The following is a 230,803-nucleotide window of genomic DNA, read 5'->3' as shown; positions in this document are numbered from 1 at the left end:
ATGCTTTTTAATAAGACGCAGCTGGTTTTCAGGGCGACGTTCCCGTCTAACCTTTTTGTCTTTATCCTCTCATCTCTGAGCCGCGGCTCCGAGTGCTGGAGTACGAGCTGCTGAAATTTTTATGTAGCAGATGAATACACCTATTATCTGCCTCCCCCAACGGACTCATGCACGCTCACACGTGCACGCGCGCGCACACACAAACTCCCTGAAGCACCGTTGTGAGGACTGAAAACCCCGAGCAATTAAAAGCAGGAAGCTGCGCGCGGGGCGCATGTTTTCGTGCTCGTGGGTGCATCAGGATGGCGTCTGTGTGCGTCGCACGGTGACGGCGTGCGTGGCCGCTCTGCCGTTGGACTCTCTTATCAGTATGCCGCGTGCACGTCCTCTCCAAACATGGTCAAAGCTTTTGGGAGCTGAGTGGCTTCACTGATAAGAGACAAAGCCTCGCCTGTCCTTAAGGGAGGCGTAGAACGGAAAGGAGGGAATCCCTCCTGCTGGACAAACCGACTTCACCAAAGTCTTCAAATAAATGGAGACCGGGCCGGGATTCGCTTGAAGGGAAGGAATAAAAGAATGCATACATCTGCCACTTCTGATTTGATAGGTGAAGACGATCTGCAGAGCATATTTGAATCCTTCGCCATGGCAACAGGCGCTATGATTAGGGCCAAACAGGAAAAACTGCTCGCAGCACTTAGGATTGAGATGATACAAATTAAGGGAACTCTGGACGGTTGCCAAGGAGACGAACAGGCGGCGAGGTTAAAGTCCAACCTAAACACACCTTAAGCTATTTTAGTGACAGGGAAGCAGAGCGGGCTGGGGGAGGGGTTTCCGACAACCGACTTCCACAAATAATCATCGGACCTGCGAGGTGTGTGGTCAGAGTTCAACCCGCCCGCATGTGTCTGCGCCCAGCAGCGCTCGCCGCATCCACCGCACACAGCCACCGTCCGCCTCTTTATTGTCTTTCAGGATATCAAAGACATCAACAGTTACAACAAAACAGTGTATGGCTTTTTCCCACAACAACCGTGCACCGATGCTGAAAGCTGCCACAAATACACAACACAGTCAGAAAGTCCCACATTATCCAGGTGAGTTCACCTGAAGACAAAAGGTTCAGGGAGGTCGGTTCTGGACCGGTCCGTTTCATGGCTGGATGGGAGCTGTGATCAGGAACGCTCTTCAGGACAGAAAGAAAATTCTTTATGGGATCTTTAAGGTCATCTTTCAGCTCCAAAGAGAAGAAAGAACCTAAGGATCGACTCATTTCACTCATTTTTACCGTTGAGCTTCAAAGTATAAAGAAGTTCATCATCAAAAACATCCGTTTCACAAGAATTTCACACCAAAACACGAGATCCTCACTGAGCTCCCAATTGGATAATGACACCTCAAATAAAGAACCCCGCCCCCATTTTACTGTGGTTATTATCTAAATCATTGACTGTGTCTGAAACCTGGACTGAGTGTGCCGTCATCCATAGAAAATGGTTTATTCCAGCTCCAACGAAATTCAGTCGCCCTTTTTCCACGACACAGACGCCGCCATGTTGGAGCCAGACGTTGTCGGTTAGCAGTGATTGGTCTGAGTCAGTCTGAGTCAACATTTGCATGGTAACCCCTCTCACTAATCAGGGATGAGCTTGTTGGAAGGCCACACCCCTAACACTTTAAAGTGGGCTACACGAAATCTGTCAAACGTTTTGAACGTTGGACGTGGGGGCCGCCAGGCTACACCTACTTTTACTGAGACATCTGATTGGTCAGTTAATAACTTGAATAACTTCAACTACAGAAAAAAGTATCATAGAAAAATGCGGATTGTCAAGAAGATGTTAAAAAAAGTATCAGATCCAGAACGGTTCTTCTGACCAACAGAACGACGGAGGAACAGCTGTTTATTTCTCCAAAGAAGTCGGTGGGATTTTGGCTTCTTGGAGCCACTTCCTGTTTGGAACGCCAGGGGGGAGGGGCCACTCAGTCCAGTTCTCAGATACAGTCAATGACTTAAATATACCAAAGTTAGGCGGAACAAGTTCTCTGAATATTTTTGTTTAAAAAGTGAAAAATGCGTTTGAGTCGTATGTCGTTTACTTTAAGTTTTAAGTTTACACCCTAAACTTGAATTTGAACAAAACTTGAGATGGTGTCCAAACATATCTGCTTAAAAATGGAAGAATTTCTGGAAATTTCAAATACAGTAAAGTATTGATGCTGGAATGAAAGATCTCTGGATATTTTCTACACAAAGGACACATATGGTTCCGCTCACAGCCTGCTGTTTCACGCTGCCGGTCACGTGAACGAATTTGTGGTTAATATGAACAGAAATGCCTCAGAATGTGACAACCACTGAATGCCAACGTGAACACACTAATAAGTCCAATTATACCACATTTCTAAAGTGTGAATGTCAGATTATCACTAGTTTCAGGTTTGAAAGTGACATAAAAAAACCGGATTTCCGAATAAAAGACTGACACCTGGATGATGTGGGACCTTAACACTTCTTTAAAACTTGGCACAAAACTTCCTGATGAGGTTCTGAAAGCATCAAACCAAAGGATCACAGTTTAGTAGAAAAGGGGGAGAAAAACACTCAGAAGGCTTTGAAAGTACAAAAGCACAGTTGAAAAGGTTTTTGATCAGGCGTTCATTCCAACTAATGAACAAAAATAAAAATCCTCCTTTGTGTTTTAGAGAAACAAACACATGTTCAGACTTTTCTGTTGGGCACAAAAGCTGGAAAACCTGAATGAAGCAACAGGTCCTGCTGAACGAAATGAGGATTTTAAAACCAAATCAATGACCTTCAAGGGTTTTCTTTCAGTTTTACTCTTAATTTACTTTCATGTTGATTAACAAAAGCCTGAACGCCTTTAATAGCACTGTTAAGAACGTCTCAGGTAATCCATAATGTTCAGATGAAGAAACGGATTTCTACTTTATGGAAATAAAAAGTAGATTTTAAAATGTGGCTTTTTTATCCCGATGGACACAGCAGCTCAAAAATAAAAGCTCTGAAGAAGATTCACATTGGGTTCATTTAAAGACTTTAGTCACACCCACCTCCTCAGGGGGTGGGGGTGGGGGGGAACGGGAACTGTATGGGTCATCCGGATCCGCGGTGTAGAGGGTTGTAGAAAGGAGTGGCTGCAGGTGTGTCTTGCAGTTGACTTGAGGCTCGCACAGCCACCTTCAGTTGTCCACTTCCGAAACAAAGTATAGGTAACCGGACAGTACTGGACTGGACCGTAATAGACTGGACTGTACTGGACTGGACTATACAGTACTGAACTGTACTGAACCGGACAGTACTGTACTGTACCATACTGGAGTGGACTGTACTGGACTAGCCAGTCCTGGACCGAACCCCACTGGACTGGACCGTACTGAACTGGACCCTAATGAACTGGACAGTACTGGACGGGACCCTATTGGACCGAACCCTACTGTACTGGACTGGACAGTACTGGACCGGACCCTACTGAACTGGACCCTAATGAACTGGACAGTACTGGACCGGACCTTATTGGACTAGACTGTACTATACTGGACTGTACTGGACCGGACCCTACTGGACTGGACATTACTGGACCGGACCCTATTGGACCGAACCCTACTGTACTGGACTGGACAGTACTGGACCGGACCCTACTGAACTGGACCCTAATGAACTGGACAGTACTGGACCGGACCTTATTGGACTAGACTGTACTATACTGGACTGTACTGGACCGGACCCTACTGGACTGGACATTACTGGACCGGACCCTATTGGACCGAACCCTACTGTACTGGACTGGACAGTACTGGACCGGACCCTACTGAACTGGACCCTAATGAACTGGACAGTACTGGACCGGACCTTATTGGACTAGACTGTACTATACTGGACTGTACTGGACCGGACCCTACTGGACTGAGCCCTACTGGACTGGAAGGTACTGGACCGGACCGTTCAGTGGGAAGAAGGCTTTTGTTAACCTGAGGAAACGGAAACCTGCAGACGTTCTTGGGCGTCCTCCATCACAGATCCGATCAACAAACTGAACTGAAGCAGAACCAACATGTTTCCAAGTGTCCGGCAGCTGTTCAAGTTGAGCTTTAAGGCGTTTTTTTTTTTTTAAAGGGTTCACGATGCTCGATTTTTAAGACCACGAGAAAAACCGGCAAACACATGATTTTACAGACAAACATCGACGTGGGCGGATCAGAGGAGGAAACAAACACCTCGCCAAAGGCGTTTAACGGCGCCGCCTCTGCTCCCAGAGCCAATTAAAAGGTGTGACAAACCTCAACCACTTTCTCCAGTCAAATTGGTCAGCAGGGAGGACATGAGCCTGAAACCACATCCTAAATGAATCATTCTCCAAGAAAGACACCAATCAGACAATTAAACCCATCTCCCATTTAAACCCCCCACAGCATTACTCCCTCCCCCCAACACACACACATGCACACACCGGTTTCATTACACGGACAGACAGAATCCCATCGGGCACAGTGCACGTGTGAACTGTCTCACCACACGCTTCAGGCAGGGGGTGTTGGGGGTTTGGGAGGTGCAAAAAGCAGCTTACCTGCAGAAACACTCTTTTTGTTTTTTAAATGGAAGTTACGAAAAACAACCCAAATTTCTCATAAAAAGAGACATCATTTCCAATCGAGTTCCCGCTGACATGCACTTCCACACACAAAGAGAGCAGAGTCAACATCCAAACAAGCCGTTATTGGATGATCGTCTCTGAAACCTGCAAAGGCTTTTCCTGCCGTTTACAGCCGCCGGCTGCTCCTCTCTGAATCTAAAAGCCGGTGGAAGGGAAATCTTGCTCTCAGGCAGAAATTGCACGTTATTATCAAATTGCACCTCCAACACCGAAATTGCACTCATTACTGCCGCCTGCACAACGCCGGCGCTTCCATCCTCCAGCATCCCCCCATCCTCCACCCCCTCCCACGATGAGCCACTCGCTCGGGATCAGCCGCCGCCGCCTGTTGGCACTGCGTGGTTGGCACTGAGGAGGACGGCCCTGCCGCTCTGTGAGCTCAGACGGCACGGCGTGAAGGGAAACTGCAGACAGAGGTCAGAGTCTGGAGGGAGGAGGAGTCATGAGGGAGGAGGCAGGAGATCCAGAGGAGCTGATGTGGTGATCCACAGTCTGACCAGGTCCTAACGAGCTTTTCGCCTAATTAAACTCGTCATTTGAAAGCTTTTTACCTTAAAGGATTAAGATTAGAATCATTCAGTAAACTGTGATGAGCAACTATCTGTGTTTATTTAATAAAAACTTTGATTATAATACAGAGATAGATGCTGAAGTACTGCAAGGTGTTTATTTTCACAATCATAATTCATCTAAAAATAACATATTTGTCTAATTACAGTCTGAATTATTCATTATTATGAGCCAAGCTGTTTTTCGTATGAAGAATAGATCTGAATTTAACCAAAAATCTCATTTCATTCTTTTGTCAGAGTAATATTCAAACTTTAGCCAAACCTTTTGGAATGTTTTAGTATCAAATGATTTCATTCAAACTCTTTTCTATAATTCCACTCTGACTTTTGTCTTAAAAAAAAACTTTTTCTCGTCTCTAAAGGGATGAAACTCCAGACTGGAATGTAAATCCTGAGGGTTCTGCAGTCGGGATGGGGTTCAGCTTTTCTAAAGTGGGACCTTTGGACCATAAAAACCACCACATCAGTCCTCTCAGGACCGGTTCCGGCGCTCCCTTCAGCTCCAGAGTTTGGTCGGGTTCTCCAGAATCAGTTTAGCACCGGCGGTTTAGAGTGAGCGGCCCGGCTGACCCCGATGCGGTGGCTCTGTTCAGTTTCTGTCCTGGGGAGGGAAACCCACGTCCTATGTGGGGGGTCACATGGCCAGGGCTCGGGCCGTGGCGGCGGCCGCTTGCGCCCTCTGGACGGCTCCGTGACTGCTCCCCCTCCTCGCCAGCTGGCTGCTCTCAAACAGACCTTCGTGGCTGCCCCCCCCTCTGCCACGGGCGGCGTCGGCGAACGTCAGGAGACCTGCACACAGACACAGGGCCCCCGTCAGAACCGAAGGCTTTAGGGAAACAGATTTGCTGCCCGATGGGGGGGGGGGCTGAATCCATAGATATCTTTAGGGAAAAGTTGCCTGGCAACCGCCGGGACTCCAGCAGGTTCTGGGTAGACGGCCACATAAAGCCCCTAAAAGGACATTTTTGGCGTCTGAGCGCCGCCGAAGGTTCACATCCGGGTTTTTCTGCCGAAGGCTTCAGACCCACAGATGAAGCTGCAGCAACTTTAACAGGAAATTCAGAGATTTGACTTAAAACCTGCAGAACAAACCAAAATAAAAAACAAAACAGCATCACCAGTTTCATGGTTCTGTCTATAGATACCTAAATGTACATTCGTCCTGGAATGTGTGGATTTGTTTGTCACTTTAGGAAGATTTATTAAGATTAACCACAAAATCAAATCAAATAAACAACCAAAGTAATGTATTAAACTCCACGTTTTAGGGCTTCCTGTTTGTTAAGGACTTTCAAATATCCTAAAAGGTCTAAACGTCTCAAAATTTAGAATCTAATGTCGCCTTTTTTGTTTAAACCAAAGCTGCAGACAGGAAGTAAATAGGAAGTGTCCAAAAAAGATCGTTTCTGTTTACAGTCCCTCTCTGACGATCTTCTGGTCTATTGTCAAAGTGTTCCCACTGGTTTCTGGTTGTAATGACGCCACTTTTAGCCGATTGAAAAAAAAAAAAGCTGACATTTTCTAGGACATAGTCTCTGCAGGGCGGCAGGCGTTCATTAGAAATTCACCTCTGAGTTATGGATGGGACTGCTGGTGTGGAGTAAGCCCACCCTCATCTCCCATCATCCCTTCGTTTAAACTCTCTCCCGCTAGCTTACAGCCCCTCAAACCCCAACGCTGAAATTAGCGACGCAACAAAAACGGCAGAAAGATCGTCCGGTTCTGATCCAGATTCCAGCTCAGACCAGGAAAACAAAGACTGTCATGGATCTGTTTGTCTGCATCAGAATGGGGCGGAGCAGGGAGCTTGTGGCCCCGCCCACCGTATTTTCTATGTCACAAATACGATCTTTTTGTCTGCTCCTGATTCACAACAGTTTGAATAAAGACACACTCAGAAATGCAGCGTTCACCTTAAATGATGTGTTTATGTCCTCCATCATCCAGAACTCCATTTTCTTACTTTCATTTCCCTCATACATCTTTGCGTTCTTGTTTGCGAGCCGCCTCCTGTGAAACGTTCTCCTATGAATGAAGCCCTTCATTTTCATCAGGCTGAGCTCCGGCGTCTGCTTCCTACATGGCAGAGAATCTGTACGTTCCGTCTCTATTTTTAAAGGCACAAATATCAGCCAGTTGTCACAGTGACACGTTGATCCGCCCTCACCACCCAGCAGCCTCAAATAAAAACGTGTTGATTACCTCCAGAGACTCGGAGCCCAGACGCACAGGAGCTTCGGGCCAATTAGCACTTTTCACTGTTCAATATAGTTTAAACAATACCTGTATAGAAGCAGAACAAAGAAGAGGAGGCGCCGTCACACCGAGTTCCTCCCCGTGTGTGTATGAAATTAGGATTAAAAATCACACCTGAAGGTGAAAATCTATTAAAGCTCATTGAGTGAGACCAGGCTGCCAAATTGATCTTTTTGTTAGGATTCCATTAATGAACGCGGGAAACTGTCAGCGCCCTCCAGTCCAGGGGCTACTATAAAAAGATCAGCAGGTGGAGGACAAAATACCTTAGACGGGGTTATGCTTCGGCGAAAGTCCCACCTGTCCTTACAGGTGGGACCAGCTGTCTGCAGGTAGTCAGACCTGTACGGACACAGTAATGTGACGAACGCCAGAGGCTCTCAGCTCGGATCCGTTTACTCAGCTGCTGGACAACTTCACAAACAAAGAAATGAACCAGAAATAAGACGATGGTTCTAAAGCAGCAAACCGAAGGGCTTAGGCCGTGGATAAAGACGGGGTTCTGAGTTCTTTGTACAGCAAATAGAACAGAAAATGTCACAGAGAAACAGACAGAGAGCAGAAATCTGGTTCTCCGTTAGGTTCTGGACATGAATTTAAATCTGCTTTTGTCTGTTTTACTGGATTCCTTCTTCTGCACTTTTTTCATGATATTTTTTTTCTGTGGAATAAGTTATAAAGCCCCAGATCCAAAGTTCAAAAGGTTTGATTGACAGATTGTTTTAGGTGGTAGGGGGTGTGGCCTTCCATCAAGCTCACTCACTTGACAAGAGTGGTTGCCATGGAAACGTTGACTCAGACCAACTCGGACTGACAACGTCTGGCTCCAATATGGCGGCGCCCATATTGTGAAAAATGTCGGTTGAATTGACTTCATTTGGTTTGAGCCGGAATAAAGCATTTTCTGTGGATCACACTGTCCGGCTCTCAGAGACGGTCAATGTGTGAAGTCCCTGCAGCTGCTAGCGTTAGCTTTTAGCCTGGAGAAGCCGTTGGCTTTAGGCTAGAGACCAAACACCAATGAGAGCGGTTGTTTACATGTTGCTCTTCAGTTGTTTTCTTTGTTCTGTAGAAGAGATGTTGGACTCGTCTCTACTACCTGCTAGCCTCCAGGCTAACATGCAGCTAAAGACGTAGATCAGAGATGTTTTGTTTAGCATCTTAGGTAGCGACAACAGTTTAGCAAGATAAGAGTGTTGAACATCAGAACAGACGGTTGATGTGGTGCGAAGCCTCACCGTATCCGTCCACACAGCCGCGCTTAAACTCGCCTTCGAACTTCATCCCATCGAAGCGAGTGAAGACGCCGACGCCCTGGAACTTCCCCTGCACAAAGTCGCCTTCATACCTGAAGCAAACATCCGTTAACGGGAGAAAGTTCAATTAGCCTCCAACAAAAAGCCATCCAGAGGTGGGTGGCAGGAGAACGAGGGAATTTTAGTTCCACGGCGAAGACTGGAGCCTTTGAGCTAAAGCAACTGCTACTTGAGTGTCAGCAAGGTCATCGTCTCCACACAGACGGAGGTCTGAGAAACAGGACAGCGGTTTCAGGAGGCAACATCTGCTGAAATCATTTGGTCCCACAAACAGCCGAAGACCTGCCGCTGCTAAAAGGGCACGGTTCTGCCTGAACAACATGTTTTAGTTTTCTGAAGTCCTTGTGGCATAAATTAAACGCTCGGTTCAACAAAACGGTGACATTGAACAGGGTTGCACACCGGTTCTTTATTTGCCAGGCTGGAGGGCTTCACCTTCACCAAACAAAAGGGAGCAAATGAAAACTCTGAAGAGACGGAGATTGAATGGGGAAAACTTTTTGTTAGACGTCTTTATGTAACAAAGTTGGCTTATTCAATGGTTGTCTGGGAAGTGGAATACGAAAAAGCAGCGTCTGCATCACAATGGTCCAACCACAAAAAGGAATACTTCAAAAATAATCAGCGCGTTCCTGCAATAAAAGCCTCTGCTGAGGGTCGCAACAGATTTTTTTTTTTTACCTAAGACGACCTCGAGGTCTGCCTTTGTGCTGTTCATATTTTCCTTTTCTATTTATGTACCCATGATAGTTTTATGTAGTTCTGCTAGGGAGAAGATGCCAGGAAAGAACTTCATTGGTTTGGCTTCTTTCTACGCCGCTTTGCCTGCAGTAAATCTGTAAAAAAGATGAGCTAGCTAGCTTTAGAAAATGCTCACTTATTTGGACAAAGAATATCCTCTTGACTATGCTAATGTGTCTTCAGTAGAGGACATTTGTTAACCTGAATATTTCCCAACTACTGCAAACGGCTGAAAAATCCTTCTGGTAATACAGAGGACCTGGGGCGTTTGACGCCAAACGTGAAGGGGCGGAGCTCTGGGAACTGTAGTTTTTGGTGGATTTAAAAACATTTCTTTTTCTGGTAGTCAGGAAAACACAAGAAAGTTCTATAAGACAGTGGTCCCCACTCTTTAGGCCATAAAACGGTACCAGGACCAGTCTGCGGGCCACTTGGTACCAGGCTACACAGAAAAAAAACACACATTATTTCCATTTTACTTCATGATTCTAAAGGAAATGTTCTTTTGTTAAAGTACAGGATTCTGTCCTCCACATCCGTCTCTGACTCACTCTTAGAGCAGGTCAAGCCCTTCGCCTCCGTCTTACATACATCTGCCACCTTCCTAAAGACCCACTCCAACCAAAATGGGGTTTTTAACACGTTTATGAGGTTTTTTTCTGATTATGGAGGACATATGTAGACTAAAACAAGCTCAACACGACATTACTGAGTATTTCTTTATCCTGATTGCAGTAAATCAGGAGCAGACGAGAAAATGTTGTTGAAAAACATTCGTATCTGTGACGTAGAAAACGCGCTCAGCCGGCTCCCTGCTCTGAGCTCTCACTACTGAGTTGGGGAAAGGGGGCGGGGTTGCCCCATGCCAACAGCTCAGAAGTAAATTTCTGCGGAAACTATGTCCTAAAATATGACACAGGCTTTTGGCTTTTTGCTAAAAATGGCATCATCATCATTAAAAGAGCTCTGAGAACGGCTTGACAACGGATCAGAAGATGATCGGAGCGGGACTTTAGGGAGCAGGATGTCAGCGTCTGCTACGACCGCTAAACTGAAACCTCCCCGAGCTCCCAAAGTTACCAGAAAAACAAACGTTTTTGGAAAGTTTATTTTACGCAACAATCAGTGAAGAACCAGAAAAAGAACCTTCAACTTCACAAAAAAGGAAAAAAGCCAGCTGTTCTGTCTCCTTGGTGCTTCTTTGCTGCAAACCTGCCACTCTGTTCACCTGCCAGGTATTTCAGTCAGGGGAGGGCTCCACCAAGGGGGCAGGCATGCAGAGAGAGCAGAGCAAGAGGCTGAGGAGCAGCTGGGGTTTGAGTTGGAGCTGTGCTGGTTGGTTGGTTTTGTCATGATTCGGACGTGAGTTCAAAAATGACCCAGATGCTGGAACCCGGAAAGAGGCTTGGACACAAGGGTAAGTTTCAGTGGTTTAATCAGAACCAGATCTTGACAGGACTTTCTTCCAGGAAGAGAGCGAGGGCTGACTGGAGGAAACTTGAGCTGGAATCTCCTTGAGGGGAAACAGCGGCAGGTGCGAGGCTTGAACCAAGACGAGGCGAGGCGGCTGGCTGGAGGTTTCTGGATGCGGCGTGACGGCTGCGTTGGAGGACTGCGACCAGGTGAGGATCCAGAAGGTTAACGTCCTGAGGCAGAGCGAGAAATACCATGAGCTTAAGACAACGAGGCGTGAGACAAAAACGTGAGCTGACCAGACTATGCACCATAGGAGGAACAACGAACTGGCACCGGCTGATGATCCTGGAGGAGTTTATGAAGGCAGGTGTAGATGAGGTGAGTGGATCCAGCTGGTCGCGTCCAACACAGGAAGGAGGGGGGAGGAGGGAGTAGCTGACAGGCCATGACAGTACCCCCCCTCAACGACCGCCACCAGGCGGTCCAGGGCGACGATCAGGATGGGCAACATAAAAGTCGTCAATGAGGGTATGGTCCAGGATGAGCGAACGCGAGATCCACGAGCGTTCCTCTGGACCATACCCCTCCCAATCCACCAAGAATTGGACCCCGCGACCCCGACGCCGAACGTCCAAGATCTTAGAGACTGTAAAGGCGGGGGCCCCATCGATGGTACGGGCGGGTGGTGGGGAAGTGGCCGGCGGGCACAAAGGACTCTCAGATACCGGTTTGATCTGGGACACGTGAAACGTGGGATGGATCTGCGGAGCCGCCGGAAGACGAAGCCTGACACACGATGGGTTAATGACCCGATCAATTGTGTAGGGTCCAATAAACCTGGGGGACAGTTTACGGGACGAAGCCTGGAGGGGAATGTTGCGAGAAGACAACCACACCTTCTGGCCAGGTTGATACTCGGGACTCACCCCCCTGTGGCGGTTGGCTATCTGGCGGTTGCTCTCCACGGTACGGAGGAGAGCGGCCCTGGTCTGTAGCCAGATGTCCCGACAACGTTGAAGATGGAGTTGGACCGAGGGCACCGCCAGATCCAATTCCTGAGAAGGAAACAGAGGGGGTGAGTAACCCAGAGAGGCCTCGAAGGGGAACAAACCCGTGGCGGTGGAGGAGTGGTTGTTGTGGGCATATTCCGCCCAAACCAGAAACCTTGACCAGTCCGATTGATTTTGGGACGCCAAGCACCTGAGAAGCGATCAATGACGGTGAGTATCACCGAATGGCCTTGAGAAGGTGGAAGACTCGTAACAGCTATGTGGGACCAGGGACGGCTTGGGACTGGCAGGGGTTGCAGAAGACCAGAGGGAGGCCTGTTAGAGGTCTTGGAACGGGCACACGTGCTGCAGGCTGCAATGTACTCCTTAGCATCGCGTTCTAAGGTGGGCCAGAAGAAACGACGTTTAAGGAGACGAATGGTGCGATAAACCCCTCCGTGGCAGGCGATACGGGAGGTATGACCCCAGGTGAGGACTTCGGACCTGAGGGAGTCTGGAACGTACAGAGTGCCCGAAGGGCTGGTGACACCTGCGGGGATCTCACTCTGGGCCTGCTGCACCTTGTCTTCTATCTCCCACGTGAGATTACCTATAAAACATGACGTAGGCAGAATGGTTGAGTCTGAGCGGGTTTCAGTAATGGAGTATTTGCGAGACAAGGCATCCGGCTTGACGTTACGACTGCCCGGTCGGTATGAGATGACAAAGTTGAAGCGGTCAAAAAATAAACACCATCTGGCCTGGCGTGAGTTGAGCCGTTTAGCACTGCGAAGATAAGCCAAGTTCTTGTGGTCGGTCCAGATGATGAATAGTTGTTCCGCCCCCTCCAGCCAGTGGCGCCATTCTTCCAACGCAAGCTTGATTGCCAGTAATTCACGATTTCCAACATCGTAATTCTGTTCGGTAGGGCTCAATTTGCGCGAAAAGAAGGCACATGGTTTGAGTTTTCCTGAACAGTCCTCGCGCTGGGACAACACAGCCCCTACTCCAGAGTCCGAGGCATCGACTTCCACTATGAATTGTTTGGACACATCAGGTTGTATGAGGATGGGTGCGGACACAAAAAGGGTCTTGAGCCGTTTGAAAGCGGCATCAGCAGCGGAGTCCCAGATGAAGGGGCGATTGGTAGAGGTGAGCCGCGTGAGGGGAGCAGCTATGGTATTATAATCCCGAATGAATCGACGGTAGAAATTAGAGAACCCCAGGAACTGTTGGAGTTTCTTACGGGTTTGGGGTGTCTCCCAATGAACGACGGCCTCGATCTTGGCGGGGTCGGGACGGATATTGCCAGCCTCGATGATATAACCCAAGAAGGGGACGGAGGAGACGTGAAACGCACACTTCTCAGCCTTGACGTATAACTGATTGGCGAGAAGCCGTTCTAGGAGGAGACGGACATGATGTTCGTGTTGCGTCTCGTTGGAGGAAAAAACCAGAATATCGTCAAGATATACGAAGACGAAGCGGTTCAGAAAGTCCCTGAGAACGTCATTCACCAAACGCTGGAACACTGCGGGGGCGTTGGTGAGACCAAACGGCATCACTAAGTATTCAAAGTGGCCCAACGGGGTATTGAACGCCGTCTTCCACTCGTCACCTTCGCGCATGCGTACAAGATGGTAAGCGTTCCTGAGATCAAGTTTAGAGAATATTTTAGTGTGCTGGACAGAGTTGAAAACAGATTCTAATAACGGTAGGGAGTATTTATCCTTGACTGTAATCTGATTCAGCTCTCGAAAATCAATGCACGGACGTCAACGTTCTTTTTTTTACAAAAAAGAACCCGGCAGCGACTGGAGAAGAGGAAGGACGTATGTGACCCAGGGTAAGAGCCTCCTGGATATAGGCCTCCATGGAGCTCTTTTCAGGACCTGAGAGATTGTACAATTTACTTTTCGGGAGAGGAGCTCCATTTAGCAACTCGATGGCGCAGTCATAAGGTCGATGTGGCGGTAATGCACTAGCCCTAGATTTACAGAAGACGGAACGTAGGTCATGATAGCAGGTGGGTATGTTAGACAGATCGATTTCTTTACCGGGTCCTGTGTCAGGTAATTTGGTGAGGGGAACAGCTGACTGCAGACAGTTAGCCATACAGAAAGTGCTCCAGTTGGAAATGCGAGACGAACACCAATCAATACTGGGATTGTGTTTTTGTAGCCAAGAAAACCCAAGAATTAAGGGTGTCTGCGGACACTGAGTGATAAAGAAATGATGGTACTCACGGTGGTTACCGGAGGTAATAACTAGAACCGGACCGGTGCGTTTGGTAATGCGAGAAAGTTGTTTTCCCCCCAACCCCGCAGCGTTAACAGCGTTGTCGAGGACTTCAATAGGAAGAGAGAGTTCATGAACGAGACTTTGATCCATTAAACTATGTTCGGCCCCAGAGTCAACAAGAGCTTTAAATTCAAAAACTTGGTTCTCATTGCAGATCTTGACAGGAACGAGTAAAAACTTGGAAACGTGGGAAGGTTCAGGGTCACCCCCCCGTGGCCCGTCCCTAAACGGGGGGCTTCTGGAGTCCAAACGAGCGGTGCATTGAGAGACCTGATGGCCCGCCTGCCCACAGTAAAAACATAACCCCCCATCAAGACGCTTCTTTCTCTCCTCTAGAGAGAGCTTGGAGTGGCCTATTTGCATGGGTTCATCAGTTTTAACGGGGGGCGAAGCTTGGCTCGCTGGAGCCGCCAGGGGTAAGTCGCGAACGGGATAGTCAAGGGATGGAGGTGGCTTACATTTCTGCTCAGCGAGGCGTTCCCGGAGGCGGATGACCTCAGGGCGGCCGTGACAAGTTCTTCGAAAGTGCCTGCTTCGGGCTGGGTGCAAAGATGATTCTTAATGCGCTCATTCAGTGACTGGTAAAAAAATCCCCTTGAGTGCGGGATCTGGCCGTCCAGCCTCGACAGTAAAAATCCGGAAGTCAATGAGATGTTCACTCACCGGACGGTTACCCTGCCTGAGACCAAGCAACCGTCGGGTGGCTTCCTCCTGCTTTTGAGGCCGGTCGAAGACGAGGCGGAACTCTCCCAGGAAACGCTCGAAAGGGAGATGCGAGATAGGATGGGAGGCCAGGAAAGCTTGAGCCCATTGCAGCGCCTTACTACGGAGAGAGTTCACGATTAGTGATATACGAGTGTGATCGGCTTGATAATACCTGGGGGCTTGTTGGAAAATCAGTTCACATTGCAGAAGGAACCCTCCGCAGGCAGAAACATCCCCGAAAAAAGGTTCCGGCTGTAGTCGAACATTTTCCGGGATGAGGGTGGAAGCGGAAGTAGCATTGTTGCCGGAAATAGGAGGCGAAGCAGAGACTGTGGGCCTTGAAGTGTGACCAGAAAATTCATTAAGAGTCCGAGTGATATCTTTGATGCGAGAAACCAGATCCTCTTGTACAGACGTAATACGAGTGAGTAAGTTAAACTGAAGTCCCAGAAAAATACCTTGTTGGGTAACTGCATGGCGGAGCCCTTCCGGGTCAGCTGGGTCAGAGGTTTGGCCAGTTCGTTCTGTCATGATTCGGACGTGAGTTCAAAAATGACCCAGATGCTGGAACCCGGAAAGAGGCTTGGACACAAGGGTAAGTTTCAGTGGTTTAATCAGAACCAGATCTTGACAGGACTTTCTTCCAGGAAGAGAGCGAGGGCTGACTGGAGGAAACTTGAGCTGGAATCTCCTTGAGGGGAAACAGCGGCAGGTGCGAGGCTTGAACCAAGACGAGGCGAGGCGGCTGGCTGGAGGTTTCTGGATGCGGCGTGACGGCTGCGTTGGAGGACTGCGACCAGGTGAGGATCCAGAAGGTTTACGTCCTGAGGCAGAGCGAGAAATACCATGAGCTTAAGACAACGAGGCGTGAGACAAAAACGTGAGCTGACCAGACTATGCACCATAGGAGGAACAACGAACTGGCACCGGCTGATGATCCTGGAGGAGTTTATGAAGGCAGGTGTAGATGAGGTGAGTGGATCCAGCTGGTCGCGTCCAACACAGGAAGGAGGGGGGAGGAGGGAGTAGCTGACAGGCCATGACAGGTTTCTCTTTTTCCCCTCTTGGTCCCCAGCAGTCTTCTACTGCTGCGTTTTGTTGATATAGTTTGGATGTTGGTAGTCCTTGTTTCTTTTCATTAGTTTGGTTTTGTCAGGCCGCCCTTAGCAGGGAGCAGCTGACTCTGACGGTCAATGGGCGGCTGGGTCAGTTGTCTCCCTAACTTATTTTATGTTTGGCCGAGGTTCCAATCCCTGTTGTGTCTTTTGTTGGAATCAGCACAGTCAATAATTATTTGCTTACGTGTTCCTTAACTTCTTGGCGTCCCTTTTTTCATATGTTAAGGCCCCTTTGGGGATTTTTAGTTTTTGTTTTTTTGGGATCAATAAAATCCCATTTTGAAATTTGGAGCCTGCTGGCTTAGTCGTCTTATTTCAGAGTGATTTATTTATTCGCTGCTGAGAAGAACCCCGTCACACACACAAAACAAAGATTTAAAAAAAAAAAATAATATCATTTATTTTTGCAGCCCATTTTCCTACTCAGTAAGACTACTCGATCTCTGAGGCTCCGCCTTTCGCTGCTCGTGGGTGTCGCCCGTTTCATGACGTCATCCTAGAGCCGGCCTCGACGGTGTCTGAGTTTCATCCAGGAAAACAAAAAACATACAAACTTTTGCAAAGATGGCTGTGCGTTTGGTGTGTATATAAGGAAAGCGTTTAGCCGATCACAAAGAAAGTGGGCGTGTGTGTTATCATGGGGGCGGAGCTGGCAGAGCAGACTCTTCCTGGAAGGGGCGGTCCCTCACTTTGTGACGTCACAATGTGAGAAGCAAGTCGTTTTTGTTTAAGAGGTAGAGCAGGTTTTTAGAGGAACACTCAGATGATGGACTCAAACATCAGCCTCCATAAAAATACAGACTGACATCAAATCGTTCCATGACCTAAAAATTTGGGCATCACTGCTTTAATGTTTCAATAAAGTGCTATTCATGGATTATTACGTCTACAGAAGAGTTTTTCTTCCCTGAAAATCATGTCTGCTGGGTCCTGATCAGATTATCATTTGAGGGAAAGACAAATATCTACAAGAACACCAACAACACAACCTTTCTGAGTCTGAAGACTCCAACTCTAGAGTGAAGATTTGAACACACGTGTGCAGCAGAGAAAGACTGACCGCGTGGAGAACATGAAGATGGATTCTGACAATGAGGCACCAACCTGGAGCCGTCGGGGAAGGCCAGCACGCCACAGCCGTTGAAGAGGCCGTTCTCAAACTGTCCCGTGTAGCACGTCCCGTCGCTGAAGGTCAGCTGACCCAGGCCGTGACGCAGACCTGTAACATCCACCCACAAAACACAGAGCAGACGCTCAACAAGACGTGGTGACAATCCTCACCTGGAGAGGTGCGAGTCCCTAAAACGGCCAAACCGATCTCTGTGGTTGATCAGGCGATAATCCCAGCTGTGTAAACCTAAACCCACTGAGGATCGTGACTCTGAGTGTTGGACACTGAGGTTGATTAGGACTCTGAGGAATCGAGTCCAGCGTTGGGCCGATTCAGTGGTAAATGTGTGGAAACACCATTAGTGTTGTCCTCCTCACTAACCTCCATTATCCTCATGAATACTTCACAAACACGCACCACACACACGAAAATGCTACGTTCCATTTTTATGAGGTCCCTTGAGGGGGGGCCGTACCAACCTCAAAGGTACTGAACGCCCCTTAGGATGCAGCCCCTCCTCTCTAGGACCCTCCAGGGGACGGACAACCCAAACACCGGCAGGACCCATCCGGGTCAACACCGGTACAGGTGCCTGTGAGTAGAGAACCACAACGTTTGAAGAGGTGGATTCAGGCAACTGCAGGTCCAGATGAAGCCTGTGTGAACCTGTTCATGCCGTCAGTCCTCCTCAGTGACGGTTCTCCCTCCTGGTTGGCTCCACGCCAGCTTTAGTTTGGTCCACATGCTGGTCAAACGTTCTGTTCTTGATTTTGGATGCTGCTGCTGCTCGCTCACTGAACTGACTGCAGATCCGTCTGTACTTCAGCACCGCCATCAGGATGTTAATGCCCCCCCCACAGATGTTCATGGAATCACACTGTTTAATGAGGATATCATTTCTGTTTTTTTTTAAACTTTCACACTTAATTTTTAAAAGCAGCACCAAATCTCAGGAAGCACACGATTAGTGTTGATTCATTTTTGCTCTTTTTTTAACTCCATATGGTGAGACGCTGGGATCTTCGGAAAAAAGGTAAAGATTTCTGCAGATGAGGACGGCTTCCTGTCGTAATTAGTCCCTGTGGTCACATTAACTCTGCCAAACTAAAAATACCCACCAGTTGTGGTGATGAAAGGAGTCAGTGTCTTTTTAAGGGGCTTGTTAACCCTTTAGCTGCCGCCTCACAGAGCTAAGTTTAAAAACGGACTCCTAAAAATATTAATTATAAAAATAGAGAGGCCTGTTTATGGATTTTTTTCCACTGGTGCGTCTGTTAAAGGGTTAAATTTAGCCTCCATTCAGGACACATTCAGACTAACCAAGGAAAAATTCAGCTCCTTTTATTCTTTCTGCTGCCATTTTCATCCATTCAAATCTCTTAAGAGTTGGTTTTCTGCCAAGCAAAGGGACATTAAAAGAGAAATAAATGAAATAAAGATTGGTATTTTGGCACAAACATGTAAAACTAATGGAATTTACATGAAAACATGTCAAAGAGAAACCTCTTTGAATGATGGTTCATTCTAAAATGCTCCGAGGTAAAAGCAGACGGGTCACATTCAGCTGGAAAACGGGTTTGTTTGTGAGTATGATGAGCAAGACCTGATCCGTCTGGAGGGTCCAGAGCCGAGGGTCGCTTCCTGACTGGGCCTGGAGGAACAAAGAAGGACCGAACACGGACCCCTGCGGAACACCAGAACTGACTAATGAGTGAGGTGGTCACATTTATTTGAGACAGAATGAAACCCAAATCAGTCCAAAGACCTTACCAGAACCAGAACTCAGAGCTTTAAGCACCTGTTTGGGGCGGGGGGGGGGGGGGGGGGGGGGGTGTTTAGATCCAAGGAAGGCCGGATTCCAGTGTGCGGTTGGTCTGGCCATGAGGGGGATTTCGGGCTCCACAGCGAAGGTCAGCTGACCGTAATCATTAATTGCTGATAAACTAATTAGGGACACGGCGGCTGATAAGGACTCGTCAGCGGTCCTGTTGGAACAGGGTCCAAAAGACACGCTGATAGTTTGGCAGCCTGAGCCGTTATCAGCTCGTTTACGAGCTTCCCCTTGTGTTTCAGCCAAGGTCAAACCGTGAAGTGTCAGAAAAATGTAGAAACAAAACCTGCAAAGAGCAACTTCTTAGACGCCACGAGCCTCAGCCGGCGAGTAAACCGGTTGGTCTGAATCCCACGGGGGGGGCGGCGACCGATGGGAACCAACTACCAACAGAATTTTCTTCTCTGACCCTTTTTCAGCGCAGACCGCCCACATCCACCTGAAAGGACCGTTGGGACGAGGGTTCGATGCCGTGTCTTGATGGTGGGGGGGTTTAGACCCCAATGACAGCTATGAAGGTGGTGAATTTCTAAGTTTCCACTCCTGCTGGAGAGTAGTTCTCATCTTCCTACATGTTTTAGCAAAGGATGAATCTTTGTCTCCCTTTTCCTGCAGGGGAGACCCTAACCCACACCCCCCATGCAGAGGGACGGGATGAGATCTGAGGAGAGCAGTGAATCTGCTGGATTGTAAAGATGAGTCAAAGATCTGAAGAGGCTTGGGGGGGGGCTCTGCGTGGATGGGGATTTGCTGGAGGAGGGAGGGTGCTTGGCAGGGGGTGAGGCAGGGGTGAGGCTCGTGCTGTCCCTTGCTCCCAGCTAATGGCAAAGTAAATTAGGCAGTCCATCTGTCAGGGCTGCTTAGAGGGCCGCTCTCTGCCTAATCTCAGCCGGGTTTTCACGGGAGATTTGGAAGAGAGATTTGGTGGAAACTAAATCTGAGGATCTGCGTTCCATTTTCAAAGAACGTCCCTTCCTGGAAGCGACCGCATCCATACATCGCTGCTCCTTTGTCTGGGAAAAAAGCGGGTTTGGAGTGAGATGGCTGAACGTTGCGCTCTGCGGCGTTCAGGAAGTCTGAACTGTGAGCCACATGAGCGTCCGAGAGGCCGGCGGCGCTGTCCTCCTCAGAACAGCAGCAGGAGTCTGACTGAGCATCATGAGGTTTAGCAGCGGAGTTTATTTTTGCTAAAAGTACAGATTATCTGCAGGCCGCTGTGGACATGGGATGGCCATTACCTCGCCGTTTCCTGGATGCGGTCCCTGCAGACCGGCTCTAATCCGTCCTCCAGCTCCTCCTTAACGCCTCCCTCCGAACTCCTGCTGGACCGCGGCCTCCTGCTAATTACTGTTTAGCTGCATTTGTCCGGCTTTTATGTCAATCAATAGTGGTAATGCGTTGATGTTAAATGACTGCACGGCCAGAGAAGGCGGCGCTGCCTCGGCTGTCGCGGACGCACCAGAACTACTTCCTGTAACCCGAGCGCCTCCGGGCTCGTCTCTTCAGCCGGAGCCCGACTGAATTATTCATGCGACACGGAAGACCTCTGCCTGACACACACCTCCATGTTTGTGTGCAAACAATGACTTTGCATGGATAGACACAGTCTGTGTTCATGACAACAGCAGGCAAAGCACACACTCCAAACTCTCTCACCGCCGCCGCCAGACGGAGCGGGGAGCAGAATCACGCTCTTTTTGGAAGTGCTAAAACACGGAAAAGTGTTTTAGGAGAAAAGTAAATGAGGTGCGAGTCCCAGCAGTGGTGTTTAGGGCGGCGAGGTGTTCACTGTGGGAACATTTGGGATCTTCCTTTTTCACAATTACCTGCCTAAAAAGGCTCCGGTGTCTCATTTAAGCCAAAAAAAGCCGTTCTGGATTTTTCACTGTTTAAAATAATCGTTTAAATGTCCCAAACGGAGTCCTGAGGCGTAAAAAAAACAGGATTTAATGCAGACTTCACTCTATTCAAATGTACCTACGACTGAAACAGGCTTTCATGGGTCAACAGGTCAAACTCCGGTGCATCTGCTGCAGAAACGCAACGTTTCTGCAATTTCTCCATTGAAAATAGGAGCATAAATCCGCACTTTCTTCTTTTTATTACATTGAATCATCTTTTTCTCCGTGAAAGTTCCTTTCATCTCCGTTCTACTTCTTTTACGTTTCCAGACGGATTTCGTTTTGTGTTTGTTTAACCAGAAAAACGACCGAAGGCTGAATCAGATTACTGTAGATGACAACAAACCGATGATCAGAGCGCACAGGAAGTGAACAGAGACCCTTTCAGAAACACAGAAGGTCACTGATCACATCGGTCACAAATTCATGTCTTATCTCTAGTCTTTAGCTTTAACTTTAATTCAAGTCTTGGAGTCTTTCCAAGTCAAGTCTCTAGTCTTGAGCTTTTTATTCAAGTCGAGTTTGAAGTCTCAGGTCGACAAAAGGTCATGGGTGATATTTCGGCTTAGAAAGCAACCACAGAATATGAGGCTCTCTGTGGTCACCTCTCCAGAAACTATTCCATCCAAAAGTTGATTTCTTTTTAAAAGTGAAACTCTTTTTATACCCCCCCCCCCCCACACACACACACATTTGGCTCCATCTTTCTTTTAATTGAGACTTTTCTCATCAAAATCTGAAAATCCTAAATGGGAATCAAACTGAACTCTCAGCTTGGAATTGAGTGACATGAATGAATCAGAGGGAGGTTTCTTCTGCATTTTAACTGTCTGCCGTTCTTCCCAGCCGTGTATTGACGGACACGGCGTTCTCTGATCAAACCAGCTTCTTGAGCAGGAACCTGTGCTGTCCGACTCCCCCCGTGGACTCAAGGATCGTCTTCTGGACAACAGTCGATGAAGGATTCTGGAAACCTCTGCACTCGCCTGGAATTATTCTTTCCTTGAGCTAAGTTAGCCCCGAAGCGATGAAGTCAGTGTACCGGCGCGTTCAGAGAGTCGGGCACGGCGGTCTAGCAGAAGTCTGTTTCGGGTATCGCGATATTCCCAGAGATAAAATTGGTTGGCATCAACCAATCAGGAACTCAGCTTTGACCCGTGATGTGTTGATGACGGTGGGTGGAGTCAGTGGGTGGAGTCTAAAACCAAAATGGAGGAGAATCTGATCGTTTTCCTCCTGAACTTTATGATATTTTGCTTATTTGTATGAAGACGATAATAAAAAAGTTCCTCTAATTTTATGTAGATTTTTCCCTCCCTGGACTAATGCGGGACAGCCGGCCATCAAACCGGAGAGACAGAAGTCCCGCTGAAAGCGCCGTCGTTCAGCTCGCCGTACTGGGAGTGTCTCTGAATGATGAATGAACCCAGACACGGAGCTGCGATCACAGACGCTTTTGTAGAACTCTTCAAATGAAATCAGCCTGATCTCTCAGTATCATCCGGGTCTTCCCAGAAAGACGTACGGTTAATGCTTCCATGCAGCGAAGAGGCTGTTGATGGTAGCTCCTCCCACATGCGTCTGGAGCGTCAGGCTGTGAACACATTACTGGATGTGCAGCGAATCGCCTCAGAGACAGTCTCCAACTTTGGATGTTTTCACATTGTACTGATCTAATCCAGATCAGGGTTTGGCTGGACAGGCCGGCATCTTTTGGGCTTGTGTGGTGCGTTACAGACGAATGAATGGAGATGCTTTTGCTGGCTCCTCATGCTTTGGTAGTTGTACTTTGGTTTGCCTCCAAACCCGGTCGGTGCAGGACGCTCTGGACTCCAGAGAAGCGGTTCGCTGATGCTTTTGGGGGAGACGGGTAACAGCTGGCGCAGAGACGGACCAAAGCACCGACGCCTCTGGTGTTGCTCCAGGACGGCTGTCAGTCTGAGGATTTCTATGAGGATAAATGGATAACGGGGACGCCGCTGAATATGCTAAAACATAGTTAGCCCAGGCAGCTTTTAATTAAAGCTGGATTTCATGCTAGACTGGAGAGCCAGGAGACAAGTGGGTGTAGTGCTGGTGAGTCACCACGGCAAAAAGGCTTGGTAAATGAACCTGCACACAAACAGGCTGTCTTCAGCAGCAAAAACAACAACAAAAAAGGACAGAAAAAGGTGAGGAAGGGGAGTCAGTAATTACTCCACACACGCACGCACACACGTGCACGCGGACACCATCTGGTGCCGGCGAGGCTGCTGAGGCTGCAGATCGCACTACCTCAACCTGTATTTGCACTTGAGAAAAACACTAAACCAACCTTTCGGGCAGGGTTAAACAAAGAATCAGAGTTTGGCACCAAAGCAGGAGGAAACAGTTTGTTCTCTGCACAATTAGCAAAAAACAGCCAGACTGGTTTGGCTGGGAGTCACTGATGTGACTGTTGTTGTTAACAGCAGGTTCCTCTATCACCGCCGTTTTGGGTCGCTTTAGGTTTCTTCTCAGTATTTGGGAAAGTTTGTATTTGTGCAGATATGCAAAGATACTTTTAAAAGAAAGACGGCTGCACCAAAACCTGAGAATCTGGAAAACTTTCCCTGAAGTTTGAAAAGCTTAGAGTTTTAAAGGTTTTAAGCACTAAGACCAACCAAAATTCATAAAGCATGAGAGTTTTTGCAGAGTCATGATGGACCGTCAGGGTTTGGATTAGGATGGAAGGACAATTCTGTGAAATATTCCCATATTTTATTTGGAGAAACTTCTATTGATTTCAAGTTCTGCCACGTTGACATTGAAATAATTATTGATCTGCACACATGTAGTTCAGCATCTTACTTTTGATTTCCACCCAAAACCCGCTATAGTTGGCAGAACAGCGAGCATCTTTCAGCAGCTCTACACCAACTCAAGAGCCTCAACGTTGTTCAACTCTGTTTTAACAAAGAACTAGTAACAAAAATCGGTACCGGGTTGGTACCGACCAAGAAGATGCCAATTCAAAATGCTGAAGGCCGACGTTCTGCTAAACCTTATAGCCAAAGGTTTGAATTCAGAGACCTGACGGATCAGTAAAACGCTCTGCAAAAAGGCCGTCGCCGTGGCGGTGAGCGCGGAAATCCGTGTTTTCTTCGGCGTGTGTGAAAACGGAGATGCAGCGCAGACGGTCACGGAAACAAAACATCGTAGCCGCGTTGGAACGCTCTCCTGCTCCCCACCGCGCTGCTTCATCACACTTTAAAAACTGATTCATGTGAAAATCAGACAGAAGGAAATTCCATCCGAGTGGATCTTTGTTCTTCTTCTAGCATGAGCTGCTCCTCGTCTCCAAACCTTTGTCCTCTTTGTCCAAAATGTGGAGGCTGTGGTCCTCAAAGTCTTCTAAACATGACTGTAAACTGCTGACTCGGCTGCTGAGGTGCTGCAGCCCCCAGAGCAGACCCGTCCTCCAGTGGAGAACAGACTTCTGGACAGACGTACGTCAGCCCTCGTGTAGCTGGGAGTTTGGCTCTTGGAGCGGGTTTGAAAAATGGGTTTTTGGTTTTTGCTAGAGTCTTCTCAGAAAGTCTGGCCTCCGCTTTCTGGTCCGTTGGTCTTCCCTTGGGTCAATGTGTTGCCATGACATCTCTGTTGGGATCTCCTCAGGTTTTGGGTCCAGGTGCTGATCTTCCCTCTGCTGGTTTGTGTGGAAGGGGGGTGTTGTGTCCTAAAGACTCTCAGGTTGGGTCGCAGAGCATGCTGGGAGTCCAACAGCAGGTACCGGTCCGTTTGCGGGGCTTCCTGTGGATTTCTTTTCTGAGGTTCTGTCGGTTCTCATGCAAACAGCTCGGACTGGGAAGGTCTGGTGGTTTCTGGTATCTTCTCTGCAGCTCTATGAAGTTCTGAGCTTGTATTTTTTTTTATCTTAACCCAAATGTCATCCAAATCTGATCCAGTGGGCTGGTGTGAATAAGTCTAGAACTTCCCTCCCCACTTCTTCCATGGGATGGTTTGCATCCGTGGGAGGCCGTAGCGCCGCCGTGCGTTTCTTCTAGAGGAGGTGAAAAAATGTCGGCTATAAGGTCCATCAATCCGTAAAATCTATTCAGGTTCCTGCTGCTCTGTAGTTCTCGTAAACGTCCAGTGAAAACAGAAATCCAGATGAGAGGTGATGAGGTTTCTTTTCCATACCTTGCGAGTCCACAAACCCTCCTGGACTCGGTCTTTGCCGCCCGGCGTGGAGCTCTGACCTTAGTCCGGTTCATGAACTGCTGTCAGGTTTCTGCAGAAAAAGCTGGGAGGTTCCAGCGCTGCAGAGGTGGCAGGGAGGCGGCTAAACAGACCAGTGCAGTTCACGGCCCCAATTCTTACCACGGAAATGACATTTGAATGTAAATATCTGCTGATGTGTTCATGCTTGTGTAGGTAAAACACTTCCACACTCTGCAGATATTTGAATTTGATGTTAGAGCAGCGCGCCGTGATTGATGAGGCGGTCGTCAATGATCTCAACCTGGAAATTGTTTGTTGATCTATATTTCCGTCCGCCGCTGAAGATCCATCACCTGCAGAGGCGGACGCGGTCCATCAGTCCTAAAATATTCAGCAGCATCCTGCACTGGGAGGGGGTGGGGGCTCGTCAAAAGCTGCCGCGCTGCAGGAGAACGCCTCTGCTGACGGGACGACATCAGAAAACAGACGTGATGTGGTCACCATCAGGAGGCCAGAAACCAGCCAGGCCAGCACCTCCTACCTCTGTCCTGCTGAAAACTGAAATGTCTTTTTCACAAAAGCAGGAAGTCAAGGAGGGCGAACTGGCAGAATCTGACACCGCCAGGCGTCTTTGCAGCGTTTGTGCTGCAGCGCCACGATCCAGCAGCGACCTGTGAGTCTGTACCTGCTGCTGGACGGATCCCCCCTCCTTCATGCCTTTGAATCAGTGAATAGTCTTCCTACACATTTATTGACTGATGCAAACTACATCCATAGCATGCTCATGAGTCACAGGATGACCAATCACAGGGGGGGAGGTTGGGGGAGGGGCCAAGCATGCTGAATATAGAAAAAAAAGATTTTCTTTTCAGTCAACCCAAAAACTTTGCTTTGGTCGGCACTAAGGGGACTAAGCGGCCTCCTCCTCTGTGACGTGTCGCCGGTCTGAACCCTCTCCAAACGTCCCGTCTCTGCAGGAAGTCAGGACGTCCTCCCCGTCATCGCGGCTGATCTTAATTATTCAGATGACCTAAATGTTGGGAAACGGTCCTGCGCTCCTGCCTGCATTCATCTCCCGTGACCCACATTCCAGTCAAAAAGTAGGCGCGTCCCATGGAATCAGAGGTAAGCACCCCCCCACATTCATCATCCCACCTCGAAAGGAGCTTGTGGCTCAGAGCCGGAGGGTTTCACGGGACGTTCACGTGTGAGACGTTGATCTCGGTTGCAGGTTTGAAACCCGCCGTCCTGCAGCCGCGCTCTGAAAATACTCAGACCCTCCATAAAACCAAAGTCCTGCACGGACGCGTGACGGACGCTCACCGCTCACCAAACCCGTTCCTTACTTAGGGTTCTCCTCACGGACAAACCAGGATGAGAAACCTGAGAGCCATGAATCCATCACTAATGTCATAAATCGTTAGAAATGAGCCAAAAATAACAAAAAAGTGAACCTGAAAGCTGCTTTTGGATTTGTGTCGGTGTTGCTCCTGCATTTTATCACCATGTTATTCGCTCTGACTCGACTCTTCGTGGCTTTCCTAATCACGCTTCGACGCCCCTACAGTAATGATGGATGGGGGCGTGACCAAGCAGGCGGGCCTTGCCTTCTCTCCATTCTCCGTGGTATTCCTCCCCGTTGGAGTAGGTGAAGGATCCTCGTGTCAGGGTCATGGGTCCTGATGAGACACAAAAACCAGCCTTCAGACCCGGAGAGGCACTTTTCCAGTCAGTCACAACAGACGCGGTGCAGCTCGCAGTGTCAGCGCACGCCGAGGATCGGAAGATGCACCTTTTAGACTCTTCCCACCCCTCCCATGCCCCCCAGTAACCACTTCAGGAGCCTCCAGACCAGTTTTCCTCTCTAAGCTCTGACCTCCATCTGAGACATTTCAAATTCTAAAGCCTGGAGGCTCCAGAAGCAGAAGAAAGACAAATAAATAAACTGAACTCTAAAAACTCAGTAGATGTTAAGAATAAAAGGAAATTCACTTTCAGGACTATTTAAAATATGTGGGAGGTTTTTTTAATTATGAGGAAAAAAACCCAAAATTTAAACAACAGCCTTTTTGTTTGTTTTTACAGTAGATGCATCAAGAAAAATGTGATAATTAGACATTTATTAATGCGAGCGACTTAAGAAACGACCACCTCCAAAAGGTCTACCTACACACACACACACGTACACACACAAACATATATATACAAGTACCTTTGCTGCATTCAAGCGCTCTCCCTCACGCTGCCGCGCTGCTTCGTCACGATTTAATGTTTTAAAAGTGCTGCTTCATCTACATTTTGCAGTGTTGCCCTTTTTTATCAAACAAGTGGAGCATTAAAGGTTAAGGAACATTCAATCTGCATGTGTTTTTTTTCTATACAAGTATACGCCATGAGGTACAGTCACAGTTCCTTAATGATCTGATTAAAGCTGCACAATATGAGGAAAACTCGCGATTTGCGATATTAGTGACCAATATCGGGATGACGATATAACTTGTGGTGCTGTAACAAACAGCAAACAACCTAAAACATAATTCCCATTTCACTGCAACAGTTTATAAATGATACTCCAAGTGACCCTCGTCTGCACAGGAGGCCACCATCTGACATAAAGGAGCTCCATCTGATTGGTCAACAGTGTGAATGTTCAAATGCATAAATGGGTTTATTTGATTCGTTAAATACTTCAAGCTGCCATTCGATTGTTTTAGCACGTTTGAGGAAACCCTTTACTGCAATTTTCGCCGCCTTTTCCGATACACGTAATTTACGGATTGATATCGCGATAACGATAAATTTACATTTTATCGTGCAGGCCTAGTTCTGATAATTAAATAAAATTTATTTTAAAATTTGATTCATGTAAAAGGTGGAATAATATTTAGACAAAGTTTTTTTTATAAGTTATACTCTGAAAAAAATAGTAAAATATTGTCTCTGGTACTCTCTTGGGATATATCATGATATGTATCATATGTATAGTATCATGGTGTGTGTATCATGGTGTGTATCGTATCATGGGGTGTGTATCATATGTATGGTATCATGTGTGTATCATGATATGCATTCCATCGCCAGACTCTTGCCAATTCACACCCACATATCTGCCAGAAGAGCGTGGCGCTTAATGTCGTTGAAGACTTCAAGAATGTATGTATTAGATAAGCGGTCCCCAACCTTTCTAAGGCCACGGATCGGTTTGACGTCAGACAAAGTTTTCACGGACCGGTCTTGAAGAAGTGGCGGACGATTAATGTATAAATGTTTCGACGAAGGGGGAACAGAGACGTGTCAAGACGCATTTTGAGCGTTTATTTTGACACGCATGTCATTGTAGATCGTACAGGTGTCATCATCCTCCTTCCCTCCCTCACTCATGGTGCAAAAAAGAAGTACTGTTAATCAAATGTAGCTTTCTTTTTTGGCAGTGGAAGGCTCCTCTTCTGTCTCCTGGCGTTTTCCACTTGGCAAAAAACTTTCCAAAGACGTTAGTTTTTACTCGTATTGCTAGCTCCTGGGTTTTATTTTAGCGGTAACCTATCAGGTGACGGAGACGAGCGCCTTGGCCTGCGTCAAGAGTGACATAGACGGATGGAACAGAGAATTGGGCGATTTTTCAGAATAAATCATCTTTCAGATTCCGAAATAAATAAAACGGAAGTCATGTAAGTTATTTATTCTTTCTGTGTGGCCCGGTACCAAATGACCCACGGACCGGTACTGGTCTGTGGCCTGGGTGTTGAGGACCGCTGTAGAGGATGTTTGATTGGCCGTTCTGCGTGTCAATCAAATAATGTACTTCACAGTGAGGATGGTGATTGGCTGACAACAATTTTACTAAATTTGGTTTATTTATTTTCGATGCTCTGCAATCGTGACATGAATCCACTGAAATGATAATTCCATGGCTGCAGAAATGCTAACTATCTGTATTCTGCTAACATCCTTTGTTCACAAAGTGAACTTCAGAAGCACAGGTTCCCATCAACAGAATACTTTCAACCGCGTTTATTTTGATTCCTTAAGTGTTTGACTTTTAAAACACGTGTATTGAACCCAAATGATCTGCTGACAGAAGCCACAAAGCAACAGTGTAAACACGGTGGTGGTAGTATGATGTTTTTACGGCCAAAACCTTCATTCATAGTTGTGTTCAGTTCAGTTACACAGGTTAAATAAAGGCATGTAGTGGTCGTTCCCCTTTGCTTTGCGGGTCTTTGAACAGGACAGTTGCATTCAGGAGCATCAAACTAACGTTCAGGAAAGGGAGGAAGGGAAGGGAAACAACAACAACAACAACAAAAGCCCAACTGCGGCCCGTTTCTTGTTTCAATAATTGCTGCTCCTGTTAGATTTCACGGGAGGAGGAGTGAGCATCCCTCCACCGAATGTTGCCACAGTAACGGCGCCTTATCCCTCTCATCCTGCCGGCGTGACGCCTTCACGGACACAGCGGCGCGCGGAGCGGGCCCGAAGGAAGAAAGCGAAAACCTTTACCTGCTTCTGTTTTTTTAGAGACAAATCCCTCCTTTTTCGTTACATCCTTGACAACAACTCGGCAGGTGGAGGCTTTCTGTTCCTGTCGTTGATAGTTTTTAGCTCCTTTTCACCCCCGTCGCAGTTCCCTGGCGGAGCTGCCTCAGCGGCTTTCCCAGGCGGCGCCTTCAGATTGGCTGTTATTGCTCCACCTCGATACAAGGCAGCTTCTCATTGGCCGATCCGGCGGGCCGCCCAGCCTGCCGCGGCAGCCATCTTTGTCGAGGGCATCGGGTCCAAGCACTTAATTAGCCGAAGTGGCTGTGTGTGGAAGCGTTTGCCCTTCCCTTTTCCTCTACTTAATGTGAGACCGGCGTCTCTGCTGCCCCATAAAATAACGGAGAGACTCCCGTTAACGACACGCTGTCATCTCACGGTTCAATTTGGTGATTAGACCCGCGTTTTGGCCACTTTTACACAACTTGATTTATTCGTTTTTTAATGCTCTGAAACAGCTGCACGGGGGTGACTGGAATTCAGGGCCACACACTCTACATAATTAACCCAAACTTAAATGAATCAGAAAAATCAAGGTGACCCAAAAAAAAAATCACCGCTAAATGTGGTTCGTTTCTCGGAAGAAAATTCCCATCAGATCATTAAAGGAAACATTTGACCAAATTCCATGTTTTAGTCGGAACAAACAGTTTTATTTTTCTGCTGTTTTACTTTAAAGAAATATGCAGAAGTGGGAATCAGAGAACCTGAAATCATGTGTAAAAAAATCCCCCAAAGCAGCAGTTATTTTAAATCACTTGAAATTAACAGACTTCAAGAAAAAACATTTTAAAAATTAAGTGAGAAAGAGTTTGTAATGTGAGCCAAAAAGCAAAATCCTTTTATATAATAAATATTTGTGCCAGAAAAACAGGAACAATGACACATTTTCAAGGTAATGCAGATCTTTTACGCTTTTAAATAAGAATTTGCTCATAAAAATGTTCACTATGAAAACATTTGGATTATTTCTCTAATGTGCTATTTATGTTGGGATTTATTTATGACTTTCTTTTTGGAGCAAGACTAATTCTTGCGTTTCGGTGGTTTCATTTGAACTACTTATTTATTTAACCCAACAAAATGTTATTCCCTTTTTAACCCCAGAGTTGGGTTATTTATAACGATGGAGTTTTAAGAGACATTTTAATCCAAAAACGGTCAAACTCTTTTTTTTATCTCATAATTTTTTCATTTCTACTTAATGAAAGTTTGTTTTTCTTTTTGCTACCTAATGGTTTCTGGAACCCCCCCCATCCCCTGGAGACGTTTCCAGCTCAGCTCAGTGTGGACTCTGCAGGTCACGTGTTCAGTCTAAAGCGACCTCGAGGTCAGTTGGTGCCGGAAATGAGACTTTAAGAGAATATTTTGCTGTAATCCAACATGACGTGTTGGCTTTTCGAAGCCCCGTTCTGGGCGCGTGAGGGTTTCCTACGCGCATCCTGGAGTTTGGAGAAAAACGCGCGCGTGCTGCCCTGAACGGTGCGCGTTTCAATCCGCGCGGCACTCCCTCGCCCTTTGACACACATTGCATTAAGCCACGATGAGTTTGGAGCGCAGGCGCCATGTGCTCTTCTTTATCCAGCCCTAAAAGAGACAAACATCCCGGTGACCAATGGTAGCGCGCGCGCGCGCGCGCAGAGATGCTGGCGGAGTCTGAGGGGAGGGGGCACTTTCGGTGGGTGGGACGAGCGGCGGTATAGAAAGGGGGATGCTGCAGCCCCGTCCCCTTCATATCTCTCTCCACCCAGCCCTAGAATAAAAAGCACCGGTGACGTGCGCGCAGGGAAGCACCCAGCAGTATGTGCGCGCCCACGGGAGGGGCCGATAGAAAATGGCGAGTCTGTGCAAAAGGCAGCAATGCACGATAGAGAGGCGCGGCTTTCGGCAGGAACTTGACTCTTGGAGGCACAAACTCATTCACTGTGTAGGTAAGCTCGCTTGGAATAGTGTGTGTGCGTGTGGATGGCAGGGATGCGCCGCTCGCGCGCTCTTCCCTCCCCCGGCTCCTTGGGGTGTCCGGAGCGGGGAGCCGGGCTGAGGCGGCTCCTGCGGGGGCAGCGTGAAGCTGTCATTTTCTGGCTGAGCTCGGTCCGCCCCCCCCCCCACCCGGACCGGACCCAAACATTTCAGCTCCAAGTTTTCGGGGTCTCGTTCTTGCGCGTTTTTACGCGCGAGCCGTGAGTCTGTGAGCGGAAGTGCCGTTCCGCGAGGATGTGGGGGGCTCGGGGCTGGGGGTCATTTTGTAGACATTTTTCCATTCCTGTTTATTTATTGTAAGCAGTGCTCGTGACGTGTGCAGATGGAGCTGCGCCTCGGCCAATCAGCTGCGGCTCTATAGGCCGGCGCGTTCCCGGATTGAGTTTCGGATGCGCGCTCCCGAGCTGGAAGCCCCCCTCCTCTGCCGCTGCCCTGGAAATCGGCTTTTGGGAGCGCGCATTGCTGCATTGGGGGAAATGTCAGTGAAAAGGATGTTTTGGGGGAAGGTGGCCTCGCTGCTGGGGGGCTACGGGACGGTGGCGCGCGCTGCTGCGGGATCCGCGGCGGGTTGTGAAGACTTGTTGAAATGATGCGGCAGAAACAGCGCGGAGTTCGTGCGGGTTTTTTTGGGAAGTGGGAATGACGGGACACGTCCGTCTTTGTCTCCGTAGATCCCGTGGATCTGCTCCCGTCAACATCCATTCCTTTGCGTTTCCACTCAGGTTGCGGGTTTGTTGTTGTTGTTTCTAATCCTGCCCCCCCCCCCCCCCCCCATGCAGCCCCTGTCTTGTGCCATAAACTCAATGTATTCTGGTTTTCCTGATCACTCCCTCCTGGGCCGGGGTCTCCTGCCCTCCTCTGTGGTTCCGGGCTGCAGTGGGTTGTTCCTCTGCGGTTTCTGTTTAGATCTTGGTTTGTGACCTGTCACCTTCTTAACACCCCCCCCCCCCTCCTGATATCTGATTCCACGGGTGATGCTGTTCTGATAAAGGATTCTGGATCAGAGGATCTGGTCAACTCTGACCTTCAGGGGTCGTCCAGCGTGAAGCAAACAGCTTCCAGATGTTCTTTGCTCCCTAAAAGTCAGTCCAAGTGTTTTGTTGCTGCTGCTGCTGTTCAAAGGTTTAGTGGGTCACCTGCAGCATTTGGCCCCTCCCCCTTACATGATTTGGAGGCTTGCAGTTGAGATCTGAAAGGTCTTTAGAGATGCTGAGCTCCTGCAGGCCTCCTCCTCCTCCTCCTGAGGGGTTGATCCTGGGGGGTGACAAAGTGTGAATCTGAGGGTCGCATCTCCAGAAAAGGTGAAACTACCAGTCAGGTGTGTTTTTTTTCTTTTTTTCCGGCCGTGATGCTTCTTTTGGAGGCTTCAGGAAGCCTGGGAGCAGCTGTCATCGGGGGGGGTGCGCTGGAAGAAGGTCAAGCGCCGTTTTTGTGGCGTGTCGACACGCGGAGCCTCGTCTTCCCGCCCGGCGCTGCTCTGTTAATAAAGTCGGGCCTATATGCCACAGAAAGGTTAACATTATTAGTTGGTAGCAATTACAGGCCGGCTGCTCGTCGCTTCTTCGTCGCACGTTCTGGTGGAGGGCTCCTGATTGCTTGGGTGGGGGTGGGGGGCAAAGGTGTTGGAAGCTCTTTTGCTTCAGTTGAGGATGCTCTCAGCCCGGACGGGTCAAACTTTATCGATCTCACAGAGGGACAAGAAACTGATCAACAAAAACAAACATCAATACGTCAAGAGATAAACGAGGGATTTTTAACCACCTGAGAGTCATACGGAGGAGATGTGCAGACTGATGCAGTAGTAGTCCCTACACTGGGGGGTCCTCCACCTCCTCCATGGAGCAGCCCGGGACAGAGCTCTGCAGATCCGCTTCCCTTTCCTCTCAGCTGATGGAGGCGCTGTAATTGTTCAGGAGGATGGAGTGATGAGGACAGAGAGGAGACTGGACGGGTCGGACTTGTTTCTTCCTAATGAAGCCATTATCAGAACAAAGCTGATTAATCTGGTCGCAGGTCGCAGGTCCGGGCCACCTGTAAGTGCTCATTACTGTCACGTAATTAGCGTCTCGGTCCTGTGGGCCGCATGTTTCCAGTTAATTTCCTCTTGTTTACTGATTAATGAACGAGTTGGAAGAAATTCGTGCTAATGCTGCGAGCGGGTCCTCGGCCGGCAGAAGATTCCTCCAATTAGATCCGAAGCGCAGGGGGCCAGATGATCCAGGAGGTCAGCGAGTGAGCAGGACCCCCCTCCCCGATCCGTGTCAGTTTATCCGTCCGTATATCAGCCCGGCGTCCCTCGATTACCAGCTGAGCTGACGGTCAAATCCACACAATCCCCCCCGTCCCACCTCCCACCCGAGCAGACAGCTTTTCCTGCGGTAATGGACAGATGGACGCCCCCAGAGAGCGGCCCGCTACTTTCTCATCTCGCTAATTCTTTTTCTCTGAGAAGGAAAACAAAACATGGAGCTGGTGGGGTGGGGAGGGAGGGAGGGGGGGCGTTCGACCAGACCGAATGCCAGCACTGCCACATGCCACCCCCTCGTGCACACGTACGTGCACGGCGGCCTCTCAGGGCCGCTCAATCGGTGCCAACCGGGAGCCCCCCGTCAGGAGACGTGCTGCTCTCTTTGGGTTGGGGGTGGGGTGTCAATTGCAATCTGTGGAAAAATGCCCCCCCCCCACTGGCACAGAGTGCACGTGGACAGAAGGTGTTTCACTTTGGCGGCGCCTGGAGGCCTCGGACGCCGTCCCTCTGATTCCCCCCTCGGCGTCCTTTCATCCTCCTGCACGGATTCGTCTCCAAAGACAAAAGTCTTTCATGTTGTTTTTGCAGCAGAGAAAAAGCAACTTTTGAAGGACAAAGACGGCGAACAGGAAGCTGCAATAAAAAAAAGGAAAAGCTTGTTTTTCTGTTTACCTAAAAGATAAAGGCAGCACTTTGTTCTCCCTTTCCTTGACTATTTTAAAGCAGGAGTCTGTAAACATAAAGTTAGGTGCTAATTATTGCGTGTGACCATCTTCCACACGGATCTTTGTGCCATGAGAAGCTGGGGGGGGGGGACGCCGGGCGCCGTTTGAACACTTCAGAATAAAATCTGCCCACGGCTTTCAGATGACACGATGCTTCCCTTCAAACTCTGCTTTCATTTTGGAGCTCCACCGAATCCAGAAAAAAGATCCACATTCACACGGAAACTCTTTCTTTCACTCGTTTTAGAGGTCTTTGAATTTGTTTGTGTGTTTTTATTTTGGAATTATTTCTGTTTTGCTGATCCAGAAAAGTTCCAAAGATCTTCTAAACCTGCTTTTCTGCTCCTTCCTCCTCCTTTCGGTCCGAGCCGCGACCAAAGTCCTCCTGTGCCTTAAACTCTGTACACATTGTTCCTGACTCAACCCAAAATTTATGTAAGTGCTCCATTGTGTGCACGTGTGTGTGTGTGTGCACGTGCGTGTGTGAGTGCACGTGTGTGTGTGTGTTTTCATGAGTTACTTTTGTTTTGGGAGCTGTCAGACGTCCTCGGTACAGTTCTTCAGGTTTTAATACCATGTGGGCTCATGCATGGCTTGGAGTTTGTGTTTAGAGTACACACACACACACACACACACACACACACATGAAGGGGTGAGGTGTCGAGGCTTTGGAGCTGCAGGAATGTTTACTCAGTCCCGCCTTTGCTGAATTCCTTCTTGTTCTTCTACGGTGGCTGCTTTTGTGTGCAAGGTCATATTTGAGCAATCTGCTTTCCACGCCGTTTGATGAATGGCGCCCGAGTGCGCACTTCTGCCCTGCTGAGGAGGAACCTCAGACCTTGAACTTGAGGACATTTTTGGAAAGCGAGGACATTTTGTTCTGAGGACTCGTCTGCTCGGAGCTGCAGGAGGGTTAAGACCCGGTTAATCGCTGTAGTTGTGGTGATTAAGCTGCAGGAATGTGGTGTTATTTGAAGAAACGGCGTCTCCCATCTTCCCTTTATCCCTCAGAATAATGCATTCATGGAATTAAAGAGTGTGTCATTCACTTTTAATTAATACTAAGTAGCACCTGAGTTTTTCTGAACAAGACGAAGCGGCTAATGAGATAATAATGGGGTTAAGCGTGGGTAAGCTGTCACGGTTCAGAGTTAAAGGGACAGGCGTGCGCACGTGTCTGCTCACAGTTCCAATAGAATAGAAGATATTATTAGCGACTCGACGTCCAAATGTCAACACCATGAGACACAATGAAATATCATTTTGAATTAAAGTCCAACACAAATGAAAAACTTTGTTTAGAAAAGGCGTCTTTTCTCTGGAAGAATAAAGTTCATGAAAGTTTTTTTACTCTAAAGTTGTATATTTTCTTCAGCGGGTTTTTGGACAGTTTTTTTAAGCTTCCATCCCATAATGAGCAAAAGAGAAAAATAATCCTACTTTTTGTGTTTATTTCTGCTCAGCATTCATGGCGTTTTGCTGCTATTGTTCCATCCTCACAAAAGTGGGCGGTGTCAAACGTTTGGCTTCTCCTTTGCCGTCTGTTTCCATAGCAACCATAATGTGTCGACCATAAATACGCCTGCCTGTTACTGAGCGTGCTGCCTGTTGAAGGCGCGGCTGAAGGCGGTCGGATGGACGGATGCGGTCGTGGTCTTCCAGAGCCGCAGAAGGGCCGGCGAGAAAGCATCAAGACATTTTATCGCCTGTTAAAGTTGAAGATGAGGTCAAAGGTCGCATATATATATCATATTTCATCAAAACAACAATCTGTTGTTTTTTCAAAGTTTAAAAACTGTTTTAGTTTGTAAAAAGTTTCCAAACTAAAACCCGAAATTAGGCTTTTGATTTTCAGAATAAGAGTTTAAAGGGTGAGCCACAGCTGGGGCTTTTGTTCTGAAAATCCGCCGGCAGCTTTCATGGTTCCTCCGAAAACAGCCATCAAAGGCTCTTGATGAAGTTAGCGTGTGCCAGTCCACATCTGCTCAGCCTCACTGCAACCGGGTCACACTTTGCTGTTGCTGTGCGTTTCCACGGTAACAGCAAGTCATCACCTCGGTGTGCTCAGGCGACAACTTCTTATTGACCACAAAAAACAAAATAAATCGCTGATGAAACATTTACTGTTTGGGTTTTGGAAAGCCGTGATGATGCAGTTCCTCTTTTAGCTCTTTTCAGTTTTCTGGAAACGTTTCTAAACATCCAGGTGTGACTCAGGAAAAGCTGAGGCGTTTTCTGCGTTTCAGTCAAACTGTGTTGTCACACTCTGTTTGGGTCCAGATCTGCTCCAGATCTCTCGGTCACGCCGCGATGAACGTCCCAGAGTTTACAGATGTGACCTTGAGATAACGTCACCTTGGACAGCATCACGTTCACACCTGAAAGTCACAGTCTGCTGGCAGGCAGGTGAGACGCCAGCAGGTCAGCGTCTCTGCTCTGATCAGCATTTGATCCGCTTTTTATTAAATGGCGATGAGGCGCTGCTTAGAGAGGAACAGCTCACCGTGTTTTTAGGTTACAGTTGAAAGGTAGGGGGCGGAGCCTCTGTGAGTGGGCAGGAAGTCACGTGGGGCATTAGATTCTGCATGCCACATGCAGACTCCCAACGTCAAAACATTGACGTGATCAGTGCAAGATGCATCCTGGGAAACGTAGTCCCCGAACGCAGAGCCAGATGAGTGAGGCGGAACAATAGAGAGGCGGCGAGGGCTGGGGGGGGAGGGCCGCTTCGGGAAGGTACGCCGCTTTTGTGCGGCGGCAAACCCTGAGAGGACACATGACGGATGAGGTTTGCACAACCAATGATGCGGAAACAAAAGGCAATTATTTGCAATTCAAAGGCTGAAAGGGAGCGGATGGGGATTGGGTCCGGGGCTGATCTGAAACCTTTGCTGCTGACTCAGAACCCGGGACCCGCTAATGATTCAACCAGGATCTCTAAAGACATTAGAGGAGTCATGGAACAGCAGAATTTACACGCCAGAAAGGATCTTTTATATTTAAAATGCTGTTTTTTAGAGTTTTTCTAGAGTATTTCCTCAGGAAATCTGATGGGAAAATGACAGCATCTGGTTTTCTGTCTGTGGTTTCCCACAGAGCCTGCTGGAACAGCGCCGCTGTTTTCCGTCTTTCAGCAGCTCCAGATAAGATAAGGACGGAGAAGTGGCCGCTCGGCTCCGAGCTCCTGGCCTTTATCAGGATTAGTCATGCAATAAAACCAAAGCGGAGAACAATTAACTTGATTTAAAAGAAAATAGTGGCTAACATTACTGCATTCAAACCAGAGGAATGACAGCAGGTGAAGTTTGGTGCTGAGGAGAAACCCTCTGGAGGCGTCTGGGTAACGCGTGGCCTCCTAACGAGTTCAGCGGCGGTGTCGCTGAAAATCCAATCAGCGCTTTATGCTTTCATTCAGATTGTTAACCTTTGACCTGCAGCATAACCAGCTAGAGAACTAATCTGCCAACAAGCCGACGGGGGAAGGAAATGTGTGATGCTGCGGGCGCCTTGCAGCAGCAGCAGCAGGCCTCGTAACCCGGCGTGGCGCTGCGGCGCCCTGCAATCAGCCGCTCGGAGGAAGTGCAGCGGGGAAACGGGTCAACAAACCGACGAGGGAATCATTAACGAGAGTCCCGACACCTTCACCTGGAAGGTGTTTTGACAGGCTGCTGCGGCGCTCGGGAAGAAGTCCGTCCATATATATGCTTACGCAGAGGTCAAACACGTGACCTGCTGGTTCACCTGCAGGCGGCGTCAAACAAACACGCCAAAAGTTTTCCAGTAAATCCAAACATCTGTGATCAGAAGCTCCACCTGCGTTTCTTCATCTCCTGTGGTCAGGAGTGTCTCCCTCGTCGTCCTCACAGTCTCCCTCTTTAGTTGTCCCTGTTCACCATGTCTGCAGAGATGTGGCTGTGGTTCAGCGTCCTCACGACTTCCTGCTTTTGACTCCTTATACCGCCTGTCCCCGTCAGGGTTGTTGAAAAGGCGTCGTTGTGCGAGAGTCGGAGCCCCAAAGATGGCGTCTGCGGGGTGCGTCGCGGCCCGACTCCCATCGCCGGAGGAAGACTGACCTCCCTGTCGCTCCCCAAAGCAGAGTGGGCGGAGCTAAACCTCAGAGAACAAGCCGGCGCCTGTTCGGACAAAGACGTGCTGTCTTGTTGGAGAAGAGCTGGACTCGTGTTTTCCTGAGACAATGCCACCGCGTCTGACTCCACAGATGTTTATTCACAGCAGGAATGTTCTGAAGTTCATGCTGAAGGAACGATTTGAGCCAAAAATCCAATTTGTTCAAGTTCTAAAATCAGCTTTAAATCTCTGGCATGAATAATCTGCAAGGATTCGCCGGACATTTCACCATTAGGGACATTTTAGAGGAATAAAACTCCACAAAAAGCGACAACACCAGGTCTGAGGGGCCTTTGTGTCTGATTGGAGAGCAGCAGCACAGTATTGAAGTACTGCAGTATCACAGTATCAAAGCAACAGAGTATCACAGCTTCGCAGTACTGAAGTATTGCAGTATCACAGCATCACACGGTGCAGTTTTGTTGCATCGCAGTACTTCAACACTGGAGTATCACAGTACTGCAGTATCACAGTACTGGAGTATCACAGTACTGGAGTATCACAGTACTGCAGTATCACAGTACTGCAGTATCACAGTACTGCAGTATCACAGTACCTCATCCCTTCAGCACTGCAGTTTACCTGCATCGCAGTATTGCAGCATGCATTTGAATGACCGACTGCACACTCAGAACTACCTAAAGGTCACATCAATCACTCAAAATAAGTTATTTTTTAGGACGACTCTTGTTGTGAAGGCTGTCTCAAAGTGGTCTCAAAGTGGTCTCAAAGTGGTCTCAATCTAGATCCCGACTGATGAAGAGACTATCAGAGCGACTAGAGGACGTCTGGAAATTCCCAGCAGTCCGTGTTCTACAGCCGTTTACTAGAACTGAGATTGTTTTGTTCTTCTTCCTCCATCTGAAGATAGAGAACAACTTTGTTAGGTTTGCTGAGCATAAATAGAAACATAAATCATATCTGCGCCTCAGTTCCCTCACATGACCTCTATACGACCACATCGTGTGGAGCTATCCAGTGTTCTGGATTTCACTGGGATGTGGACATTGTCTGTGAATCCACTGCGTTCTGGTGAGGGGAGCGTCTAGAACATGTGGGCACAAACAGAATTTCAACTGATAAATTGTTCAAATGCAATGCATTGTGGTCTATATTCGCTTTTCTAGTGAACACAGAGGCTTCTGGGAAATTTCCTAAAAATGGAGAGCGACCTACAAAGTGCAGTAAGCAGGAAGTCATGGGGGACAGCTGTGGTTTTGGGGTCAAAAGTTGGATTTCCCGCTGCAGACGTTTGTGTTTCCTGTGAGCTGCACCTCATTCTCTGAGATTCAGAAGAAAAAAGAAACTTTTATCTTTGGATGAAACCATTTGTTGCTGTTTGTTCAGGGAGTCATTGACAGACTGCACCTTAGTGAATAATGATTAAGGAAAGAACCAGTGGAGAAAAACTGAAATCAGTTTTTGTTTAAACAAAGATGGAGACGTTTTGGGAATCGGATCTCCAGCTTTGGTCTTGTTTGCATCACGGCGTTCAGACATGTGACTACGGCGTTCGGACATGTGACCACGGCGTTCTGACGTGTGACTACGGCGTTCGGACATGTTACCACGGCGCTCAGACGTGTGACCACGGCGTTCAGACATTTGACAACTGCGTTCAGACATGTGACCACGGCGCTCAGACATGTGACCACGGCGTTCAAACATGTGACCACGGCGTTCAGACATGTGACCACGGCGCTCAGACATGTGACCACGGCGTTCAGACATTTGACAACTGTGTTCAGACATGTGACCACGGCGCTCAGACGTGTGACCACGGCGTTCAAACATGTGACCACGGCGTTCAGACATGTGACCACGGCGCTCAGACATGTGACCACGGCGTTCAAACATGTGACCACGGCGTTCAGACATGTGACCACGGCGCTCAGACATGTGACCACGGCGTTCAAACATGTGACCACGGCGTTCAGACATGTGACCACGGCGCTCAGACATGTGACCACGGCGTTCAGACATGTGACCACGGTGTTCATACATGTGACCACGGCGCTCAGACGTGTGACCACGGCGTTCAGACTTGTGACCACGGCGTTCAGACGTGTGACCACGGCGTTCAGACTTGTGACCACGGCGTTCAGACGTGTGACCACGGCGTTCAGACATGTGACCACGGCGCTCAGACGTGTGACCACGGCGTTCAAACATGTGACCACGGCGTTCAGACATGTTACCACGGCGCTCAGACATGTGACCACGGCGTTCAAACATGTGACCACGGCGTTCAGACATGTGACCACGGCGCTCAGACATGTGACCACGGCGTTCAGACATGTGACCACGGTGTTCATACATGTGACCACGGCGCTCAGACGTGTGACCACGGCGTTCAGACATGTGACCATGTCGTTCCGACATGTGACCACGGCGTTCAGACATTTGACCACGGCGTTCAGACATGTGACCACGGCGTTCAGACATGTGACCATGTCGTTCCGACATGTGACCACGGCGTTCAGACATGTGACCACGGCGTTCAGACATGTGACCACGGCGCTCAGACATGTGACCACGGCGTTCAGACATGTGACCACGGTGTTCATACATGTGACCACGGCGCTCAGACGTGTGACCACGGCGTTCAGACATGTGACCATGTCGTTCAGACATGTGACCACGGCGCTCAGACATGTGACCACGGCGTTCAGACATGTGACCACGGCGTTCAGACATGTGACCACGGCGCTCAGACGTGTGACCACGGTGTTCAGACATGTGACCACGGCGCTCAGACGTGTGACCACGGCGTTCAGACGTGTGACCACGGCGTTCAGACGTGTGACCACGGCGTTCAGACGTGTGACCACAGTGTTCAAACATGTGACCACGGCGCTCAGGCGTGTGACCACGGCGTTCAGACTTGTGACCACGGCGTTCAGACGTGTGACCACGGCGTTCAGACTTGTGACCACGGCGTTCAGACGTGTGACCCGGCGTTCAGACATGTGACCACGGCGCTCGTCCATTTGACCACGGTGCTCAGACGTGTGACCACGGCGTTCAGACATGTGACCACGGCGCTCGTCCATGTGACCACGGCGCTCAGACGTGTGACTACGGCGTTCGGACATGTGACCACGGCGTTAGGACATGTGACTACGGCGTTCGGACATGTGACCACGGCGCTCGTCCATGTGACCACGGTGTTCGACCGTGTGACCACGGCGTTCAGACATGTGACCTCGGCGTTCAGACATGTGACCACGGTGTTCAGACATGTGACCACAGCACTTGGACGTGTGACCAGGGTGTTCGGACGTGTTACCACGGCGCTCGTCCATGTGACCACGGCGCTCAGATGTGTGACCACGGCGTTCAGACATGTGACCTCGGCGTTCGGACATGTGACCACGGCGTTCAGACATGTGACTACGGCGTTCAGACATGTGACCACGGCGTTCGGACATGTGACCACGGCGTTCAGACATGTGACCACGGCGTTCAGACATGTGACTACGGCGTTCGGACATGTGACCACGGCGTTCAGACATGTGACCACGGCGTTCAGACATGTGACTACGGCGTTCAGACATGTGACCACGGCGTTCAGACATGTGACCACGGCGTTCAGACATGTGACCACGGCGTTCAGACATGTGACCACGGCGTTCAGACATGTGACCACGGCGTTCAGACATGTGACCACGGCGTTCAGACATGTGACCACGGCGTTCAGACATGTGACCACGGCGTTCAGACGTGTGACCACGGCGTTCGGACATGTGACTACGGCGTTCGGACATGTGACCACGGCGTTCAGACATGTGACCACGGCGTTCAGACATGTGACCACGGCGTTCAGACATGTGACTACGGCGTTCAGACATGTGACCACGGCGTTCAGACATGTGACCACGGCGTTCAGACATGTGACCACGGCGTTCAGACATGTGACTACGGCGTTCGGACGTGTGACCACGGCGTTAGGACATGTGACCACGGCGTTCGGACATGTGACCACGGCGTTAGGACATGTGACCACGGCGTTCAGACATGTGACCACGGCGTTCAGACATGTGACCACGGCGTTCAGACATGTGACCACGGCGTTCAGACATGTGACTACGGCGTTCGGACATGTGACCACGGCGTTCAGACGTGTGACCACGGCGTTCAGACATGTGACTACGGCGTTCGGACATGTGACCACGGCGTTCAGACATGTGACCACGGCGTTCAGACATGTGACCACGGCGTTCGGACGTGTGACCACGGCGTTCGGACATGTGACCACGGCGTTAGGACATGTGACCACGGCGTTCAGACATGTGACTACGGCGTTCGGACATGTGACCACGGCGTTCAGACGTGTGACCATGGCGTTCAGACATGTGACTACGGCGTTCGGACATGTGACCACGGCGTTCAGACATGTGACCACGGCGTTCAGACATGTGACCACGGCGTTCAGACATGTGACTACGGCGTTCAGACATGTGACAACGGCGTTCAGACATGTGACCACGGCGTTCAGACATGTGACCACGGCGTTCAGACATGTGACTACGGCGTTCGGACATGTGACCACGGCGTTCAGACATGTGACCACGGCGTTCAGACATGTGACCACGGCGTTCAGACATGTGACCACGGCGTTCAGACATGTGACCACGGCGTTCAGACATGTGACCACGGCGTTCAGACATGTGACCACGGCGTTCAGACATGTGACCACGGCGTTCAGACGTGTGACCACGGCGTTCAGACATGTGACTACGGCGTTCGGACATGTGACCACGGCGTTCAGACATGTGACCACGGCGTTCAGACATGTGACCACGGCGTTCAGACATGTGACTACGGCGTTCAGACATGTGACCACGGCGTTCAGACATGTGACCACGGCGTTCAGACATGTGACCACGGCGTTCAGACATGTGACTACGGCGTTCAGACATGTGACCACGGCGTTCAGACATGTGACCACGGCGTTCAGACATGTGACCACGGCGTTCAGACATGTGACTACGGCGTTCGGACGTGTGAGCCTGCGATGCTCCAAGCGCTCCAGAATCCTGCAGCTGTAAACTATTAAAGTTTGAACTCTTATCTGACAACAGCTTCCATAAACCTGAACAAAAAAGGCTTTTTTTTAAACGCCATAAATGACCAAAGTCTACCGTGTTCTCCGACGGTACCTTCTGACCTTTTAACCCCCCCTGGAAACTAATAATCCCAACAGAGCAAGGATGGAGGTTTGGATTTTTCTAAAGGTTTGCTAATCCCTCTAAAACAGCTGGCCACTACAGTTTCAGCAAATATTACTGGAGCAGAATGCAGTTGTTGAGGATTACTTCCAGCAAGGGATTACTGCATATTTGGTGGCCCAGTAGGTCTCTGTAAACTGAAGGAGGTGTTTGGGTTCACGGGAACGCCGGCACACGTCGGAGCCGGCAGGTTCCTGCCCCCCCATGATTCAGGTGAATGGAATGATCCGTTTGGAGACAAACGATTGGCATTTGTGACCATCTGATGAGTTTTTCCACTCGTTAATCCCCTCTTGGGTGAATTTTTTCCGCCGTCTGGTTGGACTGATTCTTCTCCTAAAAGTCAGATTGTTTCTTAGCAGACTGGTGTTCAGCCGCCCACACCTTCACTCCCACCTCGCTGACCATTACAGCTTCTTTGTCTTCAGCGTTCCCGCCGACGGCTTCTGCCTGCCTCTGGAGGAACGTTTGCTGCGTTTCATGCAGAGGTTTCCTTTTCAACGACGGCGTGTCGGGATTTTAATCCCACTTTCATCTACGCAGATCTGTCACTTTGGTCGTCTTTAAAAAAATGTTGTTTTTACCTTCAAAATTTCAAGTTTTGATTTCAAAAACTTTTTTTTGACACCTGACAAGCTGCTGATTGGTCTAGAATCTAGACCAATCAGCAGCTGTTTGATGGCAGAAATGTCACACTGAACTGAAACTTATGAGAGAAATTAAAGATGGGAAAAAGGCGAGATGAGACAGAACGCGTGAGAAAAAAACTTGTTGCAAATGCAAAAATATTTTTTACAAAGCAAAAAAAAAAAAGATTTTTGAAAGTAAAAAAGAAATTGCAAAAAAAATTGAAAGCAAAAAAAAAGACATTTGTTCAAAAATATTTAGAATTGTGAAAGGAAACAAAAAATTTGACAGCAAAAAAATTTAAAGTAGAAAAAAAGTGAAAGTAAAGGAACAGCATTTGAAAGCAAATATTTAATCTTTTCATTTGCAACGTGGTGTCATAATTATCACTCCATAGGTCTTTTAATCTTTTAATCTGCTTTCTTAAATGCGTCATTTTAAAGTTTTTGTTTGAAAATAATGAAAAAACAACAATGGAAAGTCCAACAATTTTTGCCAAAAAACTGTATTTTTAAATAAACCATCATTGTTTTTGTGGTCAGCAGACAGTGGACTCATAAATAATCGACTCACATCAATGAGATTTGGTGAGCAGACGGAAGGACAAGAACGCTTCCCTTTGAGGATTTTAACCTCCAATAACAAAAAGACGTTTTGGCGCCACGCTTTGGTAAAGCGCGGCTAATCTGTGCGATGTGAAGATCACGCGGAAGGCGTTCTTTCCATACTTTTAAAAGTGTTTTTTTTTTGTTTTTCTCCTTAAACACGATTCGTCCAATCCGTTCCTCTGAGGACTCGTCTTCGGCGGCGGTCCGTGTCCAACACAAATGAGCATTTAGCCGCAGTTTAACGCGGTTTGGCAAAACAAATTCTCCTTTTGATAGCATCTGTTTGTTCTCAGTATAATAATATCCAGACTAATTCAGTGAAAATGTTGAGGTTTGAGTTTAACGAGTGAAGAGAATCCATCAGAAGTCTTCCTTTATCCTCCACACTGAACAACGTCTTGTGTGATTAGAACTTCACAGAGACCTAAAAATGAGACCAAAGCGGTCCCTTCACGCGCATCAGTCAATCATCCAGATCTGGATGGGAGGACCAGCAGAGGACAAAGCTGCTCCTCACGCTTCCTTCGGCCTCCAGCGGGGGATGTGAGTCGTTAGCGCGTCAAACCTGGCAACGCAGCAGATCAGTTCTGGTTCCAGGGAGCAGCGGGACAGTAACATTTAATGTGATGCACCTTAACGCTCCCAAGCTTTTCCATCTGGCGTTGTCCCAGCACGGCTGGACGCGCGTGCGCACCCGCAGCTCCTGAGCACGCGGGCCAGCTGTGCGCCTCCGTGTGTGTCCCTGTCACCTCCGCTGAGGTGGAGGGAGCTCCTCTCCTCTCCTCTCCTCCCCTCCTTCCTGGAGGACCTCTCTCTAACTTCATATTTTCTGACACCTCCCTCAGAAGGACTGTGCGTGCTCGCGCGCGCGCGTGTCTAGACTCGCGCTCGGCAGCCGCAGCTCCAGATATTTTTCTGCCAGACTTAATTGAGGCGTGGGCTGCAGCTTTTTCTTTATACACATTTTCCTATTGTTGGCGTTTCTTCAGGGCTGGAGGTTCAGAATATTCCAGAACAAGCTCAGCCTCTGCAGGCCGCGCGCGCGCACATGTTCAGGTGACACCTGTCCTTCCGGTGTTTTGGCTCAAAATCTGAAAGAAAAAAATAAAAATCATTTTTTTAAATCTTTAAAGAAAAGTATTCTTTTTTAAGGCTGGGATGTTTGGGTTGGAAGTGTGTCATTTCATTAAAGTTTTTATTATCATTTAAAGTGATTTTTTAAGCGTGGAGGCCACGCCCCCGTGGCGAATGGGCGTGGCCGGCACGTGCGTTTTCAGATTCCATCTTCCAAACGGGCTTTTTTGATGAACACAATGGCGGCTCTGTGAGCGGCGGAGGCCCGTGCTAATGCATGGAAGGGTCAGGATCAGAAAAACAAATTCCTTTGAAATTTCATCTTAAAACAGAAAGGCGTGAGGTGGGCGGGCTTACGGAGGTGGGCGGGGTTTTTATTTGGCTGGAGGTTAAATTCTGGGAAGACCCTCCGACTGCTAGTTTTTCCCCAAAACTGGATGAACGAAGTTCTCTCAGAGGAAAACTTCAACTCCCAAGAAGCATTGCGGTGAGAAACTTTAGTCAATCTGAAAGTTTATTCTATGATTATTTGTTTGACAAATTTAAATGTAAACTGGATTAAAATGGCATTAAAGGAAGATTTGTTTGTTAATGAGTTTTGTAAAACATTTTTAAAATTCTCTGCAAATATATTTTAGGCTTTTTTTTAAAAACGGTCAGTTATTTTTTTCTACATTCACTGTAATTTTTTAGAATTTTTTTTAAATTGTGTCTCAAATTTCCCACAATGCAAAGCTTTTTACTGTGAAGTTTATAAGAGTTTATTTTAGAGGGACCCCCCCCCCCATGTTTACTTGCTGTTATTTATTTTCTGTTTAAACGTTTAAAGTTTATAAAAATGTTTTTTTATGGGCTTCCTTTTAGAAGTCAGTGTTGCGTTCAGGGACATCAGGGAAACTTCAGGCAGAAACACTTTGTTCCTGCGGCTTCGTCCAGGTTGTCTGGAGGTGTCGCTTCAGAAAACAATGGCGGGCGGGGGGGCTGTGCAGCGGCACCATTTGAATCCGAGGTCGGCGCAACGAGCGGCTGTGGCTCCAACAGAAGAGCGGGAAAACATGGCTGCCCCCCCCCAAACACGTGTCACCGTCAGTCACTTTCAGGGGTGACGGCGAGCTTTGTGATAGGACCGCCCTCTTCTTGGGACCCCCCCACTTTCAGTTTAAGGACAAACATGGGGAGGTAATTAACCTGGGGGGAGGAGGGGGGTGCAATTAAGGTGGAGCATAATAGTGATAATAATGTAAAGGGGGGGGCTTGTAGGCTGCTGTGTTGATATTCAGGCCCAGAGCTGCTTGCTGCCCCCCCACCCGTGCACGTATGTGCACATGCGAGAGTCCACTGCAACGTTGGTTTGCAGAAAGAGCGAAATTAACGAGCTGCTGCAGGGCTGCATGGTAGGGGTCAGTGTGTGTGTCCCTGCCCCCCTCCCACCAACCCCTGAGTGTGCAGGTGAACCGCCCCCTCCTTCCTGCATCTCCCCCGCCCCCTACTTCCGGTCTACACATAGGAAGACCTCATCAGTGCATTAACGTGACGGCTCCACGCGTGTTCAGGCTCTTATGTGTGTGTGTGTGTGTGGGGGGGGGGGGGGGGGGGTCCAAATATTCAACTGTTTGGTACTAAAGAGACCCCCCCCCTTCCCCCCAACCAGACTACAGTGCACATAGTTCTGCTCTGGAACCAAACCTGTAGAAACTAATGGGGGGGTTTGCAAAGCTGCTGTTCTCCGCTTCTGAATCCGTTGGAATTCTGGAAATTCCTTCGTTCTTCTGTGAGTTTCCGGTAGTTTAAGGAAGGGAACCACTGGAACTCTTCGACCATTTAGGAAACTAACACGCCTCCATCCGATTCTGATGCAGACAAACGTTTGTGTCTCTTCACTTAAAGTACCATAAAGACGTTTTTCTCTGCTTTGGTATCCGTTGGAGTTTCACAGAGACCCCCCACCCCTAACCACTAGAAAGTAAATAGTGCGGCACGTGGTGCCCTGAATTCTAAAAGCAGTTCGGACACCACGCTCACCATGTCGTCATTGAAGTTAATATCTAATTAAAATGAGCGTTTTATGACGACTATTTATGAGTCCACTGTCTTCTGAAGATGAAAACCGTGATGGTTTTTTATAAAAATACATTTAAAAGCATTTTTCTGGCAGAAATTGTTCCGACGCAATGCATTGTGGTCTATATCTGCTGATCTAGGGAGCAGGGATGCACACTGGTTTTTTGCAGAGACTTCTGGGAAATTTCCAGGCTCTGGATTTTGGAATTGTAGATCCGAACAACACTAGCAAATGGCAAACAGACTGTGTGGTGAGCAGGGAAGGAATTCAGACACAACCACGGTCAACGTTTGCCCGGTAGCTAAAGCTTCGCTGTCAAAGGGTTCAGTACCTCCCCCATGTGGGCGGGGTCATTCTTCCTAATGCTTCCTGCAGTTTTCTGACAAGGCGTCGCCCAGGCTCACCCATCCCGGTCCATTTAGGGTGTGGTGGAACTTAAAACCCATATCTACTTTTGGGACGCCACCTAGTGGAGACACTTGAAATCAGAGGAGAGACGGACGGACCACGCTGAGGAAAAACCCACGAAGACGGACCTCTGGATTCTGTTTCCAACCCAAAAACTCCCAAAGGAGACGTTTCTCCATCACTGCAGGCTGCAGAGAACCTGGGTCCTGCAGCAGAACATCGATCCAAACCAGAAAGGTCAAGACCTTAAACATTCGCCGGAAAATCCTCCAGTGGGTTTGAGTTCAAATAGTTCTGCAAAGAACCGTGGAACAAACCTCCCCCAGACTCAGGAGAACGGCTGAAAGGCCGTTTTCCAGTGCTTCTGCTGCGGGAGAAACACACGGGGTCAGAGAGATCTGGACATTATTTCCCCAGATATCACAAATCAGAATTCATTTTTTCCTTTTCTTGTGTTGTTCACCACGAATGTCCGGAAGCTGCTCTCTGTTCCCCGGAGCTACAAAAGGCCCTGAAATGGGATTACGGTTCCTGTGGTTCCTTCGTTCCTGTGGTTCCTTCGTTCCTGTTGTTCCGGCGGTTCCTATTGTTCCTGCGGTTCTGGGGGTTCCCAATGTTCCTGTTGTTCCTGTGGTTCATGCGGTTCCTTCGTTCCAATTGTTCCTGCGGTTCCAGCGGTTCTGGCGGTTTGGACACAAAAGACAGAACTTCCTCCGATATCTGTGGGAGCTATTGTTTGATGGGTTCCAAAAACAACTGCCCGAGTGTGCTCTGTGCAGTCACGCGTGGGGGGGGTAAGTGCCCCCCGGCTGAGAATAGTCCACTCCAGCTCAAGATCAGAAAGTTCCATTATCCCCCCACCCCCACCCCCTTCTGACTGGAGCTCTTTGTACATTTAGGAGCAGTTAGCTCATCTGATTCTTTGCTGCTGGTTCTGGTTCTGGACCGTCACTGCCACAAGAACAGGTAGACGGCTGGATCCATAGCAGGTTTATTAGCTCAGCCAAAAGTGCACAAAGCTAAATCAGGGTCAGGCAGGCGGGCGGGCGGGGGTCAGTACCAGGCAGCCAAACAGAGTCAGAACCGGGTCAGGAGATCAGGTCCGACACAAGCCTCAGTAATGAAGGCAGAGTGGCACAGTCAATACTTCCCACTGAGTGAGGCTCAGTCCAGTGTTTAAGTTGACTGTGATTGATTGAGTGAATGAGAGTCAGGTGTGCGGCATCCAGGAAGTGCACGCTGGGGGTGCTGGGAGATGAAGTGCCTTCAGAATTCTGGGGGGAGACAGAGTCCTGACTTCTGACGTCAGCATGACAGAGTGAAGTTCTGCACACACGTGGTCACATGACGGGAGTCGTCACTGATCTCCACTCGTGTTGCTTTCACTGACTGTTTATGAGCGCTGGACCTATTGACTCCACCCTCAGCGTTCAAAACAGGAAGTGGCTCCAAGAAGCCAAAACCCCACAGACTCCTATAGAGCAATAAACAGCTGTTGATCCGTTGTTCTGTTGTTCAGAATCAACATTTTTCATCTGATAATCCTCTTTGGTTCGTCTTTTTTCTTGTTGATACTTTGATCTCACACCTTGCAGGTGAACATGACAGCAGATGCAGGGATGTCCAATGTCCTGAAAGGCTCTAGGGTTTGTCGTTGGGGGTTTATTTTGGGCGTCTTCTCCAAAAACCGCCCGCATTAAGGAGAGTTTGTCCACATTTCTGTAGAGCAAACGGTAAAAACTGTGCTTTCCTCCCACAAACGGTAAAATTTTGGAGTTTTTAATCTGCAGTAGATGGGACCTCAGTTTCCTCGTGTGACCTGCTATCCGTGAATCGCTCCTTTTGTGTGCCAAACGGCAAACTTCATGTGAAGATCACATGACGACCAGAAGCCCCCGCTGGCTGGAACAGGCAGAATGTACAGCAGGAACAGCAGGCCAACCGTGTCTCTGGGTTTGGGGCTTTGGGCCTCCTGACCTCTGCCACTCCATCGCACGCCGAGCGCCGTCTCTACGGTTTTCAAAGCTCGGCTTTTTCATTGGAGCATTGGCGTTCCCACCTGAGTCTGACGGCCTCTGGAGCGGCTGGCGTGAAGGTGAAGCCGAATCCGAGCGTCTGCTGCAGCCGCTCCGGGCGTCTGGGTTCAGTTTCAGCGGCTGACGGTGCGGCGGCTCTGTGGGACGGCGGGTTCGCGTGAAGTGACGGGCCTCTGACCTCACAGCTGCACGCCGGGTTAGAAGTCCCTCTGTGGCGGTCGGCCTGATGCTGCAGCGGCGCCGTGGCGGTTGGCGATCAGGATGCCTCACCTGGAACAATCATCCGTTTGAGCGAGGCTCATTTAAGGGTGAAGTTGTAGTTTTAGTGCAAAGAAAAAGTATTTTTCTCAAGGATTTTCTAAATTTGGCATAAAAAGGTTCAAAAGTGGAAAAAAGCTGAACCTCGGGCAGAAACGATGGAAAAGCTTCATATTGGACCAAAAATGTTCGTCTTTCATCACGAACAGCTTTCCTGGCGTCTCTGCTGAGACCTGCTTAGAGCTGTAACGAGTATCCGAATACTCGGATACTCACAATCTGTGATTCTGACTGAGGGGAGCTCAGTCAGAATCACTTCAGATAAAGTAATTATAAACATTTTGCAGAATATTATTGGATCTTTAATTATAAACTTAACGAGTTGAATGAGGTTCTGGTACCAGAAGTAAAGAAGCCTTCAAAGTAAAGTGTTGAAGTTCTGATTTCAAAGTAAAACTACTGAGTGTTTTTAAGAAAATATAAAAAAGACAAAAGTTCTGTTTAATGAAAAAAGTAATTTTTATTGGAATAAAGTCGACAATTTGAATAAAAATGTAATCTGAAATTAGGAATAATTAGTCAAACTGCTGACGTCATGTGACCGTCTGCTAGCGTGGCGGGGAAGGCGTCTGCTGCACGGGGGTCAAACACCTGGAGGACAGGTGTCTGTCTTTTTCTCCGTCTTGTTCCTTCAGATCTTTGGTTTGAACCAAAGGTTGAAATGATGGAGATGAAAGAAAAACTCTTTGAATCCAGGAAAACGAGGCCCGGCCCGTCTTTGGTGCCGGTTCCGGCTCTGCTCTTCGGGCTCTTCAGGCTCGTTTGCGGGCTCCTTTTAATTCAGCTAATTCAGGTCTAAATAAAGTAACAAGGAGAAGGTAAACGCATTAAAGGGGCTTGAAGATCCTGCCGTGAAGTCGCAGCACCACTGTAATTCTGTTAGGGCGCTCGCCGCCGCTCCACCTGTAATCTCATCAAAGCGCTGCTCTGATCTCCTCGCCATGAGGCCGAAAACGGCGTCAAGCGTTCAGCTCAGATGTTTTCAGAGCGTTGTGCGCTCCTGTGGAGGAGAACGTGTTCCCCCGCTCCTGACGGGATTCTCAGGCTTCCAGGAGAAACGCCTTCGCCGTCACGACGGGATTTGGGTTTGCTGCCGTTTCCACGTCTCTCATTGGTTGAAGGCTGTACAGCTTTCTAGACATTCTATAAATCCTTCAACCATTGTTTTCCTGTTTCTCTTTCTTTGTTCTAGTATCTTCCACCATTTTTTAACTCCTCCTACAATTTTTAATCTATTTCAACCGTTCAACTATTCAAATGTTCAGCTCTTTCATCTTTTTCCGGCTGTGACTTCTGGTCTTTCAAATCCTTGAACTTTTCCAGATGTTCCAGGATTTCTGCCTCCATTGAAATCCATGGGGAATCCTTGGTGCAGAAGCTCGCGGGTTCGATACCCGACTCTGGCATTTTTCACAAAAAAAAAAATTTTTTTTTTGTTATTTTCACTTTATTTATGGTCAACTTTGATCATTCCTTTCTCTATTTATTTATTTCTTTGCCAATTATTCCTGGTAAGTTTCAAGCCTGCATTTTCTTCTTCTAGTTGTCTCTGAATTTCCCTTAAATGTCAGCAGAATTGTGTAAAGCTGCCTTTTCTGTGGGTTCGTGGCTTTACTGTAATCTGACACTAAGGAAGGAAAGAAAAGCGGAGCGGTTTTCTGAGCAGCAGGATGAACTTTCAGCTCCATTGTTTCTTTGTTTTTGTCTCATCTCCTCGTCCGTCCGTCCGTGGACCTGCAGGTCCTACAGATCCTGCAGGACAAGTGTCCTCTGATCTGTTATTTGGCTTTTTTCTTTTTTCTTTACCACCGTAATGGCTTCTGCGCCGCGACAGTTAGGAGTCATGGCTCGTATTTAGTGCCTGCACTCGAGTGCGTGCAGGCATCCATAAATACAGAGCCAGTCAATCAGTCAGTCAGCATGAGGCCCCAGTAAAAGCCAACCCTGTGTGTTTATGGCGGGAGGGGGCGGAGACTGCACAGCGGGGGCACTTTCTCCCTGGATCCCTGAAGGATCGCCGCTGCGTCCTTCAGATTTTTCTTCTCATCGAGGGTGAGATTATTTTAGATGAAGCAGCAGAAGCAGGAGTGAAGTCTGAAGCAGCTGGACTCGAAAACATGGACGCTCGCTATGCATTGTGGGTAAAAGCAGCGGTACAATTTTCAAAAAAATGCATTTAGTTTACAGCTGAGGCTGTCAAAAACCAAAATGTGGACACAAAAAAATCCAGTTTCTAAATGAAAAGACAGCAGAAACAAAGCTGCAGGTTTATGGAAACTGCACTAAAGATCCTCTTTTTCTGTCATCTTAACCTTTTAAATTCAATGTTTAGATCAGTGATTTTGTCAGGTGCATCATGGGAAATTCTTCAGCTTCACCTAATTGGTGGAAAATCATTTACCATCGTCATGACATCAGGTTATAATTAGGAACACGAATGATCATAAACTGTTGTTTTAATTCTGTTTAGACACTTTTAAAAGAATGACTGAATGTTTTTAATAATGAAGTTTTTTTTTTTTTAACTTTTGAGTTCATCAGGAAAAAGAAAATTACTTATTAGCTTGAAAAAGACAGATTTAAACGAAACTTCATGACTAGAAATCCTCAGTTTCTTCTCAGGATGTTGGGTTGCGCTTCACTCAAAACCCTCACAGATTTCCTTTTTCCTCTGAGGCGTCAAAATGTTTTTGCTTTTGTTGTTCATGGTTTGTAAAATTAATTGAGTTTCCTTTAGAATCTTTTTCTTAAAAGTGACAAAAAAGTCGTTTTGGTTCCGAATTCACTAAAGTTCTGCCGCAAAAACGTGGTCTGGGCTTTTATTCTGAAACTTTCCTCTGGTTTCAGGGAAACAGTTTAGCGGTTTTCTAAAATTATTTCCACTTTCAGGCTTTTCTTTCAGAGTTTGTAAGTTAGTCCTGGAGAACCCAAAAACAATTTTCTACTCTTTTAAAGTCGATTAGAACTTTTTTTTTTTTTGGTTGGTTCATTTTGGGTTTTAGCAGAGAATTAAAAAAAGAAAAAAATTACCTGATGAGCAGAAGAAGACCCTCTTTAAATCTGTTTTGTTTTCTTTTGCTAATGTGACAAAAGTTCAAGTCGATAAAGTAAAAAAAGTAAATGAAGGAAAACCTTAAATAAACCGTGGGAATTCATTCAGACTAGTAAACGAGTTTGGATTTTTTCTAATCTCCAACATCGATCCTCGTTTGTTTCATTGAAATAGAAAACATTAAATTATGAATTTCTTATAACCTCCTTTTCTGTGAGCAGAACCGTCACCGTGTTTCTGCTCTGAACAGAAGCTCCTCTTGAAAGTAATCAACACATCGTTTGTACTAAATGCTATTAAAAACAGGAAGCGGGAACGCTTGTCTGGCCTCCTGCGGCGTCGCCGGGCGGCGGCGTGCGTCTGTGACCCTGAGCAGGTTGTGCTTGGAAGCAGACGCTCCGCCTGCCAGCGGCTTGAAGCCACGGCGAAACGTTCACGGAAGGTTTAAGGTCCGGTCGCTTCGACTCATCTTCGTCACCTCGAGGGGCGAAAACCTCACCGCCACGAAGCCGAGCCAAACGCGAAAAAGATGGAAGGAAGGGATGAACGGAGAGAGCTCTGGAGTTCCTCTGTCTCATCCTTCACATCTCAGAGGGAATTTACCAAGGTGCCCCAGAAGGTCAGGAGGGGAGGGGCCGTCGGGCTAGAGCGCTTTAGTCTCCAATGAGAGCTTAAACCCGGCAGAACCGGAACGTTAGAACAGAAGAACAGGATTTTAGTTTTTCTATTCCCAGCAAATGTTAGTGATTCCGGACGGAAAAGCACATTTCCATGGAATGACGAAGATTCGGAAGAGAACGACATCGTCGTCATCTTTCACGCCGAGGAGTCAGAGAGAGAGAGAAGAAGTGGACGGCAGAGCGAGGAACTCCAAGTCAGAACCACAAATGATCCTTCGTTGACTCAAAAATAAAAGATCAATCCCTCTAAAGGCTTTTTCGTTTTCTACGTCAACGCCGCTTATTGTGACATCATTAAATCGAAAATGCAAAGAGGGGACGGCGTTTTAGCAAAAAGTGTAGCATAATTCAACTCCAGTCAGCCTTTCCAGCAGTTTCAATGCTTGGTTTTTATCTCCATAGCAACCGTTTCATGTTTTCGGGGATGACAAACGGGTCCGTAGAGGAATCAGCAAAAGGTTCTCTGTTAGCCACGCCCACTTGGCTAATGGACTCACATTTACATCGTGTCTCCTTGCTCAGCTTCAGCAAACCATTCACGTTTGACGTTTTCACTAAATAAAAATGTGCAAGCAACAGGGAAACGCCGTTTTCGTGAGCGCCGTTCAAGATCCACGACTTCTTTTGTTAAAACGTTTCCCCAAGTAGTTTCCTGAAGATCCTCGAGGAGAGGATGGACGGAAATCCCTGGAACGAGTTTCCATTCGTAGAAGCTGCTAAATGGGATTTTATTGTTTAAACATAAGATTGCAGCCTCTTTCCGAGGTCAAAGGTCAATGACACTGAGGTCGTGGTTGTAGACTCTACCTGGTGGCGCGTATGTGAAACTCGCTGAAATCGCTCTTTTTCCCCATTTTTTGTGAAAATGTCAAAATCTCCAAATTTCACGTTTCGCCGCTAAATGGCGGCCAAGCCGGATGTCCTGTTTCCATCCCATAATAATTTCAAAGCATCTGTTGGACATTTCCGACTCGTGTTTTTTCTTTTTTTGTTAGCGGGGCGTGGAAGGCGTGAGTGATAGAAAAGGGGCGGAGTTCCTTCTCTGCAGGCCTGTTTGCTGAGGGGAGGGGTCACTCAGACCTGTCCATCACGTCTACAGCCTCCATCAGAACCGGTCCAGAACCAGAACCAGAACCACCCAAGCTGCTGAGAGATTCTGCGTGCCTGATGTTTGGCTGTTGGTTGAATCTTTTTTTTTTTTGGTTGTTTTTCTGTTTTTGGGGCGAACATGTGTGACAGAAGACCCTGATGGCCGGGAATTGTGGGGAAAATGAATTTCCTGGTTCCGGTTCTGGGTATTAAAATCTTGTAAAATGAGATCAACTTTCAAAATAATCATGTCAAGCTGTGTTTTTTAGAAAAGACATCTTGTGACCACAACTCTGCAGACTCTGAAGCAGCTTTCCGCTCACGCGGTTCCCGCTCTGCACATTCAGAGCTTCTGGACAGAAATGCAAACAAAAAATAAAAAAGTCACTTTAGTTTATCATGAAAAAATGTTGGGATTTTTCATCAGAATTCTTAGCAAAAAACAAAAAACAGCAGCGGGAAGAAAATGTAAACTAACCGGTCTCCCATCATGCTTTGCTGTTTTCAGTGACATAAATGATAGGATTCTCCGCAGATGCTGCATTTTCTCAGAAGAAAACAAAAGAACGTTTGCATGGATGCATGACAACATTTGTCTACGGAACTTAAGACAGATTGGAGATTTTAGGTAAACTTGACTTTTGTTTCCTGGAACAGTCGTCATGGTAACAAGCTTCATGAAACAAACTTGAAAGTTTCTTGTGTCCGGTATAAACTGCTTCTGGGTGATGTGCTTTTGCTCCAGATCTGTCCATACCCCCCCCCCCCCCCCCCCTTTGCGAATGGACACCCATGGGGGGGGGTCTGTTCCTTTGCCCCCGCTCATCTTTCCTGTGATCATTTCTGCTCATGGCTGTGACGGTAGATCATCTGTACTTTAGCTAAGCGGCGTCATTTATCTTGTTTGTGTTTGTGCCCGGTGGGGGGCAGTTGTGTGTTTGTGGGGGGGTCAGGAGCAGAGCTGCACATTGAGGCAGGTGACAGGTCACTGAGCTTTCCGTAAGAGATGCCATCCAGGCGTGACCCCCCCCAGCGGTTAAACCCTCCCCTTCTGACCAGCTCCGCCTCCTCCGTCTCAGCAGCGGCTGACGGCGGACAATGAAGGACCGGTGGCTGTAAGGTGGGAGGTGGGGGGCAGCCCCCCTGAGGCTCCGCCTTTGCCCCGAGCTGCTGATGGATGGAATGATGCTGTGGTCATGGATGCTGCGGGTCGCTGCAGCGGCGCACGCCGCCGACTTGAGTTGGACTAACGAGATTAGATGTCACTCGTTGTTTGCTGTCCGTTGCAGTCCGGATGTTTCCTGTTTGGTAACACGCTTCATTTGCTTCTTCCTCGCACAGTGGAACCATGATGCTTTGCTCTGTTGAAATAAATGGTAATTTAGATCAAATCCCGTCCCTCTCTGCTCAGGACTTGGCAGTAATTACCAGAGGAAGATTGGACTCTGAGGCTCCATATAGGGAGATAATGAAGCAGACAAAGACCTCAGTTTCACATAGCACTTTGATGCTAACAAGCCCATTAAAGATGGGATTGTTGACTTGTGTGAGTCTGCAGCAGCACGGCGCTCACAAAACCGCCACAGTTTGTTGTTCTTAACCAAAACCCAGGCTTTTATTTTGCTGATTATTCTTTTGATATTTTTAAATCAAAAACCGGCTCCGTTTGGGAAGTTTGCTCTGCAGACGGTCTTTATTGGTTCCAACGGCTTTGCTGGTGTGAGCGCAGCCTTCCTGAACTCGCAGGGATGTGATCCGGTCATTGAGTGGCCCCGCCCCCCTGGCGCTCCAAGCAGGAAGTGGCTCCAAGAAGCCAAATAAAAACCAGCTGTTACTCAGTCCTTCTATTGGTCAGAGGAATCATTCCGGATCTGATACCTTTTTGTTCTTTTTACACTTTCTTGATTATTCTCATTTTTTTCTTCTGTATTTGAAGTTATTCAAGTTATAAACTGAACAAATGCCTCAAAGAAAGTAGGTGGAGCCTGCTGGCCGTCATGGTTGGTTGTAGCCTGCTTTCAAGCGGTAGGGGTGTGGCCTTCAAACAAGCTCACTCACTGCTGATTGGTGAGAGTGGTTGCCATAGAAACGCTGACTCGGACCAATCGCTGCTCACTGATGACGTCTGGCTCCGACACGGCGGCAGTATTATTAAAAAAATGGCGACTGAGTCGGCTTCATTTGCTTGAAGCCAGAAGTGAACCGTTTTCTGGACGCCGTCACGCTGAGTCCATGTCTCACATACCGGCGGTGGATCCGGTCCGGCGGTGACCAGGTCCGGCTAAACAGGTCACGTGTTTGAACCGCCGCAGACGGAAATGAGAAAGGCGTCTGTGGTCTGACACAGAAAAGCTTCTGTCAGATGAAAACAAAGACGGCAGAAATCTTCGGTTGTTCTTCTCTGCAGATTCTCTGAGATCAAACGTTTTATGCTTCTCTACCCAAAACATCCTGATCAGATTCATAAAAACTCTTTCTAAATAGGTTTCCAGGCGTCTTCATTCTTCACTAAATCGTATTTCTCTCCAATCCTGGAGCTGAAGGAGCCGCAGGTCTCTGAGGAACGAGGCGGCGTTGCTCCTCCAACAGGAACCAGGGAGATCTGCATTTCACTGAAGATTCCAAAATAAAAGCCTTTTAGAAAACACCTAAAGAAAAACACGTCAGCACTGTTTTTAAGAAATACACCATGTGTGGTCATGAATACGCTTTAAAGCTGTTTATTTATTTAGTTTCCTTTCATTATGTTTCATTACCAAGGAGCTTTTAGAAATGAATTTAGGGACTAAACTCCAAAGGAAGTGGCTAAAAGCTGCCTTTCCTGAAACAGAAATATCCAATCTCTGCCAAAAACGTGTTAAACTTTTCTAACCAAATGATGATTTAAAAATCAAGAGCCACATAAGATACAAAGGAACGATAAAGTTTCCAAAGTAAAACCTCCATCGACCAGCTGAGGCCTAAAAAGGCGAGAACTGGGTGAGAAGCACCTCCACGCTGACGGAGCGGGCAGGAGGTGCTGGGGGGCATATTTATGCCACCATGCTGACCACAAAACTTTCTAAGCTGAAAATAAAAATATGAAATATTTGCTTTCAGAATGTTTCATTTCTATTTCAAAATTATTATTTTTTTCATTCAAAAACGTTTTTTCCTTCCTAATTATTCTTTTTTTTTTAAACTTCTTTTTCAAATTTCTTTTTGCTCTTAATTTCTCCTTCGCTTTCAAATGTTTTTGTCTTTTGTTTTCAAAGAATATTTGAGCTTTTGCAGCACAAATGTTGTGTTGCATGCGTTGTGTCTCATCTGGCTGTCTTTTCATTTCCACCGGTGTTGGAAGGCAGCCGTGTCACGCTAAAATGAAACTTATGAGAGAAAACTCAAAGATAGGAAAAAAGCAGACAGAAACGTTTGTGCTGCAAACACAAAAATATGTTTTGAAAACAAAAAAAAACTTTTGAAAGCAAAGATTTAGAAAGTTTTGTGTGCAGCGTTGCGGCGTAAACATCCCTCCATACGCGCCGGGAGTCCTTGGGGCTCTGAAGCGGCGTGGCATTTGAAAGCCAAGGTCTCCCTCCGTCTGTGTGATTTACATTCTTTTAATTTCTGCTGCGCTTGAAAACAATTTATAGGAAGCTTTATGAAGAAGTTAGCCGTCAAGCCTGTTTCACCGGTGATTTTTGTGACCTTGTAATGTAATGAAAGCCGCATTCATTGACGTGAAGAGGAACGCACAGTGGTCATAGAAAACAAGAAACTCTTGGCCTTTTAACCGAGAAGGAGAGAAGATTGCATGTTTTTAATGTCACGCAGACAGGTCAAAGGTCACTGCAGACTTTCAAAATTAATTTAAGGGAAAGTAATTACTTCTTTCAGCTGAGTGGATGTAGCATCCGGCAGCGGCGTTGTTTAATCTTTTGGCTTTGTGAGTGTCGGCGAGTTGTTCTCCTGCAGGAGGTCACGGCGAACACAGGAGGCGCGCCGACCTCAGCGTTCCCCCCGTCCAGCCACACCGGTGCGTTCCATTATTTCAACAAACACAAAGCGCTTTGGAAAATCAGCGACCATGATTGTCAACAACTAAGAGGCTGAATGCGCGGCGGCGCAGATCTATAGGGCGGCTATATTTCCAAGCCTTCTGAAGGAAATGACACCGATACAACGCAGGGAAAAGAAGCGGCGAGCGAGAAATCAATAGATCAGTGGTCTGCAGGCGGGTTTCTTTGGGTCCCGGCTCACGGTGGAGCACAGACCGTCCCTCTGCTCCTAGGAAGTCTGGGATTTGGAGTCCCAGCTGGGGAAAGGCTGCAGGCCGTCCCATCTGCATCCCTCCTGGATGCGCTTCGGTGGATTCTAGACACCTTTGAGTTTGTAGCAGAGGCTCAGATTTCAGGATTTAGACAGAGCCGCTTCCCGGAAGGGGGAGGGTGAACAGAATCTTGGTTTGGAAGGTGGGACGTCTCACCGGATCTCTGGTTTACCCGTGAAGGAGGGACTTAGTCCGGGTGCACTGTTCTGGTGTGGACGCAGGCAGACCATCCAGCTGACCCACAAAGGGTTAAGGTTAGAATCAAAAACTTCAGAAACTGGACGTGGAGGTGAGGAGGTGACGGCGCCCGTGGCTGAGAGCCGTCAGGTTTTCGTCTTCGTTACACCGTTGGCTCCTTCTTCCTCTGTGGTGGAAACTCCCACGCGTTCAGGCGCCGTCGTTGGTGCAAAGCTCCACCAAACCGAGTCCACCGGATCTGAGAGGGACAGCGGTGCGAAGGACGCGAGAAGTCCGTCTCATGGCCGTTGACTCCTTTGTGTCTCCGGTCTGTTGCCCCTCCCTCCTGGATCCCGGAGGATTGATTTTTCTGCCACTCAAGTGCCGAGTAGTTTGTCTCTTCGCTCATGGATCAAAGCCAGCGGCCTCTTCTTCCTCACGAGTTTGTGTAAAGTACGTTTTGTGTCTTCTAGCCTCCACAATTACATTTCATCGTCCGTGGTGGTTAGCGGCGTGAGCACGGCGCTGTAGAACCCTCACCCAGAACGGTTTCCGGTTCCCGGGCTTTTCGTCGCCACGTTGACGCGTCGACAGACGGGAACTGGAACTCCGGCGTGAAGCTCGCTTTGCGGAGAGATGGAGGTGATGCAAACATTCTGATGAACGTACTTTAACGCAGACGCACCGCAGACGGACCAGAGGGAACCAGGGGGGGGTTTGAGCCATGTGGGGTTTCGGGTTGATGGAAAGCCGTTGAGAGGCGTTAGTTTGTCAAAGTTAGCATGTCTCGTCTGGTAATGCCTCTTGATGCTAAACGCCAATTTCCACTTGTCCTGGAAGTGCCGGCTCTCATTTTCAGGCAATCACCATCAAGCACACAGTTCTTGGGGGCTGGAGGCCGCTGATTATTGATTGGATGACATGAGCTCACAGGTCGGGAAAGATTTCGGACATGCCTGTTCTACGGATTCACTGAGTGGACTACGACCTTGACACTCCGTGGAGGTCACCTGCGTGTCCCGTACGGGTTTGACCATTTTTCAGCCCATTGGAGCTTTAGCACAACGTCACAGATGTCCAAACGGAACCTCTGGACCAACCTTCCTCCGCTCTGGTCTGGTCGGACATCACGGTTCAGATCTACGGCTCAGCCGTGGTTTTCAAAGTCATCTCAGGAAACGCAGATGAGAAGAGATTGAGACGAGTTTGAGACATTTCTGCTCCTCCCAGACTAAAAATCGAACAAAACCAAAAATTCCTGCATGAAGGACGTTCAGTGACTCTTTTTAGGACTTTGGCAAAGATTTGGAGAAATCCTGAAGTCGACACTTTGTTCTATCAAATCTGCAGGTTTTTTTAAAAAACGTTTCCTTGCTTTTTGCTTCTGTTTGTGCGTTGATACACTCAGATCTATATTTTCATAACTGAAAGTTAACAAGCAAAGGATCAGAATAAACCAGGATGTAACGGCGGCTGACGTGCCGTGGTCATGACGCGGCCTGGCGTCTCCAAAAATGGTCTCGTTTGTTTCCTCCTGATCAGGTAACGGGACAGAAATGTAAAGAAGAGCGGCGCTGAGCCCGTTGGCTCCGGCGTGAGTGCGGCTCCGTTCTGCCGTCTTTTACTCATCACATCCCCGCTGCTTTCCACTTTAGCCGGCTTCATAATTGGCTCCAAATAAAAGCGTGCGCATGGCGCCGCTCCCATTCCTTTAGTACTGCGTTTGTCGGCTCCATTAGCCCCCGAGCCGTCCCTCAGCTCAGATATTTCACAGCAACATCCCTCCTTTAATTGTTTTAAATTTGCTCTTTTTTTCTCTCGTGCGCCTCCTTCTTCTGCTTCCTGGAAGTCTGAGCGGGCGCCGAGAGGAGGAGCGCTCAAAGTGGAGGGCAGGAGGCGCTGGGGGTTAAGTATTGTTGGAAATAAAGAGGAGTCCCAGGCAGACGGACAGGTACACTAATTCTTCCAGGTGTCGTCAGCAGGAGGGAAGCGGGGAGGATGAGAGGAAACACGTTGTCATCCTCCTTCCTGCTCTCCACCACATAATCAAATAATCAGCTAGTTAGGCGGCTAATTGGAGGGATTTTTTTCTCCTCTTTCCTCCCACTGAGACGTGCGCGAGCTACAGCGGAGATTTACAGCAGCCTCGCCACACCCATCCCAGCCCGCCGCAGTGCATTGTGGGAGGGGAGCAGGGATCCAAATTTGCCTCGGTCAGTCGTTTGCATGTGGGGAGGCGCTCTGGCGTGCAAACGCGGCGTGCATTTGTCTGTACGTTAGAAGGGAGAGTAAGTCAGTCCGCTGCTGTTTGATGCTGTGTGGGTGTGTGTGTGTGTGTGTGTGTGTGTGTGTGGTGTACAGCCAATCAGGGAGCTCGACCTATTTATTCCCCTTCCCTTCCCCAAGCCATGACCAAGTTCACATGTTAGAACTCTAGAAAGCAAAGCCTTCAGAGCCGCAGTGCTGCAATGCATTTCTGTGTGCATACCCCCCCCCCGGCGCCATGCAACACCCTCCCGGTTTCATTGTTTTACAGTGTTTCTGCTGCATTAAGGCGCCCGGCGTGCACGCTGCTGCCGCGTTAGTCATCACCGCAGACTTCAGAGGCAGAGAGGGAAGCAGCCGTCAGACTGAATCCACACTCGGCTTCAGGCTTCGTCTTAATCCGCCCGCTTGTTTGCCTGTTTGCCTTTCACTGCACCTTTGGCCAATCACGCACATCTTTTTTTACATTTTTTTGTTGCTTTAGTCGTACTCCTCTCGTCGACGCACGCCCACGCCAAACACACGTGCATTCGGCGCCACCCATTAGACTTTACATCTGTGTTTGCTCCCGCTCAGACTCACAAATGAGTCCGCCGTTGCACTGAAGTTTCTTTTCCTCCAGAGGAAAAGAAAAAGGGTTTGGTTGATCTTTTTTCCCTCCATTTGTGAAGCGCTGCTTCTCCTCCACCAACCCCAAAATGCACATTTTTCTCTGCAATAAACCACTAAAAAGTAGAAAACAATAGAATGTGTCAACAATTAAAAAAATAAATGGTGTGCATTGAATGTAAATCAGTCTGTTTCTACGTCTAAAGAGGACAGGAGGAGAAGCCAGTGAGTCACGGCCCGCATCCATACATACATGCAGCAGTGGGGGGATTTCACCAAGTGAACAAAGTAGAAGTCAGATTAGTGATACCGCTGCTAATCCCACATTAACGTTCCATCTCCCTGCAAGGATTTGGTTTCACTTTGCAAAATTCCATCCAAAAAGCTGCGTGATTGAGAAGCTGTGGAGTTTAAGGCTCTGATGAACGTATATGTGACACTGATGGCTTTTTTCTCTGGTGGTTTAAGGCGGAATGGCGACGTTTGAGGCTTGTTCTCTGGCTTCTGTCGAGCTGAGGCAAGGTCGGACTGAACGCCGTGTCCTTGCAGCCGTCAGCATCGTCCTGTCCGTCCGTCCACCAGCGTCTGCGTCCCTGCAGAGAACGCAGACGTGGACAGGCGTCTGCGTCCCTGCAGAGAACGCAGACGTGGACAGGCGTCTGCGTCCCTGCAGAGAACGCAGACGTGGACAGGCGTTACACTCGTGGTTTCATTCTGCTGCAGGTGAAACTCTGCCACATTTAAGACACTTTTTTAATTTGATTTATCACACAAGCTCATTTGATTCAGTTTCCATGAGGTTTATTTTATCATTTATTGAAGTTATTTATTTTTAAATAAATTATTCATTTAGCATTAAAATGGCTTTATCTATTTATTTCATCAGTTTTCATCATTTATTTATTTATCCTTTTAAAATATGAATGAATACTTAATATTTAATATTTTCATTGTGTATTATTTATTATGTTTATTTTTTTGTGTTTATCATTTATTATTAGATAGACGCCTCTTTATTTAAATGTGTTTTACTCATTTATGTATATTATATATATACATATAAATTATTGTTTCAGGTCATTCAGATTATATCTATTATACACACATCTATTATTTATTTAGACTTGTTCTATATTTTATTTGCTTAATGAATTTATTTACTGTCAGAGTTTTCTTTTGCATTTTAGGGTAATTTAATCAAATCAAGTTATTTTAATTAATTTAATAATCAGCTTTGCTAAATTGTAGTTTTTAAGAAAAAAGGGTTTTTCAAGCTTTGCGGTAAAACGGCCGTGTAATAAAAATATGATTTATTATTCATCATTAAGTCAATTCATAAATCAAAATTCTAGAATTAAAGCAGGAGCACGGTGGCAGAGTGTTGATGATGTGGGCTCGTTTGCTTGGTGCTGCAGGGCAGGACGAGGTTCCTCTGCAGAAGTTTCTATCGATGGCTTCACTTCTGTCGTTTCTGAACTTCCTCACTACATCATAGTCATACGAGGCGTTCAGGGTCCCAATGGAAAATCCCAAAGTCCAGCAGCCTGGAGGTTTCCCATAAGTTCTGGATGCATCGATGCTTTTTAGATTGGCCAATATAGACCACAATCATTGGGTCAAAATGATTCATCCTTGAAAAATAATGTATGTCAATTCATTTTTTAATTAAAAAAAAAGAATCATCCCCAGAACTCAGTGGATTCATCAAATTCCCGCTCTGCAGAGTCTTTCCGGGTTTTCTAGGATGCGTGTTCCAAACTCCAAAATGACCCCAAACCGTCCCAAATGTGGCTTTTCTGCCGTCAGACTCACGGAAGAAACTGGTCGAGCACAAATGCAGCACGAATCGATGAGCAGACGCACGTCCACGGCTTCTGCTGGAGTCATGTGAACATTGTTCTGAGCGCAGAGCGGCGCGTAAAAAGGGAGCTCATGCTCTCCTCGCCGCCGCCTTAGGCACGCCGCGTTAGTCCCTGCGAGTCTGATCCGACTCACGGCGCAAACGGAACATTCGTGGAAAGAAACGGATTAGACGGACGCTGAATGTTTGTCTTTTTTGTTGTTGTTTTCTGCTCGATGACTCGTCATGTGATTCCCCCCCCCCGTGTCGCATGGCCTCCATGTATGTTTTAGCAGAGGTTTGAATCAAGGTCAGAGTGCAGAGACGAGTGTTGGAGGGAAAGATGTTCTTTCTGTAGCGGCTCCATGGTGATGGCTGCTGCAGACGCTGCAGACGCAGCTTTAGTCTTTTTTTTAAACATATTTTGTTAAGAATCGGAGTTTTGTGGATAGAAAGTCGGCCTGGGAGCGCCGTGAGGCAGACGTGCAACAGCTGGGCTGCGGTTTCCGCTGAACTCACACAGAAAATAACCAGCGGAGTTAAAAGCCGCCGGGAGTTTCCTCTTTCATGTCGCTCTCGGGAGTTTGTCAGAGAACAAGAGGAGGTGCTGGTTCTCCCTGGTGTCTGCCCCCTTCCTGAGCAGCAGTGGGGAGACGCGCTCCTCCAGCTGGAGGAGAAATCCATCCGGGAGGGGAGCTGCTGCTCCTCCAAACATGAAGTCGCTCTCAAGCTGCCTCTGGCCCCAACCTGGTTTGAATATGTTTCCTTTGCATCCTGGAATGAAAACACAGCACACGCGTGACTGCAGGGTCGGCTGCCTCTGCGACCCGTCTGCACAGCTGCTGCCGCCGTTTGGCGCCATGGCAACAGCAGGACGTAAACATAGTTTCTGGAGACGGGCGCTGATTCCACGGTGACCTCCGTGACGGCGGCACGCAGAACGTGCCTGGAAACCACGAAGTGATCTCCACTACTTTATTATCGCAACGTAAATGTTCCGCGTTTCCATGGCAACCAGTGTTTGCTGAATGTGTCGCAGTGGCAGGTATGGGTCCGCCACGGCGCGAGAAACCGTTCAAGTATGGCTTTACGTTCTGCCTCAAGTGGATCCCCACTCTGGCTAAAGACGGCACAAAGGTCAAAGGTCGTGAGAACTAGGGCCTGTAGTTCTTGAATGAACAAGGCAACTTTCACACGAAAAGAAAAACTTTGTTTTGTCTTCAGTGACATGTTGTGCGTTGCCATGGCAACAGATTGGCCAGGACCCCATCGGTCATGTTGTGCCGTACCACAGGCGTGTTCGGTGCGATTTCGGACTATTGCTTGATTTCAGACGAGGGAAGCGGCGTGTTAAGGGCAGCGTGGCCTTTCGCCTCCGCGCAGACGGCCATCAATCCACCTTTAACATTAAACGGACCTTTTGCTTATGGTGATGAATCTGTCGCTGCGAGCTGATGATCCTCTTAAGCGGAAGCGGACCTGATTGATGGCTCGGCCTGCTCCATGTCTCAGCTCCAGATGAGCTCAGGCGCCTTGGTGGGCCTGGTTCTGGAGGCGGCAGCAGCCTCTGGATGCAGGTCCCACATGCAGCAGTGATGCAGCAGCTGCAGGCCGTCGGGTCGGCGGGAGGCCGGTCCTGATCCGGGCCGTCCTTAACCACCCGGCTCCGTTCGGGTTAATTAGGTATTGATCGGACGAGGCTCGCTTCTGAAGGCTTCGGCCCTGCTCAATTATTAATACTCCTGCAGCGCGGCGCTTTGGTGCAGCGGTCAGAAGGAAGGCGGGTTGCTGGTTCCTCAGCGCTGCAGCCCTGCTCGCTGCCCCCCTCCCCCCTCCTCTCAGATTGATTGCGCGGCTTCCTTCAGTGTCGAGTTGCTCTCCGCGGTTGTAAGAAATGCGAGAGATGCTGTTTCTTGACATGCTCGCCAGTGTAAGCGTGCGCCGGCTTTGATTTGACAAGCGTACTCCGGATGAATTTTTGAGCAGCCCCGCTCCCAGCAGACCCCGGAGCCGTGTGAACTTTTCCTTTTTTTTGTCTGTCTTTGTACTGTTTTCTTCTGGCAGCTGAAGGATTCCCCTGAAGCAGCGATGGCGCTCAGAGACCGGGGGGCTTTTCCCGTGGGCAGAGCGGACAAAAGATCACATGATGAGCGTTTTGTGGGTTCTGAATCAGACAAACGCATGTCATCCCACCGCTGCTTGGCGCAGGGGGGCCTGAAGGACCACCTCTGGAGCGTCAACTTCCTGTTTCCGCTCCAAACTCTCCAGAAACAGCTTCTCAAAACGAACCTGAACATCCCACAGACCAGGAGCTCCAGAACCCCATGAGGCCTTCAGCCGTGTCGGCGGACGGGGATTGGTCTCGCGGTTTGCTGGGTTCTTCTGGAGAGTTTCGTCCGCTCTCCAGGACTCGGATCACCCATCGGTCTCCACACGTGATACAATCAGGGTTCATGCGTTCTTCTGGTGAATTCCAGATCAATGTTTAATGCTCCTAACGTAGCGAGCTCTCATGTGAGCGTGCTCAGATGTGCTGATGACACTGTTCTGTGCGAGGCCCCCCCCTGCGCCGCTTTCTTTCTTCCAGGCTCCTGCAGAACAAAGTTTCTTTGTGGCGTTCGTGGCTGTTGTTGTGCTGCTCTCGGATTAGCTCCCCGTCATGTGATCCCGCCTCCACGCCGCTCCTGGCGCGGGGATTTTTGTCCCGGTCTTTAAAGTTTGTGTCGTGCTGAAGGTTTCTGATGACACAGTGAAGGCTTCAGTGAGGGGGGGGGGCATCAGAGCGTGTACATGCCTCCCTTTACCATGTCATGTGTGAATGCTTTTGGGCTCAGCGTGCGCTCGCTGGCTGACCTACATTTCTGGAGCTTTTTTTGCCTTTGGCTCCAGAGGCTTTGTCACTGCCATCCAGCCAATCACATCCCATAATCTCATTTGTCCAACGGCATCCAGCTCCACCGCAGCCCCGCCGAGGAATCACCTACTGTCGGCGGGCCGCCGTTTGGGCGAGGGCGTCTCCTTGGCCAGATGGCGGAGCCCATGCAGCCCTGACGTTCAGAGCTGATTTGTGTCTCCGTAACGCTACAATCCTAATTATTCCCCGCTGAGTTGAGCGCGGGGCTGCTCTTCGCTGCTTAGCGGCGGCTGGAGAGAAGGAAAAAAAAAAGCTTTTGAAACTCTTTGAAGCTTCGTTTTTCCCGTAATCAAAGCTCCTTTGTAGGCTGCATGAATTTTGCATGTGCAGGTTTTAAAGGAACTGGAATTTTCCTCAGCAAATTTGACATAAAAGCAGGAAGGGTCTGCAGAACCCGACCCGGCCCGGCCAAACACGTCTGCAACTTTTACTCCCTATAATCTGAGGGAACCTGCATGGGTGGACCTGAAAACTGGACCCGTTCTCAGCGGCTCAGAAGAACCGAGCGGGTGTCGGCGCCGCCGCTCGCTATCTCACGTCCTGCAGGATCTCAGGCAGAACAAAATGGCGTTCAAACCCGACCAAACGCAGCGGATTCCCGCCATGCAGATCGGCTGAACTCTATAGGAAGCGGCCCTTGAACCCGTGACCTTCCCCCCGTGGCGGGCGTGTTTACGTTGGGCGATCTGGAGGCTTTTTTCTCGCTTCGGCCCTCCAGCAGACGTTCAGCGCTCTTCGTCCATCCCTCCTCTTCCTGCTGATGCCTCAGGCGTTCACCTTCAGCTCTCAGGATGGGGGGGGGGCACACTTGAACTGCGTGTGCACCTGTGTGCAGGCGTGCCCCCCCCCTGACCTCTGGCCCCCCCTGCTTAAAATGCACATTTGCGGAGCGCGGCGCACACACTCCTTTGTCTCCGTTTCTCTCCGTCTGCTTCCATTTCCATTTAATGGAGGATGAGGTGGGGGTGGAGAGCAAAGGGGGAGGGGGTGTAGGTTTGAAAATTACAATATGTATTTATGTTTCTCTGAATGCTGTTGCCAGGCAACAGGAGATCGAAGGTATTTACAGTTAATAAAAATGTGGGTGACTTCAGCTCGGTTATTACAGGTAAAGCGCTCATTTGCCATAAGAGCTGCGAAGGAAGGGTGTGTGTGTGTGTGCGCGCGCGTGCACAGGCGTGCGTGCACGTGTGTATGTATAGAACCCCTTGAGTTTCCTCTTTAGATTTTCTGGTGTTTGAGTTTCTTTCTGTTTAAATACATTTCCAAATCGATTATAAAACTTTATTAAACCAATCGTTTCTTGACGACGGCTTTGCATTTTGTTGCTGCCCGTCAGGATGTAAGGATTTGACAGACACTTGGTGTCAGAGTTAGTGCGTTTTCAGTTCAGTCGTGTTTTTTTTCAGAGCAAACGCTGAAATCTCCTCTGTTTGTTCTTCTCCTCAGGCTTTGAAAGCATCTTGGAGGGCTTGTTTGGGCCGAGAATAGTCAAGGATATCACTCTGTTCCGAGGTAAACGACACGAAAACACCAACCACCTTCACTGTTTCCATTCTTCACTCACTTTCAAACCAGAAACCTTCCGGTTTTGCTGCTGAAGCTGAGACGTCGGCCCCCAAAAAACAAGCGTGTTGATAAAAGAATCCATAAAAAGGGAAATTTGTTGCTGTGTTTTGTTTCCAATACTGCAGGATTGGAGTCTGTTTTTTTCTGCAAATTGACTTTTACTGTGTTGTGCTGCAAATAAATATTCAAGCATGTGCGGCCGGAGCTCCGCTGAATTATCTTTGTGTTTGCTTAGTGCCAAAGGTGGTCTAGATATTCAGCAGACCAGCGTCTCCCCAGAGCTCTCCCCCAAAGGCCGTTATCGCCATGCCGACCGACCCGCACTGCTGCAGAAGCCGCGCAAAGCGCAGAAAAACAGCATGAACGCCTGCTTTCTCTCATTTATGCTGATATTTGTGGCTGAGCAGAGCCGGAGAAGAGGCAACGCGAGCGGGAGGAACCAGCCGGGCCAGATGGTTCCCACTGATCTGTGCCAGGCGCTGCTTCCTGTTAGCGGTGGCGAGGGGGGGCTGACATGCCCCCGCTCAGGTGGCAGTCATTGTCTGAGCGCACTCCGTTTGAGCGGCAGATCCTTTTACACTTAAACACGCGGCGCACATGCTTAAGCCCCGCTCACGGTGGATTTGCTGGATGGAGGGACCTCAGCTAGTTCGGTTCCCCGTGGATCTCCAAGCTCCATCACTAACCTGCATCTGTCAAACAGGCATTTCTGGGAGTTTATGGTTGATTTTGGGATTACAATCTGGTAGCAGCATTGTCGTATCATTCAGCCACGCCCCGTTTCCCGTCTGCATTTATTCACTCGTCCACACGAGCCGGTTTACCTTCACATCCAGAATCTCTGAAAGCGAAGGTGAGATCTGCTGCTGAACCTGAAAGGTTGTTCAGAGGCCAAATCTGGGGAAAAATCTGGAATAAACGTCACATTAACCAATCATCTGGTTTCTGACTTTAGGAAAGCAGTTTGCATCTCGGCTTCTGACGGGGGGAGACGGGCTGTCTGCCGGTGAAAAAACGCTCCAGGCCTGTCAATGTGGTGCAGGTCACCGACACAGGTGACTTTGCAGTGCACGGGATACGTGCACGCTCCCTGCTGCAGCCTGACTGTCAGAAATGAGGAAGTCAGACCCTCAGAGTGTGGGTTGTGTGGGCGTCCTGTGGGCGCCAACGTGTCACATGCACACCCCTAGCGTGCAGCGTTTGAGCACGGTCAGCAGAGAACCAGATCTCCCACTTTGACTGAGGAGTACGACGGCATCGCCCGTATGTCTCCCACTTTTGGGAGGAAAGTTTCACGCCAAGCCCGGCATAACGCTGCGTTCACGCCGAATGCAATCAGATTCCTCTTTTGACGCATGTCAAATTTGCTGCTCGATGCTTGTGATGTGATCGTAAACTAAACGCTTCTGTGGCGTCAGAGAGAAGCGACCCGCAGGTTTTTATGCTAGATTTGGTTTATGATGCATGAAGACGCTGAGAGATCGGAATCCTTTATTCTGAAAAGCTCTACCAAAGCCTCGGTAATCACGTCCGGGTTCATTTACTCTGTTTTGTTCTGACGGCGATCGATCCTGCAGGAACGGCGTCTGAATGACGGCGCCATCAGCTGGACTCCTGTGTCTCTGTGACCCAGTTTGATGACCTGCTGTCCCGAAAAAGTCCGAGAACGAGTCTCAAGGGAACCGGAAACAAAATGTTTTAAAAAGTATTTATGGACTATAGGCGAAACCAAACAATTGGATGAGTCACAGGAGAGGCTCATGACTACACTACCCATAATGCTCCTCCAATCCATCTCATGGTGAGCTCTCCTAGTTTCATGCTAAAACCGTGTATCACAGAGCAAAACCAGAATTCATACATTTAGGAAAAAGTCTGTCTTCTCTTTATGTTGATGGTTTATTTTTGCCAAAAAATAAAAGTTCATGTTTATCCGTCCAACAACACAACTACACAAAGTTAGACTCGGTTCTGGCTCCAGTGGGTTGCAGTCAGTGAGAAATCGAACCCGAATGCTTCGTTGGGTTGCAGACCTCTGCTCCAGAACCCTTGCAGAACCATGAAGGGTCCCCAGAAAAGCCCCCCCAGCATTTAGAGAACCTGCAAACTGAAACTGTGCAGAGAACAAACTCTGGCACGAACACGCAGAACAAGCTCAGAACGTCCTCTTAGATCATTTCTGAGCCTTTTTAGGAGAGCAGGTCTGAGCCTCTGAAAGCTGTGCAGGGAGACGCTTCCTGCTCTGAGTGCAGCAAATCAAATTCAGATCGGATTTTCAGCACCAAACCCGCCGCCCTCTGCCTCCGTTTCACAGAAACAAGGTCAACATGGCGTCCCGAAGTCATGTGACCCATCCCCCCACCAACTTAAGGCATTTTTAGAATATTTTGGGCATGTCATTTCCACTCATGCATGACGCTCGTGCACGTACGCACGCACACCAGCTAAGCTGACACGGCGGTGGACGGAGCGCCTCACATCACCGTCAATGCACAGAGAAGCTGCTCTGTGGGACTTTCTGGAGCAAACGGGCTGCAGGTTTTCGTCCAATCAGAAGGCTCCGTCTTTCAGAACTACACTAAATGAGTGTGTGCGTGTGTGTGTGTGTGTGGTGAAACTATAACTATTCGGTCATCATGTATGATTATAATGAAACATTTAGGGTCTATAGGAATTTTGTATTTGTATTAAAAATCCTTTTCTGACAGAAAGACGACAAAACCAAGACGATGAGGCAAAATTACACAAACAACACGTTTAGGTACACACATACACACACACCCCCAACACACACCAGTGCATACATGCACACAAACACTAAAACAACACACACATGCAAAGACCCATGCAAATGGACACACACACACATGCAGTCGCACAAACATTCACACAAAGACAGACACACAGACACATAAAACACACAAACTACGGGCAAACACTGATTTGTTGACACTTTTGGGGGGGTCACGGCGGGTTGTGAGCTAATTGCTCCGTCTTCCCACGGACGTCTTAAGTGGCAGAGCCGCCGGGTTCAAGCAGAACTCACCTGTGACCCTCACATCATGTGACCCCCAGATGAAATGGGGGGGGGGGGGGTCTGGGAGCTGATTGGAGGAGCAGGAAGTGAGTCAGGAGGAAGCTGTCAGATTCACACACGCAGAGGCTGGATTCTCATCCACACGTTTGTCTTCGTTAGGATTTAAGTTTGTTTCCGGGCGGGGGGGGGGGGGGGTCCCCCCACCTCAGACCCCCACCTCCGAGGCAGAGATGACCTCTGCTGGGTCTGCAGTGGAACCTCCTCCCACAGCCGTCTGCCGCATGTCCGAAGCACCATAGCCGGCTCCTCCTGATGTGAAGAATTGGCTCCACTCCAAGCTCCTCCCACACCAAGCTCCTCCCACACGGCTGAGCTGAACATGATGAAGATCAGACCTTCTCACTCGGCTCGCTCTTCATCACAGCGTCAGACGTCCCCAGAAGGCTTCAGAGGTTGAGAGGAAACCCATTTCAAGGCATGGAGGCTGCATGCTGCATACGCTGCAGCTACACCATGTGATGGGAGGGCGGAGCTTAGCTTGAGTGAAGGCACACCCCCTCCTCACATCCAGGAAGTAACTGTAAGGGCGTGGCTTGACCTTAAAATAATTTGCAGGATTTATCAAATTGACTGCAGAGTTGTCAGCTGTAAAAAACGGATATTGGATGATTTATTGGTAAATAAATCAGGGAATGAAACCCAAAGACAGAAGGCATTGTGGGAGGTTTGGATCACAGCTGTATGTCGTTGGGTTGAAAGCATTCTGAAGCAGTTCCATACAGAGTAGATGAATGTGTCACATTCAGGGTGGACACGTGGCAGATATGAGCCTAATGCAGATATTATTATAACTATTATTTATTACTGTGTCTGCGTAGACGGGTTATGACCACAAAGTGAAGCTAACGTGGCCGTGGGGGCGGGCTGAACACGGCTGCAGGTCATTTACAAACCGCGTCTCCGTTACTTTTCAGATATCTGTTGTGATGGTTTCACGCGGCTCTGGAATAATTGCGGTCCTGCGACCCGGCGTGGCGCCCCGCTCCGGGGGGGGGGGTGCCTGGGAACCAGCAGCAGAACCGGCGCCGCGTTCCTCAGAGAGGGTGGAACCGCGGCGGCTGAATTGTGCTTGAACTTGTCTGAGCTGACACAGAGGTGACATTTTTGCCGTGTGAAGTGTTGATCTGACGTGCGGCGCATTTCCAGAGGATATTGTGACCACATCGATTCGGCTCTTGTGTTACCCTGCTCTCCCTGCGGAGCTGACTCCGCTCGCTGTTTCCTGCTCTCATCCGAGATGCCTCGCTCCTCACCCCCCCACTCTCTTCTCCATGGGCTGCTGGGTCTCCGCGGCGATGTGGCGTCGGGCTGAACTCTGGCGTTTTCACTCAAGTGTTGCTCCATGGCAACATCTGGGCTGTGGCCACTCGGCCGTCCTCCTCGGATGTGGCGTGTCGGTGAAACGGACGATAATTCAAACAGATGATCCTCGGCGGACGTGAACCCGCTCTTGACACGGCACAGATCGATCGCAGGACACGGATGCTGGAAAGCACAGACGTGTGGGTTTGCTTTCACAAAAACGTGGTGCTTTTTCAGAGACGTGCTTCTACTCAGAGCTGGTTAGAGCCTGAAAAGCTGCAGCTCCTCTACGGCAGAGGCTCAGCCGACCGCTTTAACGGCCTCCACTGGATGTATGTGTCTTTTTTCATGGTAAATCATGCAAAGATATGCAAGGTGAGCCTCTTTGGGGGAGGGGCTGTTGCCTAGACACACAATATGTGTGTAATGTATGTGAAGCGCCGCCATCTGCTTTTCAGAGAAGTCTTTGGATGCAGTTCAGGAAAACAAGCTTCTCGTTTCTCCGTTGCAGTTTAATGAGGAACTTCTTGTTTGCTGCAACGTTGGGCCCACAGGATCACTGTGAATCTGTTACTCGTGCTGCAGGATCACCGGGATCGTCCCTTTATGCTCAGTAAAATGATCCTCACATTGAGACATGTCACACGACTGAAAGAAGACTGCTACCAAAGGGACGATCCCGGTGATGTTGGTGCAGTAGGATCACCGGGATCCTCCCTTTATGTGCAGTAGATTTATCCTCACGTCACCCGACTGAAAGAAGACTGCTTCCAAAGGACGATCCCGGGAATCCCGGCGCTGCAGGATCACCGGGATCGTCCCCTTATGTGCAGTAGATTGCTGCTTCCAAAGTAATGACAGGTGTGAACTTTTTTAGAAAGGCTTTGATGACGTCACATTTATTTATCTACGATTAATGAATAAAAAAAGCCTTCAGTTGAGCCTCAGACAAACCATTGGGTCACATGACCACCGCTAGCTTCTTTCTCTTTTGCGATGTGTGATTTTTCAACGTTTTTTTAATGATTTCCATTAACCCCTTTATGTGTGAATTATTTTCCAATTCTTCCATTGTTTTTCCTTTGAAGGTGATGCTAAGTTAAGCAGTCTGCTGTGATTTAGCAACACATGACGGGGGTAAACTAAAGGTTAAGAGGCAGCAGTGGTTATAGGGGGGGGGTCAGGAGAACAGCCCTGTGGACCGACGCGTTTATGAGCTGAACGCCGTGACAGTTTCAGATTGTCGTTCACTTCCACTGTGCTGATAAATTCCTGGATTGGTTCTCTGCGTCGTGCGTTTCCTTCACCTGTTGCAGCTCTGGTGCTGATCGCGCCCGGCGTGTGCTCGCCGTGTGCTCGCCGTGTAAACCGCTGAGGAGCAGCAGTGGAGGATGAAGATGATTGGTCTTCACAGAAAATGAATTCTGCTCAGAATGCGCAGCAACAGTCGCAGGAAATTCCTGCTGCATGTGACCCGGTTATCGATCTCCTGACAAAGACGCACTAGACGTTGTTCTTCCGGTTCCCCGCGTTTAATCGCCTCCTTACGTCCAATTCTGGATTTCTTTTATTATTATGGAGCTAAAATAAGATGATTCTTAGATCTGTGCCTCAGGGAAGCTGCAGTTTATGGATCATTTGCATTTTGATCATTAATATTGAGGATCTTCCAGACTCTGTCCCGGTGTTGGGGTTTTTCTCAAATGAGCTGCCAATCACAGGAGCTTCATTTAAACGTCGCTCTTCCTACAGAAAGTAAACATTTAAACACGCCGCGTAATTAAAGCTCAATCTTTTTAATGCTGCTGTTGTCGTGGTCGCTCGGCTCTCCGTCTCTGCAGGCCAGGCTGGATTGAAAACCAGACGCCATGTTTGTGGGCCGCCGGGTCTCCAGAGCGCCACCGATGAACTTTCCAAACTTCCACGCTACGTTAATGCGCGGATCAGACAAAGCCTTTATTTATGACGGCGCCGCAGACGGCATGTGGCGTGGCGTTTGAAGCAGCTGAAAGCTTCAGACGTTCACTCCTGTCGCCAAAACCGACGAGAAACGATGGCGACAGACGTAATGGCAGGGGGGGAGGGGGGCAATGCAGACAAAAACAGAATCAAACAGAAAAACAAAAAAAAAGAAAAACAGAAGAATGTGGAGTTGTCAGAGCGTTGACACGCAGCTTTTCTCTTCTCGTCTGATCCAGACTGCGAGCCGGAGGAAGTGTCTGACTGGTCCTTCGATGAAAACTGTCTCTTCTGCTGCTTAAGACGCGAGAAAAGCAAGGTAGGACGACCGCCACGCCACGCCACGCCACGCCACACTTCCTCTTTCTTTGTCCCAGGAAACAAGCGCAAGAGGAAGTGCATATAAGTCCAAACACTGCTGGAAGTAGAGAAAAGGGCGGGAAAAACCTGGTTTAGTCTTTAGTTTCATCATTTTAAATCCATCACTTCAGGATTTAAGGAAACGTTCAAGGGACAGACGTTTTCTGAGCCCCCCCCCAAAAAAAGAGTCACTTTTTTAAATTTCAAACATTTTCATTAGTATCTATGACTGTGTCTCTATATCTAGAAGTGGGACAGACATAAAGGTTTGGACGTGGATGTTTGCTGCAGTTCAGCACATTGGGACAAAGTTAAGGCTTTAAAGAATGAGAGCAGTTTCTAAATGACCGACATGATAAAAATGTTTGGATTAAAAATTCTGTTTGATCCATTTATGTGAACCAAACTGTCAATTTCCGGCTGCAGACCCTGAACATGAACCCCCACCCGCTCCCACGTTACCAAAAATGGACGTGAACAGGTCATGTGACCCTCCACGCATCTCATGGTTACTGCGTTTGGAGACATTGCTGGGCTGGAATTTGAGAGCTGTGTTCTCCATCGCTCACGCTTCTGATTCTGACCCGTTGAAGGTCCAAGTCGGATCAAAGCTTCCGTCAGTTAATCAATGATCTGTAACCCCCCCCCCCCCACTGAGGCACTGGGCTCTATCAGGCCCAGCTGACGCTTTTATCTCTATCAAAACTTTTTCAGTCACTCGTGCATTTAACCAACTTTAAAATTTCCGCTCTTTGAATATAAAGGGGGGGTGGGGGCTTTTATTTGAGACATAAGCAAAACTCCAAAGTCCTTGACTCTAAAAGAAGAAGGAAAACTTAAAATCTAGAATAATAGTTAGGATTTTCATTATTTTTTGTTATTGTTGTGGTGGTTTACTGTCGTTAATGAAAGTCTTATTTCTCGGCTTTTTTAACGTGTTCTCGTAACATTTTTCTGATGATGGAGGACATTTATAAATTAAGATTAAAATTGTATTTATGAGTTTTTCTTTATTCAAATCAAAATAGATCAGGAGCAGAAAAACGCAGCCGTTTGAAAAAACTCAGGTTTGTGATGCAGGGAAATGGGCGGGGCCACAGTCTCCAAGCTCCGCCCCATCCTTGGGCAGATCAACAGATACATGAACGTCTTTGTTTTCCTGGTCTCAGCTGGAATCTGGATCAGAACTGGACGGATGGATGGATCTGATATTGAAGCCATTTTTTTTGTGCAGCGCTAACGTTAGCGTGGCGTGTGAGCGGCTGTAAGCTAGCAGGGGAGCGTGTAAACAAAGGGATATTATGGCTTACATCTGTGCCAACAGTCCCAGAGTTAGTCTAAAACATCATCATCGTAATGAAAAGACGACTGGGAACGCTTTGACAATGGATAAAAATATAGTTGGAACGGGACTTTAAGAACTCTTCTTTTATCTTCTTTTTTTTTCATTTGCATGTTAGAAATCAATTCATTAATAAAAAACGTTGTAAAGTGTAAAGAGATTCGGGAAAAAAAGATACATTTAAAGAAAGACAGAAAACTTAAATATTGACCGAAATGAAAAATGTTTATTAGTAACATCTGCTGTTATTTTCAAATTATTTTCTCCCTCTTTGCTTTTAGTCCTCGAATTAGTTTTAATTCCGTTTCGCAGTTGATCCTAATTTTTTGTGGGGGTGGGGCTTTAAGCCCATTGGCTACTGCAGACACGATTGACTGGTGACGCCATTTGCATTATGACTCCCGTCCGCCACATCACAGAAGGGATGACGCAGGCGGCGCCAACAACCGACGCTGTTCTGGAGCAGAAATGATGATGAGTGGCTCCTCCCCCCTGGTGGTCCAGACAGGAAGGGGCTCCAAGAAGCCACTTCTACAGAGAAACAAACAGCTGTTCCTCAGTCATTCTGTTGGTCTGAACATCTAGACTTGAAAAATACTATCAACCGGCTGCAGCTTGTTCAAAACTCGGCTGCACGCCTTTTAACCAGAACCAGAAAGAAGAACAAGACTCCAATCTTGAAACCTTTGCATGGCTCCCAGTTCGCTTCAGGATGGATTTTAAGGTTCGTTTATTAGTTTACAAAAGTTTAAATGAAACTGGCGCCTTAATGGCCCTCCCAGAGCCCGCAGGTCAGAACCGAAACCCACGGCGAGGCCTCGCCTGAGGACGTGGGGGCTTCATCCACTGTGGAGGTCTTTAAGGACAAACTATAAAGCATCGTTTAAGTAAAGCTTTTACCAAGTTTATACATGTTTTATTTGATTTTTCTTAATCTTTTAAAAATGAATCCGATTTATTCTGATGGTACTTGTGTGATGTGAATGTGTTGGGTTTTCATGTGTTTTTATTTATTTTATTTTATTATAATACATTTTACCATGTTTGCTAAAATATTTTTATACTTTATTTTATATGGGAAGCACTGAGATGCTTTGTATTAGGTGAAGTGCTATAAAAATAAAGTTTATTTAATTTAATTTAATAACCGTTCCTGATCTGATACCTTTTCTTAACATCTTCTTGATAATCCTCTTTTTCCCCCATTATATTATAAACTGGCCAATCAGACGCCTCAGTAACAGTGGGTGGAGCTTGCTGGCCTCCACATTCAACATTCAAAACGTGTAACCTGCTTTCACATGGTGGGGGTGTGGCCTTCCAACAGGCTCACTCCTGATTGGTGATAGTGGTAATGATGACTCAGACCGATTTGGACCAATCACTGCTAACTAACACAACTCCAACATGGCGGTGAGCGTATCTCAGAAAAACAGTCTTTGGAGGTGGACGTTAACCGCACTCACTAAGAGAGTCAATGGGCTCCAAGCCCCGCCCCCAAGTCAAATAAGGATCAACTCTGAAAGCCAAAAGTCTGAATTGATGTTTTAAATTTAAGATACAAACCAGCAGCTTCACCAATAAAAACCTTTTTTTCATTTAGTTTTCAGTGTTTGTTGAAATTTGCTATTTTTTGTCAGATTCGAAGTATTTCTTTCAGGTTTTAAATCTTTTTTCTTTTTTTTATCTTTTTTTTGTCCATTTCAAGCAGAACATGATTTGACTTCATATTTGTTTGCTCAAAAATCCTGAAACATTATGACCTTTGACCCACAAAAGCCTCTACAGGAGCTCTTCTGCTGTGAAGAAAACGTCAGACTGAGCTAAGCGCTGCTGTTTTTGTTCCAGACATGACCCCCCCCACACACACACACAGTGACCATTTTAAACGCCACGTCGTGTGACGACAAACTGGCTCGTTAGAGTCAAGAGGCCGGGATGAAGGCCTCCGTCAGCACTAACTCACTCATCCTTTATTACCATTTGAATAAATTTCAATCAAGGAAGTTGCGCTGCAGCCAGCGGCCGATGGGACGCTGCCGGTGAACCTGGAGGAGACCTCATTTGTCCGCAGATGAAAGGATGGAGGGTTTCATTTACCGATAATCAGGAACAATAATTTCACTCTTCTCCGTCGCCGGCAGAGCCGCCGCCTTTTTTTATTCCCGGGGTCCTCACAGCGAACCGCCATCTCCACGTCAGACAAATTGTTGGGATCTTGTCCCCAAAGGGAGAACTGGACGTCATTCCAGACGCTGTCCTGGTCCCATCGGTTGAGGAAGACTTGGATGGACTGACGCTGATTCTTCTCGTACAGAGGAGCCAACCCCGTTAGTGAGGAAGCAGCCAGACTTCTTCCTGGTCAGACGTCGTTTTACCAGGGGGGGGGCTTGATGACATGTCCAGGTCCAACGGTCCGACCCACACATGAGGAAACCTCCATGGAGGAATGAACCGGGAGATCTTGGCCAAGCGTCCACCTGAGCGGTCTGAGGAGGCTTTGAGGCGACCATCAGATTCTCTGCTCTAATTTGTCCTCCATCTTTTTCAGACCGGTTTGTTACCAGACACTATTTTCACAGACCGGTCCGGAAGTTGGCCATAATTTCTTTGAGCTTTTGGTTTCTGAAAAAAAGAAAAAATTGAACTGAAAATGTTACCACAAGAAATGTAGTTTGGCAAAAAGTCTGAAAATATCAGTAGATATTTTTACAGATGATTCAATGAAACAAAGTTGTTGATTTGCAAAAAAAAAAAAATCCAATAAAAGCATCCCTACAGTTTTTCCCTTAGAATACCGTTTATTTATGTGTTTTGTTTGTTTATTTATTTATTTGGCACAGGAAAAGCAGCGTGGACTTAGCAGTCCAAGCTGCCGCTTTAAGTCACATGACCAAGGCGGACGACTCGACATGCATCAGGTAACAGACGGATGCAGAGTTTTCCAAAATAAAACTTCCTTCAGAATCAGAAAACAAATAGAACGTAAACAATCGAAGTTTCTTTTTTTCTGTCTGCGGCCCGGTACCTAAACATCCACAGACCGGTCCGCGGCCCGTGGGTTTGAGACCAGAGCTCTAGAATCCATGAAGGTTCATGAAACAAAGGTGTGAACGGGCGACTGGGGGGAGGAGGAAGTGAGGAGGGGGAGGTGTCCTTCTCTCACACATCAATTGTTGGTTTGTTTTTTCGACTTGACCCCGATGGCCCTCAGAGGTCAGCCATCTGCCTCCTCGAACCAACGCAATTCCCCCTTCAGCCCCTCACTTCTTCATCCACCCCCCATCTGCCCTCACCCTCATGTCAATGCGTCGGTGCGAATGGAGGCGGGGCCAGAGCCAGGAGCAACAAAAAATCAATCAAACACAGCACTGGGGGGGGGGGGGGGGGTTCTTGCCATTTTTAATAATTGATGAGCTTTTATGTCAATCAAACACATGAATTATGTTTTTATCCAAATTCATGTTTCAGGCTCTCTAAGTTCCCACCCTCTGCTGAACAATCAGCTGTGTGGGCGGGGCCATCGACTCATTGATCTGAGTCCAGCCAATCACCAGCAGAGATGGTTTTTTTTTGTCTGGGAAATAATGGAGGCCCTCAAAGTCTCAGTGGGAACACTGAGTGGCGGGCCCCGCCCCTGATTTACCCCCATTCACACTTTTCTGCTTGTGACGAAGATCGGCATCACGCCAGCCTAAAGGCGGCGAGCCCGTTTGACCCGGCGCAGAGGTCAAATGAAGGAACGCTCAGAAATGAGGAAAAGCATCAGAACAATAAAGGGGGCGTTTTTGGGAGAACCCCTACATGCAGGACAAGTGGGAAACAAGCAACACACAAAAAAGTAGGATGTTTAGACAAAACCGCACACGCATTTTTCCGGTTTTTCCTCATTGGGCCGCAGAGACCCGAGTCACAGGGATTTCAATCAGGACCGTTGAATCTCAGCTGGAGCTCAGACGGTCATTCTGGACAGCAGGGAGAAAATAACTGGAAGGAGCCGTGTCTGCAGATGCCGTCACACGGTCCTGGTTCTGACCCAGACATCCGTCAAGTCTCTGGACACAGGATGAAAACACATCCGGTCCACGTTGTGTTGTTTGTCCTGCCGATGACGGTACCTGAGGAAAAACCGCCGCCACGAATCCAGGTGTAATCCAGAATGATGATGGTGTGTCGGTCTGTGAGGGCAAATGGTGCCTTTGTATGTTTTGGTTCTCCAGTAAAAAAACTATGTTGACACAACTTTCATAAATTGCATGAAGCTAATTCCGTCGCCTCTTTTCTGCATTACCTGCGCCGCCATTTGGAGCCAAATGACAGTGATTGGTCCGAGTTGGTCTGAGTCACGTTTTTAGGGCAACTACTGTCGCTGCTCATGAGTACGCTTGCTGGAAGTTCACATCCTTTCGGGAGAATCTGTCAATCAAACGTTGAGGTGGGGGCCAGCGGGCACCACATGCTTTTACTGAAGCCTCTGATTGGTCAGTTTTGAACTTGAATAACTGAAAATACAAAAAGAAAATAATGAAAATAATGATCAAGAAAAAGGTATCAGAGCCAGAGACCAATAGAATGACTGAGTAACAGCTGTTTATTCCTCTATAGACGTCTATGGGAGCTGGCGGGTACTTCCTGTTTGGAACTCCGGGGGGGGGGCTGTACAGTGATAAACTGTCTATGGCTGTTACACGCCCCTCACTCACCCCCAGCCCCCCTGTTCAGAGCTGCATGTGACAAATTGATGAAAAACACCCGCTTTTATCAAAACGGCAGCTTTTCTGTTGGTTTTATCTCCATAGCAACCGTTTTGTCTTTTGGTCGCCTGGGGCTGACAGACAGATCAATGTGATTTTTAGAAGAATCGGCAAAAGTAAACTTTTGGATTTCTTTGGCAACGGCGGTTTTTCTTACATTTTTGTTGTGTATCGTATCGTTTCGTTTAGCATAAGCCAGCTTTTTATATATCTTCACAATGATTCTGGAACAGGTGTGCGAGGAACAGCGGGACGCCCTTTTTCAAAATCTACAACTTCTAATTCCAACATTTCTTCCACACTTGGCTCCCTAATGGTGTTTGCGGAGTGAGGAGGCGAAAGACTGAAATCTCTAGGAAGAGTTTACATTTTTTATAAGGTACTAACGGGGATTTTTTTTTTTTTAAATCTAATATGGCGGCCTTTTCCCGAGGTCAATGAAATGTTGGTTATCTTTTTCTGTTTGCAAAGGAAAGCCGGCGTCTTTTGTGTTTCTGCTCTCATCTGTGATCTGACCTCACGGTGTCATCAGGTGTTGGGTATAGAGGTGACTTTACGGTTCCCTTTTCAGCTTCAATAATGCAAGCATGAACCGTCTGCTGTTCTATACGGCATACGCGGCTTCCTGATGTATAGAATCTATTCGAGGCGCATTTCCAGCAGCCCTGTCTTTGTGCATCAGAAGCAGCGCCGCTTCCTGCAGGGAAATCTGTCAGAAAGTTCAAAAGTTCCTGCTTGGTTGCAACAAAACAAGTCTCGGGGTCAGGGGGGCTTTTATTTTCGTTGGTCTGTCCCTGGCGAGGATGCGGAGCGGCAGAATTCCTGAGGTAGAAAATCAAAAGGAAGGTTTTTGCTTTAAAGGTGTTGCCAGCTTCCTGTCCATCCCAGCCCGCGTCGGGACCCCCTGCAGCGCCGATGGGGGGCAGAGGAGGACTGCGGGGGCAGAGGAGGCCTGGCCCCTAACCCCCACGGCTTCAAAATAAAATCCAGAAATAATCAAAACGAAAAGAAATAATAATTCAAGATTAAAAAGAGAAACAGCAGAATAAGACTGAAGGAGAAGCAGTTGGATGATATTAGCATCATTAACGAGGTTATAATTCAAATCAATTCAAATCTAATTACTGCTGATATAAATAGAAGAGAACACAAAACGGTAAAAGAGGCGTAAACGGCTTCATTAGGTTGAAGCGAAAGACGCGGAGCGGCTGAAGAGCCGAGGGCTCAGACTGCGAAAGGATCCAGACGTTTGAGGTTTCCCCCTCTGTGTGCGTGCAGGAGCACGGCGTGGAGAACGGCGCCGTCAGCCACGCACTGGTGGACTGTGAGGACTTCAAGCAGGAGCAGTCTCGGATCAGCCGGCTGGAGAGACAGGCCCAAGACTTCCTCAATGCTGTGTTCCACAGAAAAGGTCAGTGTGAGCTCCGGGTCCTCAGCCCAAACGGGCCAGAACCATGAGGTGTGCCGTCATTTCAGGTTCAGAGGAATCATCACAGACCCGCCCCCATCATCCTTTGATCTGTTTCCAAAGTTTTCCCAGTCGTCTTTTAATTCTGATGATATGTTTTTTAGCCAAAATCCAAAAACCAGTGTCGTTTTCTAGGACATAGTTTCTGCAGAGCGGCAGGACTTCATCAGGAATTCACCACTGAGTTGTGGGCGGGACTTGAGCAAACCCCCTGTAGTTTAGAGCTCTCTGTTTACAGGCTCAAACCCTAGCTTACAGCCACTCACAGCACCAAGCTAACATTAGCGGTGCAACAGAAACGGCAGCAATATCAGAGCCATCCAGTCATCTGGTTCTGGTCCAGATTCCAGCTCAGACCAGGAAAACATAATATTCTTCTTTATTATGTATTTCTTGTGTCTGCGACTTATACGCCGGAGCGACTTATAGTCCAGAATAGGGCTGCACGATATGAGGAAAACTCGCGATATGCGATATTGGTGATTAATATTCAATTCAATTCAATTCAATTCAATTTTATTTGTATAGCCCAAAATCACAACAACAGTCGTCTCGATGGGCTTCGAAGTAAAACATGAAATCAAAAGGATCACGAATACAAAGAGTTCAATAGAAAAATACTAAAATGAACTAACAAACTGACTAAGCTATACTGGCATCCCTGCCCTTAGACCCCCCTTCGCGGGGGGGTTAGTGATATTCTGAGAAAATACTCTGAGACCAGCTCCCATAGTATCAGTCCTAGTATAAATGACCACTTTGTTAATGATGCCTTACAAGCCCTCAGGAGTACACTCGCATGTGGTTCTACTGAGCTCTGACTGCGAGTTAATTTAGCTATAGTGCTAAAAAGAAATCTTTTTATATTGGATGGTATAAGTATAGCCCCCAATTCCACAGTTAGAAACCTTGGGGTTTTACTTGACCAGGATTTATCATTTAAGGCTCACATATCTCATATTGCGATGATGATATAATTTAGTGGTATATAAACAAACCTGCCTTTGCCCACAAGCGGCCGGGATGGGGGCAGGGCAGCCCCGTGACCCCGAAAGGGAAAAACGGTATAAAAAATGAATGAATGAATAAACAAAGAGCAAAACAACCAAAAACATCATTCTCATTTCATTGCAACAGTTTAAAAAATCATACTCCAAATGACCGTCGTCTACGTAGGAGGCGAACATCTACCATAAAAGAGCTCCATCTGATTGGTCAACAACGTGAAGGAGTCCATCTGATTGGTCAAATACATGGAGGGATTTACTTGATTCGTTAAATGCTTCAAGTTGCCAAAAGATTGTTTTAGCACATTTATTGTAACCATTTATTGCAATTTTCACTTTTGTCTTTTGCAATATGCATATTGCACAGCTTGATGTTGCGAAAACAATTAATTTGCGGTATATTGTGCAGGCGTAGTCCAGAGCAATTTATAGTCCAGAGCGACTTAAAGTCCAGAGCGACTTATAGTCCAGAATGACTTATAGTCCAGGGCGATTTATAGTCCAGAGCGACTTATAGTCCAGAGCGATTTATAGTCCAGAGACTTATAGTCCAGAGCGACTTATAGTCCAGAGCGACTTATAGTCCAGAGACTTATAGTCCAGAGTGACTTATAGTCCAGAGCGACTTATAGTCCAGAGCAACTTATAGTCCAGAGACTTATAGTCCAGAGTGACTTATAGTCCAGAGCGACTTATAGTCCAGAGCAACTTATAGTCCAGAGCGACTTATAGTCCAGAGCGACTTATAGTCCAGAGACTTATAGTCCAGAGCGACTTATAGTCCAGAGCGACTTATAGTCCAGAGCAACTTATAGTCCAGAGCGATTTATAGTCCAGGGCGATTTATAGTCCAGAGCGATTTATAGTCCAGGGCGATTTATAGTCCAGAGCGATTTATAGTCCAGAGCGACTTATAGTCCAGAGCGACTTATAGTCCAGGGCGATTTATAGTCCAGAGCGATTTATAGTCCAGAGCGATTTATAGTCCAGAGACTTATAGTCCAGAGCGATTTATAGTCCAGAGCGACTTATAGTCCAAATAACACGGTGGTTTACGGAACCAAATAAAGTCAAATAAAGAGTTATTTCTTTTTCTGACCTCCTACTGTTGTTGCTACAAGAGCTCAGGTGGATGCTTAGCAGGAGGTCATTTCACAGAGAAAAAGAGAGGAGTGTTGAGGGAACGGCGTGGACCGGATTAGTCGGTCTGCAGAGGAGAAAAATGGAGATGATGGATGCAGCAGAGGAGTTGGGTCCCCCATTAGTCATGGGTGTCTCATCGGAGCGGAGCCGGGCCTTTGAGGGACTTGTTTAGAATTTCATGAAGTCTTGCATCACTTGTTGGCTGACGGGGAGACCAGTTAGCTGCAGGATTTTTTCCTTTCTAATGAGTCACTTCAGGACTGCTGAGTCAGAAATAAAGAACCGGCTATTTCCGATCTGAGTCACAGAAATACCGCGGCTGATCTCCGATGTTTTCCATAAAAAAGGTCAAAGAAATTTTGGCTTGCTGTAGAGTACAAAGACACATATGGAGGTGTTTTTTTAATATTTTTAATCAAAGATAAGTGAAACGGTTTCATTCAATCGATGTTCTGACCTCCTGCATGCAGACACAGCTGCACACAAACGCACTTTATCCAGACAGATTAACAATCGCGCAGCAACAAACGCACAAACACACTTTCATTGTCTGTAGAAGACAAGTGATAAAACTTAGTTTTCTTCTGTGGGAAGCTTTTATTTTGATGTTTTGTCATCAAAATAAAGTTCCAGCTGCAAAAACCTTTTCATGCAGAGAAGGCTGTCCATCTCAAAAAGTGGTTTTTGGTTCTAAGATCAAGGTTCCTTATTAACCCTTTCGTTTTAGCTCCACTGTTTACATTCTTTTGCCTATCGTAAGTCTGCAAACATTTAAGCAATTAACCTAATTGGGAGGTGGAGAAGAGCGGCCTTACACTAATATGCAACCCAGTCTTGAAGTGCCAACGTGATCAACACAAATCAGCTTGTTTATCGCAGTCGAAGAGCGTGTTTTCTTCAGGTGTTCGGTGGTTGATGACGTCATAGTAAAAGCTCAATTACTGCAGGTTATCTGAGCTTTAAAACAATGGTCCCCAATGTTTTTAACCCCACAGACCGGTATGACGTCACACAAAGGTTCCACGGACCAGTCTTGAAATTTGCAGACAGATGAACATTGTCACTACGCCATGATAAACAAGTGACAGAGGCAAGACGAAGCTTGAGCTTTTCCTTTGACACGCATGTCATTGTAAGTCGTACATGTGTCATCATCTTCTCCCCTTCCCATACATGGTGCAAAAAAGAAGAACTGTTAATCAAATGTAGCTTTCTGTTTTTGGAAGTGGAGGGCTCCTCTTCTGTCTCCTATCTGGGCAAAGAAACTTTCCAAAGACGTTTGTTTTTACTCATTTTGCTAGTCTGGGTTTTATTTTAGCGGTAACCTATCACATGACCGAGAAGAGCGAATTGGCCTGCGTCAAGAGTGACATAGACGGATGGAACAGAGAATCGGGCAATTTTTCTAAATACATCATCTTTCAGATTCAGAAATAAATGAAACGGAAGTAATGTAAGTTATTTATTCTTTCTCTGTGGCCCGGTACCAAATGACCCACGGACCGGTACCGGTCCGCGGTCAGGAGGTTTTGGAGGGGACCACTGCTTTAAAGCACACTTCATTCTGTTGATGTGTTTTCTTTTAAACTCTTCTTTCATTAGTTGATGGAGGTTAAACCAATCAGAAGTTTGAACACTGCCCCCTGCTGTCTGGGAGGAGTCGCATCGGGACAGTGTGAAGCTGAGTTCACATCCAACGCGATTTCCGCGTCAGCGACGTCCGGTTTCAATGTACAGACGCAAGTTAAGCGTTGGGCGTGGCACGATTTGTGAACTTTGGTGAAGAATTTGCGTCAGTCAACTAATCGAGAACCCTGATGTGATCAGTGGGTGGAGTCCAAATGGAGGACAGATTTTCTCCTAAACTTTATAATAATTTTTTTAATTGTAAGCAGACCTTACTAAAAATTTCCTCTAATTTTGTTTTTCCCTCCTTGGACTAATGTGGGACAGCAGGCCGTCAAACCGGGTCACAGAGACACAGAAGTACCGCTCAAATCTCCGCCAATCAGATGCAGCTCCTGCAGCAGACGGTGACGCTCACCGAACCGGGAGAGTCTCTGAATGAAGTCACGAACCCGGCCGGGGAGACGGGATTACCTGTGTTTTTAGGGCTCCTCAAAATAAATCAACCTGATCTCTAAACGTCATCCATGTCTTCCATGATGTAGCGATGAGGCGAAAAGATTTTGAGCTCCTCCCACAGCGGGAGCAACGGGTTTATGAACGCGTGTTTGGTCTAATCAGAAGAGGCAGACGTGAATTTGCTGCTGGATTTGCGTTCCTTGTAAACGCAGAATTAGGCTGGACAGGCAGAGGTCAAACCGGACTCCTGCCTGATCTGGATCTGGATCTGGATCTGGTTGTCAAGACTGGCTGGAGATCCATATGTTGCCATAACAGTGGGTACTGTAAAAGCCCGAGTCATGATGACTTTGTGAGGTGAATGAAATGTGTTTTGAACTGTTCAAATTATTAGAAAATCCAATAATTTTTAAGCAAATAGAAACTATTGGACTGACAATAAAACTCTTTCAAAATAAAAGCCAATAGCTTTCCCTGCTGCTGAGCGGCTGTATTTCTACCTAACCTCCACCTTCCTGTTAAAACTACAGCCTTTGCTGCTCTCTGGAGTTTCCCCCGAGACCCCCGGGGGTGGCACCCCCACCTGTCAGACTGGAGCTGTATAAATGGGCCACATTATCAGTGTACAGCGCTAACCCGCTCCCCGGGGCTCCCCGGGGCTCCCCGGGGCTCCCTGGCTCTTAAAGACCCCTGTAATGGAAATCAGTCGCCGCTGTCAGCGTGCGGCGCGACCGGGTCGGGAAAGAGGTTTACGGCCGGGCAGCCCGGTGGGAGGAGTCCTGTGGAAGGTGAGCAGCTGCAGCGGCGGACAAGGAGGCGTGGCTAATCTGTGCTTTCACACATCTGTGCCTATTCAGCGAGGCGAGCGCGGCATCTGAGCCAGTGGAAGGCCCGCGGATCTTTTGGCTGTAGTGTGCGGTTCGGATGAGCAGCTGGTAGCTGCAGGGCTTTAATCTGAGCCTGGAGAAGAGTCCAGAATAAGGCGGCAGACTGATTCAGTTCTGCTCCTTAAGCTCCTCTATTGGGGATGATTTCTGCCGCTGGTGTCACCGAGCGGGCCGTTTGTGTACAGAGCTGAAGCCTGATAACACTAACAGAGGATTAGTCACAACAGAGAACAGCAACAACACCTGGGATCAGGTCCAGATTACGGCGGATGATGGCGAGAACGCGGCAGCCGAGCTGGAAGCGCCGCTTCTCCCCGGCTCTGCTTCTGTTTCCGTGTGACGCCGCGGCGGCGGCTTTAATGAGAGTTTTCTCAGGAGATGGTTCAAACGCATATGAACTGCGCGTGTGTGACATGTTTGTGTGGATAGTATTGTGACAGCAAGCGTGTAAACAAAGTCTCAACGAGCAGAAGACGAGAACAATTAGTCGGCGTGTTGGGTATAAACAAAATCCAACAGAAGAAAAGTCAAGAAGACACAAAAAAGGATATTTTCTGATCCAGTATATTTGATCTGAACTTAGCCTCAGAGGCCAGGATTATGAGCCGCATGCATGTATGCATGCATGTGATCTTTGGATTATATCCGCACATCTTCAGGATTACATTTTTGGGCTAATGTATTATTTGAAGGATTTAGGCTCCGACTCATTGGCGCACATGAAATTATCCAAATAAATGTCAAGTGAGGAGATAAGTGCAGCAGAATGATGTGGGCCAGGGCCAGATTAATGCATTAACAGCCCCGGTGTGGTGGTGGGGGGGGGGCAAAAACAAAGTTTGACATCCGTTGTTCTTCCTTCTTTCTTCTTGATGCTCTCCGTTCTTTTTGTGCGCCAGCCTTTGACAGCAGAACCGACGCAGAACCTTCTAAAAAACGGGATTAGAGATCAGAGGTTGAATACTAGAAAGAAAGGTTCTGAAGGGAAATCACCGGAAAGAATCCTAGTGGCCCCAAAACAACGAATCAGAACGTCTCCTCAACACTGAGGTGTGTTTGTTGAAGCAGGTGTTTAAATAAAGTTTAAATTGAAAGCAGAAGTTCCAGATTATCAGGTGGAATAAACTCATCTTTTAGATTCCTGCTTTTTACTCAACGCCCGGATTGACGTCCCAAACATCCACCTTTGGGACACACATGTGGAAATGTAGGTCACTGAAGGGCATTTCCTCTATCCGGTTACCTGTGACCCCCCCGGCGGTCGATGCGGCGCCGCAGCCCAATCTGGATTACCTCTGCGGATTCCTAAGGAGGAGCAGAACCCACTTTGTATTGTTTCCCTGTGCGCTCGACACAAACTGGGTTACCATAGCAACGGTTTTCTGGTGCATTTGGAATGAGGCGGGAACTGCGGATCCAACAGTCCCACATGACACGCTCAACTTCGGATGGACCTCTGGTGGCGCCGCTGTGCAGCGCCCAAGGCGAAACGCATCGCCATCCGGTTGTTGGTCACATGACTCATTGCCTTTTGAAAAAAAAACGTTTCCATGGCAGTTTTGCGAAATATGTCAATTGCAACACGCCTCAAAAACCACCTCCTCCAAGCGCTACAACCTTTTTTCTTTTGATAAATGCGAGTTTCTTTGAAGTTGTCATGTTTCCATTAAACAAATCCAATTTGCGCAATTTCAGAGTCAATGTTAGCGCAGCTAATGATACCAAATATGAAGGGGCGGGGCTCTGGGAATTGTAGGTTTTAGTAAAGACCCTCTGAGGAAAATTGTGTTTTTGGTGTTTTTAACATGCTTTTGTGGCATTTTTCTGATGGGGGACACTATTGGAAAAAGAACATATTTGTACGGTGGCCCAGAAGGGTCACAACTCAACAATTTAGATTTCGCAACACAAAATAACACACAACAATTCATCACTACACTAAAAAAATAAACTCACAAAACAATAACTAATAACACAAGTGTTGTTTCGTGTTGTGAGTTAATATTTTAGAGTTGTGATGAATTGTTGTGTGTTATTTTGTGTTGCATAATCGAAAGTGTGGTGTTGTGACCCTTCTGGGCCACCGTATATTTGTAACGTAAAAAGTACACTGGGTGGGCCACAGGTTTGCTGTTCGGACCTCTCAGCAGTGGGGAGGGGAAGGGGGGGTGGGGTTGCTCCTTTTCAAATGAAGTCCTGCCGCTCTAGAAAATGACACAGTCCCTCCCTCTTTTTACCTCCTTTTCTTTCTGTCCGGTCCAACAAAAACGGTTACAAATATGATTCCCATAAATAAAGTTGAATCAAAATGTCAGAAGGGGTTTATTCAAATATACAGCTTTTGTGTCAGAAGATTTAGTAAAATCTGTCCAACACTAGAGGCCTTCAGATCTCAGCTGTTTGTTCAGCTGTTGGACAGGTTAAAAAAAAATGACCTCATCATAATTAAAAGACCACTGGGAAAGCTTTGAAAACAGACCAGAAGATGATCGGAGTGTTTTAACCTGCTGAGTTGGGATTAAATAATCCCGAGTCTGTTTGGATCTTAATCATCTTTGCTTGCTGTAGTTATTCGACTTCTGTAACCGATAATCGACTCCTTTCTGCTCTGAGGAAATTTGGAAGGAAATCAATCAGCAGTTTCGTGTAAATCCACGTCACGCAGAGAGAGAGGGAGAAAGAATCTTGTAAGAGGGGGGCGATAATCTGCGGTACGTACTCATATCATGGTGCTTTCAGCGCCGTCAATAGGCAGGATTTAGCGCCGCTTTGGAGCGATTTCTGGATTATTTCAGCACAGCATCAGGATTAGATTTTCAGGATGAAATGGGATAAATGAGCGGCTGAACATGCCGACAAGCAGACAAATTCCTGGAGGGTTGGGACGCTGACATGTGTGCCGCTCTGCTCTTCTCTCCGCAGACCTCCCAAGTTTCTCAGACCCTCACATTCCTCTAGTGGCTCGCGAGATCATGCAGCGAATGATCCGCCAGTTTGCTGCCGAATATACCTCAAAAACTACTCAGGACGACCCGCCCCTGCCCAACGGCACCATGAAGGACCAAAGCCTGCCGAGAGCGGTGTCTCTGGCCCCGGCCCCCAGCTCCCCGCCCGGGCCCACGCCTCGATCCCCTCCATCGTCCGCCTCCTCCTCGCCGTCCCCGACCCCGGGACCGGGCTTCGGCCCGGCCTGCGCCGTCGTCGCCTCCACGCCCTCCTGCACCCACAGCAGCAACGGCACGGGGGGAGGAGGAGGAGGGGCCGCCGCTGCCTCCGCACAGAACCCCGTCCTCAGCAAGCTCCTCATGGCCGACCAGGACGGCCCGCTGGACCTCACCGTCAAAAAGATCCCGGCGGATCCGGAGCCCAGCCAGCAGGGTGAGGGCCGCACTGATCACCGCGCAGCCGGCAGAACACACACGGCTGGAACACAAACGCCTGTCGTGGTTGCAGGTTCTAGCATAGAGTTGCGTCAGGCTGAATCCCAGAAGGAGATGAATCCAAATCCTTCAGGTTTTGTTTGGGAAACACTTTAGATCCAAACGAGATCACTGAAGAGCCAGCTTCTTTGAGACGGCGCCTCTGCAGCGCGATCTGAGCTCTGAAAGGAGCTCTGTTTAATCAAACCAAAGCAGCGGGGGGTCTGCGGTTTGATCACCAAACGGCTCTCGGCGCCGAGCAGCCGCAGCGCTGCTTCAGGCCTCCAGCACGCCGCGTTTGGTTGCACGCTTTAATGCCAGCTTTTTGGAAGCAGCTTACAGTAAGCCTCCTTCATTTTTACAACAAAGATGCAGGCATTACAACCCCCCCCCCACACACACACACAACACACAAACACAACACAAAACACCTTCTATAAAAATTCAAACGAAGATCCTCCGAGCAGGATCTGCTTTGAATCAGGCTGAAGGTTTCTGTTCAGAAAGGCTTTGTTATTCCTTCGCTGATCAATACGCCGTCAGGGCGGCTCTCAGCAGAAACGCCGCTTTCATGAGGCGAGCAAACAAGCCCCGCCTCCTCTGTCAGCCGTCTTCGCTGCACGAACGTAACGGCGCAGCACGCCGTGCAAAAATCCCACAGTGTGACCGGCTTCAAAAGGCGGGATCCTGGATCATTCTGCATGGGGCGACAACCCAAATACGGCCCCTGAGAACGCCATCGGGCCTGAAGGCGCCGCAGACGGAAAACAACAAAAATCTGCCACAACTTTTCCCCACGAGCTTCAAAGCAATCAGATGAAACGCCAAAAACCAGGAAGTCACTGATGATGAAATCTATAGTTTTAGTCACAAAGAAAAGAATCTGTCTGTTTCCTTTTGCGAGCCAAAAGCCAGACTTTTCTGCTTTTATTTTTATGTTACGTTTAGTTTGAATTTCTAGACTTAAAATAATTCTATTTTCTTCAATTTTCAGTTTACAAATATAAATGGTTGCAGCTTTTTAATTTCAATATTTATATTTTAAAAAGTCATTTTTGTGAAAAAAATCATTTGCAAACAGCAATTGTTTAAATAAAACATTATCAGATGAATCGCTGATGAATCAAATCACAACTTCATTCAGCATCACTGATGTTCTGATTAATCATATAAGGATGATAAGGTTCTGCAGAACTAAAACAGTGCTGGTCAAAGATGATCAAAGCAGATCAAAACAGGTCAAAGCAGGTCAAGGCAGATCAAAGTAGATCAAAGCAGGTCAAAGTAGATCAAAGCAGGTCAAAGTAGATAAAGGCAGATGAAGTAGATCAAAGTAGATAAAAGCAGATGAAGTAGATCAAAGTAGATAAAAGCAGATCAAAGCAGGTCAAAGTAGATCAAGGCAGATCAAATTAGATCAAGGCAGATCAAAGTACATCAAAGCAGGTCAAAGTAGATTAAAGCAGATCAAAACAGGTCAAAGTAGATCAAAGCAGATGAAGTAGATCAAAGTAGATTAAAGCAGATCAAAGTAGATCAAGGCAGATCAAAGTAGATCAAAGCAGGTCAAAGTAGATCAAAGCAGATCAAAACAGGTCAAAGTACATCAAACCAGGTCAAAGCATATCAAAGAAGGTCAAAGAAGATCAACATAGGTCAAAGTAGATCAAAGCAGATCAAAGCAGGTCAAAGAAGATCAAAGCAGATGAAGTAGATCAAAGCAGGTCAAAGTAAATCAAAGCAGGTCAAAGTAGATCAAGGCAGATCAAAGTAAATCAAAGCAGGTCAAAGTAGATCAAAGCAGGTCAAAGTAGATTAAAGCAGATCAAAACAGGTCAAAGTAGATCAAAGCAGATCAAAGTAGATCAAGGCAGATCAAAGCAGATCAAGGCAGATCAAATTAGATCAAGGCAGATCAAAGTAGATCAAAGCAGATCAAAACAGGTCAAAGTAGATCAAAGTAGATCAAGGCAGATCAAAGTAGATCAAAGCAAGTCAAAGTAGATCAAAGCAGGTCAAAGTAGATCAAAGCAGATCAAAACAGGTCAAACCAGGTCAAAGTAGATGAAAGCAGGTCAAAGTACATCAAACCAGGTCAAAGTAGATAAAGGTAGGTCAAAGATGATCAAAGCATATCAAAGCAGGTCAAAGAAGATCAACATAGGTCAAAGTAGATCAAAGCAGATCAACGTAGATCAAAGCAGATGAAGTAGATCAAAGTAGATCTAAGCAGATCAAAGCAGGTCAAAGGGATCTGGTTTCCACATTTACCACTAATCACCAAATGATCTGTTGTCGTTTTCTTCCATCCTGACACTTTTGCCTCCACGTTTCTAAACCCACCTGAAGAAGAAGTTCTCCGTCCATCTCAGGGAGAATTTAGGTCTCAGTCCAGCCGTTCTTATGGGCTGCCAGCAGGTGAGAAATGGTCAAACCTTTACGGGCCCACAGGTGACCAGCAGGAGAAATTCAGGTCGTAGACCTCTCAGTGAAGCTGTAGAGGGAAAATGTTCATGCAGGGTTTTTTTTGCGCTCATGCTGCGGGCGACAGGTCGTAGTGAAGCCTCACAACCCGTAGAGTTGAAGTAGGTCAGACGCGTGCGTGTCAAACTCATTTTTCATTTTTTCAGCCGCCCCAAATCCTGCAACCTGTGCAAGGAGTCCTCAAAGGAACTGAGGCGAGCACAGAACCCGTACAAGTCAACCCCCTCCCATACGGGTCAGGTGACTAAGGCTTCAGGTGGGCCTTAAGTCTGAGGAAAGTCAATTTCTGTTTAGTTTGTTTATGAAGCAGCAGCTCACACCAGACGTCGGCCCGAGACAACACAAGTACAACCGAGCTTTCAGTTGTTAGGATCTAGTGTAGTCTGATTGTCCCAGCAGTAAAAGTCCCCTTTTATTAAATAATGGCCTTTAAAAGTGACCAAAAGATTAGATGAAAGGGGTTTGAGTGTAACAGTTGAACTGGAGAAGCGCGAGGCGACGGGGGAGAAGAGGAAGAATCCCCGTGAACTGCAGACTCTGTGAGGACGTTAAAGACGGAGTCAAGAAAGAGGAGGTCACACAACATCTGTGCAGTGAGAAACAAGGAGGAAGACGGCTGAAAGAGAAGACAAAGAGGTTTCTAACTGCATTCATCAGTCATGTGTAGGAAGGACAGCAGTCAGAGGCAGAAGATGAGGAAAACATCTCGCCTGACACCTACGGAGAGGTCAGACAAAGGCGGGAAAATAAAAACAATCATTAGAATATGCAGATGGAATAACAAAACAATATTTGCATTTCTGTCATTAAATGCACATTTTGATCCGTTAATAGGCACAAAAAAAAGAAGGAAATATTTGTTTCAAAAACAGAATAAGTGATTGGCAGCAGTAATCAGGATTTCACCTCCTGACCTGCATGTTTTCTGTTACTCTGCTGCTGAAAGACTCCAGATTCCTCCTGCAGAGACCCGACACCAAGACTGAGCCAAGCAGAACCGAAAAAACCACAGCTCCCTCCAGAAACCATCAGGAGTGAGAGGATGCAGACAGACGCACGGATGACCACGTTTTCCCTGAATGACCTGTAGAAATGTCAGCAGATCCGAATGTTCAGAGAGAATCAGAAGGCAGAATCAGAACCGTCCAGCGGTTCTTCAGTAGACCCGCCGGTCAGCGGCTCCAACAGGAATCTTTACAACAGGAATGCTGCGTCTTTTACCGTTTAAAATCTTTTCAATTTCAACTTTAGTGGAAAAAAGGGGCAAACCTTGACCTGAGGACACAATTTGCATTATTAAATAGACGAAGGCCGTGTCACACAGCACATTTTGTGCATTTTCTTCGTATGAAATGTCGGTGTTTTGTGAGTCGTGCGTTTTATTGCGTTGGTCGATGTGCGCAGACGTCCGTCCAGGGTTTCGTTCCGTGAAATCAGTTTGTGGTCGTTCAAACGTTTTGGTCAGTTTATGCAGATGTTACGTAGTTCATACACAATTCTTAAATTAATCGTAAGTAATTGTGTGGGATTTTTGTGAGTGCGTACACAAATGTGTGTCTTTCCACGACCGTTCCACGTCTGTCTAATCACTTGAACCACCGATGTTTAACTTTTATATCACGTATGCGGCATGATTGGCGTACTGTGTGATGGGAGTGTAAACCCGCTGATCGATCACCGTTCCAGAAGTCTATAAGAGTGGGAGTCTCCCGTTACCGGTGCTCGTCCAGGCGTGGGGTCAGGGCTCTCCTGGGGCAGCGTCCACGGGAGGGACGCTCCTTGTCGTGGATCTGAGGCGTCTCTCTGGAGTTCCCCATGACTGTGGTTCTGAAGTGGTTCCTGTTCAGCGCTCTGAATGTCTAGACTTTCAATGAAGCACAGGTTTACGTGTTCTTTGTGTGGTTTATTTGGACTTCTGCCGTGGTTTCAACGTGGTTCATTCCTGATACCTCTGTGAACATTTTCACGTTCAGACCAGAACTTTTCTCACTTTTTCCACATAGAAGAAGTTTTATTATTACAGACTCTGGTCCATTTGCTAGACAAAACACAAAATAAATCAAAGACTTAAGGATAAAAACATTCATTAAAGTATAAAAACAGTAAAATAACCAAGTATCATAATCTTAATCTAGCCACAGGGGTTGCAAGCCAGTAACTTCTGTGCCGGTCCCAAGCCCGGATAAATAGAGAGGGTTGCGTCAGGAAGGGCATCCGGCGTAAAAATTGCCAAAATAACCATGCGAATCATCCACGAGAAAGATTTAGACATACCGGATCGGTCGAGGCCCGGGTTAACAACGACCGCCACCGATGCTGTTAACCTACAGGGTGTCGGTGGAAATTTGACTACTGTTGGTGGAAGAAAGAGGGGAGGCAGAAGGGTCCGTGGCCAGAGAGAGAAGGGAAAAGGCAGGAACATAGGTTTGAGAATAGGGACTCTTAACGTTGGCACAATGACAGGGAAAGGCAGAGAGCTGGCAGACATGATGGAGAGAAGGAAGGTAGATGTACTGTGTGTGCAGGAGACAAGGTGGAAGGGCAGCAAGGCACGTAGTATTGGAGGAGGATACAAACTGTTCTATCATGGTGTTGATAGGAAGAGAAACGGGGTAGGAGTGATTCTGAAGGGGGAGTTTGTAAACAGTGTTCTAGAGGTGAAAAGAGTCTCAGACAGGATGATGAGCCTAAAGTTAGAAATTGAAGGGGTGATGGTGAATGTAGTCAGTGGGTATGCGCCACAGGTTGGCTGTGAATTAGAAGTGAAGGAGAGATTCTGGAGTGAGTTGGATGAGGTCATAGAGAGTATCCCCAGAGGAGAGAGAGTTGTTATTGGAGCAGACTTTAATGGGCATGTTGGTGAGGGCAACAGAGGTGATGAGGAGGTGATGGGCAGGTTTGGTGTGAAGGAAAGGAATCTGGAGGGACAGATGGTGGTGGACTTTGCGAAGAGGATGGAAATGGCTGTAGTCAACACTTACTTCCAGAAGAGAGAGGAACATAGAGTGACATACAGAAGTGGAGGTAGGAGTACTCAGGTGGACTACATCCTATGTAGACGAGGTCATTTGAGAGAGGTTAATGACTGCAAAGTGGTGGTAGGAGAGAGTGTAGCCAGACAGCACCGCATGGTGGTGTGTAAGATGACTCTGGAGGTCAGGAAGAAGAAGAGAGGGAAAACAGAAAAGAAGACCAAGTGGTGGAAGCTACAGAATGAAGAAACTTGTGAGGAATTTAGGCAGAAGTTGAGGCAGGTCCTGGGTGGTCAGGATGAGCTTCCAGATGACTGGGAAACTACAGCAGAGATTATCAGGGAAACAGGTAGGAAGGTGCTAGGTGTGTCATCTGGAAAGAGGAAAGACGGTAAAGAGACTTGGTGGTGGAATGAGGAAGTACAGGAATGCGTCCAGAGGAAGAGGTTGGCTAAAAGGAAGTGGGATGTAGAAAGGACTGAGGAAGGTAGACAGGAGTACAAGGAAGCGCAGCGTAGAGTGAAGAGAGAGGTGGCAAAGGCCAAACAGAAAGCTTACGATGAGCTATATGACAGGTTAGACACAAAGGAAGGAGAGAAGGACTTGTACAGGCTAGCCAGACAGAGAGACAGAGATGGGAAGGACGTGCAACAGATAAGGGTGATTAAGGACAGAGATGGAAAGGTGTTAACAACCCAGGAGAGTGTACAGAAAAGATGGAAGGAGTATTTTGAGGAGCTGATGAACGAGGAAAATGACAGGGAAAGAAGGGAGGAAGATGTGGTTGTTGTGGAGCAGGAAGTAGCAGAGATTGGAAAGGATGAGGTTAGGAAGGCTCTGAAAAGGATGAAGAGCGGAAAGGCCGTTGGTCCTGATGACCTACCTGTGGAGGTATGGAAGTGCCTAGGAGAGACAGCAGTGGAATTTCAAACGAGGTTGTTCAATAGGATTCTAGAGAGTGAGAAGATGCCTGAGGAATGGAGGAGAAGCGTTCTGGTCCCGATCTTTAAGAACAAGGGTGACACGCAGAACTGCAGCAACTATAGAGGAATAAAGTTGATGAGCCACACAATGAAGCTGTGGGAAAGAGTAGTGGAAGCCAGGCTTAGGAAGAAGGTGGAGATTTGTGAGCAGCAGTATGGTTTCATGCCCCGTAAGAGCACCACTGATGCCATTTTTGCTTTGAGAATGTTGATGGAAAAGTACAGAGAAGGTCAGAAGGAGCTGCATTGTGTGTTCGTAGATTTAGAGAAGGCGTATGACAGGGTGCCGAGGGAGGAGCTGTGGTACTGTATGAGGTCGTCTGGAGTGGCAGAGAAGTATGTCAGAGTAGTTCAGGACATGTATGAGAGAAGTATGACGGTGGTGAGATGTGCTGTAGGTCAGACAGAGGAGTTCAAGGTGGAGGTGGGACTACACCAAGGATCAGCTTTGAGTCCTTTTTTGTTTGCTATGCTGATGGACAGGCTGACAGACGAGGTAAGACAGGAATCTCCCTGGACAATGATGTTTGCGGATGACATTGTAATTTGCAGTGAGAGTAGAGAGCAGGTGGAGGAACAGCTAGAGAGGTGGAGGTTTGCTCTGGAAAGAAGAGGCATGAAGGTCAGTCGTAGTAAGACAGAATACATGTGTCTGAACGAGAGGGATCAAGGTAGAAGCGTTAGGTTACAGGGGACTGAGGTGAAGAAGGTGCAGGAGTTTAAGTACTTGGGGTCAACAGTTCAGTGTGATGGGGAGTGTGGAAAAGAGGTGAAGAGGCGAGTGCAGGCAGGTTGGAGCGGTTGGAGGAAAGTGTCAGGAGTGTTGTGTGACAGAAGAGTGTCAGCAAGACTCAAAGGAAAGGTGTACAAGACAGTGGTGAGACCAGCTCTGCTCTATGGGTTAGAGACGGTAGCAGTGAGACAGAGACAAGAGGCTGAGATGGAGGTAGCAGAGATGAAGATGTTGAGGTTCTCCTTAGGAGTGACCAGGTTAGACAGGATAAGGAACGAGTACATCAGAGGGACGGCTCATGTTGCCTGTGTTAGCGACAAAGTCAGAGAAGCCAGACTGAGATGGTTTGGACATGTTCAGAGGAGGGATAGTGGATATATTGGTAGAAGGATGTTGGAGATGGAGCTGCCTGGCAGGAGGGCAAGAGGACGGCCAAAGAGGAGATACATGGATGTCTTAACAGAGGACATGAAGTTGGCTAACGTTAGGGTAGAAGATGTTCATGATAGGGTGAGGTGGAAAAGGATGATTCGCTGTGGCGACCCCTGATGGGAAAAGCCGAAAGAGAAAGGAAAGGAACCAAGTATCATAATCTTAGAAAAAGACTAAAACTAAACCTAAATGTTTAGAAAAGCCGACTGTACCAGAACCTCCAGATGGGGGGGGGGGGGGGGGGGGGGGAATGGTATCTAAAAGTACTGAACCTTACAGAGTTAAGATGATTTTGTTAATTGAAGTATTGAGACGTTAAATAAAACCGTAGATAAAATGTCTAAACATTAACTCTTGATTCACGTTTGAACAATTTTCATGCGTGTAATATGTGCAAATTGTACTCAGTGGCTGTATGATCCAGCCTTAAAATGTCGTTTTTTACCGAAAGATCCCTGAGTTTGTGTTTTTCTACAGCTGGAAGAAAATCAGAAGTGCTTAAGTCTGACCTGAGAACATGTAAAGATAGCTCTCTGAAATCCTAAATCCTGATCAAAGTTAGGGTGAATCCTGTGAGTCATCTGTCTGGTTTGGCCTAATCCGAGCGGCGGTTCTTCTTCTGTGGATTTGGAAGGTGCACACACGATGCTGTGAACACGCTCACATCAATCCTTTTCCTTTTTCATATCACCTTCTGTAGGGATGAGAGATTAGCCTGTCCCAGGTCCATCCGGGGTCACGGGGTCAGAAAGTCAGCTTCACCTCACAGATTATGGACGCCGCTGATTGGTTTATGTCCCAAAGCCGTGTGATTCGAGTCAAAGGCCTGTGGGACGTCTCTCTATCTGGGTGCAGTTTTAACTGGACATAAAAATCCTGTAATCGTCTCCAGATTTAGGAAAAATGAAAAACAAAAGCAGATGTTGTCCTTGAGAACAGGAACCAGTTCAACAGAGTTGATGATTAAAAGGTCACCCAGCAATGTTTGGATGTAAAAAGATGAAAGTAGCGTATTTTAAGTCAATAAAAAAACGACGTTCTTCACATTTTGGGGACCTTTTTTCCCAGACAAACAAGCTAATACTGAGATGTCAAACAAATGACCGTCCGTCTCTGAGACGATGTCTCCATTTCTGCTTCACCATCTCTGGTTTTGCTTTCATCCTTTAACTCCCTCAATGAGAAGAAGCAGAAAAACCAAGTCGGCTCTAAAATGGAGATTTCAGCTCAAATCCACCAAACTTTAGGAAGCGGCGGCTCCTCGCCGGCCGTCCTCCAGCTTAAGGTGAAACACGAGGAATCGGCCGCGTACTGCGACTTCTTCCAGTCACCGGGGGAATATGGTATGGTTGCCATGGTACCTGGCTGCCTGCTCTGGTAAATCAGATTTTGATTGCACTCTGCAACATTATATAGGAAGACATTAAATGCGCCTGATGAAAATCAAGGCAGTGAAGTGGGCTGAAGGGCGGCACACGTGGACGCATTATGCGGAGGAGCCGTTAATGCAGCGGCGTCGGAGGCTATTTCACGTTGATATTCTTTATGTGTTTCCACCGTTTTCTGTAAACAAGATTCCTGAGAAAAAACAAGCTCCCTGAACCGGCTGAGGCGGACAGCAGGAACACGGGGGGCCCGGGTCTGAATGACCCGAATGCAGGAGATTCATGGTCAGAAGAAACAAAAAACACAAACAGGGACTGGGGTGAGGGGGGCAGGGCATAAGGAGTGTGAAATCTGTGGACCAAAAAACAGAAACAAAAATTAAAAAAAAAGATCTGATGAGATGAGAATAATAAAAATAAAAACACAAGAATCAAATCTGATCTCCAGACCACTGAGAGCCTCAGTCTCCTGCACTCGGAGAGACTCTGTGGGGTTTTGGGGTAGAGAGGAGCGCCCGTCCTTCAGGACGTGTTTGGACACATTGATGTTTTATGCGGGTCACCTGCAGGTTTGACACCCCCCCCCCCCCCCAATCAGGGGTGAGGTGGGCTTTAGCCAACACACAGAAAACTGAGCCAAACGCGTCGCTCTTCATCCGTTTGCTTCAACACGTCTCTCCATGTGTCTCCTCAGACGGCGTCCTGGACCTCTCCACCAAGAAGAACCACAGCGGGGGGAGCCCCATCTCCCTACCCGGCTTCAGCCCTGCGCCCCCGCTCAAAGGGTGAGGCATTTTATTTGGAAAAAAACGGACTTAGCTCAGTGACTCGTTTTCATTCTTATTCTACTAGAAATTCTTCACCAGGAAGAGAAAAAAACACACTTCCTCTTCTGATTCGTGAAACACCTCATGTACCTTTGAGAAAAAATAATTTCCCCCTTTGCTAAACCCCAAATTGAAGTGTGAAATCTGGCGTGTTGTGAAGATCTAAGGTCAGTTTTTACTGCTGCAGTGGAGCTGATCCCTGCCAGAGCTCAGGAAGCGAACTATCGCACAACGAGGAGGGGAAGTGAGAGATCTTAAAAAGACACGTTTACACGCCGCCTTCACAAGAAATACAAGAACAAAGTTCTAAAGGATTCCCTCACTAATTACCTTTGAGGAGATTTTCTTTGACCTAAAATAAATAAATGTGTAGATGTGAATCTGATGCGACGTACAGTATAGACCTGCAAATAACTCCTACTTAACTGATACCTGATCTGTTAGTAAAATGTTTAATGAAAATAATTCTAAAAGACCTTCAATACCGAGAGTTTGTAAGAGAGCCTTAAACATTTATGACGAAAACTTACAGAGCAGAAGGAGAGTTTTGCAGAAAAAATGAACTAAGCAAAAAAACAAAACTAAAGGTAAATTTCCCTGACCTTATTTTACATCAATTTTAATTATAGTGATCATTTATGCATGATGCACTGATAACACCTGTTATATTAAAGACATTACCCCTCTATTGTGGTTCTTTTACCCCTCACATATTTTAACCTCCTGAGACCCGAGCTCTTGTTGGATATGTTTTTTAATTTTGTAGTCCCAGGACTCCAGGTAATCAGAATAAACTACAGTGGTAATCAGAGTAAACTACAGTAGTAATCAGAGTAGACCACAGTGGTAATAAGATTAAACTACGGCAGTAATCAGAGTAGACCACAGTGGTAATCAGAGTAAACTATTGTAGTAATCAGAGTAAACTAAAGTGGTAATCAGAGTACACTACTGTGGTAATCAGAGTAAATTACAGTAGTAATCAAAGTAGACCACAGTGGTAATCAGAGTAAACTACAGTAGTAATTAGAGTAAACTACAGCAGCATTTAGAATAAACTAATGTAGTAATCAGAGTAAACTACAGTAGTAATCAGACTAAGCTACAGTAGTAATCAGAATAAACCACAGTAGTAATCAGAGTAAACTACAGGAGTAATAAGAATAAACTACTGTAGTAATCAGAGTAAATGACAGTGGCAAACAGAGAAAACTACAGTGTTAATTAAACTACAGTAGTAATCGGAGTAATCTAGTTCAAATCAGAGTAAACTACAGTAGTAAACAGAAAGAACTACAGTGTTAATCAACCTACAGCTGTAATCAGAATAAACTACAGTAGTAAACAGAAAAAACTACAGGGGTAATCAGAGTAAGCTATAGTAGTTATCAGACTAGACCACAGTAGTAATCAGAGTAAACTACAGCAGTAATCACAATAAACTACGGTAGTAATCAGAGTAAACTACAGTGGTAATCAGAGTAAACCACAGTGGTAATCAGACTAAAGTACAGTAGTAATCAGAGTAAACTACAGAAGTAGTCCAATTAAAATAAAGTAGTAATCAGAGTGAACTACAGTAGTAATCAGAGTAAACTGCAGTAGTAATTAGAGTAGACTACAGCGGTAATCAGACTAAACTATAGTAGTAATCAAAGTAAACCAAGAGAAATCAGAGTAAACTACAGTAGTAGTCCGATTAAACTAATGTAGTAAAACTACATTGATAATCAACGTACAGCTGTAATCAGAATAAACTACAGTAGTAAACAGAAAAAACTACAGGGGTAATCAGATTAAACTACAGCAGTAATCAGACTAAAATACAGTAGAAATCAGAGTAAATTACACCAATAATTATAATAAACTCCAGTAGTAATCAGAGTAAACTGCAGTGGTAATCAGACTAAACTACAGTGGTAATCAGAGTAAACTACAGTGGTAATCAGAGTAAACTACAGTAGTAATCAGTAAACGTCAGTAGTAATCAGAATAAACTACAGTAGTAATCAGAGTAAACTACAGTGGTAATCAGGGTAAACTACAGTAGTAATCAGAGTAAACTACAGTAGTAATTAGAATAAACTACAGTGGTAATCAGAGTAAACTGCAGTAGTAATCAGACTAAACTACAGTAGTAATCAGAGTAAACTACAGTGGTAATCAGACTAAACTACAGTGGTAATCAGGGTAAACTACAGTAGTAATCAGAGTAAACTACAGTAGTAATCAGAGTAAACTACAGTGGTAATCAGTAAACTACAGTAGTAATAAGAGTAAACTAAAGTAGTAATCAGAGTAAACTACAGTAGTAATCAGAGTAAACTACAGTGGTAATCAGTAAACTACAGTAGTAATCAGAGTAAACTACAGTAGTAATCAGAGTAAACTACAGTGGTAATCAGTAAACTACAGTAGAAATCAGAGTAAACTACAGTGGTAATCAGTAAACTACATTGGTAATCGGAGTAAACTACAGTAGTAATCAGAGTAAACTACAGTAGTAATCAGAGTAAGCTACAGTGGTAATCAGAGTAAACTACAGTGGTAATCAGTAAACTACAGTAGTAATCAGAGTAAACTACAGTAGTAATCAGAGTAAGCTACAGTGGTAATCAGAGTAAACTACAGTGGTAATCAGTAAACTACAGTAGTAATCAGAGTAAACTAAGTAGTAATCAGAGTAAACTACAGTAGTAATCAGAGTAAGCTACAGTGGTAATCAGTAAACTACAGTAGTAATCAGAGTAAACTACAGTAGTAATCAGAGTAAACTACAGTGGTAATCAGAGTAAACTACAGTGGTAATCAGTAAACTACAGTAGTAATCAGAGTAAACTACAGTAGTTATCAGAGTAAACTACAGTGGTAATCAGAGTAAACTACAGTGGTAATCAGTAAACTACAGTTGTAATCAGAGTAAACTACAGTAGTAATCAGAGTAAACTACAGTAGTAATCAGAGTAAACTACAGTGGTAATCAGTAAACTACAGTAGTAATCAGAGTAAACTACAGTAGTAATCAGAGTAAACTACAGTAGTAATCAGAGTAAACTACAGTGGTAATCAGAGTAAACTACAGTGGTAATCAGTAAACTACAGTAGTAATCAGAGTAAACTAAGTAGTAATCAGAGTAAACTATAGTAGTAATCAGAGTAAGCTACAGTGGTAATCAGTAAACTACAGTAGTAATCAGAGTAAACTACAGTAGTAATCAGAGTAAACTACAGTGGTAATCAGAGTAAACTACAGTGGTAATCAGTAAACTACAGTAGTAATCAGAGTAAACTACAGTGGTAATCAGAGTAAACTACAGTAGTAATCAGAGTAAACTACAGTAATAATCAGAGTAAACTACAGTGGTAATCAGTAAACTACAGTAGTAATCAGAGTAAACTACAGTAGTAATCAGAGTAAACTACAGTAGTAATCAGAGTAAACTACAGTGGTAATCAGAGTAAACTACAGTAGTAATCAGAGTAAACTACAGTAGTAATCAGAGTAAACTACAGTGGTAATCAGTAAACTACAGTAGTAATCAGAGTAAACTACAGTAGTAATCAGAGTAAACTACTTTAGTAATCAGAGTAAACTACAGTGGTAATCAGAGTAAACTACAGTGGTAATCAGAGTAAACTACAGTGGTAATCAGTAAACTACAGTAGTAATCAGAGTAAACTAGAGTGGTAATCAGAGTAAACTAGAGTGGTAATCAGAGTAAACTAGAGTGGTAATCAGAGTAAACTACAGTGGTAATCAGAGTAAACTACAGTAGTAATCAGAGTAAACTACAGTAGTAATCAGAGTAAACTACAGTGGTAATCAGTAAACTACAGTAGTAATCAGAGTAAACTACAGTAGTAATCAGAGTAAACTACATTAGTAATCAGAGTAAACAACAGTGGTAATCAGAGTAAGCTACAGTGGTAATCAGTAAACTACAGTAGTAATCAGAGTAAACTACAGTAGTAATCAGAGTAAACTACAGTGGTAATCAGAGTAAACTACAGTGGTAATCAGTAAACTACAGTAGTAATCAGAGTAAACTACAGTGGTAATCAGAGTAAACTACAGTAGTAATCAGAGTAAACTACAGTAATAATCAGAGTAAACTACAGTGGTAATCAGTAAACTACAGTAGTAATCAGAGTAAACTACAGTAGTAATCAGAGTAAACTACAGTAGTAATCAGAGTAAACTACAGTGGTAATCAGAGTAAACTACAGTAGTAATCAGAGTAAACTACAGTAGTAATCAGAGTAAACTACAGTAGTAATCAGAGTAAACTACATTAGTAATCAGAGTAAACAACAGTGGTAATCAGAGTAAACAACAGCCCCCGTGTCCAACAGTGGATGGTCAGGTGTGCTGTGGGAAGTCATCCTCATTAACTGATCTAAAAACATTTCCATCTCCAGGATTTCAGCTCTTTGTTCATCCAAACAGGCCTGATAAAACAGAGTAGTTAGGAATATAAAAGATCATAAAATACTTTTTTCTTTGTGTTTATTTGATTCTATTAAAGACATTTTGATAAGAATGACGGTACCGAGATTTAGCTGCAGCTACAGCTGTTTTTGGAAAAGTCCCGCCCCTTTAACTGTCTCCACCAATCATTCTTGGAGGCTAAATCACATGTCATCAGTCTGACCAATCAGAAGTGGTTAAAGTCTTCTCTTCCTTGTTCTGATTCTGCTCATAAAGTCTCTCAGGTCCAACAGAAATACCAGCTAAAGGGGGCGACAGTGGCTCAGGTGGTTGAGCGGGTCGTCCAATGATCGAAAGGTTGGCAGTTCGATCCCCGCTCCCACCAGCCAAAATGTCGTTGTGTCCTTGGGCAAGACACTTCACCCTCCTTGTCTCCAGTGTGGCTCCACTGGTGTGTGAATGTGCATGAATGCCCCAGGGCAGCTGTGGCTACATCAGTAGCTACCATCACCAAGTATGAATGAGGAGTGAATGAATAATGGACACAATGGAAGCGCTTTGGGTGTCTTGAAAAGCGCAGATAAATCCAATCCATTATTATTATTATTATTAAAGCTCGTCTTTAGCGGTGTAGCTTTCCACAGAATCCGGTGTCAGACCGTGGAAACAGTGAACAAAACATTGAAGCTCAGAGAAGAGAGTCTGTCTGACATCACTACGTCTCCCATGATGCATTGGGTTAAAGATGTTAAACCTCTTAAACCACAACGAACACATCAAACAGTTTTTCAATCTTCTTGATGAAATCAGAGGTCAGAGGTCAACAGTTTAGTTCTTCTTCCAGGTTTGTGTTTCTTAACAGCCAAACATCCCAGAGTTTGGTCCAAGTCATCTTTCTAACTGAAACACTTTTCTGACAACGTCTGGATTATTTTAGAGGTTAAACCTAAGAAGAAGTAAGAACAACATTAAGGACACAGGATTAAGGTGAAGTGGCCAACAGACACAATTAAACTAAATTGAAACAATTTAATCATCTAAAAAGAAATAAAACATTTTTGTTCAAGTTTTTAAAAACTTCATCTTTGATTAAGACAAAAGAAAAACTAATAAAACTTTAACATGTTCACTTTTTGTGTAGACAACATAAATATAATGTTGGTCTTTTTGTGTGATTTTTATTAAACATATTGTGATCATATAATTGTTTAAAAATTACAGTTGCCTTCGCACCAACATTGAAAATAAATATGAAAAAGAAATAAATCACTATTTAGAAAGAATATATTTGTTTTTTGTGAGGTTCCATAAAATTACATGTTAATAAATTGGAGGGAAAAACAACAACCAGGATAAAATGTCGAATCCTTTAGTTGAAAATTATTACTGAAAACTAACTTCATATTTATTTCATCTTTTAGAAAAAACAGCTGCAACTTCCGGCTTTTTCTGCCACAATTATCACAAAAATGTACGTGAGATCATGGAGGGACTGAACATCAATACAGACTACAGAGTTTCTGCTTTTGTAATTTTTGGATGCTGGTGTGCCGCAGGATTTTTGTCAAGGAGAAAATGCGCCGTGGCTCAAAAAAGGTTGGAAAACACTGATCTAGCAGCAGGTTGCAGGTTCGATGCTCGCTGGCATTAAGGTTGGGTCAGACGCTGAAACTGAGACGATCACTGCAGCATGTGGAGTCTTTCGCTTTGTGAGTTTGACTCATAAATTGGTTGGAACTCCCGGTGGGGTCTCTAATGATAAGGTCAGGTACCGTCAACCATGGCGGGAGGCAGAGGATGCCCCTCCCCCACCCCTAATTCATTTTTAACAGCCGCACAAATCAATTGGTCTGCACATCATGAGGCTTTTAATTTGAAAGATCCTGTGTGTTATGCTGGCGTTTCTTTCATTCTTCTGTCCTCCTGTAGGCGTTTAAATCAACGCCGTCATTTAACTCACACCTTTAGTTGTCTTAGTGAAAATTCGAGGCTTTGTTGGATTAAAACCTCTGAAAGTTTCATCAAAAAGGGACAGGAACAGAAGCAAACACTGGGATAAGGCGGAGCGTCCCGTCCCGTCCCGTCAGACGACCCGTCCCTCCTCTGTTTGCCTTTTAGCTTTAGAAAGCGCCGCCTAATCCTCACATCCGTGGTTATCGTCGACCGCAGCTTCCCGGATCACGATGTCAGAGCGCACTATTAGAGGATGGACTCCACCGCCTCCCATTAACCCCATAATGTTTTCAACAAGCCCCAACTCCCCGCTGCGATAATCCGCCTGCAGGCCCCCACAGAGAGCTCCCCACATCGCAGTCACTCGCACTGCAGCGCCGCGGAGGACGTCTCCAGTGGAGAAATACAGTATTTACCTCCATCGCCACCCCCACCCCCCCCATGCGCCGGCCGCGCTCTTTCCTGTTATTAGAAACCCATGGGAGGACTTTTAAAGAGACTTTCCACTGTTGCCATAGTTACTCAGCCGTGTGGACATTGATTACAGCTGTTGAGGAAGAGGCCCTTGGCATGTAGAGTTGTTTCATATGGATGGAAGAAAAAAAATGAAATGCAGGAGGCTATCAGACCAACGGCTACCCTCCTCCATTTATTTAACGCCAAGACTCCAGAACGTGATCTGGATCACCAGAACCGCAGGTGGAGCTTCTGGGAGGAAGGAACCACTAGAGAAAATGACACAAATATCCCTTCATTCAAAGCAAACAAACTACATGTTTTTAAATTAAAGATGATTGTGCAGGTTTCAGACAGAATTTAACGATTGAAGACTTTTCTTCCATGAACTTGAATCCTAAAAATAACCTATTTTTCCCCCGAAAGAGAGAACAACAGATGAAAAAAAGCTTGGAAAAAATACGAAACATAAGCAAAAACAGGTAAATGATGGTCAAGATCGCTTAGAAGCAATGGATTCAACATCCCTGTTTTTAAAGGTTAGGCTTTAGGCTGATTGTGGGGAAATATTTGTTCTTATGATAAAGGCCTGGTCTCTACATTCTATCATTTTATCACTTTTTTATTTATTTATTCATTTATTTATTTATTTATTGATGTGTGTGTGTGTGGGAGTGTGTGTGTGTTTTTGCGGGGGGGGGGGGTTGTCGCACGGTTTGTCTTGTCATCTTGTTTTTCAATTTTATTGTTTTTTATGCACAGCACTTTGAGTGACATATGTTGTTGAAAAAGTGCTATATAAATAAAGGTTGATTTGATTTGATTTGATAAAAAAAATACATAAATAATGATAAATAAACATTGAGTCAGTATAATGATAAAACATTTCCAAACCCAGATGACAGAATAATAAAAGAAAACCGTTTTTTAGGACAAATCTAAAGCTTGGAGCACAGAATGAGTTAATTAAGAATTGCTTAATTGGAGTCAGAGTGACAGCTTGCAGGAGGCCGTCCCATCTCTGTCCTATAATAAAAGCAATACGAGCTGAAAGGAGTTCAAACTAAAAACTCCTGACATGTTTTTATAAATGATTATATAGAACAAATTGTACTTTTTATAAATATCCACATGTTTAAACCAGTTTATTTGTTGTTGTTTTTTTTATCCTTTTGACGTCTTTTGAACCGGTTTATGTCATTTTAACAGTGACTGGTTTATTTTATGGATTTTTTTATTTATTTTTTGGGTATTTCATTCTCATTCTACATATTTTTTGTTATTGTAAAACCAAAAAAGCCCATCTAAGGACAAATGCTGCAAAGGGGCAAAAGCATTATGGTATGGGCTGCTGTTGGAAGGACGTCTATGTTTTTATATCCGTCCTCATTCAATAAATCAGTCAATTCAATTAAAAAAAACTGGGAAAAGCTGAAAACCAATAAAATTATTGTTAACAATGATAGAAAAAGACTAAAATAGCAGAAAAGGTTAAAGACGGCTGATAGAAAATGTTAATGCAAAAGGAACGGATGTATGTCTGTATTTGCATTCAAAGACTTAAAAGGTGAATTTTGTTGGACGATAGACGAGACTGAGTCTGAGAAGCTGAAAAGAAGCAGAAAAATCCTCCAGGACTGACTTAGTTCAGTTTGTTGAAATTGAAAATTGATTCAATTCAAAAGGTAAATAAAATCAGAAAATGCATTAAAAGCACATCTGTTTTCATTGCTATGCAGTTTGACCTGCCCCCCCTCCCCCCCCTTTGGGGAGGCCCCTTCAGGACATTTCACACTGGAAAACCTGAATGTTACGGCACGCTGTGGAAGCCTGAACCGTCCGACGCTAAGTGCGTTAAAAAGTGATAATGCACACTTCGTCGGCCATTAACCCGCTTACACCATGGTCACTTGCAATAGAAATAAATAGTAAACAGATTTTAGTCCTTAATTCTGTTTTTTTTTCCAATTTGGATCGCTTTTTTCACAAAAAGCGGACCATTTGTTACGTGGTGCGGCGCCACGTAACAAATAAACCGCATTGCGCCGCACCACCGCTGCAGTCAAGACTCTGCGATATATATATGCTGATCGTCCCGATGGGTTGAGAAAGCATCAGTTCAGAGAGAAAGTTCCCCTCTTACTGCTTGTTTTTTTCCAGATGATGAAGCAAAAGGTTTTTTAAAGAAGCCGGCACAGTGATACTAATCATTTAAGCTAGCTGACCGGAACTTTTTTTCCCCCGTGCGGTTATCCTGTGGTATATCACTTTTTAATGCACACCCAGCAGCCAATCAGAATCCAACATTCTCCCGGACCGTGGTATGAAACAAAAATAATCTCATCTACGCCGTTTTGAAGGAGAAGAAAACGTGTTCTAGTCATGGCTAGAATTCTTTTTTACCCTACTGGCAGATTTTTTTTGGGTTATTTGAAGAAAATTGGTTGAATCTCAAAGTTTTTTATTTATTTTTTACTATTCAGTGTGTTTTTGCAGTGCAGTTTTTTTTTACACCACCCACCTTCACCCAGGTGGTTTCTAATTGGTTAAACAGACCCGATCCAGGTTATCAATAATGTTATCTCAGGTTCAGACTGAGAACATCCTTAGAAACCTGTTGAACATAAAGGATGTAAATGTTATTGTTTTTTTTTTTGCATGATTTCATTCCAAAGTTAGAAAAAAAGCACAATTTCCCAAAACTATTGTGACAATCAACTCAAACTGTCTTTAGTGGCGCAGACGGCAAATATAAAACCCCCAGTGGTTTATCCGTCGCTGACTCGTCTTGTCTTTTTCTGTAGGTGTTCGCTCAAAGCAGAGCAAACCCTGTCCGAGGTGGAGGATGAAGACGGTCCGATGCCAAGAACTCTGCAGGACAGACTCCGGGAGGGCTACGCCAACGCCAACTCCTTCAAGCCGCCGCTGGCCCGCTCTCTGCGCATCAAGGAGGAGCTCATCAGCCAAAAGCATCGGCTGTTGAGCCAGCCCACGCCTCTGTCGTTGGCTAGCTTAGAGTCCGCCGGCTTGCTTAATCACGGGCAGTCCCACTCGCTGCTCAGCCAGAAGAGCTCCGCCTCTTTCTGGGGGAACAAGGCCCAGCTGGAGAGCCTGATGAAGCTAAAGCAGGCCAGCGGCGCTCTGAGTGACCTCAAAGACCTGCCTCCGTTCCTGGAGAACCACCACCACAACCACCACGGAGCCTTCTCCTTTAAGGGTACCCTTCACCATCAAAGTCACAATCAGGTCTCAAAGAGCCAACACCACAGTGAAGGCAAGAGAGAGCAGGGCCACTCCCCCCCCGTGGATCTGAAGATCCCCCAGGTCCGAGGAATGGATCTTTCCTGGGACTCCCATTCCTCTGACCTGTACGGGTTCGGCGCCATGGGCGTGGGGGGAGGGGCCCACGGCGATAGCACCCTAAGCCGGAAGCTGAGAGCCATTCTGCCGAAGCAGAACCGCCGCGGAGGAAGTCTTGGAAGCCTGCTGGACGGGTCGGGCGACTACTGGAGCTCCGATTTGGACCACTCCAGTTCTGGACCGGCCTATTCAATCTCTGACGTGGAAGGGGACCCGAGCTCCAAGCAGCCAAGGAAAAAGAGGGGCCGCTACCGGCAGTACAACAGCGAGATTTTGGAGGAAGCCATAGCAGTCGTGATGAGCGGGAAGATGAGCGTGTCCAAGGCGCAGAACATGTACGGGATCCCGCACAGCACCCTGGAGTACAAGGTCAAGGAGCGCATGGGAACCCTGAAAAACCCCCCAAAGAAGAAGCTCAAGCTGATGATGAAGATGGAGGCAGGAAGCCAGGATTTTCCCGCCGAGTCCGAGAACACGCCCACCACAACCCCGAGGGAAGACGGCCTGCCGCTAGCAGCTGCCGAGCTCAAGGACGATGTCCAAGAGGACGACAGTTTCAAACCAATCGACTAAACCATTTACACGTGTCAACCTCAGTCACATGACCTACGTCAGACGAAAAACGGATGGGGCTTTCTTTGTGCCATTTTACTTTGCAGTATCCGGGTGAGCACAAATGCAGGGATAATAGAGAGAAGGAGGCTTAAACAGACTGGAGAGGATCAACCAATCGGAGCGTTTTTATGCAGCGTCACTGGAGGGATGCTGAGCAAGCGTTTGTTTAGCTTTTCTAACCAGGAGCCCGACAAATGCAACTGAAGACACTCATTCAAAATGACAATGAATTCAATTTCCTTAAGCATGCTGATAATCCCCCACCCGAAACCCCGGCCTCCCCTCTTCTCCGGACTTGAACCTCTGATCCGCCGCTGCGTCTGAGCGCAGCCCGGGTTCTGGACAGATTCGATTTCAGGTCGAACAACTGAGGGGGGAGGCTTAAAAAAAAAGAAAAAAACAAGACAAACTGATGAATGGGTCCCTTTACCACACCCCCCCCCCTCTCTGGAAAGTTGTGAAGTGAACTGTCTTTTGCATTGGAAGCTAACTCTAAGGTGAAACCATACCATTGATATTCCTCTGAAGGGTTCGGAGTCCAACCCATTCTCTCTTATTGCCAGGTAGCCATGATGCTTTAACTGCAAACCTTTTGTTTCCTCCTTGAAAATCTTCTGCTAATCTCTGTGTGGACGAAAGCAAGTTGACGCCGTCCTTTTCCGAACGAGAGAAGACACACAAAAGTCATTCAGGGATGCGTGTTTGTGAGTTTTGTGGACACTACTGACTTCTAGAATCAACTTCTTTTCCTCTATCTTTTGGTTTGATTTGTTTTGCTTTCTTTTGCACTACACTTTGGGTCTGGCGCTTGCAGACCAGGTTACCTCGGCATTGTTGCCCATGCATCATGCACTTATTATGGTCTGTCTCTGAAGCCCCAACCTTGCAACAGGTCATAGGTGCATGTCGCCTGCGCTGGCTGATTCATACTCAGATCCAGAACGTTCTGAATTCACCCTCTGTTTTTTTTATTTTTTGTTTTGCCAAGGGACAACTTGAAGGGTACTCTGATTATGGATCAGCTGTTTTTAAGGCGGGATGCTACCTCATGGACCTGCATCAGTCTGTCACTGCTGATCCCGGAAAGGCGGAGCCACCTGCAGGTTGGTGACCAAAGTGAGCTCGACCCCCTGATGGAGATATTTATGGGATGACGGCCTTTTCGGATCAGAATGTGCAACTGTGCTGCTATCCAGCTTATTATCTAGCTCTTAAAAAAGGCTATGGCTAGCCCAGGCTAAAGGAGTTTAGCTCGTCTTAGCTAAATACAACATATTGCTGTTGTTTTGTTTTGCTTTTTTTATTTTTGTTTTTTTAAGCTAAGCAGAAGCAGCTTAATTTATGAATTTTAGAAGAAATTCCTCCCCCTCCAATCTTAGAGATGGTTTCAAAGGCAGTTATGTATGAAACAGTGTGCATTTATTTTGAAGGGGTGTGGAGTTTTGGGTAGTAGTATGCAGTGGGGAGGATTAGTTAGTTGGGAGAGGCAGATTTTAATATATTTCAAGTTATTATGACTGATGATGTAAAAGCCAATCCATAGTTCTGGTTGTGTTTGCTCTCTCCTCATTTTAACTCAGGGTAACTGAGACCGATGATGTGGGTTACAAATGTGATGATTTCTTGTTGGACCTAATATAGGCAGGGAGGAGGACAGGCCACGCCTCCCGCTCCTGCTCTGTCTGTGGTGCAGACCATGTGACCGTCCACAGACCTGCTATCCAATCTTGAAAAAAAAAGAACGGAAACCACCGGCGTTGGGTAAATGAAATGAACTGAAATAGCACTTTTCTACCTAAGAGTTAGAGAAAAATGGTTGTAGCTCTTCTCAGAGGCAGACGGAGCAAAGAGCGACGTGGAGGGCACGGATTCAAAAAGCTTTAGTGTGTGAAACCTTTCCGAGAGCTGCAGCTTGGACCCAAACTCCTTCTTTTCTCCACCTAATTACCTCTGCGCTAAAACGAAAAAAACCTGTGTGCGGGTCGATTTCCCTCCTCTCGCTTCCAAACGTGGCTCCTAACACTGCCTGGTGCTCACCCAGTCTGTGAGACCCTCCTCTAGAGGTCTGCAACACTCAGATGGGATGGGGATTCGCTCCTTTGGAAATGTATTGTGCATTTTATTTATTTGATTTTGTTGAAAATGGCATGCACCACTACCTGGCTGATTTGGAGGATGGAGCTGGAAAAAGCTTAAACACAGAAACACCCGGACTGATGTGGTGAGAAGGAAGTTGTTTACCTGTTGCATACAATCTGTCGTCCACTTTAAAATGTTTGCTGGCAAAGTCCTACGCAGAGCATTAAATGCAACACTTGAACAATGCCAAGCGTTGGAAGTGTCTAAAAGGTTGCTGCTGGTGCGGCGTCGGGCGATGCGCCGATCCCATAGTTCAAACAGGATCGAAGCCCGGCGGCGCCTCTTCTGAACCCGCGGCCGATAGTTAGAAGCGGCGGCGCGCCCGCTGCGTCCTGAAATCTCTTCATGGGATGCATGTAAAGCATAAAACTGTATTAAAACAATGTAATTGGCATTTAATGCACAGGTTTGCGTGGATAAACTCCACCAGAGCACTTAGACGGAATTCCCCTAAGAGGGGTGATTCTATTAAGCCAAACAGTATGTGAGAAGAATTTACACTAATCTCTGAATCATCTGTAGACCTTCTCTCTTGGTTCTTAACTTGACCCCTAATGGACGTTTGGGCTCCTAATCTATTTTGGTAAAACTCCTTAAAACGAAGGAAGATTTTCTAAAGTCCCCTTTCAGCCTGATCCTATCTACTGAGGTGCATGCCATTTAAGATATAGATGATATATATATTTATTTAATCTTCTTTCTGTTGGGTTTTATGGAGTGTGCGGTTAACGGGTCCACCTGTCCAGAGAAAGCTCCTCTCAGACGCTCCAGTTAGAAATGGCAGACTGTTGTTTTCCTCACGCCGCTCGCATCGAAAAATGGGTATTCTGGTGCCGGCTCCCCACAGTAGCCTTCCAGACCTTCTCAGGACTGAGCCAAAGGGTTGGGCGGCGATATTGGTCAGTCAGAAGACGGCGCCGACTGAACTACCTAAACTCCTCAACCTTAACCGCAGGCGGGAGGCAGATTCAAAGGGCGGGAAGGAGGCAGCAGATGCGATCTGGATCACCGTCAGGCGCAGATCAACTGGCACCAATAGGACGAGAGATTTCAGCTGGAGTAGCCATCCATCTACTGAGGACCTTTGGTCAAAGGGCATCAGAGAACTGGGGTTAGCATCAACCGGACTGAAGAGATTTCAGTTTCATCCCAAACCGGTCCGTCCAAAAGTCTAGAACTCTTCAAAAGATTGTTAGAGGTTCTCACAGTGTGGAACCGTCCACAGATGAAGCAGCTTTAGGGCCGATGCTAACGCTCTTGAGACTATCGGAACTTTCCGTCTTTGTGCCGGTGGGCACGCCGCTGCAAATCCGATAGGAAAAGCTGCTTTTCTTGGATTCAGAATCATTGATGGCGTAAACAGTTGAAGGAGCGTGATTTGCTTGGTGTCACCGGCGACGCCTCCGGTGTGACAGGCTTAAACCGCCGATCTGAGTCGCCATCCCTGCGACACTCGCAGTCCTCGGTTCTGCTCTTCTCTACAGCCCTAACCTCGTGTCGCCTCCACTTTTACCGCCGTGATGGCAAAAGCTGCTAAACTCCCGAAAACGTTTGCCTCTTTTCTGGTGGGATGTAAATCTCCCATCTGAGGGTCACCAGAAAGGTCAAACGTCCAGGTCCCGCCTGTGAATCTGCGTCCCGTCTGTGAATGCAGGCGTGCTATACCTCACTAGCAGAACTCGTTCTCCTTTCCGTGCCTCAAACTCTGATGTATCCCTTACCGGGGTGCTTGGCGGAGCGACAGCTGATACTCTGGGAACTGCTCTGTCCTCCAACGGTTTTCTTTTCTTTGCTGTGTTTTCCTCTCACGAAGGGAGGAGGGCTGTGCCTCAAATGTCTGACTGACCAATATCTACAACCCTAACACTTTTCAGGTTTTTCTTTTTTTTTTTTGCAACAAAACCTCTTAGAAGTGATGGACCCGCAGGGATTTCTTTCAGAATTTTCTGGGGTCTGCATGAGAAAGTCCAAATATTTGGGGATTCTGTTGTTTGCTCTCACCCTGGAGGCATCTGGAGCGTCAGGTCCCACCCTGCTCTGAGAAAGAAACACTTGTTTTAGATGAAACGCAACTCCAGGTGGAAACTTGACAGGAGTCGAGAGGGGGGGGGGGGGGGGGGGGTTAGGAAGAACCAGAGTCTTGGAGGAGGCACGGGGGGGCAGGTGGACACGTTAACCTTTTCCCTTCATCGTTTATCTTTCAAGAGGACAAACCTTTGACACTGGATTCCACTAAAAAGACAGGAAGGTGTTCTAGAGCTGTATCTTTCTGATTTGTATGTATTTATTTGACTGTTTTTGCATCTTCAGGTAAACCACTCCCGTTGGTCTTTTTGTTCTTTTGTTTTTCCTCTGAGTGGAAACGTTAAAAAACAGATAAAAAAACTGCTGTAACCTCATGAAGGAAACACTTTTGTTGGAACGGTGCACAAAGTGGTGGCTTACCAGGAAAGGAATTACACAACGTATTTGATTGCCGTCATCCGTTTGGCGTTCTGTCCGGCTGCATCACTGGTTGTCATTTATACCTCAGGTCCGACCATTAACAAGCAGCTGATTGTATAATAGAAACACACAAAAGGAGAATCAGGATTTTTAGTACCGCTTGTTTTTCAGGCTTTTAAGCAGAAAACTCTTTTCTGGCTGTTCTGCTGGGATTCCTGCCCTTTTTTTCCTACAAACACAAACTTCATTCTTTTCAAAGTAGAATCCAGGTTTCTCGTGAATGCGTGGCTGTATTCTCCGGAGCACACTCAGCCGTGTGAACACCTAGAGCAACACACACACTCGCCCTCCTCACCGGGTAGCCACGGGTTTCTGTGGGCGGATTATATGTATAATTATGAAGCTGGAGTCTGCCGTGTCTCTTTTAGAAGCAGGTGGGTGGGTTTTGTCCACAGCCTGCAGAACATCAGCCCCGCTGGCGGACTGCGATCAGGCGCGCTGGGACGCTGCAGGCACTGCCTCTGTCCAAAGCACTTTTCAACAAAGACACCTCTCTGCTGCCGCTGACTTTCCCTTCAGACCGCTGCGTGTTTCTGGAAGTCACTTCCAACAAAGCTCGCCGTATTCCAGCACTTTGAAAAATCTTTTTATTGCATTCATTCGACTTAACCGTAGGGGGAAAAAAGCACAAACCTGATGGACATCTCCTTCTTATACAAACAGCTTGCTTTCTTGCTGTCTTTTCATTCCCTTGAAGGTTTTACGTAGCTTCACAAAAGCAGAAATAAAAAAAAAACTACGTTTATTTGGTCTAAAATAAAAGTTCCTCACATTTTTCGGACACGTTTTTCTGCCGAAACGTTTTTTTTTCTAGGACGGAAGCGGCGTTCGGATTGGTTCTGAGGCGCCATCGCTCAGAAATGTCAGCACAACCATCTCCGCAGCGGATATTTGAGCACAGATCTAATTGGCCAGACACGCCGCCACGGCGATGCTGATCAGCATCCGCAGCACTTTCCAACCCCCCCACTCCTCAGAAAGGGGATTATTTTTAGCTGCAGGTGGAGTGAAGACGACAGAACTGGCATCTGTCTTTAGTTGCTGAAAAACACCATCTGCAGGTAGGCTAGACTGACGGGGGCCGCCGCAGGTCTGAGCATCATCAGACGCTCCCAGCAGGTGGATGAGATGAATAAAGGTCGCCGTCCCCCCCACCCCCACGCCTCCATTAACCGCCACGCTTTTAGCGAAACAACCGGCAGAAACGGCGACGAAGAAAGCCGCCGCCGTTGAGGCTTTGCTGCAACATCAAATCTATAGGTTTAAAAGAAAAAAATCTGGAGCTATATGAAGGCAATGTAAAGCTGCCGTTGCCATGACGATGTTGCAGGATTGCTCCTATGTGGAGGTGTGTCTGGCCCTTCAGAGCCACTTAGGTGGACCAGCTGTTGCTCAGGCGTTCTCCTCACATTTGCAAATGTGCAGATTCCTGCTCCTCACGTTGTCTTTGAGGAGAAGTCACAAACCCCTCCTCGCCATTGCTGGGGGGTGGCCGTGGTCGCCTTTTCACAGAGGCTTTGCCGTGCATTTTTATTTTATTTTTGCAGGACAAACGCCCCCCCATCAGGTTCGGACCGTTCGGTTTCTGTTGCTTCTCCTCCTTCGTGGCAATGGCCCCCGCCTTCACTTTTGGTTCATGCGTGGAAAAGCGAGGAGGAGATGCTGGGATTCTGCGGGAGTTTTGGGAGCCGCAGTGTTTTCAGCGGCGTCCGCTCTGACTTGCGAAGCGTCCGCTCCATGCAGATCGGCGCGCCGGCCGGCGTGTATTTATAGCAGAAGGGGTGATCGATAGACGGGTCAGACGGAGCAGCGCTCGCTGAGCGGAAGCTGGAGTCCAGCCTTCAGACAGGAAGTTTGGCAGCTCACATGAATCCCCCCCCCCAACAGAGCAGACCCCTGAATGTCAAGCTGCTGCAGCAACAGCACCAGTCCAGCCCCCCCACCTCACATTTAGGCTGAAGTTCCTCCTGAAAGCGACAGGGCTCAACAGAAAGCTGGTTTTCTTCTTAGTTTTGACTGATTCTGTTTGTTCTTTTCAGCCAAATACCTTTTCAGTGCTTTATGAACAGCGAGGATTGTAAATGGGAATAATTCTTAGCTTACTCAACGCCCCGCTTTGTCGTTAGTTTAGAGGTCAGACTTGTAGGAGCGAGGACCGTCGCCTTCCCAAACGTCCAAGCCGTAAAAAAGTGGCTCAGAAAACGGAGCCCTTTGATCCGCAGAAGAGGGAAAGCGACGCTCACACGTTTGTTTTTGGGTCGACAGATGTTCTCCATCACGCCGTTTTTGTTCTTTTGGGTGTGCAAAAAAAATATAAAGAAGAAAAAAAACCTTACAACACAGAATACCTCAGAAAAAAGAAGTCCATGTAACCTTGATGACCCTCATTTATCGTCAAATCTTGGCCATTTATCTCCAAGGCACTTTCATCCGTCGTCTCTTGTGTCCCCCCCCCCCCCATCCCACGCACACACACACACGCACACGTGCTCGTCTCCTCGCCGTGCCAAAAAAAGCCATGCCAGAAAGCATCCGCCGGGTTATCCGCTCCAGACCTGCAGAGCCTTCTGGGTCTGGGCCCGTCTCCATCGGTAAAATGTGCTCACGCTTGTGGTTCTGATTGGGTTTGCTGGCATCACGGACACGGGGAACACTTGAAACTACACGCCGTCCCGCCTCCATCCTTTGGCATTCTTCTCTATGTATCCTCTATTTATCTTTGTTGAAACTGAATGTAAGAAAACACAAACACTACAAACCTCTAATTTACCTATACATATTTAAGAATAAAATACTCTATATGTGCACATAGATATACCTATACAAGCCCCACAGAGACACAAACACAAATGCATATGTATATAGAGAATCTCTAACGTCATATACTTTTATCTTGAAGAGGAAGAGGAAGAGCCTTTTCCGCCACGATTCAGGGAAACAATGCAGAAGTCCAGTGCAGAATGTTGGGTAGAATGACTCCCACTCTGTTGCTTTTGGTGTTCGTTTTCTAACTCAGTCCGTGCTTTTTATCGCCCTACGATGTAGCATAGGGGGGAACGGCCCCGGGGGTCGGGGGCCGGCGGGAGTTTGCCCCCGACGGGAGCCGTGCTGAGCTCGGATCTGGCGTTGTTGTCGTCTCTCGGAGCGGTTTTTAAAGCAGAACACTGTATTTTATGGGGTCCGTGAAATGGGAGGGGGTGGGCGACGAAGGGCTGGTGGGAGGGGCCTGTTGTCATGTACATAGAAGTGCTGTCGCCGTGGCAACGCCGCCTGTCTTTTCTGCAGGCGTGGACTGAAAGGCCCGGTGGGATTTTTACGTGTAGAAAAGACTGTTTAAGATGAAGGAGGGGGGTTGGGGGGGGGGGGGGTGCAGTCCTCTTAATAGTTTTGCATGCTGGTGTACATACCCCCCCCCCCTCCCCGTCACACCCCTTTGGTGGATGATGAGGCTGCTTTCTCCTCAAAGCGCTTTCTTTAAGTTAAACGTTTGAATTGGAAATTGTCAGCAGGACAGATTCTGATGTTTTTGAAAATATCGTCCCTAAGAAGAAAAAGAAGAAAAAAAAACATTTTCCTGTGAAAGGAGGAGCACCTGAGAGGTGTTTGTCCCTGAAACAGCGTCCCTAGTGGTTTTTTGTGGCTCTTTTACGCTTTCTTTCTTTCATGTAGAGTACTAAAGTGCGTATGGGTGTGAGTGTGCGTGCCTGTGTAACAAGTGACGTGCATCGGTTGGTGTTTTTTGTTTTTTCCTCGGACGAGTCCACATTTTAGCCTCAGAGCTGCTGTTAGGATCACACAGGGGGGGGCGCCGCCTCGGAACGCCCCCCTCGCCGTCTGTATGCCTCCCTCACGGCGCCGTACAGACCCAAATTGCATCACGCAGACACCCTCAGGGATCCTTGGACACACCGCTCTCACTTCTATTCAGGTACTACGCTGAGGCCTAGCAGTGATGCTTTCTGCCGTTTACGCCCCTCCCATTCAGACTAAAGTCTAATCGGACCATCACAGATCTCTAGAGTTCCCCAAACTTGACGAGCGGCTCGGTTGTTAGCACTTTTGGCGGGAGCATCTGCGATTGTGTGTCGCTGCGTGTCCTCGCCGTTTGTGTGGCCGCACAGAGCTGGGTCGAGTCCGTACACGTCCGTTTCCGCTAAGCGGCGCGGACGCCGTCGCCTGTTAGCCTGGTGTGCATGTCGGGAGCGTGCGATGAGATTTTGTACCTCTTAAACAATCATCGTCGATGTTTTCTGAGATCCATGTGAGATTTTTAGCAGATGATTCTGTATTTAATGAGCTGTCCTTCTACATTCCTGATGGTGACTTGGATGGCAAACCGATCTTTCGGTTGTGGTGGAGGTCGCTGCGTTGGCTTTGGAGACTCCCGGCGATCCCCGCAGGCGTTGTCCAAAGTCCGGATCCGATTTCCCGCCGCAACAAACCCGGTCTTTGCTTCGGTCTCAGTTTTTGTCCTGCTGAGATTTTTAAGTGTTGTGTATCGCGCCTGCCTAGGTTCTTAGCGGGTGGCTGGACGGCCCGCCGCGCCGCGGCGCTGGCCGGCTCCGATTCCGTTTCCCTCTCTTTTCACTGAGATTTTGTTTTCGGGTTTGACGATATACCTCATTCCTTCAGTCCGGCGGGCCATCGGAGGGGGCGGCGCCGATGCTCAGGACGCTCGAGCCCCCTCTGACAGTGTGGTCCCGCCCGGACTGTACCTCTCACACACAAAAACAAACACACACAAACACACACACAGGTTCTCCAAATATCCAGATGGACCTCATTTTTCAATATCTACTGTTTACAGTTTGACAAAAAAATTGTATAATTTAAAAAATATTTTCTCATATTGTAGTTTTATTTATGTACAATATTTCTTTTTGTTTGTTTTTTTTGTTCAATTTTGTACTTTGTGCGTTGGACTTTTATTCTTCTAGGCTTACACTGATGTCCGTGTATATGAGCACTTAACAAGGATCAAAAATTATCTGCTGTGTTTGATTGTTTTGTTTTTTCAATTTTCCCTGTTTTCAGTTCAAAATCTGATTTTTAGTTTGGGCTACTAAATAAATCATGATGTCTAATTTTGGGACTTTATTTTATTTTTTACGAAAAGATGAAAGATGATCATGATTACTCTGCTTTATTTTGAAATTCATTTTGCATTGAACATCAGGCAACGTTGATTAGATCTGTCTTTGTGCATGTGTAAAATACTTCACTGGTTATGTTATATTCAATTTGTTAAAAAAAGGAAGAAAAAAAAAGAAATTGCCATTTTTGCCACACATTTCAGCTGTAACGTTGTGTAAGGTAGTATTTACTGGATGCTAGAACTTTCTTTTCAAAACCACTATTCTTCTAATAAATTTTGTTGTGAAAAAAAAATGGTCTCAGCTGATCGGTTCTTTACAACACAAAATAGATCAAACAAATATACACAATTTACTGCAGTAGATTAAGACAAAACACTTTTACAGAAATAACAATGTAAAATTATCAGAAAAAAGTTTTAAAATTATGAGAACATAGTCAACATTTGATGACAAATTATTGTATATACAGTATATATATATGATTTTTGTGATTTTCTGAGGAAAAGTCTGTTGTTTATTTTCAAAATAAAATTAATAATAATGCAGAAGTGTCGTAAGTAAAGCAGATTCAGCAGATCCATGAGCTGTGTGACGTCCATCCCATAAATTAATCACGCTGTCTTTCCTGAAAGACTTCCAAAGTTGAATGTAACATTTTTTTTGGGAAAAATCTTTGCTTTTTACTTTTTGAAGCATAAATTGACGACTTTATTTTCCTAAAATCCGGACCCTGCTGACATAATTGTGCGTCTTTCCTCTCATTTATTTGTTCGTCCTTCTTCGCGGTCATGTTTATGTTTGCATGAAGTCGTGTCTTTGGTGATAAACGTTGACTTGTGCAGCTGAAATGCGTTTTAACCGGCTACAGGAAGGTTAGGGAAGGTAAAAGGTAAAACCCCAGGGCTGCTCTCCCCCCCCGGGTGGATAAAGGCCACACGATAAAGGCAGCTGACCCTTTGAGGGAATAAAACCAGCATCCCGCCCGGCTGATGGGAGACGGCATCAGCAGGGTGGCCGCTCTGATTCGCCGTCACAAAGCTAATGGCGCTCCGCGAATGACCATAAGTCTGGATTCCACAGAGAAATGTTCCAAAGAAACAGAAAAAACGTTTTCCACCTCTTTGAGCAAATGCCACCCTGGTTGGGGTAAAACCAGAGCAAACTCCACACAGAGGGGTCCCAGATGGGATTTGAACCTGGACCTTCTCGCTTTGAGGTGAGGTGCCAACCACTGCACCACCACCATATTTCTCTTTCGAACCCAGGCTACATAAAAATGATTCCAGCAGATGTGTTATGTTGCCATGGCAACCACACAAGGTCAGGGCAAATTGAATTGTAAATAAAAAAATAGCCTAAACCACAAATACATATGTGTACTATACTGAAGAAATTAGTTAAAGTAACTTTTTCATAATTTTTATCGTATATATGTATATGTTTTCATATATATGTGTAAATATATATATATACATAAATACATATTTTCTTGTTTTAAAATGTTTTTATCCAGAAACTGTCAATGTGAGAAGATAAACGTGTTTTTTTTCCTTCTGTTCCTGTCACTTTCCCTGGATTAGAACTTGTTTTTGTTGATTTGTGGACATAAAAAGGAATTGAAAAGTGAATATCCTGTAAAGAGAAAAACAGATTTATTTGGCGGTAAAAACAGACGGCACTGCAGCAAACTGCTGACTCAGCAGAACAAATGGTCATAAAACAACAACGAAAGCTTTCAGTGTGACTAGAGAAAAAAAGACTAGATTGTAAGACTAGATTGTAAGCGGGGCCTTCCCCCTGTGAGCAGAGCTGTCAGGACAGCTGAGTGAGTGGCAGGTCTCTGGCTCCCACAAACGGCTTCCAAAATGACCAAACAGGAGCTTTCTAAGGTGAAGTTGGATGTTCATCCACAAAACGACACTTCAGGAAATTCCTGATGTCACAGGACATGTCATGCAGGTCAAAAAGGGGCGGGGCCACACAGCATGGCTATTTAGCCCCAGAATCCTCAGAGCTTGTCTCAAATATTCCTCACTGTTGTCAGCTTTGTGCTGTCAGACCTAAAGTCTGGAGAACATCAGCAGCGGTGAAACACCAGCTAATTGTTTTCCTGCTGCCTTTTTGAGCGCCTTAAGTTTGTTGTTACACAGCAGCCGCACCAAAAATACACGTTTCTGTCATTAGTGACTCTGATTTCATTTAACGCGTCATTATCCATAACGTCGGTACATTTCTGCCTCTCAGGATCCGCTCAGCAAACCGCTTTGCCTCTCTCCCCACTTAGCAATTATTTGGTCTTCCGAGTCCTCTGCCTTCTCGCTTTCATTTTGGTCTTCAGCGCTGCGGGGCGTTGCAGTGAGGGGCGGCACAAAAAGACAAATAACTTTTCAGGGCAGTGGAACTAGGTCATCCTCTTATCAAATATTTATCCTCCATAATAGGCCCCGGGCTCCGAAAGGGCTCCTTCTATAGCTGCTGTGTTTCTCTGCCTCCAGAGTTTGTTCTTTCACTCTGATGGTCACATTTCTGACTGTGGGATTCAGGGAAGAGGTTGAAGGTTCCACGTTTCTCCGGTTGGTTTTCACGGTTCCATTCATAAACGGCATGGTTTCTTACCTGTAAGCCCCGCTGTACGACGCATGTCAGCTTTGTGCCGTTCCTGTTTTTACCTGTTTTTGTAGAAAATTAAGGTGGTGGTTCAAATCCCGACTGGACTGCTATCACAAACACACCTGTAGTCTAAAGAACGGCTGGTGTGGAAACCTTCCTTTCAAAACGGACCCTGCATGGAAAAGCCTGGAATTTGGGCTTCCTATTGTTCAGGACCTTTTTCTCAAATGTTGTAAAAACTGTGATGAATTCATGTTATTCTGATGTAAAGAGGAGCCTGTGATGGATTTTTTTTTTACATTTAAAGTCTCAGATTTCAATCATTTGGATTTTTTGCTCTTGGTCAATTCGTCGTCTTTGTGTTTTGTTGCTTTGTTCTCACAAACTGCTCCCCAACACGCATCCCGTGTTTGTCCATGTCGATTCTTTCAGTGTGAAAATCACATGGAGTCATATTTATTTTTATTTTTTATTTTTTAACTTGTCCTGTCCAACAGCTGGGCAGACAGATGACAGCTGAAGGCCTCTTGTGTTGGACATATTTTACTTTTACAACAGGGGTTATGAATCTTCTGACAAACCAGAAGTATGTCTGAATAAACCCCTTTTGGAATCAAGGCCAAACTTTATTAATTTTAATGATATTTGAAAATCTTTTGTGTTGGACCGGACAGAAAAGGAAAGGAGGGAAGAAGAGAGAGGGATGTTAGAGGGGGGGGGGGGGGGGGGGGTAGGAGGGTGATCATAGGAGGGGGGGGTAAGACCATGAAGCAGCATAAAGCAACAAGCTACTGGATGCTTATCATTACGGTAAGGTACAGATAGAATACAAATCTCAAAGGGGCGGGGCCTGTCCACACACACTCAAATGTTATAAACACACCTGCTAGCTGCAAAAATGTCCACATGTCAACATGTACACAAAACATATAGTGTTCACACACGCATACCTATGCCTTTAAACCAACTAGTGTGAAATCTTTCATTCATTCAATCATGCAAACTATTAGTGCAAAGGTGAGCTAACACCTGTGCTCAGGTGAGTGTTTATGTTGTTCTAAAATGGATGGTGGAATGTGAAAAGAAGGAGGAGGAGCGCCCAGCCACCCCCACACCCCCTCTGCAGCAGCCACGGCAGCCAGAGGCCCCCCAATGCCACGCGGCAGGAGGCAGAGAACAACTGCCCCCCGGGTGACCACGCCCGCCACCCAGGCCAGGGCCAGCAGGACCGCCGCGAGGCCCCCAGAGCCAGAGAGCAGGGAGGCATGGGGGGAAAGAGAGTGCCGCCCTGGCCCAACCAGGAGAGCAACCCCTCCGCAGCGCCAGCAGGGCCCAACGTCAGGCCCCACCCGAGAGGGGTGCCCACAGCCCCAGACGAGCACCCCATCACCACCCAGGGGTTCTGGGCATCCCCCCGCCCCAACCCCAGGTACGAGCCAGGACCCCCCAAGGAAGACCCGCTCCGCGCTCCAGGAAGCCACCCACCAGGCCCACGGTTGGTCCAGAAAGGTGCAAGACAGGGGCCAGCCGCCCCCGCCCAGGAAGGGGGCACCCAAGGGAGAAGGGGGCCCACCAGGGTTGTTGTAGACATGGCCCGACCAGGCTCAGCCACAGTTGGAAGTTTGGCGAGGCCCAGCACCCGGCGGCAAGGACCAAAACCCACCCCAAAGGGACACAGACACCCCCGGCTCAGGTGTGATGTGATCCCCGGCTTCTGGCCTTGCCAGAAAGCTCAGGGATCCCCTCCCCGCGTGGAGAGAGCACTGCCAGGCCCAGGAAACTGGCACCTGGGGGAGACGGCCGCCGTTGTCAAGGGCCCAGCACGCCCTACCAGGGATGGGGCAGGGGACAGATGGTCCAAGGTCCCACCTTTCTTTTGAAATGGGTGTGTGCGTGTGTGTTAGTGAGGGTGTGTGTGTGCATGTGTGTGTGTTTATGTTGGAATGTATATTTTGAGGGGGGAATGGTGTGTGTACAAAGGGGGTGCAGTTAAAATTGGCGGGTAGAGCATGCAGTCATATTTATGCCACCGCGTTGCAAAAAAAGAAAAAAATTTGCTTTCAATTTTTTTTTTCAAAAACTATTTTTTCAGTAATATTATGTTGTTGTTTTTCTTTATTTTTGTCATAAACACTTCTTTTAGTAATTTGTCTTTCAGAACTGTAATTGTGTTTGTTTAATGTAAAACTCCATAAAAATACATTGGGTTAAAAAAAAACACGATTTTTTCAAAAAAAAAATTTGCTTTCAAATTTTTTCTATGTTTTCGCCTTAAAAAATTAGTCTTTTCAAAAAAACTGTTTGCGACGTAAATATTTTTGCATGTCTTGTGTCTCATCTCACTTTTTCCTATCTTTGATTTTCAGCAGCCGTTTGACGGCAGCTTTGTCACGCTAAACTGGAACTTCTGAGAGCAAAGACAAAGATAGGAAAAAAAATAAACATTTGTGTTGCATTTGCAGAAATATTTTAAAAATGAAAGCAAAAAAAAAAATTGAAAAAAAGGTTTTTGAAGGCAAAAAAATGGATAGCAAAAAACTAAAATTTGAAAGCAAATATTTATTCATTTCAGTTTTGTGTGCAGCGTCATGGCATAAATATCACTCCATAAAACCAAAAAGGACTAAAACTGCGTGATGCACTTCTTCCCCCAAAACTGCTGCAGGATTCAGGAGCAAAACCGCCTGAAGTCCCTCCTCTGAGGTGATCCCAAAGTCCCAGCCCAGCTCGGGTCAGGGCTCTGCAGGCCTCCGGCTGTCCCGGTCGGTTCTCCTCACCGCCTCACCTGTGGGTTTTCTTCTGTCACTGACAGAACCGGCGATCTGTTTCCACCTGAGCATTTCGTTCAACTTTACAAATGCAAAGAGATGCTCTAAAGCCAAAGAAGAGGCTTCAAAGAAATGTTAGTAATAAACCACGCCGTCTGCAGAAACGGTTAAACTGTCAATTAATTAATAAACAGAAGTAAAGTGAAAAAATGCAAAGTTCTTTTTTAAAGTAACATTTGCTGCAAATGACTCTTAAGGTCGGTCTGGATGATCTTTAGTGTTTCTTTGTATCAGAAGCATAAAGGAAATGCAGCGGAGACGCCATTAACCAGCCTCCTCATTCATCCGAATGAAAACCCTGCAGGCCTTGGGAATTCTCATTTAAGTTGGAAAAATAGCAGCGTTCATAGTAAAGGGAATTCAGTGAGTTAAAACCAGTAGACGGGACTCCACAAACATCTCCATGAGCTGAAATAATAACCACTAGAGGGCGCTGCAGGTTTTTGCGTCAATGTTTGCCACTGACGCCGAAGCAAAAGCGCCGTCCAAAGGAAAGACGGAGGAGAATCTGATGGTTCTGCTCCTGAACTTCATGAAGTGTGTCTTATTATTATTTTTATTTTCCATCCTCGGACTAACAGCAAGTCGTCAAACTGGGTCACAGAGACACAGAAGAATCGTTGAAACCGCAGAAGAACATAAACTACGGGGTCAAAGTTGGGTCAGTTCAAAGAGAATAAAAACCAGATTGTAAATTTTTTAGAAAATAAAAAATTTGAAAACAGTTTTAAACTCAAAACCACAAACGTAAACTAAAAAGGAATTATTGACATTTAGACAAATAAAACTGTACATTTGAACAAAAAAATCTTTAATCCTAAAACTGTAACCACATAAAAAATAATCTTCATTAGAAACAGCTGCTGTTTTGTTGAGTTTTTCTTCTTTATTATGAACTTTATGGCTGCTGCGACTTATACTGCGGAGCGATTTACAGTCTGAACAACGATGTCGTCACTCTGGTCCAGACTATAAAAACCTTCTTCATTCACAAAGACGACTCCGATCCTCTGGAGCTTTTTGGATGGAGCCCCGCCCATCACATCTGTGACTTCCTGTCACATGATTGTGACCCAAGCCACCTTAAGCTGCTCTCAGTCAGATGACTGGCTGACTGCAGTGGTGATCACATCCATCATCTGCTCAGTTTCACCCCTTTGGTTCCTTCTCCTTAAAACCCTCCGTTTGCCTTTTGTGCATCTTCCTCTTTTGATCCATTTCCTCAGATCTGATCACTTTAATCCACCTTGACCTCTGTCAGCACGTTGGTAAAGAAAGCTCATGATCATGGCCGGCCCTCCCTATACGCGAAATACGCAGCCGCGTAGGGCCCCCGCCACCACCAGGGCCCCGAAGTGGCAAAAAAAATAAAAAAGAGCCAAATCTGGCAACCCATTTCATGGCACGTCCGTACCAACGCTCTGAATGTTGTGCAAAAGAAAGTTGGCTGCACTTTAATGATCGCCCCCTTCAACACACCTGAACCAATCTGGCAACCCAAATGATGACGTTACGCCACTCTTAGCAACGATTGGTCAACATCATTTCATCTGAGCCTGGCACAGTGCGACAACAAGAGAACTTTATGCCAAAGAGACTTTATCCATCAGGAGCTGAAAAAAGATGAAAAATTGAAACATCAGTCACAAGGTAAGTTTGGAGGATGTTGTATTCTTCTCCTGCCTTTCTGTGCAGCTGCGCAATTTACGTAAAATACTAATCAATCCCAGGTGAAGATTGCACAAAACTATCCCGTTTGTCGTAATTTCCAATGGAAAACTAGAAAATAATTCTGACACCCAAGTTTCCAAGATGAGGTCAGACATGACCTTCCAAAACGGCGGAGAGCAGAGAAAAGCAAATAATGACAACGGTGGCCGATAAATAAATGTTTTAACTCACGTTATCGTATTGGCTAATTGTTTTTGGTAACACATATTTAGTGCGATCTGCATTTTCCGGTTTATGTCAGCATAAAAACTGCTGTTTATCTGTTACAGACAGTCAGGTAGTCTGACTTTTACAACAATGAGTGTGTCTTAAAATCTTGCATTAGCATGAAATATGGAGAATCAAAACTGCCAAAATACAAACAGGAAATAGATTTTCTCATTTATAAATGACGAACAAAATAAATTTACTAATTTTAAAATTATGAACATAAAAAATAATAATAAAGAAGTCTATAAATGTGTATATTTCCATTTCTACTCAAATTAGTGTTCACATTTATTATTTATAAATGTCTACATTTATTTCTTATTTGTATTTTGCAGTTTTGGTTTTACATAATGAGGATGTTTTGCACAGTTTCTTCTGCTCTGAAAAAGTATTGGAGGAGGTGCAGCGTCCACATCCCAAGATGTTCCTGACATCACTGAAGATGTCATCTCAGGTTACTTTAATAGCATGTAAAGTATTTTAAAAAACAGTGTCTGCATAACCCCTTTTTTCATAAACAGCAGCTGTAGAGAATGAAGTCCCACATTGTTCATATTTAAATTAACAAATATGACCTCATGCAAATATACAATCAAACAATCAATCTCTCATAAATATATAAAAAGATCATGAAATTGTGAAAAACACGCACACAGATTTTAAATGAGGCAGTAAACTATTATTAGTATTCTTGTTTTATTAGCTTTATCATTGGTTATTGTATAATAATAATGCTTGTTTTTTAGCTGCAGAAGAAACTCCTGTCACCACATCTTCTGTTGAAACGTTGATGCTGCTGCTGCTGGTGAGTTTGGTCCAGCTGAACGGCCAACCGCTCTCTGATCCAGGAAGAATGGATTTGGTGCAAAGAGGTCCTTTTCAGACGGATAAAGACTCTGACCTTCCTAAATCCCCCTCATTGAGCTGTTGCGTTCTTTATTTTGGATTGCTTTATCGTTATTTGATTTTCTATTAAGTTGCTGTTTTTAATAAGTTGGAGTTTGGTGAATGTCATTTGTTGAGTGCCTAATGTTACATTAAAAAATATATATCTATATACATTTTTCATTCATATTTTTTTCTTTTCACTTTTCAATTTTTTTGGCACCACTAAATGTGCATCCAACATGCAAGCAATAAACTGTATTCAATTCTTCAGCAGCAACAATAATACATTCACAAAATGTCTCATTTCTATCACAATAACAGTTGCATTTTGTTGGTGCTGCTCATCAGTTAGAGGGCCCACAAATTAAATTTGCCTCTGCTGTCAATCAGACAGACCTCCGCATCACCACGACGCTCCGCCACCCCTTTACACTTTGTGCCGTCAGCCAGACCACACCACACAGTCTGGTCCAGCCTGGAGGTTCTCATCAAAACGTCTGAACTTCCTGTGATCAATGATGATATGTGAAGTTGCTCCACAGTCGACCATCTAATGTCTGCTCCCTCGCTCACTCGGAAAGCAAACTCCTCCTGGTTTATCGTCTCGCTGCAGGCTTTGTGTGCTGTCTGCGTCTGCAGGTGCTGTCTGCGTCTGCAGGTGCTGTCTGCGTCTGCAGGTGCTGTCTGCGTCTGCAGGTGCTGTCTGCGTCTGCATGAGCTGTCTGCGTCTGCAGGAGCTGTCAGCGTCTGCAGGTGCTGTCTGCGTCTGCAGGTGCTGTCTGCGTCTGCAGGTGCTGTCTGCGTCTGCAGGTGCTGTCTGCGTCTGCATGAGCTGTCTGCGTCTGCAGGTGCTGTCTGCGTCTGCAGGAGCTGTCTGCGTCTGCAGGTGCTGTCTGCGTCTGCAGGTGCTCTCTGCGTCTGCAGGTGCTGTCTGCGTCTGCAGGTGCTGTCTGCGTCTGCAGGTGCTGTCCCGGTGCGTGCTGCTTTTGCACAAGCTGCACCACAGTTTGCGCTGGCAGGTTCTGGCCAGGTGTCCCTACGGGCCGCATCTGAAGCACACAAAGTCCTTTGTCGCCTTCTCTGCTCCTCGCTCACCTGGGCTGGCAGGTCTCCCCCTCTGGTGCACGCGGGCGTTCATCACGTTGTCACCTGCTGCGGTCGCGCACATCTTTTCAGTGTCCTCACAGCTCTGTAGCTTCGTTTTAAACTTTGCAAATGACATGGTCTCATCCTGTTGTGTCACATGGATTGCAAATGGTTGGAATGACTCAGGTAGCCCCTTCAGGACCATGGCAACCAGCAGACCATCGCTCAGGGTTTCACCTGCGTTTCTCAAGGCTGTGATCGCTGTCTCAGCGCCGATTATATATTCTGTCACGCTTTCATTGGCTGGCTCTTTTAGTGAAGTCAGTTCAGTATAAAGACTGATGATACGAGGCTTTCCTTTATTTTGGTAGGTGTCTCTCAGGATCTGTAGCGCCTTGCGGCCGTCATCTGCTGCCTCACGCATCACCAGCGACAGGCTCTTGTCATCCAGAAACTGGATCAGTTCAGCACATGCCTCCACATTTTTAGCTGGATCCTCATAGTGCCATACTTTAGTGAGACGGAGTCGGAGATTTTAATGACGGTGTATCAAGATTATACTCCCATCAAAAACGTAATATGGCTGCATCATCAGCAAAAGAAAGAGTTCCTGCTTGGAGAAAAAGAACAAAGTAAACACACGAGTTTCTATCACACGCTTCACCAAAGCCTCCATCAACACGTGATCCACTTTCAGGATGTGAACCAAGGAAAAAAACAAACCAAACACTTCCAGTGAAGCAGCAGCAACTGGTGATGTGAGGTCGTCAACTGTCAATCAAAATTCAGCTTCAAGGTTCCACTGATGGAGATGAAAAGAGACAGTAGAGCAAGAAGGTGCTGGTTCGAATCCCAGAAAGCACCAGATGGAGGAAAAATGGTGATCGACAAAGTGCTGACTGATGTCCAGAATAGTGCGATGGAACTGACTTGATCTCCAAAGCAGAGAAGCGCTGGTTCAATTCCCGTCTCAGTTTTGTTGTTTTCGGTTTTTTCCGCTCCTTGACAGTCATCAGCTCAAAGGAACAAAGCAACACAGTTCTGCTGTAGACAGATTAGCACAGTGGGTGTGTCTCTGTCCTTGAAGCGGGAAAGTGCAGGTTCAAGTCCCAGTCAGGAACATCGAGGTGTTCAGTCGCCTCACAATTCAAGCTGCGGCTAGGAGGAGTCAGGACGACCAGAGAAGGGGGCTCTATCTTTCCCCCCCCCCCCCCCCCCCCCCCCCCCCCCCTGAGGAAGGAGGACCACAAGAAGAGGATCCCAGAAGAAGATGTGCATTTAGATAGATCCATGCAGGATGCAGCTTGGATGTGTGGAGGGTCTGTGTACCATAGATGCAATACAGGTAGAGCAACATGTGCAGGTGAGGGGGTGGTGTAAGTAAAACTTTTATTTACAATTTAATTAACATTTTTAGCTTTATATATTTCTACAAAATTAATAATGCTACAAGCACCAACTTTTAGAGTTAGAAAGACAAGTAAGTATAGTACCATAATGTAGTGTTTGTACTGTGAAGGTACTATCATGATCTAGTTGCAGCTTCTACGCATTAGAAAAAGCTACACCCACCCCCTCCGTTAATAGTTAGTTTTGCCCTCCTGTCGGTTCTAGTCTTCTAGGTACCTGTCTCACTACCAGTTAGCTGTAGCTTTAATATCAACCTTCATCACCTATCTTATAGCACAGAAGTCATTGATCATCTTGATTGTCAAAGATGAAGCCACCCCCCTTGTCAGCATCCCTGACTCTTCCTCACCCCAAGCATGAGTTGTGATGCAACTAGCCAGGACTTGAACCTGCACTCTCCTGCTTCAAGGACAGAGACACTCCCACTGTGCTAATCTGTCTACAGCAGAACCGTGTTGCTTTGTTCCTTTGAGCTGAACGCGCTCCACATGTTTCAAAAATCAACAATCAGGTTTAAAGACACAGACTATGACATCTACTTCCTAATGACCCTTATTCTAACTGGGAATTGAACCGACACATTCTCACTGGAAGCACAGAGACACTGCCACCACACTACTCTATCTGCATCAGAGCAGGGATTCTGGTCCATGAAGGATCTTCACGCAGAGTCAGCTTTTATAGCGACGGTTTGTTAACGAGTCGGGAATTGAACCAGTCACTCCCACTGCACTATTTAAAGCACCACACAGGTCCACAAAATGTTCTTTTTCAGTTTTTAAACTCATTTGGATTTATTACTACATGACAGTTGTTTAACTTACTGGTACATCCTTTTATCCGTTTGTGACATCACACTTAAAATAAAACAAAGTCAAAGAGATTTCATCATTACACAGAACATTCTTCTAATGCTTTATTTCTGCTTTAGCTATAAAAAAATGCCCTTATAAACTTACTTTGTAAAAATTTCAAAACATTTGAGGCACGACAAAATGTCAAAAGCTTTTATTAATTTAGTGTCTATCCATCTTCACAACCAACTGAATCCTTTTCAGGGCCACATAGTTGCTGGAGCCTATCTCAGCTGCTTTTGGGCAAAGGCAGGATACGCCACGAAAAAAAACCTCCCTTTTATGTTTTTGCTTTAATGTTGGAGCCAAAGAATGCACATTTATTTTTGATGCATATTTATAGACATTAAGGGATGAATGCATCGTTTTTGTATATTATTCAGGATATATACGTATTTATTTACCTTCTGTCATGGTATAGTTGGGATGCACGAGCAGCATTCCAAGGACACGAATATCCAATCTTGGAAACGTTCTGAGGTTATGCACGGATTCCAGGCAGCAACACCAGCTTTACATGTCAAAATGTAAATTGTTTTCGCTATTCTACTCACAAATATCATAATGAAACACTCCAAAACAGTTTTTGGAGGTTAACTGTATAAATTTCATACTGAAAGCAGTTTAAAAAACATTTTAGTATCCAGTTGTTCTCAAATAAAACACTTAAATTTTACTTCAGTTCAAAGTTTGTTTTTTTACTTGCTGGTATTTGCATTAAATGACATTCCAAACAACTCCTTTTTTTTCCAATTTTATTTGAGATGTATGTACATGATATGCAAAGTTTGCTGAACAATAAGTAAAAATAAAAACAGAAGAATTTATAAGGATATGAAAATTACAGGCAAAAACATTTGGATTAAAAGACAAACAATTTTTCCTCACAAACCAACAAGGGTTTTGTTTAATTCACACAAAGAATAGAGGATGAACTCCTGAGGACCAGACTGGGTGGACGACCTAGCAGCCCCTCCCTGAAGCTCTTCAATTTTAGTTCAAGTTGGATACTTGTGTCATAAATAACCGGAAGACAAAAACGATTTTTAGAATGTTCCCTAAGAATTGTGTTAAGAGAAAATGGCCGTCCCTGGTACACATGATGCGCTGTCCCCTAATGGGTTAGTGCGGGGGTCGACAACCTGCGGTTCAGGAGCCGCATGCGGCTCTTTAGCGCTGCCCTAGTGGCTCCCTGGAGCATTTTCAAAAATGTTTGAAAATGTAAAAAGATGGGGCAGAGAAATATATTTTTTGTTTTAATATGGTTTCTGTAGGAGGAAAAACAAGACGCAAACATTCTTAACGTTTTCCAATGCTGTAAAAATGTGCAGAATAAATATTAAATTTCAACATTCACAGCCTGCGACACACGTTTCTACCAGCAGGGCAGCGTTCTAAGCAGGTGGCTGATGGAAATGAACCCCCGTCAGCTCCGTGCATTGCTTTGTAACAATTCACCCTCCACTCATCAGGGGAACGTCACAACGCCGTTCTACGGCTGAGGCATTAAATATCAAGACAATCTGCTCTCTAATATTACCAAGAAAAAAACTCATTACAGTTTGTTGGTGCTGCTGATCAATTAGAGGGCCCACAAATTAAATTTCGCTCAGGGCCCCCGGAAGACCAGGGCCGGCCCTGCTCATGATGATGACCTCTTTGTCAAGAAGTCAAACGGTTCTGTTGTGTTTTTGCAGCAGCAGGATGGAGAAGCCAAACGGAGGGAGATGCCGCCTTGACCAGCCTGCTGTTGTTTCTCCGGTTTGGAGATGATGGAGTAAAAGTGCCACAGTTGTTGTAAAAAGCCTCAAGGACCCCCATTGTGTCCTCCAGCTCCGTGCGCGACAGAAATGTGCTCAAAGAGCGAACAAGTGCCAACATTGGACATGAAATATTCCCCTCAGCTGACCGTCACTCACACGGCTGGCGCTCACGTCTCTCTGTCCGTTTCCAAGCGCTCGCCGACCACTGTGAAAATGTCAGAGGCCCCATCAGAGGCCCCCCCTGCTGCGGCGTGTGGTGGCTGCGCACAGCAAGCCTCCCCATTACTGATTAATGGAGCCGCGTAGGCTTATTCAATTAAGACTGAGCGCCAGCCCCATGCGGTTGCCTCCCCAGGCCTGTCTGAGCTGCGTTTAGCGGCGACACTCCAAAGACGGCGGGTCCTAACGAGCTGCGGCGCTGATTGCAGTCGAGTGTCCCACAGAAAGTCACTTTTGTGGTAACCTACTTTTCTGTTGAGACAAAGAGACGGAGGTAAAGGCACCTTCATGTGGATGCAGCTATAATCCAATTAACCCGCCCATGATGAGCTCATTTCAGAAAAGTCCAGCTTTTCTTTCCTTCTCATTTTAAGGTTATTCCACAGGCTTCTGCAGTGACGATGATGTGGCTAACAGATGATATGAAAAACCAGTGGTTCCACGCTGGGGGGGGGGTCATGATGTGTTGACAGTTGCAAATTCGACCTGAATTGCAGAACCGCGTGAGTCCGCTGCTGAACCGGCGTTAATAGTTCATGAGTCGTTAAAGGGATGGATTTATTTATTTATTCATTACGGTGAATCGTTAGGTTTCAGAACCGCAGCCACTAAAAACCTTCGTCTTCGGATCTTAGCAGCTGCAGACGAACCGCCTTTACATTGTGCAGTAATGACTCGCTGAATGCAACACCAGGTCCTTTGTGGAGCAGACACAGTTATGCATTTATATAGATTATATTTTTTATCTCTAGATGTTTTTTCAGTTGCTGTTTGCGTTTTCTCATCTGCACTTTGGCTTTGAGAATATTAAAATGAGACGACCGATAAAAGTTATTCCTCATCGTCTGTGTTCTCTGGCTGCTTTATCCCAGTTTACTTTTACTTGTTTTTTTCTCTTTGCATGTTTTCTTTTTTTTGACAGCGTATTGCGTCCTGATTGGCTGTTGACCTTGTCAATCAATCTCCTCTGTGCTGTGTCTCCTGTTCACAATGTGTTCCTACGTCTGCTGAAGCCACACAGAGCTTCGATCACGATCGGATCTTTGTTTTCATTCGGTAACACTGGACTCCTTTTTTATGCAGGTTTGAACTTTAACCCTTTAACCCCTGAGATGTCACCGGCGACGCCTAAACGCCACGCGTTCTCTGACCTACAATGACTCGGACCCGTCGTGCAGATATGCAGCTCTGTGCGCTTCACTCCTTCCCTTCACTGTAACATGTTGCACGTCAGCGAAAAGCCGCTTTTCTCCGCCTCAGAAGGCGCTGAAGTGATGTCAGACACGTAAAAACGGTTGAAGCCCCACAGAGACATTTACTGGAAAAAAGAGTTTTTACTTTCTTGTGTTAAATTACCGTATAGAAGAATGCAATCATCGACATTTTTCTATATTTTTCGCTTTTTGCTGTGGATGAGGTGCATTGTGGGAATTTCCATTTTCTGTTGTTTTTTGTTGTTGAGTTTTTGTTTGTCTGCGGTATTGAAGTTATCATTATGTAAGGGTTACTGGCTGACGAAGTATGCATTATCACTTTTTAATGCACGTCGTGGAAGCCTTCGCGTTGGATGCTTGCTTCTGCGAAGTGCATTAAAAAGTGATCATGCACACTTCGAAGGCCATTAACCCGCTTATACCATGGTCACTTACAAAAGCAATACATATTAACCAGTTTTTAGTCCTTAATTCTTGTTTTGTTACTGATGTGGATCACTTTTCTCACAAAAAGTGGACTATTAACTGTTACGACGCGCCGCACCACATAACAAATAGTCCACGTCGCGCCTCACTACCACTGCAGTCAAGACTCTGCGATAGATATATGCCGATCTTTCCAATGGGTTGAATAAAGAATCAGTTCAGAGAGAAAGTTCTCCTCTTACCGCTAGTATTTGTCCAAATGATGAAGCTAAAGGTTGTTTTAAAGAAGCCGGCGCAGTGATACAGAACATTTAAGCTAGGTAACCGGAACTTCTTTTTTCATCCAGCGGTTATCCTGTGGTATTTCACTTTTTAATGCATACCCAGCAGCCAATCAGAATCGAGTATTCGCCCGGACCGTGGTATACATATTGTTACTGCGCGTTGCATGAGGGTGTTACCTGCACAGGTAGGGTGTTACAGGTGGTGGGTGGAGCTAAAGTGTGACCTGGCTCTCCTGAATGGGGTCAAAACAGGGTCAGCGGTGAGTATTAATCATCATTGATCACATTCAGTGAGGATTCTATAGATTCGTTTTATGTTAATGTATTACATAATCTGATAAATAATGAGGCTGAGACTGCAAACCATAAAACCTTGACTTTTACTCTGAAAGTCTGTGAGGACAATGGAGAAATGTTGACAGGGTTTTATTTTTGAAAGGGACCCCTTTTGTGCTGCAGAATTAGGCGGGAAGCAGCCTCGACCATTTCCATCCTCATTTAAACGCATATTAAAAAATAATTAGGGCATCGAAGGGGTCGGACACTAAAGATGCTTTTAAATGTCATTTATTGGCGTTCAATCAACTCTTGATGAAAGGATTTTTCTGTAACAGGAACTCCTCCCAGGTCACCTTGATGGTTTCAACTTCTTTTAGCTGCAGCCTGAAATATTCAGTTTGCCTCTGGCGCTTTCATCACCCCCCCCCCCCCCAACCCACCCCCACACCTCAATTTTTTTGTCTTTCCTTTATCGACTTTGACCATTTTCCCTTCATCTGTTTCCCCAACTTTTCAGTCTTTCAGGCGTGTTTCGCCCCGAAGATGCAACAGTGAAAAGATGCTGGGGGGGGGGGTTGCTTCGGGGGGGTTATACAGATCAATAAAAGAGAAGGAGACAGAAGAAAACTGAATGTGGTTAAAGGCTGAGAAATCTGTCAACCACAGATCAGTTCAGAGCAGAAAAGATTTAATGACAAAAATCTACAGAAACAAAACAAAATTAAAGCTACAAGTAGCATTTAGCGGGCCCGAGCACGTGCCACCGCCTGGCACGAGCGACCGCCCCGTGAGCAACGCCCTGCTCGAGCCATTCTCGTTGTTTTTTCTTGTCCATTCTGGAGCTCCAAGATAATGTTAATATGACAGCAGCCTGTGGGGGGGGGGGGGGGGGGCTGTAATCTGTTTCCTTAAAGGACAAAGACTTATGCATATAGCATGAAAAAAATTCTTAAATCTAAGCCTCGTTTAGACCTGCTCAATTTCTCATCAAGTAGAAGAAGGTTTTTATCAGATTAAGAAACAAGCAATGATGATAATTGCTATCACTGTTCCTAAGAATGAGAACAATAGAACTCATTCAATTTCCACTACAATGTCTAGATGAGTGTCAGCTATGTCTGATAACTTGGCCAATTAGCTGGACCGGGATCTTGCAAAGTGCAGAGGGTTTACGTCCAGTGTGATGAGTCTGTGGACGGCAACAGTTCAGCATAGCTTTTGGTTTCCACAAGAGAAGAACTCCTGACACATCTGCCCTAACAGACAACTACAAGAGGAGTTGAAATGTATAACATGGTGAAGGAGTTTTTGTGCAGAAAAAGGTACCATTAGAAAAGCCAGTAGCCATACCTTCAGACGGGGCTCCTGCTATGATTGACCGACAAACAGGTTTCATAACTCACTGTAAAGCTGACGCAGACTTTCCAAAATGTCTGCATTACTGCTGCGTCATTCACCAGTAGGCCTTATGTGCAGAAGTGATTGGCTCTGGACACATAATGATTCCTATTGTGAAAATCATAAAAAAAACCTCAGCTGCAAAGCAAAACAGAACAGGATTTTTAAGGTGCTAATGGTGGAGATATCTGCTGAATATGGTGAATATGAATATGGTGAATCTGAACTTGTATTCTTGACTGACATTACTGGAAAACTAAACCACTTGATCTGCGAGCTGCAAGACAATGGCAAAACTATATTTTTTTATTGACCAGCCTGCCTGAGCCAGTGTTTTTCTTGTGGGGATCTTTTCTGCCAGGGCTTTCCAGCTTGGTCAGTGGATGTTGCTGCAGTTGTCTCCCTTGCTGGGACAGCTGGAGTTAAACATAGCAGCCTCACGGCTGTGAAGTGGACCCCGTTGCTGTCCCAGTCTGGGTGGGCACTGTGGTGATGTTCCAATGTTCAGGCTGGCTCCTGGTATGAAGAGATTCCCAATTACCATTTCCTAACCGCAGAGCCAAGGATGTGTTTACATGTTTAGGTCAAAAATGTGATGAACAGCTTCATGTTGTCTATTGATGTAAGTTTAAACCTAAACATGTTTCCCTGTTACTAATCCAGTTGATGTGGTTCTCCATCTGTGTCTAGGTGATAGAAAAGCATTTTTTTATATTTAGAGCTCTAAGCAAACAAACAGTTGTCTATATAAAAGAGCTTTTACAATTGTGCACTTTTAGCAGGTCTCTGAATACATGTGACCAATGTATAATGGATTTTCACAGACTTTGTTTAAAACTGAAGGTGACAGAGACTTTGGAGAAGTGGCTACATTATTCTGGACTTCTTTGTTTCATCCACAGAAGAGTAAAATATGTGATTGATTTTGAAAAGCTGTTGAAAAATGTATCTTTTTAAAATTGCAATTTCTAATTTGGGTTTTACATTTTGTGTTCCATTTTTTGTGATTTTATTAGAAAGATTTGTTATTTATTTGGTGTTTAAAGGTGGTACATAATGTATATACACAATCTTCTTAGAGACATTTGCTATATGTTGTGTTTGTTGTCATTGTAGTTTAATTTTATTGGATGTATTGAAAGGAAATGAAAAGAAGTTGCAGCATTGATTAAAAAAAGCATAAAAGAGACATTTACTGTCTGATGTTACATCTGTAGGAGTGTACTGAGGCTGGGTTTTGTTTTGGAGCACATTCATATGTTTTTTGTAAAAAAAAAAAAAAAAGATAAAATATAAAGTTAATTGTATTTTGGATGAATAAAAAAGCAATGATTAGTGCTAAGGATGTATAAAAGACAAACAAAACAAAGGAAAATGCTGTATTTTAGGGTTGAACTAGGCTTTCTAACTGTTCTACTTTCTGTCTGCCACTCCTGGCTAATTTACATGTGAGCACACAGCCGTGGGGGGGGGGGGGGGGGGGGGGGGGCTAACTCCACTCCTGCAGCAGGGGAGACTGATGAAAAGCTTGAGGATGTAAGATTGAATAAATAAAATCCTAGAGTTGACCAGTTCATTTTATAAATGTAAATATTTTTTATTTTGGTGCTGATAAACTAAACAGAAGTTATGATAAAAATATTTGCTTGAGTCAAAATGTCCCAAAATTTGCTTTTAGCACAATAGGGTGATTTAGGTGGTTAAATGTTTCTCGTACGTATAGTGCTGCTTTTCAAACGTGGAGCTTTGTAGGACGCATCTAATTCTGAAATCTCAGCTTCCTGAGACAAACGGCTGATTTCCTATAAAGCTTGATTATATGACTGCAACGGAATCGACCACTTCCTGTTTGGCAGTGCCTTACGCAGGCACCGTCAGATGTGCAGCCATGAAACTTGAGATGATGAGAGAAGAGCCTTCTGAGTATCTCCAGTTTTAATTTCATGCACATCGGAAAAAGCACATAGAAAATACAGGGCAGAATGTGCCCCATGCAATAACTAGGTGGCGCTATAGAGCTCGTCCAAAGTTGTCATATCCATGGGTTCAGAATGGAAGCTTCATCATAATCATTGAAATTCAGTGAGATTGGACAAGGAATGTGCACATGAGAGCAACATTTGTCTGCATGGCGAGACGCCCAACTTTGCCGCTCTGTCAAGACCACACCCCTGTGTTGAAAGATATGTTTTTTATCAGAGTAAACTTCAATGGTTTTTCAACAGGTGGACGTCATTTTGAGGTGTGTTTGCTCATCCTACTTGGAGCAGTGATGCTCCAAGTAAAACATGTCATTTCCTGTTGCCAACAGGTGGCGCTACACCTGTTTCGGATTTTTCCACTGCAGATGTGTTCAAAGTCAGACTACAATCATGCATATCAACTTTGGATCAGATTAGATTATTTATGGCTGAGTAATGGCCATTTTTCTTTTCATGGCGTGATTTCGAAACGACCTCAAATTTTGACGCGCCGCCACGGTCACAAACAACCGTAAAAACTTAAAAGCTTCGCAATTTAATATTGGACATGTGTTTAGTTTACAAAACCAAAGTTTGGAGTCATTGTTCAAAAATCTCTAGGAGGAGTTCGTTCTAGAACGAGGCCTGCAAAGGACCAAAATAGAGCAAAAATGACATATTGACACCAATATAGCAGACTTCCTGTGCAACTGACAGCTTGGTACCAAGAGACTTTTTTGTAGGTTTTCATCTGATGAACATGTCCTGTAAAAATCAAGCTTGTATGTTAAAGAACATGGCGGGGCTCTCAAAAACAAACATGGTAGGTGGCGCTATTGAGCCGTTTTTGTTCACCCATGCAAGTGCTGTATATCTAAGTTGGAGATATTTATGAGGCATCTCATTCTGAAATCTCAGCCTCGTGATACAAACGGCTGATTTTTTATGAATTTTTAATTATCTGACTGCAACGCCATCAACCACTTCCTGTTTGGTGGTGGCTTGCGCAGGCACCGTCAGGTGTACACCCATGAAACTTTAGACGATGAGAGAAGACCCTTATGAGTATCTCCTGTTGTAATTTTATGAATGTCGGACAAAGCACAGAGAAAAGATAGGTCAGAATGTGACATAAAATGTATTTGTCAATATCTAGGTGGCGCTATGGAGTTCGTCCAAGATTGTCATATCCATTGGTTCAGAATGAAAGCCTCATCACCTCTATTGAATTTCAGTGAGATTGGACAAGGAATGTGCACGTGAGAGCAACTTTTGTGTGCATGGCGAGACGCCCAACTTCACCGCTCTGTCACGACCACACCCCCGCATTGAAAGTTATGGCTTTTTATCAGAGTAAACTTCAATGGCTTTTCAACAGGTGGACGTCATTTTGAGGTGTGTCGGCTCATCCTACTCGGAGCAGTGATGCTCCAAGTAAAACATGTCATTTCCTTTTGCCAGCAGGTGGCGCTACACCTGTTCTGGATTTTTCCACTTCTGATGTGGTCAGGGTCAGACTACAATCATGCATATCAATTTTGGATCAGATTGGATTTTGCATGGCTGAGTAATGGCCATTTTTCTTTTCATGGCGTGTTTTCAATATGACCTCCATTTTCTACGCGCCGCCACGGTCACAAACATCCGTAAAAACTTAAAAGCTTCGCAATTTAACATCGGACATGTGTCTAGTTTACAAAACCAAAGTTTGGAGTCATTACTCCAAAATCTCTAGGAGGAGTTCGTTCTAGAGCGAGGCCTGCAAATGTCCAAAATGAAGCAAAAATGACATATTGACCTCAATATATCAGACTTCCTGTGTGAGTGACAGGTGGGTCCTTTCAGACTTTTTTGTAGGTCTCCATCTGAAGAACATGCCCTGTAAAATTCAAGCTTGTACGTTAAAGCGTATGCGGGGCGTCGGGACAAATGTCACTGTAGGTGGCGCTATCGAGCCGTTTTTGTGCGCCCATGCCAATCTCCTATAAAATACGAAATTTTTCGCGACTCCTGATGTGTGTGCCAAATTTGGTGAGTTTTGGGGTATGTTAAAGGCCTCAAAAAGGCGACTCTTCCGGTAGAATAATAATAATAATAATAATAATAATAATAATAAACATTCGAATTACAATAGGGTCCTTGCACTCCGTGCTCGGGCCCTAAAAAACACAGAAACATGAGAGAAAACAAATGAGAGAAGTTAGCGGAACAAGAGGAGATGGTTATTGCAGAAAAAAACATCAGAGCAGCAAAAATAAGAAGAATGGAAGTTCATGGCTTTTAAATTTGACACCAAAGTTGAAATGAAAACTAGCAATAATTTTCCTGTGAGTGATTCTGTCACAAAAACCTGAAAACTTTAAATGAAATAAGACAAAGATGTAAAGACAGAAGGACACATCCTCACAACAAACCTTTGTCTCCAATTAACAGACAAAAGAAGAGAAAACAATCAAAAAGATGATGTCAAAGAAAAACTTAACTTTTATACAAGAATTTACAACAAAAAAAGGAAATTTATAATTAAAGGATGGGATGGCTGCAGGAAATAAAACAAGAGACAGAAAATAAAAAAAGGAGGTTAATGAACAAACGTGGAAATGGAAAAAAATAAAGGACAACAAACAACAGCAGGAGAACCGCAGAGACAAAAGAATGAAAGAAATGAGAGGAGGAAATGTGGAAGCATCCAAACACGTGGTGGGAGGGGCTAAGAGAAAGGGGAGGAGTTGGAAAAAGAAGAAAAGAAAGACAGAATATATTTGTAAACCCACAAACCAGTTCTGAAAAAAACTGAAACCACCATAAACCACAACTTTATTCTTATATTCTTACATTACTTTTACAATATTCTGTAGAATCTTATTATTTTCTTATAATTTTTTTAAGTTATTTTTATACAATTTTGACTTTTTTTTCTATAATTAACGACTTTTATCTAATAATTTTCGGACTTAATTCTCAAAGATTTATCGTTTTCATGAACTCATATTTTTCTTTATACTCTGCCATAAAAATATTTAGGCAGAGAAAAAGAGAAGTAGATAAAAACAAAAGAAGTGAAACAAGAAGAGAACAGAAGAGGAGAAGTGGAAGGAACAGCACATGATCAACGTGCTGCCCCCTACTGACCGAGACCTGCATGACACGCAGATCCTTCATGAAATATTTGAAAGAAAAGTAGTTGGAGCTTGATGGTTGGTGCTTCAACCGTTGGAGCTTTGGCGGTTGGAGCTTTGGCGGTTGGAGCTTTGGCGGTTGGTGCTTTACCTCCATGAACCTGCCTTCAAGGGACCATCATCTGGCGGACATTTTTCAGACGTCAGATTCTCCAGACCGCCGTCAGAACGAGCAGCTCAGTGATGAAGGGTTAAAGGGAGAACGCCATCAGAACGCTTTAATGTAAAAAGTTTCTGAGCTATCAGTACGCTAAAACAGAAAAAGTTCCTCCTAATGAAAGGCATCTGCAGTACATGTTCTCCCCCTGGACCGGGTGGTCCCGGCAGAACCGGTCCTTCCTCAGACGTGGACCCGCCTCACAGCTGGATTTTCCCTGGAAAACGGTGGCTGTCCGTGCGGCCTATGCTTTATGGTGCTGCCGTCTGTGTGAGCATACATTAGGAGGTGCTGAAGGCGGCTCTGCTTCGGCAGCGATGTGGAACGGCTGCTGTCTAAATGTATGCGCTGTCAGGAGAGCGCGCATGTGTCTGCGCAGACACCTGTCTGTCAGAGGAACGGAGCGTTTTTCCGTCTGAACTTCCTCCAGCGGCTTCGCTTCTTTGAGGGTGGTTCTCCTTTGTGTGCAGCTAATTGTCAGTGGGAGAAGATGTGGAGGCTTTATTGGGATGGGGGGGTTGGGACGGTGCCACCGCTGCTGAATTTATCCTTCTTTTAAAAGACCCTGAGAGGCGGAGGAGAGGGGGAGGGGGCAGGACAGCGATGAGGAGGTGGAGGTGGGGTGATGGAGAGACACAGGCAGCAGCTTTCAGTGGAGATCCAGCTGGACGAGTGTGTGTTTCTGCGTTGGGGGAGGAGAGCCGGAGCCGGTGGGGGTATATATTATGTTTTATGGTCACGGAGGGACGCATAAATCACGCCTTCATTAAACGGCTTCAGTCTCACAGCACCTCCACCCGTCCTCCTTCCCCATCGGGGACATCCTTCCATCTTTTTCCCTCCATCTTTGTTTGGTTTCCTTTCTAAAAAAACCCACCCCCCACACCTTCTCCTCCTCCTTTGGAAGGCGGCAGAAAGTCAAGAGGTCAAAGGTCAAAGTAAGAAAAGGCAAAACGACAAAAAAAGAAGGATGTCTTTATTTAAATAAATATGAAGAAGAAGAAGAACAAGCACTACAAGCCACACCCCCCAGCAGGTGAGGGGAAACCGGGCCAGGAAGGACCCGGAATCGCTCTACAGAACCGAAGACGAGAAAAGACTTTCACGACAACGGCAGCTTTTCCCGCTTCTTCCCGTCTGTTAGTTGTTAACACTGCAGTCTACGGACAGGACCACACTAGATTAGAGCTGATCTAACACACGCTAGCCGCATCGCCACCGGACGGCCGCACAAACAGCTGGACGTCAGCGGCGAGGAGAACCTCGCTGGACGGGGAGGAGCTGCGGCTCAGGAGGTTTTTGCTTCACTAAAACGGGCTGAGAGGAAGTTCTCAAACCTGTGACGTCCTTCAGATGACGACACAGAACTGACCCTCTGCTGCTTTCAGGTGACCTGCTTTTCCTCCGTAAATTTCCAAACTGGTTTGTCTTTCCGTTATGGATCAGTGGTGATGATGATCTGCCTGCAGAACCCCCCCCCCTCCAGATGGAGAGGAGTCCCGCTGACGCACAGCCGCTCCACCCACAGCTAAACCGCGGTGGGTCTGAGCCGTTCCCGTTCATCCGGTTGGGTTCACACCAGCTGAGCCACAGTCGGATCGACCCGGGTTGCTGCTCTCAGAGTCTTGAAGAACCAGAAGTGAAGGGGAACTTCTGCTCCATGAAGACGGTTGGAGTTTTTAGCTCCACAGCGGCTGAACTTCATTGAGGTTTGGTGTGACGGCAGAATGTTTCTCCTGATCTATTCTACTGAAAAAGATTTCCAGAACTTTCCTGATCCTGGAGCGTTTGGGGTCAAACTCTTTAGTTTTTTATTGGAACACGTTAAATGTGAAATGAATGAAATCAGAAGAACAGCTGATAACCTTTCTGCAGCCTTGAATACCCATGATGCATTTCACTCTAACAGTCTGTCTGGATTGAAGCTTTAAATGATTCAGCAGAGCTGCATCGTTTTTTTGGTTTTAAAAGAAGCTGTCTGATGGTTTCACAGCTCGGCGGATGGACTTCCTGGAGGACGCAGAACAGAGTTGGACCCTCGGTTCCGGCGCTGAGCAGAACCGCGGCTGCAGCTGGAAAATACTGACGTCAGTTTGGCACATTGCTGATTCACACGCGTGTGGGAGAATGCTGGGATGTTAACGATCCAGCCAATGAAATGAGCATTTGATCTGCACGTGTGCAGAGCATGCGCAGACCCCCCACCCCACCCCCCAGGACTGGGCTGCCCCCCCATCCAGACTCTGGACAGAAAACTGTCGCAGTTTCAGAATTTCAGATGGAGTTCAGGGGAAATATGTCAAATATATCACAACATGACCCCTCCCCCTTCTCACTGCGTTACCATAGAAACCACACATAGCTTAGGTCAAAGATGCTGAAGCAACAGGCACTGAGAGAAAGACTGGAAGCAGTTTTGACATCGAGACGAGAAACGAGGAGGCTGGAAGCCTTTGGGGATGACCCCTGACCTCCTGACAGAGAGGCGGAGTTTAACGTCAGACCTCTCTGCGCGTTGATCCTTAGAAACACTTTTTTATGGTCAAAATATTTGTCTTACTTAAGTTTGCGGAAAATTGGACAGAAGTTCACAGCCCCTTCAGCCCCGAAGGTCCATCTGACGGCTGTGGAGCCCGAAGAGTTGGATCAGGACGGTTTCTTTTTTTTATTTAATTGCGCACTAAACCACTACTAGGTGCTGCTGTTTGCGTGGATGCTGTTGCTGCAGCTGCTGACCTGTTTGTCCTTCCTGAAGCATCGTTCAGACATTTTTATGACAAGGCCTCGTCTGTCTGATAAATCTGCAGAATTGTATTATGAAGAATCAATTAGAGTGAATTAAGGAGCTGCACTTGTTGGAACGCTCTGTTGGCGTCAGCTTTCTCCTGAATCTGGGCTAAACTCTGACGTCTCCCGTCTGCTCGTGGGGGTTCTTCAAACCAGAGCAGAGTAGTCTCTGGTGACGCGAACTTCCTTTAAACTCTGCTGCACAAAAATGAACAAAACGGTACTTTATGTCCTTCAAAGAATATCCTCAAGCAGCTAAACTCTGAAGAGGGTTGGTTTCAGAGGAGGAAACGATCATCAAAGGCGGCGAGCGCGTGCTGAAGCCTTGAGTTTGAGCGGAATACCGGATGCTCTCGTCCTGCTTTGGCACCTGCACTCCTAATGTTTGCGCTGACATCGTTCAGTGGAAGCTCAGCTTTGTGGACTTCGTCAGAATCCCGCTCAAACACCCAGCAGGACCAAAAAACCACAAAAAAACAACTGATGTCCCTGCAGAGGAACATACATAAAGTCAGTTTGATTTAGGGCAAAACAGTTGGACTGGGGAGGTTAGTGGTCCTACGGGGTGAGGAAGAGGAGGAGGAGGAGGTCGGCTTGCTGATGTGATGTCATCAGGGGGGAGAACTGTCTGAAAACTGCGTCAGCTTTAAACACACAAAACAAACAAATGTCCCGTTGTCTGCAGAAGCCCTCCCTCTGTGTGTCTGTGCGTGTGCGTGCAGCCTCCTCTGCCTCACGCACACTCCTTGCAGCCACATTCCACAGGTTTCTCCACATCCTGGGTGAAGGACGTCCCGTCGTCGCATGCGAAGGCGAGGCGCCGCCTGCGGATCCTCAGGGGAGCACAGCAGGAGGCGGCGGCGCCGATGCCCTGCTCGCTGGCTCCCCGGCATCCACCCCGACACTCCACCCAGGAGAAGGCTTTGACGGTCTGGCAGAGGGCGGGGCCGCGCTGCAGCCGGTGGAAATCCCGGACGGGCTGGCCTCGGCATGGAGACTCTGCAGGAGGTGCAGGAGGTTGGTGAAGGTCTGCTCCTGTACTCAACTGTTCAAGTCACTCCCATCATCTTCTGTTCTGTTTTCAAAGCGTTCTCACAGGTCTGTTCAGGAGAATTATGCCATTTCCCCCAAAATCTAAAAACTTGTGCTGTTTTCTAGGACATAGTTTCTGCAGAGAGGCAGGAGTTGATTAGACTGTGGCTTTAATGTCCTCCTTCATTGGGAGAGGGTCTTTAAATTATGTCTCATCTATTCAGGAATATTTACCTTCAATGAAATCATTAGAGCCTGAACCTCTGATCATTCCTCACCAGTTTCTCTTCCTGCACCACCCGTCTCTATTCTCTTACAGTATTTCAAAACGGAGGGCTTTGCTACCAAAAACTGACCTGGAGCAGCTCCTGCTGGCTTTTTTTTTAGAGATGATAACTGACTGAATTTAGAATGGATTTGTACTATTTCAGTTTTAACACACAGAGCTTTAAATGGACATGCCCCCAAATCTATTTACACCTCCAGTCGCTCCCTTTCGGGCCAGAACCTCATTAACGTACCGGAAACCCGGTTTAAAACTTGGAGAGTCCCGTTTCTCTTAAAGCCGTAGACTGTAGAATTCTTTTGCGCCCCCCCCCCCCCCCCCCCCCGCCCATGTGGCAGATTCCTTAAAAGAGCTTCGAAAGACTATTTGGCTCACAAAATCTTTTTTTGCCTTGTTTTGGATTTCTATTGTATCTTGGTTAATTTGGCTTCACTGGCACTTCAAAGTGTTTTTATTTTCTACATTTTAATTTTATTCTTCTTTTAATGATCCAAATCATTTTATTTGTCATGAAAAACTGAGCAGTTTGAATCTGTTAGAATAAAAAAACCTCTAAATCAGACCTTCAACCTGTTTCAACTGTCAGTCAAACACTGTCTGCAGTTCTGCTGCAGGAGTCTTTTTCCTGCTAAAACAGAAAATCCTCATTTCTATGGAGGCCTGGGCATGACTTAAAAAATAATAATAATTTTTTCCCTCAAATCAATAAATTGTGGTCACAAATGAGTAAAATGGTAGTTTGTGTGCACAATTTTACATTTTATATTTTAATATCATCCGTTTTTACTGGTCTTTGCGCACAAATTCATATTTTCAGGAAACAATTTGTTCTTTTTTTACGTCATGTCCAGGGCTCCGTAGACCGAAGCTTAGAGGCTCAGAATTTTCTCCTTCCTGCCTCTCTTCAAAAGCTCTGCTAGTTCCTTCAAACGTCACAAAGTTGAGTTACAGGATCAGATTTCGGGGGGAATTACTTTTTCACATGGAGCCAGACAGATGTGGAAACTTTTTACAACCTCTGGAAATGAACTGATCTTTTAGGAACAGCCCTCTGCTGATCTGAATCTGCTTTCCCGGCTCCTCACTCACCTGCATCGCAGCTCTCCCCCGTGAACCCGGGCTCGCAGACGCAGCTCTCTCCATCCTCCGTCTGCGCACAGCTGCCGCGCAGACACGGCAGACCGCGGCAAGAGCCGGCTGCAGAGTTGCACAGCGCTCCCGCGTACCCCTTCTCACACTCGCAGCGGTACGTTTGCGCGTCCAGAACCACGCATGCACCGTTCACACACCTGAGAGCAGAGGAGGCGGATTGTGATGCAGCACTCGCATGCCCCGCCCACCCCCCCGTGTGCAAGGGGCGACACTTTCAAAGAGGCAAAACGCGTCTCTGACACTCACTTGCTGGCCTCACAGGGGTTGGCGCCGGTTGTCGTGGTAACAACATCCGATCCAGTCGGGCTTTTTGTTAGTGGCTGGTCACAGTACTGTCCCGTCCAGCCGGGCTGGCAGTGACACTGGGGACCCTGGGGGGGGGGGGGGGGGGGGGCGCACACATGTGTGAGTTAATCTTTGCATCTCCACCTCCACCCGACGAATTTACCCCCAAATACGAGACAAAAGTAATCGTCACCATGACAACGCCTCTGATGATTAAAAAAACCTGCAGAATCGGAAAACTGAGGACAAAAAAACCGTTCCTGTTTCCTGTTCCCTATTTCCTGTTTGTCTTTTAAACCTGTTACTCAGACAACTTCACAAAAATGTCAAACTTCTCAGTTTAGGCCAGAATCGCATCAGCATGTGGTTGCCATGGTAACTGCACTCTGTAAAAGGGCAAAGTTAATTTTGCCTCAAAAAACTTACACTTACAAATACATGAAAGAAAAACTATTGTGGACACGACCTCTGACCTTTCACCGTCTGAAATCAGAGTGAGACCTCACTGCAATCAATGCCATCTGAAATGTGGGCGTGTCTGGTCGAATAATGGTCACTACCTGTACATATAGAAGTTACCTGTGCACCCAGCAGTTACCTGTACATACAGCAGTTACCTGTAAATACAACAGTTACCTGTACATATAGAAGTTACCTGTGCATACAGCAGTTACCTGTGCACGCAGCAGTTACCTGTGCATACAGCAGATACCTGTGCATGCAGCAGTTACCTGCACATATAGCAGTTACCTGTAAATACAACAGTAACCTGTACATATAGAAGTTACCTGTACATACAGCAGTTACCTGTACATATAGAAGTTACCTGTACATACAGCAGATACCTGTACATATAGAAGTTACCTGTACATACAGCAGTTACCTGTGCATGCAGCAGTTACCTGCACATATAGCAGTTACCTGTAAATACAACAGTTACCTGTACATATAGAAGTTACCTGTACATACAGCAGTTACCTGTACATATAGAAGTTACCTGTACATACAGCAGATACCTGTGCATGCAGCAGTTACCTGTACATATAGCAGTTACCTGTGCTGTGTTCGGCTGGCAGATGCCGTGCACGCAGTAGAGTTGGCGGCAGGGCTGGCAGCCTGGCAGAACCCCCGGCTTCATGTGGCCGCGGGTGAAATCCTGCAGCTCGTGGTTGATGTACAGGTTCCTGATGCAGCCGTGGAAACTGGAGGCGTTTACCGTCTGGGAGGAAAGTCCCAGAGAGGCTGGAATCACCTCCTCGGGCATACCTGGACACACCAACAGTCAGTCTGCTGCCTTCAAATGTCAGGAGAAGGGTTTCTTCAGCTGTACCCCCCACCAGCACACATACCTCCCACATACAGGGGGGCCTCGCCCGTCAACGTCTGGCTGCGACTTAGACTGTCCAGAGTGGTCGGCTCTCCTCCGTCCACAGACAGGTTGACCATCTGGTTGAAGGTGACCAGCTCCACCGTGTGGAAACTTCCATCGTTGATGGTCTCAGCGCTGTCCACGACAAACAGAACCCGCTTTGATCTGTGGCTCACGAAGGCCTGAAGCTAAAACGCCCCAACATAACCGGATATGATCGTCCCTGAAAGAGCTCAGGTCTAAATCTGATCAAACTGAGAGGAACGTCTTAGAGGAAATAACAGCTCAAACACGGCAGTGGCTGCATTGTTATGTGGGGATGTTTTCCAGCATGGGAACATTTCCTCATGAGGGTTCAGGGTAAAAACATCTCAGGAGGGTTTAAAAAATGAAGAATGAAAATGAAATAGATTTAATGTTTCTGGACACTTTGAAAGTGAAGAACATTAGCTTTCCAACACATGAACTTTAAGGTGTGATCAGAAGGGAAGGAGGGGCTCTGTTAGGCCGATCGGTAAGGGGCGGAGCTTCACCTGTAGATGGTGGTGGCAGGCTGGTTCCCAGGATCATAGGTGACCCTCACGTGACCCTGATGAAGCTCCACGGCGATCGGCTCGTCGTCTCCGTTGTAGAGCAGAATTCCATTTTCCTCTGCGGTGGACACCTGAAACACACACAGCGTGTGTGTGTGTGTGTGAGTGTGTGTTTGCCGTGTCTTTACCTGAGCTTTTTTTCTCACCTGTAGAGTTATGTTGGTTTGCGGTCCGTTCGTCACGTCTTGAAGCTGAACATAAGAGTCTTTGTCCACAAAGTTGACGCTGATCAGCTTCTCGCAGCTCAGACCCTCAAAGCCCGGCAGACACCGGCAGACTGCAGCTCCCGCCTCCTCCTCGCAGGGGGCGCCGTTCTGACACAGAGCCCGCTGGCAGGGTGGCGAGGGCGGAGGGCCGACCTCACAAAACTCCCCACTAAAAAAGAAAAAAAAAAACAAGAGACACAAATGGCTTTCCGTAATCTGAGTCTGCCGCTGCTGAAGTAAAGGCAGCGAGGACGGACTCCAACTCCCATCAACCCCTGGGGTCAGAGCGAGAAGGAAGGGGGGGGGTTAATAAAAAGAAATGTGATGTGTTTGATGTGATGTGTTTCCAGATCAACATCATTCAACTTTATTCAAGTTAAAAAACTAATAAAAAACTGCATTTTTTTTTTGAAAAAATCCTTTTCAGACAGAAGAATTTTGTTTTCATTCATTTATTTCATTCATTAAATGTAAATAAACTTTGTAGATGTTTGGTTCGGAGCTTTTCAGCCATGTTTCCATCTGCCTGGTGTTTGCTGGAATAATTGTTTGTGGCCCAGAATTTAGTCCGATTTTGAGATTTGAGAAGTAAAAAATAATTTTCAGTCAGAATCGGGAGTTTTCCAGGAATACCTGAATCCGTGCGGACAGACGCAGGTGTAGCCGTCCAGATGGTCCACGCACCGGGCGCCGTTCTGGCAGCGATGGTCCAAACACTCGTTATAATCAATGCTGCAGTCAGGCCCCACCCAGCCGGGGATGCACACGCACCTGGAACAGAGGCTCCGTGACATCATCTGTCCCCCACCTGTGCTGATGAGGTGAGTGCGTGTTTACCTGGGGCCTGCAGGACTGCTGACACAGGTGGACTGATGCTGACAGGGGTTTCTGCCTGGAGAGCAAACATCTTCCTCCTCCTCGCAGAACAGACCTGAGGAACGCAGGAGAAGCTGAAACTTCCCAGAAGCCCTCATGTTCTCCACAGGTGAGGTCGGAGCTGCTACCTGTGTAATGGGGGGGGCACAGGCAGGTGTAGTTGCCAACGCCGTCAACACAGGTGGCGCCATCGTCACATCCGTGGTCCTCGCAGTCGTCTACGTTCACCTCGCAGAAGGTCCCGTGAAAACCAAAAGCACACACACAACTGCAGGGAAAAGAACGGACACGACAAGAAAGTTTTTGTTCTTTCAAAAAAAAAACTTTATTGAACGGAAATGTTTCATAAAGCGACCTAAATATTTTCACAAAAAACTGCAACAGTTCTAAAAAAAATTGCTTTTTTATTTTTCTCTATTTTTTTCACCTCAGCTGTCCTGTGAAAAAAGGGGGCGTGGCATCCGTGGAGGGGTGTAAAGTGAGAAGTTCTAAAAAATTCAACTGGATAAAATTTCCGGTTTGAAGACATTTCACCGCAAAACGTCTTCAAACCATCAACCAGTTGAACTTTTTGTTTAACCACCACCCGACTGAGAGTCTACACATACGTTGGAGGGGTGTGGCTCAGTAAAAAGGGCGTGGTTTGAAGATAGTTTCTGCCTGTATTCCCACTTTCCCGCCAAACCCCTAAAAGACTCAGTAGCGCAGGACTTTCAGGTGTCCCGGCGCTTTATTGCTAAAAAAAAGGCCAAAGTCCAGATCAGAGACCTGAACATCTGGCAGAAAATGCCTTCGTCTTTTGAAAGCTGCTCAGATGTTCCTGAATTCGTCCAGAACTGCAGCGGGACTGAATTCAAAGGGAGGGATGAACTCCATTTATGGCAGATCTATAGCTGTGTACGCGGCTGACACATCTCCTCACCTGAACCCCCCCGTCTGCTCGTCGCTCAGACAGGTTCCCCCGTTGGTGCAGGGGTTGCTGACGCAGGCGTCAACGGGAGTCTCACAGTGTTTCCCCTAAACAGCAGGAACACGACAGGAAGAGGTCAGAAAGTGAGCTCCGAACGCCGCTGAGGACGCCGCCGAGACACCAGGATCAAAGTACCGAGAAGCCGGACGCGCACGAGCACGTGTACTCCTCTGAGGACTGGACCTGGCAGGCGCCGCCATTCTGGCATGGCGAGGAGACACATGGACTGCATTTGGCCTGGACAGACGCCTCCACCGGACCTAAACGCACACACAGACACACACAGACACACTAAGGACGCAGCAATGCACACAATGAGTCGCTTTAAACCTTCATTGTTGGGTCACGGCAAAAAACCAAACTTCTGAAAAATCCTTCTTTAAATTTGCTACTAAGCTAATAAGAATGAAGAAAACCCTGATTCTGAGTTCTGTTTGTTCCCTTTTAGCTTGTCCTGTCGTCACAACTTTCTCTGATTCACCCAGGTGATTTGGTGGAGGGTTCTACGCCCAATTCCCTTCCATTTCTAGCTAGTCTGGGCTGGGGACCGGCACAGGGACCTCTGTGGCTGCATGGCTGGGCACTGGCTGAGGCACATTGGTTGAGGCTCATTGCACCCCCTGGGAATTGAACCTTGGTCCTACACAGAGCCAACCAGCCGCTCACTCACACGAAGCTCTTATACTGAGTGTGATGTCATAAAACAATACAGTAAACCCTTGTTTTTCGCGTGGGTTACGTTCAAAAAAGAACCCGTGATAGGCCAAATCTTTGAAGTAGAAAACTTATTATTTTTTTACAATTATTATCCAATTAAATACTCTATTATACATTGAAAAGAAAGAACAAACCATTTTACAGGCTCGAGCATTTGTTCCACAAATAAAGGTACTTTAGAAATGTTTTTTTTTTCAACAAATAACTTCTGTACTGTACTGACAAATAATAATTTTAATCATCAATGTGAACAGATCGCGGAGATTAGCCCCGCCCACCGCGACCAGAGTAATTGGATTAAACGAGAGAAAATTTAAAATGATCATGAAAAAAATACAAAGTACAGTGGTACAAATAGTGACTCAGGTGTATTTACTGCTCTTCAGACTGAGCCGCTGCTTCCTGACTCCGCTCTGCAGTGTTTTCTTCTTCTGAAGCCCGCGGTGCAGCTGTGTTTGTTCAGGAGAAGAACATAGTGATTGACAGTTGTTGTCGCTCTTTTTCAATGGGTTTTAGAGAAACTCTAAATTGCTAGAGAATTTGCACGTAATGTAAATTTGGCGAGCTGTTTTACGTACGTGTACATATTAAACTGCAACGTTATTGAGGCACAGGTGGAGAAGAAGCGGAGTGACTTTTTAGCCAATCAGAATGCAGAACACAATGCACGATGCAAATCCGTGAAGTAGCGAAACCGTGAAAAGTAAACCGTGTTATAGCGAGGGATCACTGTAAATGGTAAATCCTTCCCCAATCAAAATCATGTTTTTGTTTTCTTGTGGCACTTTTATTGTGATGAAGGACATGAGTAACCCTTGTTCTATCCTAGGCACTTGAACGTTGGGAGGTGGGTCATCTAGACCCACTAGACAGTGCTCTGAACCTTTTTTCTTCAATGATTTGCTATCTTCACTGGTGTCCATGGATTACATGACACACACATTTTTTCAGTGGTGTCATTTTTCTACAAACCTTTTTTGTTTGTCAAATCCTTCAGAAACAACATTTCCAAATGGCGTTTTGTAAAAAACGGTTCTGCTGCTCAGAGCCGACCATCTGAATGTTTATTGGATTTCATTTGAGGTCCAGACCAATTTTCTGTCTTGTCAAACCTAATTGCTTTGCTGTGACAGAGGCGTTAGAAATGCATCCTTCTTCATCCTCCTCATCCTCCTCATCCTTCTCCTCCACATCACTGGGGGTCTGGCTGAAGACTCTCGCCTGAGGAGAGCCTGGAAGTGACAGGCGGCGGCGGCGGCCTCAGAGCTCGGATCTGCAGAACGCGTCAGTCACACCACAAAGAGATTGACAGGCGCGTAACGGAGGCAAACGCAGGGAGACGCCAGCGCAAAAGCTGCTGGTGAGTGGGAGCGTGGGCGGGAACGAGCGACGACGAGCAACAATTATTGACAGAAGTCGGGGGGGGGCTCAGAGATCATCAGGATGCAGCAGCCACTGATGCTGATGTCTGACTCACAAATACCAGGGTTTCCTAAAGTTTCAGTATTGATCTGTTGGTTTATTTTCAAATATTTAGATGCGGCGCTGCAGCAAAATGTTTGAACAAATAAGACGTTTTTTCATGTCTGCTGATTTTTCCTCCACACAGACTGAGAGGAGACATTTCCAAGTCTTCATCCACAGCATCTGCTGATGGATGAAGCGGCTGCAGTTCATGAAACCCCGTTTCATCTCAGAGACACAGGTGGATCAAACGTTGAAGCAATGTCTGTTTCCTTATCGTCCCAGAGCTCCATCTACTGATGTGTTCAGGAGACTGAACTGGAACTGGAAAACTGGAAAGCTCCTTCAAACTAGAAATGAAGCCTGTTTTTCAATGTTCAAACACACAGAAAATTGCAGGTGAAGTTGCTGAATAACTGGAATCTGGTGATGGAGATGCAAACAGCCCAAGATCGAAAGAAAAACGCGCTTCTGCATCCTAAGCCTGGAGGAAAAGCAGGAAGGACTTTCTTCTGGGCTTTCAAGGTTCATTCAACAACTTTGTTTGTTGTTTCATCAGCAAGTAACAGCAGCCAATAAACAAACAAACAAACAAACTGGGGCCAAATTTGATCCTTTGGGTTCCCCAGGGATGAGACTGAAAAGTGAGGTTTGGCTGATCTCCTCTTTTAGCCTAATTTCTGCTTTTATTTTTGTAATTATTCAAACAGTGTCCTATTTTCACATTTCTGGAGTCTTTTACTATCCTTTATTTGTTTTTTAAAGTGTTTTACCCCACCCTTTGATTTGTTTTTTCAGGGTTATCACTTTTTTTTTAAATCCTCCTAAAAAATAAAGAAGTAATCACATTACTAAAGAAAGTATCTAATTACTGTCAAACCTGTTGAATCAATTAATGGAGGAACCCGTCTAAAGAACCAACAAGTTCCTGATCCGAGAAGGAGACTCTGAGACAAACGTGGATCCACGGAGGAAGACAAGAAGACAAAGAAACATCTGGATCCCTCAAACATCTGGAGAAAGGTCCTGACAGAGCAGCATGATCAGAGGAACGTGGTAGAGGTGAGGTCTTCTGACCTGGAATGTCTTTCCAGAGGTTTGTGCACAGGTGGGGAAAGAATCCACTCAGGGAAAAGTTGCATCACTTCCAGACATGTTACTCAAGTAGAAGTAGAATTTAAAAAAACGTAACAGGTGACAAAACTACTGCTAGTACTGAGGAACTGATGTGTTTTTTGGTCTAAAAGCTGAGATAAAGGAGATACTTCTTCTCTTTTACGATGTTTGACTTTACAAACGGGACAGAAAGGTTGGTCGTCTCTCGGATTCAAACCTCCCAGATGCTTCATGGCAGCGTTTGTTGCTCTGAGGTGGTCAGACGTTTCCTCTCAAATGCCGACATTCAAAAGGCGCCGGTTTGTTGTGGATCCCTACATGAACTGGAACAAAGGTTTCTAAGGGGCCCTGCAACAGACTGACTACCTGTTCAGGTGTGTCCCGCCTCCACCCACCAACCCGTGACCCCCAGAGAGATTCAGCAGGTTCCCCGTCCTTGAAGGCCTAAAGCGCTTTACAGTCCCGCTCATCTGTGCACACCCAGAACCACCGGGAGCAACGTGAGGCTCAGTGTCTTGCCCAAGGACACTTCAGCACATGGCTGTGCAAAGCGGGAATTGGAGGTCGACCGCTCCACCCCTGCACCACCAGTGAGTGTCTGACAGCCACAGAGGATTACCCAGATTACCTAATCCCACCCAGAGGATCCGGTCTGAAATCAGAGAAACTGTCGGATGAAATGGTTTGATTTCTGAAACTTCCCGCCTTCACAGGCAGGAGCGCGTGGGAGGAGCGGCGGCGGCTCCTGACGGAGGTCACACTCCATCATGACCTCTCATTTCCCATCATGCTTGGAGGCGGCGCTATGTGGGCGTTTGTTCAGTTTGATCCTCTCCAAAAAAAACATCACGTTTGACTCAGAAGGTGTTTTCAACAGGTTGCTTTGATTCAAAAATACCCCCCCCCCCCTAAATGTGCACCCCCCCACCCCTCCCCACCTCCTGCTGGAGGGGCGTCTGGTTGCGCGGGCTCACCGAGGCACTGGAAGCTGTCAGCAGGCGTGGTGAGCAGCAGCTTGGCCTCCATGCCGGGGGGGCCGGCGCAGCGGGCGATGCCAGGCTCCTTATAGCCGCTCTTCACCCAGTCCGACAGCCAGAGCAGACGGCAGTCGCAGTACAGCGGGTTGGCGCCGATCGCTCTGCAGACACGGACAGACGAAGAGCCCCTCAGCCACCGATGACTGCCCGTCTGTTCCCCCAGAGGGATGAAGAGCATCCTGCATGTGATGCTCCTCATCCTGTCACGAGAGTCAGCCCACCCCCCCAAAAAGACATCCATAACAATAAAAGATTAAAGTGTCGGAATACGGAGATGAAATGAAAACAAATGAGCAAAAACGAAGCTCAGAAAGAAGAAGAGTACGTTTGTGAACCACATGGTGGCGCTCTCGCTCCTGACGTGTCTGAGCCTGCAGTCATTAGAGATGCAGGCGCCACACGGAGCAGGAAGCAACAGGGATTCCCTTCATTTAGAGGAATGTTCTGCTCACCTCAGGAGACCAAAACCTGCACACGATGATGAAGATCATGATGACGAGGAGGAGGAGGAAATACTTCCTGTCTTCGTGTCAATCACACGACTCCTGCTGGGTTAGTTGATTTCAGAAAATGTCATGGCGACTGTTTGGATTTTTCATTGTAAAGAGGTTTTAGCACAAACTCTTTTGTGTTTGTTAGCAATAATTATATTGACATCACACACACACACACACACCCATGTGTGTGTGTGTGTGATGTCAATATAATAATTGTCATTAATAATAAGAATTATTCTTATATGGTTACGCATGCTCCTATTGACATGTATGTACATCTATGCATATATAAATGGATGACCTAATGATTTTCACAATCCTTCTGTCTTCCTTTGCCTTTGAGCAAAAATGTCTAAAAACCCTAAAAAATGATGAATGGGGCCAAAATCTCTGATGGAAGTTCAAATGTTTCCACTAACAACATCACAACGCTCGTGTTGTGGATATTTGGATCCACCGCCTCCTAACTCCCGGAGCATCACTGGAAATGAACGGTTGGTCGATGAACATCATATGATGCTAGGGATGTGGGCGTGGTTAACAAAGAACCTCTGTTGCCAAGGAAACCCAAAAGTTTACTTTAGTTGAGTCTTCTAAAAATTTCATAGGTTTTTTTTTCATGAATGGGTCACATCCATCAGAAGTCAAAGCTCCGTCTCGTCCTCTGGTCACCGCACTTCATCTCCCAGCACCCCCAGCGTGCACTTCCTGGATGCCGCACACCTGTCTCTCATTCACTCAATGAATCCCAGTCAACTTAGACACTGGACTGAGCCTCACTCAGTGGGAAGTATTGTCTGTGCCACTCTGCCTTCATTACTGAGCGGTCCAGTTGGACCTGATCTTCTGTTTCCTGACACTGTCTGCCTGCCCCGCCCCTCGCCTGGATCCTGACTACCCCCGTCTCTCCTCTGATGATCTCATGCCTGTCATTGACCCCCGCCCGCCTGCCTGACCCTGATTTAGCTTTGTGGACTTTTAGCTGAGCTAATAAACCTGCTGCACTTGGATCCAGCCGTCTGCCTGTTCTTGTGACAGCGATCAGGGTGGCTGGAGCAGAGGGGGAGAGTGAGGGGCGTGTAGCCACTCAGCCAATGAGGGCGGGCTTAACGGGGGGGACGGCGAGGGCGGCTGCGCCTGCCGGCCATCCCACTAGTAGCTTTAAGTATAATGTTTCACCTTTCCAACCAATTCATGAGTAACATCCTACTGAGGTTTGATGCATCCATACATACGGAGCATATCCTTCATCATTTTGATGTGATGTCTCTAAATACACCAGTTCCACTCTGAGGGAGGAGGCCTGCTGCTCGGCTCAGGTTTCTCTGACAGATGCTGCTGCAGCAGTGAGGAGAACGGAACCGGTTCTGGACCGGCAGCGTCCATTTTTCACAGCAGAGAAAAGACCGTCAGCCTCTTCTGCCACAGTCTTTCAGGGGTTTTGGTTTGAAGCTGCTGGAATCCTTGTTGGTGAGAAACGCTTCTGGTTTCAGGACAACAGACTTTATCCACAGACATTTACAAAATTGATCACAAAATATGGATTCTTGTGGATTCACATAACTTTGAAACGGCAAAAAAAAAACAAGAAGAAGGGAAATGCACAAAGAAAACGACCTTTTTTGAGATCAAAACTGTTTTTCGCTTAGCTGCTTAAGGAGGAAGTGCTCACAGGTGAGACAGCGAGGCCACGTCGCTGAAGATGCCCTCCTGCAGCTCAGAGATGTCGTTTCCATGGAGAGAACTGAAAGACAAGAGCGGCTGCAGGTCACCTTCAGGGGTCCGCTGTACGCCAGCAGAGCGGCGGTGTGTTCGTGTGCTCACAGCAGTCTGAGGGAGCGCAGGCCGGCCAGCGCCAGAGGAGGGATGCAGCGCAGCGCGTTGTAGCTGAGGATCCTGCAGAAACAGAGGCTCCGTGAGTGACAGGCCTGCAGCACATCTGCAGCCACACCTGAAGGCCTTCATCCACAGAAACCAGCCGCTCATCACTTCCTTCCCACCTGCATTTAGGCCCCAGACCCGTGCAGAAACCCCCCCCTAAGGTGCCATCTGCCCCCAGATTTCAGTGTGAAAACCAGAAACCAGATCTGTCGAGATTACAGAAACTAGACAACCAACACGACTGAACCTCATGGTTTCCTTTGCCTTTTATAGACATTTATCGTTTGACTGAATCCAGTTTTTTTTCCTTTTCTCATTATTTTCTAAAACTCTGAAAATGAAGGGAATTTTCCAAAAAGGATTCCAGACCTGCAGGGAAATGACTCTCTGCTGCCTTTAAAGGCATCTGCTGTGCTTTTTGAGTTTGGGATGACTGAACTTCCTGTTTCTACATCCCAGCTGCCTCCTGGGGCGCTTTCTTTTTTCATCTTTTTCAGTAGTTCTTCCAAGGCAGCAGAGCTGGAAGCTGCTGCTTTCAGGCCAGAGTCGGCTCATTAATAATCTCCACCTTCTTTAGGGCTTTGCTTTCCAGTCTTTTGTCTTAAGACGCAGTTTTTACACCATAAATGCAGGAAGGAGGATGCTTTTCTTTCGGGATTTCTTCAGGCTGTCTTGGATTAACAAACTCGTGCTGCGCTCAGAGTTCAGTAAAAAGCTGGAAAATGTTGGGAATCTTCAACATTAATGAAAATGCAGAGTAAATAATGTGTCTTTCCCGTTTATGTTTGAGCTTTGGTTTGCTTTTCAGCTTCTCTGGAGCTCCGTCACACGTCTGAAACGGGGAGCATCTTCCGCCTCTCGAATGCCTCAATTATTCTGATCAAAGACCCCTCTGCTCTGTTTTCCATACATAAATGCTCCTGCAGGGTTTCCTCTGCGCTGAAATGATCCGAATCCTGTGAGGTTTGATGGAGTCGTCATCAAATGATCCTCTAGAGAAAAGCTAAAGTAAAATTTGGTGGGAATCCGTGCAGATGTCCTGATGTTTAAAGGTTCGAATCTGTTTCATGAATCTGTGTGGGGGGGTGTAAGGTGGAGAGGATCATGGGGAGGGGGGCAGACTCACAGTGTGGTCAGCTGGCTCATATTGGAGAAGGAGTCGTCAGAGAGAGAGCTGATCTTATTGTTGCTGAGGTCTCTGCAGAAGAAAGCATCAAACATCAACTCACAATGATGTTCTGCACACACACACACACACACACACACACACGCACGCACACACACACACACACACACACACATAAACATATTCTCTCATCTCCGGTCAAACAGAGCAGAAACTCTTCAGCTTGTTTCTGTTTTGCAGTCCACAGCTCCCCCTGCTGGACACTTTGATGGTGCAGCCTCTGCTCTGGTTGAACGTCTGCACTGTAAAAGTTCTGATTCTTTGCTGACAAATGAGCTGATCAGACCTGCAGCATTTTCCAAAGACTTCCTACCGAGGAACGGAAAATTAAAAAAAACTGTATTTCGAACAAATTTCTGAGGATTTTTGCGCAGGAATCCTGCCGGAGTTTCTACGTTTGCTGAAAGTTTCAGCACCAGCCGTCAGACTGACTGGCCGTTTGACGCGGCGCCGGCGAGCAGAGGAGCCTCACACAAGCTGCAGGTTTCGGAAGGTGGCTAATTCCTGGGGAACGCTGGTGAACTGGTTCCCATCCAGGTACCTGCAGACAAAAGGCGGAGCCTGTCATCAGCATCCAGGCTGCTCCCTGACTCCCACCCACCATCACAGTCTCCACATTCAGAGCAAACAACAACACCCTCAACAAACAGGTCTTCCGTCTGTGCTTTTGTTCATTTGATGTTGATAGAATGTATTTCTTGCTCTCCATGCTTCTGCCTCTTTGTCTTGGTTTCAGCCGTCAACGCTTCTGTCTGAACAAACTCACAGTTCGGTGACGTTGCGAGGAAGTCCCTTGGGCAGCAGCTGCAGATGTTTGTTGCTGCAGCGGACCACCGTGTCCATGCAGGTACACTGGCTGGGACACTGCGGCCCTGCGGTACAGCGGCTGTCCTCCAGCGTGGAGCCTGAAGGCGAGGAGCAGGGCAAAACATCACTTTCAGCAGCCAAACAGGTGCTGCAGCTTCTGTTAAAGGCCAAAGCTCCAGAGGTTCTGGAGAGCTTATAATTCATTTTTCTCTGATCTGGTTCATGCATCCCATCATGACGGTTGAGTGACATTTCTGATTCCTGCTTCTAATCACACATAAAATACAAGAAACAACTTTCAGCACGATAAGAGCAGCTGAATTAGCTTATACTTTGGAAAACTTTTCTTTTTTTATTCAAAGTATTTTTAACTTTTAACTTTTTGGTTTATGTTATTAAAAAGTTTGTTTTAACTTTTGGCAGAGCTCTTTTTAGAGAGTTGTTTTCGTTCATAAATTGTCAGTGGTTTGATTGACACTCCAGCATTTAACCCGTTTGCTTTCGTTTTTTGATGAATTGTTAAAAACTTTCTGCAGCTTCATTTTTGTTTTAAACTGCCTCCAAACTCCCACATTCGTTTTCTCTGGACTCGTTCCTCCCGTCTCTGGTTCGAACCCCAGCTGGGTTCTTTCTGGATGGAGTTCTCGTCACCCAAAAACGGGCCTCACGGGTTCGTTGGTGACTCTAAACTGTCCCTCAGGTGTGATGGAGGGTGACTTTGTTCAGGGAGAGGCTCCAGCAACCCCTGAGCCCAGATGGGACTACAGCGGGTTTGGAAGACAGAAAATGTGTCCCTTGTATTTTACAATATGCTATTTTAATTTTATTTATACAGTTTGTGACCAATAAGAGAAAAAGCAAGGCTGGGAAGTACAGAAATGTCTTTTAATCACATCAAATTGACCGAATTGGGGCTGAAACCCTCTTGGGGCTTTTAAACGCCTCCCTGTGGTGAGAGGACATTCCTGCAGCTTTTTTCCCCCCTCAGGTCACGGCGGGTCATCCGCCCTCCCCGGCACAGGCTTTGCTTCTTTCAGACTCTACAAACTGAAACCAGTTTAGGACTAGTCTTAAACCTGGATCAACTTCACCGAAGGTCCAGAAAGGCTCATACCGTCCTCACAGCGGAAATCCGGCACAGCTACGTCCTGCAGAGGAATCTCCCGCAGGAAGGCGGGGCTTTGGCAGCGAGGGTTCCCTGTGACGATACGGCGGCTCCTGAGCCACGCCCCAAACCAGGACAGGTGGCAGTCACAGTTGAAGGGATTGGCCAGGAGGTTCCTGATGGACAGCAAAGAAGTGGGGATGAGCGGCAGAAAAGCAGATTTGGAGCTGAAACGTCACGTGAACCGAACGCAAACAAGAAGAACGTCTGTTCTCCATGATCAGAACATCTTTGGTTCTCCAGCAGGTGAGCAGCGGGAACCTGGGGCAGGGTCAATCTGATTTCCCTCCATTCTGCTGCAGTATGGATGGAGACACAAACCGCTGGGAGCAGATTCTGGCTCCTCTGATGTGACGGAGGAACAAAGGAACTCAAAGATTCGAGGAGAAAGCTTTTTTTTTCAGGAACATGATGACAAAACTGGATAAAATGGCAGGAAACGGTATATATATATAACAAAAAAAAGTCTAGAATGCTCCTGATTGGTCCAGGTGCGACTCACAGCGTGGACAGGTGGGGCAGCGCGTCGAAGGCGCCGGGCAGGACGCTGCCCAGCTGGTTGTCGTACAGCGACAGCAGGCGGACGTTGGTCAGTCCCGTGAAGCTGCTGTTGTGGACGCAGCCGATCCTGTTGTTCCTCAGCATCCTGTTCTCACACAGACACACAAACCCGTTCAAAGCGTGGCGTCCGGCGCTCCAAGGGGTTTGAGTCGGCGGGACTCACAGCATCCGCAGGCTCTCCAGGCCTCTGAACATGCTTCCTCTCACGGACTCCAGGAGGTTGGCGGTGAGGTGCAGCTCCACCACAGAGGAGGCGCCCTCGAACGCGCCGTCCTCGATCTCTGAGATCTTGTTGTTGCTCAAGTTTCTGAAGGAATGGGGGGGGGGAGGGGGGGAGGGGTCACAGAACGATGGTTTGGCATCAGAAGAACCAGATCTTCATTTTGGTCAAACTAAACACAAAGTCAACGTCTAGTTTCGAAGCGTTGAAGGAAAACGTCTACATTTCATGAACAGCATCGCAGCTGTCAAGCATGAGGGTGGGAGTGTCATGGTGTGGAGTTGCTTTGCTCCAGACTGGACAACGTTGTTGTTTTCATTCAAAATGTTCGATGAGTCTTCTGAAGGCCGTGTCACACAGCCTCTACGTACATTTATGCATTCCTAAAGGAGGGAATTTCGGTCTTTCGTGATTCATACGCGTTTCTTGTGTTCGTCATTCGTCCCCGTTCGCAGATGTCCATCGAGGGTTTTGGCCGTCCGCTCTCTACGTGAATTCGGTTCTGAGCTAATTACGTAAGTCTTACACAGTTGTACGTGATTTTTATGAGATGCATTCGCAAGTTTGCCTTTCCACAACCGTTCCCAACACACAATCACAGAGTTCATGTTCTACGTTGATTTACGTGTTATTCACGTGGTTTATTTCTACTTCTTCCGTGGTTTTAACGTGGTTCATTCCTGAAACATCTGTGAAAATTTCACGTAAAGTCCAGAACTTTTCTCACTTTTACCACGTCTGAAATATTTTCATCCGTGCCAATTCGAGCAAAATGTCCGTAGCGGCTGTTTGACACGACCTTAAAGGGACCTTAAACTCAATAAGATAAAAAAAAAAAATCTGCAAAAGCTTTAAAAAAAAGCCGTTTGTGCCAGAAAACCTGGATTCAGGTCCGTCAGTCACAGAAGAATGAGATCGAATTCATCTGGAAATGTTTGGACATTTCTAGCAAACAGGAACCTCCAGGAACGAAGTCCCAGAAGTTCTTCAATGAGTTCTCATGATCTGGACCCCTGACAGGGTCAAAGGTCACAGAAACACTGTTGACCCCTGAGAACTGCCTTTGGCCTTGAGGAGGGGAGGGGAGGGGGGTTGATGTTCTGACAGAGACGAACAGGGAGGTCGAGTGCTGACGTGACCTACATTTTTTTTAGATGCTTCAGGCTCTTGAAGGCTCCGGTGGCCTCCAGCGTGGAGAGGTCGTTGTTGTTCAGGCGCCTGGGTCAATCCCAGAGAGATCACATGAGGAAGAAGAGGAAGAAGAGAAAGAGAGGAAGAGAGGACAACCAAACAGTCAAAGCCTCACACGTCTGTGCAGCTTCACTGTTTCATCACTAAACTGAAGTTTAAGGAAACTAGTTTGAAGGTCGGATCTTTAAACATCCGTTCACATCAGCCGCTCAGTTTCCAGCTTTGATTTCACTTCAACGCAGCATAAAATGACGACAACCAGCACCTTCAAATGAAAGGAGTTTTTAGTTTTCCGGTCCGGAGAATCCAGATGTTTATTAGAAGAATTTTATGTCAGTCTGGAAAAGTTAAAAGATAATTTGAAAAGATCTGAAATTTGACTTTTTTTTTCATACTTCCAACTTCTTTTAAAAAAAAGGTTGTTTTTATGAGGAATCATGTGAATCGACATTTTATGAGCCTTTTGCCGGTTTCAGTCCAGAATGGCACATCCAGAAGGTCAAAATGACAGAAGAAGCTTCTGTTTCCTCAAGGAAAACAAAACTGACGTGCAGGAAACTCCGTCTGAACAAACCAAAAGACTCTACCGGAACCACATTCTGTCTGCAGCCGACATCCAAAGGAAAGATGTCTGACCTCATGTTCTGCAACGTTTCCCATTCTGACTGTCAAACACGGCGGCGGGGGAGTGATGGTATGGGACTGTCCTGCAGCTAGCTTACAATGAAAGCACAGAGAGCGGCTCCTCTGTTCACGTCCAGAACATCAACCAGCAGAGGAACTGGACGTTCAGAGCAGGAACTTCAGACGGAGGAACCGCAGCGTTAGAACCGCCCAGAATCAGCCCAAAACAAAGAAAGATCATTCTTCAGAGGAACCATCCAAACAGCTTCAGAACACTGGAGGATTCTGGGAAAATATTCAGATTCTCCTGTTCTGTTTTCTGTTTCATTTTTGTGGCAACAAGCTGGTTGTCTGAAGTTCTGTTTGAGCGAGTCTCTTTATTCTGTTTTCACACAGAACTCAGGTTTGACTCTGAAACGGGTTCTCTGTGCGTTCAGGGAGGTTCTGGAATCTGCAAGTGAGTGTTCTGAGTGTTCTATGTTGTGGGTGTTCTGTGTGTTCTGCATTCTGTGGCTGCAGAGCCTTTAAATGGGGTCCTTTACATCCAGAACGCCGTTGCGGCGGCGGTCTGTGCATGTGTGTGCGTGTCTGTGCGTGTGTGTCTGTGTGTGTGCGTCTCACAGCTCTTCGGTGGACGGCGGCAGGCGTTGGGGGAACTTGGTGAGCCGCAGGTTGGAGCAGTCCACCACGTTGGCTTCACACCGGCATTTAACGGGACACACCGGCTTGCTGTTGCACTCGTGGCTCAGCCGCCGGTCTTCTGCTCCTGAAACAGGAAGACGCCACGGGTTAGTGGGAGCGCCGGTTCCTCTGAAGCTCCACGTGAAAGGACTCACCTGGGATGTGGTACTGCTCCTTGGCTGTTGGAAAAGAAAATGGAAACAGTCAAGAAGGTTTTGACGTTTGAATCAGGAAGAATAAAGTTAGAGTTTGTTTTCAGGACAGTTTTCTAGTCTCAAAGAGGCGGATCAGAAATAAAAGGTTCCATCTTTAGTCCTGCTAAAATTAAAGATTTATTTTGAAGTAATTTCAGGGAAAATAAGAATAAAAAGCACAGAAAATAATCCTTAAATTAGTCCAAAAACAGAAAAAAGGGACACTATGTTATCGTTCAGATGTCAGTATTGCTCCTCATCATAAACAGACAAAAGATGGAGCAATCCAGCCAACATCCCAACATCAATCTGACTCAAACAGACACTTCTGCTGATTTAGGATGAAGAAAATTCCTCCTCAGATGCCGAAGGGACTGACAGGATGCAGAAAAACTCGTTCTTACCTTCAGAGAAACATCCTTTCTTATCCTTCTGACTACCAGAAATATAAATCCATCCTCTGCAGAGGACTTTCCCAAACCTAAATATCTCTGCAGAAATGAAGGACATTCGCTTTCTGCAGAGGACATCTGATGGAAGGGGCGGAGCTCCGGGATCTGTAGTTTTTAGCCGATTTGAACTATTTTTGACTGGACGACATATTTTTTCTGTTGGTAAAATGTTGCATCATAAGAAAGAAGCAAAAATAATGAAATGGAAATAAAAGGTTCGGCTTAAATCCAAACAGGGTTTGGCCATCAACGCATCGCTGTGGTTGTAAAAGCTGGACACGAAAAACATAACCTCACTTCCTGATTGAAGCTCTTTGAAAAAGCTAACTCTAGACATATACTAAATGAAAAAATAGGAATACAGACTAAGAAAAGAACAATCTGCCTGCAGCTTTTCCTGAGCTTGAGGTCTTTTGGGGGGGTCACAGGATCTTTGTGTTTGGGTCAAAGTGAGACATCTTCAGTTCACAGGAAACTGACCGGAACATCGGAACTTGCTGCTCTTGATCTGAGCGATGCGTTTGTTGGCGAGCCGGCGGGGGCTGGCGCAGCGCGCCCCGCTGGTCTCGATGGGGTTGGACCGCAGGAAGTCAGCCAGCCACTTGACGTTGCAGTCGCAGACGAAGGGGTTCTGGGCCAGATGGCTGATGGGAAGACGGAGGAGGGATGAGCCGGACCCCAGGGCAAAGCGGTGAACCGGGACGTGTGTGTTCTTACAGAGTCTGGATGCTGTGCAGCGCGCTGAAAGTCCCTTTGGCCAGACTCTGGATCTTGTTGTCGTACAGCGACAGAAGAGCCAAGTTCTCCAGATCTTTGAAGGCCGACGCTCGAACGCAGTGGATCTTATTCGCATTCAGCAACCTGGAAGGTTAAGAAACTGGATGAGAGAGTAGATCTGGATCCGGGTCAGAATCCCAGAACCAAAAGTTCACTGTAAGATTAAAAAAAAAAAGTTTCTTTTTAAACATAAGATCTTCCTTAACCCTTGTGCTATCTTAGATGACCCCCCCCCCCCCTTACATTGACATGTTCTCTCTAACATGACAAAGGTGGATAAAGGTGGAAAGATTTCATGTAATCCATGGACACCAGTGAAGATCACAAATCATTGAAGAAAAAAGGTTCAGAGCACTGTCTAGTGGGTCTAGATGACCCTACTCCCAACGTTAAAGTGCCTAGGATAGCACAAGGGTTACAGAACTTTAGATTCTAATTCCCTTGAGAAGTTCACCTTCAACGTGTGTTTGTGTGTGTGTGTGTGTTCACTCACAGCAGCTCCAGAGAAGACAGGCCGTCAAAAATCCCGCCGGGAAGCTCCGTGATCTTGTTTCCGTACAGAACCCTGAAACAGAACAGACAGGAAGTGTTCCATCAGTGTGTGTGTTTGTCCATCAGTGTGTGTGTTTGTCCATCAGTGTGTGTGTTTGTCCATCAGTGTGTGTGTTTGTCCATCAGTGTGTGTGTTTGTCCATCAGTGTGTGTGGTTCTCCATCAGTGTGTGTGTTTGTCCATCAGTGTGTGTGTTTGTCCATCAGTGTGTGTGTTTGTCCATCAGTGTGTGTGTTTGTCCATCAGTGTGTGTGTTTGTCCATCAGTGTGTGTGGTTCTCCATCAGTGTGTGTGTTTGTCCATCAGTGTGTGTGTTTGTCCATCAGTGTGTGTGTTTTTCCATCAGTGTGTGTGTTTGTCCATCAGTGTGTGTGTTTGTCCATCAGTGTGTGTGTTTGTCCATCAGTGTGTGTGTTTGTCCATCAGTGTGTGTGGTTCTCCATCAGTGTGTGTGTTTGTCCATCAGTGTGTGTGTTTGTCCATCAGTGTGTGTGTTTGTCCATCAGTGTGTGTGTTTGTCCATCAGTGTGTGTGTTTGTCCATCAGTGTGTGTGTTTGTCCATCAGTGTGTGTGTTTGTCAATCAGTGTGTGTGTTTGTCCATCAGTGTGTGTGTTTGTCCATCAGTGTGTGTGTTTGTCCATCAGTGTGTGTGTTTGTCCATCAGTGTGTGTGTTTGTCCATCAGTGTGTGTGTTTTTCCATCAGTGTGTGTGTTTGTCCATCAGTGTGTGTGTTTGTCCATCAGTGTGTGTGTTTGTCCATCAGTGTGTGTGTTTGTCCATCAGTGTGTGTGTTTGTCCATCAGTGTGTGTGTTTGTCCATCAGTGTGTGTGGTTCTCCATCAGTGTGTGTGTTTTTCCATCAGTGTGTGTGTTTGTCCATCAGTGTGTGTGTTTTTCCATCAGTGTGTGTGTTTGTCCATCAGTGTGTGTGTTTGTCCATCAGTGTGTGTGTTTGTCCATCAGTGTGTGTGGTTCTCCATCAGTGTGTGTGTTTTTCCATCAGTGTGTGTGTTTGTCCATCAGTGTGTGTGTTTGTCCATCAGTGTGTGTGTTTGTCCATCAGTGTGTGTGTTTGTCCATCAGTGTGTGTGTTTGTCAATCAGTGTGTGTGTTTTTCCATCAGTGTGTGTGTTTGTCCATCAGTGTGTGTGTTTGTCCATCAGTGTGTGTGTTTGTCCATCAGTGTGTGTGTTTGTCCATCAGTGTGTGTGTTTGTCCATCAGTGTGTGTGTTTTTCCATCAGTGTGTGTGTTTGTCCATCAGTGTGTGTGTTTGTCCATCAGTGTGTGTGTTTGTCCATCAGTGTGTGTGTTTGTCCATCAGTGTGTGTGTTTGTCCATCAGTGTGTGTGTTTGTCCATCAGTGTGTGTGTTTGTCCATCAGTGTGTGTGTTTGTCCATCAGTGTGTGTGTTTGTCCATCAGTGTGTGTAGAGTGCTGCCGGTGAGGCGGCGTCCGGACTCACAGTGAGTTGAGGGCTCGGAGGCCGTTGAAGGCGTCAGGAGCCATCTCACTGATCTGGTTGTTGCTCAGGTCTCTGAAAAGCAAGATGGAAAAACAAAAGTGGCGTCACGGAAGGTCATGGAACGCCACGGAACGTCACGGAACGCCACGGAACGTCACGGAACGTCACGGAACGTCTCTGATCCGTCTTTACTGTCTTTCTGAAGATTTGACTTTTTATTGTCTCTGTTCTCATCTTTTCCTGCAGCTTCAGTCTCTGATGGATTTTTCTATTCTGAAGCATCTTTTTGGCATCAAACCCTAAACCGCTACACACACCTACACACACCTACGCACACCTACGCACACCTACACACACCTACACACACCTGAGATGATCATTATTCACCCATAAAGGACTGAAATGGTCAACGCTTTGTTTTGTCACAGGACAGTCTGGTCTGACATGAAGCATCGTCTGTGCAGATGAGAAGACGATGATGAAGAGCAGCTTGTCTCATCAAGGAGACAGTGGTTGTGTTACTGTTCCTCCTGACAGCCGCTGCTCTGAACCAAATGTTCTGCGGGTTTGGTCGGGTTCATCCAGCAGAACCGCAGCCCGTTGGGTGGAGCAGCTGCTGCTCTGCTGCAGCAGGTCAAACGCCGTGAGGCCACCCGCTCCAGTCTGCTCCTCTTCTCCTGACAGGATGACAGTCAGAGCGCAGAGGAGGAGCAGAGAGGACGGTTCCTCGCCTCCAAGGTTCTGACGGCTCTCGGTCTCACCATGAGGAGCCGCTCCATGCTGAGGTCCACTGAAGCACAGAGCAAATCAGACGCTCTGTTCAAATTCTAGCGAAAAACTTTTGATTTTGCTGATTTTCACCATTTTTGCTGCAGTTTTTTTTTACTTTCTTCCACTGGGTCGAATCTTTCTTTAGTTATGAACGATTTGGAGAGAAACAACCTCCTCCCTCTGAGCGAAGCCTCATGAATCTGAAACCTTTTTTTTTTTAACCCTTGTGCTATCCTATGGGGTCCAGATGACCCCCCCCCCTTCCATTGAGGTGTTCTCCCTACCATGACAAAGGTGGATAAAGGTGGAAAGATTTCATGTAATCCATGGACACCAGTGAAGATCACAAATCATTGAAGAAAAAAGGTTCAGAGCACTGTCTAGTGGGTCTAGATGACCCAACTCCCAACGCTAAAGTGCCTAGGATAGAACACGGGTTAATGCACACCAGATTAAAGCCACTGAAGCTCGTGTTTCTGTTGGAAAGCAAAGAACACTAACATTTCTGTTTATTTTTGCTAAAAAAAAAGGTAAATATGATGAAGGGATGAAAAATTAAACTCCTGTGAAGTTTTTGATCAGTAAACTTGTCAGAAAGGTAAAATCAAAGACACATTTCTGTTGTTATATTCTGACATGCATGTCAGCATTTGGTTTGCAGTGTCTGATCTGTCCTCCTCTCCTCTTCCCTTTGATCATCTCCTACTCTCATGTTCCGTCATGAAGCTCTGGGTTCTGTCGCCGTGGAACGTCTTTGTTCTTCTGGGTTCTCCACGGACCTCCAGGAGCTCAGAGAGGAACCAAAAAACAAAGGATAAAACAGGAATGATGACTGATGACCGCTCTGAAACTAAACAAGGCAGAGAAGCTGCAACGTGTTCAGGGACGTCAAAATCTTTGGAAAATGAATCTGAAACAGAAAACCCAGACGGCCGTCAGGATCTGTCAGCTGTGACTCTTCAGTCCCACGGAGGCAGAGCTTCCAGGATTTGAAGTTCATCTTCAGTTTCTGGGTTCAGACTTATTTTTTTTTATTACTTGTCCGTTCCTTTAGCAGACAGATGAGAGATGAAAGCCTCTAGTGTTGGACAGATTTTACTGTTACAATAGGGATTATGAATATTTGACTCATGAGGTGTATATTTAAATAAACCCCTTTTGTCATTTAGGCTAAACTTTATTTATCTTACTCATATCTATAACAGTGTTTGTTGGGGTTCTGGGTTCAGACTTTCTTGATCCGTCTGGTTCTGGGTTTGAATCTGTGGGTTCTGGTTTACCGTAGTGGTCCCTATTGGATCGTTCCTTCCTTCACTTCAGCTTTCATCTAAGAACGTTTCAGTTCACTTTATTGACATTTATTAGCTTTTTGCTTTAGTAGAAGCTTCTAGAATCAGCTTGCTGCTCTCTTTCATTCGGGTAACACACAGCAAAAGTTTCTAGAGCCTATATCTTGCGAAATCAACTTTTTTTTTAGCTTTTAAGTGAATTATAATGATCAATCCTCACAAAAAGAAACCCCAAAGTGATGGTATTTTGATCTGTTCACACGTTTCTAAGTGTTCCTTTAAAAACCTGCCCCTTGAGCAGCAGCCCCTCCCAATCCATCAAAACTAGTGGGTCCTCACATTGTGATGTCACAAAATGAGGACCCCGCTGCAAGCCCCGCCCACAGGATAACAGACACGCCCACTTCCTCAATGGAGCTAGCAGTGATCGGCTGAACGCTTTAATTGTATCGTCACAATAAGCATCCATCTTTGCAAAAGTTGTTTGTTTTCATGGGAGAAACGCAGACACGCTGCAGGGGCCGAGGATGATGTCATTAAGTGGGCGGCACCCACAAGGAGCGAAAGGCGGAGCCTCAGAGATCAAGTCGTCTCACTTCCAGGTAGGAGGTGCAAAGATAACAAATTTTTCATTGAAAAAAATCCTTCTTCCGTGTGCCAACGGTCATATATGATCGGATACATGGCTAAAGAAAAGCAGGGTATTCTGTAGGCCCTTTCAGACAGACTCACATTCGCCGGAGTTTCTTGTAGGAGGAGAACGCTCCAGGAGGAACCGACTTGATGCCGTTCTGCTCCAGACGTCTGTGGAAGCAAAGAATTTGATCTGCTGCCCATCAAACAAACACGCTTAGAGGAAGGATTTAGCAGAGGAGGTTCCTGATTATGACGGGTTTTAGGTCAAACATGAGAGAACCCTTCAGGAACATAGAAATGATCCAAAGCAGAAACGAAAGGATCATCGCAGAAACTAAATCTGGGACAGTTTGCTTCTTACATCTCGGTCATGGCCTCTGGGAGGTGGGCGGGGATGGCAGTGAGGCCCCGCCCCCTGCAGTCCACAATGTTGTTGTTGCAGGAGCACATGGGGGGGCAGGATCCGGAGGCCAAGCTGCACGGCTGAACGAAGGCGCTGCCGCTGTTTCCTGACAACAGCAAAGGGTTGAAAATCTTCTCTATTCTCCGCTTTTGGAGCGAAAACACAGTTTTTCTGACAGAAAATCCAGTTTTAGACATTTACCTTGTTTTTTTTTTCATCCTAATTTCTTACATTTCATGATCATTTTTGAGAATTTTCATTCCAGTAGAAGCCGAGCGTCTGTACCTGTGCAGGCAAAGTCGCTCTTCCGCAGCTCGGCCAGGTTGAGGCCCCTGAGGGCCGCAGGGGAACTGCACTGAGTGTAGAGGCCCAGCGCCGGGCGCTGCCGCAGCCACGGAGACAACCAGGCCAGGTGGCAGTCGCAGCGCAAGGAGTTGGAGTGGAGCCGGCTGGAGGGGGCGGGGCAGAAAAAACCTGGGTGTCAGAATGTAAGTGAACCCCTTTGGGTTCCCAGGCAGGGAGGACGGGACACTCACAAGGTGCGCAGCTTGGGCATGTGGTTGAAGCTGGAGACGGGAATGCTGCTGATGTTGTTGTTGTTCAGGGTGCTGACAGGGGGGTTGTCATGTGACAGGAAGGATGGAGAAGAAAGCAGGAAAGGAGTTTGCAGCAGAAGAACAAACTGTTCTCCAAACATCAGAGGAATTCAGGGATGATGCTTCAGAACACTCACAGCACTTCCAGAGATCGCAGCGCTCTGAACGCTCCCTCCTCAACACAGCTGATGTGGTTTTTGTCCAGCTGGCTATAGTTGGGAAGACATAATCATTATCATCATCATCATCATCATCATCATCATCGTCACCCATGTTTCCAGCAGTCTTCCTGCACTTTGACTCACAGGTTTTTGAGATCAGCCGCTCCTCTGAAAGCTCTCCTCGGAACAGCCTGGATCCGGTTTTCACTCAGGTCCCTGAAAGGAGAAGCAGATGGACGTTATGATGGACGTCATGATGGACGTTATGATGGACGTCATGATGGACGTTATGATGGACGTCATGATGGACGTTATGGACGTCATGATGGACGTCATGATGGACGTCATGATGGACGTTATGGACGTCATGATGGACGTCATGATGGAGGTCATGATGGACGTTATGATGGACGTTATGGACGTCATGATGGACGTCATGATGGAGGTCATGATGGACGTTATGGACGTCATGATGGACGTCATGATGGAGGTCATGATGGACGTTATGATGGACGTCATGATGGACGTCATGATGGACGTCATGATGGACGTCATGGTGGACGTCATGATGGACGTCATGATGGACGTTATGATGGACGTTATGATGGACGTCATGATGGACGTTATGGACGTCATGATGGACGTCATGATGGACGTCATGATGGACGTCATGATGGACGTCATGATGGAGGTCATGATGAAGGTCATGATAGACTTTATGGACGTCATGATGGACGTCATGATGGACGTTATGATGGACGTCATGATGGACGTTATGATGGACGTCATGATGGACGTTATGATGGACGTCATGATGGACGTTATGGACGTCATGATGGACGTCATGATGGACGTCATGATGGACGTCATGATGGACGTCATGATGGAGGTCATGATGAAGGTCATGATAGACTTTATGGACGTCATGATGGACGTCATGATGGACGTTATGATGGACGTCATGATGGACGTTATGATGGACGTCATGATGGACGTCATGATGGACGTTATGATGGACGTCATGATGGACGTTATGATGGACGTCATGATGGACGTTATGGACGTCATGATGGACGTCATGATGGAGGTCATGATGAAGGTCATGATAGACTTTATGGACGTCATGATGGACGTCATGATGGACGTTATGATGGACGTTATGATGGACGTCATGATGGACGTTATGGACGTCATGATGGACGTCATGATGGAGGTCATGATGAAGGTCATGATGGACGTTATGATGGACGTCATGATGGACGTTATGATGGACGTTATGATGGACGTCATGATGGACGTCATGATGGACGTTATGATGGACGTTATGATGGACGTCATGATGGACGTCATGATGGACGTTATGATGGACGTCATGATGGACGTTATGATGGACGTTATGATGGACGTTATGATGGACGTTATGATGGACGTTATGATGGACGTCATGATGGACGTTATGATGGACGTTATGATGGACGTCATGATGGACGTCATGATGGACGTTATGGACGTCATGATGGACGTCATGATGGACGTTATGGACGTTATGATGGACGTTATGATGGACGTCATGATGGACGTCATGATGGACGTCATGATGGACGTCATGATGGACGTTATGATGGACGTCATGATGGACGTCATGATGGACGTCATGATGGAGGTCATGATGAAGGTCATGATGGACGTTATGATGGACGTCATGATGGACGTTATGATGGACGTTATGATGGACGTCATGATAGACTTTATGGACGTCATGATGGACGTCATGATGGACGTCATGATGGACGTTATGATGGAGGTCATGATGGACGTCATGACGGATGTCATGATGGACGTCATGATGGACGTTATGATGGACGTCATGATGGACGTTATGGACGTCATGATGGACGTCATGATGGAGGTCATGATGAAGGTCATGATAGACTTTATGGACGTCATGATGGACGTCATGATGGACGTTATGATGGAGGTCATGATGGACGTCATGACGGATGTCATGATGGATGTTATGGACGTCATGATGGACGTCATGACGGACGTCATGGACATGTCTGCAGACGACGCCCATGTGGGTCATTCTCAGGAAACTGTTTTGTTGTTTGAAACTCTTCAAAACCAAACATTCCAATCATTTTTGTTCAAACTGAAAGCCCATGCTGGGTTCTGCTTCACATTTCATTTACTGGGAGGTATTTTAAGGCCGATGTACGTAATTCATGTGTTTCTTTCATTCGTCGAGGGTTCCGGCGGACGGGTCTTTGCCCGGTTGAGGATTATGCCGTTTATGCGCAACTATTACGTAAATCTTAAGCAATTGTGTGTGATTATTGCATGATGTTTGGATTTTAAATTGCAGTGAAACGGATCTGACGAGCCCCCTAGTGGTTGTGTAGTGAACTCACAATGTTGCAGAAGTAACGTGTCGCTCAGAGGAGGGAAACCAAAGTCCTCCACAGACACCGACAGATAACCTTAAAACGTCCCTGTTACCTTTGGAGGAATCTGAGCTTTGGCTTCAATCAAACACGGCATTTTTTGAATTCTGAAATATCAGATCTTAATCCTTTTAGTTCTTTCAAGCATAAAACTGAATGGACAGGAAGCAGAGGAGAGCCCTGAAAGAAAGGCGTCACAGGAAACCTGAGGCTGGATTTAGCGTTGAAATGGCTGCAGCATGGGGATACTTGGACACACAAAAGAACCGTTCACTCCATTGTTCCTGCAGAAAGGGCTGAAAGGTTCAAAACAAGGAAAAGCTAAAGTGATATTTCCTTTTATCACATTTCAGACGGGAGCTGGGGAGGCAGAAAGAAGTGAGGAAAAAGCAAATGCAGTCCCTCTGTGTGTTTGATGGGAAAGCTGGAGCACAAGCGGATGATAAAATCAAAGTTTCTAAATGAAAAAAAGAGGCCAGAGCATGTTCTGTAAATGTGATAAATGTCCAGGATTTTAGGTGATCATCTGCTGTCATCAGGAGCTCTTTGAGTCTCAGATGGACTGCTTTGTGTTCTTCAGCGGCTGGCGTTCTCCCGGGTTTCCTTCCCTCTCGGCGGTGCATTCCCAGCATCTGCTCGTGTTCCCGATGCTGTTCTGCTGTTCATGCATGTGGAGTGAAAGCAGACAAACGTCAGCCCGCCTGCTGTTCTCCTCCGGTCCTTAACGGTTCCTCATTCCTGAGACAAGAATGTTCCTCCCGAAAGACAGAGGAGAATGGGTTCTGCTCCTCAGGAGGCAAAAAAAGACATAACGTAAGATGGTTGAAGCCTGAAGTCACGTCCCCCCGTTTGGGGGGTTGACCCGCACGGGGTCTGCAGGTTATTGGGTTGTCTGGGTCTGGGGAGGATCGTAGAAAGGAGCAGCTGCATCTTTAGGGGTCTTTTAGTTCCCTTGAGGCTCGTACGGTCATTTTGTGGGAATGGAAGGTACCATTGTCATAAGGCTAATGACGCACTGATGACGTATGGATGATGCTGTCGCACGGCGTCCTTACGCCACACTCTAGTAAGTTACTGACGGTGCACAAATTCTGCATGCACAGGGGTGTGCACGGGATACAAAAGCGCCTGTAGCTTTCTAAAGCTACGCTCACATCTGACGCACATTCAAGAACGTGCTAAACGTGAGTTATTGAATGTCCATGTAGCACATGGCGTTCACACTGAGCAAGCGGGGCGGAGCTGTCGCTAACCGCAATTATTCATTCGACCTTCATGATCAATTTTTAAACCTTTGGCACTTCCGTGAATTAAAGAAGGATGCCATTCACACGTCACTACCAAATCTGACTCCCTGATTGGTCAAAGTTCAATTGGTTGGACCTTTGAGCGTCTGTCAATGGGGTTTATGTGCCACGATGCAAGTTTCACTTGTGTCATGGCACGTAAATGTGAGAGTTTTGAAAGCACAAAACGCACGTTTGCGTGCGTCTACATGGATTTTTCACTGGAAGTGGTCGTTTGAACGAACGCTGTAGAGGACTGAGATCTTCTATTAGCTTTAATCACAGATTCCGTTTTGTAAACAGGAGGAAGCAGAGCAGCGGTTCTTTTACGACAATCCAAAAAATGTACATTTAATTCAAATAACGTGCAATAATTTTTCCATGACGTTCAGTTTTTTACTGTTTGCTTCAGTGAAACTTTTGACAAACATTAAGAAATGGTTTGTTGTAGTTAGACTTTGGTTTAAACCAAAAACATCCACAGATTTTCCCACTTTTGGTTGAGAACTCTACTTTTTTGGGTTTTTTTCACACACACACACACACACACACAAAGACAGACACACAATATCAGGATGCTTGTCTTTGGGTTGTCAGGATATCTGTTGCCGGGACCCAGCGAGTCTGGAGACGAGGTTTACTGGATGGAAGCAGAGCGGTCACAGCTGGACGTGTGTGCACGTGCGCGTGCATGTGTGTGGACAGTTGGTGGTCCTACAATATTTGTTCTGTGTCTGTTCGGATCCGTTCCGTCATCTGCCGAGTCGTCCTCATCCCTCCTTTGTTCTGTGCCGTCGCTCCAATAACCTCCTCTTCACAGTGGAGGGTGAGAAAGGCAAACTTTCCCACTCGTCTTCTCGTCTCCTGCTGTCCATCAGCCTCCTCCTGCTGCAGGACAAACAGCCGCCACTTTCACTCAAACTCTCCTTTAGTTTGGAGCAACAGTTTTTTTTAAATCGACGGTTCAGACTTTAGCTTGAAGAAAAAGTTTCAAAGAAAGCGTTTAATACCGTCTGGAAGGTAAATGATGAAACAGACTGCTGTGTCTGAATCCCCACCCTAATCCCTAACTACTAAAAAACTATGCCGTACAGGATTAAGGATGGCCGTGGTGCAGCGGTAAGGCGGTCAACCTCTGATCGCTAGATTCTAGGTTTGATTCCCGCCCTGCCTGCCCATGTGTCGAAGGGTCCTTGGGCAAGACAACGTGCCTCTGGTGGAAGGTTTCACTACAAAAATGTCAGAACAGTTTTTATCCAACTGCCATAAAGATGTTAAACCTGGATATCGTCTTATAGATTATGTTTGGAGACTCTCTTTATATCAATTAATTTTATTGTTATTATTATTTCTCTGGTTTTTATCAATTGAACACATATTGAAGCACTTGTTATGTAGTTTTATGTATTGTTTATTATTTTAGTAGTAAGTTTTTTATTTTGTCTGCCTGTCTGTCTGCCTGCCTGCCTGCCTGTCTGTCTGCCTGCCTACCTGTCTGCCTGTCTGCCTACCTGTCTGCCTGCCTGTCTGCTTGCCTGCCTGTCTGTCTGCCTGCCTGCCTACCTGCCTGTCTGTCTGTCTGTCTGCCTGCCTGCCTACCTGCCTGTCTGTCTGTCTGTCTGCCTGCCTACCTGTCTGCCTGCCTGCCTGCCTACCTGCCTGTCTGTCTGTCTGTCTGCCTGCCTACCTGTCTGCCTGTCTGCCTACCTGTCTGCCTGTCTGTCTGCCTGCCTGCCTGCCTGCCTACCTGCCTGTCTGTCTGTCTGTCTGCCTGCCTGCCTGCCTGCCTGTCTGTCTGCCTGCCTAGATCTTCAGTTTGGGAAACACTGACCAGCCACTGCAGTCCAGACAGGAAGGACTTTATCTACTGATGAAGACAAAAAAAAATCTCTGTCCTTTCAAAATAAAGCAGAAACAATCCAGCTGATCTCAACATGAACATCTAAAGCATTCATGAAAAAATACAGAATGATCAAACAATGAGGGGAACCATCAATGAAACATGAACTCCTGATTTTATCATCAAAGTAAACATAATCATTTACTGGAAGAAGAAGATGGAACAGAAAGATGTTTAGAAATACTGGATTTTCACAAACCTCTCTCCTTTCAGTCTTTCACAGAGAAAAGGTTCCTTCTTCACTGAAAGGAGGAGAAGAAGCTCTGAGAGAAACCCGGATCACAAACCGAGGACCTCTGGACATCCTCCGCCTGTGTCTGAGCAGCATTCAGGTGAAGCGCCACCTCCACTCACCTCCACGCTGCTGCAGCCGCTCGGCAGCTGCCGTCTGCACCTCTGCCAGACTCAGCCTGCTAATTAGTCCCACTCACATGCCAATCACCTGCTGTAATGAGGACGGCGCCGCCATGCCGCCTAATGAGACCAACGCTGAAGTGTCTTCACTGACACGCTTAAGCAGGAACGCTCACACTTTCCCTTTAGCACCAAGTATACTTTGATATTTTCCTAACTTCTGGAAACATTGACATTGAATACAATTAAACCAATTTTTCATTTGATAAGAAATTGAGATTAAGAATCTGTCTTTTTTATTTTAGAAACAGGTTATGTTTCTCTTTTAATGCAAAGAGAAACTTTTTGCTTTTATGAGTTAAAAACAATGAAGCGATAACATGAGATTCCAGGAAACTCCTCAGTTTTTCTGCTCTGTGTTTATTTCATGTAGCTGATAAGATTATGAAAGGTATCCTGTAAAAAGTGATCCGTCATTCCTCAGCATTAGATGAAGGGAAGACGCTGATTTAACGTGGAATTAACAGCCCAAGTTCACAGATGTTGGTCTGGAGACATTCTCAGTAAAGCTCATTTATGATGGATTTGAACAGGAAATTAAATGAAACAGACTTTTTCTTTTTTTTCTAACCAAATCATTGTCAACAGGAACAATGAAGCGTGACCCCGTCAGGTACTTTTTATGGTGGCTGAGGCAGCGCACCAAAAAGAAGTGAAACGCTGCAACAAGAAAAAACGTTATGTCCCAAATAAAATAAAAATGCTGCAGATTCAAAATCCACAAGGGAAATGGACAATCATGGATGGTTTATGCCGATGCACTGCTGTGAGAAAGAGGAGAAAAATTAAAAGGATTACGAATTGGAAAACAAACGAGAAAGTAAGTGAAGATGATTGTGTTGAATGTCGCTGTGTGACCTTTTTACTGTGTTGTCTGGTTTGGCCATGAGGTTTGAAGGACATCTAGTTTATTGTTAGCTTCGGCTAACGCGGAGAAACCGAGTGTGCAGAAAAACGCCAACGAGAGAAGAATGGACTTCTGCAGCTTTACTCCAATATTCAACAGATCCATGAACCACGGCTCGGTCTCAGTGCAGAACGTCTAACCCAGACAAACACAGCTAACAGGTACTGAGAGGATGGAATGAATGGAGACGACTGACGGCTAAATACTCCAGCAGTTTATTACTGTGGGTGTTCTTAAAATCATTAGTGTTCATGTTCATGTTTACATGCTGTGGACGGGTTTGTGAAGAGAGGAGGAGCGACCAGAAGTATTGAAGCCACCGAAACATCAGATCAGCTTCAACCGAAGTCATGAGGAGCTGCCTCTGAAGCTTAAACTGAATTCCAAAACAAAGAAGCATTTTTTTCAGCTGCAGCTTTGAATCCGGCGTCTGACGACGGTTTCTGCTGTCGGTTTGTGGATCATTCGGCGACAAAGAGGCAAGAACAAGCAGAGGAGGATTTTATAGAAGCCGGTAAAAATGTGCAGAAGCACAAAGCAGACCAACGGGAGAAGGTTTCTGTGCTTTTCAGGCACATTAGCTTCACGGGGTCCATCAACACAGCAGGAGGAAGGAAAATCACTCCTGCTGGAGCTGCTGCTAATGGTTTTATGCAGCCAGTGTGTCGCTTTGTGTGTGTGTGTGTAAGTGTGTGCGTGTGTGTGTGTGTGTGTGCGTTTGCGCTGATTGATCAGACATGCCAAGTCCATCTCTGCTTTCCCTGCTGGGAGCTCGAGTGTGATATTGCCAAAACAGAAAATACACCCCCCCACCCCCCCACACACACACACACACACGCACACATTCATGCACACACTTGTTCACTTTTGCCTGTAGTAGATGGAATTTTCTGGAACTGCCCGACAGTGCAGCCTTCAAGCCTTTTCATAATTCACATTTGTATAAAAGTTATTTTTGGTTAGTTTTGAGCTGCAGAATAAACAGTAGAAGCAGCTAAAATGATCTAAAAAAAACACACATGATCCTGCTTTTGTTGAGAATTTAAGGGCAGACAGTGATTTCACAACTGTGCTTGATAATATCTGAATTTATCAGGGATTTACTATAAGAATATCAGGAAAACGCAGCTGCCAGCAGCCGCTGACGTATTGATTTCCATCAGCAACAAAGCGACCGGCTGCTGTCAAGGTCAATCATGGCTCTGGTTGATTATCCTGTAACTGGTGTTTCAGGTTGAAGCTAACACGCAAACATGTTTTGGGGCATTTTGGGGATGAACCATTGAGTGTGAACTGGACTGAGCGCCGCCGCCCCCCTGGTGTTCCAAACAGGAAGTACTCACCAAAATCCCATAGACGTCAATGGAACAACAAACAGCTGTTACTATTGTTTTGGTCAGAAGAACCGTTCTGGCTCTGGTACCTTTTCCTAAAATGATAGTCTTCATTTTTTTTTTTTTGATGTTTTGTTCTTTAGTTCAAGTTATTCAAATTATAAACTGTTCGATCAAATGCCTCAATTCAAAGTAGGCGGAGCCAGCTGGCCCCCACGTAGTAAACCCTTTTTGACATGAATAACGTCAGGCTCAGTCCAGGTCTCTAATACAGTCAATCAACGGAACCCATAAAAGTACAGTTTGGTGAGTATTTTATCGCTATAAAATGATGTTAACAAAAGTAGCAACATCTTCTATCAATCTTCTAATACATTTTGAAAATTTGTAGCACTGGTATAAAGTGGCACTGATTAACCAATCAGCACCTGTCTTCTGTTAGGCAGTGGGCGTGTCGTCTTTCACTTGCCAATCAGGTAGAAAAATGTTGTTGAAACCGGTTTCTTGGTTTTGGTCAATTTTTGTTGCCAGATCCTGGGCTAACTTTCTTGTTTTAGTATTAATAATCAAAGTTATAACTGATTCTGAACCGTCAAAAAGGAGCCGTTCAGGATCATCTGCGTTTACCTTGAATATAGCAGTAACTTAAGGGAATGAAAGCTTTACATAAAACTCAGTAAATGTCAGTTGGTGACTGATGTCTTTCCCTACTATTAACTTCAAAAATGTTCCTATGTTTCCCACTAAATGACTGAAACTATTAAGTTAATTAGGCTTTATTTAGGTTCTTTTGAATTTTTAGTACCCTAAATCAGATGACAACTGTGTTTTTGGTGTTCTTTACATGTTCTTTTGGCATTTTTCGGATGAAGCAGGACGTTCGTAGGGCCGACAGTCCCCGCCTACAACAGAACTTCTGATGAACTCCTGCGGTTCTGTGGAAATAGATTCTGTGGAAATAAGTTCTAGAAAACGACTCGGGTTTTGGGATTATGGCTAAGATGGCACAATCATAATTAACCCTTTGAGAATAGATCAAAAGATGATCAGGGTGGGATTTAATGTCCGTAGTGGAATTTTCTCAAGAGTGGAGTCTGTTTGTGAAGGCTACACCAGCTGAACATACTCCAAAGTTTTTAAAGGACGTGTCACACAACCACTATGTACATTTAGTGCATATTGGACAGAGCAAAATTGGTCATATGTGAATCCACGTGGAAAAAGTGAGAAAAGTTGTGGTATTAAAGTGAAATATTCATGAATGAATCACACAAAGAACACATAAACCAAGATAAACGAGTCTGGCACAAAATGTGTGCGTCACATCCGAACAAATGCACACGCTTTCCTCTGAATGTGCGTTTGCAGAGACGATGTTAGAAACAAGAACAGAGAAGCAGGACCCAGACTTAAACATTCGGAGCAGCACTCACAGTCGGGACAGAGCCTCGTTCTTCTGAAACAGCAGCTCTGGAAGCTGGCTCAGACGGTTTCTGTTGAGGCGGCTGCAGAGGCGAGAGGAAACGTGGCGTCAGACATCAGTCGAGTCAGTTTTTCTTTAAGAATTTCACTTCTGGACTCTTACAGTCTCTCCAGCTCCTTCAGCTCATCAAATGCTCCTCTCTCAATGTTGGAGATCTGGTTCTCCATCAGGTGGCTGCAGGAACATGACATAAAAAAATATCTAAACTAGCACAGACACATGACAGCACACGGATCTACGATCCAAATTCACATTATTTTAAACTGGTCATATAAATTCATTCTCCTGCAATCTATGCTTGGAAATGTGTTTTGTGGAGCTTTGACGATGCTCAACACTCCAGAGATTGGACAGTACCCGCACCTCCTTTCTGCTAAAGTAACAGGAAAAATCCTGAAAAAATAAGAAGAGCTGCTGTGTCGCCAAGAGACACGAGAAGTCGGATCATCAGAGAAATGAGGTCCAGCAGGTTGAAGGCATCTGAAACAGCTTTAGAACGACCAAGAATGAAAACTCAGAGCCACTCACATGGACTGATCTACACTCATAGAAGCTCCAAGAAGCTACAAGAAGCTGCAAGAAGCTTCAAGAAGCTCCAAGAGGTTTCAAGAAGCTCAAAAAAGCTGCAAGAAGCTTCAAGAAGCTGCAAGAAGTTTCAAAAAGCTCAAAAAAGCTGCAAGAAGCTTCAAGAAGTTGCAAGAAGTTACAAGAAGCTCAAAAAAGCTACAAGAAGCTGTAAGAAGCTTCAAGAAGCTCCAAGAAGTTTCAAGAAGCTACAAGAAGCTTCAAGAAGCAGCAAGAAGCTGCAAGAAGTTCAGAGCTCTGGGAAATGACTCATCTTCAGCCATGCACAGACCCAACGATGCACAACTTTCCTTCTACTGCAGTTTCACGTTTTCGCTGCTGCATTTTCAACACTTTTTTCTGATCCTGATTGAACTAAAATGTTTCTACTTTTTCAGCTTGAAGACATTTTTGAGAGAAAAACAAAATGTGGACCTTTTATTTTTATATTTGAACAATCTCCAATACCTGCATCACATGTATTCTCAAAAAGTCTTCAGAGATTCTTAGACAGTAAAAAAGGTCCAACTGTTTCCTCTGGATTCTAAGGATGTAGGTTAAATGCGGTAATTTTTTAATGACAACTTTTTAAAATATTTTAATTTTTACTGGCTTTTTATAGACTTGAAGCTATAATATAATCATTTGCATATTAAAATGTGTCTAAATGTCTTATGTTCAGAGTTCAACCTGAAATCATATTTGTTGTGTCCTGTTTGACTACTTCCTTGTGGAATGTGACCGATTTTTCTGTCAGAGCTTGCTTTGATTTCCAGTTGTTTCTAAAAACGTGGACGTCTCCTGATGATGTCTCTGTGCGTGAAGCTCCGACTCACAGCACTCGGAGATGTCTGAGTCCAGACAAGTCGGACTTGGTGATGACAGTCAGGTTGTTCCCGTTCAGATCCCTGAAACACAAAGATAAGCAGATCAGAAAAAACCAAACCCGTAACACGTCAAACATGAAATATTCATCTTCAAAGCTTCAGGCAGCTGCTGTCATGTCCCAAATCACTTTGAAGACAGATCAAAAATGTACTGAGTTTGTCATTTAGACCTTATTACAATTGCGGTCTGAAATAACACATTAAGAAAAAAATGTCATTTTTGAAAAACATCAAGTCCCAGGAAAGATTGTCTCCTGGAAAACCGAAATTTTGTGGCTTTTGGTGTTGGTAGTGAGGCAGATGAGCTGCTGAGGTTCCTTAGCTGTTCTTTAAAGTCCCTCTCCAAGGAAAATCATGTTGTTGTTTTTCTGTTTTTGACATGTACTTGTGGCATTTCTCTTATAAAATGGAACAAATGTAATAAGAAATCCATTACTGGATTCCCCACATGCATTTTAGGTGTGTCCAAGGCTGGATGATGTTTTTGGCCGCACGTATTTAAAGTTAAACTTAAAGTTAAAGTCCCAAATGTGTTCTCCACATTTGTGTTAAGTTTCTTTTAATGCAGGCTTGCTGTCCTGCATTAACCAAGAGAGCTTAAAAATAAGAACAAGAATAAAATTAGGAGATCTTTTTTATTATTCCCTCAATGAAAATAAGAAAAATATCACAAAGTTCTGGAGGCCCGAGCAGGCTGGCTCCCCGTCCCACAGCGGGTCTCCCGTTCGGCCACCAGCTTGCCTCCCGTGGGTGATCAGGATCGCTCCAGTTCCGTCGGCCTTCGCCCAATATTAGCAGGGATGGGTAGTGTTGGCCGATTTGCTCCAGACGGTTCAGATGCCAAATCGCGCCGCGCTGCTGAAATCTTGCTGCTGCCAGACCTTGGTACTCCACCCGTCGCCCAAATCTGCATGTGCAAGCCTCATATCTGAACCACAACCAGTGCTGCTTGCTGCAATGTAGCTTAAATTCAAAGCATTTTCCAGGGCTTATCAAAATTATTTTTGGTGTGTAAGTTTAATAAACAGCAGGGAATGATGCACACATTCATTGTGTCATTGCACACATTGTTTAAAAGTGTCGATTTGGAACCAAAAATATGTCACTTTTTACAGTTTCTTTGTCGCTAAAGAGAAACTGTTGAGATTAGAGACTGTCAGTCCAGTGTGTGTTGTTTGTGCCCCCCCCTCCTTCAAGCTCCTCACTCATGCAAGACACAGCTTGCAGAAAAGGGGGATCTATCAGCTCAGCACCAACGGCCACGCCGATGTAGAGGAGCTTTTGGAAACAGAGGCGTCAGATAGACATGAAACATGGCTTCCAAAGACGTTTAGGTTGTGGGATTTTGGTTGAAAACTTCATAATCATAACAAAATCACCACTGGGCACAAGCACTTCTACCTTGAACCCGAACGAGTCCCTTCATGCAAACACAGATCCATTGAAGATGCTGTCGCATCATCAGGTGGAAAAGCCACAACCAACTGTCTGCCAGCGGCTGAGTAACGAGAAAAACCACGTGAGCCAAAGATCAAGCTCAGAGATGTAGTAGAGTCAGAAGCAGAACTCTGATGAACACCAGTGGAGAAGCAGTGAGACCCGAGTTCCCAACCATCCATCCAAACCAGACTTCATCTTCTCGGCCGTCTGTGTTGTGTGATGTTTTCTTAACCGGGTATTCTTTGCAGCAAAGATGTGAAGCATGCAGGAGATGTTTAACCTGGTGATCTCACTGTCCAATGTGACAGACAGCTGCAAAGATGGAGGTGATGATGTCAGTCCTCCCATTAGGCTTTGTGGTCACAGGGGTAAACTGAGCTGTGTGCAGGTACCTGAAGGTGTGTGTGTTGAGTTTGTGAGTGTCATGTTCCTGTCAGACTGGAAAGGGTGGAGCATCTTCTGACATTGTCCCGTGGAAAGAGAAGAGGGCTGGAGCATGGAGCGTGAGAACTCGAACAAAAAAAAAAAGAAAACAGTTCTTTCGTGCTTGAAGTCACAATGACCTCCAATCTTTAAGTAAGGATTTCACTACATAACAGACTATCATGTAGGGCAAAAGGCAATTTTGAACTTCCAGCTTATCGTGGTGGCTGTTGCAGAACTGGGTTGATCCTAGGGGCCACGATGTCTGGGGCAAATCTTCTTGTTCTGGTCTCCCAAGGCAGACAGGTACAGGTGGTAAACCAGATCAAAAGCCAGAGGTCTTTCATGGAGAAACCCTAAAGTCTGCCACATCACCCATGTAGGACTTTGAATTGTACTAGTTGAGGAAAGAGGAAACTATTGAGAATCTAGATATTGATCCTAAATTTTCTCTGAATTCCCAATAAGCTGAAAATCAGCAGAATTTCTAAAAGAAAAAAACACAGAGCCGCAATCTGGTGTTTGGTAAAAAACATCAAAGCAAACGGAGAATTCCTCCAGATTTTCCTCAAAATCCCCTCTGACATAGCGTCAATCTGCATCCGTCCTCCTCTTGAATGTCATTTTCTAAACATTTGAGATGATCTGTGATCAGGTACAAAATTCAAATTGAATTCAGGAGGATTGAATGTGATTTTCATTTTGTGATCAAGCAAAACTGGAAAACCAAGGTTGGAAAAGGTCCACAGATGATGCCTCCTATTCTAGGTCAACGTTTGAGCTAAAAAAAAATTATCATTCCATAAAAAGAAGAAGCCATGGTGTACCTAATGAAGTGGTTGGTTGGGCATGGGGTTGGTGGAGAAGCCAGAGATTGGCGTGTCGGAGTGGGTCATTGGTGGTGGGGGGTTGAGAATTACTGTGGTGTTATTAATTAATAATAATTGATACCTAATTTATCCCACAATGGGGAAATTCTTCTCTGTATTTTGACCCATCCCCTGGGGGGAGCGGTGAGTTGCAGCCTAGCTGGCTGGGGAGTACGGGGATCGATCTGCCAACCCTTCGATTGTTGGACGACCTGCACAACCCTCTGAGCTAAACTGCCGCCCATTGCACGGACCATAGACCATAAACTGCCAGAGAAACATCAGAACCCAGTCAGGGGCTGATGGCCTCAGAAGAACCGAGATGATCCGTTCTGAAATCCTTTTTCAAGTGGCGTCTGCATGTGAGGAGCAGGAAGCTGAAGATGAATGCCGCCTTGCTCTGATGAGGCGTGGCAAATCCAGTTTGGTGCAGTGTGGCTGGGTCAAGGGTCAGCGAAGTGACAGACGCCCCCCTCCTTGAGTGGCGACTCTACCAAACAATAGCTTGTTAAAGCAGAACGCGTCTCACACATGAGCAGACAATCGCCGCCTCGGTGGGCAGCGAGGCAGCGATTTTCTGCTCATGTGTGACTGATGAGGTCTTATGCACCAGAGCTCACTTTAACGGGGGTCTTTTCCACTTTGCTTTTACACTGAGAAAAATATCAATTAGTGTATAACGTCCCTCATTTCATGAGTAAAATATAAGTCATCTTATAACCTGAAAAGTGCTTCTAAAGAAAAATCTGATCATAACTTTTGTTATTTCATTCTTCTCTCGTTATTTCTGCCCTTCCACCTGGTCCTCACCAATTCTCCTCTTCATCTTCACCTCCACATTTTCAATTCCCATCCTGACAACCTGAGAACAGAAGCCTCCCGATCGTTTCCCACTTCTTTCACAATTTCAAATCTTCTTTTTTCCATTTTTTTCTCCTCACCTCCCATGTTCCCACATGGCAGAGGATGCAACTGATTCAGTGACAGTTCATCAGCACGAAGACAGGCAGAGGTTGATGGGAAAGCAACATCCGAACGTCTCCTCTTCTCAATTTGGATGTGGGTGTGTGACGGATGCTACATCATCAAAGTTAACACTTTTTCAACGAAGAGGATAAATGGAACCAAAGTGGTTTCTACTGGACTTTAGTGTCTAAAGTAGTCAAATGTGTCGACAGACAACTTGAGGTGGAAAGATGTCAGGAATGATGACATCTTTTGATTTCCATAAAAAAAGATGTTTTGTTTTGATGTTGAAGCCACCTTAAACATAAAAAAACATCTTTTTTTTGATTGACTCTTTGAATCTTTGCAGGATGCAGGGCAGCCTCACACCATCACACAATCACTGTCATGCTTGTGTTATTTTCCATCCAGACACTTCTTCCAAAAAGTTTCTCTTCTGTCTCATCATGTCATGTATTTTCCGAGCACTGGCAGCTACAGGCTAACGTAGCTGACCAGCGACTACTGATTGCCTCATCAAGCGGCAGTAACACCCAAATTTGAAGAGACAATTTTTTCCAAATCTCTCCACTTGGAGGGATAATTGTAGGGTTAGGGAGAAGCCGAAGGGGTAGGGGAGGAATTCGGATTTGGGCTATCCCCCCCTCCATCCATCAATTCTTACATCAATTGATTTCCAATAATGCTTAATCCCTTTTGGGGTGATGGGTTTGCTGGAGCTTATCCCTATCATTGTTGAGTGAAGGTGGGGTAAGCTCCGGATGGATCTCCAGTTCATCGCAGGGCCACACAGAGACAGACAACTTCAAACACTCACATTCCCAAAAAAGGGACCTAACGTCACCAATTACCTTATGGAGCAAGTGGTCCCTGGAGAAAACCAGAGAGAAAGGGAGAACTCCACTCAAAAAGGACCCAACTGGAATTTGAAACAGAACCTTCTTACTGTGAGGTGAAAGTACTAACCAACATGCAGCACACAGTGCATAGTGGCGTATGGCTGCTTTTCGCCATGACTGAATCCACTGGAATTACGTTATTTGAAGAGTTATGAGCTGTGGAAGTAGAAAGAATGTAAACACTGGAGATAAAGTACCGGTGTTAAAGGGTTAACCAGAGTTGAGGACAGAAAGAAAAAAGCTATCACAGCCGGCTACACTAGTCTTCCTTTGAGTATTCATCAAAAGACCTCCAGCACTAACAACGCGGAGCAACACTGACCTTTTTACAGAAACACATGAACATGTAGAAAAGAAAACATTAAAGATTCAAAATGTGTTGTTTTTTTCAGATCTTTGAGTTCTGAATCCTATCACTCTTGGTTTGTACTCAAGCTGGACCTGAAAAGACATGAATCCGATTCTGTAAATTGATAAAGGTTGACATTTAGCACCAATGAAAAAAATGAATTGGCATGTGAATGTGTGTGGGTTTTGCTTGTGTGGGTTTTTGTGTTTGTGTGTTGAGAGTTCAAATGTGCCTAATGTACTTTGTTTTCCCGCTCTCTTCCACCTCATCAGGCATTGACACTAATCCTTCTCTGGCTGTTCTACTGCAACACACATGCGCACGCACACACACACACACACACACAAGTATACAAATCCATGCAGTTGTCTTTAGTGGCTTGTTGCAAAGACGTCTACTAATTTGAATGATTTAAACCAGGGGTCTCAAACTCAATTTACTTGGGGGCCACTGAAGGCGGGGTATAGCTGAGGGAGGGCCGAAACTTCAATGCACACATACACGCTACTTGTGAGTGCCCGATAGCCAATAAATTTGTATGGAACATGCCATCCCTCTGGAACTCTCTTCCTCTCAGCCTCAGATCTGTGGACTCAGTGTTTTCTTTTAAAAAGCAGCTAAAAACATATCTTTTTAAAATGGCTTTTTCTTAATTTCTTTTTAACATGTGTTTTTACTGTTGTTTTATCGTGTTGTACTGTGAAGCACTTTGTGATTTTTATCTGGAAAGGTGCTATACAAATAAAGTTTATTATTATTATTATGTACTATATGATTAACTATACTCTATTATTAACTGTTTTCTGTACAAAATGTACTCATAAAACTCTCATTCAAATAAAATACGTAAATAAATACAAGTAAATAAATCAGTAATACATTTCTGTTTAATTAGTCTTCTATATCTGCTGTTTTCTAATTTAAATTTCCCTATTAACACAGTTCAGTTAACACTGTTGAGTTATAACTATTAAACACAAAAGAAGACTTCATTTCTACAGTTCTGTAACCTCCATCAATGGTTCTTCTGAACACGGCTTCTCTTGTCTCCTTTTTTACTGCTGGACACTTGGCAGCACTTCCTCCCAAACAGCTGAGACCCTCAGTGTGGATGAAGATGATTGTCTGTAAATCTGGACTGGACTTGGTGGAGGTGGAGAAGTCAGAGAAGATGTGCTCCCAATTTTGAATCTGTGTTTAATTTTTTTTTAAGTTTACTTTTTAAAACACAAATTAGTAAAGGAGAAACAAAATTCAGTAACCATTTTTGGACTTTCTTTCTTATGACTTTTTGCACATTTAAACCCCGGTCACAAGTTATTGTAGAGCAGCCAGTCATCCACTCCTATATTTTTATAAAAAACGGATGGAAATTCATCTTGGCGACACCAAATAGGTGCAGCCAAGATGCACAATAAGCGTGTTTGAGATCACCCAGGTGGACGAGACGCTGCGCAGATCACCTGGTGAATGACGTATGTATTTGTTTTTGCTCCAACATCACCTGTCAATCATCACAACATTTCACCAGAAAGGGGCGGAAGCAACAAGGCCCCAACCTGAGCGAACGCAGCTGGAAACTTAGTACTGCACTGACTGCAAGCCACAAATTGACTACTAAACAATGCATTATGGGAAATGTGTCCTGACGGTTTTTGTAGTTGAGTGATCAATTAAAATAATTTAAAATACCAATTGATTAAAAAAGGCTACATACATTACAAAACATTAAAATAAATATAAAAGATACAATAACACAGATCATACTAAGGGGGAGTGGCACATTAAAACTAAATTGCATGTTTAGGACAACTCCAACTTCCGGTTCCCCTTTAGTCTCGCTGCACCTACGTTCTAAAAAGTAAAGTAGGGAACTCCTTAATGTGGTCCGGGGAGGGGGCGGTCAGGTTTCCTGCCTTAAATGTTCTCCTGCTTTAAAGCTAATTGCTTGCTAGACAATGCCAAACCTCCATGCACACCTGGGTCAATCCAAATGCTCTTTGGTCCTCAAGAACCAGAAGTCCCAACAACAATGGTGTTCATAGCAGATGGGGTTCCCGCAAGATAACAAATACGAGTACACACACACATCTATATGTTTACCAACTTTACAATACGTATCGTTCAGACTCAGTTTAAAGTTTCCAAATGTTAGCTGTGTTTTGCATTTGATGGTGGTTAGCTTCTGTCATGAGAGGCTTCCACGCTTTTGTTTTGGATTTAAACGATCCCCCTAGTGTTCAGCATGAGGAAACGCATTTTTGGTGTTTGTACAGTTTTCCGGAAAAAAGGCAGTCGTCATGGCGATTAGTGGTGAACTCCGTGTTCATTTCAGCGTGTGCGAAAACGGAGATGCACCACTGCATTCAGACTGTCAGAAAGAAGGAAATAAAGCGTCTCAGGTGCATTCAAGCGCTCTCTTTCACCCTGTCACACTACATCATCACACTTACATGTTTATAGAAAAGAACAGCGTCTTTGTTTGTTTGTTTCATTTTTGAATCACCGGTTTGAACACCGGAATAATTTCAAAAGTATTGGTTCAGACGGGGACCAGATCCAATCCAAGCAGCACTCGTACCAATCTATAAGAGCAGCTGAAACCTGTTAACCTTGTTTATCTCTTTATGAATCACTGTTTACTGGAGCCAGTTCTGGGTCACCAACAACAACCAAGCAAACAAAACTTTTTATTTCAAAAACATCGTGTTGTGTATTTTAAACCTGTGACATTTATTATTTTTTTCAATGCTCACATTATTGACTTGATTATTACAAAGATCATGGATCATTTTAACACTCATAGGTACCAAATCTGTCATTTTGTCAAGTACATTAATTCTTTCAATGCCTTTGATCCATGTCCTCTCAGGGACTTTTGCTCAGCCTTGCATTGTCACTTGTCTCTGTGCATCAGTGTAATGGATTCTGGACTCGTCTAATGCTGTCGTCCTGTTACTGCGGGAAACAAACCTCTGCCATCACCATGAGACCAGAAAAAAAGCAATTTTTGAGGTGCTGTAGAACTGATAATTATGTTTTTAAATGATCTTACATGACCTGAAGTTAAAAAAAACATATATATCTTCCTTAAGTTCTTCACCGAAACGCCTCATTTCTCTTGACAAATATTCACACTCATAGGGTCTCCAGTTTTCAGTGTAGCCCCGACAACCCCAGTGGGAAGGATGTTCAGTTTGACTGGTGCAGTCACCTTGATAAATGACCCTGTTAGTGTGGACTGTCTCCCAGGGACGCCTGCACACACACTCTCACCCTCCACTGACTCTTCCCCCTCCAGTCACACTCAGATCACTTTACATGCTAATTGGGGAACAAGAGCGTTAACAGATAGCTGTTTAACGAGCCTCCCTAAGTAGCTGCAGGGCAGGGCCGGATTCAGGCTATAGATGGTCTGAGGAGAGGCCTTTAAAACCAGGAGGCAGTTCAAAAGGTCACACCTTTTGTTGATGGTCAAACCTCAAACAGCAAAAATAAGAACAAATCTGCTGATTAAAACGGTTTTTTATGACTACAGTGTTGTTGTGGGGTTATGTTCTAAAATGAATCATTGAAGGTGAAGTCTGCAAAGTATAACAGATATGTAACCCTTGTTCTATCCTAGGCACTTTAACGTTGGGAGTTGGGTCATCTAGACCCACTAGACAGTGCACGGAACCTTTTTTCTTCAATGATTTGTGATCTTCACTGGTGTCCATGGATTACATGAAATCTTTCCACCTTTATCCACCTTTGTCATGGTAGGGAGAACACCTCAATGGAAGGGGCGGGGGGGTCATCTAAGATAGTACAAGGGTTAAGGCCGCAGAACTCCTCACTTTATACACTTTTCTCTGACAGACGTGAACATTTTCACGTTTCTTTCTCATTTAAACTCTCGACGTTCAAACCTTCAAAGGAGAAAAAACAACAGTATTATGGAAGGAAAACTAAGATCTGATCGAGATGAGTATTTGTGTAGATTTAGCAGACTGAACACTTTCTGGACAGGAGACACAGCATGGAGGACTTTTCATGAAATCGCCCTGAAAAAAATCAGCAAAACAGCGAGACCATGAAAGAAGAACTGGGATAAACCAAAGTATGACTTGCATAAGATTTGGTCTGATCACCCTTTTGGTTTCTTGATGGTGGCTAAAGGCCGGTTTACTCTTCGCGGCAGTCAGCCATCACTTCAGTCGTATCTAAAATAGCGAGGTCTAGTTCACACTAATAGAGGCTGGTTTGCCTTGTGACTGTCTGCGATAACTGCAATGAACTTCTGAGTGGCGTTTATACTTTTTGAGGGACATGATTGTCTCCAGTGTTTTATTTTTATTGTTATGGATCGTCCACTTGCTGCATCAGTTACACGATGAAGTGGTGTAATGGGGGAACTGCATTCTCTAGTGTTGCAAGAGATATGACAAACATTTGCAGTAATTTGCTCTCTTTCCTATTTAAAGTACAGACCAAAAGTTTGGACACACCTTCTCATTCAAATGAATGGGAAGGTGTGTCCAAACACTGTACTGTAGTTGTCCTCTCTCTCTGTGTGAAGTTCAGTATTTCCTTTAACTCCTATAGTTAAGTTTTTCAAGATCTTATCCATCATGGACAACCCAGACCATCCTCTCCACCCGGTTCTGGACAAACAGCAGAGTTCCTTCTCTAGGAGGCTCACACAGCTCCGCTCCAAAACTGCCCGGAAATCCTTCCTACCCAATACAACAACACTGTACAATAATTCACAGGGTAACAGATGACGTCAGCACATTTTTGCACATTGTTACCTGTTTGTAAACAGTCTTTAAATTATACCACCTTATTTCAAGTCTCCATGTCTGGGTTCCTCCATGTCTAAAACTGAGTTCCTGATTGGTTGACACGTCTTTTTCCCCAAAGATCAGATATTTTAAAATGCGCTGCTACCAGATGTCTGTGGCAGGACCTCTGGTTGCATCTGTACATTGAAACAAGACGCCCCTGACGTGTGAATCGCATTCCACAAGGCAACTTTGCAGGTCCGTGGGGTTGTTATGTCACTCTACACACCATCATCATCATCATCAACTACAGCCTTCACCCTGAATCAAGAGCTTCTCATCCAATCATCATTCTGGCTTTAAATGAACGTTTGCTTGTGAATGTTGACTGTTCCTCAACCCTCCTCCACCAGGAACGACGTCCTGTCATGGCCTAACCCTCAACCGCCAAAGACTAGGGACTTTTTCATGCACATCTTTAGGAATTTCTGATCAATTTTTACTCTAATGACTTCAGGAAGTAAATCAGTTTTTCAAAGTAAAACAACGAGAGCATTTCTGACCTCCGTTCTGGTTAACCTTTAGTCTGACTGAACTGATAAACTTCTGGAATTCTGTCCATCGTCTGCACCTGCGATCCACCTGTCGGCGGTGGACGTGTCCGTCACATCAGATTAGTTCAGACAGTTTCCAGATGGCAGATCACCAGCAAAGGGAGGAACTCCGCCTGAACGTCTTCATCGTTTAGGCGGGAAAGAGGTCAGATCTCCCCCGTTTTTCACGATTGAGCAAATGGGAATTTTCCGCGCCGTTTGACCGGAGTCCCCGTTTCTGAGCGCAAAGCTATCCGCCTGGGGGCTGCGGGGGCTGCAGCAGAGCAGGGAAGCGGCAGGATAGTGTTTCTCTGCTGGCACCTCTGACAAACATCAATTATTCAAAGCCGGGCTCTCTGAAACCTGAAATAAATACACCCCCCCATGCAAACACACCCATGCTCGACAAACCCAACATGAACCGAGAGGACCAACAGTTGGACGTTCAGATCTTCATATTTCATCAATGTTTTCTCCCAGCTTCATCCAGAACATCCCAACTGTTGCTGGACAGCAGACTAAAACAGGAGGGGGCTCACTGAGGGAGGGGGTACTATGAAGGAGCCATCAGAACCTCTTCTGATTCACCAGAACAGCTTCACCAACGTTTGAGGACGTTCCCCTCTGAGACGCCTTGGACAGACGCAGAAGTTCAGAAGGAGAAGAGCGGCTTGCTCCTCTGGAGGAACAGCAGGTGCCCCCTACCTGCCCCCCCCACACACACACACACACCCCAGCTGGTACTCACAGCCGCTCGGTTCCTCTGGGGATGTTTTTGGGCACAGACTGGATCCCCCGGCCGTGGCAGTCCACCGTGTTCCCCGCGCAGGTGCAGGGAGCGGGGCAGCCCCGGGCGCCCCCCTGACCCGCCAGCAGCACCAGGGCACCCCAGACCAGCACCACCCCCAGCCGGGGGTGAGATCCTATCGTCCTGCAGCCGCCCAGCCAGCCTCCATCCCATCTTCTCCCAGCAAGCATTGTTCTCTCCTGTGGAGCTCCACCACGCCGTCGATCCGAGCTGACAGGTCTTTGGCTTTCAGGGGAGGGGGGAGCTGACCACCTCCTTCTGTGAGAGGGGAGCAGGCAGCAGGAAAAAGGAGTCAGGCGGACGGTCAGAAGTTCAGCTCGACTGCCACTTGATGCCGGAGTGTCCCTGAGGAGGATAAAGAGAGGACGTCCTCTTCCTCCACGTGAGCTCCTCTTCTCCTCTGTGCTCCCTCTCGTGCAGCGGTACAGTGCGCCTGCCTCCTCCCCCCCCACCTCTCATTGAGTCATTGTGCACTGAACAGTAGGAGCGGGGGGGCTCCCTCGCTGTCTCCATCACGCACACAATCACGCACGCACACACACACACACACAGTGATCATCCATCAAAAGCTTTTACCAAGACTCCTCCTACGCCCCCCCCCCCCCCACACACACACACACACACACCGGCACCCAGGGTGAACTCACATCTATTCAGCCGCCGCCACCTCCTGTGACAGCAGCCCCCCACCCCCTCCTGCTCATGCAGACCCCCGAGAGGAAAACAGATCTCCATGAACATGATGAGGAAAAGAGAGGGAGGAAGAGGAGAGCAAGTCGTGATCACCCCCCCCACACACACACACACACAGATCCACTCACAAACACACAGACCCCCCCTTAAAAAAAAGCATCCAACCGGGAAACTCCTGGGAGAACAGAGGAAGAGAAATAACTGAGAAAAGAGAACTTTGGTATGGATGTTTTGGACCTAATTGGGTGTGTGTGTGTGGGGGGGCATCTCTCTACTTACTGGCATGACGGCGGGGGGGGGGGGGGGACCAACTTTTTATTTCCCACCGGAGTGATACCCCCCCAGAGAGCAGGAAGGTAAACACAGGTGAACAAATGGAGCCTCGCCCCCTCCCACCCCAACCGAGTCACCCCCATCCTGGGAGACGTTGGAATCTCCCAGGATGGGGGTGTTTGTGGAGGGGGGCATTAATAGCTAGCGTAGGGGTACAGTATAAGGGGGGGGGGGGGTCCCCTACCCCTCCCGCAGACGCGTCTGAATTGATTTCCGGATCTGCACCTCCTCACAAAAGCTCCTGTTTCTCCCTCCATGAGGAGAGTCCCCCCCCCCCCCCCCCCCCCCGGTAAGACTCATGCGAGTCATGAAAACGAAGCTCCAAAAGAAAAACCTTCAGGATGAAACACACCGAACTATTTTACTGAAAATAAATCAAATAAAAAGAAGATAAAGTCGGAAGAAGCAGAGATTTTAAATGTTTGATGTAAATGTAAAAAGTCTTTTAATGCTTTAAAACATATTGTATTTTTTTTAAAGTTCAAAGTTTTTACATTTTATAACTGAAACGTGATTCACTGTGAAGTATTAAAGTTTGCTCAAATAAAGAGTATTTATTACACATTTTGTTTATTAATATTTTATTAATATTTACAGGTTATAGTTTGTTTTGGATTTTTATCTGAAACAGGTTTTTGATTAAAAAGATGTTTATATGGAATCTAAAACCAGTTTCTTACATTTATTCCCAGCATATTTGCTGGGAATAAATGTAAGAAGAGAAAAAAAAAGAAGATTTATTTCAGCTTTCAGAGGTGAAGCTGCATCCATTTCAAGTTTGAGGAGATGAACGGAGCTGCAGCCAAACATTTGGATAAATTATTTTATTCTATCAGCTCTTTTAATTAGTTGGAAGAAACCATTAGAATCTGTGCGCTCTTGTTCTATAATGTGTAATAATACAAATATATTCAATTAATTTCTAAATGAAAACTTGTCTTTTTGTTAATTTAAATGGTTTGCACCTCAGAAAAAAAATTACGTAAAAGGAACAAAAATAATTTTTAGTTGTGGGGGGGGCTTTCCCTTTAAACCTGTGAAACAAACAGTTACCTTTAAAGCCATTTCTCCTCCCTGGAAGGCAAAAACTGGAGCCATCTGTACATTTCAGAGGCTTAGAGCGCCCTCTGGTGGACACGCGTGTATGCTGCACACACTAGGCAAATGCAAGGAAGAAGTTCCCCTGAAGCCAAAAACCAAACAGTTTTAGTGGAAATATAAAGTTTTAATCCAAAGCAGATTTAATGCCAAGGAAAGCAGTGAACGAACAGATCTTATTTTACACAAAAATAACCACAGATTTGAACCAGAAGTTACAGAAACGCCGGAGAACTCGGTTTAGACAAACAAAAAGATAAAAGCCTGAGAGAAATGATGGAAAAAAACTAAGAAAACAGGTTCACATTAGTAACAGTAGGGGGCAGCATTTGTTCCACTGTGTAAAAAAAAAAAAAACTGCAGCCAGACACGAACCAAAGAGGTTCATTATAAAATATTAGCATCAGGAATCATAAAATAATCCAGGCGTTAGTGTGAAGGAAAAAAAAAGGTCAGAAGCTACAGTGTCTTTTAATCGTCCAACATCCCATAATATCCACGTCCTCTCACAGTCTGCAACAGCATTACACCCCCACACAGCCATCCTCAGGCCCCCCCCCACACCTGCTAACGCTTTAGCATCTCCAGGTGTTAAACGTCAGACCTGCAGCCCTGATGATGATGACTCCTCCTCTTCCTCCTCCTCTGAAACGACTCTCAAACACAAATCCTTCCTTCAACTTTCCTTAAAACTTTCAGCCCCCCCCCAAGATTAAAAAACACCAAAAATAAAAATTCTAAAGTGTCTGAACAGGAACTTTTTCACATTAACCTTTTTGACACGTAAACGTCTCCGCTAACGAAGTTCGATTCCCTATTGGGCAGGACGCCAGCACCTCGATGAACAGTCACTTCTGCCCCCCCCTCCAAAGATCTCAGCGGGAACCTTCCTTCTTTCTTTCTGCAGGTACAGGTGTGATGTAAACAGCTTTATCTTAAAAACAAACAAACATACAAACAAACAAACAAACATCTCCCAAGCTTCTAAAAAACAGTAACATAGTTTACACTTTAAACATTTCCTGCAGAGTCAGCAGAAACGTAGCAGTCATCGCCACAGGCCGTATAAATATCAGTAACGTTATGACTAAATAAGACAAAGCTCCTGTGGTGGAGCGTCCCTCCGGTCCAGAAGTCCCGGTTCCTACACGGCAGACGGACACATCCTGGACTCCGACGGAGATTCCTGCTGGGACACGGATGGAGGCGGGTGAGAACCGCCGTCAGCTCAGCGGGTCACAAACACAGACGACCACAGAGCGTCGGAGCCGCCGAAACGACGAAAAAACGAAACTGAACCGATGAAAAGAAGGCGGGAAAATCCCCAGAAGAGACTCGTTTATCACGTTTGTTTATGTTCGGCTCCGGTGACTCAAACGCGCCGTCAGCAAACAAACAGGAAACGTCATTTAAACCTCAGGAAGCAAAACTGAAGAGCTAAAAGGAAGTTCCGGTCCAAAAGCCGGCAAGGAACTTTAGCAGAACCGGAACTCGTCTGACATCATATCTGGCATAAACCAATCAGGGCTTCTGGTCTGACGGCAGACGGCGCCTGACGAACACGCCAAACACGGTTTTACAGGAAAGAGGCAGAAATCGTCTCCAAACCTTTGAAGGTTTCACAGCTTTGTTCCAGTCAAAGTCTGGATTTCTCACAACCAGCCCGGATTTCCCCATCAGCGCACCGCTGAACGGACTGTGGACCTGCACACACACACACACACACAGACACGTACGTGCACACACACACACACACACACGCCAGCATAGACACACACACACACACACACACACACACACAGACACACGGTCAATGTCAGAAAGGTTTAACGCAGGAGTCAGAAATGAACCTTTACGACCTTTTATGGTCATCAAACTGAAGATGAGACGAAAAAGAAACTTTGGTTTCAAGAAGAAACGTGAGAAAAACAAACTAAACTAAACTAACATTAACATTTAGAATAAAGTCACACATTTACTAAATAATGACAATAACTGAATGCATAAATAAGTCTCAAAAGAAGAAAAAAAAATTTCAAAACTGAAATGTTATATTTTAAAGATTGACTTCTTAGTAAATGTCCACATTTATTTTCATCATATTAAAAGTATAAATTTAAAGAAAAAGTCACTTTTTCATGTAAAATTACAACTTTTTCAGTCATAAATTGATTGTCTGATTCCAGAGAATTTTTTTTTCCTCATAATTCCTCATAAAAATAGTAAATTTTTCATACATTCCTCATAATTTTACGATTTTTTTGTCCAATTATTTTACAACTTCATTATCCTTAAATTTAAGCTCTTAGTTTTGTGACTTTTAAAAATAATTTTACAACTTTATGTTTCCTTTTAATTGACTTTAACCATAAATAAATCTTTATAATAACTGTCATGTCTCACAGTCTATATTGTAAAAGTTCATTCTAGCTTCATAAAAACATAATTTTAAATAAATAAAAGGAAACCTGATCGTTTCTTACCGCCTGTAAAGCGACGTTTTCTTTGCCGCCTTTTCTGCCGGTCCGGCTGACGGCCTCGGGGGAGGCGTGTCTGACCCGCCTCTCCGCCGTCAGCTGCTCACCTCGAGTTCGGCGCTGTTACCATAGCAACACAACGCCTCGGGTTAGAGAGGAAACGTTTGCGGTTCTGGAGCCGGACGGGAACCCGGAGGAGTACCTTGATGAGGCCGCCGAAGGAGCGCGAGCGCGGGTGTTTCCTGCTGGGAGGGGGCGGGGCCTGAGGGTCTTCAGCTGCGTTGGCCTGTTTGACCAGCTGAAACAGAGGTGACTCGGTTACTCCGCAGTAATCTGGATACCTGTAGCCGCGGCGGCGAGAAGAACCTGTCGAACGAGCTTCTTCTTCTTGGCGGAGTCGGGCATGTTCTGGTGGACGTGCCTGAAGAGCTCCTTCAGCGCCTCGTCCGTGTACTGCTGGGCTGGAGACCCGCACGCCTCCTGGGAGGGCGGGGCCAGGGCCGCCGACCTCTTCAGGGGCAAAACCGTCCGGGGGGCCGGAGAGCTGCTCGCCGCCAGCAGCTCCAGGTCGTCCTGGAAAAGCACAGAGGAAGCGGCGTGACATCAGACAGACGGCGGCGGCGGCGGCGGCGGCGGCTCATCTCAGAAGAAACCGACCCGGTTCTGCACCAGAAGACAGAGCCGTTGATTCTGCTGCGGTTCAACCGTCACATTCAAACACAACTTTATTTAAAAGACGGTTCCTTTCTACAAGACTGACGGGGAGAAAAACATTTGAAAATGTTCCAACTTTATTCTCTCAAAATGTCTTTTTCATCATAATTTTACAAAATGTTGACTTTGCTGCTTTTCTTATAACGTTTGTTTAGAGACGTTCCTCATATTTTGAGGACTATATTCTCAAAAATCATATTTATCGCTTTTGTACGGATTTATTTTTTTCGTGGTCTGGCTAACGGGACATGCGACTGATCATTTTAACGCAGTTTTCACCGGTCGTCATGGCGATGAGCAGCAGGAAGTAAAGCGTCTCTTCGCCGTCACGCAGCTTTAATGTTTTTTGTTTCATTAGTGAAGCACCGATTCCAGCACGGAACCGTTTCAAAAGTACCGGTTCGGCATCGGATGGAGTCCAAACGGAACCCGTCCCTCCCCAGGAGAGACGTGGAAATGATGAGCTCTGGGGCCGAACACCCAGCACTGACCTTCGACTGCAGAGTTCTGGTCCCAGAAAAGTGGACCCGGGCGAATTCCCGGAGGTACAGTGGCGCCTGGAGGACACAGGTGGGGGGGGGGGGGGGGGGGGGGGGGGGGGGGGGTCAAGGCGGAGCTTCCCGACTCCGAGACATTTGGACCGCTGGGAAACTCACCCGGAAAAGCTTCTGCGAGTGTTTGATGAGGAAGGCCATGCTGCTGTTCAGCTTCTTCAGATGATCCTTCAGGTCGCTCGCCGTCATCTGCAGCGCCGAGACGAGGAGAGTCACCCAGATGACCGACGGCGGAGCCGACTCAACCACAAACATTCAAAAACCACGGAAAATTCTGTCTTTCCCTGATGACATCAGAACATTTTGTGGTCCATTTTCAATCAGGTCAATGTTTTCAGGAATGTCTTCCTTCTTCTGCATCTGCTGCTCCCTTTAGTGGGCGCCACAGCAAATCACGTCTTCTTTGTTCTTCCTCCTCTTTCCTGGTAGCTCCAACCTTAACATCCTTATCCCAACATCATCACCGTTCCTGCTCTGTCCATCTGCTTCCCTGCACTGATCTCCAGAACTTTTACCCAGATCTGATGGATCCATTCCTGATCCATCCTGGTCCCAATGAGAACCTTAACGTCTTCCTGTAACCTCTTCAGTGACGCATGGAGGCTCCTCCCCCTGCTTCCTGCTGTCACTACAGATCACAGTGTCGTCTGCAAACATCATGATCCACGGAGGTTTCTGTCTAACCTCATCCATCAGTCTGTACACCCCCCCACCCCACCCCCACTACATTCACACGTCAAATTTGGGTCCGACGCCTGCCTTTGACGCCCGGCTGCAGAGCAACCGTTAACGTTTTTCTGGACTTCATCGTGGGAAACATGGATAACGTTGAGCCAGTAGCTTGGGTCTCTTCTGGAGAGCTCTACCGAGGCGCCGGCGAGCAGGATGGCGAGTCTGGGCTCACCAGATCCTTCAGTGTCTCTCCTGGTGGACTGTCCTCCTGCCCCCTGGGTTATGGCCGAATTAAACGCTGCGTCCGCCCCCCCCAGCCCTAACTCGCTGTAATAAAACTGTGGGTTTTTTTTTATTGTGGTCTTGATGACAATGAGAAAAACATCAGAAGCCCATGGAGCTGCAGCGATCGTAGAGGTCATGACGGCTCTCCGGCTGCCCGGGCGGCGGCGCACGCCAGCTCTGCCAGACCCTGGGTAGCGGAGCTCGCTTTGCCGTCCAGCGGTCGGCTGCCTAGCGTAGCGTCTCCATCGCTCCACTGGCTATGTGACAGGCTGGCAACCGGTCCAATAACCGGGGCAGCTTCCGGCAACCCAACGGCTTAAGAAAACGGATGAAACTCAGGACGAAAATCCCCGCAACAAGGAGCGACATTGGATTTATTTTTCTACCCTTTGATCAAGTCAACAAAAACGTCACATGCTAAAAGCCGAGTCCCCGATTGCCGCACCTGACGCCCAAATCCCGCCGCAGGACCTCAGATGGTGTCCGTACATTGACTTAACATTGACACGCGGCGCCGCTGACGTGCGAATCGCGTCCGGTGTGAACGCAGCATTTGACGCCACCGTCTTCCGGCACTCGTCCTCTTCCTGAACATCTCCAACGTTCTTCTCTGCTGCTCCAGACCTCCTCCTCCAACCACAGCTCCTCCTGACCTTCTCTTCTTCAAAGCAAACATCTGTGGTTCTCTCTCTCTCTGCATGAAAGCACCAAACTGCTGTTCACCTCTGACCTCCATCGACCTTCACTCTTTACTCTTTGATCTTCTTCAAGATGAAACCAGAAGTCTTCATCTCCATTTGTCAGACAGAAACTCTTCTGCCTTCATCTCCTGAACACGTCCAGACCTCCACAGCCTTCCAGTCTACATCCTCACCAATCTTTGCTACTTCCTGTTCCACAACATCCACCTCTTCCCTCTGACATGTTCCTCATCCATCTGTTCTCCTCTCTTTCCATCACACTAGAGGAACCTGCTATGTGGACCCTCTTCTGAAGTATCTGTTCAGATGTTCAGTCACAGTTCCTCCTGCTCTACTGTGCCTTTCAAAATAAAAGTCCTCCCCTATTAAGCAAAGTTTCCCCACAGCGATGTCAGACGTTTGATGGATTGTTCGGCTCTCAAACTAACAGCAGGGAGGAGCAGAAGCGGGGTTTTTAACCCCTGAACTTTTTATCAGCCGCAGAAGTTTTGAGGCTTAAATCTCCAAAATAAAAGCTTCCAGACGTACGTGTCGCGGCCAGAGGACGTGCGGGGCAAACATGAGGGCCAGGTTGTGGGCGGACATCTTGTTCTTGTCCTGCAGCTTGGCGGTGTGGTAGAGCAGGTCCAGGAGCAGCTTGAGCAGCGAGCGGTTGGCCTGCGGCAGCAGCAGGAAGAGCAGCTGCAGCGCCTCGATCTGCCGCTCCTTGTTGGGAACCGCCGTCTTGTTGCCGTGTTCGTCAAACAACGTCATGTCTGCAAAAAGGGACGGAGCTCCTGAAACATGTGGTGCGGCGAGAACGCCCGTCGGCGCCCCGCGTCGGTACCTGCGATCTTCAGGTGAGCGTTGAAGTGTCTGTGCGTCAGCAGCGGCTCGGGCAGCTCCCCCAGGAAGGTTTTCAGCAGCGTGGCCACGTCGTTGGGGTGAAAGTCTCCGGAGTGAAGGTCCACGTCGGCGCCGCCGTTGAGGAGCTCCTTCAGGGTCTGCTGCCGGACGCTGTTTCCGGGAACTCGAAACAGACCCTCCACGTGAAGATCTGACCAAACGACACATAAACCGCTCAGAACCGAGTTCTCTAGCAGCGGCATGTGCATTAACGCTGTGCATTCAACAGAAACATCCCCGACTGAGACGAGACCCAAAGCCTCATCACAGAACCCTAAAGTCCGGGTCCTGGTCCAGGAAAAAGATGAGATCCAGGTTCCGATGTTCGCAGCACTTTAAAAGGATGCCAGGTTTTCTGGCATTTAGAGCCAGAAAGGAGGTTCTGGAGAACTTGCAGGAGTGTCGTCAGCTGTGGTTCTGTTTACACGACACAAACCAGATGAAAAAAGGAGCAAATGTGGGCAGAACCGCTGGGATGACGAAGGAAAACACGGCCTGGAAGGACATCTCTGTGCTCGTTTCAGAGGAACCGCTTCACCGCGTTTGCCGGTCTGAAGCCAGGAAGGGGCGGGACTTACGTCTACTGAGGAACTCGACCAGCTGGTAGATCTGAGCGATGCAGCCGTCCGTCAGCGGACTCCCAAAGACGATGCCTTTATCTGCAGAGGAGGAAGAGGAGAGTCCATGACAGACAGGTAAAGGTGAGCACTCTGTTTTAGTGTTTTTAGTTTGATGCTTGGTTATTTTATGTCATTGTTTTTCCACTTGTATGAATGTTTTTTCATTTTTGCTCTAAAGTCTTTTGTTTTGTGTTTTTTGGGACCAGAATCAGTAATAATTAAAGCTTCCTCTGAACACAAAAACTGGACTTTAGACCAAACTTTTGATTTTAAATGTTGGGCTCAGACCTGCTGCAGATCATGAAAGCGTTGGGGTTCTACGTTCCTCTCATCTCTGGGGGGGCAGTGAGATGATCTGTTATGTCCAGCAAGTCCCTGGTCCAGACCTGAAGCTCTTTGGATCCAGAGAGCCTCTGAGCTGCAGGTTGGCCCCAGACGTCTCACCTTTACGTTTCAGGAAGTTGAGCGAGCGGAAAAAGCCCCCGTTCCCGCCGGTGGGGGTCTTCGGTCCTTCTTCGCCCAGCAGCTGAGCGAACTCCGTTCCGGGCAGATCGATGAGGCGCGTGACGTTGCTGATCACCAGCTCCAGGAAGACCTCGGGGTTCTCGTGGCGCAGCTTCTCCACAAAGAAATCCGGGTTGAAGATGACGGGCGGCCGTCCGGCCGGAGAGCCCGCCGGCGGTTCCTCGTGCCGGATCACCATGCTGCACACCGTTCCTCTGCAGACACAGAACCGGCCGTTGGTGGGAACTCTGAGGATGTTCAGCCTCGAAGCTCAGAAGTTCTGGAAAACCTCCTAATGCCAAAACTTTCCGTCTGAGAAAGTTCTTCACCCAGTTTGAGACAAACTACGTCTCCCTGAGTAAACCTGTGCGTGTTCCTGAGCAGCTCTGAGCTTCCACGCGATTCCAGGTTTACCTCATGTTTCTGCAAACATCTCAGTGTCCTTTAAGGAAAACCGTCAGAAGAACGTCTGCAGAGCTGAAGAAGAGTTCTTATTTTTCTTGACCGGTCTTGTCTGGATCAGTTCCTGTCCCAGAGCTGCTCAGGTCTTCCTCGCCACAGAGGATTCTGATCCGATCTGCTTTGGACCTGCGTGCCGTCTTGTGGGGTCCAGATGACCCCACTCCCAACGAGGCACGTTAATGTTGGGAGTGGGGTCATCTGGACCCCACAAGACAGGTATTGGCTTGTTTAGTGCACCGTCTTGTGGGGTCCAGATGACCCCACAAGACGGTGCGCTGAACCTTTTTTCATGCATCGACTGAGCGAATCATACAGGTTCAGGGGCAGGAACCAGTGTGTGATATAGACACATACACTATAATGGAATCAATGTGAATGTTGTTGTTGTTGTTGTTGTTGTTTTTCCTACAAATAAACATTTATTAAGTATTGATTTTTTTGTTTATATTTTATTTGAATTTTTTGGTAATAAAAAGAATCACAAACTTAGTCTGAATTTACGGATTTACAGAGATGACGTCAAGAACTTTTGTTGTTTTTTGCTTTCACGCCGGTTTTCTGCATTTCAACGGCAAACATTTAAAAAAAGACCTCTAAACTTCCGGTTTAAGACATTAAGATCTAACGTTATGATACCTGTTCGCTCTGCGACCCTCATGTCGAGCCTAAATACCTTTATTTGCGGGTTTTTACCTTCTATTGTGCGTGTTTTCGTCGGCATCCTTCCCCGCAGCCATGTTCAGTTTGAATCCTGCGCAGATATCCTCCAGGCGCCGCCCACGAACCCGCCCATTGGTCAGCTCTCACATATGGGCGGGGATTGGATTTGCATGGACCGTTCTGATTGGTGCGTTTGAATCCGGGGCTTTGTCAGTGGAAAAACATGTTTGTGGTCATCTCGATTTGAAATTATCAGAAAATTTCGGTCGTTTTTGGCATTTTTTCCTTCTACGCCTAAACTTTACAGTTTCTGCGGCTGATTTAGTGTGTCTATTTATCTTTAAATTATTATACAAAATAACAGTTTAGGCCTCACTCTCAACGATATTTAGACATTTGCTACTTATTTTTACCGAATTCCGCTAATAATCTGAAATGGGATCTTTAAAAGGGAGTGAGAGACACATCTGGTTCTTTATTAAACACAAATCAAAAGTTTGAAAGGTTTCAGATTTGATTAAATGACCTCAAATATTTCCTAAAAACCAAACCACAATGAATTTAAATTATTATGTTGATTTATTAAGATCAAAAATTTTAATATTTGCAAACAATTAATTTTCATCACACTGAGGAAGGTAAGGCATAAGAGAACTGTTATGGTTTTACACAATCTATAATAATCTGAAACACCTCCTGACATAGATGAAGGATTATAGAAGAGTAAATATTTCAGTCACAGACTGTTTGAAATGAGAATTAAAAACACCTATTTAGGAATTTTTGCTCATTTACATCCACAAGAGAAATCAGATTGTCTGATTTCGTTATCAGAATATTCACTCGTTTGTTTGTTTGTTTGTTATTTATGCCTGTTCACAGTTGCAGCAAAAACCAAATTACCCAGAATGGGATGAATAAATCTTATTGTAATCAGGTAATTAGAATAATCTGGATTAAGATCACTGAAATGATCTAACTGTAGATGTTTAGGTGTTATTTTAGAGGAAAACCAGTTAGTCTGATGTGGTTTTTAATAAAAGGAGCTTCTGATATGGATGCAAATGCAGGCAGTAAAACAGAAGAACAGCCTGTTTGGAACAGAACGCTAAAGAATCAGATCAGCCTGCTAAGGAATGAGCAGAAGAGTTTTCTTCTACTTTAATTAAAATCCACGATTGTCTGATTAACAAGTCTGCATCTGTAGATTATCACACGTGTGTGAAGTGATGATCTGGTCAATAAAATCCCATTTATGAGAATAGATGTGTTCAGTTCCTTCCTCTCAGCAGCAGAAACAGAGACGGATTAAAGGAAATACTCACATTCCCCTTCCTGGTTGGGGTCACCAGAAATGCCGGCGTCTGCTCGGTTATGGTCAAACGAGGGAGGAGGTCTTACCGCGCGTCAGAAAATCAAACCTTCATCTCTGTCAGGAAATGTGATCAACAGACGTGAAACAAAAGGAGGCAACAGGAATCCTTTACCACCTCCGTCCTGCAGGAGCTGCACCTCCTTCGACCGTGGATCCCGGAAAGGTCACAGGTCATAGGTGAGGTCGCATCAGCCCCACTGCAAATGGAGATGCACCGATCATTCACTCGACTTCTTTGCCTTCGTTAAAGAAATGTTCTTGATCGCTGAGTGACGTTGGACCAAACCGACCATCAACAACCTGCTCCTCTGCATCAAATGACCTTTAACCCCAGGAAACGTCAAGGATTCGTTTGCCAATCACATCAGCTGTTTGATTTTTATTTTATAGACCGTTCACTTTGTCTCTACACATTTGGTCTGAGTTACAAAACTGTTGGATCTCAATTTTGGGGGATTTTTTCAGTAAAAAGACTAAATTTACTTCTTGGAATAGAATTTTTCTGACAGTTTCAGGTTCTTTGTGGAATTATTTTGTAAAAAAAAGTTTAGAGTAAGATTTGTGAGATATGCAAAACACATGTTCACAAACTCAACAGTGATAAAACCGAGTTACTTCTCGTCGGTTCCAAATCCACCCTCTCTAAAGCCTCAAGTCTAACTCTTTCCATTGATTCATCCTCTGTCTCCCCCTCCCCTCAGGTGAAGAGTCTGGGTGTCATCCTAGATAGCTCACTATCTTTCAGTCCCACATCAATAACATTACCCGGTCAGCCCATTTCCATCTACGTAACATTAATCGTCTACGCCCCTCCCTCACTGTCCCCTCTGCTTCTATCCTGGTTCACAGTCTGGTCACTTCCCGTTTAGATTATTGTAATTCTCTCCTCTTTGGCCTCCCCCAAAAAACCATCAATAAGCTCCAATTGGTCCAGAACTCAGCTGCCCGCATCATCTCCAGAACCCCCTCCTTCAGTCACATCACCCCGGTTCTTCACCAGCTGCACCATAACCTCCAGAATCCATTTCAAACTCCTCCTGTTCACCTTTAAGGCCCTCCATAACCTGGCCCCTCCTTATCTCTCCGACCTCATCCATATCAAAACCCCCTCTCGTTCTCTTCGGTCCTCCTCCTCTGTTCAGCTCCCTGTCCCTCCGGCCCGACTCGTCACCATGGGAACCAGAGCTTTCAGCTGCTCTGCTCCCAAACTCTGGAATTCCCTCCTGACCTCCGTAACAGAGACTCTCTGCCTACTTTCAGATCTAAACTCAAAACCCATCTGTTCATATCTGCCTTCCCATCCTGATTCACTTTTAATTTTATTTATTATTTTTATTGTGCTTTTAATGTCTATTGTTAACCTTTGTTTTGTAAAGTGTCCTTGGGTTTTTTGAAAGGCGCTTTAAATAAAATGGATTATTATTATTATTAAAACAGTGAAAATTAAGCTAGGGTTCTACCAAAAATATGGATGTCAAGCATTACTACAAGAAAAAAACTGTTTAAAGAAGAATCATTAGAGCAAACTGTAAAGTAGAAAAAAGCTCCAAAAGGCCCCAAAGGTCGCCCAGCTTGACCTTTACTGTTGAGTTTGGGGTTTTCATTCCCACAGAAGCTCAGATCTGACCGAACACACTTCTTCTTTACCACTGAAGTGTGTCTGGATTTCTGTGGTTAACCTTCATCAACCCAACTTTCATTTTCTTGGGGCAACTTTCTTTTACTTTGTGCTTTCATTCAATATTTTCCTCCTCACATTTTATTCAAATACATGCTTAAATGTTGTTTTATCAAATAAATATTATAAAATATATATAAAATTTATTATATAAGAATTTATTATAAAAGAATGTCAAAAGAACATCAGAAATGTGATCACGTCGTAAAAACTGAATGTTCTCATGACAAACTGTCATAACTTTTACACAGAGGGATCTGAGGAAGACTCTGCTCGCCGTGCACCTTGACCCAACATGGTTGTTTGGGGGGGGTCCATATGCTGGCCTGATCTGGTCCAGGTGGTCCTGTCTACTTCTATTAACCTCGTGGAGAAAGCAGGGTGGAGTTTTGATCTTTGGATTAGCCTGAGATTACAGCAAAATCACTTAGCAGCATGTGTGCGGGAGGGGGGGGGGGGGGGGCAACGTTTAATCAAGGCTTCTGAGCGCGCTCAGTGCTGGCAGTGGAAACAAATGTATACATGAATAAATAAATGAGTATTTGAAAGGATCATCAGTGGAGGAAAAGCAAAGGGAGCTGTCTGCTTGTCTTCATTTGCTTTGACAGCTCTGCTCTCCCACCAGGCAGCCGATCTTCCTCCACCACGTCTCCGACAGGTTCTTGATCTTGTCGGGAGTCTTCCTCAGCAGAGTCATCCTCTGCTGCTGGACGGTGACACTTTCCGCTTGCTGGAAACTGGCCAGGATGGCCGAGTCAAAGGTGTCCTTCAGGTTCTTCTGAGTCAGCGCCGAGCACTCGGCAAAAGCCGCCGCGCCGAGCTCCTGGGCGAGCTGCTGGCCCTCCTCTGTGCTCACGGGCCTCTGCTGGTTCTGCGCCAGTTGGATCAGCACCTGCACGTCTTCTCTCAGGTCCAGCTGGGTGCCCACCAGGACCAGCGGAGCGCCGGGACAGTGCTGCCGGATCTCTGAGAGCCACTTGTCGGTGAGGTTGGTGAAGGAGCAGGGGCGGACCACGCTGTAGCAGAGCAGGAAGACGTCAGCGTTCCTGTAGCACAGCGGCCGCAGGAGCTCCAGCTCATCCTGCTTGAAGGAAAAACACAGAAGTTCACAGACCCAGAAAGAGAAATCTGTCTTATAGGTTGGCTCCAAACTCTGGCCTATACGTTGATTTTTATATTACAGCAAATGAGTAAATAAAGGCAGTCTGGACCTGCATGTTTGAAACATTTAGACGTGATTTATGTCAAAGGAGGAAAATCTAATTTATAAACCCACATATTGGGTGTTATCTCTTATTTTTCAGGTTTAAGGTGAACAACATTCAACACAATCAGTGGCCATGAAGCCCTGAAAAAAATCATTTATTTAGTAATATCACAATAATTTGTTTTAGGGGGTTTGAAAAAAATAATAACCTGAAAAGTAGAAAAGTTAAACCTTTTAAAAGTGAGCTACATGTTTTTAGATGATAAATTGATTCTGTCTTGTTGCTATAAAAGAAAAGCAAACATTTTCAAATAACATTTTCTTGTTGGATAAAGATTTTGGAAATTATCTTTAGGATTTTTGAAACTTCAGAGAAAAAAATGTGGAAGAAAAACAATACTTTCTGATGAAACGCTTCTTTTTTCCTGTAGGGGGCGGTATAACCCTCACAGTTCATGTCGACGGAGTGACTTACGTTAACTGATCCATCGAGCAGCCCCCACTTCTACCAGCGGCGCGAGACAAGAAAAGGCGTGTGGGTTACAAAGCTGTGCGTAAACATTTGGGGAAATGTCTGCTGTTCCATAACATACACACGCACACACACACACACACCCACACACACAAAGCTCACCTGTCCAGCCGTGTCACACAGCTGCAGCCGCACCGGCTTCCCATCCACCACCACCACCACTGTGAGGTCAGAGCACAGCTGTCACCGTCTGCTCTCTAAACATGATCTGAATGCAGAAACGTCTGGAAACTCGTCTAGAAATGTTTGGCAGAACCAGCTCCCGCGTGCGTAAAAGCTGCGCGTAATGGTCGCGCTGAAGGTTACCGGTAAAGTTGTCGAACGCCGTGGGCACGTATTCAGCGGGGTATCCGTTAGTGGTGTAGCTCACGATCAGGCTGCTCTTGCCCACCGCTCCGTCTCCAACCAGGACGCAGTTCACCCGGCGCTCCGGCACGGAACCGGACCGCCGGCGCCTCGCGCTCGCCGGGAAGTCCCGGTTCTTCTGGCGCCGCGCCGGGACCTGGGAACCTTCTGTCTCGCAGAAGGGCTCCGACACCCGGGCCGTCTTGTGGCTCCGGACGTCCTGCGGCAGCATGGCTCAGTCTGTGGACGGACAGCGGACTTTACTTAATGCTCCAAAGGTTCGGGCCTCCTGAAGACCATGATCCTCTCCGTCCGGGTTTCTCAGAACAAAGTGGATCTTCTGTCCACAGAAGCAGAGATCTGGAGCAGACAGACAGCAGTGGAGCTGCTCGCCCAGCGGGAGCTCCTGATTGGCCTTCTCCCTGCATCTGCTGGTCGCGGCTGCTAAGAGGCTTACCGAGCAGCGCCAGATGAAGCAGCACTGAAAGATCCGGGCTTACGGCAATCCTTGATCCAACGCGCTGAAATATATGAGCGACCTCCTTCTGGAACCTAAACATTCATTTAAACCTTTAATTCACCTCATATCCAAAAAAATCTTAGAGACTGATCGATGGATCGTCATTTCTGCGTTCCTCCCTCCTCATGTCTGGATCAGCTGAAGTTCAGGTCTCTGACATCCACTCATCTACTCCCCCCAATGCTCCTCCAAACGCCATGATGAGCTCCTCAGAGCAGTCCAGCCTGCTCTGGCGCCCTCTGGCGTTCACACCCAGAAGTCTGCGGGGACTGGAGCAGCAGGGCGGCGTGGAACCAGCAAACACGTGCATCTTTTTTCCTCCACGAAAGGAGGAGAACTCAGCTCCTCTGAGCGGCAAAGGCAGCCGGAGCCACGGTGAGAACACAGTGAAGAATGTTTGGTAAAACCAGACGCAGTGGTGGTTTTTCCTGCGGTTTTTCCTATGGGCGATGTGCGCAATCTTGTAGGGGGTGCCCCAAAAAAATGTTTTTATCCACCCAGACTTGAGCTGCCCGCTTCCCCGTATGGTTAATGAAACTCGCGTTTGGGTGCCCCACTGGTGTCAACTTGCTGCTGTCATGACAGAACTTTGCGGATGTGAAGATGGGAACAGGTGGAGGACAAGCAGGTAGAGAGGCGGAGGCGGGGCTTAGACAGACGGAAAAGTCAATTCAAGGTTGTGGATTTATTCATTCATAATTGATGTCAGGTTTGTATTCAGCTCAAGAAAAAAAAAGTGGACATTTTGACCAGAACCAGAAATAAACCCAAACTGATGCGTGTGAACGACCGAATACTAGACCTTAACTGTGAATTCAACTACGATATGTTGCTTATATGATTAATAGAGTAAAATAAAAGATACAGTTTGTTTTTGCATGGATGCAGGCTTTGAGTTATTGGGGGCGGGGCTGGAAAGGGGGGGTGAGGGTGCCCTCCAGTGTTTTGCCCAGGGCGTCAAACTAGCCAGGACCGCCTCTGACCAGACGGTTCTATCTCTGTGAGCAAACACTTTGACCAAATCAAGTTAATATTTCATTTGCGGCCCTCGTGATGCATAGATTCTGTACCCAAACAGAAAGAACCGAACTATTTCCAGATCAAACGGCAGAAAAGCCCAGCTGGAGCTTGTGTGAAGTGTGTCGGCTCTCCAGGAGGCGGCAGAGCCGCAACATGATGAGACGGCGTGCGTGTGTGTGAGTCTGTGTGTGTCTGTGTGTGTGTATGCGCGTGTGTGTAGGAGGCTGAACGCCCTGCATTAACAGCACAGCACTGAGTGGGAGACGCACAAAGCGTAGGGGCACTCAGCCGCACTTGGAATGGCGGTTTCCAGAGAGAGTCGCCTCAGACTAGAGGAGCTGCTTTCACGGCTGAACTGCAAGTTTTTTTTTTGACAAATTCTAATTTTAAAAGTCATTTTTCTTAAAGACAGGCCGGCACAATCACTGTGCTGCAGTCCTGCTGAACTGCAGCACAGTGACTGCAGTTTTTGAGAAATGCTGCTACAGTTTCATCCTTTCAATGGTGAAAGTCAGTCCAAACATTCTTCCATTATTGATGGGAGGGGGGGCGGGGTTGTTACAGGTCTGGGCATGAAGGATCTGCTGCATAAGCCTCTACCTGAGGACCCCCCTTTATGGCTGCAGGCCTACATGAAGCTCCAGAGGCTCCTACAGAGCAAACTCCTCGGTTTGTTCAGCCCCCCCACCCCCCACCCCCATGGACCAGCAGGTGACTGCAGGTGTGCACACTCTCCACAGCGCCAAACGTTGGAGGAAATCCTGAGGGCTGGAGGTGAAGTTCCTCTTTTGAATCAGTGTGTGGGCGCAGGTAAATCCATTAGAGCGGCGCGGAGATTCTTGGTCCTCTGGTTTCCATGGAAACGTAACATGGAGGAGAGAACGTACCAGATGGACACTGACACTTTTTTTCCCCTTTTCATCGTCAAAAGCGATTAAATGAACCCAGAACCACCAGAACCGTGTTTGGACCGTTCTTTCTGGCAAACTGTGAGGTTTCATCCAGATGATGAAGGTTCCCTCTCTGTGTCATCAGAACCTCATCCAGACGTTTCATGGAGGTTCTCGACTTTCTCCTTGAACCCTCTGTGGAGACTGTTGGACCGTGACCTTTGACCCAAACTGAGTCCAGTTACGCTGATGAATGAAAGCCGAGTCCTGGTTTCAGTCTTGGGAGTCCCTTTGATTTGTGGGAAGGTTCTCCTCGGTACCAGGCGAGGATGATGACCGTCGCTGTGGTCCTCCGGACGGAAAAAAGCTGCAGGGAAAATGTCGGACTGCAGCCGCTCCCCCTCCCCCTCCTCCCTCTCAGGAATCTGGTCCAAAACACACGGAAACTCGGTTTGAAAATTCAAATCTAGCTTTGAAATCAGAACGTTTTGGAGTTTTTATTTCAAAATGAGTGACTTTTCCAGAGAAAAACGCACATTTAGAGAAATGCTGCGTTCATGTGGCGTCTGAAGGATCGGAAAAATGACCACGAAAACACAGAAAAACGACAAATCTTCCAACACCACAGGACTGCAGAATGACCTTCTGCACCCATACGGCCAATTTAGATGTAGTGCGCCAGAATTACAGGGGAATAAAAGGAATCTCAATGTCATTTATGCCAGTTTAACAGGCCGCATGAGGCCCCCCAGGGCCGTTCTGACCTGAAAGCCTTTAGACGGCGTCCTAACCTGCTAGTTTTCCAGCTGCTTCACTTGGATCAAATCATCTGTGAGGATAATCTAATCAAGTTTGTTATTGAAGCAGCAATGGGGGAAATTATCCTCCTGATAAATGAAAATGTAACTTTAAAAACAAATGTCTGAATCCTCCGCCCCTTTCTGATGCTAATGTCATTTCCCGGAGATTATAGGAAAACGCCAGATTATGAGTGTATGGTGCTAAACGTCACACGAGACCTCCGGTAGGAGCCTGAAAGGCGGGCGCGGCGAGCAAATGATCTGTGGCATAAATCTGCCCAGAATAATCTGTAAACAGCCGCTGACACCGCCGCCTAACAGGATTAGCCAGGAGTCAGAGGGAGAGAGCGGGGCCCCGCACCAGCTCAGCCAGCGGGGGCCAGGGCTGGCACCGCACCCACCAACCCCGCCAGCGGGACGCACAAAGCTGCTGCACCAACACCCCCCCCCCCCACACACACACACACACACACTGCCTCCACCATCTGATAAACTAGACACCTAATCAGAATCTTTGGGGACCCCGGCCCTCTTTTTGGTTTGTGCAGACCAGGCAAATACACTAACTCAATTTAGAGTTTTGGATTAAGGCCCCCCCCCCCCCCCTCCTCATAAAACACACACCGCCTCTTCTCCGTCCCTCATTTTTCTCTCTGATAGGATGATCTGAGCTTCCCCATCTTCCTCCCTCTTGCCTCACTCTCCCTGCCTCCGTCCCCCGGGGGACCGGGGCTCTCGGACTCCATAGTTATGGGCCGGGGCCATCTGTCACCGCGCACATTCACGCCGCCACCAGAAGGCCGCAACATGTGCAGATTTAAATGGAGAGCCCAACTTTCCCAGGACACACAGGCCTGACCTCGGCAGCCGCTGCGGCCCCCTCCTCCTCCTGCCTGCCCCCCCCCTCCCCGTTCCTCCCCCCTCGGTCCTTCTCCTCTGCTCCTCTACATCCCACCACCATCCGCTCACCTGCTTCACGCACCTCCACCAGCTCCTCCAGGAAAACGTCTGCAAAAACAAACTCTTTCCACCCCCCACCCCCCTTCCTGACAAGTGTGTGGAGATGGGGGAGACTCCTCCACCCATGACGGATCTCCACCTTGCACAGCAGCTGATGGAGAAGGGGGGGGGTGTTGGAGGAGGTGTGAGAAAGATGGAGATCAGCTGATTGGTAAAACTGAATGTGAAGCAGAGGGAGAAAGGCTGGAGGGGGGGGGGCTCCTGTGTGTGTTTTTGTGGATGCAGCGGGGGGGGGGGGGGGTGACAGGATTGGTCTTGTCTGTGGGACCACGGGGAGGACAATGGGAGCGGCGGGGGGCGGGGTGAGTGTCACACGCTTTTGCTCAGTCAACAGGCGTGTGCCGCGGGTGTCGTCTCGCCTCCCCTTGCCTGCTGTCCAACTCCGGGGGAAGGACCAGCAGCCATGAGAACCGGGGCCCCGGGGCCCTTTAATGAGGGGCGTGCTGCTTCTTATCAAAGATGGACAAGCCATCATCGCAATCATCGTTAGGAGCTGCACAAAGGAGCAAAGACTCTGCTGGCTGGATGGGAAAGTCCTGCAGGAGAAGCTCCGAACAGCTGCTCAAAGACGTCAGGTGACCTCAGGTTCTGAGCCGCCGGGAGGCTCCGCCTCCTCCAGGAACTGGGCTTCCTCTGAGTGATTTAGGTGGTGTAATCCTCCTCAGATGTCTGTCTCACTCCAGACTCATGGGCCGGGTTCTCTTTGTCCTGCTTCTCCTCTTCATCAGTGTTCTGCTGATCCTTCTTGATGATGAAGAACGCTTTTCTCACAGGGATTTCATCGGAACAAATGAGCACAAAATGTTTATTTAATCACAAAAATGAACAAAAATGTGTTTTTTTTTCCACAGCAGAGAATAATCAACATCCAGGGAGTTCTCTGATCTGTTTGGGGCAGGAAGAACCCAGAAAGCAGGACAGGAACCGACCAGGAATGAAGAACCCGGTTTTCCTTCCCTGCAGACCTTCAATGTTGGAGGAACTTTTCTGCACTGATTCTGCAAACTTCTTCTCTTCTTCCATTTTTCAAACTAAATCTGACATTTAGAATCCATGTGTCCCCCCTGGTGTCCCTCAGAGGAACGAATCCCCCAAAAATCGACATGTTGAATCTTCAGAAGAGTTTCCAGTTTGATTCAAAGACAAATAAAGACGATCCTTCTTGCATCTTTCCTTCATGAAACCTTCTTTTGCATAAAATTGGACATAGAAGTTTGAGATTTGCAAAAGGCTTCAGTTTTCAGTTGAAAACTTTGTTTCACTCGAGTTGAATCTTGTTCAAGTCTTTCAGAAACAGTTTCTGACTTTGATTTATTCCCCAAAACGCCTCTGAACTCAAAGGTTATTAAAATATGTTTGTTTTCTTTCACTCCTTATAAGGTAAAGATGGTTTTCAGCTTTTTTCTCCATCACAAAGAGACTGAATCCAATTTTCTATTTAATTTTTTAATTTTCATCATAAAAATCTCTGACTGCTGCGTTAGCCAGTCTCAATGACACCGACCCCCCCGTTCAATTTCATTCAACATCTGAAATGATGGTTTTAAGTTTTAAGATTTGACATTTTTGGTTGAAAACAAACAACAAAGACAGATATTCATGAATAAATCCAATTGAATGTCGCTTCACTTGTTTTATTTAGACAGTTTTAACCTTTGACCTCATCTTTGCGTCGTTTCTTTATTAATACTTGTTTTACTTTGTCTTCAGATGTTTAATCCTTTTTTTTTTTATAAAACATTAAAACCATTTGATCTAATTTTTACTAAGAAAACGACAACATGTACTGCTTGGAATTGAGCCTTTTGATCAGATCATTTCTACTTTCTTGTGGAATTGTTGAGTAATATTGTGAAAAATATTGTTTAAAAAAGGAAACCTGAGGTTTTACTGAAGAGGTGGATCAAGCAACGCCCCAAAACTTTCCTGCTGACAGAACATTTTCAGGAAAGTGATATGAAGAACTGCATCACGTTCTGACAGTGACAAACACAGATAACAGATAATGAGAGAAACCGAAAGGAAATCTGTCATGAGTCCAAAGGTGGAACAACAGGAACTCCTCCAGCCAGAACCGAAGGAGCAGCAGGTCCTGAATCCTCCAGGAGCCTCTTCCTCTGCTGGATGTCCACAACAAAGTAGGTTGGAGCTGAAATCTCTGCTGCTGTGACTCCTTTAGACCTGGGGAGGCTCTGTGTGTGAAAGGGGGGGGGGGGTCATCATTGTTGGCCTGGAAAATGTGTTGCAGCTCTGTGGCCTTTCTCAAGAGTCCCCCCCAAATTCTTTTTAATGCTGTGCCTGCTGAAGCTTTGTGCACTGGAGGTGTGTGTGTGTGTGTGTGTGTGTTTGGGGGGGGGGGGGGGGACGCTGCTGCAGCGGCAGCTGGCTGCCCAGCTTGCAGGGGCCATCTCCTCACAATGGACAGCCGTCCCCCTGGGGCCAGTGATTTAGGACAGGGCTCTCTGGACAGGCCCCAGAGGAGCAGAGAGGACACTGGCTTTAGAGGAACGCACCCTACTTCTCATCTTTGCGCCCCCCTCCCTATCCTCGCATCGCACTGTAGACTGCCCCCACCCCACCCCAGCTCCACCCTTCATCCCCTCCTCGGATAAACTCTCTCCTGGGACGGGGAGGCCGGCCTCTGGACGGGGAGCATTCCTGAGGTGTGGCGCGCTAACGCCTGCTGGACGCAATGGTTTTTCTTTGTTTTACTTTATTTTATCGGGGGGGGGGGGCGCAACAGGTGCACGTGGATCCTCTGTCGTCCAGCTGCAGCTGAGAGATAGGGGCGTGGGACGAACGCGCTGCTGCTGCGCCGGTGGGCTGTTGGAGCTCTTTTCTCTCACAAAACGAGGCTTTTTATGTGTAACCTGGTCCAACTACCCCCCCCCTCCCACCCCCATCCCAACAGGCCCCTCTTTCATCCCGCCACCCCAGCTAGCACCTGCCGCCCCAGCCAATCCAAAGAGGAGAGCCTCTTATCCCGGACCGAGAACAAGTGTTCCACAAAAATGTTCCCCTCCGTCCTGCGGCAGCCACCTCTGCACCCCCACCCCGCCCAGAGGAATTATGGGATGTCTAAAATGAGCAGTCATACAGAATATTGTGTGGTGCAGCCACTTGATCTAACTGCTGACAGGGCCTCCACCAGAGCGGGTGTCCTGGGGGGATAGGCCGGATTTGGTTACCGCATCCCCATTGTGATGCGCTCTGGGTCCCATACACGGATGAAAGGGGACGGGGGGGGGGTCATGTGCACATATGCGAGCTCACAACGCAGGTGCCTACATCTGTTCATCTCTGGGCAGATGCTCCTGGAGGACAGATAGACCCACCCCCCACCCCCCAACCACGCGCTCATCCTCCAGAATGACAAAGAAAGTGCGCAAAAGCGCAATTTTCCACATTTGTCCAAAGATGCTCCAGATCTTGAGACTTTGAGACCCAGAAACTTGTCTGATGTTTCCGTCACCTCCTTTTTAAAATATAAAATCCCTCTTTTGTGAATTCTAAAGATTTATGCGCAGAGTTCACAATCTGACGCCGAACTTTGAGGGGTTTTGTTCACAAACGTCGGTCTCGTTGAAAACAAAGTTGGACCTTTAAAGCTTCAGGATTCCTCAGTTCTGACTTGGTTCACTAAACCATCAGCTAGAAGGTTGCTGGTTGAACTCCTCAGCGGCAGCCGTCAGACGCAGAGAGCTGTTGGTCCGCAGCAGCTTCCTTCATCCTCCGTCATCGATGAATGACGTCAGTTCTCTCTTATTTCGTCACTGAAGTCTCCTCGCGCTGAATAATCAAACTCACTAAATAATCTTTGTTGTCTAAATGATCGATACTATTTTAAATGTTGTGTTTTTGTTTTTTGTGCTAACTTCTGATTTTTTAAGGGGCGTGCGGGTCATTCGGCGCGCGGCGGTGTTTGTATCAGTTCTCCAACTTGTGCGTGTAGAGACCCGCACATGCGCCGCAGTGCGTCACCCGCGGGCTGCGTGCGAGGCAGATGTGCTTTCATAAACATGGGCACGCGACCGACCGCAGTCTGCAGCTCCCAGTCCGCGTCCCCCCCACCCTCCCCCAGTGCATCCTCACGCACGCGAGCGCGTCTCCGCGTTAATTACTGCATGGCAGACCGAAAGGAAGCGCGTCTCCAGAGAAACGAATGCAAATGAGGCAGCCGCGCGGAGCGCGAGGAGTCGTGGGAAGCCTGGAGGAAGCCAGAAGAGCCCCGGGGAGACGCGGATGTGGCCCGTGGCCCCTCGTTACTGGCAGCTGGCCTCAGTAATCTAATCTGAACACACAAAGGCCTGTTGAGCTGCGTTTGGCGGGGACTTTGCGCCAGACCAGAACCGAACCGGGTCAGCTCCAAACTGGATTTCTCCGTTTTCCAACTCTCGCGTTTCTGTCTTTGATCCTCGCGCGGTGGTTGAAAACTTTCCACGCTGGATTGAAGGTTTTTGTTTGTTTCATAAAGAACATGTCAGGCGCGTGCGTTCTAAAGACTCAAACCCTCTCATTTCCTTTCTCCTTTCAGCGCGACAATTTAACACGCGTGGCCTTGTCACCCCTTCATCTCCTTCCTCCTCCTCCTCCTCTTCCTCAGACCCACCCAACTCCGTGAAGTCTGATTCTGCGTCTTCTCCTCCAGCATCTGCCGGGGAACCGAATCAGGAACCACTGGCACCGGCGCGGTGCTCCGCCCCCCACGCGCGCACGATTTCACTGCGCGTGAAGACGCGTCAATATTTATCTAAAACAATCAGTGCGGAGAAAGGTGAATCGATCCAAGAAGACCCTCTCCCCCGCCCCAATCAACGCCTCCCATGATCGATATCGTGTGATGCGCGCCGTGTTTATGTTCCCACGAGTGACCTGTGGTGTCTCAACTTCGGGGACCAAAGGAAAACATATTCTGGCTTCCCCCTCGCCATATGGCCCCGGAGGGCCCATACCGTTACAGGTCCCCCAACATGCTTCCAGTTGAGAGAGAGATCAGGACGGAGGCGCGCGGAGACGGGCGCTTCAGCCCGGGGGAGGGACGGGGGAGGGGGGCAAACGTCGTTTTCTGGACGTGTGCAGAGGAGGGAGAGTGGGTGGCAGATGGCTTGTAAGAGTCTGTGCGCGTCTGAAGGCGTGTCGTGGTTCTTCACCGAAGACCCCCCACCCCCAACCCACCACACCCCCCCAGCGCTGAGTCGCAGGGAGTGGATGAACAGTCAGACCCGAGTCTGGCGGGTTAGGAGTTAAATGCCGCAAGCTCCTCCATGTAGCCTTTGGTGAAAGAGTCACTAGCGGCAGCAGCAGCTGCAGTTACAGCAGCAGCTGTAGTTGCAGCAGCAGTAGCTGCAGCAACTTACAGCAGGAGCAGCAGCTGCTGCAGCTGCAGCAGCAGAAGCAGTAGCAGTAACAGCAGCAGCAGCAGTTACAGCAGCAGCAGTAGCAGTAGCAGTAACAGCAGCAGCAGCAGTAACAGTAGCAGCAGCAGCAACAGTAGCAGCAGCAGCTGCAGCTGCAGCAGCAGCAGTAGCAGTGGCAGTAACAGCAGCAGCAGCAACAGTAGCAGTAGCAGCAGCAGCTGCAGCAGCAGCTGCAGCAGCAGCAGTAGCAGTGGCAGTAACAGCAGCAGCAGCAACAGTAGCAGTAGCAGCAGCAGCTGCAGCAACAGCAGCAGCAGCAGTAACAGTAGCAGCAGCAGCAACAGTAGCAGCAGCAGCAGCAGCTGCAGCAACAGTAGCAGTGGCAGTAACAGCAGCAGCAGCAGTTACAGCAGCAGCAGTAGCAGTAGCAGTAACAGCAGCAGCAGCAGTAACAGTAGCAGCAGCAGCAACAGTAGCAGCAGCAGCAGCAGCTGCAGCAACAGTAGCAGTGGCAGTAACAGTAGCAGTAGCAGTTACAGCAGCAGCAGTAGCAGTAGCAGTAACAGCAGCAGCAGCAGTAACAGTAGCAGCAGCAGCAACAGTAGCAGCAGCAGCAGCAGCTGCAGCAACAGTAGCAGTGGCAGTAACAGCAGCAGCAGCAGTTACAGCAGCAGCAGTAGCAGTAGCAGTAACAGCAGCAGCAGCAGTTACAGCAGAAGCAGTAGCAGTAACAGCAGCAGCAGCAGCAGCAGCAGTAGCAGTAACAGCAGCAGCAGCAGTTACAGCAGAAGCAGTAGCAGTAACAGCAGCAGCAGCAGCAGCAACAGTAGCAGCAGCAGCAACAGTAGCAGCAGCAGCAGCAGCAGCAGCTGCAGCAGTGGCAGTAACAGCAGCAGCAACAGTAGCAGCAGCAGCAGAAGCTGCAGCAGCAGCAGCGTCCTGCCTTGAATTTCACAGCAGATTTCTGCCTCTAAACTCGTGGCGCCATTTAAGCTCCTGTTCAAACTGATGAGACCTGCGTCAAAGCTCAGCCCCCTAACGCGCATGCTCCACAGAGGCTCACCTCAAACCCACATTTTAATGGCTGAGTCCAAACATTAAACCGAACTTTCGTTTCCATTATCGGGGTAATTAGGACAAGAGGTGAGCTGGTTATCAGCGGAGCGGGACTTTGGTTCTGTTGATTACACGTAACAATCAACCCCGTTCTCATGCACGAGCATTACGCAAAGTGCGGCTGCGCACGCTGCGCTCTGCGCGCGAGTTTGTGCAGATGAGGCCTTTATGAAGCTGAAACATCCTCATTAAGCTACAGCCCCCACCTACCCACGCCCACGTGTTTACTGTGGTGTGCACGAACGCGCACGAGTTTAGAGAGACGCAGCGACTGAATCCAAGAGGGACCAAACTTTTATTCTTAAATTGGAAGCAAAACAGACCAAATCAATCCGAGAAGTTCAAGTTTTTATGTCATTCGAAGGAAAGCGAGAACGCGCACCAAGGGAGAGGAGGGGGCAAGAGAGGTGCGCGCGCACGCTGTTATTGAGTGGAGAGCAGGTGCTGCCCGAATTACCATACAGCTGAGGGGACGAAGAGAGAGCAAAACTTAGCTGCTCCTTCGCCGCGCGCACACAATAACAAGAGTCCCCCCTCGTGTTGGCCACGCGAGCAACTGCAGTGCGGGTGCACGCGCGCACACACTTCGATGCGCTTCTAAACAAGCGTTTCTTTTTCTGGTCTTTTCCTCTGAGAGGAGAGCAAAAGGGGAAAAAAGCTAAGAGTCCGGCCCCTCAGAGCGTTTACCTCACCGCGCTGCTCTGCCAAGGAATGTTTTGACTCCTTTCAGTCTTTTCAAAGACTCGAATTCTTCCCACAGCCAGAAATGCCGAGAGGTAAAGACTGAACACGCTGAGAAGAAGACAGAGAAGGAGGAGATGAGAGAATGAGGAGAGGAGAGAAGGAGAGGAGGAGGAGAGGAGAGGAGAAGAAGAGAAGGAGGAGAGGAGAGAAGGAGAGGAGGTGGGCCAAAAAAAATACGGAGTCAGGGTTTGATCAGGGAACATTTTCTTCTCCCTATGATGGGAGCTTTAGAAGTCACGCCGTTGTAGCCCCCCCCCCCCCCCCCAAACAAAGGGAACCGTCCAGTTAGGCAACAGCTGGATGGATCGATGCAACCACGTGGCGTCAACATCAACACTGGACGATGGATCTGCGCCACTGCGTTGCTGAGCTGTTTCCCCCTGAAAACAGCCTTTTGCTCCTGACACTTTAAAGAACTTTCTTTCTTTTACACCCCTTCCCCCCCACCCCAAAGTTTTTTTTCAGTCTAAACATCAGAGAGTGAAAGTTGGTGGAACCGTGAAAACACGCGTCCTGTGGGCCGGCGGGGCAGACGTGGAGCTTTCTTCCTCCTCCACGTTGGTCCTGAACACGCTGTGGAGGTGCAGGAGGAGGTACGGAGGCTGTTGGGGTACTTGCGTGGGACCCCATTGTGAAGGGCCCTGCCAGATTGGGAGGAGGAGGGGCCCATTTGCATGTTATTATCATAGCATGTGTATGGGCGTATATAACAGGCTGCAGGCGGCCTCCGCCGGAGACAGACGCACAGCTCACAGTGAGGGCAGACTTTGGGGGGTGGAAGGAGGCATGTTGGAACAGTGACAAATCTGTTTTTGGGGTTCAACCGAGACGGGCTCAGACTGAAATGTGTCACTTTTGCTGAAACAAACAACAGGAGCCCGCCCGCCGTCTTTGCGCTTTTACGCACTGGATTACCGCCGTGGATCGGAGCTGGAGAACTTTAGCTGCGTTTTTATTCACCTGCTGCCAAACTCCAACAACTTCACACGTTTGATTTCTGCTTGTACCTTGAAAGGTTTGGGGATTTATCCTCCGTTTCTTCCCTCGGGACATGAATCAGAGCAGCGTGGCACGCAGAGGCAACAGTTGATGAGAAAGACCCCCCCTCCGTGAGGCGACAGAAACCTGCTCAATGCATCGAAGGGACTGAAGCAGGAGGAGGCACCCTGAGACCAGCCGAGCCCCCCAAGACATTTAACTTTATTTATTTATTATTTATTATGTATTTATTGAATATGGGGCGCGTCCTCCTGCTGACTCTAACCATCATGTCCGTGTTGCTGTGCCAGGTAAGACTTTCTTCTTTCTGACTCCTAGTGCAGAGCCAGAGGCGGCAGCGTGAGCGCGGCTGCTGAAAATGCGCTTCTCTCTTCCGCAGGGGTTTTGTTCGGGAGTCTTTGAGCTGAAGTTGCACGAGTTTCTGAACAAGAAGGGGGTTCAGGGCAACAAGAACTGCTGCAAAGGGGGCTTCGCCTCGTCCTTCCAGCAGCAATGCGAATGTAAAACCTTCTTCAGGATTTGCCTCAAGCACTATCAGCCCAACGCCTCCCCGGAGCCCCCGTGCACCTACGGCGGCGCCGTGACCCCCGTCTTGGGCTCCAACTCCTTCCAGGTCCCCGACGCAATCCCGGAGAGCTCGTTCACCAACCCCGTCAAGATTAACTTCGGCTTCACGTGGCCGGTAAATACATGAGGTTTGGCGCCTTTTCTGTGCGTAAAAGCAGCGCAGAGGCGCGGTTTTTGTTTTCTTCCGCCGCGGCTTGAAGAGCAGAGAGAGTTTAGAGGTGTTCAGTTTCACCAGATCAGGTTAGGCAGTTTGTTTTCTGTGCGGTGGGTGTTCAGCACAATCGCCGCAGGCCTCGACTTGATGCTATCAGCGCATCTCCGCCGGCCACCTGTCTCATGAAGCCATTTGTCTCCCCAGGGGACCTTCTCGCTGATCATTGAGGCGTTACACACCGACTCCGAGGACGACCTCTCCACAGGTAGGCACCACATCCTCTTCCCTTTCCAGCTCTTTTACGCACCCGCCTCACCCTTTACCTCCACCCTCCAGAGAACCCGGAGCGGGTCATCAGCACCATGACCACCCAGAGGCATCTGACGGTGGGGGACGAGTGGTCTCAGGACCTGCACACCGGGGGGAGAACCGAGCTCAAGTACTCGTACCGCTTCGTGTGTGACGAGCACTACTACGGGGACGGCTGCTCGGTGTTCTGCCGGCCCCGGGACGACGCGTTCGGCCACTTCACCTGCGGGGAGCGCGGAGAGATCGTCTGCAACGCCGGCTGGAAGGGCCAGTACTGCACCGAGCGTGAGTTTCGGAACCGAGCCGCACAAAAAGTTCTGGAAAACGCGCGTTTCAGCAGAATTTACTCTAAAGTTCAGAGACTTAGTGCCTTTAAAGGAAACTTGAAGCTAAACGTCGCCGTGCGTGCCCCCTCCCCTCCTCCTCTTCACTCACACACACACGCACACACACACACCCACACACACACACACACACACACACACACGACCACTTGATTTATTCTAAGGAAAGTTTTGGGGAATAATCTCACGCGTGCCATAAATTTACATGCTGCGCTCCGATTGGTTCCTCCCGGAGTGGGCCGGGCCGTGATTGGCTGAGGTGGGGGAGGTATTGTTTGAAGTGGGCAGCTGCCGGCAGAGAGGAGACAATGGAGCAGCTGTCGCGCACTGGCAACACACTCGCCAGCTGTCCACTCTTATCTGCCCCAATCCGAGACATTAAGGGGAGCGCGCAGGCGTGTGTATGTGTGTGTGCGCGCGAGCGCAGACTGAATAAAAGAGTTCTGACCCGCAGCAAAGAAGTAAAAGAAAGAGGGAGGAGGAATGGGCTGTGTGTGTGTGGGGGGGTCTGTGTGCACTTGGAGGCGCACACGTTCACACACTCCCTCCTTTGTCTGCGCACTTTGTTGAGCAGAACATTTTCAGATAAAGAGATGGAGCCCCCAGAGAGGGGGGTGCCGCTCCCCGCACTTCCTCCCTCACGCACTAGGAAACAGCCACGCAACTTCTTGAAAGTCCTTCTAAAATGCCTTTTTCTGTGTTTGCGCAGCGATCTGCCTGCCGGGATGCATGGAGGAGCACGGCTTCTGCGAGAAACCCGGGGAGTGCAAGTAAGTCCACCCCCCCCCCCCCCCAACTCACTGGGGCATTAATAAATGAGTGGGACACGTGAGTTAATGTGAGTGGACTGACCGGTGTTGCCTCCTAATTGAACAACAACAGGTGCAGAGTGGGATTCAAAGGCCGCTACTGCGACGAGTGCATTCGCTACCCGGGCTGTCTCCACGGGACCTGCCAGCAGCCCTGGCAGTGCAACTGTCAGGAGGGCTGGGGGGGGCTCTTCTGCAACCAAGGTGAGGACGGGGTCTGACAGGAGAACCAGACCTAAAGCTGGCCTGGAGACAACAATTAGGAGAATGTTGGTGACGGTTCTCATTCATCCAGGAGTCAAAGTCGAGTCGTGGCAGCTGGACTTGAAACGTTTCAAGTCCAGCTGCCACGACTCGACTTCAAGACCGTGGAACATCTAGACGGAGAACCGGAGCCAAACGGGACAAAAGAGGTTCTGTTTCTGGGGCTGCTGTGGTCACGCCATGTGTTGCTCTGCCGCTAATCCACATGTGTCTCTCCAGACCTCAACTACTGCACCCACCACAAGCCCTGCATGAATGGAGCCACTTGTAGCAACACGGGTCAGGGCAGCTACACCTGTTCCTGCAGGCCTGGCTTCTCCGGGGCCAGCTGTGAGATCAAGGTCAACGAATGCGCCGGAAACCCCTGCCGTAACGGAGGAAGCTGCACCGTAAGAGCCGCTCCACCTTCTCAGATGCTTTAGGGTCTCTAGAATCCCACCGGAGAGAGATGCTCGAGCAAATGCCCCCAGCCGTAAACACTGTTTCCTTTTTCCCTATAGGACTTGGAAAGCACATACAAGTGTACGTGTCCTCATGGTTTCTATGGCAACAATTGTGAGGTGAGCGCCATGACGTGCGCCGATGGGCCTTGCTCCAACGGTGGGCGCTGCGTGGACAACTCTGACGGGGGCTACTTTTGCCAGTGCCCCACAGGATACGCGGGGTTCAACTGTGAGAAGAAGATCGACCACTGCACCTCCGGGCCGTGCTCCAATGGTAAGGATGGGGACTCGGCGTTGGGGTAAACTGTACGGTGAGCGGAGGAGACGCTGATGCTCATCTCTGGCCTGTAGGTGCCCGCTGTGTGGATCTCGTCAACTCCTACCTGTGTCAGTGTCCAGACGGTTTCTCTGGCATGAACTGTGACCACACCGGCGAGGAGTGCTCGGCCTACCCCTGCCAGAACGGCGCCACATGCCAGGAGGGCCCCAGCGGCTACACCTGCACCTGCCCACCGGGATACACCGGCCGCAACTGCAGCTCCCCCATCAGCCGCTGCGAGCACAACCCCTGCCACAACGGCGCCACCTGCCACGAGAGGAACAACCGCTACGTCTGCGCGTGCGTTCCCGGCTACGGCGGCAGAAACTGTCAGTTTTTGCTCCCAGAGCACGCCGCCATCCGCGGATCCGAGGTGCCCTGGATGGCCATTGGGACAGGCGTGGTCCTGGTGCTGCTGCTGCTCGCCGGCTGCGCCGTACTGGTGGGGTTTTTCCGATCAAAGGTGCAGCAAGGCGGCCAGGTAGACACGGCGACTGAAGGAGAGACCATCAACAACCTGACCAACAACTGTCAGCGCGGTGACAGGGACCTGGCGATCAGCGTGATGCCGATGCCAGGCGTCAAAAACATTAACAAGAAGATGGACTTCAGCGGCGGGGACCCCGACGAAGGCTCCTCACCAGGAAGGAGCAGCTACAAAAGCCGACAACCCCCTGCAGACTACAACCTCGTGCACGAGGTCAACTACGAGCAGGCGGCAAAAGAGGCCATGCTGGAGGCGGCCTGTGAGGACAAGTGCCAGTCCCTGGACTCTTTTGAGTTTGAGGAGAAACGCAGCAAACGTTTAAAAGGGTACGCTGGTTGTGGAGAACTCGGCTGACACTTCAGGCAACGCGGAAGATGATGTTGCTAACATGTCGTGCTCTTGTCTTCCCTTGTAGCGACGCGTCAGAAAAGAAAGCCCCAGAACTGTCTGCATGTGCGGACACCAAGTACAAATCTGTGTTTGTCATGTCAGAGGAGAAAGACGAATGTATAATCGCAACTGAGGTAAGCTCCCCGCCACTCTGCTCGCCGTCCGGCACACCCAAAAACCCGCCCAGCTCTGACGCCTTTTGTCCTTCTCCTTCCGTCTGCAGGTATAAGAAGCCGCCTATGGGCTGCCCGTTGCCGATTCGCTCTATGGGAGAGTTTTTATGCTCCTTCAGATGCTGCTCTAACCTTAGGGGGAGGTGTCCCGCCTTGAGACTGCTGCTGAAACCGATACGTTTAACTGATATTCAGAGTGAGCTGGTTCTCTACTGGTACCGAAGCGTAGGCAGCGACGGCCTGTGGGGTAAGAACAGGCAGGGTCACCGTTTACGGTTTAAAGTAAACTGCCATTTAGCTTCCTGTCCCGCCTTTCCGTGGAGAGGGTTGAAAAAGACGGGCTGTAGCGTTGGCGCCCGCCCGGGCCTCTTCTGTAGCCCACATGCCGTTGCTGAGCGCAGGAACTGCATCAAACGGTGGATGTTTGGCCATACTGGCCTGCTCTTCACGAGGCTGCTTGGGTGGGCTGTGCACCCATCGCTGTGGAGACTGTATGTACGCTCGATCACTGTGTTAACTGAAGAAGTGCGTTTTCTGCCCCTCCAAACCATTCATGATGTAGTTTTGTTTTTGTTTGTTTGGGACAAGAAAACTTCATTTTTAAAAAAACAAACAAAAAAAAGTTGGGTTTTGATACAGAAGGTCCTTTTTTGTGTGT

At 46.8% G+C, this 230,803-nt stretch overlaps 7 protein-coding genes and 1 long non-coding RNA gene across 22 annotated transcripts in view; 3 read left to right on the top strand and 5 right to left on the bottom strand.

Moving 5' to 3' along the window:
* Positions 1 to 950: 950 nt before the first annotated feature.
* LOC101156553 (uncharacterized) lies at positions 951 to 30,163 on the bottom strand. 2 transcript variants are annotated; one of them, XM_004065475.5, is made up of 5 exons: positions 29,619 to 29,806; positions 26,726 to 26,797; positions 17,198 to 17,312; positions 8,746 to 8,855; positions 951 to 6,040 (listed from the first exon to the last, which is right to left on the bottom strand). In XM_004065475.5, the coding sequence occupies exons 2-5, from the start codon at positions 26,790 to 26,792 to the stop codon at positions 5,886 to 5,888; spliced, it is 447 nt and encodes a 148-aa protein (XP_004065523.1). In that variant the 5' UTR covers positions 26,793 to 26,797; positions 29,619 to 29,806; the 3' UTR covers positions 951 to 5,885. The 2 variants fall into 2 exon arrangements, with proteins under 2 accessions (XP_004065523.1, XP_078804804.1); XM_078948678.1 differs by lacking the exons at positions 951 to 6,040; positions 8,746 to 8,855 and adding an exon at positions 10,983 to 11,210 and having other exon boundaries at positions 29,619 to 30,163.
* A 1,166-nt stretch (positions 30,164 to 31,329) lies between these two features.
* On the top strand, positions 31,330 to 123,087 carry lcor (ligand dependent nuclear receptor corepressor). Of its 3 annotated transcripts, none has more exons than XM_023956803.2 (7): positions 31,330 to 31,585; positions 69,484 to 69,549; positions 76,201 to 76,280; positions 83,696 to 83,828; positions 91,930 to 92,385; positions 102,110 to 102,200; positions 111,885 to 123,087. In XM_023956803.2, the coding sequence occupies exons 1-7, from the start codon at positions 31,489 to 31,491 to the stop codon at positions 113,011 to 113,013; spliced, it is 2,052 nt and encodes a 683-aa protein (XP_023812571.1). In that variant the 5' UTR covers positions 31,330 to 31,488; the 3' UTR covers positions 113,014 to 123,087. The 3 variants fall into 3 exon arrangements, with proteins under 3 accessions (XP_023812571.1, XP_078804698.1, XP_078804696.1); XM_078948570.1 differs by lacking the exon at positions 31,330 to 31,585 and adding an exon at positions 69,049 to 69,142; XM_078948572.1 differs by lacking the exon at positions 69,484 to 69,549.
* Positions 34,232 to 46,759, bottom strand: LOC144992439 (uncharacterized). Its single transcript, XM_078948580.1, has 2 exons — positions 45,834 to 46,759; positions 34,232 to 45,766 (listed from the first exon to the last, which is right to left on the bottom strand). Exon 2 carries the CDS (start codon positions 41,828 to 41,830, stop codon positions 40,151 to 40,153), a length of 1,680 nt encoding a protein of 559 aa, XP_078804706.1. The 5' UTR covers positions 41,831 to 45,766; positions 45,834 to 46,759; the 3' UTR covers positions 34,232 to 40,150.
* Positions 123,088 to 146,253: 23,166 nt separating the features above from the next.
* On the bottom strand, positions 146,254 to 198,078 carry LOC101161946 (slit homolog 1 protein). Its single transcript, XM_023955750.2, has 38 exons — positions 197,566 to 198,078; positions 186,462 to 186,533; positions 185,164 to 185,235; positions 185,012 to 185,083; positions 175,438 to 175,509; positions 175,270 to 175,341; positions 175,073 to 175,144; positions 174,822 to 174,985; positions 174,495 to 174,642; positions 174,230 to 174,301; positions 171,438 to 171,509; positions 169,912 to 169,983; positions 169,359 to 169,502; positions 169,122 to 169,285; positions 168,151 to 168,174; positions 167,936 to 168,080; positions 166,643 to 166,717; positions 165,443 to 165,586; positions 165,221 to 165,364; positions 164,668 to 164,834; positions 163,513 to 163,651; positions 163,219 to 163,287; positions 162,687 to 162,758; positions 161,504 to 161,575; positions 161,352 to 161,423; positions 159,120 to 159,283; positions 154,984 to 155,108; positions 154,801 to 154,895; positions 154,007 to 154,146; positions 153,840 to 153,933; positions 153,636 to 153,773; positions 152,943 to 153,171; positions 152,737 to 152,867; positions 152,184 to 152,338; positions 151,889 to 152,100; positions 150,796 to 150,920; positions 150,487 to 150,686; positions 146,254 to 149,078 (listed from the first exon to the last, which is right to left on the bottom strand). Exons 1-38 carry the CDS (start codon positions 197,793 to 197,795, stop codon positions 148,813 to 148,815), a joined length of 4,695 nt encoding a protein of 1,564 aa, XP_023811518.1. The 5' UTR covers positions 197,796 to 198,078; the 3' UTR covers positions 146,254 to 148,812.
* On the top strand, positions 153,683 to 155,038 carry LOC144995084 (uncharacterized). Its single transcript, XR_013658717.1, has 3 exons — positions 153,683 to 153,823; positions 153,927 to 153,987; positions 154,904 to 155,038. It is a non-coding gene; the product is annotated as an uncharacterized LOC144995084 (long non-coding RNA).
* A 1,777-nt stretch (positions 198,079 to 199,855) lies between the features above and the next one.
* Positions 199,856 to 208,460, bottom strand: arhgap19 (Rho GTPase activating protein 19). 6 transcript variants are annotated; one of them, XM_023957552.2, is made up of 12 exons: positions 208,317 to 208,460; positions 207,102 to 207,376; positions 206,616 to 206,696; positions 205,979 to 206,188; positions 205,681 to 205,907; positions 203,597 to 203,683; positions 203,432 to 203,497; positions 202,593 to 202,799; positions 202,429 to 202,524; positions 202,233 to 202,346; positions 201,358 to 201,453; positions 199,856 to 200,938 (listed from the first exon to the last, which is right to left on the bottom strand). In XM_023957552.2, the coding sequence occupies exons 1-12, from the start codon at positions 208,358 to 208,360 to the stop codon at positions 200,894 to 200,896; spliced, it is 1,548 nt and encodes a 515-aa protein (XP_023813320.1). In that variant the 5' UTR covers positions 208,361 to 208,460; the 3' UTR covers positions 199,856 to 200,893. The 6 variants fall into 6 exon arrangements, with proteins under 6 accessions (XP_023813320.1, XP_023813338.1, XP_078804582.1 ...); XM_023957570.2 differs by having other exon boundaries at positions 199,856 to 200,935; XM_078948456.1 differs by lacking the exon at positions 203,432 to 203,497.
* Positions 208,461 to 211,478: 3,018 nt separating this feature from the next.
* On the bottom strand, positions 211,479 to 214,166 carry LOC101162186 (rho-related GTP-binding protein RhoU). 6 transcript variants are annotated; one of them, XM_020706726.3, is made up of 5 exons: positions 213,878 to 214,151; positions 213,382 to 213,660; positions 213,178 to 213,236; positions 213,019 to 213,048; positions 211,479 to 212,417 (listed from the first exon to the last, which is right to left on the bottom strand). In XM_020706726.3, exons 2-5 carry the CDS (start codon positions 213,650 to 213,652, stop codon positions 211,929 to 211,931), a joined length of 849 nt encoding a protein of 282 aa, XP_020562385.1. In that variant the 5' UTR covers positions 213,653 to 213,660; positions 213,878 to 214,151; the 3' UTR covers positions 211,479 to 211,928. The 6 variants fall into 6 exon arrangements, with proteins under 6 accessions (XP_020562385.1, XP_078804637.1, XP_078804648.1 ...); XM_078948511.1 differs by having other exon boundaries at positions 211,479 to 212,420; positions 213,878 to 214,146; XM_078948522.1 differs by having other exon boundaries at positions 213,382 to 214,166.
* A 5,548-nt stretch (positions 214,167 to 219,714) lies between these two features.
* The window catches only part of dla (deltaA), an 11,374-nt gene continuing 285 nt past the window's right edge, over positions 219,715 to 230,803 (top strand). Inside the window, exons 1-12 of one of the 2 annotated variants that reach the window (XM_023956595.2) lie at positions 219,715 to 219,808; positions 225,903 to 226,176; positions 226,266 to 226,568; positions 226,812 to 226,872; positions 226,944 to 227,201; positions 227,970 to 228,030; positions 228,143 to 228,273; positions 228,553 to 228,722; positions 228,834 to 229,050; positions 229,128 to 229,908; positions 229,998 to 230,106; positions 230,196 to 230,803. The exon at positions 230,196 to 230,803 is cut by the window's right edge and continues 285 nt beyond it. In XM_023956595.2, the coding sequence (XP_023812363.1) occupies positions 226,108 to 226,176; positions 226,266 to 226,568; positions 226,812 to 226,872; positions 226,944 to 227,201; positions 227,970 to 228,030; positions 228,143 to 228,273; positions 228,553 to 228,722; positions 228,834 to 229,050; positions 229,128 to 229,908; positions 229,998 to 230,106; positions 230,196 to 230,201 (2,166 nt within the window). In that variant the 5' untranslated portion in view covers positions 219,715 to 219,808; positions 225,903 to 226,107 and the 3' untranslated portion in view covers positions 230,202 to 230,803. Of the gene's footprint in view, positions 219,809 to 224,654; positions 225,481 to 225,902; positions 226,177 to 226,265; positions 226,569 to 226,811; positions 226,873 to 226,943; positions 227,202 to 227,969; positions 228,031 to 228,142; positions 228,274 to 228,552; positions 228,723 to 228,833; positions 229,051 to 229,127; positions 229,909 to 229,997; positions 230,107 to 230,195 lie in introns of those variants that run through there. The other variant, XM_078948383.1, reaches the window with a different exon arrangement.

This window comes from Oryzias latipes, chromosome 1 (genome assembly GCF_053564925.1).
Source record: "Oryzias latipes strain Hd-rR chromosome 1, Olatipes_Hd-rR_3.1".
Lineage (NCBI taxonomy): Eukaryota > Metazoa > Chordata > Actinopteri > Beloniformes > Adrianichthyidae > Oryzias > Oryzias latipes.
Note: the sequence above shows the minus strand (reverse complement) of the source record. Positions and strands in the feature narration are given on the sequence as shown.

What these genes read in the sequence shown, in the direction of transcription:
- LOC101162186 (XM_078948511.1), bottom strand. Translation starts at nt 213,652, where the DNA reads ATGCTGCCGCAGGACGTCCGGAGCCACAAGACGGCCCGGGTGTCGGAG. An exon ending in TGTGTGACACGGCTGGACAG is followed by an intron (nt 213,049 to 213,177) that starts GTGAGCTTTGTG and finishes CGCCGCTGGTAG; the next exon opens with AAGTGGGGGCTGCTCGATGG. An exon ending in TGCTCGATGGATCAGTTAAC is followed by an intron (nt 212,421 to 213,018) that starts GTAAGTCACTCC and finishes TTTTCCTTCAAG; the next exon opens with CAGGATGAGCTGGAGCTCCT.
- arhgap19 (XM_023957552.2), bottom strand. Translation starts at nt 208,360, where the DNA reads ATGGCTGCGGGGAAGGATGCCGACGAAAACACGCACAATAGAAG. An exon ending in GGTCGAGTTCCTCAGTAGAC is followed by an intron (nt 206,189 to 206,615) that starts GTAAGTCCCGCC and finishes TCGTTTGGTCAG; the next exon opens with ATCTTCACGTGGAGGGTCTG. An exon ending in AAGCTGTGAAACCTTCAAAG is followed by an intron (nt 200,939 to 201,357) that starts GTTTGGAGACGA and finishes TCCGTGTCCCAG; the next exon opens with CAGGAATCTCCGTCGGAGTC.
- LOC101156553 (XM_004065475.5), bottom strand. Translation starts at nt 26,792, where the DNA reads ATGACCCTGACACGAGGATCCTTCACCTACTCCAACGGGGAGGAATAC. An exon ending in CCACGGAGAATGGAGAGAAG is followed by an intron (nt 17,313 to 26,725) that starts GCAAGGCCCGCC and finishes TGGATGTTACAG; the next exon opens with GTCTGCGTCACGGCCTGGGT. An exon ending in GCCTTCCCCGACGGCTCCAG is followed by an intron (nt 8,856 to 17,197) that starts GTTGGTGCCTCA and finishes TGTTTGCTTCAG; the next exon opens with GTATGAAGGCGACTTTGTGC.
- lcor (XM_023956803.2), top strand. Translation starts at nt 31,489, where the DNA reads ATGGCGAGTCTGTGCAAAAGGCAGCAATGCACGATAGAGAGGCGCGGC. An exon ending in TAAGACGCGAGAAAAGCAAG is followed by an intron (nt 76,281 to 83,695) that starts GTAGGACGACCG and finishes GTGTGCGTGCAG; the next exon opens with GAGCACGGCGTGGAGAACGG. An exon ending in TCCGGAGCCCAGCCAGCAGG is followed by an intron (nt 92,386 to 102,109) that starts GTGAGGGCCGCA and finishes GTGTCTCCTCAG; the next exon opens with ACGGCGTCCTGGACCTCTCC.
- LOC101161946 (XM_023955750.2), bottom strand. Translation starts at nt 197,795, where the DNA reads ATGCTTGCTGGGAGAAGATGGGATGGAGGCTGGCTGGGCGGCTGCAGG. An exon ending in CTGCCCCACCTGTCCACGCT is followed by an intron (nt 164,835 to 165,220) that starts GTGAGTCGCACC and finishes GCTGTCCATCAG; the next exon opens with GAACCTCCTGGCCAATCCCT. An exon ending in GTGCCCCCCCCATTACACAG is followed by an intron (nt 153,934 to 154,006) that starts GTAGCAGCTCCG and finishes TGCGTTCCTCAG; the next exon opens with GTCTGTTCTGCGAGGAGGAG.
- LOC144992439 (XM_078948580.1), bottom strand. Translation starts at nt 41,830, where the DNA reads ATGTCCGAACGCCGTAGTCACACGTCTGAGCGCCGTGGTCACATGGAC.